Genomic DNA, 284,403 nt, shown 5'->3' on the forward strand with positions numbered 1-284,403 from the left:
AATCTCACAGAAAATGTGAGGCATTTGAATATAAACTCTACAATTATTTTGCTGTTTCAACAATGCAGTCAGGGAAGTCAGCTCAAAGCAACTGGTATTTAACATACTTTTGAAAAGTGCCACTTGGAGAACATGCAAACTCCACACAGGCGGGGCCGGGGATTGAATCCGGGTCCTCAGAACTGTGAGGCTGACGCTCTAACCAGTCGTCCACCGTGCCACCGTCATTAGTCATACAACATTAAAATACTGGTTAAATAAAGATGTGACGTGACTGGGTCAAAACTCTTATGCAACAACACTACTCCTACAGTGCATCTGCTGTGTTAAATTGAATTAGAAATGTACAGTACATGGCACAGTTGGGAAATTGCATCAAATGGCCACAGACTGTCCATTCCCACCCCTGATGTATGGAATTGATCTCATCCAGCTTCCTTCCAAATGGTAAAAAAAAGAAAAATAACAATGGTTGTGCATGAGTCATTGTTTTGGAGAGGTAGTCACAAATGGTCAACATATTTGTGTGATGAGGTCACAACAAGCCGACAATGGGAAGAAATTACTCACAGCAGACGGATATTGTGTAGTGTTCATTGACCTATAGGAACTGGGATGTTATAACATTATGCCTCTTTTAAGAATGTCAAAAACGATACAGCAAGAAAGCAGTTTTAATGATACAGTTCATCCCAGTATAATCTGAATCATCTTTATTTGCCAAGTATGTCCAAAAAACACACAAGGAATTTGTCTCCGGTAGTCGGAGCCGCTCTAGTACAACAACAGACAGTCAATTTACAGAACACTTGGAGACAGAAAGACATTGACAAAAAAAAAAAAAGGTCACTGAGCAGTAAAGGGTTGCTAGTTATCTGGTAATGCCGGTACATTATTATTTTTTTTTGACAATTGTGCAAAAAGATGCAGAGTCCTCTAACACTTAGAGCAGTTCGAAGTATAAACTTCATAATAATCTCATTGAAATGAAATACTAAGGATAAAAATATCACCAATGTGGATGATCAAGAGAGAGAGAATGGCAGGCAGGAAATGAGTCTCCTTTTGGTAATTCACACATGCTTCCACACACATCCTTTTTGGAAAAGATCATCATGAGAACATCATGATGATTACTCTTCTGTCTCGTTACCCCCCTTTTCTCTTGGTCTCCAACCATTTCAGTGTTTGACTATGGAATGTTGCATCATTCCAAATGATTACAACAGATGATGTGGTCACTGGCGACGAGAAGTCTCTACGCTTGCACTCATCAATAAATAACAAATACAAAAACAAGAACATTTTGATTAGAGATGAGCATAATAATTGATTAATTAACCATTTGGTGAATTGGCTGGCGACCAGTTCAAGATGTACCCTGCCTCTCCCCGGAGATAGCTAGGATAGCCTGCAACATGCCCGCGACCCTAGTGAGGGAAAGGGGTACAGAAAATGGATGGATGGATAATTAATCACATCTTGAAGTAATTGAGGCAAAACAGAATTCACTACTTGGAGTGCAGAGCAGTGCTGTTTGTTGTGCCACCTCTTACGTCCACCACTAGAAACCATCAATACTATATAAAACGGCAATATATGTGCATGTAGCTGTGCCATGTATATCATCTGGAGCGGTTCAGAATCATCCATCCATCCATTTTCTGAGCCGCTTCTCCTCAGTAGGGTCGCGGGCGTGCTGGAGCCTATCCCAGCAGGAGGCGGGGTACACCCTGAACTAGTTGCCAGCCAATCGCAGGAGACATACAAACAAACAACCATTCGCACGCACAGTCACACCTACAGGCAATTTAGAGTCTTCAATTAATGCATGTTTTTGGGATGTGGGAGGAAACCGGAATGCCCGGAGAAAACCCACGCAGGCACGGGGAGAACATGCAAACTCCACACAGGCGGGGTCGGGGATTGAACCCGTGTCCTCAGCGCTGTGAGGCTGACAGCTCTAACCAGTTGTCCACTGTGCCGCGGTTCAGAATCAATATTTATCTAATAATGTGACAGAAACATAAATAAACTACACCATACTGTACCCACTATAGATGCTGATTATTAAACATATTAATGTGTGCAGATCGCTAAAGATGTGTTTTGCTTGTCAAAGTTTGTTGTAATAAATTTTGCACTGACCAACCATTTAGAGGACCGAAAATGCTGTCATCAAAGGGCCAGTGCTCTGGCCCTGTGAGGACGAATTTGAAACCTGATTGGTTAAAGAAACAGTCCCATTACTAATATAGTTTTAATTATATATAGGCCAGCACTACTGATTCTGAAGCAGGGGGGGAGCCAGAGCGTGGCCGCAGCCACCATAGACTGAAGGGCTGTCACCCCACTGGGCACCCCTGGCTCCGCCCCTGCTTCAGAATCAGTCGTGTCGGCCTCTCGGCCCTCTGGTGTGTGCAGTCGTCTGCGATTTCGATATCGATCAGCTGACGATCAGTTTTTGATGGGCAAAAAGTTTGATCCCCCCCCCCCCCCCCCCCCCACACACACACACACACACACATTGACAACAATTGGTTTTCAAGGGGCAAAAAATTGGATCAGTAACCCTACCCCCGCCCCCACCCCACCTGGTCGCCGATTCTTTTTCTTGGCCAGCTCACTACATTTCGGGGCAAATTCCTGGCTCCGCCCCTGCTCCGCAGATCCTGGGCAGATTGGCAGCACATAACGGCTAAAATCTGATTGGACAAAAAAAATCTCAACACCCACAGGAATTATTTAGTTTGTTGTCTACTGTCTAAAAATATTTTTCCATTATTATTTAGTATAAAACAGATAGTGCCAATGCTGCAATATATTGTCTATGATATAAATTAATAAATGTCACACTTAATAGAATAGATATGCAACATCTTATTTAAACGTTTTTGTTTTTAATCTAGTGTAGTACTTTTTTTTTTACGTTGTACATTTCATGTTTGGACGAAAATCACAGCCTCTTTTTTTTTTAATTTTTTTTAAATTTTGGTCATTATGGTGGTACTTGAAGAGCTAAATGATTTTTGAGGTGGCACTTGGAGTAAAAAGTATAAGAACCACTGGGGTAGAAAGTACATATATCTATATCTTTCAAGATGAAGGGAGTAAACAGAAAAAGTTCGTCAGCTAGAAAATCTAGTTAGTACAGTAACTATTTGTACTTTGTTATTTCCCAGTTCCCACCCGCTAGTTTAAAGAGAAAATATGACCGAATTCCAAATGATTACATGATTAACGTCCTTGGTCAAATTTTCGCGTTTTTAAATAACTGTTTGGAAGCTGCCGAGTCCGTTAAATAGAGACGAAACAGTGACGCAGATCCTGCCACTATACGTCACAGGGATTGGCGTTTTGCCGAGCTGCCATTTTGTATTCGTGAACCTAGGCTGTCCAACTTTTTTGGGGACGACGGAGTCCATTCTATCCCATATGGTGCTCTCCGTTGGGATATATACATTAAATTAAATTAGAGTAAAAGCTACAGTCACGTTCTCGTATACAGACAGTGTAGTTCATTGACGGGTGACCTGCCGTTTTTTTCCTCTACACGTTAGGATTTAGCCCAGGTAGCTAACAGTGTTAGCCTAGCTCCTGTGCGAGCTAGCGAAAAGGAAGCCGTCCTAGCTAGCGTGAAGCTAGCTTTGATGAGAGGCGAAATGGCGGCCAACACGGCACAAACAGCCCCGAAAAATAACTGGTATGTAACACTTCTCCAGGGAATAAGACGCATGTTTGGATATAATATCACACTGAGCTCTGTTTGGGACACCTCGACGGGAGAAGCGTTAACATTTTAGCATAGAAAAAGGTTGATGACGAGCACGTTTCAACTAGTAAACGGAAATGAAATCATACCAACGATATTTATGCTGACCTGTTTTTTTATTAAAACATTTTCAATCTTTTTTTAATGTGTAGGGTGTCCACAAAGTATCTTTTCGATGTTTTTGTTACGGAAACAATTGACGAGATTGTAATTAGGTTAGTTTTATATACTCAATGGTTTTCTAAACCCTTAATCCAATTGCAACTGTGTATGGTAATAGCTTCCTAAATAAAGCATTTCCAGACTGGTAGATTGGAAGGGTATGGCCCAATTCCCTGGCCACCTCATGCAATAGATAGCACTTTTTTTAAATATGGATTTATGCTAATGATACTGGTCAAAGAAACGGGACATGGATGACCTGAAGAGAGCACTATGGCAAGTCTCCTTAACATTTAATAGCTAGACTGGATATCTGTGGAAGATATCTGTAATTCATTTTCGCCTAGTCATGTAGAACATTAGTGATATCTGTAACTTGAATCCTCCTATCCACAATGAGCATTTCTGATATCTGCAACGTCATTTCGCCAAGGACAAATGTCACTTTTGCCTTTCATTGTGTATGTGTATGGAGTTCGTCATTACAGATATCTACAATTCAATTCCGGATATCCACTGTCGTTTGCGGATATCTGCAGCGGTATTGTAGCTATCTCTACCTTTTGGTATATCTACAATTTGATTCTGACTAGTAGACTTTACACCGATTTTATCGGCCTGATCGGTATCGGCCGATAATTAGCATTTTATGCTGATCATCTTTAATGTCATCATTCGTCGATCCCATCAGTGACGTCATTGATGTCTCCGCAAAAGACATTTACTACTAGCACTGACGGTTGTATGTAAACATGCCGCCGTTCTGTCGAATCATGCTCTAAAGTTTCGGTGTAGGTCAAGTAATTTAATATCTACAATTCAATTCCGGATATCCACTGTCGTTTGCGGATATCTGCAGCGGTATTGTAGCTATCTCTACCTTTTGGTATATCTACAATTTGATTCTGACTAGTAGACTTTACACCGATTTTATCGGCCTGATCGGTATCGGCCGATAATTAGCATTTTATGCTGATCATCTTTAATGTCATCATTCGTCGATCCCATCAGTGACGTCATTGATGTCTCCGCAAAAGACATTTACTACTAGCACTGACGGTTGTATGTAAACATGCCGCCGTTCTGTCGAATCATGCTCTAAAGTTTCGGTGTAGGTCAAGTAATTTAATTACAATGAAGTAATTTAACTACAGTAAGTTACCACCCGTTATTTCTGTCATGTTGTTTTGACCTGACTGATTAGAATACACGATCTGACTAGAGCAGTGATTTCCAACCTTTATGGAGCCAAGGAACATTTTACAATTGAAAAATCTCACAGCACACCACCAAACAAAAATACCACAAAAAGTGGATGCATTAATTACTGTATTTACTTCCTGCCATCTAATAGAAGACCATTCATTCGTTCTGTCTGTCACTATGCGTAGACATACTCCTCCATCTTGTGATCGGTTTCTTAAACTTGCTGATGGGTGATCGGCCCCAAAAATCCTGATCATGTAAAGCCTACTGACTAGTCATAATTCCAGTTCAAGATATCTCGAATTCAGCTCCATTCAAGATATTTACATGTCCATTTCGGATAGTCAAAATCAAATTTTAACGAGGTGAAATCAAAATGTAGATCTCTTAAACTGGATTTATGGACAGTTATCTAATTGTATATATCTGTAATGCACAAGCGGATATCTGGAATTGTAGATATCTGTAATGATGACCCCATACACAATGAATGGCAAATGTGACGTCATTTGGCCTAGGCGAAATGACGTTGCAGATATCTGTAATTAAATTTCGACTAGGTGAAACTGAATTACAGATGTCGCGTTCTGCTGTTTTGACTAGTCAAAATTCGGTTACAGATATCTTGAATGAAAATTTCGACTATTCAAAATGTAATTACGACTAGTCAGAATGATGATGATGTTATCTACAACGTTAATTTCGTATCGTCAAACTTAACTTTTAAATGTTAAAAAGGCTTGCCATAGAGCACTGCAACCAGAAAATATACCAATAAATTGACCACGCTCTTGTTTAGTGCAACTAGTGGTGCCCATAAAGAAGTGTATTAAATGAGGGGGCGGGTCTTCTATATCCACTCTGTATTAAGTATTATAAATGTGTCTATTCATTTCCTTGTATAATTTGTTAAATTGTAATGAGACGTTATTGAGAAGCTTCACATGTTCTTCATTATATAAGTTACTCTGCTTTTACTGCTCCTTACTAAGTCTGGTTTGGATGACAGGTCTTACGGTGGTGGTGCTGTCGAGAACCATGTTCAAGAAAACCCAGAATGGGAGAAAGCAAGGCAAGCACTTGCTTCAATTAGCAAGAGTCAGAGCAATGCCAAGACAACACAAGCCAACCGGGCAGCAGCTGAGGTAAGTCAGCCTTTTCTCTCCTTTACTTTGTAAAACACAGTAGTGATGTTTACAACATAAAAGTGCATTTCATTCCTCCCGGTGCTTATCATAATGCAAGTACAACTTGTCAGTTTCAGGCAGGTGTGAACGACGCTGCCGCCATGCAACAACAGCAATATTATCAATGGTACCAGCAAAATCAGCCTCAGTATCCAGGATACACATACCCCTATAACTACTACTACCCCATGAATCCGGTAAGCACTCACCTGAATGTCAATAAAAACAAAAGTTGTCCCATATGTAACATGATAACATACTGTACTTTCTTTACAGTATGGAGTTGGATATCCACAAAATCAGTATGCCGTTCCCCCAGGTCCTTACCCAACACCGCCAACCTCAAATGGACAGGTATGAAATGTAGAAGACAATTTATTTTGGGTATTGTCTCACCATCTCCTTATTTCCCCCTTAGTATAAATTAATTACTCAGTCTTGCTTGTAGATGAAAATTAAAGTAGCAGGCAGTAACAGAACATTGCAGTTTTGTGCTTGTGTAAACATAAGCGGGGACGGCTGTGGCTCAGTTGGTAGAGCGGGTCGTCCAGTGACCTAAGGGTCACCGGTTCGAATCCCGACTCCAAACTGTCTGCATGTCGAAGTGTCCTTGGGAAAGACACCGAACCCTTAATTTCTCCCAGTGGGCCTGGCAGCGCATTGCATGGCAGCAACCGCCCATTGGTGCATGAATGGGTAAATGTATAGCGCTTTGGGCACTGTGATGGTGTAGATAAAGCACTATATACAGTGGGTATGGAAATTATTCCGACCCCCTTACATTTGTCAACTTTTTTTATATTGCAGCCATTTGCTAAAATCATTTACGATATTTTACGACAACATGACAGTCTGATGTCAAGTTGGCCTCCCCTTGATTCTGGTGACATTTGGTGACTAAAAAGTACATGGAGGATGATGACGATTTGCTGCTGCCGCTCAACTTACCGTATTTTCACGACCATAAGGCGGACTTACATTTTCCCCAAAATGGAAGGGTGCCTTATTATGTGGCATGCCTTATGTGTGCACAGAGTTCCAAAATCTGTAAATGTTGTTGTGACTTGGATGAGCGCTGCGCTTGACTGACTGGGAGCATTTCCTGCCGACGCGCTGCTTATATAGAGGAAAGACGGACGTGAATGTGGACAGCATGCGGACGTTAAAGGGGGAAGGGTGCGCGTGAAAGAGGACGCTAAAGGCACGCCCCCGGTAGGTATATAGTGCCGGAATGTGCATTGTGCAAAACATCGGTTTGGGTAAGGACCCCCGAAAATGGCACCTATGAAGAGACACGCTTATAGATTGTGGATGCCTGGGCTAAGATATCTGCTTTGACTGTTGTCTGAGCTTTCGCGAAAGCCGGCATCATTGCTGAACAGCCCCCCGGCAACGAGACTGACTTCCACAATGACGAGAGGGAACCTGGCATGTTTGATGGAGAACTTGCCCAGCTGTTCATTTCGGATACAGAAGATTAGGACTTTGTTGGATTTGTGGATGAGGATTGATAAAAAAAATAACGTGAGTACATTGTTAAATACTTCAATAAAGTACAACCGAACTCAGTTTTGGTCCCGCTGCCTTTTTAAAAACATATCCGAGCATGCATGCTTGCGTATGTTTTAGCGTGCATACATGCTACCGTATGTTTTCAGGTATGTTTTACCATGCCTACGCCCAATAATATGGTGCGCCTTATGTGTTAAATACAGAAGTAGACCCCGTAACTGAGACTGCGCCTTATAATACGGTGCGCATTATGGTCGCGAAAATACGGTAAGTTATTTTTCCACATTAATGTACTCACAGCACCTCATATTGACATAAAAGAAAACTGAATTGTTGGCATTTTTACAGATTTATTAAAAAAGGAAAACTGAAATATCACACAGCCATAAGCATTCAGACCCTTTGCTCAGTATTTAGGTGAAGTACCCTTTTGAGCTAATACAGCCATCTTTTTGGGAATGATGCAACAAGTTTTTCATATTTGGATTTGGAGCATCTGCCATTCCTCCTCGCAGATCCTCCACGTCTGTCAGGTTGGATGGTGAACTTTGGTCGGTAGCCATTTTCAGGTCTTTCCAGAGATGCTCAATTGGGTTTAAGACAGGGCTCTGGCTGGGCCATTCAAAAACAGTCACGAAGTTGTTCTGAAGCAACTCCTTCTGTATTTTACCTGTGTGCTTAGGGTCATTGTCTTTTTCGAAGGTGAACCTTCGGCCCAGTCTGAGGTTCTGAGCACTCTTGAAAAGGTTTTTGTCCAGGATATCCCTGTACTTGGCCGCATTCATCTTTTCTTCGATTGCAACCAGTCTCACTGTCCCTACAGCTCAAAAACACACCCACAGCATGATGCTGCCACCACCATGCTTCACTGTTGGGACTGTATTGGACAGGTGATGAGCAGTGCCTGGTTCTCTCCACACATGCCACTTAGAATTAGGCCAACAATTTCTATCTTGGTCTCATCAGACCAAATAATCTTATTTCTCACCATCTTGGAGTCCTTCAGGAGTTTAAAAAAAAAAAATTTTTTTTAAGCCAACTCCATGCAGGCTTTCATGTGTCTTGCACTGAGGAGAGGCTTCCGTCCGGCCGCTCTGCCATAAAGCCCCGACTGGTGGAGGGCTGCAGTGATGGTTGACTTTCTAGAACTTTCTCCCGACTGCATCGCTGGAGCTCAGTCACAGTGATCTTTGGGTTCTTCTTTACCTCTCCCACCAAGGCTCTTCTCCCCCAATTGCTCAGTTTGGCCAGAATGCCAGCTCTAGGAAGGGTTCTGATCGTCCCAAACGTCTTCCATTTCAGAATAATTTTTTTTTGTAACCTTGGCCAGATCTGTGCCTTACCACAATTCTGTCTCTGAGCTCTTCAGGCAGTTCCTTCGACCTCATGATTCTCATTTGCTCTGACATGCACTGTGAGCTGTAAGGTCTTGTATAGACAGGTGTGTGGCTCCTAATAAAGTATAATCAAACACAGCTGGACTCCAATGTAGGTGTAGAACCATTTTAAGGATGATCAGAAGAAATGGACAGCACCCGAGTTAAATGTCACAGCCAAATTGTCTGAATACTTATGACTGTGTGATATTTCATTTTCTTTTTTAATAAATCAGCAAAAATTTCAAGTTATGTTTTTTTTCCTGTCAATATTGGGTGCTGTGTGTACATTAATGAGGAAAAAAGTGAACTTAAATGATTTTAACAAATGGCTGCAATATCCATCCATCCATCCATTTTCTGAGCCGCTTGTCCTCACTAGGGTCGCGGGCGTGCTGGAGCCTATCCCAGCTGTCATCGGGCAGGAGGGGGGGTACACCCTGAACTGGTTGCCAGCCAATCGCAGAGCACATACAAACAAACAACCATTCGCACTCACAGTCACACTTATGGGCAATTTAGAGTCTCCAATTTATGCATGTTTTTGGGATGTGGGAGGAAACCGGAGTGCCCGGAGAAAACCCACGCAGGCACGGGGAGAATATGCAAACTCCACACAGTCGGGGCCAGGGATTGAACCTGGGTCCTCAGAACTGTGAGGCTGACGCTCTAACCAGTCGGCCGCTTGGCTGCAATATAACAGTGAAAAATTTAAGGGGGTCTGAAAACTTTCCGTACCCACTAAGGTCAGTCCATTTACCTTATTTTTATTTTTATTTTTTTATACAGAACACACTTCACAAGGTAGGTAGGTCATGTAGTCAAAAAATTTTTTTCAGCTTTTGCGGTATATCTGAATGTTGTTCTGTTGTGATCCTACAACAACAGAAAAGCAGTCTGTTTTAATTTAAGAAAATACTCTGCAAGTCTTACACAACAAGGTTTTGTCATAGCTGGCTCATCTTTTTGCCTAAAATTATCTTATTTCTTTCCCAAGCCACCTCCGGTACCTGGAATGGAAGACCAATCCCCCAACTACCCCTCTCAACCCCCCTCTACTCCTCAGCCACCCCAAAGCCCAACCACCACAGAAAAAACTGCCGCTCCTCCACCCCCACCCTTGCCTCACCCACCCAATTCTCAATACCCCCCTCCGCCACCGCACAGTGCTTACAATTCCATGCCATATCCACACGGGGATCCCAACCAGATGCAGGTTTACAACTCTTGCCCTGGAAGGCCCAACTATGGAGGAGGCTTTCAGGCCCAGAACAATTTTCAACCTCCACAGAGTCCATCCCAGCAGCAAGCAGGGCAGTACGGAGCAGGAATAGGCAGAGGAGAGGCTAATAAGCCTAAAAGCCAAAACCAAGGACAGCAACTCTGGCATCGTATGAAACGTAAGAGTTATATCAGTCATAAAAGTGACCTTTATCACAAAAAACTTGATGTAGTTTTGTGTTTTAAATTGGACAAAAATCTGTTTACTGTGAACCCCTGTTTATCACGAGACGTGATCCAGGCAGCTCCAGTATTAAAATACACTTCACACATTAAAATGCAACTTATTAAAACACATTTAGAAAAATAATCCATAGTGCCTCTTTTCAGTCTCTTACTTGAACAGTTCTCCAAATAAGTGGGGAAGTGTGCTTGCTTCAAGCGATTACTCCCAGTTTAGGTTTTCTTTAAAACTGACACATAAAATGAAAGGGAATTAAACGTAGAGTTGAAAAACCAAACTGTTTTATAGAATTTGTGTAACGAAAATTAGCATATATGCTAAGGTAATTAAACCTTCCAACAACGGCTGCTTTAACACACACAAAGCAACACTACATCGAACAGCATACAACAATAATCACAGGCATATATTATCTCTGCTCTGCGGATATAGCGAATATCAAAACAGCAAAGCATGGTACTGTACACTGAAGAAACTATGCTATGCTTTTAACTATGCTGGATCTCTTCCAGTTGGCCTCAGATACCGAGCATGTTGTGGTATTACACTGAAGGTGCCCAACTCTAAAATACGGTCTTGCCTGTATACTGTAAAAACAAATTATAAAAAACCAAAATCTGGTATAGCAGGGGTGTGAACCGTAACATAGCAGGGGAAACATTATTTCGTTTTCATGACGTTTTTGTCACCACAGAGTCACCTGGCACTGCACCTATGAAGTTCAATATTCCCAAGAGGCCTTATCAGGTCACCACTTCTAACCAGGCATTCTCACCAAACGAGCAGCCTGCTGGACTCAATCCAGCCCCATCCTCTCCAGTGAATGCCAGCGCTGCACCTCAGACACGGTACCAAACGGACCTGCTGCTCAGGACTGTTTTTACTATTTGTGAGACAATGGTCTGACCTACTAACGTATATCCGCAGACCCCAGGACTGGCCGCCAGCCATGAAGGAGTACGTACAGCGCTGTTTCACAGCCTGTGAGAGTGAGGAAGACAAAGATCGCACAGAGAAGGTGCTGAAGGAGGTTCTGCAGGACCGTTTAAAGGATGGATCTGCTTACACTATCGACTGGGACCGTGAACCACTGCCAGAGTAATTACAGAAAACTCCTGAAACTGTCTCGTGTCATGATAGTGACATTTTTTTTTTTTTACATAATTTTTTTATATAACTGATCGCTTGAGATTTTTGTCCTTTTAAATTTGTAGTTTAAAGGGTAAGCAGTCTCGCTGGCATGCCGTCCCGAGATGTGTTGACGCTTCAGTGAGTCGAGGTGGAAGTACAGCAGCTGCGTCGCGAGGCAGGGGTGGAGGTCAAAGATTGGGTCACTACAGGAATATCTTTTCTCAGCGCAGTCCCTCTTCCAGTTCTTCACACTCCTCTTCGCGCTCCCCCTCCCCAGCCCCCGGCAGAAACCGCGACCGGAGCAACCAAAGACACCGGCGCAGGTAAACACATTAACTGGCGCCAATGCAGCGTTTCCTGACCTCAGTTGATCCAAAGCATGTCATGCTGACGGGTGGATACACATACCGGTAATTACACATTCTGCCATCGAGTTGAAGAGCATTTAATTGTTCTTCCCATCACTATATACATTACTGGCATAGACATGAATATAGATGTATTAAATACTTTTTGGAACAACTAAGTAAAGTTGTATAATTTCCCACGGCACACCTGATGTCTCATGGCACACAGTGGTTGGGAATCACTCTCCTAGTCTATTTTGTCTTTTTTTTTTTTTTTTTTGTGTCACAGCCATTCTATTCTTCTACCCAGCGATTCTGGCTCACAGTCAGACAACAGCCTTTCCAGTGATCTCCGACCTCAGCTTTCGAGACGAAACCAGAAAGGTGGTCGTGGGCGTGGCAACGACAGGGATCGAGGGCATGCGGGGGAGAGGGGGCGAGGAAGAGGCGGTAAAGCTAGGGGGAGGAGGTAATGGCAAAATTGTCTCATTCTGATGATGTACCTCCTCATGCTATTGCCATATAACATTTGGAATAACTCTGCCCTTCCATTTCTTAGAAACATGGATGACTCCAATACACCTGGTGGTAAGAAGAGAAAAGGTGGAAATGCTGGTTTGGATTTCCATGAACCTGACAGGGAAGCCAAGAAGCAGAGCAGAGCAGCACGCTTCCAGAAGCAGCTTCGCTCGGAGCCCCTGGTGCTGTCTATTAACTCTCTGGACCTGCCTGATGGGACACAGGAGGCCCTCAGCTGGGAGGACTGTCCCATTGTTGGGACATGTCAGGACATCACAAAATCTTACCTGAGGCTCACCTGTGCCCCAGACCCCACCACTGTTCGCCCTATTCATGTGAGTTTTCAGTCATCTTTTTTTTATATATAGCAAAGTCAACCCCTGTTTATCGCGGGCAATGTGTTCCAGACCCACCTGTGGTAGGTGAAAATCTGTGAGCTTGAGAGACAACCCCCCCCAAACAAAAAAGCAATAGCACATTTTTAAAATGGTTTTACCCCTCCCACATGATTTAATTGTTGGGCCCATTCTCCTTTTCCTGTCAAGAAGTAGGAGACTATTGTAGATCATCACTTTGAGGAAATGAAAAGAAATGCACTTAGCTCGCACATTTCTACAAATACCTGCTTTTTGTCACGCCCAGGTAAAAATTTTTGTAAAATTGACATGAAACAAAAGATAATTAAACATTGTGTATTTAAACATCAAAATTTAAAAAAAACAAAACAACAAACATATTCCATCTAATGAAAGTCTGCTACCTTAATGCTAACATGCAAAACGCCATACGCGGGCTATTGGAAATTGGCATAGATGTTACACTAATTGTAAACTCGGGATGCACGCTAGACTCCCCCCCCCCCCCCCCCACTGATATACGGATAATTTGCCGCTTCTCCAAGCTGATACCAAGCATCAACACAACAGCATACAACAGTACCCTCTGCTCTGTGGGAACAACGACAAAGGGGTTGACAGAGCTGTCAAATGTTACAGAAAGTCTGTATTTTGTAACGGAAATCACTCATTACGGTAGTAACACTGATTGTTCCAGATATTGAAACAAAAAAATTGTTAGGAGTTAATGGGAAAAAAAAAATCCAGTGTCTGACGTTACAGGTGCGTCCACATTGAACAGTAGGTTTGCGCACGCTATTTTATTACGCCTCCCGGCTGTCGAGCCACGCAGGGGAAAGTTCTCTTTGCATACGGTGTCAATGCATTGTAAGTCACTGAGCATCCATGATAGTGAATAAGCTACACTTAGCATGCTTCTTTCAAGTGTCACGATGGGAGGATGAGCAGTGGATAGGCAAATATTATGTCAAACTCATGGTAATTCCTAAGATATTGTTACATGCAGTAGCAAAACATCGGAATAAGTGATTTGCTGATATGGTACACGTAGGTCTGGCTGGAACCGCATTTTCGCAGAGAGTAACCAACGTTGAACAACAAACTAACAGGCCAATTATTACGTGTTTAGAGATATAAATATAAAATAATAGACGTCCACACAGGACGCCGCGTCTGAACTGGAAATGAATTAGTATGTCACTGCATCAGTCACTCCAGAACGTGGGCTGGTTAAAAGTACATTATTATTAATAAATATTTGTAATATAAGAGAACCTTTCTTAGTCCCACAATGGGAAATTTGAATCCTTTCAGCAGCAATTGTGGATATAGAAAATATAAATGTGATATGGATAGCATAGCACACACTATTACAGGAATCAGTAAGAGTAACTTGAAGACCTTTGCTTTTTCTTGGTCTTAATAACATGTAAAATTTGTTCGTATGTCTGAAATTTAAAAAATCTGCACTATAGCAGGGGTATGACGGATGGACCTCGATATAGTAGGGAAACACTGTAGTAGGTCATAAGGGGGATTTTGTGTATGGAAAATAAGAAATGATAAAGTGCAAACTCTTTTGTCTCTGTTCTGCAGGTGTTAAAAAAATCTTTACAGGCTGTGAAAGCTGACTGGAAAACCAAACAGGACTACCCTTACGCTTGTGAACAGATGAAGTCCATACGACAGGACCTCACGGTTAGTTTCCATCACATTTGGCATGCTTTTTGTTTCTTTTTTTTCTTTAAGTAAAAGTTGATCATTTTCTTCACAGGTCCAAGGAGTTCGTACGGAATTCACTGTGGAAGTGTACGAGTGTCATGCACGCATTGCCCTGGAAAAGGTGAGACTGCTCACTTAGCAGAATGAAAGCTTTGTTTTAGTGAGTGTCATAATGAAACTAAAAGACCATGTTTTGTATTAGGGCGACCATGAGGAATTCAACCAGTGCCAGACGCAGCTGAAGGCCCTCTACAAGGACAACCCCTCAGAGAACGTCGGAGAGTTTACAGCATATCGCTTGTTGTACTACATCTTTACTAAAAACTCTGGAGGTATGGTCATCACAGACACACTTCTTTCCATTTGATTTCCCATTTGAATCCCAGTTCTTCCCAACCACAGATCTTATCACTGAGCTGGTGTACTTGACTACGGCACTGAAAGCGGACGTGTGTGTTGCTCACGCTCTCGCTCTCCGTGCTGCCTGGGCTCTAGGAAACTACCGTCGTTTCTTCAAGTTGTATCAGGAAGCTCCGCGCATGGCTTCATACCTCATTGACAAGTTTGTTGAAAGGGAACGAAAGGTTGCACTTCGGGCCATAGTCAAAACGTAAGACATTCTACCGTGAAAAATATACAGTGAACCCCTGTGATTATTAAATTACGCGTTGATAGTTTACCCCTCCCACTCACTTTAATTCATTCACTGCCAGCAATTTTCAAAGCAGAGTTTCCCGTTTTGCCAACAATTTGCCAGAGCATTTTCTCAAGACCCACAGAATACTGTGTTCTGTGACTATATAAATATCAAACTTACCAAAAGGGTAAGGGTCTTCTTTCACCAGAAATAATTTGTTTATACAGTGGTGTGAAAAACTGTTTGCCCCCATTCCTGATTTCTAAATTTGTTGCATGTTTGTCACACTTAAATGTTTCCCATCAGCAAACAAATTTAAATATTAGTCAAATAAAACAGAAGTGGACATGTGCAGTTATTGATTATTTTCAAACCCACATGGCCCTGTGTGGGGAAAAAAGTGATTGCCCCCTAAACCTAATAACTGGTTGGGCAACCCTAAGCAGCAACAACTGCAATCAAGCATTTGCAATAACTTGCAATGAGTCTCTTACAGCGCTGTGGAGGAATTTTGGCACACTCATCTTTGCAGAATAGTTGTAATTCAGCCACATTGGAGGGTTTTCAAGCATGAACTGTTTCTTTAAGGATTCAGGTCGCGACATTGACATTGACTAGGCCACTCTAAAATCTTCATTTTGTTTTCTTCAGCCATTCAGATGTGGAGTTTCTGGTGTTTTTTGCAGCATTGTCCTTCTGCATAACCCAAGTTCGTTTCAGCTTGAAGTTGCGAACAGATGGTCGGACATTCTCCTTCAGGATTTTTGGTAGACAGCAGAGTTTATGGTTCCATTTATCACAGTTTATCTAGTCTTCCAGGTCCAAAAGCAGCAAAACGGCCCCAGACCAATACACTACCACCACCATATTTTACGGTCTGTATGTTCTTTTTTTAAAATGTGGTACTTATACGTCAGATGTAATGGGGGACACACCTTCAAAAAGTTCAACTTTTGTCTCGTCTGACCACAGAGTAATTCCCCTAAAGTCTTGGGATTCATCAAGATGAGTTCTGGCAAAATTGAGATGTGACTTAATGTTCTTTTTGCTCAGCAGTGGTTTTTGTCTTGGAACTCTGCCATGTAGGCCATTTCCCCCCCAGTCTTTTTCTTATGATGGAGTCATGAACACTGAGGCAAGTGAGGCCTGCAGTTCTTTTGATGTTGTTCTGGGGTCTTTTGTGACCTCTTGGATGAGTCGTTGCTGGGCTCTTGGTAATTTTGGTCGGCCGGCCACTCTGGGAAGGTTCACCACTGTTCTGTTTTTGCCATTTGTGACTTTATAACCTTTCCCATCCACACTGATGATCTCAATTACTTTCATTCTCATGTGATCCTAAATTTCTTTAGATCTCGGTATGATGTCTAGCTTTCTAGGATCTTTTGTGTTTCACTTTGTCAGTCAGGTCCTATTTAAGTGATTTAAAAAAAATAAAAATAAGTTCCCCCATTTATTTTTTGCAAACAGGTGTGGCAGTATCAGGCCTCGGTGTGGCTAAGAAATTGAACTCGGGTATGATAAACCACAGTTATGTTTTAACAGTGGAGGGCAATCGCTTGTCTTTGACCAATATTTCAGTTTGTTTGATGATGAGAAACATATAAGTGTGGCAAAAATGCAAAATATAAGAAATCAGGAAGGGCCAAACACTTTTTCACACCACTGTACCTTTTTCTGGTCTTGAGTTATCAGCAGTAGAATGTTCGGATTCCAGTTGACAAATATAAACTTGCATGGCAGTAAATTAAATAAAAATATTCAAGAACCAGGGGGTTCACTGTACTTTTAAACATGAAACCGAAACACACTGAAGTTCTGATGTTGATTTTTCTCTTGTCCACAGATTTAGGCCCGACTTGCCGGTGGAGTATGTGCAATCCACACTAGGCTTCCCTGCTTTAGACTCCTGTATGGAGTTTCTTACTGGGTTGGGTGTCACATTCACCCCCTCAGACTCCCTAAGGATAGACTGCAAAAGCAGCACCACTGCTCTCGCTGCCTCCTGAGAGGGTGGGCTTAGTGGATTTCAAGGGTGGGCACATAGGGGGCAGTACAGATCCAGAGTATTGACTAAATGCAGTGAGTGCACTTTATGATACCTCAGCCAGTTCATAAAGAGGCAGACCAGACCAACAACCATATAGAATCTATTTAGAACACTGATGAAATGTCCCGTAGGAGATGAAAGTTTAGAATCCAAGAGTCATTTAGCGAAGTTACACAGATGACACTGTCCTATGCACACAGCCAATTTGTTCTAATTACAATAGGGATGGCAGAAACCCCCAAGTTAACTTAAGATTCTCCCCAGCTGCTTCCAATAATGCAATACTTTAGAGGCCAAAAAGTCACACAGCCACACGAGGGAGGGCACTATAGCGATGCTTCCTGTTCCATTAGCCCTGTCAGATGTCAACGCTAACAGTGTCCTGTTATGTTTTCTTCCTTCCCCAAGTCAACAGCTCCAAGACCGCAAGTCTCAAGAAGAAGAGATGCAGCTATTCCCAGTCATGTTTGAAGACCACAGAACCACATTCAATTCCAGAGACTGTGATACACACACAAAAAACGCGAAGACCCCCAGCGAGGTTAACAACAAGAAGAGGAGGAAGTTGTGGTTTGTATACCCTGTCTACTACATGCCTGGTTCCTGAAGGTGTCTACACTTTGGCTTCTCATCCAGTTCCTTGTCCACAATCGCTTGAAGGAGAGTTTGGGACTCTTATTTCACTTCCTAGTTCAGTCACTGTCAAGTGACATCAAGTCAGAAGGCAATGACTCTTGAGCTGGAGCTAGCATCTTCATTGTTCCCGCCTCCAATCTGAAGCTCTCCTCCTATGGATCTTGAGGAGTCTGCTCAACCTCAGGTGGAAGCTCCTTACGCCGGCTCTTCTATGGTGCTCGTCCCCTTCCTCAGCTCAGAAGGCGGCCACAGAATGTGGCCGTAGAAAGAGAGATGACGACGTGCGGTTTGTATGCAGTATTTATGGATCTCGTTTTTGCGAATAAGGCTGGTAAGACAAGGACTCTGCGGAACGTGGCGGATGCCCGCAAAATGTCATGAACTCCCCCGACCATCACCCCCCTCCCCCCAAATTAGATTTTTTTTTTTTTTTTTTCTGCGGGTTGGACAGCAGTATTTGGCCTTTAAATGTATGCTAGAAAAGACGCATGCTGCTGCAATGATGATTTTAAACACGTTAAAATGAAATGAATTTAGTATAAACATCAGTCTAAATTTCACAGGGACTGCTGTCTGAATTTCTCTTTTTACCAATAGTCACGTAGCGATGAAATCTTTCAAATTACTCTTGTTCAGTCAAAATTAATGACATTGACATGGCAGTAGTTTGATTTCTTGAGTCTGCCAGAAAACTAGCCTGCACTCAAGTCTTACTCAAACATGCTTAAAGTACAGTCGTTAATACATTTTTATTTGAAAATTGTGAACTGTTGAGAGGCATTTTAAGGAACGCACTGAATGCATTTTTTTTTCTATGAAAAATACTGTAAATATTGTATGATCTTTGCTGTGGTTCATTCTGCAGTGGTTTTGTAACATAGGTGTATCCACACATGGTAAGTGTATAGTTTTCTATTGCTGTGTACAGAGCAGTGCTTCTGGTCCCAGTCAGAGCTTGAGAAAAAAAAAAAAAAAAAAAAAAAAATCAACCGGCCTCCAAAGATGTAATGTTGGGGTGGGGAATCTGCGGCGCATGGACCATATTATGTGGCATGCGAGAACAATTTAAGTTCTAATGAGAGAGAAAAAGACTGTTGTAAAGCCCCAAAATATTTAAGCCGCGAATGTTCCCTGCCCCTGACTTAAAAAAAATTTACCCAGCAATGTGCATTACCTGATGTGGAATTGGACATTGTAATTTTGTGTCATGACAATTGATCTCAACATGTCTTCTTCTTCCCCACCCCACCCCTTTTTTGTTTTTGACCTATTCTCCTCCTTGTCCCCTGACCCGCTCTGAACCCTTTCCTGAGGCGTTCCCCCCTTCTTCAGCTGTTCACACAGCTTACTGCATTGCAGGAGCGCACAGAGGAAACATGAGGATGCTGAGTGGGGTAAACCTCCTCCAGAGAACAAGCGGGAGAGTCACTGAGCAAGTCCAGTCTCACGCCTCTTGACAGCCAAGATATCTGTATGACCCTCTCATGTGCAACTTATGTGGTGTTTTTTTTTTATTTTTATTTCTTACCCCTCCCTTTATTTTAACATGGGAGTTAATATCCCTCAAGTTGTTTCTGTTTGTCCCATTTATTTTTTTAAATGAGAAGCATTGTTTTCTGGTGAATAGTCCCGGTCGCGTAGTGAATTGCTTTATCTGCTGCTGTATGTTTAAGTTAAAATCTCCGCCAGGCCTTAACACATGCACATTTGGAATGTTTTTGTTTCCCCTTCTGAAGCCTAAAACAAAAATGTTTTCAGTATTTTTGCTCCCATGTACTATTGATTACTCATCAGTCTTTTGTCACTTCCTCTTTGATATCTGCCTCTCAACGCTCTACCCCAAGCCCATATGAACTTCTCATCTGCTCCCATTAACCTTTTCTCAACTTTTCTTTTTCCTCCCTCACTTAAGCTTTCTTTCCTCCCCCATGCATGATCTGTCTTTCACTCCTCTTCCTGCTCACTCATAGTTGTCATTCATTTTATGTTGAGTCAGTTGCTCTCACAGTAGTAAGTATGGACATTGCAGCTCACGAACATCTGTAGCTGAAGGTTATTAGGAGTGCATCACCTCTCTTCCTTCCACAAACACGTTTTGATAGCACCAGCACCTGTGTAAATATTGTGTACCTATCCTCTCTTTTTGAAGAATCTAATAAAAACAAAGTGCATAGAGTTATGCTGTCAACTTATTATTAAGTTATGCTGTGGTGGTGAAAATAAGAACGAGGGTTTGAGTTTGGCATCAAAGGTTTATTGCAAAATGCCGAATACTACTTGTGGGTGTCACGTGAGGCACTTGAAATTTATTTATTTTGGACTTTTAACTTCACGGTGACATTTTATACTGTTGAAGTTGAAAGGATTTTTTTGGGAGTCATGTAAACCGACTGGGCCAAAAATACAATAATACAATTTAAGAATACAAAAGTATTCTTAAATTTTTGCATGGTTTCCCCACTTTAAGATCATCAAACAGATGTAAATAATCAAATATAACCCAAGTGAACTTAAAATGTTTTCAAATGATGTCATTTATTAAGGGGGAAAAAAGTTATCTGGCCCTGTGTGAAAAAGTAATTACCCTCCTTGTTACATCATGAATTAATTGTGGTTAATCACAATTCTTGGTTAATTCATTCGTTCATGCTCGAAAACACTAAATTTTTGCTGAATTCAAGCACATCTGCAAGGAAGAGTGAGCCAAAAATATCCCCACAAAGATGTGAAAGTCTCATTGGCAGTTATGGAAAATGCTTGATCTCAGTTGTTGCTGAGGATGGTCCAACCAGTCGTTAGGTTTGGTTTACTTTTTTACACAGGGCCAGGTAACTGAGTAATTTTTCGTTCCTTAATAAATGAAATCATTTAAAAACAACATCTTAAGTTCACTTAGGTTATACTTGTTTGATATTTACATTTGTTTGATGATCTTAAGCATTAAAGTGGGGGAAACTGCAAAAATATAAGAATTTTGAGAAGGGGGCCAATACTTTTTCACAGCGCTGTACATGAGTTATGAGTTGGACAGAGTTAAAGAAGGGAAAAAATAAGGCAACACCAAAAAAAAAAAAAGATGGAATCAGAAAGAAGGAAAGTAAAGTTTAAACTGCACAAGTTGAAAAAAAATATATAGAAGATATATATATATATATATACAGTTGTGCTTTGAGATACGAGTTTAATTCTGTTAACGCAAAACACTTCTTTCAAATCGTCTTTCCCCTTAGAAATTGGAAGACAACTATAATATATTTTATAAAAACAAACGAGAAATCTCGGGGGGATGAATGAATGATTGAAAACACTGCATTAATAGCAATGTTGAATATTAAAAGAAACGTTACACTGAAGAGAATTACACAGTTTAGATGCTTGAAAACAATTACGCTTATTACAACCTGCAGTTTATGGCAGTTTTATTTTTTTTATTTTGTTTAGTTTGTATTAATTACATTGTAATATGTCCATTGCAGTTTATTTCAGACATTTTAATTATTACAATGTGTGACAAACTACAGTGGACTGAAAGCAAAATGTGTATGTATGTCCTGTTTTGATTTCCAACCCCCCACATAAATGACTTATGAACCAACGGGGCCCATCAGCGAAAGTTTGGGAATCACTGCCTTAAAGGGTTATAATTGCCACAAATGCAATTCGTTAGTCTTTGACTTGTCATTATTTGTCAGCATTAAGCAAGCAAACTTAAAAGGCAAAGTTATGTGGCTCTGTTAAAAACTGTACATCTCTGTTTTATGATTAGTTGGGCAGTAAACCTTAATTAGGAGTGCCATTAAACATCTTGAAGCCTCTGTTTAAAATATTTTTTCACTATGCCAAACTACAGCAAGTCAAAGCAAAAACTAGGCCAATCGACAGCTCCTATCGAAAAACAAATCGGGTCACTCGTTTCTCAAGGCACCACTGAATATGTGAACTACTAAGGAAGCTACACTACCAGTCAAAGGTTCGGACACAGTTTCTCATTCAATTGTATTAGTGTCCAAACTTGACTGGTAGTACACCTGTGGTCATCTTTCTAAAGGCTTAGCATTATAAATGTTAAGCACAACTACAAAAAACAAAAGCTGAGGAGCAAAAAGAAAGGCTGCAAAAGAAGTGTAGAAATACAGAAACCAAGTCAAAGAGAAACGTGATGCAGAAAACAGCAAGCAAAAAGGAAAATAGAAACAGAAATATGAAGCAGCTAAGCAAAGGACTCAATCCGAGAAAAGCAGAGTGAAGCATCATGCAAAAGAACTAAGCCAGAGACAGTTAAGGGCAAGCAAAACAGATACAAATCTCGAAAAAGTAAAACAGGGAAGTAATAAATAGTAATTAAACCCCGTAATATTGTATTTTATACATAGGAAAGAAGTAGAAGCCATAACAGACCAGAAGTAAGCCATGTTGGAAGTAATAAAGCTGAGAAAATAATTTTCAACAAAAGGCTTTAGTTTCAATATGAGCCTTGTTGATTGAAAGGTCAATAAGGCCTCATTTTTTTTCAGGCAATGCAAACAAAGGACAACCACACAAGTGGAATCTGAGATGGAAAAAAAAAAGCGTTGTAGAAGAAAGCAAGATGAAAAGAGTTTTATTAAGAGGTAAACATCACACACAGCGAGATCAGAAAGAAAAGCTAAAAGAAAAGAGGTAGTTTGTTGGGGGAAAAAAATATCCAGTCAAAAATCAAATCCAGTCAACTCTGCAAGGGGCCAAAAAGTCATTGTGAAAGCAGTGTCACACTTGTGTCACACACACACACACAACACACACACTTAAATAGAGACATCATCCAAACGTGTGAAAATGTTGTACAGTTTGACCTGTGAAAAAAAGATCCGGATATCTCCCAAAGCGGTGTTCTAGCAACATGAGTCCTCCTTTGAAGTTCACTTGTATAATAATGCAATGCGTGTGCTGGGCATGAGTTGGCATGGAGAACAGTATAGTACACAATATTTACAACTTCAGGTCTGTCCAGTCACTTCCTGTGTGCAGCATCCAGGTCACAGTGGCTCGCATCAGTAGGGAGTGAAGCGGTTGTATCCTCCTCTGTACAAACTGGCCTGTGAATGCGTCGCAGGAAGTGGTGAGAGCCAATCAGTGGTGGGAAGTAACAAAGTACTCCAGATACAGCTCAATAAAGTAGAATATGGCAGATAAGTTCATTCATTTCAGTACTGATACATTATAAAAAAATACTTCTCAGAAGGCCTAATTTCTACATTTACATCTACAATTAATTAATCGTCTACCATTAATCATTTTCATTGTTTCTTGATTGTTATGTAATTTTCTAGTTTCTAGAAATGGTGAATTTTGGGTTTTAGTTTGATGTAAGCTATAATCAAACTACACATATATATTAAAAGAAACTGTAATATTGCACTCTGCGTGTGTTTAGTGCATCTCTATAATGACTTTCACTTTTTGAATTGAACTACCTAACGATATGAAATTTATGACACTAGTCTAATTTATTGAGATGTGCCTATATATAAAAGTCCAATCCAGTTTAACAAAAATGTTTGCACCATGTTCTAGAAGAGGAATAGCGTTGTGTTTTATAAAAACATAAAACAATAATGTAATTAAATAGAATGTAAAGGATTAAACGTTTGTGCACCATGATTTCATAGTTCAATGCCCATTGACATTATGCTCTTTCAGGTGTGCGTGCCTTTGCCACCAGTTGGGGAGTATAATAAAGACAAATACTACATGAAGCATAGGCTCCAGCACGCCCGCGACCCTAGTGAGGAGAAGCGGCTCAGAAAATGGATGGATGGAATACACGAAGCATTTTGACTGCGTAAGCTGCAGTAATATGAGTTTTTTTTTTGTGTGCAGAGAATAAAGAATATATGCCTGGGAGTAATGTTATAGTGTCTGTCTACATGTTTTGTTGCACCGTTTGTTTTCAAATCTGCGTTGCTGTCAAGCTTATAACTACAGCAACATCGGTGCTAGTTTCGTTAGGCCGTCTTTGGCGTTTTGCATTGTGTGTTAGCATTAAGCTAGTGGACTTTCATAAAACACAAAAGAGTTCATTCTCTTTGTTTTATATTTACACTTCAACTGTGAATGGTAATGAACAGTTTGAAGCAGGGAGCGCAATGATGAAGTAACATTCGGCGATGCAAGATATTCCCCCATCCATCCTATTTAAGATTTATTTATTTTTTTATTTTTATTTTTGCTACAGGTATGAAATAAGCAACCATGACCATCCGGAATTAAAACAAAATCTGTCTAATCTGAAAAAAACACATTCAAGTAAAGTAACATTTTCAGTTGTTGTTAGTGTGTGTGTGCGTGTGTGTGTGTGTGTGTGTGTGTACTCACCACAGTACCAACGCCATATGTGGTTGTTGGTCCCACCGAGTGGTGATAGGGGTCTGCGGCTGTGGTGTACACGCGGCCATATCTAGTGACATCATCACAATATGTAAATATTATATACTATATTATTATATAGTGGGCCCCTGCACACGGCACCCGCATATTCACCTAGCTGAGGATTTTCTTTGTAAAAGAAAAAAAAAAAATCTTTTTTTTTTTTCCCATTTTGTTTTTCCTTTTTTCCATTTTTCTTTTTGTTTTTGTTTTTCGGGCAACCCCGAAAACACTTGCTGGTGGTTTATCCCTACTTATTCAAGAATTTCTGAGGTTTAAAAAAAACCAACATTCCCAATGCAATTACAATGGATGTCAGTTATCAGCGGATTTTCTCTATTAAACACTATAGCGGTGGTCCATAGTATATACAATTGCCATAATGGGAGTTCCAGGTTGAAGGTTTACTAGGAAATTTCTACCTACCCGTCACTGTATGTTGCAGCAGCAGCAGATGCTGACTGAGCCACCCTGTACGCAGCAGGATAACCTCCCTGAAGGGGAACACATCATGTTACCAATGACCAAAGCTATGCCAGGGATATGAGTGTTGTGACTTACATAGACTTCTGCTCCATAGAGACCATCCTGATACAGAACCCTGATAAGAAAACGTGGAAAACATAATGGAATTGTTGCAGCATCTTCCCAGTACAGTTCAGTTCTTAGTCCAGCGGGACTTTAATTTTGTTCATGCCAGTATAGCCCATTCAACTTCAGTAGGGTTAAGAGCAGCTCAGTTCAATTTAGTCCTAGTCAGTCCAGTTGAGTCCAGTCTACTTCAGCTTAGTCCAATGATTCTCAAAGTGTGGTACGAGTACCACTAGTGGTACACAGGCTCCCTCCCGTGGTACATGAAAGAATCCATCCATCCATCCATCCATCCATCCATCCATTTTCTGAGCCGCTTATCCTCACTAGGGTCGCGGGCGTGCTGGAGCCTATCCCAGCTGTCATCGGGCAGGAGGGCCCTGAACTGGTTGCCAGCCAATCGCAGGACACATACAAACAAACAACCATTCGCACTCACATGCACACCTACGGGCAATTTAGAGTCTCCAATTTATGCATGTTTTTGGGATGTGGGAGGAAACCGGAGTGCCCGGAGAAAACCCACGCAGGCACGGGGAGAACATGCAAACTCCACACAGTCGGGGCCGGGGATTGAACCCGGGTCCTCAGAACTGTGAGGCTGACGCTCTTACCAGTCGGCCACCGTGCCGCCACGTGAAAGAATCACTTAATTAAATACAATCAAGATAGATTTCGTCGAGGGGAGAACTGAGCTCAGTTTAATTTTAGTGTTCCTTAGTCCTATCCAATCAAGTTTTGGCCAGTCTAGTCTAGTCCAGTTTAGTCCAAGAAAGCTGAGTTTAGTCCAGTCCAGTTTAGTCCAACTCAGTTCAGTTAAGGTTAGTACTGCTCAGTCCAATCCAGTCCAAAATAGTCCAGTCTTGTCCAGTCTGTTAATTTGTTTTACTTTAGTTTAGTAAATTCGAGCTCAGTACAGCCCCGCCCAAAAAGTCTGGCCAGTTGAGAAGGTGAAAAAGGTTTAAGATGTCAATTCAGCTGTTTAATGTATTTAGAAACACAACACATGTCGGGGGTCTTTTCGCTAGCTCAGTTGGTAGAGCATGAGACTCTTAATCTCAGGGTTGTGGGGTCGAGACCCACGTTGGGCGCCTGCTCTTTATGATACTTCATTAGCGACTAGAACAGGGTTGGGCAAAGAATAGTCTAAAGGGACCATATTATGAACAGTCCAATCCAGTTCAGCTGCATTCACATAAATGTAGTTGACTTTAGTTCTCCTCAGTCTATTTCAGTTAGTGTATAGGGAGTCATTCTGAACACAGCCACTGTTTGTAGCTGACATTGAGGGTGGAAACAATCCAGATTGTAGTTTACATCCTGTGCCACCATGGCAAACTCATATGCATGTCTTTACCCGGGGTAGGCGGGCACAGCAGCGGGAGTGGCGGCCGCGGAGCGGATGGCGTTATAGACGGTCCGACCCCGACCCCTCAGCGCTGAGCCGCGGTAGGCCAGAGCGGGCGCCGCCACCGGGTACGGGAAACCGGCGACTGTATGACGAGAAGAGGCAGCTGGATTAGAAACAAGTCAGTTGTTGCTTTGCTGTATTGTATTGCGTTATACTGCGTTTACTGACCCGTGTAAAGTTCCGGTGCGTACATGGCTCCCATGACAGGGTTGATTTTCCACCCAGAAGCTGCACAGACGAGAACACATTTACAGCTGAGAAATACGAGCAATCATTGATGAAGTTGTGTCTTACTTGAAAGGTCACCATTCACAAGCGGTGTTTGTGGCTTTTTGGTAACTACCCTTGCAGTGGCATTATTGACCTGAAGGGGCAAATAAATCAATCAATCAATCAATAGATAAATACAACTGACAACTGACAAATCAAAAAATATATACAGGCATCCTCTTTTTTTCCTTAGGAAGTCACCAATGTTTGGGTTCTCGCCATGACTAAAAATGAATATCCCTTATCCTGTCCATCCAGTGACTTGTTGCTATGGAAACCGGTGACATATCTCACCTCAATCTTCCTCCCTTCCACAATTGTGCCATTCAGTTTCTCTCGTGCTCGGTCAGCCTCGGCTGCGCTCTCGAAAGTGACGAACCCAAATCCCTGCATGTGCATATACAGTTAGTGGGACTTTTGTTAATATCTCCAATTTACATCTTAATCAAGTGCTTTTCAATTCCCTGACGCTTACCTTTGACCCCCTTTCATTGAAGATAATCTCTACATCCAGGATCTTTCCAAATTGCTGGAAGATAGATTTGTATTACAATGATGCTGAGTGTAAATATGATGGTTGTTGTTATTTCCAGTGCCATGAAAACGTATATGCTCCATCCTGATTTTCCGATTTTGTTTTGCACATATATTACGCTTGCAACTGAAATCAAGCGTTTGCGTAACTGGTGATGAGTCTTGCGCATCGCTGTGGAGGGATTTTGTCTCGTCAGTCGACAGAACACTTCTCCAAAAGTCTTGTGGATCATCAAGATGTTTTTGGGAAATATGAGACAAGCGATTGTGTTTGGTTTTGTCAGCAGTGATTTCCGTCTTTCCTATCGTTGAGTGGCAAGTGACGCCTGATATTGCCCCTCTGAGTTCTTTTGTAACCTCCTGGATGACTCGTCGTTGTTGCACTCGTAGAGTCATTTTTGGTTGGAAGACCACACCGGGGGAAGGTTCACCACTGTTCCCAGTTTTGTTCATTTGTGGATATCGTGGTTAGCTTGAGGCTCAAAGCCTTGGAAAAGGCTTTATAACCTTTTCCAGACTGATTGATTTGAATCACTGTTTTTATTTGCACTTGAATTTATTTGGATTGTGGCTTAATGCATTGCTTTTTGACATCTTGTAGCCTACTACGTGATTTCTTAATTCAACAAAACTCGCCGTAATCAGGCCAGTGTACGGCCAATGAAATCGAAAACAGCTGTACAAAAACACAATCACTTTTTTCACCATTTTTAAAGATTTTCATTTAAAGACTGCGTTTTGTATCCACTTGGGTTGTCTTTGTGAGATATTAAAATTGTCTTGATGATGTGACACATTTAAGTGTGATTGGAAAAAAAAGGAAATCAGCAATTAGGAAGTGGGCAAATACGTTTTCACCGCATTATATATACTGTATACAAGTCCGTACCCCAAACATCTGCCGGAGGTCAGGGTCCCGGAAGCGAAATGGGATGTTTGAAACGTGGAGGCGTTTAGGCTGGGCCTTACCGGACCCCTCGTCATCACTCCCATTCCCCCCGCTGCCGCCAGATGTCACAGATGCGCTCAGAGCTTGGGGGTCTGAGGTCACGGGGGCCAATGCTTCCTCCTATGGGCCAAAGAAGGACAACGGACCAAAAAAAAAAAAAAGGGGGAAACAGGTGGAAAAAGAGAGCTTGTGAGAGGAAGTGCAAGGACGGATGTGGGTGGTGGGCATTTGATCACTTCCTGGTTGTCTACAAAGCATCGCAAAACATTAGACAAGACATTTCCACCAGGTCAGGTGATCCAAACCAAAGAGCATTCCGCAACCAGTGATCCCTCTCAGGCAAATGTGAGGAGGCGTGACAGGAAGGGGGCATGGGGGGGGGGGGGGGGGGGGGGGGGGGGGTTCCCGTTTTAGTGTCTCAAGACATGCTTGTAGAAAAGTACACCAACTAACTGTACTGCTGGTAAAATGCCTAATTGTGAATAAGAAAATACCATCATAAAATTTTGCCGCCATGCTCCACCACACACAATGACGAAAAATCAACTATTCCAACATTTTGTGTCATCCATCTGGTTTGAATTTGGTAGCAATTGGACAAAATTGATTGCAGATGTCAAGTTTTCAAGGATGGCCAAAAATACAGCTTGAACCCAAAATATCAGACATCTGTGTATTTTCGAGCACGGCTTCTTTAGACGTTTTTATGTGGATCTACTTATGATGGACTTGCCTGCCAAATTCCACACTGTGGGTGCTGAATTACAAGGGGACTTTCGATCAACCTCTGACTTTGTGGTGCTGAGTAATTCGACTTTTGGGGTTTATGGTGAGCCATTAAACTTCGCTGTCACGCTTGGCCCACACCCAATGACGAAAACTAAAATGTTTCACAATTTAGCGTCGTCCTCGTGGTTAAAATTTGTTAACAAAATCTCGCTTGATTGCTTGAAACCAAAATTGCAGATTTCACGCATCATTTCAGGCATAGGTCCTTGAGACTTTTTGTGGCTCTACTCATAATAGACATGTTTACGAATTTTCATGTTGCAACATTAATAAATTCATTTTTGTTTAAACAAAATCTTTTGGACGGGTCCGTGTCTTTGGTGGGTCCCTGGAGATGGGCAAAATAAGCATAAAATGACTGCTTCAAACCAAAATGCTGGGCTTCTCGTGTCTTTTGTGGCATGGCTTCTTGAGACTTTTTTGTGGGTCTACTCATCCTGGACATGTCTACCAAATTTCGTGTTCTGATGTGAAACTGGCATCGGGGGCTGAATTCTTATTAAGATTTTGAAGGGCACTACCGAGCCAAAATTGCCTCTTCAACCCAGAATAGCAGGCTTCCTGTTTCTTTTCAGATATGGGTTCTTGAAACTTTTTTTGTGGGTCTACTCAAGATAGACATGCCTACCAGATTTCATGGTGCTACGGCTGAGTGAAACTGACGTGGTTAAGATTCAAAAGGTGCTACCAAGCCAAAATGGCCACTACAAACCAAGACGGCAGGCTTCCTCTGTACTTTGGATCATGGCTTCGTTAGACTTTTTAGTGGGTCTACTCAAGATAGACATGCCAACCAAAGGGTGCTGAATTTTCAGTCAATTCCGGGGGGACATATGATCTAGATCAGAGTGTGTGGAGCTGGGTTATTAGACTTCAGTGTTTTATGGCGAGTCATCAAACTTGCTGCCATGCCACTTATGATAACTCCAAATGTAAAAATGCCCATTTGTCTCGTATACTTGGAAACTTATTTGGCCTAAGAATAATAAAAATCAAAACAAACAAAACGGCTTCAAGAAGGCTCTAATACAGTTTATCAGTCTACCCAAGCAGCTGAGACATACTGTACAACTGCAGCAATGCTGGGGGGAGGGGGTGGGGGGGGGGGGGGGGGGGGGGAGTCCATCTGTTTTGAACTGCTCCATGCAACACAATACCAGAAGTAAAGAAAGGAAAAGAAAGAAACATTCACTGTCTCACAATGCACCACGATGCTAATGTGCGCTCAGATTGAGTGTGTGCATCAATGTGTTGGGGAAACCAGCGTGTTAAATCATTTGTATATACACAAAGTGAATGAGTTCAAACTTGCGCAGTGAGGGAGGGTGCAAATAAATGCATTCAAAATGTATACGCACAAGAGGGTATTATTAGCTTTCCAGTGAGGCCTGTATGTAGCACAGAGGAAAAAATGAAGCGGGAGAAAGCTTTAAAGAAGAACCCCCCAAAAACAAGAGACACAAAGAAAAAAAGAGCACAACTGAACGTTCCAAACGGGTCAGTCTGAGGTCAAGGTGCTGCTTTTCTGCCAAGGGTTAAAGGTAAAGTGTCATCATTAATATGCTTGAGGGTGGGTGGGAGAGGAGGAGAAGACACACACACGCACACACACTTGCACACACACACACACACACACACACACACACTAAGTATTATGGCCCACAAAGCAATTACATTATCAAGACTCCTGTTATGTGTGTTGCATTAATTTTCTCGTTTTTTCCCCCTGAAATCAGTGAATTATAATGTATGTACAGTAATCCCCCGCTATTATATATAATTATAATGCAATAATTATAATAGTGAAAAGCCATGAACTAATTGACGCCCCATCAAAAATGTCTATAATTGCTTTAATAATAGTTTAAACTGTAAAAATACCACAAACATTTAAAACTCATCTTGCAACATCACCCATTAAAATAATCGGCTTACAGATGATTTTATATTCAAAATGTGCGCCACAAGTGCACATATACTGTAAATGCACATGTAACAAAGACTTCCATTAACAACCCAGGCTAACCTGAGCTCCTCCCCAACATACAAAGCTTGTCTCTCAGTTGAGATGTATCACTTCCTTGATACCAATCAATGTACGACTACTTTATTTGGACATTGGTTAGGTATTCATCTTGCGACATCACAGGCTGTTTCAGAAAAAGCACACGCACGCACGCACACACACACACAGACACACTCACACAAACGCACCACTGTGGGGGCGGAGCGCAGGGGGCGAGGTAGGGGTGGGGGGGAGCAAGGGTTGAGCTGGTTTGGTGGTGTCATGTCACGATGCAGAATTTTGTTCTGGACCTGTGATGTGATATTTCGGAGTGGGAGAGAGGGTGGGGGTCATCTGGTCTGCGTCCCCCTTTCACCCCCTCCCCCTTTTCCATGGCGGCGCCTCAACTTTCTCCCAGCATGGAGCCTTGTGTGTCTGGGGGTGTGGTGGGGCGGGGGGTGGGGGGGGTGGGGGTCTCTATAGTCATAAAATATACGGGGCCACACAAAAGATTATTTAGGAGAAGAAGAAGAAGGAGACATCACAGATGCACGAGAGTATTTAGTATATGTGTATGTCTTCTTATAGCTAACAGGTGCTCTTTCGGTATGCTGCATTCAAAACAAGTGTGAAGTTTTACATTTATTCTTGAAGACGTTTTTGCTTTTAAACTTTAATTTAGGTATATTTTTGTTAAAACTGTGTGCAATAGATTTTAACCGAGTTTTTATTCAAGTGTAGTTTTTTTGTGCTATATTTAATCGCTTCAGTGGCTTACAATAAAACTGGCTTACAAAAAAGCCACTATATTTTAACGTTGGTCAAGATGTGCTACTTGGAGAACTGTTTGTTTTGGTGGGACTTGCTGTAAAAAAATTCCCAGCAGTCTTAAATGCACCTTTAGACATCTCAGTTTAACACATGATCCTGATGGGACATTCTGAGTCATGAAAGCACAAAAATAGAACACTGTTGACATGTTAAGACATATTTGAGTCATTTCATGAAAGAGACTCAATAAAAGAACTGTATCAAGTCAGGCTTTGGTGAGTTCATAATACGTATGATAAATAAAAGAATATAAGAGTAATATGATGAAAGTTTTGAATAACACTGTCAGACGGGTATTCATTTAACAATATGTTTGTTTGCTGTTGTGTACAACCGCACTATGGAAGCACAAATGTAGATACAGCTCTTGTGTTAGATGTCATGGTGATACATTCTTGTAGTTCAATGAGAAATAAAAAATGAAACATCTGGCTACAAATATAAGGAAGTAAGAACTTAAATAATGCCGTAAGGTACCGTAATCCAGATAAATAAATAACATAACTATAAAACCATGGAGCCTTGAGAAATTTGTGAAAATTGTTTCATAAGAACCACTTGCAGACAAAACAGTCAACAATGAATGATGAATATAGTGAAAACATTGGCACATGAACACAAATGCAAATAGAACTCACTACTATCAATATATGTGTTTATTTGCTTTTATATTTGCAAAGCACCTACCCACTGTATACAGTGGAATTGCCAAAGAGAAAACCAATGTGTTCGATGACGCGGTTTGAAGTTGTTCTCATTTCAAAAGCAATGTTTCAATGAATTTTTTCTGGGCTCAAAGTAACATTTTGACATTCTTAGCTGTTGTACAAGTTGAGGTTAATTGCTGTATAATGAATGTATAATTAAACTAAATTAAACAAAAAGAAAGTATAGTGGCGCTTTGAAATATGAGTGCCTTTACTTACAAGGGTTTATTTTTTTAGATACGAGCCGTCCCTTGGAGGATTTTTTTTGTCTTGAAATACGAGCAAAAGCTTGAGGCACGACTGCGCTTCTGACACCCACCACTAGATGGCGTCAACAAACTTCACAACATCCGGCCACCATCAATTCACATTGGTTTCCTTGAAGTGGGAGGACAATATCAGTTGGTGGCAGTAATGAGCCATTAAGCTGCTTTGCTCACCGCCAAGAGGAAGAACAAGGACAGACAATACATAGAAGCAAAGAATGGGCCATAATCCGGCCCACTGAGCATTTACCTGACATTTACATTCTATATAATTAGTGTTTTTTTCTAAAATAACTTAAAAATATTATTTTTCTCATTAAATAATGTGTTAATTGATTTATTGTAAATAATAAAATCATAAAATATAGTAAAATACTTTTTTTTGAAAAAAACATTCAAGTGTTGGTTACAACTAAATCTATTATAGATAATATTTAAATGTGCATGAATTGTGATTTTATTATTTACAATAAACAATTTTACATATTTTGACCTCATCTATGAATGACCTGGCTCATCTGTCCAATTTAAAAATCAAATGTGGCCCCTGAGCACAAAAGTTTGCACATCCCTTCTTACAATGTTTACTCGGCTGAAATCTACCAACTCTAATTTTTGCTTTACTTTTGATTTATTATTTTTCCAGAAAATGGTATTGCTGTTGTCCCACTGACCATTTACATTATAAAAGTCCTTCAGTATTTTTTTTTTTTTTGCATGAATTTATTTTCCAGTTACTTTATACAAATATTAACAATACATCAATTAATCAATTTGACATACAGTATACAGTCAACATTTGATTTGATTGAACAATCAGTTAATTAATTATAATACAATTCATTTTAAATAATAAAATGAAAAATGGGAATTATAACTTAATTAGTCAATTTTTTGCATAAACTTTTTTTTCTACTTTTTCAACGAATGACCTGACTTGGCCCTTGAGTACAAAAGTTTGCCCACCCCTGTTTTAGAGGCTCAATTTTGGAGCATTGGGCTTTAGAAGTCCCACTCTACCACAAGTGGATGACAAAGTGTTACTGTATGTCACCAATTACCTGATCTGTTTGTCTTCTTTCGCTACATTTCTAAATGGGGACGACAGGTGGAGATCACGTCTTTTACACGTTTGCTAGTCCGCGTATGAAAGGACCTTCACACAATATCAGCACAGGCGTTCACTTCTTCATTCTATGAAAGCTAATCTGTTTTATCGGCAGTTAAAAAAGAGCCCCAGTGAAGAGGGGATTTATTTTCAACAACACTCTCAGCTGTCGCCCTTAATGAGTGTCAGCGGTTTTTCCCATAAAAGGATGCAAAGGTGCGGCGGCGGGGGGGGGGGGGGGGGGGGGGGGGTCTCTTAAATTAGAAGGTGGGCCTCTGATAGGATGAATATAATTAGCACATTAACCCACAAACATTTATTTTATGGAAAGCCCTTTGATAATTGATTTAATATCCTTGATATCCAGCTGAAGATCCATGTACTAGTACGCACTTTGTACTTATGACAATTCAACACACTAGCAGAACAAGTACGACCTACGAGTAGAATCACTGTCCTACTTTTTTTTTCTACTACCACTGCCACGTTTGGCCTACTAGTACGCAATTAAACCTTACAAGTGAACCACTATGCAACACTAGTAACACCACTAGGGCAAACTACAATACATGTGTCACACACTACTAGGCCCTTGGACCCTACTAGTTGCACCAAAATGCCCATTAGTAGTTTTGCTTCACTATTAATGTCTAACTTGTCCTACTACTGTGCATAAATGTCATCCAGTAGTGGTAGGATGTCGTGGAATAAACTGCTGTAGGCCACAACTTACACCCAGACACTCACACTGAATTTATCAATATTCTTGATAGGGAGGCGACTAGTGCATGATACCTGCCTACTAGTGAACATCTAGCACTTCACTAGTAGTACTAGTAGGACACAGATATAAACTAGCGCACAGTTTTGCCTCACTAGGAACATGCAGTTGTCCTACGAGTGTCCAGAAATGTCACATACAAGTGGGATTTTTTTTTACTAGTAAGATACTAGTGTGCCCTAATCATTTTACTAGTGTACTGAATACTTGAATTGTCTTACTAGTGACGACAAAGAGCATACTAGTATAAGGACCTTCAGCTGGATATCGAGGATACGGAATATTGTAAATGCTTTTCACAGTCTTGTCTTGTAGTGTGACTTCCATTCCTTGTGGTGCTTACCGTGTTGATGGTCGCCAGAGGCTCGGCCCCCTCCAGCTGAGGGCCCTGATACACCCTGAGCTGGGCGTGTTCGGGGTACTCGGAACTCGGGTGCGCCGAGCTAAAATCCAGCAGCCTTCCAGCGGACGTCGGGGGCCCTTGACCCGGGGCTGGGTAGGAGGGGGCAGCGGCGTAAACTTGAGGCAGGGCGGGGTCGGCGCCGCCGGGGCCTGCCTCCTGAGTGGGGCCCCCCTGAGAAGAAGGAGAGCAGGGAGGAAATGTTTGAGGTGACAAACAGAAATCTTGCTGAACTGCAATAGTTTTGTAAAGGGGAACGGTCCAAAATTCATCCTGATCACTGTGCACGTCTGATCTCCAGGAAACGTTTGGTTCAGGTTGCTGATGCCAAAGGAGGGTCAACCACTTATTAAATCCACAGGTTCACTTACTTTTTCCTTGCGGGCCTGTGAATGTTTATGTTATTTTCAATATAAATATGAAAACATATACTGTAATTGTTCGTCTGGTATCAGTTTAAGCTGATTCAGTTTGTTTATTATTATGCTTTAGATGAAGATCAGAGTACATTTTATGACCAATTTATGCAGAAATTCCAAAGGGTTCGCATACTTTTTCCTCCCACTGTAGATAGATAGATAGATAGATAGATAGATAGATAGATAGATAGATAGATAGATAGATAGATAGCTGTAAAGTTAAAGCAGTTGTTTTAATGAGCGCAAATCAACACGGTTCAACGAATGTAAACTAGTTTAAACAAAATAAAAATTGTAAAAATAAATAGTGACATGTCAACTTTAATGACATTTTAAGCATTTCTTTTAAGGAAAGCAAATACTGTATATACTGAGCCATAAATGTAAACTTATTTAGAATGGAAATGCTCAGCAGTAATTTTGCTGAATTGTCCATTTGATATAAATGTAATTGCTGAATCAACACTTTCTCAAATTTTTGGGGCATTTCTTTGTTTGAGCTACTTTTGTGGTCAAGTGAAGACCACACATCGCTCTTCAAAATGTCTCCCAAAGTTGCCTGCACCCGCATTCTAGTTCCCATTTTAGAATGACAGTCCAAAGTCATTCAGTCATTCCAAATCTTGTATTGTTACAAATTTTAAAAACACACAATGATCAGGTTATTTGTTGACAATAGTAACACAGTGAAGGCATTGTCTTACCCCTTCCGCACACCCCTGGATCTCTGAGCCCCTCATCATCAACTGCTGCATGTTTTAATGGCGGCCCTCCACCCGCCCACAGCGCCATAAGTGCTAACCCTGCACCACTCCCGGTAAATGATCGCCACAGCTACAAGGGGAGGAGAAAGGGGCCAGGGGGGCTGCCACACCAGTTGTGCTCATCTGTGGCTGTCAATCACTGCGCCGGAAATTTCGCTTCATATACAAACACATGCTTCACTTTGATGAACGCTGCCGGAGAGGATTTGATGTCTTACTGCCCTGAATTATTCAGAGTGAGAGACATTGCTAACATGTTAACTTTTTCACAAAGTTAAATGAGGTAACCAGAATGTTAGAGACACTTGCCATTGTGGTGCCATGTATGTAATTCTACCAGAGGGGGCAAGAGTACTCTCGCTTAAAAAGAAGTTCAGATATTAAGAGTATGGCAAAAGTAGAAGTATGTATTCAACTCATTTACTTAAGTAAAAGTAAAAAGTACAGACTGTGACATATATTGTCCACCTTGAATTTGCAAGGTTTGCAGTTTTCTGGACTAGTGCAAAAGACCCTACTTAGCGTGTATAAACTGTATTTATATGTACAGTTGTTTTTACTTGTAGTAGATATCACCATTTAACACAACAGCTTTGAACTACAGTGGATACAAAAAGTCGACACACCCCTGTTCAAATGCCAGGTTTTTGTGATTTAAAAAACAAGTACAAGACTATTTTAGCATATATTGTATCTGTTTTAAAATGGAGGGAGTAAAAGTCAACAGCTGTCAGAAAAAAAAATACTCAAGCGAAGTACAGCTACTTGAAAAATCTAGCGCAATCTTATCACCACTGAATTCAACACCTCTGCAAATTACAAGCACAATAATGAACTGCTATTATATTGACAGTGGCAATTGAAAGTGAACAGGACTCTCCTGACACCAACAGAATCCTGCACCGTGATATACAGTACAGCGCCCTACTTGGTTTTATTCCCTCCGTCCGGAGTCAGCAGTCGTGCAGACACGCTGTCCATCCCCCCTCGTCTCTTGATGCTCACTTGTCCTGTCTGTCTTTTTCACCTCTCAAAGCACCTCAGCTGTCAGCTCAAGGTTCACAGGTCAACAGCTCTAGGGCCAGGTGGCTGCCTGGACAGCTGTCATGACATTTCCACGCATACGACACCGATTGCAGATGTGACGAGCGAGGGGGGGCCGTCGGGCACATCATTCATGCTCACACTCTCTCCTGAGGTGTTCTCATACACGCAAGTGAAATGCTCGTACATACACGACTGAAACACTCTCACACAGACAATTGTTTTTATTTATTTATTCATTTTTCCTCATATGCACAAATAAAATGCTCTCTCATACACTTGAAATCGCAGAACAAACTGAAATACGCCGTTCAGACGTGTGCATGACAGCGTTTCATTAGTGTCTATAAAAGCATTTCACTAGTGTGTGTGAAGTAAAATACAGTAGACCCCCACTATTTGCAGGCGCCTGTTATAATTCCATTGACAAAAATATAGATACTTTTTTTTAAACCCGCAAAACTCTTAAATAAGTGGGGAAAAAAACACCAATAAGCATTTTTGGAGTTACCACCCCAAAAAAAAAAACAAAAAAAAAGAAAAATGAAGAAAAAATGATTTTAAAAAAGTTGAATCTGTGAGTGCCGAACCACGGGTATGCGGGGGTCCACTGTAATTCCCTTGTGTGTTGGTGAACATTTCACTAGTGTATGTAAAAGCATTTCACCTTTGTACTGTGTGAAAGCGTTTCACTCGTGTATGCAAAAGCATTTCCCTTGCGTATGTGAGCGGAAATGAAAATTCACTTGTGTGTATAAGAGCGTTACAGTAGTGTGTGAGAGCATTTCACTTCTGAATGTGAGAGGGGAAAAATATCTTGTGTGAACGAGAGCTTTTCCGTAACGTGTGAGAGCATGTCACTACTGTATGTAAAAGCATTTCACTTGTGTATGTAAGGACACAAAAATGTACTTGTGTTTATTTATGATTGGCATATCTTCTCTTCTGCATGTTCACTTATTGTTGTTAAAGCATTTTAATCAAATGATTTTACATTTTTAAGGAGAGCTGTCGTTTGATAATCATGCTACTTTATCACTTCTCTCTCAACTGCTTCCTGCCTTTCCTACAATTGTTCCTTCTTCAACAATGCGCCAAATGACTTATTGCAAGGGTCACTGATGGTATAGTGGTACACTCGCTAGACTTGGGTGCGGGCAGCGTGGGTACAGTTCCCACTCAGTGACGGTGTGAATGTGAGTGTGAATGGTTGGCCGTGTCTATACGTGCCCTGCAACTGACTGACGAGCAGTTCAGAGTGTAGTCCGCCTTTCGCCCGAAGTCAGCTGGGATAGGCTCCAGTGCCCCGCCACCCTGAACAGGAATAAGCGGTGTAGAGAATAGAATGGACTTATTCCAAACACAAGTGACACAGTCGGAAAATATTTCTTTGACATGATCCCTCAAATAGGTCAACTGGTTAGCACATCCACCTCACAGTTCTGAGGTTTAAATCTGGGCCCTGGTCTTCCTGTGTGGGGTTTGCATGTTCTCCCCGTGCTTGCGTGGGTTTTATGCAGGAATTTCCGATTTCCTCCTACATTCCAAAAACATGCATAGTAGGTTAAGTTCAGACTCAAAATTATCCTTGGGTTGTAAACGTGGGTGTGAATGGCCTCGCCTCTTGCCAAAGGTCAGCTGCGATCGGCTCCTTAGTTACAGTAAGATAAGCGGTATTAAAGATGTGTGGATGGATCCCTCAAAAAAAGTTTTAAAAGTCTTTAATCTCACCATGTGCCTTCAAGGGGAAATTCAAGTTACGCTCTTCTGTATACATTTTGTACTGTTAAATATGAAATGCTTTACTAAAAAGTGCAGTCCTCAAATTGGTCATTTTGCATAAATACCAGCTTTTTAAATAATTGTAAATAAATAAATGATAATTCAGGAACCAAGATATTGTGTCAGACCTACAGTATAGATCAGAATTATGATTGTGATTATTATCATCACTATATTATTATCTTCCATCCATCCATTCTCTGTCCCACTTATCCTTATTATCCTTATTGTTATTATTATTATTATTAAATAATTAAATATCTACAACAGCATCCAAACAAATCAATACATTGTATTTAGTCAGGTCTATCCAATTCAAATTCAAGAGATGTACAGATGTATTTGCTAACATTATATCAAAATCTCAACATTCCAATATATGGCGCCACAGCTGCAATTATTTTAACTATCAAAACAAAATAAAGAAACAATATATTTTAAAAGAACATCTTAACAATCTCATGTATTGCATTTAGTCAGGGCTATCAAATTCTAATTGATTAAATTTAATAAAATAAAATAAAATAAAAAATTGAGAAATGTTCACCAAGTCAAAATATTAATTCAGAGCTACAATATATATTGTTTATCTATCAAAATAAACAAACAATATCTAAAAACATATCAACATGGCAATATATTTAGTCAGGTTTCTGTAAATTCAATTCAATTAAATTTAATCAAATTAAAATCTACAAAAAAATAACAGTCATACAAGCCAATGCATTGTACTTAGTCAGGTGAAATGATAACATTCAAAATGCATTCAATGTAATCAAATAAAACGAAAACAAAATTAAAGCCAATATATTGAGTCAGAGATACTGTACAACGTATTATTTATCGAGCAAAGCAAAATAAACTTACAAATTAAATTAAATTGTTAATCATTTTAAACTGCTAAAGTTATGTTCATGCACATGATAGTAAACACCATCACCACTAACATTCTGCCAATAATATTTGGAGACTGCTGCTTGTACTATCTACATGCAAGCCCCCCCTCCCGCCCTCTATTTTAAGAGGAGCTGATTGCAGAAAACCAGATAGGTGACAGAATCTCCTCCCGTGATTATCTGTTCAGGAGAGCGAGCCTAAAAATACAGCTGACAAGGTGGAGCCTGCAGATGCATTGTGGCATTGATGGCATGTCAGACACACACACACACACACACACACACACACTGGGATAGGTGGCAAAAAAGAATTCCACCTACAAAGCTTCAACAATTAGTGTCCTCAGTTCCCAAGCGTTTATTGAATGTTGTTAAAAGAAAAGGTGATGTAACACAGTGGTAAACATGACCCTGTCCCAGCTGTTTTGGAACATGTTGCAGCCATAAAATTCTAAGTTAGTGATTATTTGCTAAAAACAATCAAGTTTATCAGTTTGAACATTAAATATCTTGTCTTTGTAGTGTATTCAATTAAATATAGGTTGAACACGATCCGCAAATCATTGTATTCTGTTTTTATTTATGTTTAACACAACGTACCAACATCATTGGAATTGGGGTTGTAGTTTAAACATGGGTTAAAGTCCCTGTAAAGGGAAAATGAATGTCTTGTATATTCGACACATTACAGAGAGTTGTGTTGTTAACAACCCTGCCAAGTTTTAATGATTACCCCCCCCCCCCCAAAAAATCACTAAGTATATAAAATGAGGTTTCAAAATTGTGAAAAATCTAACCGTTCTCTCCGCTCTCAGGCGCTGTGGTCTTGTCTACTGAATACGCTGAAACCATTCCCCGCTCAACTGTCCACTATCAATCAAATATCTCTAATACGGCTCGGAAAAATGGAGGCCACTTCCTCAAGCATCTTTCTTATGACTAAAATATAACTACACGTTTGAGCCACAAAAATATATCCGCTTAAAGCCTCCGGCGGCTGGAATACAATATATTGTCGTGGGACTTTTCCATTCATTCATCCATTTTCAACACCGCTTCTCCTGGTTTGGGTCGCAGGGCGCTGGAGCCTACCCCAACTGACTTCAGGCAAAAGGCGGACTACACTCTGAACTGGTCGCCAGCCAATCGCAGGGCACATATAGACACAGACAACCATTCGCACCCACATTCACACTGTCACTGAGTGGGAACTGAACCCACGCTGCCTGCACCAAAGTCAGGCGAGTGTACTGCTACACCATCAGTGAGGGTTTCTTCCACACCGCACCAATTAGGCCCTCTAAAGCGGCTACGCCAGCGTGAAGCCCCTTTCCACATGCTGGCTGTCATGTCGGACTTTCTTTCTCATTCGCTCTTCCGCGTTCTCTACGTGACATGGGCGCACTCACCGCCACCAACGAAGCGTTCTAAAGTGTCCACGCCGGCTGACTATCCGAAGGGAAGATGCATTTCGGCATCGCTAGCGAGTTAACTTCACTTTGCAAATGTACCGGATAGCCACTGATGCGAACTATATCGTTTTCAGTCTTTGCACAGGTTTACAGCATTTATCTTAAAACTAAATGTATAATATATTTAGAAACAAATATCTGTATTCACCTTACGGGATTTTAAATGCTTTGGTCCTTTAATAACAATTCTGAGGTTTTATTTGTTTTTAGAATTGTACGGTGGACCGGATCGAAAGCTCCGGAGGGCCATTTGTGGCCCACGGGTTGTTGGTTCCCCACCATTGCAACACAAGAGAACAGTGGGCTAAAGATTAGGTACAGCAAGACTAATTAACTCAAGTATCTTCTGCAGAAACAGGTTTTGCTCAAGGAAACAGTAATGTTTCAAAATATGTTACGAAAACTTTTAATTTTGGAATTTTAACAAACAAAACTGAGACATTTGTAGCCTTTTGGGGGGCATTGTAAGCAATAATGACCATGATTCTGGTTGGTCATTTGCCTCATCACATTTTTTGTATAGTTAAAAAAAAAAAGCTTCCTTTCTGCCTAACTGATTTGTTAACTTTTTAACAAAACGGACCAGAAACAACACATGAGAATTTACCTGTACTATGCCGGGGTAGCATGTGGTAGTCTGCGGATAGACCGGCAGTCCATAAGGTTGGAGGATGACAGTGGGTGAGGACAGCATAGCCTCAAAAAGCCTCCCACGAGGAAAATGAGGAAGAGTGGAGAACAAGTGGTGAAAAAAAGGAAAAGTTGGACTCAGAAGAGCAGATGGCGAGTTAGGTTGGAAAAGAAAGAAAGGATCCAAATAGAAGGAAAAGATCCAAAAGGGGTTGTTGAAGGAAAGCTAAAAGTTTGCGAGCCCAAAATGCAGAGGTGAGTCAAACCCCCCCCCCACCACCACCACCACCACCACAAAACAAGCAACGTCCTGTCCGGTCAAGACAGGATCTAGAGCGGTGAAAAGAGCTTTCTGTGTGTCCATGAGGCGGTCATGCACCCTGACAGACAGAAACACATGCTCGGGGCTCCCGTTTCAGAGTATTATAAATAGTCCCTCATGTCCTTCCTTACGAGTTTCTCACGTTACCACCATCGCTACGCTCTGACACACATCGGCAAGGGAGGTTTCTCACAACTTCTGGCATGTTTTTTTGGGTTTTTTTTCAATCCAATTAAAAGTACACCCAACAGGGATCCAGTGGTGAAGGTTGCCAAAGGTCGTGGAGTCGTTTGACCCCATCGTGACTTTAATATAAGATTTCAGACTCACCTTTTCTAAGGGAATAATGACAAAAATATACTGAATTAAAAATAATTACTACTTATGTAAAGATAGATACAGTGGTTATAGAAAGTCTACACACCCAAGGTAAATAAATTCAACTTTATGTAACGTACAACCTGTACAGCTCATGTGATAATTATTATTATTTTTTTAATCTTTTTGAAGGGAGAATTTAAAATAAACAACTGAAATAGTGCGGTTGCACAAGTGTGCACACCCGCTAACTGGGATGTGGCTGTGTTTAAAGTCATATTAAATGGGAGTCATCGCAGACCTGCCACCCTTTAAAGTGTTTCGGATGAACCTCAAATAAAGTTAAGATATTCAAGTAGGCGTTCCCTGATGTCTTTTTTTTTTGCTTTTTAGTTGAAGCTTGAAGGTTTTTGTAATTGTTAATAATTCTCTCCAGCCCCAAAACACAATGCTGCCGCCACCATGCTTCCCTGTAGAGATGGATGCTCTTTTGGTGATGAGCAGTGTCATGTTGTCGCGAATTATGCCTCAAATTCACCTTGAACTAAACATTTTGCTACAACACACTTGACATCTTCCAAATGCATGTGAGAAAATAGATTATGGTCCGATTAAATTACTTATTCATTCCATGAGTGAAATTAAATTGTCAAAGCGCATAAACAGTCAAAATAATAATGTAGTACAAACAACATCGCGCAAAGAAAAGCAGCATTAAGGAGGGACTAAAATAAATCTAAATCTTAGATGTTGTATGTTGGTACATGGTAAATTTAGTCTATAGTCTAATTACGCTCTAGTGATATTTTTACAATTAGCACAAAGTGGGAAGTATAATATTATTGCGCGCGTATTATAAAATACGGATTAGATTAGATTGTACGGATTAGAGACAGTGGCACAGAAGAGACAACAGGAAGCAGAGCTGGAGGTGGCGGAAATGAAGATGTTGAGGTTCACTCTAGGAGTGAGCAGGTTGGATAAAATTTGAAATAAGATCATCAGTCAAGGTTCGATGTTTTGGAGACAAAGTTAGAGAGAGCAGACTTCGATGGTTTGGACACGTCCAGAGGAGAGACAGTGAGTATATTGCTAGAAGGGTGATGAAGATGGAGCTGCCAGGGCTAACCCTAACCCTAACGGGACAAGCCAAAAGGAAGAGAAAAAAAGAAAAAGAAATATTATAATACAAAATAATAAATACATTTTAAAAAACAAATATCTGACTGTACTCAACAGTATGCGTTTGTATGCTGATATGCGTTGCCGGCAACAGGGGGCAACGAGCCGAACATCCTCTCTTCCGGTTGATCAGCGAAAGGCACGGCGGGATATGTAGTTTGTAGCAAGTCATATAAAAGCATCTGGGCCGCTAGTAACTTCCTCTTTATTACGCGAGCCAGGGCAAAGCAGGTACGGAAAGAATTCCGCTGGCTTTTCGCAAATTCTGTAGTCGCTTTAAAGGTTCCTAGTGTAACATATCAAGCCCCATCGCTTGCCTAGTTGAGTCATTTATGAATCTTGGCATGGAATTGTGTCGTTTTTCCAAAAAGATAACGCATATGCTAATGCTAACAAGTCTCCTGGAGCAACGTGGTGTGGCGAATGTGCGGCCTACTCGCGTGGTTGCGCTAGTATACGTGGATTTTAGTCACGATATTTTTGTTTGTTTTGGTACTTTGAGTATTTATGCATCTAAAACTAACGTTCAATGGCCGCGGACACGCCGTCGTGCTTTTTGTTATTGAGTCGGATTTGTGATGCATTCTCACTAGGGTGCATTCACTGAAATCAGTCGCATGTATCAATTTAAATAGTCGACTTCTAATGAGGTAAAGTCGTGTTTTGATTGTCAGGTAAATACACTTTTAATTGAGCTTGTGTTGATGAATGTATTGTCTTTTGTAACACAGGCACTTGTAAGCCGCCATGCCCGTTGCCAGGAGTTGGGTCTGTCGCAAGACATACGTCACCCCCCGCCGTCCCTTCGAGAAGTCCCGTCTCGACCAGGAGTTGAAACTCATTGGTGTGTAGGTCTTGATTGCTATACACTGGTACCTTGATTTACAAGTGCCCCAACTTTTTTTTTTGTTTTTTTGTTTTTTTTTAAGTATGAGTTTAGCCATGAAACAGATTACTCTTACATTTCAAGTACCACTATACTTAATGTAGCTCAATTTGTTGATATGACACTCATGGACCATGGTCTTCTGTCTTTTAGGTGAGTATGGATTGAGGAACAAGCGAGAGGTGTGGAGGGTCAAGTTCACCCTGGCCAAGATTCGTAAGGCTGCCAGAGAGCTGCTCACTCTGGATGAGAAGGAACCAAAGCGCCTGTTCGAAGGTATTCACTAAACTTGGTGTTAATAGCCACTTTGATGTTTGAGCCAGTGATTTAATTCTCAAATGGTCTGAATTTTCAGTGTGGTCGCGAATTCCTCGTCAATGAGGCTTTGTACTCACCTGGATCATAGGCCTGGGTGGTGTTTTTTTGGGAAACTAAATGCTCTTGTCGCATGTAGGAAATGCCTTGCTCAGGCGTCTGGTGCGTATCGGCGTGTTGGACGAGGCGAAGATGAAGCTGGATTACATCCTGGGTCTTAAGGTTGAGGACTTCTTGGAGAGGAGGCTACAGACTCAGGTTTTCAAGCTCGGACTGGCCAAGAGCATCCACCACGCCCGCGTGCTTATCCGCCAGAGGCACATCCGGTACGTTGACGCTCCCTCGATGACAACATTTCTACATATTGGAGAAAAGGGTGTTGAGTCTTACGAGATGCCCGATGCTTCCACTTCCATCAGAGGACTGCTGGCTTTTAACCGCTGAGATGGGTTAAATATATCATCAAGGTCAATGCGGTATCAAAGCCGTATACCTTGTCAGTAAAGCATTGCCCAGAGCCAATCCTGCCAACGAGCGCTCGGACTGACGCCGTGGCTGTTAGGTAAGGTATGGGTTGCACCTCGGGCAATGGAAGCGGTACAGTCAACTTTTCAGGCTGATGATTAAGCTTAAATGTGCAGATTTTCTGTGGTGTCAAGAATTCCTCGTCAATGAAGCCTGTATAAAATTACACTACTCACAAACATGTTGGGGGTATTTGTGGTGAAATTTCAGGATACACATACACATTACATATAACCTTAATTTGACCTCCTCCGAACTTTGCAATGAAAGTCTTAAGACTTTTTTCAAAAATGGCCTTTCATATTAGGCTTATTCTTCATGGCGTGTTACGATAACACTAACTTTATCTGTTGGACGTGTTTGGGACTGTCCAATTAAAAATCAAAAAGGTGATAAATGTACCCGTCGAGCAGAAATCTTGCTAATTATGTGTCGCTTCTGCATCTCCTCGGCTGCCTCGAGGGTCCATTCAGTCTGCTTGTAATGTTTTTTATTTAACCTTTATTTGTCCAGGTAATGCGATTGAGAACAGATTCTCATTTTCAAAGCAGACCTGGCTGCAGACAGACGAGCAAAAATAAAATGCATATAACACAAGCTGTATGTTATAGTTACATAATACATTGCATTACATCAGCATATGGTGAATACATTTGAAGCAAAAAATGGGTGCAACAATCATGTACAGGATCCCTCACTAACTTTTTAATTTATTATTGGGATGAATGACAACGTAGTGTTACATTTGTTTGGGCAGGAAATTGCAAAGTTAATAAAACCGCTGGAATTGAGTGGATGGTGAGCGGAGAGCGACAATAGGGTGGGGTCTTGGCAATCAGTGTTTATCATTAAAGATGGACCAATGAATTTGCGTGAGTGAAGAGTGGCAATTAACTGGGGGCGGGGTACAGTTCACATCCTGAAATTTGACCCAAAAACCCCAAAATAACTTTTTGAGAGTAGTGTAGATACACTTTCCCATGTTCATAAAATAGCTTTAAACATGGGTTTCAAGATGGACTGACACGTTTTAACGTTTCCCCCTTAATCTCTCCGCAGTGTGCGCAAGCAGGTGGTGAACATTCCCTCCTTTGTGGTCCGCCTGGACAGCCAGAAGCACATCGACTTCTCCCTCAGGTCCCCGTACGGCGGTGGACGTCCGGGCCGCGTCAAGAGAAAGAACTCCAAGAAGGGCCAGGGTGGAGCTGGTGGAGCTGATGACGAGGAGGAGGATTAAGAAGGATGTCAGTCAGGATGCATGTTCTTGATACTTCCTGTCAAGTTTTCAATAAATACTTTGGTGTGACCAAAAAACAGTTGACTTTTTCTTTTTCTTTTTTTCTAATTGTGTGAGTAAAGTTCAACTTCAATAATTTTCATTTGCATAGCAAAAAGAAATTCTAACTCCAGTGATGATAAAGCCCACGACGAAGCTAAAATGGCTGCGTCCATTCATGAAGGTTGACGTCATGAACCAGGAAGTACTTTGCACATCCGTGTGGGGACTCGTTCGTGAATGGCAAAACGGGGCTGGGTTCATCTCCACTTAGTTTGTCGTCAGTCGCGTAAGTATGTTGGAGGTTCTCAAACACGCTTGTGTAAACGTTAATTACGCTCGGCGTTTAAATTAGAATGTCGTACGTTGTCCGAGCATTGAGAAACGCGGCTGTATGTCCACCTGGGTGTTGACTTTCACTTTTTAACACGTTCACTAAGTTCCGTTTATGCGTGTGTATTTCCAGTACATTGTTGACTAAGTCACTAATAATCGAACCCTTAACCAGGCTATTGTAAAGCGAAAAAAATTGCGCGAAGCTGCAGCATTTAATGTGGAGCTGCGTCTAATTTGTATCGACCTGCATACAAAGGTTGGAGATGCACAACCTGGCCATTTAAAAAAAAACACCCTTTATTCAGTGTCAAACTTAATCTTTGCAATATAAATGTAATATTAGGATCGCGACATCGCTTCCTATCTGGGAAAATAAAAGTTTGCTCTAACATGCAAATCACTAAAACCAGAAATAACGATTGTTAGCGTGTAGCTACACTGTAGTTGTAAACAGCCTCCCCCCTCTTTTTTTTCAGCTTGACTTTTAGGCACAGTATTAAATCATTACAGTTAGTGTAGTTAGTCATGTCACACTTTCAATATCGCATTTCATTTTTGCTAAGAATAGGTGAACATTATTACATGAGTACAGTCAAAAGGCAGAATAGCAACATTAATTTTAACTAGATTATGCAGGGGTACCCAATACTGTGGCCATTTCGAGGTGTGTTAGAAAAGATGGTGTCACAAAAGATACATTTGAAATCCAAACTCCAAGTTTGCCCCTTGGAAGTTATCCCCCTGGGATTGAGAGAGGCGGGACACTAATATTTATTGAGGGGAGTTGAAGATCAGTTTTAGGGGGGTGAGAACAATATAACTTTGGCATTAACACATATTACCAAATATTTTAGGGGGGCTGAAGCTGTCAGATGCTTAGGCCATTGTGAGGTGGTGTGCTGTGGTGGTCAAGCGGCCACAAGTTGTCCTGCTACAACTTTCTTCATGAGCATCGAATGAGGCAAACGCTGTAGGCTCTCTTTTAAGACGTGCTGGTTGATCACCTGGCCCACACTGAAGGGGAAAACTGGTATTTTTTGTTTTTAGTTTGGGTTTGAAATATATTTTTTGTGACTCCAGTCCTGTAACTTTTCAGACATACCTGAATGCTGAATGCTTTCTTTCTTTTTTCTTTTTTTTTTTTTTTTTTGCAAGCAGAGGAACAATGTCTCCTGATGAGCTGGTCTACCTGGGAGTCCTTGCAGTCTCCATCCCAGTTGGATTCCTTTTTCGTTACCTCAGTGAGTGTATTAGCAAGGTGTTCCATGGTTTGGACAGTTGTAATCTGTATATTACAAATGATACAGCTGTGCTTTTTCATTGGTCACTGCTTGTCAGTAGATGGGAGTTGGGGTGTTGATCTGGTAATAATTATGATTTCAGGTCCTCCTGTAAAGCAGGGGGCAGCTATGCTTCTGGGCCTCTCCATTACCATCGCCACCTGTCATGTACACACACTCCACTCTCTGGTGACGGTGATTGTAACATGGCTTATTATCAAGAGCAGCTGGAGGTAGTTGTTTTTTTTGTTGAACATCACTCGGATACAGTGGAATTCACTTTTTTTTGCACTTATCCCAAAAGATTATCAAATGCTAATTGCAAAATTACCGACATCATTTTTGAATGTTTTTGGAAAACAAGGAGGGGTGGGGACACAATTTCAACAAGCAAGAAGAGTCCACTTGCTCTGATTCAATCTTTGCTTTCTATCATGACCTAGGTGAAATTCTTCATAGACGACAAGAAAAAACATTTTTATAAATATTGTGACAGTCAGTTAACATGATTTGGGCAGCTATGCTAATAGGCTGATGAAAGTATTGATTTGTACAGGTGTTTTTGCTAGTCAAAGTTCTCTGTAACAAGTTTTGCTCTGACCAATGACCAAGGTCAGAAAAATGGTGACCTCATCAAGGGCCAGCACCAAGGCCCTGTAAGGACCAATTTAAAATCTGATTGGTTAAAGAAATTGTTCCATTTCTATTATCGTTTAAGTTACATCGACCAGCACTACTGATTCTGAAGGCCCTGGCCAGATTATATCACATAACAACACATACAGAAGGAAATCTGATTGAACAACAAAAATCTAATGTCTACATAAACTACTGGAAGCAGTGCAGCCAAGAGGAATGCTAAAACATGCAGTGAATAGACTGTTGGGAATAAATTCAAACAATCTCATGGAACAAATATTAGAATCTAGGTTATGAGTGTATATCAGTGTTTCTAATAGTGTTTTTCCATCAGATGAAACTGGGGCTTTAGTTAAGGTGGAGGGAATTTTGAACAGTTCCAAATAGCAGTTGGTGTTTGCACAAAACCTTCAGGCTTCTGTTAGAAAGCAAGAAAGAAAAAAAAGGCATGAAAAGACTGCTCAAACATCTGAAACGTATTAAGGGTTAATCAAAGAGATTTTAAGTGGTGGCAGGTGTGTGTTGACTCCCATTGTGAATTTGTGAATTTGAAAAGCGATTGGTTAATTCTGAACATAGCCACATCCCTGATATAAGAAAGTGTACACACTTGTGCAACCTCCTTATTTCAGTTGTTTATTGTTACTTCCCCTCTCAAAAAAAATCATTTGGGTTGTACAGCTTATAGGTTACATGAATGGTTGGAAAAGTTTTGAAATTATTTATCTCGGTGTAATTTTTTTATATGGCAAAAAGATGGCATTTGAAAAGGGGTGTGTGGACTTTTTATAGCCACTGTAGCATATTTTTTTATGACATCGTTAGCCACAAATGCTCGTGTTTGCTAATACTGAACACATTGTTCCCTGTGTATGAAGGCTCGCCCCTGCGTTGTCTCTCTCCTGGACCTTTCTCTACCTCCTGTTCTTCCGAATGGTCACGTGGTTCGGTTTGCCAGCGCCGACGCCTTTTGCCAATGCCGTCCAGCTCCTTCTCACTCTCAAGGTACGCAATTGTCTGCGAACCAAAATCCAAACAGCATGCACTCGTTCTCCAGTTTTTGCACGTCGACGCTATTTAGATGGTGAGCCTGGCCAACGAGGTGCTTAGCTTCCACCTGGAGAAAAAGAAGCAAGTGAGCGCCTTCGCGAGGTCTTCGCTTGTTGGGTGTCTGTCTCGGGAGCCCTCGCTGTATGACATCGTGTCGTACAGCTACTGTTATGTGGGCATAATGACAGGTGAGGAAGTTGTGTCACTTTTCAGCGAATATGTGGAAAGAGATTGCATGTGTTGTTAATCCTGTTGAAATGGTTTTACTTTGCCTTGACTTTTAACCGTTGTCTCTCTTTGTCTCACGGCTACTTGTCCAACATTGTGTGAGTCCATATCCATATTACTAGTATAGTAAAACATTATAACCAGCACTAATGTAGCTCTACTCTCTTTTTTGTTCAATCCCTTCACCCGTCCAATGCCAACATTTCCCCCATGCCCATTTGTGTTTTCTTGAGCTGGCATTATCCCCACTGTTCATTTGTCCGTCATGGTCCTCTCATAACTGCCTTCTCGTGTTTTTCCTGTCATCCTCCCCCCAAAAGGCCCGTTCTTTCGCTTCCAAACCTACACCGACTGGCTGGAGCAGCCCAGACCGCTGTCCTTGCCCGGCTGGGGACCATGCCTACAGCGGCTGAAGCTGGTGCCCGTCTTCGGTGCTCTCTTCCTGGCTGTAAACTCTGTCTTTCCACTGGCTTACGTCCGCACAGACGAGTTCCTGGATCACAATTTCTTCTTCAGGTGACCTCACAAGACCTGCGTCGCTATTTAGTTTAGGTCTTTACAGCAGGAGTCCTCAACCACCGGGCTGCGGACTGCAGACGGAATGCTCAAAATGCTCATCTCGTTCATATGATATTGTAATGAAAAAAATAAAGTATGCTCACAGGCAAGCAAAAATAAATTAACAACAAGTTTGGACATAGTGTTTGAAGTCTTTTGAAAATGTAATATTGCTCAGTTTTGATTGACACTGTCAGAAATTTATTAATTTAAGAAGAAGAAGAATCACCTTTTATTGTCATGAACATGCATGCATGCATGCACACAAAATTTGTTCTCTGCATTTAACCCATCACAGTGAACACATATACATGTTAGTGGAACACACTGGAGCATGGGGCAGCTGAAGCGCCCGGGCAGCATTTCGGGGTATCAGTGTCTTGCTCAAGGACACCACAGCCGTGAGTCCGGGAGATGTTGGCGGATGGTCCAGTCAGGGTCTTGAATCTAGGTCCCCCACGGTGGTAGGCGATGATCTTAGCCTTTGGGTCACGGCTTAAAAGGGAAAAATTTTAGAAACAGCTCTCAGTATGATGAAGGGTTCATGTCCTATCTCTACAGTTGTTTGTGAATTTCTATATTAATCACCAATTTTATTCTCTTTCGCCCTCACATCAGGTTTTTCTACATGGTAGTGGTGTTCTTCATGTTCAGGATGCGTTTCTATGCCGCGTGGTGCGGCGCTGAGGCCGGATGCATTAGCGCTGGTCTCGGCTGCTATCCAGAACGGGCTCAGTGTAAACCGGGCGGGGGACCCACCGTCAGCTACAGGTACCTGAAACTGGATTGCCCTCGCTTGAAATGTGTGTCACCAGCAGCTAGTTAAATATGCAAAACAGTAATAGTAATTTTGCTTCAGGGCACGTGAAAAAAAAAAACACTGCTAGTGAAGATTTTGGTTTTGAAATGGGATAGTGGTAGCAGGAGTTAAAAATACAGTGTTTCCTTTTGTTTTTGTTTTTAAAATTTTAAGGGTTTTTTTCTGTTTTTCTCAAGCCCAGAGTCATTGACCGAGGAGACATACGACTTTAAAACCATCCAGAACATCGACTGCTACAACACGGACTTCTGCGTAAAGGTGCGGCACGGCATGCGTTACTGGAACATGACGGTGCAGTGGTGGCTGCATCACTACATCTACCCCAACGCCCCCTTCAGATCCTACACACTCAGGTGAGAGAGGAAATCTGCTTGGTCTTGACTTGATAAAATTTGGGAAACGCTAGTTTAAAGCATTTTCAGCTTTAAGCAAACGAAAATGCATCAGCTGGAGCATAAAAAGACAAATGTTTGTCATGTATTGTATACTTAGAGCGGGCTGGACCATGTTCATCAGCGCATACTGGCACGGCCTACACGCCGGATACTACCTCTCCTTCCTCACCATCCCGCTGTGCATCGCCGCCGAGTCGGCCATGGAAGCGTCGGTCCGAGCCCGGCTGGGCCCGCGCGGTCAGAACATCTTCGACTGGGTCCACTGGTTCCTGAAGATGCGAGCGTATGACTACATGTGCATGGGCTTTGTGCTGCTCAAGGCCTCCGACACCATCAGCTATTGGTCGTCCATCTACTTTGCCATACACGTGGTGGCTGTGGGCTGTATAATAGTGGGCAGGGCTTTGAAAGGAGGTAGGGGAGGAGACAAGGAGAAGACAGACACTGGGAAGAAAGATAACACGAAAATAACAAATGGAGATAAAACTGAAAAAAACGACTGAGTGAAAAGTTGATTTCCTGAACTGGAGGGACATGAGGTGGAGTTTGCTTAAGACTTTTCATTCCAACAGTGTATCACATATTCTTTACATGTACAATGATTCCTTGAGATACGAATGACCCGGTTCCGAATTTCTTGAGATAGGAGATCATTTTTTGCTTTGACTTGCCACCAAACCTTTGCGATACAAGCGCTGTATAATGGTGGCAGTGAACTCAACTCAGTTCAAAACAAGCAGCAGTTTGACCGATAGTAAACAATTCTTCAAAAAAAGAGACTTCAAGCTGTTCATTGCCACTCCCAGTTGTTTACTGTCAAACTAAACATAAAACAAATAATTTGACATGTACTAAAAACAATCAACAGCTTTGCCTCTGTCACTAAATGTTAACAAATGGTGGAAAACGCCATAGATGGGCAAATAGCATCAGCCATGTGGTGTCTCTTTAAACAACGGATATTTGAACTGATGAAGGAACACATGGAGACAGACAATATAACAACACTAACAGGCATACATTCTTTATCGTGAAAATAACTAATTGATTCAGCTTACTGAGTCAATTGTGAAACTTCGTGTGTGTGTCTCTGTCTGTTCTACTGGTCCCAGGTGGCCAAGCCGCACACACCAGAAGGAGCAGCACATAGTCCATTCAATTGAAGCAAGAATTGTGGCAAATAATTGTTTAATTCTTTACATTATATTTTATTATGTCATTGTTTTTGTATGTTTTTATTAAGTACAATATGTAGAGTGCTTTTTTTTTTTTTTTTATAAATATACAATGCAATTTTGGGGGAAAGGCTTGAACAGATTAATGCAAAGCAAATGTATTTATATAGTGCATTTCATACACAAGGTAACTCAGTGTGCTTTACATGATTAAACCATTTAAAACAGAGAAAACAAATAAAAGTACAATTAAAGCAGCGTACAGTGCAAAAAAATATTTAAGTGGAAATGCTGGAAAGCATGAGAAAAAAGAGTTTTTAACCTGGACTTAAAAACATGCACACTTGGGGGTGACGTCACTTCTGTTGGCAACTTACTCCATTTGAGTGCAGCATAATAGCTAAATACTGCTTCACCATTTTTGCTTTGGACTCTGTGCTCCACTATTTGACCCGAGTCTGTCGATCTCAGAGCCCTACTGGGTTTATATTCCATTAACATTTCTTTCATGTATTCAGGACCTACACCATTTAGTGAGTTATAGACCAGTAGCAGAACTTTAAAATCTATTCTAAAGCTGACTGGAAGCCAGTGTAAAGACTTTAGAATTGGAGTAATATGCTCTGGCCTCTTTGTTCTGGTCAGAACCCGAGCTGCAGCATTCTGAATGAGCTACAGCTGTTTAACTCTCTTTTTGGGGAGTCCAGTCAGAAGACCATCACAATAGTCAAGTCTACTTGAGATAAAAGCATGGATGAGCTTCTCCTGGTCTGCTTGACTCTGGATATGTTCTTCAGATGGTAGAAGGCAGTTTTAGTAATTGATTTGATATGACTGTTGAAAGTCAGGTCGGAATCTATCAGAACAGCAAGGTTTCAGACTTGGTCTTTGGTTTTTAAAGAGAGTGACTCCAAGTATTTACTAACAGCAATCCTCTTTATTGCCAAAATGAATTATCTCTGTTTTGTTGTGGTTTAATTGAATAAAATTTGGGCTCATCCAGTTATTTATCTTTTTCAGACAGAGACACAACACCTTAATTGAACTGTAGTCATCTGGAGATAGATATAACTTGATAGATATAACTGTGTCATCTGCATAGCTATGATAGTCAAGATTAAACTTCTGAAGAATTTGACCCAAGGGTAGCATATACAGGTTGAACAGGAGGGGTCCAAGAACTGACCCTTGAGGGACCCCATAGGTCATTGCCATTCGATGAGATTGAACACTTCCAATGGTTACAAAATAACTCCTTTCCTCCAGGTCGGACCTGAACCATTTAAGGACTGTTCCATTTAGGCCTACCCACGTTTACAACCTGTTCAGCAGTATATTATGATCTACCGTATCAAAAGCCACACTGAGGTCCAACAAGAACATAATTGACACCTTTCCCGAGACAGTATTCAACCTTATATCATTTGGCACTTTGATAAAAGCAGATTCTGTACTGTGATGAGTCCGGAAACCTGATTGAAATTGACTTTTTGATCAATAAGTTCAGGAAATTGCTGAGTTGATTAAAAAAAAACTTTCTCAACAATCTTGGCTATGAAAAGGAGATTTGAGATGGGTCTATAGCTTGCTAACATGGAAGCGTCCAGCATTCTATTTTTTAGAAGAGGCTTAATGGAAGCTACTTCAATGGCATTCATTTAGATGGGGAAAGATGATCTGAGATGCAAGTGTTTTGAATAACGAGCAGGGTCATGGAATGAATTACAGTCGCATCTCAAGACACCACTGTGTGAACAATACACAGGTCCGAAACGCTGTCATTGGGGAACCATTTCGCCGTATGGCGCGAATGCAAAAACATGATGTGTGTGAACCCAATTAAAACATGCCTCAAGAGTTATGTGAATACCCCTTAACAGTGCATTCTCTTCTATTCCAACACGGTCAAAATGTTTGCAATACTGCCAAGACATTCCAGCAGCTGATTTACACTACTATATATCTAAAATGGAACAAGGAATGAATTGATTTTTTCTTAGGGATTTCTGCAGTTCAGCTGTTGAGTGTTTTTCTACCACGTAATCTGAAACATGAATGTAATGCTGCAGATTGTGACTTCATGTGGCAGGAAAAAAAACGTCTGCAATATTTTCTTCTGTTTCAATGGCTTCTTCTTTAGTAGTACTGTATTGTTATTCTGACTGAAAAGCTCTGTGCTTTGACACACTCTTAACTCCTGTGCACGCCCAAGTCTGTAATTGGACTGGTGTGTTTTTAAAGTCTTTAAATGCTTCATCAACCTTTTAAGTCCACCCAGCGTGTTATGTGATCAAGTATCTCTATTCATTTGGATCTCAAATGTTTCTTTTTATTGTGTTTAGATTTCTTTATTCATTCAAATATATTTGGTTGTATGTCTTTTTTAACTGTGGCACTTCCTGCTTTGAGTTCCCCTTTCAGCCATGTCATGTTCCGAATGTTACTTGTCATTCGTATGGCAAAAACTTTTTTTCATTTTGACAAATACTGTACAGTACATACTGCCCTGATAATTCTCATTCTATGCGACGTTGGTTTAGCTGTCACTGGGAACTGCACCTTGACAACACAAAAAAAGATCTAAAATAATAATAATAAAAGAGGGGAAATAAAAAATTACTTAGACAATGTGGGTGCATAAGTGTGGGCACCCTAATATGACTGAGGATCTGGATGGGTTCTGAAATAACCAATCACAATCAAGTTAATGTTAAACAGGAGTCAGCATACACCTGCCACCGTTTAGACTGCCTCGGATTAACCCCAAATACATTTCAGACGTTCTAGTTGGCTTTTCCTGATTTCATTATTTTCCTAATTGAGTTGTACAGATTTTTTTTTTTTTTTAAATCTTCACATATACCTGGCATTTGAACAGGAGTGTGTAGACCTTTTACATCCACTGTATGTTACACAGTCACCTACATAAGATTCTTGGTATGATTTATGTCAAACATGCTTTACAGACAATACTTTTATATTTTTAAGTACAATGAACATTTTTATACTTGGGTCATGACACAATTTCACTTCTTTTTTTTTGTTGCAATTTCTATTGTTCAGTTAAGTGTAACTTCGTTATTAGATAACGAATGGGAATAATTGCAGCACTAGTCGTAGGATATAATGGGTTAAAGCATACAAGGAAGTGTGTCCACCTGCAAAGGGTGTGAAGTCCATAAAGGAGGGGAGAGAGACTCCCGGAAATACATACGTTCTTCAAGACAAGATCCCCTTTGTTATATATATTTTATTTTAACATTAATTAGCAGATACAGCCTTACAGGGTAAAATACGTCAGAAAAATGGACCCACACAGACAAGGATCAAGTGACCATGTGGACGACTACGCTGAACGTGTGTCATTATTTTGTTCCAACACCAAAATGTGATTATTTTACCTGTTTAAAACATGTCTTAAAAGCCTTCATTCTCTTGCAGTGGTAGATGACATTTACTCCAATGGCCATGAGTCACTGAGATTAAGACGTCCTTCATCTAGAGGGTCCAATCGGAACTACCCTCACTTCAACTGGAACCCAGCAGCCACAGAAGTACAGGGGGAGGAGGAGGATTATGATGAAGTGGAGGGCTACAGAGAAACAGACCAGGAGCTTCGGGACCTCCGCACAATCCCGCTGCCCATGGCGCTGAAAAGGGCTGTGAGGTCTGAAACTTATTTTTGTTGTATTTATTTAAAAAATAATAATAATAAAGCTTAACTTTTTTGTATTGTTGCCAAAGTGTAGGAAATGTCACACTTGACCACATACAGAAAAGTCAACACACCCATGCTCAAATGGAATTTTTGTGACGTTACCAAAATGCACAACTCAATTGAAAAATAAAGAAAGAGGGAGGGTTAAAAAAAACTGCAATGATATCAGGAAAGCCTACTCGAACATCTGAAGTTTATTTGGGGTTAATCAGAGGTACTTTAAATGGTAAGCGGGTGTATGCTGACTAATGCGATTAGTGAAATCTGAACAGCCACATCCCCAGTTTTAAAAGGGTGTGCACACATTATGTCAGTTATTTATTTTAGTTCCCCTCTCGAAAATATTTCTCTATTTTTTTCAATTGAGTTATACATGTTATACGTCACATGAATTAAAGACATTTTTCAAATTATTTATCTTGGTAGTACTTTTTATTACATCACAAAAGCCTGGCATTTGAATGGGGTGTGTAGACTTTTTATTTCCACTGTATGTCAACTCTCACTTGAGCGCCCACAAATAAGAACATGTCTCATTTATAATAAAGATCTAGTTCCATGATGGCAAAATATAATTACATTACATTTAACGACATTGTATTTATTTTTTGAGCTTTAAATGTAGCGTCATTTGTATTACAGAAAATGGATGGGTAATTAACGGCAAGAAAGCTGCCACATTTACATTATTTTTTGTCATGGTAATAATAATGATTTATATACAGTATTGCCATGTAAATGTTTCCTCTCTCCAGGCAGGTGCAGGAAATGCAGGTGCCCGTGGCCTCCTCCAGGATGACGTCGTGGAAACAAAGGAAACGCAAAACCCTGCAGAAAATGAGAAATAATGCCACAGAGTTCCTAAATCTCTTTATGCTGTGGAGGAAATCTTTGCAACAAATTGGAGGTACAGTGCGCCAACGAATTAGTTCAATTCAAACTGTTCAGCTTATTTAGAACATTTTGGGGCCTACTTTTCATATTCCAAGAATTACCACATTCCTCAAATCCTACACTTTTGGCAATAAAATTCCCATTTTTGTCCACATTAAAATTTTCAATTTTAAGAGATATTTCACATAAGTACCTCCACCTTCACCATTTCATGACCGATTCCAATAATTCCAGGTTTATTTTCCACATCCCAACAATTCCTGCATTTCCCAAATCCCACTCTTTTCACAATAAAATTATTTTTTTTAATAAAATCCCCAATTTAAGAGGTACTGTATTTCTCATTTCCTCCTTCTTCCACATTTCTTGACAATTCAAACCATTCCAACTGCCATTTCAACATTCCAAGAATTCACACATTCCATAAATCCACACAATAAAATTCATGGTTTCATAAGAAAAATCCCAGTTATTTTACACAATAACTTTTCTTCCTCCTTGTTCAACATTTCTCAACCGATTCAAACCATTCCAAGTCTCGCATTCTACATTTCAACTAATTCCACAGCATTTCAGTTCAGCTTCAGCTTGTCAGGATTCACAAGCAATTTCCACAGAAATTGCATTTTGCAGTTCGCTTCAGCTGTTCATTTACATGTTTAAAGAAATGTTGTTCACTACTTTGTATTCCTTCGTCCACCACAGGCAACTTTGGCGGAGGTGTCCAGTCTTACTTCCTTTTGCTGCGGTTCCTGGTGGTACTTAATTTTGTCTCCTTTTTACTGATCGCCGGGTTCGTCTTCATCCCTAGCATCGTCTTCAGATCTGTAGACAGCCGTCCTGTGAACAACACTGGTAACCACTCTGATCAACAACATGACGTGTGTGTTGTGTACACACTGACTTTGCATGTGATCTTTCTTAAAGGTTTGCACTATATATATATATATATATATATATATATATATATATATATATGTGTGTGTGTGTGTGTGTGTGTGTGTGTGTGTGTGTGTGTGTGTGTGTGTGTGTTTCAGGGCCAGAGGAGTGCATGAAATACGATCCCAATCCTCAAGGCTTCGTTGTGTTCTATAATTACTTTCTTGACTTCCTTTCAGGAACGGTGAGAATTTACTCAAGTGAGCCAACACAACTTGCTGAAATTAGAACCGCAGAGAACATATTTAGTCTAATAGGGATTTAATGGTGACTTCATTTATTATTATAATCTTTTTTGACTGAGTAAATTTTGTCAAGTGGCATGATTAACTTTTTTTTTTTTTTTTTTGCCTGGTAATTCTCATGCACTTGCTGTAGACAAATTTATTACAGCAAACATGAATCAAAAGCCCTTTTCCGGGGGCGGACTTATCAGTAGGCAAACACGAGGCAATTGCCTGGAGCCCTGAGATTTCCAGGGGCCCACAAACGTTTCATAAAAATTGATTAATAAAGTTCTCTTCCATTTAAATCAGTTATTATTATTTAAGTCTTAATTCACACATTTAAAAACACATCAAAATGCTTAATCTATCATGAGTGCTCCGGGTGCCCGCCCCACCTTCTCATACAATGGACTGTTCCACTGTCCTACTGCGCAGGTGCAGACTTGATTTATGAAGACGGAAGCAACACAAACTTGGCGCAGTTGTGATGAAAAAGAAACAGAGAAAAAAAAAGAAGAGGAAAAGAAAAAAAACAGCTTCTATCAAAACTACCTGACCTTGAAGAGTGTCACTCTTGAAGAGTGTCAGTTACTCACATTCGGTGTCACCATTTGAAAAGTTGAAATGTTTGGAGGTTTTGTTAAAAACTGTTTATCTTTTACCTTCTCCTCTTCTCTGCTCCACTTGGGTAACCCTGCTTCATTTCCCCCACAACTGTGCCAAAACATTAGCTTTGCTTCTGTCTTCTTGAATCAAGTCTGCTCATGCGCCGTTAGAAGACGGAATAGTCCATCGCATGAGAAGAGAGGGGGATCAGTGAAAACTAGATTAAGCATTTTGATGTGTATGCGCGGGAATTAAGACTAAAACAATAACAATTGCTTTAAATCTTAAACCACTTTTTAAAACAGTTTTTATGAGATGTTTAGGGGAACCCCGGAAATCTGTGTTTGCCTCATGGTACAGTATGTCCGCCCCTGGTACAAATAACTATCCACCTGTTCCCATTCATCAAACAGAATAATAGCTTTGTGTTCAACGAAACAGGAAAACAAGAGAGAAGATTGTATTTTGGTATATTTACTTTTTGTGACATTTGTTTGAAAGTGTGCTGTGATTTTTTTCTAATGTAAAATATCTGCCTTGATTCAATAAAGGTTGGCAAACAGAGATCTAACGAATTGTGTAATGACTCTATGCTTTTTTATCCCCCCCCCCCTTATTCAGGGTTTCATGGAGTATTCATACATGTTTTATGGCTACTACAGCAACATGCTGGTGGGTGACAACAACTTCTCCTACAACATCCCGCTAGCCTACCTGTTGACCGCCGTCTTCTACTTTGCAGTTTTGCCTCATCTGCATCATGGCCCGGTCGGTCTGAACAAACACTCTTTGTGCATTATATTTGACACACGTGTGACTCACGTGGGTTTATTTGACAAAACAAACAAACTGTCCTCAGTACACCTTGAACTCTTCCTCGACCGCTCTCACGCAGGTTGGGGATGGCGGCTCGAGTTGCCGTGGCAACGGGAGGCAGCGCTGTGGGCAACTACAGCTTGATCGTGTTCACAGCCTGGGACTACAGTTGCCTGGGAGACCGAGCAACCAAGCTGAAGCAGAAGAACATCCATTACCAGCTACAGGTCAGAGCAGGACACTCAGACCACTATTCTGGTTCACAATATTGTTATACAGTAGTGCTTTGAGATACGAGTGACCAGACATACAAGGTTTTCGAGATACAAGCCATTGTTTGGCTGATTTTTTTTTTTCGGTAGCCTCTCCCTGTTCTTGCGGTGGGGGGGGGGGGTTCCCTGCTGACCATGGGGCCTGCTGTGGGGTTTTGGGTGTGGCAGTCTTCTGTCCCTGTGGTTGTCCCGCCGGATGGGCCCGGCCTGCAGGAGCCACGCCTCTTAAATCACTCACTTAGCACACACTCACACCATGCACTGTACAGTAAATATTTTTTCACCAGTCTAAATGCTTTGCTGGTCCGCCTTGCCTGCCCCAGGTCTTTTATTGCATTACACGCACTCACCCACTTTTTTCTTTGAGTGCACTACATACAGTGGGTACAGAAAGTATTCAGACAACTTAAAATTTTCACTCTTTGTTATATTGCAGCCATTTTCTATAATCATTTAAGTTCATTTTCCCCCTCATTAATGTACACAAAGCACCCCATATTGACAGAATTTTTTTTTATTGTTGAAATTTTTGCAGATTTATTAAAAAACTGAAATATCACACAGCCATAAATATTCAGACGCTTTGCTGTGACTCTCATATACTGAACTCTGGTGCTGTCCATTTCTTCTGATCATCCTTAAAAGGGCTCTACACCTTCATTGGAGTCCAGCTGTGTTTGATTATACTGATTGGACTTGATTAGGAAAGCCACACACCTGTCTATATAAGAACTTACACCTCACAATGCATATCAGCGCAAATGAGAATCATGAGGTCAAAGGAACTGCCTGAAGAGCTCAGAGACATAATTGTGGCAAGGCACAGATCTGGCTCAGGTTACAAAAACATTCTGCTGCACTTAAGGTTCCTAAGAGCACAGTGGCCTCCATAATCCTTAAATGGAAGACGAAGATAGCTGGGATAGGCTCCAGCACGCCCGCGACCCCAGTGAGGATAAGCGGAATGGAAGATGAATGACTTCCATTTTTAAAATGTGACATTGTGCTACCTGCATGTGTCTCACTGTTTTTGGTCTCCTCAGGTGGATCTGGAGGAGGAACTTAGGAAGAAGAAGATAGCTGCTCTGACCTTGTGTCATAAAATAATCCTCTACTCCCTCCGCATCATCATGGGTTTTGTGACTTTTGGGCTCATCACGGCAGCCTGCTTTGGCATCTTTGTGGCCACTGTTTTCAGTCAGGTAACCACTCATGACTGGTGCACACGAGGTCTTGGTTAAATCTACAGAGCAGTTTCTGCTCGGTATGGATTTTTTGAGGCCAATGCCGATTCCGATATTTGGCAGAATAAATGGTTAATAAATGGCCTGCACTGATACAGCACTTTATCTACACCATCACAGTGCCCAAGGGTGCTTTACAAAGCCTCACATTCACCCACTCACTCACACATTCATACACCAATGGGCGACTGCTGCCATGTAAGGCGCTGCCAGGCCCACTGGGAGCAAATTAGGGTTCAATGTCTTGCCCCAGGGCACTTCGACACGCAGACAGTCGTAGGTGGGAATCGAACCAGTGACCTTTGATCACTGAACGACCGGCTCTACCTACTGAGCTACAGCCGCCCCAAAATTCCGATAAACCGATTTATCGCCCGATTAATTTTAAAAATATGTAAAAAAAACAAATTTACATTACATTTTTACAATACTTTGTCCTTTTATCCAACATAGGAAAAGAAATCTGCAAAAATTGCTTGATAAATGCTTGTTTGAATGTAATTATATTTGTCATGTTGTAATGTGTAATATGTAAACTACTATGCCTACTACAAAGTATAATTGTCATTTTGGCTCTCTCCCCAACAGGAGAGGAGTGGTCAGAAAGGGATTCTGGGTTTGATTTTTGAGTATCTGCCCTCCATTGTGATCACCGCTGGTAACTTCGTGGTGCCTTTACTCTGTGACCTGATCGCCCTGGTGGAGCGATATCCACCCAGCACCACGGTCATAGTGGCCCTGCTGAGGTTCGATCAGCATATTTGTGTGGTTGAATTTCTAATGTGGCGAAATATTTACAAGAGAAAAGAGTTTGACTTTCACTGTCTCTATTACATCAGTTATAACCGGCTGTCGCACAGCGACTCTTTGCCCACCCAGTTCTATGTCACAGGCAACAATTTATAGTTTTTATGTGCCGTGTGTACTATGTCAAGACTATGTGTGAAGTTTAAGGCCATGTGAAGCGTATTAAGTTCACGTGAGTCAAAACAATCCCTCTTAAAGCTGTGTGTTGGCATAACAACCAGACACCTGAGTATGTGGCCATGTGGGTTTTGAAGCCACAGGACAGTTGCGCGTCTATGGAACCTTGGCTACCTTGAGCCTGGAACAGGAGTCACAAACATCACAAAAGGAAAATAAATGCAATGAATACAATAATAATTATGGTAATGGAGTAAATCCTCCTTACAGTTTGCATTCATTCAATATCCTTGTTTTGTCCAGATTAAGGTCCATTTACTAGTACGCTCTTGTCCTCACTAGTAAGACAATTCAGTGCACTAATAGAACGACGATATCTTACTAGTAACTTTCTTCCCACTACCATATTACATTTCCTCACACTAGTATGCCAACTTTGGCATATAAGTAGGACAACTACATGTTACTAGTAAGGTAAAACTGTGCACTTGGTGACCTCTGTGCACTACTAGTACTGCTAGTGAAAGAGTAGATGTTAACTAGTAGAATTTTGCAGTGTTACTAATAGTACTAATAGCACACAGTTTTTTAGCTGGTGCATAGTTTTGCCTCACGAGTAAAATGTAGCAGTTGTCCTGCTAGGGAGGACAAAGTACTAGTGCTAGTGCTAGTACTTACATTATGGAAAGCCGTTTGAGCATTTATTCGATATCCCTGATATCCATCTTAAGGCCCATGTACTAGTACACTCTTTGTGATCACTAGTAAGACAATTCAGTGCACCAGTAGAACAACACGGGCACATTAGTTGAACTAATGTGTCTCAGTCACTAGCAGCTTTACATCCACCACTGCCTTCCACTACTTTATGACATTTTTTCATACTACTAGGACAACTTTGACATACCAGCAGGACAACTACATGTTACTTTATTTTAGTAAAACAATTTGAGCAATTATTTGATGTTCTCGATATCCCTTAAGATCCATGTACTAGTACGCTCCTTTGTCCTCACTAGTAAGACAATTCTCTACACTAATAGAATGACTTTGTCTTACTTGTAATGTTTTTTCCACTACTGTATGATGATTTCAGCATTTCTTCTATATTCTACATATCCATCTTAAGATCCATGTACAAGTAAGGCTCTTTTGTCCTTAGATTTTGTTTTTTGTTTTTTTGACCAGCACAACTAGCGACATAAAACTCATTATTAGTTCTAGTAGTTGTTATTAGTATGCCAACATTTTCCTACTAGTGTGCAGAAAGGTCAAACAGTAATGGAGAGTTTTACTAGTAAGACATTCTACTACTGTACTAGTATATGGACCTTAAACTGGATATCAGGGATATGGAATAAATGCACAAACAGGTTTCCATAATTTGCATTTACTAAATAAAATAGAAATGAATCTGTCATGTTCAGGGCAGTGTCCCTTCGCCTTGTGAGCTTGGGAGTTCTGCTGTTCACCCTGTGGGGTCAGATCACATGTCAGGGGGACATGGAGAAGTGTAACGTGTGCCAGTACAACCACGAGGAGTACCCGGTAAGCATACAAGAACAACACACGACACAACAATTTAAAGACGTCTTTTGAAAACATAAGCAGGACTGAAAAGGCAGAATATTCAAGCGCAATCATTTGTGCACCAAAGTCCAGTTTTATTAAAAGGCTCAATCACAACTGCCTCATCGGACAATATTCTCAAAAAGACGTCTGTCATGTCTTTGTGTTTTTTGTTCCCCTTCCTAAATCCTGCCTCACAGTTCTGAGGACCGGGGTTCATTACCCGGCCCTGCCTGTGTGGAGTTTGCATGTTCTCCCCGGGCCTGCATGGGTTTTCTCCGGGCACTCTGGTTTCCTCCCACATCCCAAAAACATGCATTAATTGGAGACTCTAAATTGTCCGTAGGTGTGAATGTGAGTGCGAATGGTTGTTTGTTTGTATGTGCCCTGCGATTGGCTGGCAACCTGCCCGATGATAGCTGGGATAGGCTCCAGCACGCCCGCGACCCTCGTGAGGAGAAGCGGCTCAGAAAATGGATGGATGGATGCGTTGTCTTGTACCAACCTAAAAAAACACCATCTTATCATTTTCAAAAATCTCGTATAATCTGGAAAAAAAACAAAAAAAACACGTACAAGTAAGCAGAGCCGGTCCTAGCCTGAATGGCGCCCTGTGCGAGACCCCCTTTGGTTAGATTGCGTTTTTAATTAACCACTCGGCAAAGCAAAAAATATAAACACTGTGCCACTCTCAGTCACTTTCGAGGCAACGATGAGCTAACCTGAGCTTTTTCGACCAGGAAGCTGTCATACTTCCTTGACATCAATAACCTCTCACTTCAGTGTTTATTAGCAAAATCCTTGAAGACCCCCTATAATGTCCCCACAAGGGGGCGCAAATTCCCCATACAAACGGCAACGATTTACATGTCACGATGCCATGAAAACCAGAAATGCCGTCCTGTGCAGCTGCACGTATTGCACATACCATAAACCACCACTGCAAGTAAGGTGTATTTTTCTGTTGTTAGCATTAACTACTCAAGCATTTTGTGCTACTCAGTTCACACCATTAGTAAAAATATGGGAACACGTTGTTTTGATAGTGTAAAAAGCTGAGCCGATACTAGCTAAACTTAAATACAGGAGTTGAATCAAAACTTCTACTTTTACCAGTCTTTTTTTTTTTTTTTTTACCTGAACGTCTACATAAGTACAGTGTGTGAGTGCTTTTGCCACCTTAGCAAATTTATGAACATACAGTCATGGAAAAAAATTATTACTACCTTCAATTACTTGTTCATTTTAATGCCTGGTACCACTAAAGGCATATTAGGCCTACCTGAAGAATACAATGAACACCACCAAAATGCAGTTGATTCCATAATACTTAACTCATTCACTGCCAGCCTTCCCAGTTAACATGGATATTTGACTTCTAAAGCCGTCAATGGCAGTGAATGTATTAATCCTATTTGACATGCTTCTCGGTGATTTTGGAAACCATGGAAAATGGCTAGATAATTAGCTCTTAAACTCTTATGAGCTATTTTTGTTGTCATCATTACATTTGTCCAAACAAATGCACCTTTAGTTGTAGGCTACCAGGCATTAAAAATGAACAAGAAACTGAGAAAACAAGGTTGGTCTAATAATTTATTTTTACCTTTTATTTATTTATTATAATTTATTTTATAATGTAAAATTGTAACTGTGTTTAGGTGTTAACATTGTCAGATTTATTTATTTATTTGGACATGTTTGCATCAGTGCTGGGAAACGCGAGTGGGGCAAGAAATGTACAAACTGACCCTTTTTAACCTCATCGTCACCATCGGCGTGCTCGCGTTGGTGGAGTTTCCGCGCAGGTACACTTCCACAAAAAGAAATAGTCTATGTCGCACATTTACATTTGAGGGGGAGTCATGGCGTCTTGTGGTTGTCGTTGTCAGGATGCTGGTGGACAACTGGTCCAACAAGGCGACTCGGTGGTTTGGTCGACAGGAGTTCGTGGTGTCTGCCAACGTGCTGGACCTGGTGTACGGTCAGACGGTGGTCTGGACGGGGGCTCTTTTCTGCCCCCTGCTGCCAGTCATCAACACAGTCAAGTTTGTCATCCTCTTCTACTGCAAGAAGGTAACCGTGACAACGCATCAGCTCCGCTTCACTCGTCTGGGGAGCAATTGGAGCATATATTCAATGTCCTTAATATCCAGCTTAAGGTCCATGTACTAGTATGCTCTTTGTCCTTAGTAGGACAACTTTGGAATACTAGAAGGACAACTACATGTTACTAGTGAGACAAAACTGTTCACTTGTTGATGTCTGTGTGCTACTACCAGTACTGCTTTTGAAGCATTAGATGTTAGCTAGTAGAATTTTACACTGCCTCTAGTACTATTAGTAGCACACAGTTGTCTACTAGTGCACAGTTTTTCCCTCACTTTGAGCATGTCCTACTTGTATGCCAAAGTTGTCCTACTAGCTTTCCATAAATCAGTTTGAGAATTTATTTGATATCCTTAATATCCATCTTAAGGTCCATGTACTATTAAACTCTTTCTCCTCTCTAGTAAGACAATTTGGTGCACTCGTAGAACATTTATTAAATATCCTGCTTCTGGAGTGTGCTGAATTATGAATAAAAACTAGTGCACTGTGAATAAATTAGTAAAAATAATTCATTCACTATCATTAATATCCATCTTAAGGTCCTTGTACTAGTATGCTCTTTGTCCTCATTAGTAAGACTATTCAGTGCTCTTGTAGAATGACTGTTTTTCACTAGCAATGCCCCCCACATACTGTGTGACTTTTCTACACACTACTAACACAACTATGCCATATTAGTAGGACAACTACATGTTACTAGTGAGGCAAAACTGTGCACTAGTTGATCTGTGTGGTACGTGTACTATGAGTGAATCACTACATGTTAATTGGTCCAATTTCTTCACTAGTAGCATGGAGTTGTTAACGAGTGCACAGTTTTGCCTCACTGGTAATGTTTAGTTGTCCTGACTGTGAGGTCCAAGAGCGTACTAGTACATGGACCTTAAGATGGATATCAAGCATATGGGGAAAAAATGCTTTCCATAATCCTACTGGCCAACCTCCAAGTGGCTGCGTCGCGTCCCCTCAGGTCACACTCTTCTATAACTGTCGACCGGCGCTCAAGACCTTCCGGTCCACCACCTCCACCTTCGTCTTCCTGGTGGTGCTGCTCTTCGGATGGGCCATGGCCACTCTGTTTATGATCTACTGTGTAGCTGAGTGAGTAGTAGCCTTTGTTACCGTGCTTTATTATGTCGTGTCATGTAGTGAAAAAGGTTAGCACATTTGCCTCACAGTTGAGGCAGAGTTGCGGACAAGTGCTGTAGCAAATGGATGAATGGATGTTGTTAAAGAGCCATGTTTCATTCTTGCCACACAGGATTCGCCCATCAATGGGCTGCGGGCCCTTCCGCGTTTTCCCCTACATGTGGGCCATCGTTCCGACGTCTTTCGACCGCCTCTCGGAAGTCACGCAAGAGTTTCTTCTCTTTGTTGGATCCCAGGCTTTCTCCATCCCTCTGTTTGCCTTGTCTTGGTCAGTGAAGTTGAATGTTACACACTCACACACACACACACACACACACACACACACACACACACACCTACACACGACAACCATGACATTAGGAACAATCTAATGAGCTCTAATACAACAACCACAGATTACAAACCCCTTATCGGGGGATTGGAGGGTCAATTATTCGTAGATTTGCAGTACTGCTCGGTATATCGATTCACTATCCACAGAGTGAAAACGTTTCATATTCTTTTGATGATTATAGCTTACAGCTAACAAAACCCCCAAATTCCTCATTTCAAGAAACATTCAAAATGATTTTTAATATACAAATTAGGTAGAAATTTGGAGTTATGAGTTGTGTTTCTTTGTTTCATGAATCGATATACTCTTATATGAGTTGAACTTTTTCAATTGAGCTACTGAAAAAAAACAGTACTTATAGGAACTTTTCTACCATATCCAAATTTATTGTGAGCTACCTGTATATTGAAAAGTCCAGGGTTCAGCCTGCCTCTCCCGACCCTACTGAGGAAAAGTGATGTTGTAAATGATTGATGTAGTTTGCAGGTGTACCTAATGGTGTGGCCGTTGAGTGCCTTCCATTCCTTCCATGCTACATGATTTGTTTTCTCCCCAACAGCATAGTGATGTGTTATTTCATCGCTCTGGCCGCTGTTTACGGTAAACGTGTTACTTTGCTCAGAGCTCAACTCAAACAGGTAAATTGTGGTTAATCTGCTTTTTGTTCTGATTATTTTGGCTATATTTGTCTCTTGTTGTTACTCGTTTATGTGTGGACTTTTTTTCTCACAGGAGGGTCGCGATAAGCAGTTCTTGGTCAAGCAGATTGAGAAACTGAGTCGTCAACTTCAGATACCAACGAGGGACATTGCATAACAAGCCTTTCCCCATTGCAGACTATTTTATTGCTGATAATATATTTATGATACAGCTATTTAAAAACTGTGTTATTATTGTTACTCCATATGTATACCACTAACATAGTTAGATTTGACTGTGGGAGGAAGCCAGAATATCTGGAGAAAACAAATTCAATTACGGGGGAAACAAGCAAACTCCACACAAGAAGGCTGCAGCAGAGCTTTGAATCGTGAACCTCAGAACTGCAGAGCAGATGTGCTCACCACTCTTCCGCCGTGCTGCATGAGTTTAAAACAAATTCACTTGTTTTACTTTGCAATGCACAATGGGAACAATAAGCAGCAAAAAAATTAAATACATTAAATGAATTTGTGATATTTTACGTTTTCAATTTGTGTACATTCTTTGTTGATACTAATAAATTCGGCGACAAATAGCGACATCTTGTGTCCAAATGGTGTTATTGCAAGCGCGACGTAGTGTTTACTTCCGGTTGTGATCTTCCGGTGGCTAGCTAGCAAAAGCAAGCAGTCTCCAAGTGAGTTACTTCAATCTATTTATCTTATTATTTTGTGTATTTAAACGTACTATCGTGTGTCCGAGGGCGTTTAATAATTGCTAAATTGTGAGAACGAGCTAATATTGAATAGCATCAAGAAGCGAGGTCGCAATCGATGTTGTCGTTGTATATATGTTGTAATCTACGGAAAACGTTTATTCGATCTCCTTAATAATCCAGTCAGTGTAAAATCCATGTACTAGTATACTGTTTGTCCTCACTAATAAAACAATTTAGCGCACTAGGCGAATGACTGTGTCTTACTAGTAAAGCACACTAATAAGACAACTTTGGCATAACAGGACAACTATATACTTGTGATGCAAAACAGCACTAGTTGACACCAGCGCGCTACTAGTACTACTAGTGAAAGGTTAGATGTTAAACTAGTCGAATTTTATAATGTCACTAGTAGCATGCTGTTGTCAACTCATCAGGACAAAGAGCATATTAGTAAATAGACTTCAACCTGGATGTCAAGGATATTAAATAAATGCTCAAAAGGCCTTCCATAAAGCTGTTTGATTAGTTAGCGCTTATTTCCACTACAAAAGTGGCACTTTTGGCCGAGTGGTACACTATTAAACCTTACAAGTACACTATTGTGCTGCACAATTACTGACATTGTCCTACTAGTGTGCAGAAATGTCATACAATAGCAGCAATAGTAAGACAGTCATTCTGCTAGTATCCACTAGTCTTTCGACCATTGTTTTAGGGCATTCCATCGTATGTGACCGCACAAAACCAAAGTGTGTATTGTAGTTTTTGTACCGTTAAGTGTTGACATATTTGTGAATATGTGTTTAAATTGAGTCTTTAACTCTTTCATTTCCACCACAGTCGCTGTTCAAGCCTGGTTTGCAAGCTAACTAGCAGCCTCCGGAGTTAACCATGAACATTCTCCCCAAGAAGAGCTGGCACGTCCGCAACAAGGACAACGTCGCCCGGGTGAGGAGAGATGAAGCTCAGGCAGCCGAGGAGGAGCGAGAGGCCAAGCGGAGAGTGGAGCGTGCAGAGCAAGAGGTGACTTTTGTTGCCATACACTAGTTGGACATACAGTATAGTCACAGAAACAGGATAGCCATATTTTTGAATAGAAATGAGAATATACAAACTTTATTGTCATTGTATATGGCAGACTTTACTAAGTTATCATATATAGTATATGAATAACAATATTAAGCCACAAAAGAATATCGTAACACCACAGTATCGGCTCAGCATACCATCTCTCGTGAGTTTTTTTTTAGATGAGAGATGTTTCTTTTTTTTTTCTGTCTCGACTTGTGAGCATAAGTTTGAGATACAAGCCTTAGGTGGTGGTGGCGGCGAACTTCATAACAAGCGGCAGATTAGCAGATAGTGAACAATTCAAGAAGAAGAAAAAAAAAGAGGCCAAGTGCTGTTGAATCATGCTCTAAAGTTTTGGTGTGTGTGAAGTAATTTAATTACAATAAGGTAGTATAATTACAGTAAGTTAGCACCCATTATTTCTGTTATATTGTAATGTTGGTTTGACCTGACTGATTAGAATACATGACCATCATGCAAAGCCCAGTTGTGACGAGGCTTTACACAAGCCTATATATATATATATATATATATATATATATATAGCGCCATATCTATTAAAAGTATGTGAACATACCTCATGCAATCCTTAAATGAACTTAATCTCCCGAGCACCGGTGACCACCACCGCACGTTTTTCCCCATTTTGTTCTTATAATACACGCGTCACGATGTTGTCGCCATGGTAACGAGTGTATCCGGTCGCGTTTGAGTTGACAAGATAAAGCCCAGTGATCATAAAAGACGGGATGTGGTGGTATCAGAATACAGGAATTTATTGCAGTAGTCTGACATAGTGCAATCGTTAAAGACCAAATTTGTCTTGTAGTCTGATCCACGCATTACGTGTTGTCTGTCTCAGATGTGTTGGCTGTCCCACACCGCTGACATGTTTTTTTTTTTTTTTTTAAACTTTATTGGTTGTCAGGTATTTACAGTAGTACGTCAAAAGACATGCGACAAGGCTAAAAATAAACTAGCTTTTGGATTCAAATATACTGTACACGATGGCGAAAAAGTAAATGTCTTTTCCGGAGCCAATCAATGACGTCATTGATCGGATCGGCAAATTATGACATCAAAGCCGATCAGCATAAAATGCTAATTATCGGCCGATACCGATCAAGCCGATCAGATCGGTGTAAAGTCTAGTTGTGACTTCTTCGTATATGTCCTTATGTCTGTATTACACTGCCTCCGTGGTTGCCAAGGCACGCACACCAGAAGAAGCCACACACTAAATTAGTCATGGTGCACAAACTATTTGTTAAATTGTATTTAATTATGTTGTGACTATATCCTTATATCAAGTACAATACTGCATTTCCTTTTAAAAAAACGTTACAAAAAATCTTGATGTTTTTTGGGGTCTGGAACAGATTAATGGTATTGGGAAAAGATGATTTGAGTGTTTTGAGTTACAAGCACGGTCACGTAACAGATTATACTCATAAAACAAGGCACCACTGTATGTTAGTATTGGATAGAGGCTTTTCGCTATTTCTGACAGGGCGTGGTCCCTATAACCCGCAAAATATACTGTCTACATTTTAGACACAAAATATCATCCTGTAAAGTAAGAGTTCAATGGAAAATTCACAATAGATGTAATAATACTGTAAACCTCCCATTGGGAATATAAACAAAGAGGGGAATTGCAATTATGTGTGTTTTTTTTTGTTCGTACAAACTACACAGCCCATTTGCCCAAAGCTTTGTGGAGGGTTGAGCCAAGAAAGATTCCATTTTGGTGCGGCTCCAGGATCATTTGACCTATGGGTCCCAGGTGTTTAGCTAGGCAGAGGTCTGCGCTCTGCTAAGTGTTCTTGCTGTTTCCTACGATTACACAACGTCCCTCTCTCAACCTCAGGCACGCACCGAGTTTCTGCGAAGGAAAGCCAGAGCCGCTGTCCAGTCGGAAGGAGGAGGAAACCAGGAGGTTAATGATGGGGAACAAAGTGGAGCCTTGGAACATCTCAACCTCTTTCCCATCGAGGAGTCTGTGGAGAAGAAGGACAATGAGGAGTATCTCAAGGAAAAGAAAGAGGAGACGGTACTACTAAATGCTTGTTTTACATTGTCTATGTCATGCTTGTACTTGAATAATTCTACAACCCCAATTCCAATGAAGTTGGGACGTTGTCTTAAACATAAATTAAGACAGAATACAATGATTCGCAAATCATGTTCAACCTATATTTAATTGAATACACTACAAAGACAAGCTATTTAATGTTCAAACTGACAAACTTTATTGTTTTTAGCAAATAATCATTAACTTAGAATTTTATAGCTGCAACACGTTCAAAAAAGCTGGGACACATGGCAAAAAAGACTGAGAAAGTTGAGGAATGCTCATCAAACACCTGTTTGGAACATCCCACAGTTGAACAGGCTAATTGGGAACAGTTGGGTGCCATGATTGGGTATAAAAGGAGCTTCCCTAAATTGCTCAGTCATTTACCAGCAAAGATGGGGCGAGGTTCACCTCTTTGTGAACAAGTGCGTGAGAAAATAGTCGAACAGTTTAAGGACAATGTCCCTCAACGTACAATTGCAAGGAATTTGGGCATTTCATTATCTACGGTCCATAATATCATCAAAACATTCAGAGAATCTGGAGAAATCACTGCATGTAAACGGCAAGGCCGAAAACCAACATTGAATGCCCGTGACCTTCGATCCCTCAGGCGGCACTGCATCAAAAACCGACATCAGTGTGTAAAGGCTATCAACACATGGGGTCAGGAACACTTCAGAAAACCAATGTCAGTAAATACAGTACGGCGCTACAGCCGTAAGTGCAACTTGAATCTCTACTATGCAAAGCAAAAGCCATTTATCAACAACACCCAGAAACGCCACCGGCTTCTCTGGGCCCAAGCTTATTTAAGATGGACTGATGCAAAGTGCAAAAGTGTTCTGTTTTTGGAAATTGTGGACGTCGTGTCCTCCGGGCCAAAGAGGAAAAGAAATATCCGGACTGTTATGGACGCAAAGTTCAAAAGCCAGCATCTGTGATAGTATGGGGCTGTGTTAGTGCCAATGGCATGGGTAACCTACACATCTGTGAAGGCACCATTAATGCTGAAAGGTTCATACAGGTTTTGGAGAAACATATGCTGCCATCCAAGCAACGTCTTTTTCATGGACGCCCCTGCTTATTTCAGCAAGACAATGCCAAACCACATTCTGCACGTGTTACAACAGCGTGGTTTCGTAGTAAAAGAGTGTGGGTACTAGACTGGCCTGCCTGCAGTCCAGACCTGTCTCCCATTGAAAATGTGTGGCACATTATGAAACGTGAAATACGACAACGGAGACCCCGGACTGTTGAACAGCTGAAGCTGTACATCAAGCAAGAATGGGAAAGAATTCCACCTACAAAGCTTCAACAATTAGTGTCCTCGGTTCCCAAACGTTATTGAATGTTGTCAAAAGAAAAGGTGATGTAACACAGTGGTAAACATGACCCTATCCCAGCCTTTTTGGAACATGTTGCAGCCATCAAATTCTAAGTTAATGATTATTTGCTAAAAACAATAAAGTTTATCACTTTGAAGATTAAATATCTTGTCTTTGTAGTGTATTCAATTAAATATAGGTTTGATCATGATTTGCAAATCATTGTATTCTGTTTTTATTTATGTTTAACACAACGTCCCAACTTCATTGGAATTGGGGTTGTATTACAAAAAGAGTCAAAGCAAATCCTTTCAACAGGCAAACTGCAGCCGCTAACCTGAGTTAAGTAGACAAAAATATTACTTGTACTTCACATGCACATTGTGTTTAATAATAAAAAATCAATTCCAATATGATTAACCAATGGGATAATCAGCAGAATATTTGATTTAAGGGTGTAACAAGTAATTAATTGACTAATCTATGATCAAATTAAGCGACAGTTAAAGTTTTTTTTAATAAAATAATGAAAAATTATTCGACCGCTGGTTCGATCAATGAATCATTTAGAGACCTTGTTGAACATAAAATTGTCCAAATCCTTGGAATTTCACCCTCTTAACAATAACTGTTCTTAGTTTTCTACAGTCCTCCATGAAAGCAGACTAATTATCTATGTCTTTCATTAAAATAATACATTTGCATACATCTGCTTTCACTATGGAAAACAACAAATAACATTTCAGCCTATTTTCTGACGGGTTACGGACCAAATCAGTGACTGAATCATAATCAATTTATGTTTGTGCATTTTCTGCATTGTACATTTTAAATAATGTCCTGTTTTTTAATGAAAGAATGAAATTTTATTTTTTATTTTTGTCTGATTCTTCGATTAATCAAACAATAATTATCGACAGATTAATCGATTATTACAATTATTGTTGGTTGCAGTCCTGATGGCGACCCTAATTGGACTGAAATAATTCCTGTACCACGCTATTGTGTTCAATATAGTGAAATAAATTTTTATCCGATAAATCGATGGGATAATCGTGAGAATAGATTCTAGCTGCAGCCCTAGTTAAGGTGTTGAGCAATGCGTCGACCATTTATGTTGTCGTCATAATAAAATGTCCCTAGGATTATTGATGGATTTTCATTAAATGACCCATTTTCATGGCCAACGGTGTTCTCTCTACTTCCAGGAGAAACAGGAGCGTGCCATCGGCTTACTGGTGTCTCTGGGACCGCAGCCGGGGACCGAGGTCACGCCATGGTACATGAAAACGGGCCAGGAGAAGGAAGAGGAGAGGAAAGAGAAGGAGAAGAGGAGCGAGACGAGGAATGAAAAAAGGAAGGAGTTAAGCGAGGAGGAGCGGGAGAAAAAGGATCGTCGGCTGAAGGACAGTTTGGACCCGTTGAAGGAGATGAAGAAAGCTTTGGGGGAGACGGGCACCAAGATGCACAAGAGCAAGAAAAGAGAGAAGAGAGACAGAGGGGAAAAGAGGAGCACTGGGGAAAGGTAAGAAAGCTGCTTACTACGAACCAGTGGTAGCAAAGTACAAAAACTTTATTACAGTACATAAGTACATTTTTCAGGTATTTGTAATTTACTTGAGAATTTATTTTTCGGACGATTTTTTATTTTTACTTCCTGCTACGGCTTCAACCAACTATTATTTTAATAATAGATTAATCTGTCGATTATTTTTTTCGATCGATCAATGAATCGAAAGAAAAAACTTTTTTTGAATTTCCATCCCTTTATTAAAAAGCACGATATTATTTAAAATTTCCAGTGCAGAAAATGCAAAAACATTAATTATGATTCACTTTACTGGTTTGGCCTGTAAAATGTCAGAAAATGGGGGAAAATGTTGATCATTGTGTTCCAAAGTAAAAGCAGATGTTTTCAAATGTCATGTTTTGATTCAACACAAAGATAATTAGTCTGCTTTCTAGGAGGACTGCATAAATCAGAGAATATTTTAATGTTGAGAGTCTGAAATGGGACAATTTTAAGTTGAACAAGGTCCATCCATCCATTTTCTGAGCCGCTTCTCCTCACTAGGGTCGCGGGCGTGCTGGAGCCTATTCCAGCTAACATCGGGCAGGAGGCGGGGTACACCCTGAACTGGTTGCCAGCCAATCGCAGGGCACATACAAACAAACAACCATTCACACTCAATTTCACACCTACGGGCAATTTAGAGTCGTCAATTAACCTAGCATGCATGTTTTTGGGATGTGGGAGGAAACCGGAGTGCCCGGAGAAAACCCACACAGGCACGGGGAGAACTGAACGAGGTCGTTAAACGATTAATTGATTGTCAAAATAGTTGTCGATTAATAGTTGTACCTCGAGAGATAAACTTTTGTTTGTTTTTGTAGTGCCAAGTTATCATAACAGGAACATTGTTCCCCACGATTTGCTAAAATGTGCAAGTAATTGACCCCCCCCCCCCCTCCCAAAAAAGATGGTTTAGAACTAATTCCCTATAGATGCCACAAAATGGCAGCAAAACACTACTTTTTTTTTTATTAGATAGGGCTATGGCCTGCCTCCTCCAGTCACTTCAATACATTTCCTTGGCACCAAGATACCACAAGATGACAGGGCTTTGACTAGAGCACAAAAACATCAAATAACGGAGGATAGGTGCCCCCCAAAAATCTGCGAGTGGCGAATATGTGAGCATATTATGTATTGTATGTTGTCTGTACTGTTTTGCATTAAGTACAATCTTCTTTGAGATGACTAGTTTTACTTATACTTAAGTACAGATTGTGAGTACTTTTGCCACCTCTGCTGTGTGCTAGTTGAACTAACTTGGGCCCAATCAGTAACTAGGTTACTTCTCCTAATTTCTCAGCTCCATCGAGAGACTTCGAGCAGAGCGTTTGCAGCGCGAGTTAGAGGAGCGGCGGCGGGCCCAGGCGCTGCTGGCTCAGCGCAACAGCAAGGACAAGGAGCCCGGCAGGGAGGTGAACGAGCGCGAGCGGCCTTACAACAGCGCCTACTTCCCGGAGCTGGCCCGCAAGCGGCAACGGCGCGACAGAGACAGCTGGAGGGACGAGATTTTGAAATTGTGAACTTTTTGGTTTGTACCCAGAAAAAAATGGGAGTGAATCAACACAACACATTGTATTATGTAAATATTTTGTTTATGAATGAGAAGTGGCCAAATCTTTTTCAATTCATGTAGGAATGCAAGGTACCACTGTATGTTGTTAACCTTATTTATGTAATATTGAAGTGCAGTTGTACACCAATGCTAAATTACAACCTACAATAATAAATATACAGTACAGTACTGTTCAAGTAATACCTCTCAAAGGTGGGCATTAATATCTTTGTAAAGGCAGAATTCAGTACTGCTGAGTGCTTATTTTTTCTGTACATAAAGGTGAAAAATGTCCCTTACTGTGATTTTTAAAACAGCCATATTGGACAGCAAAGGCAGCCATGCGCAGACTCTTCTTTTGACTTTTCTGTGATTAATGTATAAAAAGTATGAATTTTTACTGCAATGACACATGCATCTTGTGAGGGTGTCAAATCAAGCAGTTAAAAAAAAATAGATGAATAGTCCATATATATATATATATATATATATATGTGTATATATGTATATATATATAAATTCGTATGTGGATTGTACATGGACTGGATGAACCGGATTTTTGATACAATTTCATATATATATATATAATTGTATTCAAAATGAATAGTCAGTACAAATCTTTGTAGCATTATCTGGAATATAGATGAGTGTACATTTAATACCAAGCGGCGGGAGCCATGACAATGCGCACCGTCCGGGTGTGACGTCATCCGGCGGGGGCTTTGGGTATATTTTGGCGAGGTGGGGGCGTGAGGTGGGTGCACACGTAGAAGAAAAGAGGAGGAGTGAGGGGGGTGACTGTGGTTGGATGTTGTCATGTATGAGCAGCCTGAGGATGCACAATAGCGGGTCGAGACCACCGTGCTCAATTGCGGATTAGAGGAGGAGGGGGGAAGGCTCTTTTATTATACCCCCCCCCCCCCCCCCCCCCGCAACAAAAAAAAAAAAACGAGGGGAAGGAAGGAGACAGCCCGGGACCGGAGGACACCGATGCTGTTATTGTTGTGGCGGCGACGATGCGACCCCACTGCTGGCTGATGGTGGCTCTGGCGGGGGTCATGTCGTACATCAGCCCGGAGAGAGCGCTCGGAGCCCCGCAGAGAGAAGGTGAGTCGAGTCGGTGGAGGGATGGAAGATGGAAGGAGGGATGGGGTTGAATTGAATAGCTGTCAGTGAGGCTGGAGAAGGGGGTGGGGGTGGGGGGGTGGGCTTTATTATGCTTTATTATCAACGTGGCTGTGAGATAATATCAATGATTATTGCAGCAGGAGAATGGTGCATGCATGCAGTGATGCAAATCAAACGGAATCAAGAGGGCATCTTGCAATGTTGGGCCTCACATCGATGGCATTAAAAAAAGAAGAGAAAAAGCCACTCGGTTTATTAAGCCTTTGAAGCAATGCTGGCTAGCGTCTATTTTTATGAATCCATACCCCACCCCCTCACCCCCTCTTGCAAGGTTTGGCAGAGTTGTGCAATATGTGCATGTCTTTGTGTTGTTTTGATAAGACACTGCGGGGGCCTGATGGAAAAGGCCCTGTGTTAGGTTAGGTTAGGTTCCTATTTATATGCACTATGTCTGTATAACACAAATAGAAAATATGTGCAGAGAGCCTTTGTTTATGATGATCGTGTACATCTTGTGCTGCACTTGACAATCATGCTGAAAAACGATTGAAGATGATCTCTGACTTGTTTCCAATGCGAGATGTCAATTGTGACTTATTTTCAACTCAGCAGGTTGTGATCGCCCAGTTACACTGAAAACTGGCAACTTTGCACAGAAATCGCAACACGCAACAAGCGTCTCTTGTCTTGACGTGCCACACGTTGAGCTCAGCAACCTTACTCTTGACACTATATTTGGAAGCTCATGCATTTTGAAATATACTCTGAATTTTATGCATGCGGTGTTGACAGTTCGAAAGTGATGCTTTGACTTACGAGTCCATAAGAAAATTAGCATTCTACAGTATTGTAGTTTATGAAAACATACAATGATGACATCGAATATTCTACGTACACAAATAGAATTTAAATAATTAAGTTTGCATGTCATGATTTCATGCTTCAATTCAATGGACGCTGTGCTGCTCCTTCTGATGTGCACTTTGGCCACCAGGGGGCAGTATAATTCATACATACGTAGATACACGAAGAAGACAGTCAAAACTGCTCAGTAAACTTCAGTAATATTAGTCGATTTTTCACAGAGAATAAGAAACTACGCCTGTGAGTGTTGTTGTTTTGTTTGTCTGCATGTGTCGCTGCACCATTTGCATGCAAATATCCGTTGCTTATAGAGTTATAACACTGTGACATCAATGCTAGATCTGTTAGCCCATCTATAGCATTTTGCATTGTGTGTTAGCATTAAGCTAGCAGACTTGTATAAGACAAAGTTATACGGTTTGGTGAAATACTTTAAATAATAATAAATAATTAATGGTTAAATAATTCTAGTAATTCTCGTAATTTTAGAAATAAACAAGAAGAACTGTTCACTGTCTGGCAAAATGCTGCTTGTGAAAAGTTTTCTGGCGCCATGGCGTGTAACACATTTTTTTTGTTTGCAACTCAAGAGAAAACCACATCTGAGTGACAGTTCATATCTCAAAAAACTCGTAAGTCGGGTCAGTCACAAGTCAAGCTACCATTGTATTTAAATCATGTATCTCGAAATGTTTGATTATTATTTTCTCCTGTCTTGAAGTTTATAGTGGAGGATTTTTAAGATAAAGTAATGTGCAAAAGTCTTGGGCCACCATTAGATGTGTCTTTAAAAATGATCATATGAAAAACAGGTGTCAAACTCAAGGCCCGGAGGCCAAATGCGGCCTGACACATCAGTTTATGTGGCCCACTCAAGCAAAAATAATTAGTTTTTTACGTTTATTTTATTTTGGAAGAAAGTCTGTAACAAAATTGAAAACAAAAAAAAAAGTCTTCCCTTTTAACACATTGCAAGTCTTTCTTTTCACCAAATTCCTTCTTAACATAAACTGAACAATATTACTATGCTTAGATATTTGGTTGTCGCTTTTTTCAATGACTTCTGATTTCGAATTGAATTTGTTGTCAAAGTTAACAATCAAATGCAGGGGGAATTATGGATATGGAATAATATGATGAGGGGATTATACATTTTTATGACTTTCTCTGAGGGAAACACTAACTGCGATGTGGCCTGCCATAAAGATTAGTTTGACAGCCGAGATATAGAACTACTAACGTCCTTCTAAATGTCTGACAGCTGTAGCGCCATGACCGACAGGGACATTTAGAAGACATTTAGACATTTAGAAGACTCTGAACAAAATGGGGGAAATGTACAAAGAAATTTGTTTTTGTTTGCAATTAGCTACTTTCTGGTTCATGGTGGGTGATAAACAGATGTGCTGTGCAATTATGTTTTGTGGGGGTGAACAGGTCCATTGATTCAGTGTACTAGCATAGGTAACATCAGCAAAGTATTTGAGCCCTCCAATCTGCTGCGTTCCCTGGGTCCACCTGTCCAGAAGAGAGCCTTTTTGACCCTTATGGGCAACCATAGTTTTTCTGTATCTCTGGGAATCCGAAAGTGAAACATTTGGTTCATATAGATATGAAAAGCGTTTGGAGCATTTATTCAATATCCTTCTATGGGTTCATGCAGTATGCTCTTTGTCCTCAGAAATAACACGATTCAGGGCACTAGTAGAATGACCATGTATTACTCGTAATGTTTTTTTTTCACTGCCTTGTGACATATCTGCAGACTTATAAGACAACTCTGGCATACCAGTAGAATAACTAGTTGACTAGAATGTTCCTAGTGAGGCGAAACTTTGCACGAGTTGACATCTGTGCCCTTCAGATCCTACTATTTAAGCACTAGATGTTAACTAGTAGCATTTTACGATGTCACTACTAGTATTTGTAGCGCAAAGTTGTCAACAAGTGCACAGTTTTGTCTCACTAGGCACATGAAGCTATCCTACTAGTATCCCAAAATTGTCCTACCAGTGAGGAACAAGTGTTGCATAGAACTTAAGATGGCTATTAAGGACATCGAGTAAATGCTCAAATGGCATTCCATTACTGTATGTCCGATTCCATACGCATAATGTGAACATTAAGTCAGAGTCCAACCTTGGATACCTTGTAGCTCGATATCGCCATGACCGACAGGGACATTTAAAAAGGTAGCGGAGATGGCAATGAAACATTGAAACGCAGAAATTGTCAAATAAAATCTGCTGCATCTTACAAGTGAGAACGAGCACAATAGAAAGTGAGAACGAGCACAATAGAAAATGCATGGATACCATGGCAGCACGGTGGACGAGCGGTTCGCATGGGTTTGAATCTTGGCCCGCGCCTTCCTGTGTGGAGTTTGCATGTTTTCCCCGTGCTACTAACATTCCAAAAACATGCAAAGTAGGTTAATTAAAGATTGAATTGTCTTTCGGTATTAATGTGTGTGCGAGTGGTTGTTTGTCTATATGTGACTTGCGATTGGCCGGCAACCATGGATGGACCAACAACATTTGTTGTGCTTTGTGGACGCAATCCAGATGCTCGCCAGACTTGAATGGGTATTGTTGCGTTGTGCTGTGGACAAAGTTTATTGAAACAACAAAGCTAAGTCTTTTGCACAATACTGTGGAGGCACTTGCGTGTCATGACAATGAACACACGGGGTCCTCGGTGGTACCGACATATCGTTATCCTGCTGGCAGAATCGCCAAAGTAATTTTTTGAACAGTTTCAGAAAACAAGAAAAAAACACAAACAAGAACAGTCCAGATGCCTCAATTAAAACTGAGAGATAGAAAAAGCTAAATTTCTAGCAAGCCCCCTGGTATTTCTTTTATTGATATTGTGACAGTAAGTTAAAATGACCGAGGCAATTATGCTATTACGCTAGCGCTGTGACGTTTGGAGGTCAGAAACGGTGCACAATTAACTTGTGTGATTACGTGAAAATACAAAAGCGCATTCATTCTTGCTGCCATACTTATTGTTTTTCATTTACTGTACTTGGTTTACAGGTATGATTATTTTAATAATCGATTCAGCTGTTGATTATGTTTTCAATTAATAGATGACTCCAATAATTCTTGATAAAAATTTCCATCCCTTTTTTTCAAAAACAGGACATTACTTCAAAAAAAAAACTGATTATGATTCAGTTTTTGGTTTGGACTGTAACATGTCAGAAAATAAGCAAAAATGTTGATCATAGTTTTCCAAAGTAAAAGCAGATGTTTGCAAAAGTCTTATTTTGATGAAACACAAACCTAATCAGTCTGCTTTTGTGGAGGACTACAGAAATCAGAGAATGGTGTTGAGAGGCTGAAATTCCAAGGATTTGGAGAATTTTAAATTGAACAAAGTCTCTGAATGATTAATCGATTATCAAAATAGTTGTCAAATAAATGTGATAATCAATTAGTTGTCAATTAATGAATTAATTGTTGCACCACTAATCAATACTATACAAAAATAAATATAAGAGCAGCTGTGCCATGTACATCATCTGGTGCAGTTCCAAATCAACATGACAAAACAAAACAAAATCAATGGAACACATCATACTCACCAAGGATGTTGATGATTAAATGTAATAATGGTGCAGATGGCTACAGATGTGATTTGCTAGTCAAACAGTTTTGCTCTGACCAACCAATCAGAGGACAGAAAAAGGCTGGCGTATCAAAGGGCCAGCTATCTGGCCCTGTGAGGATGAATTTGAAATCTGATCGCTTCAAAAAAACAGTCCTATCGCTAATACAGTTTACGTGATATGGGCTGTCGCTACTGATTGTGAAGGCCCTGGGCAAATTAGATTGACATGGCAACACAAAGAGGCTGAAATCCGATTGGACACAATAATCTAACATCCACATACACGTTCCATACTGTAAATCTGACTTTAGTACTGCTACAGCGCTACCCCGAGGACCCCCGTATACTTTTACGACTGGGATCTCCAGATGTCACCTTGAGGGTGTTTAACCAGGCTCCACCCCCTGCCCCTTTTCTTTTCTACAGATGGTTCACTCCCCACAATCGACCACTTTGAGGTACAAATGTCCACATGTCCCACCCCCTCCCTCTTTCTCTTTCTCACCTGACTAGTCAACTTTTATTATGTCATTCTTTAATTCCGGTTTCCAACACCCCCCTTCCCCCAAATTAGCAAACCCAGCCCCCACTCCTTCCTCCTCCCTTTGCTTCTTAACTGTGAGTGGAATGCTGACACTTCCCTCTCCTTGTGCTTCTGTTCTTATATACCGGAATGACCAGCTGCTACTTTAAAACTTCAATTCTTGATTCCAGTTTTTGTTTTGTTTTGTTTTTCCAACCTTGGACTTTCCTGCTTCCCACTTGAATAATAATAAGAATAAAAAAATCCCCTGATGCAAACTGTCCATTGGTGTTGACCTCAACCTGCCGCTGTAGGACAACGCACCAATGGCTAATTCTCCCTCCAAGACAAAAAAGCGTGTAACACGATTTCACACCTTTATGATTCTGCCAAGTCTAGTGTCTTCAACCCTCCTAAAACAACACCCAAATGTAAGCAGAAGTAACAGAACTAAACATCGCCACCTTCCTTTCTCCTTGGTATGTGCTCCTTTCAGTTTCTCAGAGCAGGACCGCCTCGCTGTCTCCTCCACCTTACGTGGTCATCCTCATCTCTTGCTCTGGGCTCGTCTCCTTTGTTCTGCTGCTCCTTACCTGTCTGTGCTGCAAGAGGGGAGGAGTGGGATTCAATGTAAGTGGGCCTTGTTTACTCCTCAAAGTCGTAGAACAGATAGGTAGGCCTCACATGTTTAAAGGAATTAAGCTTTTATTGAGCAATAAATCATTTATCATCTCATATATTCATTTAATATATAACAAAATACAAAAAATACTAAAATTACGATTCATAATGAAAAATACCATGTAAAATAAAAATGATTATAATATTTTAATTTAATTAATTGAATCAAATTATTATTATTTTTATTATTAACAACAACAATAATAATACTTATATAACAAAAAAGATACAAATTAATATATAATAAATGCTATACTACTACTACTACTGATAATAATAATAATAATAATAATAATTATTATTATAAAATTTAATGGATTACATTTTATTTATTTATTTTGTTATTATCAATAACAGCAATAATACCAACAACAACATTAGTAATGATAATAACATTTGTACATAAATAAAGGAAATAATCCTAAAATTAAAAATGGTACTCAATGTAAGATATGTATGATGTAACAAAATGTAAGATATTCAAAATATGAGGATAAGCGGTACAGAAAATGGATGGATGGATATTCAAAATCAATATCGAAAAGTGATACATAATTACAATTTGAAAGTTGTTCCCCTTTTCAAATAAATGTTAAAAGTTGTCTTAAACTGAGATTTTTAGGATTAAAAATGACACAAAAATTACTGAAATTACTATTCATAATAAAACAATACTGTGAATAATAATAATATCTAGAGTACACACACACACAGACACACACACATATATATATATATATATATATATATATATATATATATATATATCTTGAAGCAATCGACTTGTCAGCTATAGTCTAATAGTAGTACTCTGGGTTATATATTTTATATATTTTGTGTAATAAATAAAAACAAATATTTGTAACACATAATAATAAATCCATAACCCATAAACATAAATGAATAATACAGACAAAGTACTGTCAAAATATGAACATTAATCATAATAATAATAATACAAATCAATAAAACACATTTTGGATAAACTGCCATTGGCTGGCAACCAGTCCAGGGTGTACTCCCTCTATGGATTTTGGATAAAAATGTAAAATACATATATATGTATGCATGGATATTATTTACATCATATGGTGCTATTGTGTTTGAACTGAAAACAAGTAATATAAAAATTGCTAGTGTAATTATGGTTATTAATTCATCATCTTGTTGGGGTCTCTTTTAACCTCCATGCCGGAAAACCTCTTTTTTTTTTGCCTTATCATTTTTGTTCCTTTTAGGAGTTTGACAATGCCGATGGGGAGGAGTGTTCCGGAGGGTCCAGCCCCATCCAGGAGGACAGCCTGTCGTCGTGCCCGTCACTCCCCGAGGTCTACACGCTGCCCGTCAGGGAGAGGCCCAACTGCGCCGCCCTGCACGATGGAGGTATCTCTTCTACTTGCCATGACGTGCCCCATAGGCCAAAATCACAATTACCTCTCACACACACCCAGAAAAAAAACATCTCTCACTTGCCCAGCAACAGACCGAGGGAGGGACTTACTGCATACCAGAGCCAATCAGAATGGTGATTTCAGATGGCTTCCGTTCACACAGCTTTCTTTCACACACGATTTTTGACTCTCATATAGACAAAAACGGTTTCACTGAGACTAAAAAGGTCTCCCACTGAAAAAAAAAAAAAAAATTCCTCTTTATTTTTGCGTTTGTTTTAATAAGATAGTATTTGATACATATAACTTTTTTGATCTATATGTTGTTGTTTTTTTTGGAGTGTGAGAGAGATTTGTGTCTGTGTGTGAGAGCAAGAGAGAGAATATTTAGGTGCACCTGTGAGGTTTGGCTCTTTTTTTTTTTTCTCTTTTGGTGTGTGAGTTTTTTCTTGTTTTAGTCACAGTGCTTCTGCTGTAAAAGATAACATTTAATGTGTGAGTTTTATTTTAGCATGTTCTGTCAGTTTTTTGGGGTGGTGAGTGTCAAGAGGTTTTTGGTGAATGTGAGAGTTTTTGGGCGTGTGAGAGTTTTTTTGGTGCGTGTGTGTAGGTGTTTTTTGGGGGTGTGTGAGAGTTTTTTGGGTGAATTTGAAAGGGTTTTAGTGTGTTTGTGTGAGATGTTTTTGGGGGAGCCTGTGAGAGGTAATTGTTGTTTTAGGCCCTTATACAGCACCTTGCAGTGTGGGCCTCACGTCTCATTTGTTAGGATGCTTCAAGGCACTCTTTTGTGTTTGTGAGATCTTATGTCATAAAGATTTTGATGACTTGTTCTTTCCCAGACTCCAAATCGCAATGCTTCAAAAGGCACACTTTGAACTACCTGCAGGAGATCGGAAATGGCTGGTTCGGAAAAGTAAGACCTACGGAGTCCCATATATCCCCTAAAATCATTCAAACCCACGTGAGTTTCTACCTTCCTGTCGGCTGGACGTGTTGCAGGTGATCCTGGCCGAGGTGCTGTGCGACTGCAGCTCCTCGCAGGTGGTGGTCAAGGAATTGCGCGTCAGCGCCAGCCCGCTGGAACAGAGGAAGTTCTTGGCTGAATCGGAGCCGTACAGGTGAGTCTCCGCTCACTCCTAGTGCTGCGCAAAAAATCAGCGGCTATTTCTAGTATATTGGTTTACGACTTTAATTTGTTCCTTGGCAAAGCTCAGCTGTTGCTACTTAAGAGTTCGTGGGGCTCGGTTAGAACTGCCCCATAGATCAATAAGAGTCTTTTACACACTTTTGTGTTCTATGGCCACATTTGGTTCCTAAAATGGACAGCTGGGCCAGGTCATTCATAGATACAGTTAAATACAATAAAATAAAAAATGTCTGTAAAAAATTGAAAAGTTATTTTAATAGTAACAGAATAATCCATGCTCATTTTAAATGTCATTATTTATTAACTAATGTAATTAAAATGTATTAACCAATTATTTAGTGAAATAATTACAAAATGTTCTCTATACATGTAAAATTGTTTATTTACAAATATTCAAATATAATATCATTTGCAAAAAATATATCAACCAATTATTTGTTCAGATAAATGAATGAATAAAATAAATAATAAATACATTTAATGCATTTTCTGTTAGAGAATAAAACAGCTGAATGAATTTAACAACTATTACAGGACTCTTGATAATATAATTGCTCAGTGGGTCAGATCAAAGAACGGCTCATACAATCACTGCTCTGTACTAAATACAAAAGACATTGTCAACAAAGAAGCACTAGAATGTGTATGGTTTAAAGTGTGAAAGCTTTACAAATCCCATGCCATCCAATATTTTTCCCTATAATCTTTGATGTCCTTTTATCAGGTAATTTGGGTTGGAAATGCCCAGAATGTCCTTTTTCAAGCTATTCTAGTTAGTCTTTTATGTCTGGCAGTTGAAACGGCCGGATTTTTCATTAATATGCGACCTGTAAATTCGCTTTGCTCTGATTGGATTGCTCACCTTCCCCAATTGAAATACGGAAAACAGCCTGACTCTGATTGGTACATATATCATGGCGTCTACTAGCGTCTAGAATGTTGATGCGCCCAAGTATTCACAGCAACGTCGCTTCTGTCGATGTCTTAACTGTCATTGTGAAGCACAATTCACCAAGTGTTGGATTGTTGGCCCACTTATAGGGAACGAGATCTGAAAGGGGCCATAGGTGGAAAAAAAAAAAAAAAGGGGGGGGGGGATATTTTCAGGTTATACTGGTCATCCGCTCTCATTCATTTGGATTGAACCTCCTTTTTTATGACAAATTTAAAATATACTTACTTTTTGTTGTAAAACACAACATGGTTGGGCGCCAACCACAAAGCGGGCAGGTACTTGAATATTAATTGGTGTAACTGTGTCACACTGTTGGCGATTGCAAATCTTGTCCTTTGCGAGCGGTTTTGGCGTTCAATGGCTATTTATTGCATTCAATCGACAAACTGCATAGATGTCAAACTTAAACCAGGTCGCAGACTCATTTTGACCTATGGTATGCATAAAACAGTAGAAAAAAAGGATTTTGATGGGATTTAAAAAATGCTTGCTCATAGCGCATCCACCAGGGAGTTGGCCCACAGTAGGTTTATGCAATTTGTCCAATCAGAGAAAAGTGGGCTTTTGAGGAGGGAGGGGTGAGGGGAGCTTTTAAGGAGACAATCTGGTTCGCCACCGTGGAAGTGAAGGAAAGTGCCTGTGCCTTCAAGTGGTAAAACTTGTGTAGTACACAATTCAAGGACAAAAACTGCAAGACAATATGAAGAAACATTCCCACCGAGAGACATCATCTTGACATCTTTATGTGCTATCTCGCTCACCCATCCCTTTTTTTTCATTGCATCTACTGCACCACACTTGCCTCTGATGCTCTATTTTTGGACTCGATCTTTATTTGACCTTTCAAATCTTTTATTTTTTTTTACAAAGTCTAATTTGTGTCCACACGCAGGAGTCTGAAACATCCCAACATACTTCAGTGTCTGGGCCAGTGCAGCGAAAGCATTCCTTTTCTCCTGGTCATGGAATTCTGTCAGCTGGTAAGAAGAAACAAAGATGTTGGTGTTGGACATCAACCTGACTTGCAACAAGATGCAGGCTGGTCATGTGGTGACTTAACCTGACTGAATCCACATTTTATCTAATAACATAACAAAAAACATATGTAAAATCGAAATAAATTAATCCCTATCCCCCACGAATATTGAGGTTCCACTGTACAGCATACTCACCAGACACGCTGATAATTAAATGTATAAATTTCATGTGTGCAGATCGCTACAGATGTGTTTCGCTCATCGAAGTTAGCTGGAAGTTTTGCTCTGACCAACAAATCAGAGGACGGAAAATGCTGATGTCATCAAGGGCCTGCACTGTGGCCCTGTGAGGAAGAATTTGAATTCTGATTGGTTTAAGAAACCATGGACCAGCACTACTGATTCCGAAGGCCCTGGGCAGATTAGATTGTCAGGGCAACTCATAGAGGCCGATATGTGATTGGATAAGAAATCTTACATCCTCACGCAGTACATTTACTGGAAGTAGTAGAGGCAAAAGAAATGTGAGGAAATCAAGAGACTAGACTGTTGGGAATAAATGAATTGCATGGAACAAATTACAATTTAGGTTGCAAATGGAGGTCAGCGATTCTGATAGTGTTTAGGGCAGCGGAGAAAGCCTTACCCTGACCAATCACCACTGCTTGTTATCCATAAAGTCACTAGATCAGCTCTTCTAGGGCGTCCCTCCACGATCCTCCCCGATGTCCTTTCTATGCGAGCTATTTTTCATCCTTTTATATAATCCCCCGCTTTGTTTCTTGTCCTTCCTCGCAGCCCTAATGACTTAACACAAAGGCTGGCAGCTCATTATTAATTCCTGTGGTGTGCTGGAAAACAAATAAATAAATGGGGGGAGACATTTACGGCAGGAGCGGGGCCTGTGTGCTTGTTGCATCTCTTCATTCATCCTCTCCAGCGCAAACACACACTTCACTTTTGTGTACTCGCAGGGTGACCTGAAGCGGTACCTGCGGGCCCAACGGAAGTCCGACGGGATGACGCCGGATCTTCCCACACGAGACCTGTTGACTCTTCAGCGGATGGCCTTTGAGATCACGTCAGGCCTGCTGCACCTTCATGAGAATAACTACATCCACAGGTCGGATATTAGAGACTGCGCGTGGGTGGGAGGGATGTGTTTGTGTCTTTTATTATTTGCCTTGTGAAGCACTTTGCGTTGCTTTTTAAGTATGAAAGGTGCTATATAAATCAAGGTTTGATTGATTGCGTGATTGATTACGCACAATCTAGCTACGACAGTGAACCCGTTTATCGCAGGGGGATGCATTCCTGACCCACCGGCAGTGAAAATCCAGGGTATAGATAAACCATGTGAAAACCATTTATTTCACAATATTATCCATATTCAACAATGTATTTTACAACGTGATCTCTGTTTTAAACCCATTTTAAACTTACTCAAACACACTTTTTAAAAGTCAAGAAATGGGAGACGATCGTATAATCTAACTTTGAGGAAACGAAGAGGCAAACCGTGCTTGCTTTAAGCTGTGTATTTGTCACTTTGGCACTCAGTTGGTGTACTGTAAAACTGGCTCTTAAAACAAGAGCTTATTAATTGTTGCATTTTAAAACACCAAAATCTATCAAATCCTGTAATTTAATCTAACAAAATTCTTCTAGCCTAATGCTAACATACAGATGTGAGATTCCATCCATTTAAGCGATCATTAAAATGATCGCTTAAAAGTCTGCAATATAGCGTGGCGCTAATGATTAACCGCGATACACTGTATGTTCACCTGCTCTATCTTTTTTTAAAGTGATAGTTTTCATGGGTTTTTGCAGTACCTTTATACTTCTTTTCCTTTCGCCTTGTCCCTTTAGGGGTCGCCACAGCGCGTCATCCTTTTCCATGTAAGCCTATCTCCTGCATCCTCCTCTCGAACACCAACTGCCCTCATGTCTTCCCTCACGACATCCAGCAACCTTCTCTTTGGTCTTCCTCTAGCTCTCTTGGCTGGCAGCTCCATCCTCATCATCCTTCTACCAATATACTCACTATTTCTCCTCTGGATGTCTCCAAAACATCGAACCTTGGCTGTCTCTCTGATGAGCTCATTTCTAATTTTATCCAACCTGGTCACTCCGAGAGCGAACCTCAACATCTTCATTCCCCCGACCTCCAGCTCTGCTTCCTGTTGTCTCTTCAGCGCCACTGTTTCTAATCCGTACATCATGGCTGGCATCACCACTGTTTTATAATCTTTGCCCTTCATCCTAGCAGAGACTCTTCTGTCACATAACACACCTGACACCTTCCTCCACCCGTTCCAACCTGCTTGGACCCGTTTCTTCACTTCCTGACCACACTCACCATTGCTCTGGACGGTTGACCCCAAGTATTTAAAGTCCTCCACCCTTGCTATCTCTTCTCCCTGTAGCCTCGCTCTTCCCCCACCACCGCTCTCATTCATGCACATATATTCTGTCTTACTTTGGCTAATCTTCATTCCACTTCTTTCCAGTGCAAGCCTCCATCTTTCTAACTGTTCCTCCACCTGCTCCCTGCTTTCACTGCAGATCACAATGTCATCTGCAAACATCATGGTCCACGGGGATTCCAGTCTAACCTCATCTGTCAGCCTATCCATCACCACTGCAAAGAGGAAGGGGCTCAGGGCCGATCCCTGATGCAGTCCCACCTCCACCTTAAATTCGTCTGTCACACCTACAGCACACCTCACCGCTGTTCTGCTGCCCTCATACATTTCCTGTATTATTGTAATAATATTATCTCTGCCACTGCTGACTTCCTCATGCAGTACCACAGTTCCTCTCTGGGTACTCTGTCATAGGCTTTCTCTAGATCTACAAAGACACAATGTAGCTCCTTCTGACCTTCTCTGTACTTTTCCATCAACATCCTCAAGGCAAATAATGCATCTCTGGTACTCTTTCTAGGCAGGAAACCATATTGTTGCTCGCAAATACTCACTTCTGTCCTGAGTCTAGCCTCCATTACTCTTTCCCATAACTTCATTGTGTGGCTCATCAACTTTATTCCTCTATAGTTAACATATTTCCATCTCTATCCTTAATCACCCTAACCTACTGCACATCCTTCTCTATCCCTCTTTCTGGACAAGACAGACAAGAGCCACAAGCTTTTATTGAACAGCCGGGAGAACACTAAAACATAAAAACACTCACGTCTGTGCTGCTGTTGGCCACATGTCACGCCCAGACACTCACACGCAGACTCGCCGACATCACATGCCACTCCACCACGCCCCACCTCTTAAAGGCACGCATGTCCACAGATATACAATACCTATCGTATTTTCTATACAGTTGACATTTGAATTTTTTTTTTTGTTTAAATACATTTACAATGTTTTTAAAGTGTTTGGGAAGGGTATAACTATTATTATTATTTTTTGATTTTATTATGGTCTCTCTATTTATTGCAGATTGTCACCTATTGCGGGTGGGTCTGGAACGTATATCCCATGATAAACAAGAGTTCACTGCATGGACAAGTTATTCTATATGTGAAATGATGATTGTGTTGTCTGTAGTGATCTGGCTTTAAGGAACTGCCTGCTGACCTCAGACCTCACTGTGAGAATAGGGGACTACGGTCTCTCGCACAACCAATACAAGGTATGTAGAATCTGCATTTTTTTTTCTTTCAAGACTGCTACAATAGACAACAATACAGGAGTATTAAAATTTTTTTACACAAGTAAAAGTGAAGCGCCCTTTTCCTAGAGGGTGCTAAAGGACTTCAGGGGATACACAGCAGCTTGAGAAGAATAAAGAAAAACTTTGGGCGAGAGGCGGGGGTACTAGTAAGACAGTCACTTTTCTAGTGTGCTTAATTAATATTCTTACTAGTGAGGATAAAGAGCACGCCAGTAGATGGACCTTGAGCTGGTTAATACTCAAACGGCTTTCCAAACTTGACAATAAAAAGTCCTTAATGTACCTTCATCTATGCATGCAGGAGGACTATCACCTAACTCCCGACAAGCTTTGGATCCCACTGCGATGGATTGCTCCCGAGCTCCTGGAAGAGTACAGAGGAGCTCTAATTGTCACCGACCAAACCAAGACCAGCAATGTGTGGTATGTCCAAAAAAATAAAATAAAATGCCACAAACCACTTTGACAAAATACTAAACAGTCAAAACACAAATTTTTGAATTTGACCACACACACGCGACACATGAGATGGTGAAGGACATCTCTAGGAGAGGAGCCCATAAATATTTAAACCAGAATCCTTTAACAAACAACTTTAGTCTCCCCATTTGGTGTGCACTCGTTGCTATACTTAGCCATGGCCACTACAGTCGTGCCTGATAAGGAGACTAATGAAAGCAAGAACCCAACCATCAGCCTATAATGTTAAACATCCATCCATCCATTTTCTGAGCCGCTTCTCCTCACTAGGGTCGCGGGCGTGCTGGAGCCTATCCCAGCTAACATCGGGCAGGAGGCGGGGTACACCCTGAACTGGTTGCCAGTCAATTGCAGGGCACATTCGCACTCACATTCACACCTACGGGTAATTTAGAGTCGTCAATTAACTTACCATGCATGTTTTGGGGATGTGGGAGGAAACCGGACTGCCGGGGAAAACCCACGCAGGCACGGGGAGAACATCCAAACTCCACTCAGGCGGGGCCTGGGATTGAACCCTCAGAACTATGAGGCAGACGCTCTGTATAGTCATATACGGTATTATCAACAATGGTTGGATGCCTGTTAGATAACATACTGCTTTTGTGAATTTTTAGTTAACATTTTAGTTTGTGGTGGTGTAAACTGAGGGTTTACTAATAATTTGGTTACCGATAACTTATTTACTTACCTGAGGTCCCAGGTACAAATCTCATCTCAGGCCCATCTGTGTAGAGTGTTTGATTAATTGAAGATTTTGAATTGTCTTTTTGATTTATTGTATTGAGTCTCATTAGGATGTACAGTTGAATGTACTGTATTTTCTAATGTCATCTGAATGTGTTGTTACCAGATTTTACTTTCACGTGCCTCTCACAGAATAAGTGTAGTCTTCAAAAAAATCATTTATTTGCCATGACTAATCTCCTCTCCTCAATGTCCGATTTGCAGGTCCCTAGGGGTGGTCATATGGGAGCTGTTTGAGTTTGGCTCTCAGCCTCACAGGCACCTGAGTGATGATGAGGTTCTGACATTTGTCATCAGGGAGCGACAGATTACGCTGGCCCAGCCGAGACTGAAACTCTCCCATGCAGATTACTGGTCAGTGGGCCTGTTTACAACACGCTCATATCATGGACTGTCAATGCTTATTTTGTACCAAACCTGATTGAGCCCTCTCTCCTCTCCTCTCCTCTCCTCTCCTCTCCTCTCCTCTCCTCTCCTCCCCTCCCCTCCCCTCCCCTCCCCTCCCCTCCCCTCCCCTCTCCTCTCCTCTTCTCAGGTATGAGATCATGCAGTCCTGCTGGCTAGCGCCATCTCAGCGACCATCGATGGGCGAAGTATTCCTCCTTCTCTCCTCCCTACTGGCTGCCGAGCGAGGAACGGCGAGGGGGAGCGATGGGGACGAGGACGAAGAGGATGAGGAATATGACGATGGGAGGAGGAGGAGAGGCGAGAGCGAGGAGTCCTTCGAAAGACGCTGGGACTTGCTCCGCCCGGCGGCCTTCCAGGCGGCGGCGCAAGAGCGGCAAAGGGAGCGCGATTGTGGCAGAGAGGACCCCCACGGCTCCTACCCCCTCTTAGACCCCGTGGGAAACCGTGGCGCGCATTCCTCATCGGAATTGGACGACATACTGACCGTGACAGAAACCAGCAAAGGCTTGAACTTTGAGTATTTTTGGGAAAAGGCCCACGCCAGACGAGGCTACAAACCTCTACCCCCGTCTCAACCCATCCCGGCTGCGAACAACAACAATCACAGGCAGTGCTTGGACACCCCCACTGTGGTCCCAGTGATCAGCGCACGCAGCCCCTCCCTCGCTAGCGAGTACTACATCCGATTAGAGGAGCACACTCCCCAAGACAATTCGCCGACTCTTAAAGGAAAGAGCCAGCCATGTTGTAGGTCAGACTCTATTTGTCCTGGAGACATGGAGCTTGTGGAGATCCGCAGTGGTATGCTGGGAAAAGAGCGAGTGCCCTATTGTTCCTCTGAAAAGTGTGCCGGTGGAAAAGGCATCCAGACTGTGCGATCAAGCGAGGTGAAACTGCAAGTGCCCAACATGGGCGTGGCTAAGTTCAGAGACACTTCAAGCAGAGTGACTGACTTCTCAGTGATCAATTTAGGAGAAGATGAAGAAAATAAGACTCCTGACAAGAAACCACCCTCGAGTTCTCAAGCTCCAGTCCTTCCTCCGAAACCTCGCTCACTGTCTTTGTCATCAGCCAACCACCTTCACTCACGCCCCCTGCCCGCACCCCCACTTGGATACAGAGGGCTTCCTCATTACAACATGAGTGGCAAAATCGAGACTAACCCCCTTCAGATGAACAGCTGCCCACCTTCTAGCTTTGGTCACCTAGGGCTCCATCGCGCTCGACAGACATTGCCACCATCGCCGTCTCTCTCTCCCTCCCTTCCGCCATCCAGTCATCCTATTTACCCCCAAACTCAAATGTGTCCGCCGCCTCTCCCTCCTCACTCAAAACAAATAACTTGTCCGAGCTACAACACTGACTTTTATGCTAGATACAGTAATAGATCTATGAGAGACCCGCTATCCTGTGATCTTGCCAATAGAGACACCAGACAAACAACGTCAACGCACAACTCCAAGGAGAGCTCTCATTCCCGTGTGAAAGTCTTTGAATCCCCCATTCGCAGGGAAAATCCCTTGCGCCCGATTTATCGCAATATACCTCGCCCTCAGCCAGCGACTGATGGTCATTCCTCATCCAGTCCCACCTACTCAGATGAGGATGGCTCACCTTTCATGTCACCTGAGAAACCAAGCAGCAGCACCGCTGTCACTCATTCGAGCTTGTCCGACGACGCAGATCCACCTTCTGGAGGGGTCTTTTCCAGAGGAATGAAGAGGACCGAGTCACGGCTCGACACCATCTTGCCAGCCATTTGGAAGGAAGATGCAGAACGTCAGGCAGAACGTATGGCCACTGCCAAGAAATCCCCGATGCACCTGTTTCTGACAGAGATATCTACTGTGACTGAGCCGAGTGAGTGCAAGTATGATGTTTTGTGGGAGGCTGGGCAGGAAGAGAATAAAGATGGTGAGAGATCAAAAAATGTTGTGTTGCCTCACAAAGGGATGCGCCGTTCTCAGTCTCTGATCACAGAGCTGGGTTCAGCAGGACAGTCATGGGCATCAGATAAACACAACAAAAGCATGGGAACAGAGAAGGACTTAACAGCATCTAATGAATCATTCCAGGGAGATCTTTTTCTGACAGAGATTGATACAGACACAGATTTGAATGGAGGATCAGGAAATGATCCCGTGAAATACCTCTACCCAACAGGATCAAGGTTGCGGCCATATGTCTGTGCTCCAGGCCTTCCCTCATTCACTGAAGCAGAAGACACCAATTCAAAAGGCATAAGAAGGTCCCGTTCCCTACTCTCTGAGATCACCAATGGGAAAGCAGTGTGTGAACCACAGCAGACTGAGAAGGAACCACAGAGAACAGAAATGACCAGGGAAGAATTCCTGAAGGAGATCCAATCGGCAGAGACATTTCTCACTGAAATCATATCGAAGCAAACAGCTACAAACATGAAAGAAGATTCCTCCCCTACCCCTCTCTCGCCTGAGTATGAGTCCATATGTATTGACCCAAATTCAGCACAGACCATCCGATTTCAATCAGAGAGTTCAATACGCTCATCTAGCAGAGGAAAAGATGAAACACAAACTGAGGCCATCTATGCCCAAGTCACCAAGCGTGCTAAAAAGAGTGAGATCAAAGTTTCTACCAGACCTGAGATCCCGATCCTTCATATAGGCTCAACCATTAAACCGGAGGACCAAGGAAGCAAAGCAGATCACTGCCAGTCTGGTGTCTTTTCAGAAATCATGCCTAAAAATGGCCTACTGCACAACCAAACACTTGCATGTCCGAAAGAGGAAGAGTGTTTGGATGGGCCTGCTTTACCTACGAGAGGAGAGGAACAAGCCGAAGATTTTTCAGAACTTTCACCTGAAGTTCATACCAAGGATGTTGAAGACTCCCTCACTGTGATATCATTTGTTACAGATAAAAGTCAGAAAGGTTCTTTTTTCCTGAATGGCGAGCTAATAAGGGATGACCCACTGGCCAGCATTCCTGAGAGAGGAGATCAAATTACAGTGAGCGATCCTGGCGGTGAAAAGCGTGACACTGATAAGGTGTCTGCAGCAGCTGATTTGTATCACTCAAAAGATTGTGGCACAACGAACACAAAGATAGACAATGAGCATTCACTACAGCACAATGACAGTGTTCCAGAAAAACATGCTGCCGAAAAAGCTTTCACTCCTACCACGCCAGACTGGGATGCGTCTGGTGACATCTCCCTGGTCACCCCCACTGACTCCATCTTGTCACCTATGACGTCCAGCTCAGCAGACTGCCTCACTCCTAGCGACTCCTGGATGGGAGTGGGAGGCGGCGGGTGGCGCGCTCTGGGCAATGAAACGCCCCATCGGGACTCAGCCTATTTTTCAGACAGCGATTGGGAAGGGGACGGGATAAGCAGGAGGAGTAGTGACGGACTTGTCGGCTCCAGGCCAAGCAGTGGCCGAGGGGGTGAGAGGGGAACACTCACCGGCATCGAGGAAAAAATGGAAACCGAAGAAGAGGGTGAGGGCGAATATAAGCACCCTATAAAAAATAGCATACAGATATCAGAGAATGTTACATCATGTCAGAATACACCTGTAAATGATTTCTCTCATTCTGGCAATGTCACAGTTAGTCCAATCAAAGGGTTTGAGCCAGGGCAGAGAGACGATTCTGGCATTTTCCTGAATGGTCAAAAATGCTCCCAACTGATTGATGGTCCCCAAACCGACGACTGTGATGACTTTATTGATAAATTGTTCTCCAAATTAGAAGATGTGCCCCTAAAGAGCTTTACACAAAGTGATGGTTATACAAAAGGCCAGCAATACACAGATGACGTCATCTCTCATGTAGCAGACTGCAAAAAAAAAGATTTGAAGCTACATGCCAACAGATGCAAGGAATACACAAAAATAGAAAACAGTGTTGCTTCTTTAAGGATCCATCACTGTGGAAATACCATTATAGAATCTCTCGTTGACAACACAGAATCCAAATTGTCTCACCTGTGCGACAGTTCTACCAAGGGCCCCAGACTTAATGAAAAAAAAACATCATTAGTGGAGTCAAATGTAGGGAAATCGATAGAGGATAAACTAAGCAGTCGAGCCTTCGCCGCTTGGACAGAGGAAGGTGTTGAAAAACCAGGGATAAGTAACAAGATACCGGACCTTGAGCTGCACCACACAGACCACAACCAGCTTGGCTTGAGAGACCTGCACTGCGCAAACGGCTGTGAGAACAAGACTGCAGCGGTCAGGACAGAGTCGGAGAAACAGCTGGCTGCTGCAGAGCTAAGTAACGTCGCAAAGGAGAGGTCACCCTTGAGAGAAGCGCAGCGTAAGTCTAACAATGTCTCTCATAACAGCAAGGAGGGGATAGTGGAGGATGTCAAAAAAAGTAGTTGGCTTGACTGCCAACATTATTCACAGTCAGGTGAATTGCATGTTTGGCCCGATGAAAACGACCAGTGGGCCTCTCCGGAAAAGAGGTGTCGAGAAAATGAGCTGAAGTCTGAACTATTCCCCAGCTTCCAGACTGAAGCTTGGGAGGTGGCTGAGCGTGTTGTCGTGGGTCAGGAGTTTTGGGAGGCTGAAGAAAATGACGAACTTGCAGGAAGTGAACCCCACCCTGCTGTGCTGGTTGGCTGTGAGGAATCATGGAATGATGAAAGGCAGGGGTTAACCGAAAGTCTATCTGCGAAGGAAAATGTTGACCAAAATGCTCAGCGGGAGGGGATGAACATTCAACAGGTTGAAAATCGGGAGAACCTTGTGGAAATAGACAGATTTGATGCATTGATGAACATATCATCTGAAATGGAGAATAATGAAATACAGGCTCAAGAGAACTCTGAGGAAGGTGAGAAGCACAAGTCGTTATGCACTAAAATGATCGGGGACCGGCATCTTACAGGGTCAGAGGAGAATCAGAATTTTAATACTTGGCCTCAGCATCAGCTCTGTGACCTCCAGGAGAAGGAGCCACTACCACCAAGAGAAAGAATTGACAACAATGGTGTTTTAGTGAACTGCTTCTCTCACACTTTGGAGAGTAAACGTGCCAAAATAACCATTTGCATCACTGAAGCACCTCAGGAGAATTTCTCAGACCAGGAAAACGTTGACTCTGACTTATATTATGAGGCTGAAAGAAGAAGTCCATGCGGTGCAAAGCACTCCACAGAAGAAAGTGTGAGCACTGCGAAGGTAGAGGAGGATTTCGGAGATGTGGCACCGGTAGACAACTTTAGCTCAATGGACTTCCCCAGTCCTCCACCAAGCATAGATCTTGACATGCAGGATGATAAACTAGAGAGTTTAGATGACTCTTTTCCGAGTCCACCACAATCCATTTTAGAGGCAGAGGAGTTTAGTAGTCCCATGAATGTGGAAGAGTTTAACACTGAGGCAGAATCTCCCAAAATGAATTTTTGCATTGTGGAAAATCTGAACTCCCCATCTGAACATATAACACTGGACATTAAGAGCGACACCACTGAAACTAAAGGTCAGAATGATTCCAACCCATCACAGGCTCCTATGAATAGCCTGCCAGAATTATTAATTTCTGAATGGAAAGATATGGACGAGGAAGCCTTGGAGGATTTTGAGAAACTGGAACAACTGTGTTGCATATCTGGGGATGAGGAGGACACATTGGGTGACATTTTGGAAAACCTAGAACTTTTGGAGTCCCTAAAGAAAATGCGCGATCAAAAAGGCACCAGTTCTAGCCTTTGCGGAGAGGAGACAAGTGATTTGACTACGAAGGGGAGGAGGGAAGCTTTGGATGGGACTCGTGATGAATCCAACAAATTGGTAGATTCCTCAGACACAGAGGACAGGGATGCCATGTTGAGGTCATCAGGACAATGTCCAGATTCTAAGGACCAGCGAGCTCTTTCCAAGATGACCACCAAGAATGGCCTAATGATGCAGGTCAGAAAATGTGATGTTTCATTGAAGGGGGAACCGTGTCACTCTGTGACACCTGGCTTCACCTCTGTCGTTTTGTCGCCTCAGGTGTGTGAGGAACGGCTGCAGTTCTCCCTGAGTGAAAATGTGAAAACAAATGTGCTTTGGGGAGCGACAGTTAAGGACACATTCACACTTCGGCCCTGGAGGGAGCAAATGGCTGAGAACAACAGCGATGTAGTCGCTGTAGAAGAACAAAACCAGGACAAAAGGTATTAAAGTGAGCCTCTGCAAACTAATCATCAATTACCGTACCTCAGTAATATATGTTTTTATTTTTTATACAAACTACTGTATGTCACGTGGTGCTCCATACTTAGACATCAGAGATTGTTTAAATGACTCCTTGTTGTTTTTTCAGGCAAACTGAGCAGGAATGCGTATCCTGTGCCAAGCCCGACGAAAAGTGTGAGGAAACTGAAACCGAGCCTCTCACTGTGATTGAACAACCAGAGGTTACAACACTGCAGTCCTCTGCAAACCAGGCAATCAAAGGTTTGTGTTACAGGGTTCCCCTGCTATATTGTGATTCATTGTTTGCACCCCTGCTTTATCACATTTTTTGAAGCAATTCTTTTTTAAATTCGTTTTTATCAGTTTTAACAGTATATGTATTTACTGTTGTGCCTCCGGATATGGGAAAGGAGAGCTACGGTCGCCAATGCACTTTTCAGCCGTTTATTGAATGCCGGCAGAAGAGTAAAACATATAAACGCAATTAGCACACACTGTCTATATTACAGATTTTCACCAATTGCGAGTGGTTCTGGGACTACCCACAATAGGGGAAATGGGGTTTCACTGTAGTTCACTTCACATGGTCCAGGTTCCTTAACTCAGAGGTCTATAAAAGAAAAGTTAACTATGAAAAGAATAGTTACTCTTTCTTTTTTTTGTCTGGTAGCAAAAGTAGCTCGTCTGTCTCTGGCTCTCCCACCCCTCGCCCTGACTCTGCCCCTCACGCCTACCGGCAAAGGCGGATTTGGGGACGGGCCGATCGGCAGTCGGATTGGAAGACGGAGAGGTTTGCTTCTGGGAAGCGATCCAGAAGACGAGGAGGAAGACGAGGCGGAGGACGAAGGTTCCCGCAGGGTCATTGTTGTCACAGAGACTGACGTGGACAAACGCGTGGGCCTTCGGAGCCTGCTCAAGTTGCCCAAGGAGCCATTGGACAGAGAGAGGGACAGAGGGAGAAATGTGTCCTTTTTTGATGATGTCACCATTTATCTTTTTGATCAGGTACGCTATATTGAAAACATTTCCCATTGAATTCATAAATGTTGATTTTGCAATGAGGTGTGCCTCTCCGTTTTACTGCCACAGGAAACTCCAACCAATGCATTGAGCACTTCGGCGCCCACCAGTCCAGCTGCAGTGTCTGTCAAAAACACATTACATGGTGAGAATGTCAATACGTTGCATGGGAGGAATGTCACCACAATATGTAATTGCTGATAATGTGCATCAATCTAATTAATTTAAAAATGTTATCATCAGACCTTCAGATCTACCTAGCCTACCTACCCACGTACAGTACTTCCCTACCTACCTACCCACCTACCTACCTACCTGCCTGCCTGCCTACGCCTACATAACATATCCACCATAGGTACCTTGTGACCTATCTAACCTACCTACTACCCACGTACCGAGAGACCAACCACCCGGGCAGCACACCCTCTTACTCTCCTGCCTACTAACTTCTATTACCCATCTACCTGACTTAGATTACAACAGCCAAATTCTACTACCAGTCTACTTCCTTACTTGCCTGCCTTACCTACCTACCTTACATTTCTGCCTATCAAGGTCAAGGTCAACGTCAAGGTGCTTTTATTGTCAATTCTTCAATATGCGTAACACATACAGAGGATTGAAATTACGGTACTCAAGGGCCCGCGGTGCTACAAATAACTTCAATATAAACATCTAAAAACGATGGTATATACAGCGTAAAAAGTATTAATTGAATGTGCAAATATCAAAGATCATCTACATTACCTATCTACCTCATCTTGCCTACCTTTTCAACCTATACCTTCTGATCTATCTAACCGCCATACCTGCATACCTATCCACCTAACATAGTTACCTACCTACCGACCTGCACCTATACTTTGCATACTGAAGTGCACTTCTGGTTGGAAAAAGGCTTTAGTCCCCACCTTGAATCTTTTAGCGGTGGGTAAAAAATCTGACCCATTCTGACTCATTTCCACCGACAAAAAAGGAAAACCCTCAATTCAACTAGACCCCTCGTAGATCAGCAGCCGGCATTAATCCTCTATAATTATCTGCCTCAACGCTATGACGTGCAACTGAGCTGCACAGCAAAGCCCGCGTTCAACAATGCGGGCCTAAGCTGAGCTTCTCGCACATTTTGTCCCCGCTGTCCATCTCACACGCTGATAACTTGTTTGACTGGATAATTAAAGCGTTTGCGCAAGAGTTCATTCCGGCCGTGCGAGAACAAAACCGAAATTAAACGCTGTCATGAGAAGAAAACAAACCAGTGTTGCCTTTGAACATTGTTATTTTTAACCACAATACATTGTGCATTGCAACAGATCGATTGTTGATTATTAGTGTTTTGTTTGCCTGTGTTTCATTTGCTTCTAGTGACCTAGTAGTCACAGTTCTGAGAGTCACGTTTCAAATCTCGGCTGCGGCTTTCTTGTATGGAGTTTGCACGTCCTTCCCACACTTGTGTGGATTTTCACCGTGTACTACGGCTTCCTTCCACACTCTAAAAACATACATGTTAGGTTATTATCTTTATATGTTATGTTATACATGTCTGTCTTATACATGTTACATGTTCATGATGCATAAACTGTTTAATTATTTACATTCTATAAAACTATGTTATTGGTGCATGTTACAATACTGTACAATACTGTCTGTAGAGTACTATTTTTGCTACAAAACAATTTGTTGACATTTTTTGAGGGGCTGGAATGGATTAATGGCATTTACATTAATTTCAATGTTTTAGACTTTGGACACCCCTGCTATAAATGGTCTGTGGGTGTGTATGCGAGTGTGAATGCATGTTTGTCTATATGTGCCCTGCAATTTGTCTGGCGAAAAGTCAGCTGGGATAGGCTCCAGCACACCCTAATGAGGACTAGTGCAACAGAAAATGAATGCAGGGACTCAGTATCAGTTTCATAGAAGCCTTCGCATATGTGGTACGACTGCTCGTTCTCTCTTGCTCTCCACCAGGTCCCAGCAGCAAAAGCAAAGATTCCAAGCGCAAAGAAGCCAGGGTCCCAGTGGGCGGGGCCAATGCTGTGACATCATCACGCTTTACCGTCAGCCCCGCCAAGGATCCTCACGTGGCGTGATGTCGCTTTAACCATGGGAAGACTTTAGAGATGAACCCTCTGAGACGAAGCCGTGAATTAGCCCCACAAACCAGCCGTTTAGTCACACAGAGGCTATTTTTCTACTGGATAGGCAAATGGAAGAGGAAGACTCGTTTGGAAACGCTGGACGCGGTCCAGTTTTGACCAGCTACACTGTTTACAGAGTTTATTCAAGCATCTTTGGAAGGGGGAACCTGTAAAGTGTTTTGACAGCTATGCAGTGGAAGTCTCGCTGTGTACCAGCTTCTCTTTTCTGCATCGTTAATTTCCAAATGAGAGGGGAATGCTGTTTGTTTTTCTTGTTTTTTTTTTTTTTTTTTTTTGGATCAGGCCTCTCTTCATGGACGCTTTTTCATTACAGTCAGTTTGAAACACAATTTGTTGGGCTCCTGTCAGAATATTTTTACATTTGTACAAAACATCACCATACAAAGTGAATACAATATCATTTTTGAGCTGTTTACTTTTAAATGTATTCTCCTAAGACTGCATGAAAAATACAACAACCAATGTTTTCCTTTGTACTTTTAGTTCTAAAAAAAAAAAAAGTCTTTATTGCTATTAATTTTTCATGTTTGTAAAGCCAGTGGCCATGCATTTCTTTGTGCATTTATTTATTTATTATTTGAAGCAATCAGCATATATTAACGTATGATTTGAGACAGGATGCATCTAGGTTTTACCTTCTGTAAGATCTTCACAACAAATAAAGCAAAATATTTTCCCAGACCTAATTGCGCCCAAAAAACTATTTTGTATAATTTTACCTGTTAATATATTTCAATCTGTATGATAGTTTGTCCTGTAATATTTAATTCCCCCCAAATGTCAATGTATGTTTAGCAGTGTTGTCATCCTTTCTAAGACAGTCAGTGTAGCTTAGCATGAAAAACTGAAAAAAAGCTTTTCATCAGTAAATAGCTTTATTTTTATTGTGTGTGGATATTACCTTATGAATTTATTTTCTACGAATAACAGTCCATCATGCAGTTAAGGTCCTAATAGTTTGTTTAGTCTCTTTTAGTGCTGGTTTAAAACCTGTATTGTTTTAAGGAATTGTTTTCAAGGGACTGTGTAAAAACAAACGGGAAAAAATAAAAACTACAAAATGTGGATTTCCTTATGAATGCTCCATTTCCGTCATTTGTATGACAGTATTTTCTATAATAGTACTTAAATATTAACTTTAGTTCTGTATTCTCATTGAATTGTCATTTACTTATAACCATAAATATAATATTCATCATTACCCGTACATATTTTACTGTTTGGCAGCACGGTGGAATTGTGGTTTTGACATTTGTCCCATAGTTTGTAGATTGATTCTGGCTCCGCCCTTCCTATGCAGACTTTACATGTTCTCTCCATAGTTACGTTGGTATGTTGGGTGCTCCTCCCACATTCTGAAACCATGCATGTTCGGATCATTGAAGACTAAATTGTCCACAGGTGTGAATGTGAGTGTGAATGCTTGTTTGTCTACATGAGTCCTGCAATTAACTGGCAACCAGTCGAGTCCCCGCTTCTCGTCCAGTCAGTTGAGATAGGCACCAAACTCACCACAGCCCTAATGAGGACAAATGCTATAGAAAATGAATGTATGGATGGATGGGTTGTCTACCGGCATCCCTCAAAGTTCACTACTAGAAACCCTGACATTTGTATAACAATCACCAATATGGGGGTTTAAATATTATTTGTATGTGATAATACTACAACATGATGAACACACATGGGCAACCCATCGACAGTTGTCTTTATGTGCCCTGGGATTCGCTGACAACAAGTCCAGGGTGTACCTCGCAACTCGGCGTATGCGCTATAGAAAACAGATGAATGGATTTTACTGTAATTCTTACACAACTTTAATCCATTTTGCCTTTTTCATTTATTTACTTTTTAAATTTATTTACTAATGCTGCATATATATAATAAACTTGCAATGATGGCTTTATTTTAAAAACAGATGGATATGGTTAAAGTGTTAAAAAGTGTATGTAAAGTTTATTTTTATTTTTAAAAATGACTGGTTAGCACATCTCGCTCACAGTTCTGAGGACGTGGGTTCAAATCCGGCCTCACCTGTGTGGAGTTTGCATGTTTTTGGGTTTTTCCCGGGTACTCCGGTTTCCTCCCACGTCCCCAAAACATGCATGCTTGTTTCAATTAAGACTCTAAATTGCCCATAAGTGTGAACGTGTGTGCGGATGGTTGTTTGTTTCTATGTGCCTTGCGATTGGCTGGCGACCGGTTCAGGGTGTACCCCGCCTCTCGCCCAGAGTCAGCTGGGATAGGCTCCAGCACGCCCGCGACCCTTGCGAGGATAAACAGTACGGAAAATGAATGGATGGAGATTTAGCCAAGATCATCCAAGATTTATCCGAGATTAACTGTCCGACAGTCAATTTCTGACTTCATTTCCCATAAAGCCATGTGGCTTTGATGACGACATTTCCACGCGACCAGCATCATCCAGTGGCAACATTTTGTTGGGGGAAAGAAGGCAAAACTAGGTGTTTTCGGATAATTTAAAAGGATTTGAACACTACGAAGGACGTCCGTGTGCTTTTGTTATCAGTCTCCCTGAATTTAAACATTCGAGGTAAGTTAATGTGCCTTTTGAGAGGGTTTATTATTGTTAGCCTGCTACGATTAGCCAACGTTTGCTGTCTAGTAAGGCTAGCTGTAGCAAACTAAACGCACGATTATAGCTTCACAAGTAGTTTATATGTTGATTTTAATTCCGTATTCGTTCCTCCTTTGTGTTCTTTGTTCTAGGTTCTATTCATTCAGTAGTCCGTAGTTGTTGGTGGTTTAAAGTCGTCCGTGGTTGCTTTCTTAGGCTTATTGACTTTCAACTAAAGGCAACTACTGTATATACTTACAATACTGTGACCGTGCTGTGCATTGAGCGTTCCATATAAACATAACATGTATTGTATCCATAATGGCCTAGTAAATAGTATGTTAAAGCATATTATTTAGGCCAAACTTACAAGTGTCACAGATTGTCATGTACAGGGTGCAACAGAGAGACTGGTAGAGTCACAGAAAGGCATAGAAAGCCGAATATCCCAACGTTTTTTTCTTTTTAGTAGTAGTTTGTGTATATCGTCACCATGTCTGCCTGGGCGTACAGATGTCTCTGGCCGACGAGCTCCTGGCGGACTTGGAGGAGGCTGGCGACGAGGGTGAGGATGGCTTGTACCCAGAAGGTGAGGAAGGCGACAGCGATGGAGAGGCCTCGCAGGGGAGGAACGACGGCAGGCTGGAGGACATCCCCGAGGAGATGGAAGTGGACTACAGTAAAGCGGAGAGTGTCGCGTCCATCGCCAAACTCCGCAATAGCAAACAAGTACGTTTTATGACGTGAGATGAGGGTGGCAAAATTCCAGGAATTTTCAAAGTTGGAAACTTTCCATTGGAACATTGAAAAAATCTTTTAATTACGAGGGATAATCTTTTTTTTTTTTTTTTTTTATATGTGAGGGGGGTCCCACACATAATGAATAAACGAATGGGAGTGAACCAGGATTTCACACAGTTTAATTTAAATGTAGTTGTGGAAAATAATCCCAGCATAATCCTGACTAGAACAACCACACTTCATGCAAGTACAATTGAGCATGAAGTGTTGCCGAAAGGGTTTAGCAAAAAAATGCAGAGGCTAATCTTGAGATTAGAGAGAGGAAAAAAAAAATCTTGAGAAAATTTACCTGAAATTTTCCACCCCTTTGTAACCCTAATGTGTGATTGTATTGAAATGTCTGTTGTTGTGGTCATTTGCTAATAATGCTGCTGTGTTAAAGTTTTCAGACATCATGGAGAAGATATCAGGATATGTCGGAAAGCAACGCAAGAACTCAGATGGTGAGTGAGCTGAAGGCCTAAGTACAGTGTGTAAGATTTTTTTAAATTTCAAAATATATATATTTTTAGGACCAGTAACAATGTTCCCACAGAGCAGAGAAAATAGCTAATTTGATAGAATAGTTTGTTTGTGTTGCTGCTCCATGTGTGTTAAAGTAGTAGTTGTTTTGAAAGTTTGTAATTTTGCCATTTTAGCTTTTGTTAGACAAAATTGTATGGTTTGGCTGAGCATGTTGTTGTGTTTTTTAAACTCCCCAAATTCTTGAATAAGCAAGCATAAACTGCCAATGAGTATTTTCAGAGTTGGTTCTCCCCGCCGAAAAGAATTTTGTTTTTTTAAAATGTGAATAAGTGAATCCACGGGTGCTGAACTGCGACTGTGCGAGGGTCAAAAAAGTAAAAGTGTGTTTTAATAAATTTAAATGTGTTTAAAGCTTGTAGGAGGGCTAAAACTCTTTCAAAAAGATTTTTTTATATGGTCTTTCTCAAACATTGATTTTCACCCATCGTGGCTGGATCTAGAACATAAACAGAGGTTCAGTGTATATCATTACCGTTTACATTTAATTCTGCCGTGTTTTTATTATTATTACTTTTTAATCCGTACAGTGTCAGGCCCTGTGGAGGCCGACCCAGAATACAGGCTCATCGTAGCGGCCAATAACCTGACGGTGGAGATCGACAACGAGCTCAGTGAGTGTGAACGATCCTCTCAGAACGTTCACGATTTCTCAGTTCTGTTCTGCTAAACTGATTTCTCGTCTTTCTCTCCAGATATCATTCACAAGTTCACACGTGACAAATACTCCAAAAGGTTCCCGGAATTAGAATCTCTGGTGCCGGATTCTTTGGATTACATCCGCACAGTCAAGGTGAGAATAGAATAGCAAAGGATAAGCCTTTTTTTTTAGTTCCACAGTGAGGTAATTCTAGATTTTTTTGCAACAAATTGGACACCAGAATCAAATTAATTAATCAATTAATTAAATTAATTGACAACTATTTTGATAATGGATGAATCGTTTAGAGACCTAGTTTACCCCCAAATTGTCCAAATCCTAAGAATTTCAGCCTCTCTACAGTAAATAATCTCAGTTTTCGCTAGTCCTCTGTGAAAGCGGACTGATTATCTTTGTGTTTAAGCAAAATAAGACATTTGCAAACATCTGCTTTACTTTGGACAACATTTTTGCCTATTTTTGACATGTTAAAGACCAAACCAGTAACTGACTCTAAATTAATGTTTGTCAGTTTGAAATAATATTGTTTTCCCGTTTTTGAATAAAAGGGAAAATGAAATTTATTTTATTTTTTTATCAGTCATCGATTAATCGAAAAAATAATCAACAGAGTAATCGATTATTAAAATAACCATTAGTTACAGCCCGATTTGACTTCCACTTGTATCAGGCAACGAAAGCAGCAGTGCATATGCCAACACTACCTGAATTATAAATGCTAAATAATTATGCAGATGTGAATGGTGAACCTACTGACGAATATTTTCTACTCTTTGTGTTGGTCCTCAGGAGCTGGGAAACAACCTGGAGAAGTGCAAAAACAACGAGACTTTACAGCAGATCCTCACCAACGCCACCATCATGGTTGTGAGCGTCACAGCCTCCACCACACAAGGGTGAGTTACGCACGTGTCGTTTAAACTCTGCTGCAGGCAGTGCATCGGCCACCTACAAAAAGTAGGCTACATGAAGAAGCTTGCAACAAGCTTTCTTACGATAATAGGTGCCTTTTAAATTCCAGTTTTTCTTCAAACACAAATGTCATAATTCTCAACGCTAATACAAATCGTTTGATTTCTTATAAAACTTTGCAATTGAAATCAGTTTTTTATTTTTTTTTCCATTTCATTGTTGGGATGCCCAGTCACTTGTTAAAATGTAAAAAGATGAACAGTTTTTATAAAGTGTAATTACTGTAGTACTCGTGTGTTGGACGTGTGCCTTTAAGGGGTGTGGCCTAGTGAGTGACATCAGAAGGAATTAAGGTTTATCCAAAAAGTCAAAATTTTCCAGTTGCCTAAAAAACACATTTCAGGCAGGGAGCTCAGCAAAACCTTCCAAATGCACGTCAGGATTCCCAGGGTGATCCAACAATTAGGGGAAAAAAATCAAAACACTTCTAAGGGGTTTTATTTTTTGTCAGTTATGTAAGGCTTGTGCAAGAAGTCAGATTTTTGCCTGTTGTTGAACTAACACTTTTAGTTTGTTTATTTATTTTTTTGCATTTTACACTTTTTAAATTAAGTTATGAAATATATATTACATTTTAAAAACAGAAGTAAAAATATTTAACCAATAGAATGTAATTGAAGGTAGATAAGAACCGTAAGGATAACGAAACAAATTTATTTGTGCATATTTGTTTTATTTTAGGCGGCACGGTGGACAACTGGTTAGAGTGTCAGCCTCACAGTTCTGAGGACCTGGGTTCAATCCCCGGCCCCACCTGTGTGGAGTTTGCATGTTCTCCCGGTGCCTGCGTGGGTTTTCTCCGGGCACTCCGGTTTCCTCCCACATCCCCAAAACTTGCATGAATTGGAGACTCTAAATTGCCTGTAGGTGTGTGAGTGCGAGTGGTTGTTTGTTTGTATGTGCCCTGCGATTGGCTGGCAACCAGTTCGGGGTGTACCCCGCCTCCTGCCCGATGATGGCTGGGATAGGCTCCAGCACGCCCGCGACCCTAGTGAGGACAAGCGGTTCAGAAAATGGATGGATGTTTTATTTTATAGAAAATTTGGGATATTTGCTGTCGCACTTCGGCTTCTTTCCTCTATGCTGAGTGGACGCTCGTTCCAATGATGGCTAAAATATTCCCGTGAATATTTTTGTGCGCAGGTCTCTGCTGAACGAGCTTGAGCTGAAGCAGCTGGAGGAGTCGTGCGACATGGCTCTGGAGCTGAACCAATCCAAGCACAGGATCTACGAGTACGTGGAGTCCAGGATGTCGTTCATCGCCCCCAATCTCTCCATCATCGTCGGCGCGTCCACTGCCGCCAAGCTCATGGGTCAGCCTCCTTCCTCCCTTTCTGCGCTTCTTTTTTTTCTTTTTCTTCTGTTCTGGCCACTTCACACCCCTCTCTTACCTCAGGTATCGCCGGAGGTCTCACCAACCTGTCCAAGATGCCCGCCTGCAACCTGATGCTGCTGGGAGCTCAGAGGAGAACGCTGTCCGGCTTCAGCAGCACCTCGCTGCTCCCTCACACGGGCTTCATCTACCACTGCGATGTGGTGCAGACGCTACCACCCGTAAGCAATGGTCGCTTTTGAAATAAAGGTTTAGGCCTGCAAGCCCGGTAAAAATAACAATACAAAATGCACGGTGTTAAACCTTTAATTAGGTGTTTCCCCGCTATATTGCGGCAAATGACGATCTCACATTTATTTTTCAACCAATCTTTTACTCAGTGTTTTTACAGTCAATCCGCACGTAATTGAAGCCTGCCCCTTAAAATTTTCATCATCACCTGTAGATGCCACAAGATGGTGGCCAAGCACTACTTTTGTCTAAATGATTGTCCTCAACTCACTTCAACATTTCCTTGGTGCCAAGATGGCATCGAAGCACTACTTTTGTCTAGAGCTCTGCAACTCAGGGCAACATAGTTCCTTAGTAACATAGTACCAAGATGCTGCAAGGTGGGAGCGTAGCACTACTTTTGTCCAAATAAAGCTCCTCAACTCACTTCAACGGAGTTCCTTGGAACCCAGATGGTGCCAAAGCTCTTCTTTTGTCTGTATGAAGCGCCTCAACACATGTCATTTCTGGTTACCAAGTTGCCACAATTTGGCACCAAAGCACTCCTTTTTATCAAAATGAAAGTCCTCAACTCACTTTATTCTATTTAGTTGGTACCAAGATGGTGCCAGAGCAATACACTGAACCCCTTCATATTTGTGGTTTGGCATTCGCAAATTTGCCTAATCACAGATTTTGTGTGTGGGGGGGGCTCCTTCTGTTATTTGTTAAAAAAAACTTGCTTATTCACTATTTGTGCTCAAGCCAAAACCATGTTTAATATAAAACTATTGCTTTTGGTGCCATTTAATGACATGCTGGTGTCCAGTACCTACAGTATATTGAAGTGATCTGGAGGAGCTTCATTTAGTCAGGCCAGAGGGTTTGTCTAAAAGAAAAAAAGTTTCTTTGTGATACCTTGAGGCAATTACAAACCCTTTTTGGGTGGGTGTCAATTACTGGTAGATTTTAGCTATTCACGGCAGGGCTTGGTCTCCATCCCTGTAAATAGTGGCCGTTCAATGCCTGAGCACATAAAAAGAAAATAGATTAGTTTTTCAGTGAATAACAAAAAATAGATGAGCAAAACCACTTTTTATACGGTCTCTCTATATCGCATATTTTCACCTATTTCGGGTTGGTCTGGATTGTATTGCCGGCGATAAATAGGCTTCACTGTAGCTTTCGTTTCTTGTCTGCAGGACCTGAGGAGGAAGGCGGCCCGTCTGGTGTCTGCAAAGTGCACGCTGGCCTCAAGAGTGGACAGTTTTCATGAGAGCTCTGACGGCAAGGTGAGCAGGGACAATTGTACTGAGCACACAAGAGCTTGTATCAGAAAGTCTGCCTTTATGACCTGTTTCTGCAAATAGTGGACGCGCGAGGGGAGGGGGGGGGGTGTCTGTTACTGGGTAAAAAGATTTATAGAAATATAAGGCCCTCATACCCTTAAAAAAGGACACTTTGTGCAGGTGGGTTACGACCTGAAAGAAGAAATTGAGAGGAAGTTCGACAAGTGGCAGGAGCCTCCACCCGTCAAGCAGGTCAAACCTCTGCCCGCTCCCCTGGACGGGCAGAGGAAGAAAAGAGGAGGCAGGAGGTACACACGCAAACCCACGCCTAATATAGAAGAGTCATTTTATTTTCTTTAAAGCTGCATGATGTCGTCGATAGCCACTGTGTCCATTTCAAGCCTCCGTGTCTTTGTGTGAAGGTACCGAAAGATGAAAGAGCGCCTGGGCCTCACTGAGATCAGGAAACACGCCAACAGGATGACCTTTGCGGAGGTATGCCAACACGCGTCCGCCATCTTTATCACACGCCTCCTAGGGTTTATTTTCGCTCTCCTGCTTCATGAGTGAGGTTCGTTTTGTTGTCGTGCGGCAGATAGAAGACGACGCGTACCAGGAGGACCTGGGCTTCAGTCTGGGTCAGCTGGGGAAGAGCGGCAGCGGACGCGTCAGGCAGGCACAGGTCAACGACGCCACCAAGGCCAGAATCTCCAAATCCCTCCAGGTAAGGGCAGCAGCCAAGCCTTACAACGTCAACATGGCAAATCTTTTTTTCTACATCACCAATATCTCATTGAAGTAGATGCAAAGTAAAAAAAATAGAACTACTAAAAGCTGTGCATAGTTTTTTTTTTTCTTCTTCTTCATTTTTATGTCATCAGAATTTAACATTTTTACAAGTTTGGTTCATTGTGGCTGTAGAATGAAAAAATAACGTGTACGACTATTACTACCATTTTTATCCAAGACACAAACAAAAAAATCTCTACATTTCTCTCTACATGAAATCTACATGTTTTATTAAATATTGCATATTTGCAAATAAGTTAACTATTGAAAAACAAAGTAAAGTAAACCGACGGACCCTGTGAAGCTGCATGACAACAATAGAATGGAAACAGGTTTGGACAGCAATAAGCTCACCAGAGGCCTTTAAGTGTGTGAGTGCTTTAAGTGTGTTTATAAATGTGTGTTGTGTGTTTGGGGGTGGTTTATTAGTGTATTCTGCGTGTGTGTATTTGAAGTGTTTTGTGTTTAATTGCATTTTTTGTGTGTGTCATGTTTCCTGTGTTTTAAATGTGTGTTTTGTGTATGTTTTAAATGTATTTTGTGCGTGGTGTTTTCTCTTTGTGTTTTCTGTGTGTGTTTTTTATGTATTGTGTTTTAATTGTGTGTGTGTGTTTTGCATTTATGGTTTTTAAGTGTATTTTTTTCTGTATAATGTTTTTAAAATGTGTTTTAAGTGTATTTTGTGTGCAGGCCTGTGTAGTGTGTTCCCTTTGTTTGTGTGTTAGTTTTTTGTGTATTTTATTTGTAGTTTTTTTTCCTTTGGATTTTAAACATTTTAATTGTATTTCGTGTGTGTAGTTTCTTTAAATGTGTGTATTTGTTTTGTGCTGTAAAAGTGTCAGTTTTAAAATGTGTATGTTTTAGAAGTACACTTATGGTGTAAGTGTATTCATCATTTATTTTTAATTATTTTATGTATTTTTAAAATAATTAAAACAAAAATCTAATGTAGATAAAATGCATTTTAATTAGTACTGATTATCTTGAGCATTTCCCTTTTTCACAGTAAGAAATTTCTGGACTTTTTGAGTGTCTTGAAAGGTGCTGAGATGTAAAAATCAACCACAATGTTGGTAGAGTATTGTCGTCTGAATGTGCTCGTATGTTGTGCTTTGGCAACAGAGGACGCTGCAGAAGCAGAGCGTGACGTACGGCGGCAAGTCCACAGTGAGAGATCGCTCGTCGGGGACCAGCTCCAGCGTTGCCTTCACTCCTCTACAGGTGAACATGTTCGCCAAGTCTCATTTCCCCGAGTGCCAGCTCGTGTTCAATATTTTCACCATTTCGTCTCACCCGCAGGGATTGGAGATCGTCAACCCGCAGGCTGCGGAGAAAAAGGTGGCCGAAGCCAACCAGAAGTATTTCTCCAACATGGCAGAATTCCTCAAAGTCAAGAAGGAATCCAAGTGAAAGCTTTTTTTTTTTTTTTTTTTTTTACTTTTGTTGGCATTTTAATATCAATAAAATATGTAAAGGTTTTTCTTGTGTTAACTCCATATATGTTGACTCATCAACACAAACCCATGCGATTTGTCAAAAGTATTTATTGAAATGTGTACAATCCTGCTGGAGAACCCTGACATCTCCCATGCAGAGCCGTGACGACTGTCAACACTCGCCTTCCCTTCCTGAAAAAATATTCATGATTTTCCTTTTGTCAGTTAACACCTCTTCCCAATAAAATCTTAACCAATCAGCTACTTTTACACAGAACAAATGTCACTTAGTGCACATCCGAAAGGTTCCATGAGTAATTTTTTTTTTTTAAGGTGGGGGGAATCAAATAACAGTGACTGTCACCTTCATCAAAGAACAGCTGGAGATAACGATTTTTAGGATGACTTTTTATACACAGGATGCATGTAAACAGTTTCAGTGCACATTCACTTCGAGTGAAGAGCGGGATTATGGCTCAATCGACAATATAATGAACATTTATAGAGCCAGGGTGGGCAACCCATGTATGGCCCCCCCAGATAATTAAAAAAAAAAAAAAAATCTACAACCCCAATTCCAATGAAGTTGGGATGTTGTGTTAAACAAATAAAAACAATACAATGATTTGCAAATCATGTTCAACCTATATTTAATTGAATACACTACAAAGACAAGATATTTAATGTTCAAACTGATAATGATTATTTTCTAAAACAATAGTTTAACTTAGAATTTTATGGCTGCAACACGTTCCAAAAAAGCTGGGACAGGTGGCAAAAAAGACTGAGAAAGTTGAGGAATGCTCATCAAACACCTGTTTGGAACATCCCACAGGTGAACAGGCTAATTGGGAACAGGTAGGTGCCATGATGAGGTAGAAAAGGAGCTTCCCTAAATTGCTCAGTCATTTACCAGCAAAGATGGGGCGAGGTTCACCTCTTTGTGAACAAGTGCGTGAGGAAAATAGTCAAACAGTTTAAGGACAATGTTCCTCAACGTACAATTGCAAGGAATTTAGGGATTTCATCATCTACGGTCCATAATGTCATCAAAAGGTTTAGAGAATCTGGAGAAATCACTGCATGTAAGCGGCAAGGCCGAAAACCAACATTGAATGCCTGTGACCTTCGATCCCTCAGGCGGCACTGCATCAAAAAACGACATCAATGTGTAAAGTATATCACCACATGGGCTCAGGAACACTTCAGAAAACCAATGTCAGTAAATAAAGTTTGGCGCTGTATCCGTAAGTGCAACATGAAACTCAACTATGCAAAGCAAAAGCCATTTATCAACAACACCCAGAAACGCCGTAGGCTTCTCTGGGAAAACTGTTCTGTGGTCCGATGAGTCCACATTCTAAATTCGTCCATCAATCCATTTTCTGAGCCGCTTATCTTCACTAGGTCGCGGGCGTGCTGGAGCCAGCTATTATCGGGCAGGAGGCGGGGTACACCCTGAACTGGTTGCCAATCGTAGGGCACATACAAACAAACAAAACCATTCGCACTCACATTCACACCTACAGGCAATTTAGCGTAGTCAATTAACCTACCATGCATGTTTTTGGCATGTGGGAGGAAACCGGAGAGCCCAGAAAAAACCCACGCAGGCACAGGGAGAACTTGCAAACTCCACACAGGCGGGGCCGGGGATTGAACCCCGGTCCTCAGAACTGTGAGGCAGATGCTCTAACCAGTCGTTCACTGTGCCACCACATTCCAAATTGTTTTTGGAAATTGTGGACGTCGTGTCCTCCGGGACAAAGGAAAAGAACCCTCCGGACTGTTATGGACGCAAAGTTCAAAAGCCAGCATCTGTGATGGTATGGGGCTGTTAGTGCCAATGGCATGGGTAACTTACACATCTGTGAAGGCACCATTTATGCTGAAAGGTACATAACAGGTTTTGGAGAAACATATGCTGCCATCCAAGCAACATCTTTTTCATCGACGCCCCTGCTTATTTCCGCAAGACTATGCCAAACCACATTCTGCACGTGTTACAACAGCGTGGCTTCGTAGTAAAAGAGTGCGGGTACGAGACTGGCCTACCTGCAGTCCAGACCTGTCTCCCATTGAAAATGTGTGGCGCATTATGAACCATAAAATACGACAACGGAGACCCTGGACTGTTGAACAGCTGAAGCTGTACATCAAGCAAGAATGGGAAAGAATTTCACCTACAAAGCTTCAACAATTAGTGTCCTCAGTTCCCAAACGTTTATTGAATGTTGTTAAAAGAAAAGGTGTTGTAACACAGTGGTAAACATGACCCCGTCCCAGCTTTTTTGGAACATGTTGCAATTCTAAGTTAATGATTATTTGCTGAAAACAATAAAGTTGATCAGTTTTAACATTAAATGTCTTTGTAGTGTGTTCAATTAAATATAGGTTGAACATGATTTTCAAATCATTGTATTCTGTTTTTATTTATGTTTACCACAACATCCCAACTTCATTGGAATTGGGGTTGTAATTTTGACAAACTGATTGGCTGGCTACCATTGGTCAGCCACCGCTATAGGAAACTGATTACTGGTAAACAGTGACGAGGTTCCCCACCCTTGCTTTCTAATTTTTAAGACAGAGGTGAGGGCTTTTTACATTCACCCGCCAAGAATCAACATCCCAAATCCTCGTGTAAAGATGTACTGAATGTTGCACACCTTTATTCATATCTCACAAACACAAAATCCATGATAATAATAATAATGCAGGTTTAACTTAAAAACAAACTTTATTGGTAAAGAGAGAGGGAGTCAGAGACCAGTTCAATTGCATAGCAATTTAATCCAAGTCCAATAAGGACGCTATCCCTGTCACAGGGAGAGGCCCTGTGGTCGCTGCTCTCAGTCGACGTTTTGCCTCTCCTTGTTGTTTAAATGGACCACGACAATATCAATAAAACTATTGATAATCGCTCACTATGTCTAATAGTGACCATAACAGGCATTCACAGGGTCTTGAAACGAAGCCAATCCTAAACACCGTGACTAAAATGTCCACTGTGCCTCCCCATTCTCGACCAGAAAGTTACAGTAAATACAGGATGGGCAGTTTACTTAACAATGAAAAGTTTTTTTGTTGTTGTTTTTTTTTTAATGTTTCGTGTCGAGTCAAAAGGGAGTCTGGAAGAAATAAAGAACAGAAACGATAAGAAACATGCATTAGAGGGAGGGTCGGGCTTTCCTAATGCCACATACTGAGTGTGCACACAAACAGGCACAAACGCACGCGTCGCGCGATGACCCTCTCGGCTCAGGCAGCGCAAGGACGTTTGATCGAGAGACGAGGACGAGAGCCCATGGGGCGTTTTTTTTTTCTTCCATTTGGTCAAGGGCCAGGCGCTACTTAAGCGAGGAGGGCTTCGCGTGAGACACAGGCTATACAGACGCTGCTCTCCGCTTTGTTTTTTTATGTTGAGAGCGTTTTCTACTACACATCACAATCTCTATCCACAGTTTGGAGTTCAGTCTCGGAATGTCGACAGCAGTACATTTGTGTCTCTCGGTGTCCTCCGGGGAGGGGCGTCACTGCAAGTCTCGGTCTTCCAGGTACCTGTACTCGAACGTGAAGCCCTCCTTCTTCCGCTGGCCCCATTTCTCATAGTCAAAGTAAATGTAAGTGCCCTGTGAGACACCAAAAACAACAGCCCTCAGTTCGGTGACAACAAACATGTTTGTACAACCCATGTATTGCTCAACCAAACAACAGCTCAAAACTGGAAAAAGTCCAATGTATAGTACAACCTCATTTGGATGACAAGATCATAAGCAAACGTTAGAAGTGTGACAGGTCAACCAATCAGAGGAAAGGGGGCCGTCTTAGCCAAATATGGACAAAGCGGTACAAAACTGGGTCAAACAGAAGTAGCTGTCAGAGAGGCCTTTTCTGGACACTCGTATGACAAAACCAAGGTGTTTTTTTTTAAATGAAATGGACACTTTTATACTAAATCCATCTTAGAGAGTGACTCTATGGAGGTCTAAATATGTCACCTTTAAGATTAATTCAAGAAATGATCTTGAATTTTTGTGATGATTTAGAATATTGAAATGCTAAACACATGACTAGTTTTTACTTTTATAAACAGTTAACTACCTGTATATTTGTGACAATGATTCAAACTTAAAAAAATCAAAGTGTTTTATATTAGTAACAGTGATTAACCTTCCCCCCCCCCCCCCCATGTATGACTGTTACAAATGTTAAAATGTTACTTAAAACACTGCCTGCAATGTTGGTTTTATGACCATTTGGGCTGTGGAGATTATTTCCATTTCCGTTATTTCCTACAGGATAATAACTTGGACGTGCTTGAGGTTTGGAGGTTCAAGTGTAGTGCACAGAAGAGAGTCTCACCTGTTCAAATTCATCAGTGATAGTCTTGGGCTCCTCGTGCCTCTGGAACCACATCATGTACTTGGTGTGAAACCTCCATGACTGCTTCTTCAGCGCCTTGGCGGACAGATACTGAGCCTTGGTGCCCTGGGAGACGCAACAAAGCAAGACTGATTTTTTTTTTTCCCCCCCACAAAAATATGACTACCCATTTTAATCGTTTCCCAATCATTTGTAGAACAAGAAAATCACAAAAACAAGTTTCGCTTTTTTTTTTTTTTTTTCCTTCTGTTTTGGGATATACTTTAATTTCCTCTGATACCAAACAAGCTTTGAAACTTCATTTTTTTTCCCCCCAGTAAGATTTTCCGAGCATTTTCCTTGCGTTACAACTCCTTAAAAAAATTATTGAATTTTATAATTGTTCCCCCCCCCCTTACAGGTAATGTGAAAATAAGTGCTTCCTCTTGCAAAAATGCCCCCTTTGTCAAAACATGTAAACAACACCATACTTAATAAGCTAACATTTTAACCCTCAGGCTTTGCTCAGTTTACTACCCTTTATGGCAACATAGTCTATTTTTTGGGGGGTTTCTTTTACTGCATACAGTTCTTAAACACCGAAAAATAAAAGTAAAATAAAAATAATTTTTTTACACTACAATTCCAGTTAGTTTGCACAATGTGCAGGCTGTAAGACAATCTCAAAAATGACCTATGCTCTTGTTATACACTAAAAAAACACCGATACTTCCACCATATACTGCCAAGGAACTATGTTCAAGTGAATTGAGGAGGTTAATTTAGACAAAAGTAGTGTTTTGTTGCCATCTATAAATCTTTTTAAGGGAGGGCATTAATTAGAGTTGCAACCATTAATTGACAAGTATTGGATTATAAAAATTAGTCAACTATTTTCATAATCGCTTAATCGTTTAGAGACATTGCTTAACTTAAACTTATCCAAATCCACAGAATTTCAGCCTGTCAACCATCTTTGTGTTTAGTCAAAATAAGACATTTGCAGACGACAGCCTTTATTTCAGAAAACACTGATCAACATTTTCCCATTTTCTGAAATGTTACGGACCAAACATAACTGATTCATAATCAATTCATGGAAAAAAATAATAGTCAGTTGAAACGATTACAAAACTAATCGTTATTTACAGCTGTCGTGTGAACAACCTGCAAGTGACATGTCGTTGAACCTGAAGAACCATCAAAACTTAGTGTATATCAAACTAGTAGCCTTTCCTTTGCATTAATCAGTAACCAAGTAGCTTTCAGTTCCAAAAAGGTTTGAGTGTACAACATCACGCCCACTCATGTAATATTGCTTAAATGTTGTTGATGTGGATTGAATAATAAATTGAATAATAATTGAATAATAAACAGTCCTCGGGGAAAAAAAACCTTTGTAATCAAAGTTCTTGTAACATATTTTTAATTCAATTAATTGATTGAATAATGAGTAGAATAAATGATTCTAAAAATATTAAATTGTGGTCAATTACTGATTTGTACTATCTGCAGCAATCTGACAGAAAATAAAACTAAAAATGTTGACAAAGTGTTGAGTCTTGAATGAAAACCATTTTACCCAAATTGTATGATCAATCCCTTAAATGAGGAATTTTCTTTTTTTTTTTTTTTTTTTTTTTTTAATGTAGTTTTCATGGGTTAATTGGGCAAAATGGGCCACAATAGAGCCAAAAGGCAAATTGTGATGTAAACAAGACATCACTGATATATTGAAACAACTGAAGCTGTAAATAAATTTTAAAAAATCAGACCCCAACCCTTGTGAAGATGCTTTACACTTGCATTAATGAATCTAAAACTTTTTTTTTTTTTTAAGAAAAAGGGAAGTTAGGTGGACACAAATTGTCAGCATAAACCCTAGCGGGTCAATGGTGAACAATTTTAACAATAAAATGCAAACTGCTCCACTCGGTTAGTCCATATGTGTGTTCTCTCACACTCTTTTGTATGTAGAGTTGTACGAGTGAGGCAAGGGGACCGCGCCAAAGTATTTGGCGCTTGGAAGCATATGCCACGTTTCCAACATTCACTGTTTTAGCAACATATAAATGGGTACTTTGGTAATGTTGAGTGCGACTGACTTTGTGATTGCCTTCTACTGTGCTCATCATTCGAAAAACATTGTGAAAGTTTCCCAGTGGGAATTAAAGTCGCTAGTCGCAAAAATGCACCGGTGTTCCCCTACCCATTTGCAATGCGCCACTCACAAATTCACCTATTCACAGAAACTATCCTATTTTATTCACTGAATCTTGCTGCCAAGGAACTATTATGCTGAGTGAGGCGAGGCACTTTTATTAGACAGGCCAAAGCTGCTAAATTGAGTACATTTCTAGATGAGATGCTGTGGACAGAGCAGACAGGACACGGGCTCACCTCCAGGTAGTAGAAGATAAAAAACAGTGTTTCTGTGGACAGTCGCTGGTAGAACTCTATGGAGTCTGAGTGGTGCGGAGGCATCTGATAATGGAAGGGCAAGGTGGGGCACGGGTTCCTCATCAGGTATTGCCTACAAGGATTAGAAACCAATTATATAGATGCAAGCAAATACAGCCCACACCCGCGTTTAACCCATCCATGATAGGCCAAAGTCCGCACGACAGAGACCTTATTGATGTTTTTATATAGTTTTACTCCTTTGACACACTTTAATTGCATTTAAACTAATTAAAACACACTTTTTAAAGCTCACACTCTCACTGTCAAGAAATGGAAGACTATCATACAACATCTCTGAGAAAACAAAAAGAAGATTCTCTTGCGCAAACAGTTCTTCGAATAAAAGGCAAGACACAAAAGAAAAGAATTTAACATTGTATACAGTGGAAGCTCGATAAAACTGACCCAGATATAACGGATATCGGATAAAACGGACCGCCGTGACTGAACAATATGTCCAAAAATAGTTTCCATTTGTCACAAACTGCTGTTGACAAAGTCTGTTAGTTCCAGTTCAGAATTGGCCGCTGTTGTTTACTGGCGCAATTGCAGGCCGAGGATGGGACTGACCTATTTTCGGGTCACAAATATAAAGTTGTGCTCATAGGTTTACATACCCTGGCAGAATTTGTGATTTCTTGGCCATTTTTCAGAGAATATGAATGATAACACAAAAACCTCTTTCACTCATGGTTAGTGCTTTGGTGAAGCCATTTATTATCAAACAACTGTGTTTACTCTTTTGAAATCATAATGACAGAGACTACACAAAATGACCCTGATCAAAAGTTTACATACCCTTGAGATTTTGGCCTGATAACATGCACACAAGTTGACACCAATGGGTTTGAATGGCTACTAAAGGTAACCAGCCACACCTGTGATCTGTCTGCTTGTAATCAGTGTGTGTCTGACAGACCCTTGCATTGACATCTCTGGATTCTGAGTCATGGGGAAAGCAAAAGAATTGTCAAAAGATCTGCGGGAAAAGGTAATTGAACTGTATAAAACAGGAAAGGGATATAAGAAGATACCCAAGGAACTGAGAATGCCAATCAGCAGTTTTCAAACTCTCTTTAAGAAGTGGAAAATTAGAGATTCTGTTGAAACCAAACCACGATCAGGGCGACCAACAAAAATGTCTGCCACAACGACCAGGAAAATTGTTCGAGATGGGAGGAATACAAAAACAACCCTGTAGAGTCTGGAACATGCTATTTTTGGTACAGTAACAGTCTTTTTGTCAAGCCGTTCGCCTTTGGCAACGGATTTGGAATTAGGAAGCACACTAATTCTTCGTGATTCATGAAAGCGACTCGCCTACAATGAGAACTGTCTATCAACAATGTCACCATGAGCAATCACAAGCGTGGTATGTTTGGATGAAATGCGAAACCTTCAAACATTTGAAAGCTTTTTTTTTTTTAATATATATTTATTTACAATAAATTTGTACTGGGTGTTTTAGGCCATGACAAAACCTACAAAATAATTTTGTACTGTACAGTAATATGGGTGCATATCGTCTTTAAAAATAATAATAATAACAAATAAATAAATAGTGTTTCAATGTAAAAAGTAACGGAAAATCGGCTATATCGGAAGACATATAACATAGAATGCGAAACGCTATAGACGGGCTATGAGAAACTAGCATAGATGTGTCATTGGAAATTTTAAACCTCCAAATAACTGCTACTTTAACTCACATGGAGCAGCAACATGTGCTGCCCAGCGTGTTGTGGCACAATGTGGTATTACAATGAAGAAATTAAATTTGGACTTGCATCTATATACTAAAAACCCATGAAAAACAATTACTTAAAATATAGCAAGTCCGCAAATGATGAGCCGCGATATACTGGAGACACAAAATGTCAATTCCAAATCCATGCCAACAACTCCCTGCCCTCTCTCACCTGATCCTCTCAGAGTCGGACGGGTGCGGCATGTGCGTCCACGCCGACTCTTGCATGGCCTGCTGGTACAGCTGGTCTTTGGGGAGGGGGGTGGGCCCCAACGGACAGACGCCAAGCGACGGTGGGATGCTGACCTCGGATACGGATGGCTGCGGGGCGGCTGGGGTGACGGGCGCCGTTGACGACGAGAAGATGTCTACGGGAACGAGATGAAAAGAAGAGCGGGTCACCAACAGTGTTCACTAACAAACTGTAATTTACTCCCTACTCGGTGGAGGAACTACACTCTAATTGTGCTTTCATTGAGATGTCAAAGATTTGAGGTGTGATACATCGTGGCTTTTCTACGACCATGTGTAGACATTTATGTAGTCTAACTAAGGACTATATGAAGCGTACTACTGCTACAGCAGTGGGAGGTGAACTGGAGAGAAAACAACATGTGAGCGTTCTGACCTCTTTCCGTTAGGTGCAGGTTTGGGATATCTCCGTCAAGACCCGATCCCAGGGCCGCCCTCTCCGCCATGGCCTTCAAGGAGATAAGAGGCTCTGGAGCCTGAGGAGAGGATGAAAAGGACAGGATATTAATACTAGAAGAATACAACGTTTAGTGTCGAGGTGAAAGAGCAGTGTTCTTGATATAAACAATAGGAGCTCAATTAGTCACAATCTGCCCATGTGCTGCAGTTGAAAAGGTTTGGACAACGAAAGCCCTAACCCTTTTATGCTGCCTGTGAAACGGGCATTGAGATTACAGAATGACTAAAGAGAGAGTATTTCGATGCAGACATATAGTCAGTCTATCATTTTTGTCGCGTAATGTCATCTGGTGAAGTTAGGGTAGATCGACTTGCCCTTAGTAGGAAATCTGATTTCCAATGCACTTGTTTTAGTAGGTGGACGAAAATCTCCCATTTTCTGGGATGGACAGATACTTTATTCATCCAGAGAGGGAATTTGAATTGCCACATCAGCAATATTCAGACTTACCTACAGTGGTAGGTGGCTTGACTTGAGTTTAATTTGTTCCATGACCAATATTGTAAATAAAATGTTATATCAAATAAATTTTACCCATTGAAATGCCATTCACCTGTTCCACCCCCCCCCCCCCCCCCCCCCCCAAAATAAAACCCAAATTTTTTTTGCTATGTTAACGAAACGTAAGGCCGCACCCCGAACCCGACTTGGAATGGACCATTGCAAAAAAAATTACAGTTGGCGACTCACACCCGCATATTGAGCAATTTCATCTACTGACACACTGCGACGTTAAACCATGACCCTGTTCCGGCATATTGTGCTGTATCACTTTTATAAACTATAAAAAGATAGCGTGACGGTCACGGAAGAAGCTGGTTGCTACAGAGATGATGTGGGCTAGAATAAAGGAGAGAGTGTGAATATTTTGAGAGGTTGCCTCGCCCCCACTGGGTGTATCGGTGTGCTACATACATCGCTCGCATGCATGTTGGCGACAGTATACTGTACTATATTTGTACTGCTTGGTGACGGAGCGGCGGCTAGCTGGGTCTCGCTAGATTAAAACGTGAAAATGTATTTGTGCGTGGGGGGAAGCTTATGTGCATTTTGAGTGGCTGTAATCTGCAACGTTCAGACACCATGTAACGGCAATTAAAATTTTGAATCGGCACGAAACCAGTGGCCATCCCTAGGCCACTCGTGAAAACTAGTTGCGCGGCCACATTGCTCAGTGTGCAGCAGGCTTAAGAAAAATAGCGCTGTACTGTATAAAGAAATTAAACGTAATTAGAGAATGTAAGGCGCCACGGTGGCCGACTGGTTAGAGCGTTCAATCCCCGGCCCCGCCTGTGTAGAGTTTGCATGTTCTCTCTGTGCCTGCGTGGGTTTTCTCCGGGCACTGCGGTTTCCTCCCACATCCCAAAAACATGCATTAATTGAAGACTCTAAATTGCCCTTAGGTGTGAATGTGAGTGCGAATGGTTGTTTGTTTGTATGTGCCCTGCGATTGGCTGGCAACCAGTTCAGGGTGTACCCCGCCTCCTGCCCGATAACAGCTGGGATAGGCTCCAGCACGCCCGCGACCCTAGTGAGGATAAGCGGCTCAGAAAATGGATGGATGGATAGAGAATGTAAAGAAAATAACTGGATACATAACATGCACTATCGTATTTGTGAGTTGCATGTGTCTTTAAGGGGCATGGCCTAATGAGTGACATCAGTAGCTAGATTTAGGCTGGCCAGTGTGAGTTGGCGACCTCTAGCAGCTCGTAGCAATTTCATTTTATATTTCTGTCTTTCACCGTTTGTCCCGTTTATATAAAAAAAAAAAAAAAAAAAAAAAAAAAAAAACAATGGCTGAATATCCACAGGGCATTACAGTACAGGAATTGCTCCATTTTTTTCAACTTCACTCAAGCGGTAGCTTATCTGAAGCTTGCATGTAGCTCAAATATTGACACAATGCAAAAAAAAGAAAAAAAGAAAAAAAAGAAATTGAAAAATCAACCAGGCTCATAACTTAAAAAGGTTGGGGTGAAGGTATCAATGTACAATATTTCTTATTTGTTAATGACTGGTGGCACGGTGGACGACTGGTTAGAGCGTCGGCCTCACAGTTCTGAGGACCCGGGTTCAATCCCTGGCCCCGCCTGTGTGGAGTTTGCATGCTCTCCCCGTGCCTGCGTGGGTTTTGTCCGGGCACTCCGGTTTCCTCCCACATCCCAAAAACATGCATTAACTGGATTGCCCGTAGGTGTGAATGTGTGTGCGAATGGTTGTTTGTTTGTATGTGGCCTGCAATTGACTGGCAACCAGTTCAGGGTTTATCCCGCCTCCTGCCCGATGATAGCTGGGATAGGCTCCAGCACGCCCGCGACCCTGGTGAGGAGAAGCGGCTCAGAAAATGGATGGATGGATGTTAATGACTGATTATTGGTAAACACATTTCCTCCTCTGACATGCGTGGTGATCTTAAAGAGGCACGGCAGGGTGTGAGCCGTCCGCTTCACACAGAGGATTTTGGCTAATCAATTAGATGGTTCACCTTGAGGCCCTCTGAAGCCTGTGTGTAGGAGTGGGGCCCGTTGAGGAGGTTTCCTCCGCCGGGTGTGCTGTCCGAAAATGAGGGCGACGGCGAGCTGGGGGGCAGGGTGATGGAGCTGATTAAACTGGGGCCGTTGTCCAACCTGCATGGGAATACAGGGTGAGTAAGTGTCACCTCTAGTCCATTCTGCAATGAGCAGAATGAAGAACGGAAAAGAAAACAGCAACGTACGGCTGACTGGTTGATGAACTGAGGGATGATGGCTGGCTGCTTTGAGACTGGCTCGGTGTGCTGAGAGCTGATTCTGTGGAACTTTCAGCCACTACGGCACTGTAACCTGAAGGACATCACAGCAAATCACTTACATAGAGGAAAATGGTGCAGACTTCCATTTTGAGTAGGGCTGAGGAACCTTTTTCAGCCCTCCAAAGGCCTTAATAAATTACAAACGAATTATAAACAAAATATGACGTTCAAACAAAAGTTTATTACTTGGGCACTGACGTCTGATTTCAAGGTTATGAACGGAGTACGATAAAACTAGTTCACACAGCAGCCTAAGAATATGTGGTCATGCAGCAAAGGAAGGCAGGGTCAATTCCTGCCGTACCGACTGCTTTTCATTTGACTGTTTTATATGTATGGCCAACAATTGTTTTTCATACAAATATCTACTATAATTATGATTTAGCGCATGTTAGTGATGAGACCACAGGAAGTCGGAATGACTTGCATCCAAACGGAACTCCATCGCAAAACTGAGGGTTCCAATAAAAAAGAGGGTTCCAAAATAAATCATTATTTCATAGTGTTAAAGTTTAATAAGATGTAAAATAAAATGTAATAAAAAATAACCGTTCTCTAACAACGAGCGTAACAGGAAAATTCACAACAGGCATTTGATCCATAAATCGACCATTAAATCTCCAAGGACTTGTACTTCTATGCCTTTCTGGGACTCTTCCCATATTCCTGTTGCAACCTGCTCATGACACACTGACATTAAGCTTAGTAGCCAAAAGTTAGTGTATTTTAGGTTTATTCTGAAATTTAACCCAAAAGCTGAATAACCATAACTTTTTATGAGTAGTTTAAAGGTTGAAAAACACTAGCCTAGGACATGGACATAGTTACTCAGATACTCATATTTCAAATGATGTCAAACATTTTTGGGACACCCAGTATTATGAGCATTTGCGGGTTAAAATGTTTTTGTTTTTCCGAAAAGAGTGCCTATGACATTTTATTTTAAGAATTGCATGGTGGATGAAAAATGCAGACCATGACCGAGGTGCTCCGCCGCTGCTTCAGAATAAAGATGTGTACTGTACATCAGCAAATGCCTACCAGTCTGATGCATTTATTACAAATAATTTGTCTTTGGTCATCTATCTATGCCAGCAACATATAGTGACAGGCAGAACAATTAAATGCTCTCCAACTAGATGGGAGAAGGAATTTTACAGAAAATTATGTAGTTAATACCAAGTTAATGTACATTACTGATAGACTAAAGCATGTTCTGGCATACGTGCAAGTTTCAGCATGATAAAGCCGTCATAGGAAAGGAACTCATTTGTAAACCAGAAACAAATATATTGTAGTCTTATAAGGTGGAAGGCCTATAATTAACCTCCCGACATCAGCGATATGCTCAATAAAGATTGGGAAACACTTATGTACACAACCAGGCCACGAGTCTACATACTTGTGCTTCCATTCTGCTTGAGTCCGCTGGGTGGTCGTGTGGGCGCAGTGCTCACACCTCCGACCATCCCGACACTTCCGCCGTTACCCCCCATCATGCCGACCACTCCGGGAGAAGCGCTGACGGAACTGGGGGGCACCTGAGATGCGGCGGGCGACGCGTTCTGCCCGGACACCAGGCCCAGAATACTGCCGCTCAGCGAGCCGTGGCCGGTGCTAGAGCCGAGCAGCCCGAGTGCCGTGGCCGCCCCGTTGGTGGTGACTCCACTGGAGCCGGATGTGGTGATGATGGAAGTGCTGCTTTCCACTGAAATGCTGGATGGCGTGCTGCTGCTGCTCAGGCCCAAGCCCCCTGCTGCCGCCTGCGCGTAAGGGGCGGGCGTTGACCCTGAAATGAGCCCCGCCATCGTGCTTAGGGACGTGGAGTGGACCCCCAAGCCGAAAGCCGACATCTGGTTGGCACTGCTGGTCCCTGTAATGCCACCTTTGCCTAAGCCCAGGCCAATCCCCAGTCCCAAGCTGGACACAGGGGTGGACCCGGACGAAGGCTGAGACAGGGAACTGGCAGCTGATGAAATGGGCGTGCTGGGTGTGGGCAGAGATGGGGTGGTGGATGCTGGGAGCAGCAGGTTGTTGGGCGGACTAGGGTTGCTGTTTGAGGGGGCCGAGGGTTTGGACAGAGGCGGTTGCTGCTGCTGCGATTGGTTCTGTGGCTGAGGCTGTTGCTGCTGCTGCTGCGCAGGCAGATGCTGATGCTGATGCTGTTGCACGGCGCTGCTGAAGCTTCCTATTAGGCCGCTGCTGGTCGGAACCACAGGTACGCCTCCGACCACACTCGCCATGGACACCAGGGAGGAGGATGAGGAGGAGCCGGACGTGGTGGATGAAGAGAAGGAGGAGAGCAGGGAGGGTGTGCCGTTTTTAACAGGTGACTGGAAGCCAAAAAGCACCAAACAGAACATGTCAGATAGGCGTGTCTGCAATTACAGATTATAGCTGTAATAAGGTCAAGTCTACACGTGGATGTATAGTTTCAAAAAAGGTTTGTCTGAGCTTTTCGTCCACACACAAACTTATTGCTGTATTCGGATTCATTCACTCATTCCATACAGAGAACTATATAATCACTCACCAGTACCTGTAAAATGAAAACGTTTTTGAACAAGACACGGGTGAACTATTAATTACATAATTGTTGCTGTTGCATAATTACAATGTACCATATCATATAATTTTATATTGGTACTTTTTAAAAATTTTTAACCAGAGTTTATTTTTCAAAATGAATAAACTTTGTCCATCCGTGTTATGATATGTTGCTACTCATGAATTTATCTTGTGCTGATAATCAAACAATACGCCAGAAACGGAAAATAATTTTTCTCTGTTGGCGCAATTCATCATGGGATATATTGCTTTTCAAGACGCACTGATGCATACATTTATGGCAGTCAATAGGGGATAACCTATACTTACTACACATTCGAACAGCACTACAAAATGGAAAACTCACTATATGGGGAACAATATGGTGGACAGGGAAATATTCTGAACACAGCGTATGTCATTTGTCACAACAGTGACGTGATTTTGTGCTTTTAAACTGTCTTTGAAAATAGAACGTCTACCGACATTTCATTACAAGGGCAGAATTAATTTCCTGCAATAACAGACGCAAGTGCCACATGTAACACCTACAAGTGATTAAACATTCAAGGAGTCCATGGTTTTTCCTGATTCCAACAATGCGTTCCGAGGTCATGAATGGCGCGCGACTAGTTTGCACAGAAGTGTAAGACGTCGTGGTCACGCTCAGTACCGTTTTTCATTTGATTGCTTAATTTTTATGGACGAAAAGTGTTTTTCAAAAAAATATTTATTGTAATTATGACATTTCAAGGTTATGAACCTTTTAAGACTTGTCTCTCAAGCTCCATTTACAGTTAGGCCCAAAAAATATTTGGACAGTAACAAGTTTTGTTATTTTAGCAATTTACGAAAACATATTCAGGATACAATTATATAATTAATATGGGCTTACAGTGCAGACTCTCAGCTGTAATTTGAGAGTACCCACATCCAAATTGGAGTAAGGGTTTAGGAATTACAGCTTGTTAATACGTAGACGCCTCTTTTTCAAGGGATCAGAAGTAATTGGAAAATTGACTCAGTAGGCTACAAAAAAAAATAAGGCTGCATGGGCTCTTCCCTCATTAACCTGTCATCAATTAAGCAGTTAAAAGGTTTGGAGTTGATTCCAGGTGTGGCCTTTGCATTTGGAAGCTGTTGCTGTGAACACACAACATGCGGTTAAAGGACCTCTCAATGGAGGTGAAACAGACCATCCTGAGGCTGGAAAAAAGGAAGAAATCCATCAGAGAGATAGCAGAAATGTTAGGAGTGGCCAAATCAACAGTTTGGTACATTTTGAGAAAATAAAAGAGTGCACTGGTGAGCTTGGGAACTCAAAAAGGCCTGGACGTCCACGGAAGACAACAGTGGTGGATGATCGCAGAATCTTTTCCATGGTGAAGAAAAACCCCTTCACAACATCCGCACAAGTGAAGAACACTCTCAAGGAAGTAGGTGTATCTAAGTCTACCATAAAGAGAGAGTTCATGAGAGTAAATACAAACAATTCACCACAAGGTGCAAATCATTAATCAGCCTCAAAAATAGTAAGGCCAGAATTTACTTTGCCAAAAAACACCTGACGAAGCCAGCACAGTTAGGATCAGCATTCTTTGGACAGATGAGACTAAGATTAACCTGTACCAGAATGATGGGAAGAAGAACGTTTGGAGAAGTGGAACAGCTCATGATCCAAAGCACACCACATCTTCTTTAAAACATGGTGGAGGCAGTGTGATGGCATGGGCATGCATGGCTTCCAATGGCACTGGGTCACTTGTGTTTATTGATGTGACGAACGACAGAAGCATCCAGATGAATTCTGAAGTGTATAGGGATATCCATTCTGCTCAAATTCAGCCAAATGCAGCAAAGTTGATTGGACGGCGCTTCACAGTACAGATGGACAATCATCCAAAACATACTGCAAAACCAATCCAGGAGTTTTTTTAAAGCAAATAAGTGCAATATTCTGCAATGGCTGAATCAATCACCAGATCTCAACCCAATCAAGCATGCACTTGACTTGCTCAAGACGAAGCTTAAGGCATAAAGACCCACAAACAAGCAAGAACTGATGACAGTTCAAGGCCTGGCAAAGCATCACAAAGGAGGAAACCCAGCGTTTGGTGATGTCCATGGGTTCCAGACTTCAGGCAATAATTGCCTACAAATGATTCTCAACAAAATATTTAAAAGTAACATTTTACTTAGCGTTATGTTTATTTGTCCTATTACGTTTGAACCCCTGAAATGAGGAGCGTTTGTATAAAAATAGCTACAATTCCTACATGTTTAATCATATATTTTTGTTTAACGCCTTGAATTAATAAACCTTAAAGTCTGCTCTTCAATTCCGTTGTAGTTGTTTCATTTCAAATCCAATGTGGTGGCACGCAGATCCCAACTCATGAAGATTGTGTCACTGTCCAAATATTTCTGGGCCTAACTGTAGATGAGGGTTGATATTAAAATTAATGTACATTGCTTAATTTTAAAGAGACCATCCAGCATCCTAAAATGCTTTAATGTGGAGCGGTTTACCATTTTGAACAGGAATGAAGAATTTCAAACTGAATTCACCTTTGTACGATAGCCAAATTCGAGACAGGTGACTGGACTGATGTTGTGTTTTCAGGATTCTGATGGGCAAAAATGTGCACCAATGTGTTTTAATGTGTAGCGATTTCTTTAAAGGGAACATATTTTCCCAACCCAACCAACCAATTATTTGGAATGTTATATTGTCAATATGGTGCCTCAGTAAATATGTCAACGATGAATTAAAATCGTCCACGCATTCCTGATTTAAGATGTTTTTCTGCCAAGAGGCTTAAAATCAGGTCATTCGAATTTCTCGAACTTATCTACGTCACGAGTGAAGATCTCGGTCTCCCCTTTCCGCTCCCGAGCCAGCGCTGTCAACATAAACACGAGCGCTCTCACAAGTGGGTCTTCTACACAGAGGCAACAAATCAGAGGAAAGGGGGCAGGCTTTTCCCAATATGGAGAAAGCGGATATAAAACTGGGCAAAACAGAAGTAGCAGTAAGAGGGGCTTTTTCTGGAAACTCGTATGACAAGGTGTTTTTTTTCTTCAAATGAAACAGACACTTTTATACTAATTCCATGTGAGGGAGTCACTCTATGGAGGTCTAAATTGTCACAATATGAGACCTTTAATACCCTGTTGTGTGTGATCGTCGCTCTTTAACCCGATCTAGGAAAAGAAAGCTTTTTAAAAACTACCCATTTACGTGTGGTCATGGCTCAAGTGCACACGGAGGAAAGTGTAGTGTAAACTAAAGAGGCCCAACATAAGCTGAAGATGACAGAACCAAACCAGAAGTACCCAGCCGTGGTCCCACAGAGACAAAAGTGCTGCAATTTTATGGACAGGAAGCCTTCAGCCACTGTGACTCTTCAGGACCAAGGGTGAAGTGCGTGTCACTAAACTGTTCATCTAGCCACACAGCACAGATGAGAGCCTCTCACCTGACTAACTTCACTGTCTGTTGAACGTCCCCTTTTCTTATCGTCCTCTGAGTTCTCCTATAGGAGGAGATACCTTCATGTGACAATCCACTTTTTGGAAAGGTTGGGTCAGCACACAAGCCAGTGGATTAGAACACAACGGGGGCTTGCAGGGGGGTTAGCGAGGGGATGGGAAGAGGATGGGCACAACTCAAGAGACGGAATGTACATCACTCAATACAAAGTACTTCCTCATATAGTGGCCAGGGGGCGTTTATTTAAACTGTACTTAGTAGCACAGGCATCACCTTTTTTCTTCATTATATTCAAAGCATTGAGACGAAGTTCAACAGTGCTGATAGCAAGGCCGCTTGCCCTTCATTCTGCTCCAATCCGCAGCAGCGCCTCCATTTCTGAAAACTTTCCCACATCCCAAAGCTTTTGCATGTGCTTTTTCTTCAGAGGATTTGCTCCTTTGAGTTCTTTCACAATCTCAAGTTTCGATTCATTCACATTGAACTGCCACGCTGCTTGATGGTTTACTACGTCTTCGGCAACACTGTTTACTTTTTGTTTAAAGGCGGCTGAGTAACTCGCCCTTTTAGTAAACATTTCCTACCTTAGGTTTAAATGTATAAAAAACTCACGAGCGAGCATTAATGCCATCTAGTGCAGTAGCAACAGATAACAATAGCAATGTGGCGGTTGACACGAGGGCATTAGGATGCTCCGATGAGCAGCGGCCATTTACCATAACATATATAAATGTGTGAATGAAAGTGTACACCTTTTACAGAACCCCTAGGTGGCAGTATACATTCATACAATATGAAATATTTTTTTCATTTGCCTTATACCTATGTATAATGCACACTATTGACGATTTTTTTTTTTGGGGGGGGGTACACTATACATGAAAAATTACAATAAACTATTTGTATTTATTTATCCAGCTAAGTCAATTGAGAACATACTCTCATTTGCAATGCTGACGTGGCTGCCGACCACAGATAAGAACATTTTTACTTATTTATAATAACAGTTGTCCGTGGGGTTCTTTAGACCTTTCAACAACATATTTGATTGTCATTTTTAAGATAATTAAGGCCTTAATATTGGAAATTCCAATCAAGAGCATGCGCAGAAACCCTGTTCTTATCTTTCTGGATGTTTACTAATAAATATTTGCCCCACATGGAATTAATACACTACAATCTTGCTGTCTAACTCCTTGCTCACTGTATATCCTACAGCAACACATTCTTGTCAACTTTCTTTGGAATACTCCATGTAATCTGGTGTCAGGTTTTATGGCTCCACATAAAATAGACTATAGTGTGTTTTTTTTGTTTGATGCGCAATTGTCAAGGAAGAAACCGATGGCCACAATAATTGATCACCCTTTCACTTACTGTACCCCATGCATTTCGGCAACAGAGACTCTCCGCGCTTAGCTTTCTAGCCACAGTTACCTATGTAATTAGAACTTGGCCGGCTGGGTCATGATTACGCTTAAAACCCGTAAATAAATAAATAAATGTTGTTTAAGCTCATGTGCATGTTTCACTGGCAGTTACATCTGCAATGCTATTTACTTGCACTTCAAATTTGGAATCGCATCCAAACTAGTTGCTGACCATTGCCCACTCGTGACAACTAGAGGCCGAACTCCGCACACTGCGTGGCAGTTCAGTCAGTTTTGGCAATATGTCTCAGAGAGCGGTGGGCTTCAGAGAACCATTCGTTATTTTTGTTTCCTGAGGGGGAAAGAAAAAAGAAAATCAAGGGCTTAATTTGAGGTGTCACGACCATTTACTCAGGTTTCTGTGGCGATCAATTGGAGAATCTATGAGAGCGGAGGCCACTATTTGAGGAATTACACTATTATACACTACTCACAAAATGTAAGGGATGTTAGACTTTCAGGTGAAATTTCAGGATGAACCTAAAACACACCATAAACTTTACAGGTGAACTTAATTTGACCTTCTCTTAACTAAGGTTTTTATGCACATTTCCAACTGTTCAATGTCTTAGTACTTTTTCCACAACTTGTTCTCTAACAAGGAACTGAATGCCAAAGTTCACAACAGATGCTTGATCCATGATTCGAGTGATAGATTTCTAAAGACGTCCACTTGTATGCCTTTCTGTGACTCTTCCAGTCTCTCTGTATCACCAATGCAACCTGCTGCTGACACTTTGTGACCGTGAGAGCATCCGATGTGAGAACCTTGCAATGGCGAGGTACTGCTGATCAATTGTTGGGCATCATCTCAGTCTCATGATGTTCAAATGCGAACAACAAGATGAAGAGGACTGTTTAAAAAAATAATTCTAATTGACCCTGCGAAATGTATTGCTCCATTCATGGATCAAACACGTGTTGTGAATTATGCCATTCAGCTCCTCGCTAGAGAGTAGTAAAAGGATGAAACCGTGAACAGTTGGACATGTGCATTCAAAAGTTTCGAGAACGTCAAATGAACTTCACCTCTCACGGTTATAGTGCCTTTTAGGTTCATCCTGCAATTTCACCCGAAACCCAATATCCCTAACTTTTCGTGAGTAGTGTATCTTCTGTATGTGGTGCAACCAGAGCTTGAGTTTAAAGTCCAGCAGGCAAAAGCAGAGAAACTCACAGCAGCGCAGGTGGCCGGCGATGGGGGGATGGGTGACGACGAAGTGGTGGAAGTGGGAGTGCTGCTCGAGTGGAGGTACATCTCATCTTCCATGTTTCCCTGACCCGATGGAGACGTGGCCACTAATGCTGCAGCTTCGAGAAAACGAACAACATTGTGAATGACACAAAAACAACGTGATATTTGGAAAAAAAAATCAAAAGGTTGTACTCACGGATGTCTTCGAGGTCTAAGTCGTCGTACAAGAACTCATTCTCTTCAAAGTCTGGGTCTTGTGAAGAATCAATGTAGTACTCCACGTCATCTTTGATCTTCTGAATGGCGTCCACCGGCACAGAGTCGTTGTCCAGCATACGCAAAATCGTCTCCAACATGCGAATGTGAAACCGGTGCCTCTCGATCAAGCGCTTGAGCTCGTCAATGCGATCTTGCTTCTGCACGATAGGGAGATTTGAATTGGAAATAAGAATGCGGGAGACTTCATTGGAGGGGGCTTCATTGGAGTAACATCAACTTGTTTGGACTGAACAATGTAAAGTGGATTTACCTCTTTATCACCTTTCTTCTTTCTTGTTTGAACCGAAAGAGACTCCACCTCGCTTTCAAACTGATCGACCTGCATATTTAGAGTGTCTATCGTATTCTGGGAGGGGAAGAGATCAGGAAAATAGGATGATAAAGCCTTGGTTTGATGAAAATTGTCCAACTTAAGTAAGAAAGATGCATTACTGTTAGCCACTGTCCCGTCTCCTCCTTTTCCCTCTGAGCTGGATCCACTTTCTGAGCAAGCCCCAACCCTTCTTTGGAGTAGGCTTTTGTTTTTGTTTCCCGTTCCACCACTTTGAACCGCTCCATTTGCTAAAAATAAAAACGTGAGCCCTTCTTTATTCGAACATAAGCATGACAAATACATATGCTGAAACAGCGGCGTACCGTTTCTATGAGCTTGCGGTTCTCGACTAGCTGCCGTTTGTCTTTGATCTCATTGGAGGCCACCCATGTTTTTATCTGATCCCTCAATCGCTGGAAGGCGAACATTAAAATATTTAGGCTGGATTTACAATGCATGGTTCAAGTTAAATTCATATTTTTTTACATTCAAGTGGCACAATTCGGATATGCGTCATGGTGATCTCAGTGGGTGAAAACGTGACAAATTTTCAATGCTTAAAGCCTTAGAACACTAACATAGATGCTATTTGTTAGCCTGTCTATGGTATTTTGCATTGTGTGCTAGCATTAATCTAATGAAAGGCAAAGTTGTGTGGTTGTTTTAAATACATGTAATTCTTTGTTTTGTGTTTAGTTTGACAGCAAACTGGGAGTCGCAATAAACAGCTTGATTCCTTTTTTTCCCCTATCTGCCAAACTGCTGCTTGTCAAGCGAGTTGAGTTCACTACCACCATATAGCACACTTATCTCAAATTTTTGTTCACAAGTCAAAGCAAATTTAAAAAAAACATTTGTCACTCGTAAGTCAAGGTACCAGTCTGTCTGTCTATCGATCCATCTGCCAAGAGCTGCCAGTGGAGTAATGCGGAGTTTACACTCTTTTTCAATGGGGGAAGGCCCACTCAATGAATGTTTACCTTTCATATTTTTATTATTGTTTACATCTATGTTGTCACTGGCCAGCGTTGAGATGTGGAGTTATTTATGCTCAATTTTCGGTATTGTTTCATGTGTTCCGTGACTCCATCAGTGTTTAAGAGAGCCATATTAGATTTGTGCCACTTGAAATGAACATGGAAATAGACAGTCAATGTAGACAGTAAATTTTGTTCTTGGACCAGCAACGTAAACGCAGCCTACGAGACAATTAAATGCATGCACATAAGTGAGAAAATGACAAATCAAGGAATGTGGCATACCTGTAATTTTTTAATCTCTTTCTTGAGGTCAGCTTCATATTTTTCCTTCTGGTTCGCATTGGCTGCATTGTGAAGCTAAAACATAGATGAGGTACATTCCTGGTTAATCAGTGTGGCTTTTCCCCCCAAAAAGAGTCAGAAGAAGCAAAAGAGACTCACCTTTTGCCAAATGTCTTCAAACTGTTCTACGCCTTCCGCTACTTTTTTCAAGCATCTGTCAATCTCACCTGTGTGAGGAGGGATATTATTAAATACACCTGTACCACTGCTCAATGCCACGTTCATTACAATCCGCAACAATGTCACGCAATTGTGGCAAGGTGAGAAGACGACACCATGAGGGAGTGTGTGCCACCACAACTGATGACACTCTCCAACAAGTCTTTACCTTGAAGTTTTCTCTTGTCAGCCATGGCTCTGACTACGACGATGTCCACATTCCGTCTGTCACAAAGTTACCGGTGTTAGCAAAGTGTGTGGGGGGTAATGTAACACCTAACACTCACAGGATCAAACAGCACACAATTCATCAGACCTGCTTGCACCGTTGCCCCCACACTCGAACTGATCATACCTAGCCGTCAAAACACGTTAGCTGCGCACATTCGAAGAGACACGCAAACACAACTACAACACGGCCGTTTCGTCTCTATGTATACAAACAGAATTGCTTCTTCCAATACTGACAGATATGGTTAGCAGCTAGCCTGCTAACATTAGTGCTAGCCAGCTGCTAAGCTCGTCCACCTAGCTCGAGTACCTACGAGCTCGCTTTAAAACGAGTAGCACGATGCATAGCGGTGGATGAACGCTGTATTCATGCAATATTATATGCATAGCTTTGGTATAGTGGTTCTGCTTGTTGAAATGCACAATATTTCAGAAAGCGTTCAGAGCGTAAACCTGCTCGCTAATTTGGCTAAGGCATCAAATGCTAGCTAGCGGCTCGGCTAGCCACATTTAGGAAAAAGGGAAACTAGGTCGAGCCGACCACCAAGAGTCGCACTTTTTTTTAACGACATTTACCTATAATATGGGCTTTCGTTTGTCTTTTTTCAATAACGGCCAAAACTTATTCCAGAAAGTCTTCTTTACTTCCAAATTGTGTTTTCTTTTTCGACAAGCTCGCTCACTGAAGTGAAGATGGACGGTGGCTAAAATCCCACCTTCGCATTTGCAGCCCGCCCTAAACCACATCCAAGCCTTTTGATTGAACGAACTCCATGTCTGTCTATGACGTACTTCCGCTGGGATGAGAACCAGCCATTGGCTCAGCTGTGTGATAGTGACCCCTCCTCCCGCCCCCCCAACACACACACGTTGTGTTTTAATGGTATTTAAATAACGCAAACTCCTGTCAAATGGTAAATTTCTTATTTTTTTCACACATCAATATTATTAGTCAGTCCCCACGTGCGTGTGGTATTTCTTTTTTTTTTTTTTTTTATACAAATTATTGACCAATCTAAAGTGTTGAAAATGGCTTACTACTACCACCTTTGGCGATGCAATGTTAATGGTTGAAGAAACTCAAATTCTCCTGAAAAGCGAGAATATTAAGTACAGTTCAGTTGTATTAAACTTGTAAATCCAATGAATTTTCATTTAATCTTTTAGAACTGTTTGTTTTAAAAGGTTTATTTAGGTACAATTTGATTTACAGTGGTGTGAAAAAGTGTTTGCCCCCTTCCTGATTTATTTTTTTTCATCTTAGTCACACTTGAATGTTTCCTATAATCAAACAAATTTAAGAATTAGTCAAAGACAACACAAGTAAACACAAAATGCAGTTTTTAAATGAAGATTTTTACTCTTAAGGGTGGGGGGTACTACATGGCCCTGTGTGAAAAAAGTGATTGCCCTCTAAACCTAATAACTGGCTGGGCAACCCTTAGCAGCAACAACTGCATTCAAGCGTTTGTGATAACTTGCAATGAGTCTCTTGGAGCACTGGAGGAATTTTAGCCCCCTAATCTTTCCAGAATTGTTGTAATTCAGCCACATTGGAGGCCACACCAAAGTCTTCATTTTGTTTTTCTTCCGCCATTCAGAGGTGAACTTGCTGGTGTGTTTTGGACCATTGTCCTGCTGCAGAACCCAAGTTCGTTGAGCTTGAGGTCACAAACAGATGGCCGAACATTCTCCTTTAGGATTTTTTGGAATGGTTCCATTTATCACAACAGGTCTTCAGGTCCCGAAGCAGGCCAGCCACTCCTAGGAAGGTTCTCCACTATTCTATGTTTTCCTCATTTGTGGATAATGGCTCTCACTGTGGTTCGCTGGAGTCTCAAAGCTTTAGAAATTGCTTTATAACCTTTTCCACACTGCTAGATCTCAATTACTTTCTTTCTCTTTTGTTCATGAATTTCTTTAGATTGCAGCATGATGTCTAGCTTTTGAGGATCTTTTGGTCTACTTCACTTTGTCAGGCAGGTCCTTTTTAATTCAACTCGGGTATGATAAACCACAGTTGTTTTAATTTTTCACGCAGGGCCATGTAGGTTTGTATTTTTTTCTCTCCCTTAATAATAAAAACCTTCATTTAAAAACTGCATTTTGTGTTCACTTGTGTTGTCTTTGACTAATATTTATATTTGTTTGTTTGGTACTGTTTGTTTAGGTAGGTATTTAGTGTAAAAGGTTTGAGAACCACTGTTTTACAGTATTCTACTACTTTTAATGGTTGTAATCCACATTTAAAAACCAACAAAATAAGACATTGTTAAAAATTTAATACAAAATCGTCACATCAGAACATCGAAACAAATCTGTAAATAACAATATAAAGAAATGTAATGCAAAAAGAGTTGGGGAAAAAAACATGACTTATTATCATTATTATAGGATGTCATTATACAACGCAAAATATCTGTCTGGGACAATACAGTACCTGTTCACTAACTAATTTTACTGTGAATCCGTTCACATGGTGTGGTTTCTAAGGTTTATGATATTAATTTCTGTGTATATACAGTTGTCAATGTGATAGTGAGGTTGGGCTGGGCATTTCTCCAAACTGCGCGTCCGACAGCGCTGACATGTCTGCTTCATTCTGCGGAGAAAAAGCAGTGAAATTCATTTTTAAAACCATCCATCAAATCAATATGAGCGAACCCCCGTTTATCGCGGGTGGCTGTAATGGCTTGTTGTGAACAGTGCTTATTACATGTTTATTTATTATATTTATTTTTACGGTTTGTTCAATGAAGCGATTATTTGAAAGTGCACCGGCTGCTGTTTTTTGGAGAACTTTGGACATTCTCTGTGTTTTACACACCCTTTCCTCCTGGCTTGCCGCCATCCTTGACAAATTATTTCGACACGAAGTAGTGCAAGAGTGCATTTACATTAGTCCGTGTGGACAAAATGATCGCTGCGAAGCGTCAAGGCAGAGATTTTGCTTAGACTTTTTTTGGTAATAGGATTATTTGAGTTATTTGATTAATTGTTTCAGCCCTTACATACATGTGTCAAGAAGCTGGACCTGGTGAAATGGCGTCTGCGTGTGAGTATCTAGATGAGAGTTGTGGCTGACAGCAGTCTCCTATGTGAGCGTACTCACTGGGTTTATATTTTACTGTTCTCTTTGCCTTCAATAAATAGTGAGGGTATTACAGTAAGTATACTGTACTGTGAAAACCCATTAAAAAACGTTTGGTTAAAAACAACGCCATATATCAGGGGCGCAAATGACAAACCACAATGTAGCGGGGGAACACTGTAATAACACTGCAGGAAAGTAATGTGATATGGATGAGCCATAAGCCTACTTGTGGATCTTTGTCCTTCTCTTGCTTCGGTGTCACGTGTTTTCTCCTCTTGGGCCCTGAAGAATGGTGAAAAGTGAGAGAAGAGGCAGAGCCGGACACACCATTCATCCGTTCATCCATGGCTCCGGCAGTGACGTCCAAAGGCACTCCCGGCTCATCCTGGAACACAATTTTTTTTAAATGCAAGATTTTGAAATGAAAAGGTATATGTCAACAAGGATGTCACTCCAAACTGTCTGCGGTTCAAGGAGAATGACATGACATGTTGCAAATGGTGACATTTTGAATCAGGGAAGGCATCAACATTGAAAAGTATAATGTCATGGTTATTTCATTGGCCAAATTAACGCTTCTACATATACATTACTGTTCCAAAGTTTGTGGTCTCTTCGAAATAAAAAAAGCACTGTTCTGTCATTGAACATAACATAAAACTAATCAGAAATGCAGTCTAACAGGGGTGTCCAAAATCCCAAAGAAAAAATATGGGATCTTTGCGTATCACTTAAAAAAAAAAAAAATAAAAAAAAAAGTGAGCGGTCTACCTGATTGCAATATAATAAATTACATATGCTTTTTACATAATTTATGTTGTCATCAATGACATATATAATGAGTCCTGGTTTTGCTTTCAATGTGTAACAGCTGACCTCCAGCAGCATGGTGAGCTGAGCATTCCTGTAGTTGTCTCCGTGAGCATCCAGGGTCTTCATGAGGAACCTGTGACAGACCAAAAATGAAAAAGGGGCCTCCAAGATAATGTAGATGACACTAGATTAAGGCAAAATAATTTCCTACCGCCTCTCTTTCTTCAAACGTCGTGTCAGTCTTTGGACTTGGTGAAGGCGGCCGAGGATCTTGTGATTCACCTGTATGCGATGGATGGCACCGTGGTGGGGATAGTGATAATACACTTCTGCTTATTGTTATGGTCTGATATGAGCTTCATAGATTTTTGACCCCCTCAAAATGGGTGGAGTCTGCACAAAATGGTTGTGATTCATCAATGGTACATGTCATAAATCAGCGGAAAGCTCTTTAATTTCACAAGGTCTCACTGTACAAACTATTGGGTGGACATATTTTGGGGCACAAAATGATGGTAACAAACGCAACAACATTATTCAAAATAGCTTGGAGAAAAACACAGACGCAACCTGTTCAATTTCTTTGCATCGCCTGTTCAACGCCAGATATTTCCTCTTATCAAGAACTCTTCTCTCTTCGTCCTCTGGGGCTGCGCTCTCCAGCAGTTCACTGCCCCCCGGGCCCAATTCCACCTGCAGACAGACAGACAACAATCTCAGTCATTAAAAAGTGCTACATTTTCAAACAGGACAGTAGGTACATTTGTTGGCACATAATTCAAGGTACCACTGTATAACAATGAAAAAGTGTGACAACTTTACCTCATAAAAGTTGACGTCATGATTTTAAGAGGCTTTGAATTAAACTATTTTGGTATGAGTGAAAATGTTTTCATTAATTGGGTTTTCAATAATAAAAGAAATATATGATAATATATATAAACTATATATATATATATATGCAAAATGACGATTGTGTTCAACAAAATACACATTATGCATAAGAAATGCATATGGTTAAAAGGGTACGCAAGGCTTTCAAAAACACATCCGTCCATCCATCTTCGTGCGTGTCCTCTTCTGAGTTGACTGACTTTGAGATGGTGTACACCCTGGACTGGTCACCAGCCAATCACAGGGCACAAAGAGACAAACAACCATTCACACCTATGGACAATTTCAAGTCTTCAATTAACCTAATTCGCATGTTTTTGGAATGTGGGCGGAAACTGGAACACCAGGAGAAAACCCACACAAACATGGGCAGAACATGCAAACTCCACATCTGAAGGCCAGAGCTGAGATTCAAACCTTGAACCTCAAAACTGTTACGCAGACATGGTAACCACTACCTCGCCACGCTATCCATTTAAAGATACATGGGGGAGTGGTGGTGGGGGGGGGGGGGGGGGGGGGGGACGACAACAACAAATGACATAAATCACCTCCCCAGGTCCCAGCTCCACACCGCTTGGCTCTAGTTCTGCTTCTAGGATGTGACCCCCAAATAGAGGCGGGAGGGCCAAACCAGAGAAGTCTTCCATTGTCTGCAAAGACACACAGATGACTGCTTACATTGCACATTTCCCCATTGTGGGATGAATAAATGTTATTTTAAATGTGAAAATGGGAGACATCAGACTGAAAAGTAGAAAAACAACGGAAAAAAAACATCCATGAAAAAAATAACTAGTATTTGTCCTTAAATCGTTAAGCATGGATCAAGAGCAGTTATTCTCAAAGTGTAGTACGAGTACCACTCGTGGTACACGGGATGCCTCTAGTGGTACGCGAAGGAATCACTGCCCAAGTCCAGTTCAGTTGTATTTAACTATTAAATTCAATACATTTGCATTCAATCTTTAACAACTTTTTTCTTAAACTTTTATTTAGGTGCAATACAATTTAATTGAATCATTACTTAGGGACAGTTTTTTTTCCCCTCAAAGTTTTTGCATATAACATTTTTACTTTATTCCGGTAAAAGTACATATATTTTTTCTAATAGTTTGACTTAATTCTCATAAATTAAATTAGTTTTTGCATCAAATGCATCAAAGCAACTTTATTGTTGTTTAATTTTTTCTCTTACCATAATTTTTGGGGATATTTGTTGTGTTATTCTGTCTAGTTTCTGATAATTTTCGATTTTTCTGTCGTAATATTTTGACTTTATTCCTGTAAACCTTGGGGTGTTGTTTTTCCCATCATAGCACAACATATTGTTTATTCATTTTCTTGTAATATGATGACTTTATGTGTAATTTTCAGTTCATGTAAAATTTGGACTGCATTCTTGGAAAATTTTATATTGTTTCTTGTAATTTTACAAGTTTAGGAATAAAACCTCTGTCTCATTTTTGATTAGTATTTTGGCCGACTACTCTCCTGTATTTTAATGTTGGTCATTGTAGTGGTATTTTTTGGGGGGGGTGGTGCTTGTATTTTTTTCCCCCTTTGGTCGTGTTCGGTTGTGAGGTCAAGCAGAAAGGAGGATATGTATCCATTTTATGCCAGAACAGTTTGACTGCGCCACAGTGGAGTTTTTAAGATGCCACTGTGGCTCTTTGTATTCTGATATTTATTGAAAATTTCAGTTGGACAGAACAAAGTTTTAAAGGGGAGTGACAGAAAAAAACAAAAGGGAGAGACAGTGTGGTGGTAGTGGAAATTGGGAGCGGAAGTGTAAATTCTAAACATCTCTAGAAATAGAGTGCAAGTGAGGGGATACCCAGGAAGTTCCCACAGTTATGAGTTATTTATCACAATGAGTGAGTGGCCCCACACCAAGCGAATAAGTCCTCAGTATCATGCAAGTGATTTGACGTCGTTTCGCATGCACAATAACCTTCAAAAGTGTTCTGTAATTGTTGTGCCTGCACCGCGGGGATAAGGACTCCACACCACCCACCCGACAGGCGGGGTCGCGCCCAGGAGCCCATCCGAGAGTGGCCCGGGACACTACCCACACCGAGGGACCCAGGGTGGTCCACCAGCCCCACCAGGTCACCCTAAAACCGGCCCAAGGGCCTAACACCACACCCCCAGCCAGTGATCTTTATACGTACATTAGGTGGCAAAATATGATTAGCACAAAACCGTAGCTACTACAGCCTGATTTATGGGTCATTTAATACCACCGTCGAGGTCTTCAGATGATATTGATTGATAAATACATCAATTGTTAGAAAACAACGTAATATCATTGGTAGAATAGAATGTAGAATAGCAAGTAACAAACAGAACCGTACTTACAGCAATATCCAGTCGAAATCACGGGAGTAGTTGTGTTTCTTCAAAATTAAGAAACAAACATTGTCAGGAATACATTGTACAACACGTGCTTCATTTATTATCTTTACTCTTGGATACTTTGTAAACACACTATAGATAAGAAATTCACATTAAAAGTAGCTCCTCATTTCGCCTTGACTGTCGCTGTTTACATGCAGCGGGCGCATGAGTTGTACGTCACAAGGACGATTAACTACATTTCCCGTTAGGCCTTAGTTCGCGTGCTACGTCACAAACCAAGATGGCGCGTACGTGTGTATTTTGTCTTCTGCGACATGGCTAATCAGTTGAATTAAACTTTTCTAATCCAAATAACATTCCTGCATACGAAAGTAATGTCTCTTTGAAAGAACTAAAATGCTAGTTTATGTGTAAAGTTAATATTTCTATTTGATTTAGGACAAAGTGTGACCTTGGGTGTATCGCTAACGTTGGCTAACTTAGCTTTACGCGGCTGAACTGTGCAGGACTTGAAGTAAAAATTACCTTTTTGAATGGCTTGTGTCTTTGTGCAGGGGTCGCAGCCTTTTTGAAGAATGCGTGGAATAAGGAGCCTGTCATCGTAACCTCGTGTGCTATAGGAATAATGGGTGAGTCTACACCTTGACAGTATTCACATACGGTATATATTTTTAAATAAATAACTAATAATACGTCTTTTGTCAGGTATTGCGCTTCCACTAATAAGTCCATACACAAAGTATTCAGGAATGATCAATTCTGCGGTGCCGTACACCTACCCAGGTAAATCTTCTCTACAGCCTGTGACTATTTACACTGTTATGTGAACCCCCATTTATCGTGGGGGATGCATTCCAGATCCAAGCGCAATAGGTGAAAAGCTGTGCAATAGAAACTTTCTTTTTTTTTTTTTAAATAAATGCCTGTCATAATACATACCTTTACCCGCCCCACACGCTTTAAACACATTTAAAGTTATCAAAACACACTTTTGAAAGTGTTCCAAGGTGCCTCTTCTTACTCTTGCCATCGAGACATGAGAGACTTAATCGATGATTTTCCTGTGACGGAACGCACCGCCGTGTTGGAGGTCGACACATTGTTTTGTTGTGCTTATTGAGTTTTTAATTTGAGAATTCTTTCCATCTCAACTGCCAACATGGTAGACAAAATAATACTTATCAGGTGATGGAAAAGTATCTATAGGATAACATCATTTTTGAGGACGTGAGAAGAACTGTTTACATTACATTACATTACATTGCACTTGATGTCTTCCAGTAGACCTCAGTGCTGCCTGGCATGTTGCGGCACAATATGGTGTATGTACTCCGCTGCTAGGTGCGCAACTCTAAATTCGGACTTGTTTGTATACGGTAAAAACTTAAAGATCTGCTATATAGCATAGCCGCAAACAATGAACCTCGATAAAGTCGTGGGTAGAGCTCGATCAAACCTTTTTTGTTGTAAACTTCGATTCAAATATAGTGTAAAACGGCAGTTGGAATGGTGAATGCAGTCACAAATGTGTTTTGCTCTGCCTGATATCTTCCTCGTTCTCCATCACAGTTCCTGTGCGCGATGATGGAAACATGGCCGACGTTCCCGTGCACCCGTGTGATCAAAGGGGAGACAGGCTGCAATGGCTCAAAAACCTTTAACTTCACATTCTTGCTCTCTCTGTAATTGTCAATGTCCCACAGTAAAGACTGTCTATTTAATTCCACATATTTGCCTTACTGTCTGTGAGTTGACTGTGTCAAACAAACAGGATTAAGGACCAATGGGGTTTAGATATATATATATATTATTTTTTTTTTACCCTGAGGAGATGATGAAAGTTTCACCCTGATCCCATCCGAGAGCTTTCACCAAGCTTTAAGCTGATTAAAATTTTAAATGAATTCATTGTTTCACACAATAATTATTCAGGAAAATAGGATGAACCGTGAGAATAGAAGTCTCACATTAAACTGCTTAACCACTGATTCATATTTATTCAGAAAGCGCCAACTTGAATTAACACAATGAAAACAGGAACATTTACTCCACAGATTTAAATTTTTTATTTCACACAATGTCAGTATTCATTGTTATGTTAGGAAACTGCAGCCACATAGACTCTTTCTGGCTGTATACAACATTTGTTTTTTCACATAGCCAATGTGGAAACGGGTGCATAGTGTGGACATTTCACTTTGGTAGAAGAGTTTTACAGTAGCTCAATAAAGTGGGTATGCACTTCACATTTTTGTAAATACAGCTTTCCATTGGAAAACAACTCAGCCCACAGCCATTAAATGTCAAAATCACTGGAAACAAAAATGAGCAAACCGTTAAGTGAGAATGTCCAAATAGTGCCCACACACAGTCATTAAAACCAAAACCGCTGGCAACAAAAGTGAGCACATCCCTAAGTGAAACTGTCCATATTGTGCCCAAAGTGTAACTATTTTGTCTGGCTGGCCATCATTATTTTCCAGCACTGCCTTAAACCTCTGTGGCATGGAGTTCTTCAATGATGTCACATGAAAAGATATATTTACACAAATGTGAGGGGTGTAAGCACATAAATGTATTTACTTGTCAAGTAATTACATAATGTGCCCTGCATTCGATTATTACAGGATTTTACCAACAAACTGATGGATATCTTGTTTATTATTAGATTCTTTGTCATTTAAATACTTTAACTTTGACATCATTACTCATTTAAACTTCACATCAAGCACTATAAACCAACATCCTTCTACAATAATATACAATAGGTACAGAAATCCTACTACCAAAGTGAAGACAACATACATGTTAAATCACAATTTGTGCTGATGCAAAAGCATTTACGTTTTCATTACTTTTGTGGCCATCTTGACTGATGATGTCCCTCGAGGGACAAAAAAATAAAAATCACGAGCAGTTAGAACAAACTTTACAAACACAATATTTCTCTTGTGGCTACAGAGCTACTCAAAGGCAATTGATATCTATAGTTAACCATTGAATGCTTGGCTCCCGTCAACCTTCCTGTAAACCTTCTCCAGCACTTTCCAATAAGCTTTTGTTCCATACAAAATTCTTCTTAGTCTCATGGGTAAACAGCAACACAAACGATAATCGTCTATCCCACCCTCATGATGACTTAACTTTATAATGGGGACTGAAAAGGAATCAAAAACATCCAAAGACAAAAATTGACTTTTCTTCAAACTTACCCTTCACAACTTTCTTCTTTCTAGATAAGAAAAACGACCTTTTCAATAATAAAACCACCCTGCAGTCCAGATGTTCACGCTTTACGGTAACGCAGTCCTCATTTGCATTCTTTAAAACTGGCTTCTACTGGGAAAATTCTTCATTCATCTATGATTCATTATTTCAGAGATTAATTACACTTCAAGGCTACCTCGTAGTGGATATAAGAATGACCAAAAAAAATGATCAAATGTATTTTTAATATTTTTACACAAGGGGAACCTATTTTTAAAATCCACTCCATACTCCAGGCGAGGTAAAGAGCAACATTGGGTAATATGAGACATCAAAGCAGATTTGTTTGAATACTGGCCTCAACCTGTCATCACCTTCACCTGCACATTCACAGTTGGGTGTGAAGTCATACAATTTACACGATAACTACATCTAAAAGCAGTGTGAACACATGAATCAAAACTATATGGAAAATAAGGCAACAATCCGACAATTACAGTAGGAACCTGTTCCCGAGGCACAACACTTGACTTGATGTGTCAAGCTGTAAATAGGAACCAGTCCTTGCAATACACAAAGCTACAAGCACTTCTGTGAATGAGGCAAGAAAGCAAACCAAAAGCACTACGGTTTGCTAAAGAGCACATGAAGTTCTTATTGAGAAGCCTAAAACTGATGATTACAGCAGACTGATAATATACAGCAAAAATGTCAAAAATCATCTCAATTTTGACTATTAGTGTTTCTCTAGAGCAGTGGTGGTCCTGAAAACATTGCTCATAATATTTTATATAATAATTTGATCCATGCTATTTTTTTTTCTTCATACATTTAGGACGTTCCTGAAAACAGTGGCCCACACCTGCTTTTAGTCGAAATGAACAATTTAAGATTTATTCTCTTAATCACAGATCTGTTCCGCATACACGCACACACACTCTCCTTTAGAAATACTGACGCCCCCCCCCAAGTAACTGGTATCAGATTAAATGACTAATAGGAAAACAGAGAGGAGAGTACTATTGAATCTGTTCTGTAAAGAGGAGCGCTCACTCGATGATGGGAGCTGAGCGATCGTTGGTGACCGTTCTTCGGAGGCGAACGTGGGCAAAAGGGTTGGTCCTGAAACACAAAATTAAGAATACATATTACCTTTTTGTTGATTCGAAAATATATTTTTTTGTGTACGTGAATTATTGGCAGTCGATTTGATTTTTGTTTTTGTTTGTCTAGACAATTAAAAAAAAAAATGCAAAAAAAAATTATTTTAGCAGCTACGGTAAATTAAAGCATGTCCTCGCTGACATGCGCTGCTTCCATGAACAAACAGAGTGGAGCTGCACGCTGAACATTTCCAAAGACTTGGTGCGCATTTATATGTCCACATATTGGAAGTCGTCTTCTCTTGTATCTCTAATTTACAGTACATTTTAATTCAATAACAACTGCACTCGAGGAAAAACAACCAATCACAGGCAGAAGGTGTGACTACGAGTTGGCAATCATTTGCTGCGCACCCGTAGGCCCATTCTTAAGTACGGCTTTTTCATAGCTTCAGACTGACCCTGTTACCTTGGGCTTCAGGATCTTGACTGAAACTATGGCGGAATTCCCACCTCCAGAAAAAAAAAAAAAAAAGCCTATCCCTCGTTCGTCAACAACTGGGCGTAAGACTTAACAAACAGAAGCAGAGCGAAGGGACCTCAGGCAGCTGAGAGGATTCAGAAACAATGCGGAATTAGCAACATTTCTACTGGAGAGGTAAATTCATCACCTCTCTTTGAGTTTTTTAATTCATTGTACATTCCCCAAAATAAAACTTCAAACTCATAACATTTAGTGTAACATTATAGTCACACTTCATTTCAAATAAGTCATGCTACCAAATACCTAGTTGGAGATGGTGGTGAGGAGGCCAACTGTGCACATATCTGTCATAGATAAGAGAAAGACCTTGCTTATTACTCATTTCACATTTACGTATCTATGTTTTGGTTGGTTACGATCTGACCTTGTTGCTGTCAGCCATGCTGTACGGGCGCGGGCGGAAGGTGCTGATCCTCTGGAGAGGGAGGGAGCGCTCCCCCTCGGACTCTGGGGTGAGAGCCGGAGACACCAGCTGGTCCAGCTGGCTCATGCTGGTGCTGTTGGCCTTTGATAGGAAGAGCGAGCTGCGAGGTGGGCAAGGAATACACACGTTATCAGCCAACTGTTACATCCACTTGCCAGAACCTAATGTTGTGGCCAGTGATTGATAGTGAGAGTATAGGTAGTATTATATGATTGTACTTTTTAGGTGTATGGTCTAGGCTGACTCGCCTCTGAAGGTGATCCGTCCGGCTATGTTGTGGCTGAGTGTAGGAGAAAGGGAACCAGCCTTTCCTGTCCCAGACAAAAAAAAAAAAAAAAAAAAAGATTTAGAGTACAGAAAAAACAAAGATTTAGAGTAGAGAAAAAACAAAAACAAAGATTTTGAGTACAGAGTTCAGCACCCGTGATTTCGCCTATTTGCAGATTTTTTTTTTGTTTTTCAAATGTTTTCTTTTTTTTTTTTTTTCCTTTCTTGCAGTTAAAGTAACACAACAAAGTAAGTAGAACAAGGTAAAAGAGAAACAAACAATTCAATGAAGTGACTAAGGTTTGTAAATGAGTGGCCTTGACATGTTTCGAGTTGTAATCTGATGGCATTGAGTGAGCCTTGTAACATACCGTCCGGTCCGATCATTCTGCCCATAGTGCCAGCCGTCCCTCGGCTCAGAAATCAGTAGAGTGATGCTGTCCCCGGGCAGGAAGTGCAGCAAGGAAGCACCGCCTCCTCCTCTTCCTCCACCTTCAGATTCTCCAGGCGAGTGAGCGAACATGGCCTCCACCCGCGTGGGCCCCGATAGAGGTAGCGTCCTGGCACCTGGGTCAGAAAGGGAAGGATAAATAAGGATGTGGAATAAATGCGCAAATGGCTTCTGATGTATTATATTACGATGGATATTTATGGAAAATGTCAGTCAGACAGAACAAGATTTTAAAGGGGAGTGACAGAAAAGAAAAAAACGGAGAGCAAAAAGAGAAAAATAAACAAGAAAAGACAGGACACTCGCTGAAAGAAAAACAAACAAAACAAAGCATTGTATTAATACTCCAATCCATGGCACACTGGATTCAAGTTTTATATGGGACAATAGTGCTACACTCTGTGGGGGAAGAATAGGACAATATAGGACAGGACAGGCACAGGCGGAGAAGAGAGCAGGACAAGGGTAGCGGACCCGGCAGTGCAACTGGAATGTAGTGGGAGTGGCTATATCAATTCTAAACATCTGCAGAGAGGGAGTTAATATAGATGAATCTTTGAGGTCCATGTCACCTTGAAAGCCGCCTAGCCTCATTTCACTGCCAGGCCTCTTGGGTAGCGGAAGAGTGGCCGTGGCACACATCTCCGCAGCCTTCATCAGCCAAGGATGAGCAGGAGGGAGAGTGTTGTTAACTCCCGGGCACACCTGTTGGTGCAGCAGCTGCACAGGAGTCATAGCCCTGGACAGAGGGGCGCTGTGAGGCAAAGGGGGGCTGTGGGGGGCGCCGTGCGGTATGGCGAGGGTCACGCCCTGCGAGGAGCCACCGGTCGGGGACATCTGGCTGAGCGACATGACGGTGGAGGGGATGAGGCTCGGCGACAGGTTGCTTGTGTTGGCGGCCATGAGGAGACCGGAGGACTGGGACGCGGCCGGGCTGGCGCTGCCGCTAGTGCTGCTGTCGGCCAGGGGGCTCCCGGCGGACACGCTGAGGGGGGAGCAACCGCGTTGAGGAGACGCTCCTCTCGACGAACCCCCCGCGCCCCCTAATCCAGCGGCGGACACGGGCCGGAACGTCCGAGGGGAGACCTGAGGACAGGCGTCGCTCAGCGAGGACGAGGAGGGGAGCGAGCGCTGCTGCTGGGAGCGGTCGCCATTCAACAGGGGTGGGACCTCTTGTACTGACAGCCTCTGTAAAACAATATAAAAGCTACTTCAAGGCCACAAACCTCCTCAAAGGCTTAAACATTTGTCCATCTTTGTAATTTTTCCTTCACTGACACACTGTACATCCATTCATTTTCACATTCACACCTATGGACAATTAAGACTCGAAATGTTCCAATTTTAAAGCTACTACTAATAGGCCACAAACATCCTCCAAACTTGAAATATTTGCCCATCCATTTTCACATTCACACCTACGCCCAATTGACACTGCAGGGATGTCAAGCTAATTTCAGTCGAAAGCCACATTGTAGTATCATAACTTACCTCAGAGGACCCTTATGACTGTGAAAACCACATACAGCCTCATCATATTACTGTATTACATAAAGTATTTTTTTCTACAGCAAATGAAATCATAAGTCAGTAGTGTGTAGGACTTTGGTTAAGAAGGTATTTGTTGAAAATAAACGCTTGTAAAATTGTTTAGAGTGAAGAAAAATGGCAATTTCCATGCAGATTTTCTCTCTCTCGCACGGAACCTCGCCCATCTGTCTCCACTTCTGATTCTTCCTCATCTGGGCGAATTCCGTAGTTGGAATACGAGCCCTGGTAAAAGCCCAAAATGGCTGCTTCAAAACAAAACGGCCCACTTCCTGTTCAATTGTTGGGCATGGTCCCATGAGATTTTTACGTACATCCCGTTATGATAGACGTACGCCAAATTTCACATCCATCGGTGAAACTGGTTTCAGAGGCAAATTTTGTCCAATTTTCCAAGAATCCTCGAAATGATCATCAAACTTTTCATGCTCTGCCCATATTAAATGCTTGGCAATTTAGCGTCATCTGTCTGGTGTATCTTCTTCCGATTGGGGATAATTTGGATGAATTCCCTTGGAGACGTTTGTGAAAGTATGTGTTTTTGAATTTGCCCCAAAACAGCTGCATCAAATCAAAATGGCTGACTTGGAAATGGATGATAAAACATTTTTTACGAATGGGAAAACCATATAATGGAATAATCACCTCATCTCATCAGTACATATTTTTAACAACAAATTGAATTTAAAATCAAAGGTCATTGAAGGGATTTGGTGAAAATAAAATAATGCTTGTAAAACTGGTCAAAGTGAAGAATATCAAAACTAATATGCATATTTTTGGGGAAATGTGGGAGGAAGCCGAGGTACCTGTTCTGACTGAGAGCTGCCCAGCTTGGTGTGTCGGAGGACCTCGGCGATCCCGGCGGCTCCGGAGCTCTGCGGCGCTGTGTGACGCAGCAGGTTGAGAGCGCGCTCCGGAAGCTTGGTCGGCTGAGTGCACGACTGTTGCCACGATGACAGTTTTTGCGACAGGAGCTCTCTCACCTGTGTAAAAAAAAGAACCGGATTAATGACGTCGCTTTAAAAAAAAATCTAACTCAATAAAGTGAACCCCCCCCCATTTCTCGTGGACGGAAACTCAAAAGTAAGTTTCATACGTACTCGCGGTGAAAATTCGTTATATTGTGAGATCATATCAAAAACATTTTAAAATAGTTTTACTCCTTTACGCTTTAAACATGTTTAAACTAGGGCTGCACGATAGTGGAAAAAATTACATTAATTTTTTTTTTTTAAACCTGCGATATATATTGCAATGTAATCAGTCTTGGGAAAGTTTATTTTCTACGCAAACTAGTTCAAAGTTCAGTTCATCGTTCCTAAAATGAACTAGTTCAGTTCATAGTTCATAATTCAAAATTTTGAACTAAGTTCATCGGTCCAAAACAAACTATTAGTTATTTTCTTTTCAATATGTGGAGTTTTTAGCCTCAAAATACTGGCATTTAATTTCCCTATTATCGTCACTTATTCAGTCCATACTAGTAGCCAGCTGCAGCTTTCACCCTACAATCTCAAAAACGTGTTGTTTGAATTGTGTTTTTTTGGGGTTTTTTTAATGTCTATGTCTCAAAAGTGTTCTCTGTCAATTGAACTAACTACTCCAACTACCGGAGACAAATTCCTTGTGTGGTTTTTGGACATACTTGGCAAATAAACATGATTCTGCTTCTGATTAAAACAAAAACTGGAGTTTTCCTTAATGTGCAAACAAAAACACGCAACACAGTATGACAGGAACGATGGTGAAAGGATATTGATAACTTTACATTTCTCGCTGCTCTGGCTGACTATATTAACAGAATCATTCATCTTTTCTTACAAAATAAATTCCATATCATCACAGTGTGTTCGTAAAATGTATTCAGGAAAAAATTCTGATGCAAATAATATTTTTTCTAGTAATCCATTTTTACAATTATGTACTGTATTACAAAAGAACGCATTCACTCCTATTTACAGTGTCCCTGAAGGCACCTCGCACACTCATGCAGCTGCCTGCATAGTTTCATTTTGAAGAGCAAAATAGGAAATGCAGCAAGTGTACAATCTTTTAATCTGTTGAACATGTCCAAACAGGTCCCTCTGCTGGTCACTTATAATATTACAGTTGATTCACAGTATATTACAGTACACCAACATCGCAGCAGACCCCACAATGTGACTATTGTGCACATCGCGATGACGATGCTGAAACAAAATATCATGCAGCCCTAGTTTAAACTCATTAAAACATATCAAAACACATTTTTTAAAACTGTAAACATTTGAACACAAAAAATGAATTGCAAGCATAAAATACATCAAAAACACTGTACATTTTGTAGTGTCTGTTTACATGCATGTGCCTTTAAGAGTGTTAGAACCTTAAAGCAACGGATATTATCCACTCACAGGCATATATATATCTTTTATCCTCTGTGAAGAACGACTAATATTACTGCGGCTTACTGAGGAGTGATCGTCTCCATGTAAATCTGCATGTCTGTATTATACTGCCCCCAGGTGGCCGGGGTGCACAAACCAGAAGCAAAACATTTGGTTAAAAACTGTTACTTTAAAAAAAATCTGTTTAATTTAATTTAATTTTATAAGATACAATATTATAAAGTGCTATTTTTCTTACTAAAAAACACATTAACATTTTGTTTATTTTTTTTTCCGGGAGGCTGGAATGGATTAATGGAATTTCCATTCATTTCAAACATGATTTGATTCAAGACTTTTTAGAGTTATAAGAATGGGCACGGAACAAATTCAACGTGTCTCTCAAAGCACCACTGTACAGTTCTCTACCCTATTAGAAATGTGGACACAGTCTCACAGACTCATTTCAACACATCACCTTGCAGTGGTAGTTGATAAGCAGCTTGGTCACACAACACTGTCTGTCCACCAGGAAGCAGTATCGCCTCCTCTCCTCGGTGAGCGCCGACCTGTAACCCGTAGCGACCAGCGAGTCCAGCTCTACTTGGCGGCGACTCATCAGCTCCACAAACTGGGAACATAATCAGAGGGATGTCCATTAATAACCCAGCATGCGTTCTTTAATTTGTAGCCAACCATGGCGCTGGAGTGACCTTTAGTGTACATTGTTATATACCAGGAATAACACGTGACATCACTTCCTGCATCACAAATAAATCTAAAACCATTCATGGCCTTGTTGATCCCCCCCACCCAAAAAAAAAAAAACACTTGCTCCTTGACTTCCATATTAAGCAAATAAACCCCCTCAATCTTCTCATTGTGAACTCGCTCCCGGAACAATCAGCTGATGCAGATTGCCCTGTAAGCTCATTAATAGCGACCTGTTTATTTCTCATGAACAATACAGAATTACAGCGAGCTGATTTGAGATGCACAACTGCAAAAGAGGTAAATGTACTCACCTGCATCTCTCTGTCTCCGTACTTGTTCGGGTGACGGCTGCCTAAGCTCTTCCTTCGCAGTTTCTTCAGCTGGCTCTGACAGCGCTCGATAGAATCGGTTTTCGACCGCCGCTCATTCTGGTACTTCTTCAATGTGGCCTGAAGAAGGACAAACTTTGTAAATATTTGACACTTTACTGCAATGTAAAGTAGTGTGTGTGTGTGTCATAGGACGTCTCCATGTCCATGTCTGTGAGGGCACTGCACCTAAGCGTCACCACTATGTTGTACTTCTATGACAAGGTGTCTGGTGAACTTGATGTGAACCATGTGTCATCTGCAGGACAACCTCGTGTCCTCACGTTGACTTACTGTGAGGTATTTGATGTCCAGTTCCAACTTCTGCTCCAGCTGGGTCAGCAGCTCGGAATGAAACAACTTGAGCTGTTGAAAAACAGCCAAAGACACAGAGAGAGACACACACACACTCACACAAATGCTAATTCATGTTTCATTGATGTCTGCACTATGTCACGTTCTTCCCCCATCTCACCACGTCTTCCAGCTGCACCTGGATCTGTCTGTGGACCTCGGCCATCTGGAACAATGTGTCACCTGGACAACAGGGTCACACAGAAAAGAACAGAGCAGAACAAAATAGAATAGTTTACGGTGATTGTCGCAAAACAATGAAAAGCAGCTGAGCAACTCGAGGTTTGGCATCATACAGTATTATAAAGGAAGCTATACAATAAATACAACAGCACAGCAAAAACTAGTGTAATACAACAACACACATAACAGGAGACTAATAACAGACACTAGCTTTATGCTTTTACTTTTGCACCCTGCAGATGTTATTATTTTTGGGGGAATATTGTTATTATTAATATACAGTAGGTATAGGTATGACATTAGAGCAACGTTGCAAAATTGCCACCTGGCACAACTTTTTCTGTCCTCGACTGCAGTTCGGTGCCAGTTTGAGAAGTTTTGTAGCTGGCATACTGTTTCTGTGTGCGCTACAATTTACGCGATCTGTAGCAAGTTTCTCGAAAGAGGATCTGCTTGTGTCAAACCACCACCATAAAATAATTATCAATAACAAATTGTTTTACAGTTTAACCATTAAAATACCCCTCTCACACAGTAACCACATATACATTTATTTAAATACACCTTTTAAACACATTGTAAACACGTTAACACAATATAAAAATATATATATGTTAAACAGAAACATTTGCGACATCGCGGGCTGCAATCGATGTGGTGGGGTGTTACTGTAAATAAAAAAAGATCTCTTATAATAAGAATATGAATGTCGTTAGCCTAATTGCATAACTGTCTAAAATAAATCATGTTTAACTTATTCTCACAATATCAATAAAAAAATACCTATATGCTTGCTAAAAATGTTTTTTTTTTTTCTTTATGTCTGTCATCCAGGTCATGGTCATCCGCAAAGACGGAATCGAAGCAACTGGACTCTTTTTGTTCGTTGAATTTGTTCTGTTTTTCTTGAGTTGTTTTCCGAAAACATAAAAAAAAAAAGAAGACGTTTATGTTATTACGCAAACGATATGACTATAACGTAAATGGAGTATAGTGACACCGGCCACTTGCACGATCCAATGAAATCCAATACAAATGCTGTATCCACAATTGAGAGCTGTTTCTCATATTTTTCAAGTATGTACTGTATGTAAGGTAACCAAAATATTGATTGATTCAGTGCAGTTTTAAACCACAACAAACCACAAAAACAAAAAAACAAAGAAGTGTTAAATTTCCAACCCAGTGTCAATCAAAAGTGAGGATTATAATATTTCTGTTGCATTAGATTGTGTAAGCAGTCAAAAGTGGTATCACTATATTGTGAATGGCCCAAAGAGTTTTCAGTGGTGTGCACACAGGCTCTGGTTGACAAAGTGGATCGAGCCTCCTCTCTGCATGGGCCACACAGCGCAGTAGTATGCGGCGGCTGGCATCTCGCCCTCTTGACACTCCTGCCTGCCTCCCCCGCCGTTTTCGGCATCACAATGAGATCATGTGGTGTTGTTAATCTATCCAACAATGAGTCCACTCTCTCCCTTTCCCTGTGTTTCCTCGCTCTCTACATTTCCTCTCGTGTCTTCATCTCCTCCCCGGACAAACACAAAGCTCCGAAGCCCACGGACTATTTCCCCACGCCCCGAACCCTCTGAAATTATTTGAGTCTATAAGCGGCTAATTTTTATTTTCCTCCTTCCACTGCGGCCTTCCCTGCACTTTCCGCATACTCACTCACCCAACTCCTTGGAGCCTTGGCTGTCGCTGGCCAGCTCTCCCAGCTTGACCAGAGCGTCGAAGTAGCCCTTCGCTGCCACCGTCACTCCTGTGAAAGACAGAACATGTTGGGAAACGTTCACAGTAGCTCATACAGTACCGTGTAAAAGTCTTAGTTAGTCTACGACTAGCTTTGTTTTATGATCTACTGTACATTTTCCATAACATTCATTTGGACAGATAAACCAGTAAAGTAGGACAGACAAATGACATTTTGCATGATTACGCAAAAAGATAAAAGAAAAAAAAATCCCCTGAAACAAGATGTGCTACATGAGACAAGGAACAAAATGGCATCAATACAGTCAGTCCACCACTTAGAATCATAATGATATTGGGACCAACTCAACTAAATTGTATTCACATAGCACTTTAAAAACAACTTCAGCTGAAACAAAGTGCTGTACATAAACAAAAATCAAACATAAACCATAAGACAATTGACCATCATTTGAAAACAGTAACCAACAATAAAAACAAATAAGACACGAAAAAAAGGGTTAAAGTCTCACGCTGTGTTGAACACCGAGGAATACAGATGGGTTTTAAGGCGGGTTTTAAAAATGAACCGTCTCATGTGCCATTGGGTTTCTTTCCATAGATTGGGACATGCCTTATCCCGTCTAGACTTCCTCTCTGTAGAACCTTCAGGTTCAGCTGACCTGAGCCATCCGGCACAAGTGTAGGGATGGAGCCGCTCAGAGAGATAAGGCGGGGCAAGACCATTTAGAGATTTGAAAACAAATAGGGCGGCACGGTGGACGACTGGTTAGAGCGTCAGCCTCACAGTTCTGAGGAGCGGGGTTCAATCACGCCTGTGTGGAGTTTGCATGTTCTCCCCGTGCCTGCGTGGGTTTTCTCCGGGCACTCCGGTTTCCTCCCACATCCCAAAACATGCATGGTAGGTTAATTGACAACTCTAAATTGTCCGTAGGTGTGAATGTGCGTGCGAATGGTTGTTTGTTTGTATGAAACAGCAAATATTTTGCACAGTAATGTATAATCCAGTACATATGAGGTGGTAAAAGTACTCACACTCTGGTAAAAGTAGAAGCGCTGATTCAAATGCTCTACTTAAGTAAAATTTAAAAACTCGACTCTAAAGTGTACCTAAGTACAAAAGTAAAATTAAAATATTATATTTTCTACATCACTGATGGTGTAGTGTTAAACTTGCCTGACTTTGGTGCAGGCAGCGTGGGTTCAGTTCCCACTCAGTGACAGTGTGAATGTGAGTGCGAATGGTTGTCCGTGTCTACATGTGCCCTGCGACTGACTGGCGACCAGTTCAGGGTGTACTCCGCCTTTCGCCCGAAGTCAGCTGGGATAAGCTCCAGCGTCCCGTGACCCTAACCAGGATAAGCGGTGTTGAAAATGGATGGATGGATTGTATTTGCTGTCAATTATACAATACCTGTTTTGAAAAAAAAAAAAAAAACTACGAACAAAATTTTTTCAATAGGTTACTGAGAACAACTGAAAAAAAACAATTATGTTTCTGGGTTTGACTTCTCAGACTCTATTAATGCTCCCTAGTTCATGTTTTTTCTGCCTTTTAACACACCAACATATCAATCAATCAAGATCTCAAATGTGGTTGACTTTAACTCTCTACAATTAGGTATTTTTTCACGTTGTGTCATCACCCGCGTAGGAGGAAAAAAGTAGCAACCTTACTTTGGCAAAGTACAGAGTAGGAAGTATAGATATCGGTTTTCAAATATAGGGAGTAAAAGTAAAAAGTTGTCAGAACAAATTAATACTCAGGTAAAAAGCAGATAGCTGAAAAATCTACTTAAGTACAGTAACAAAGTATTTGTACTTCAGTACTTCCCACCACCGCACAATATAGACATATAGTAGGTATTGGAATGCCATACTAAAAAATGGATGAAAATAAAGAGTTTAAATGCTACCAACAGTTTCCACTCTTCTTGTGTTTGTGGAAATGTTTTGCCTTTTTATAAGGTCACCCCATCTCTGTTCATTTTTGATGTGGTTATTCCACACCAAACTCACCCAAGCGTGCCTTTGTGGACCTTGCTTTGTGCACTGGTAATAATAGAAAAGGGACTCCCACAAATCTCGAAGGATATGTGTTGTCCAAAATGTAAAAAAGAACAAATAAGATCCTTGGCTGATTATTCACTTAATTGATTAGGAGGTGTGTTTCAGTACTTTTAGTCCATTACATGATAATTTTTGCTAGGAGTGCAAGGTTATTTGGAGATGAGCTGGGACACGCTTGTAGAAAGTATCTAAAAACACAATCATACCGCCATTAACTTCATCAACATGAACAACCATTAGGATGAGGTATGGCTAGATGGGGAACGTCTGTCTACTGTATATCGTGGTGTTTTACCTACTGAAGGTAAGTCTGGAACATATCCTCTGTGATAAATGTGGGTTCACTGTATACAGCGAATGAAATTAGTATTTAACACGCCAGCATTTTCTCACTAAATATATTTCCAAAGGTGCTATTGACATGAAATGTTCACCAGATGTTGGGAACAACCCAAATAATCGATATATACAAAGAAAGTAGAACAAATAAGATCAGAAATTAAGTTGTGTGTAATAATGTGAAATGACACAGGGAAAAAGTATTGAACACATGAAGAAAGAGAGGTGCAAAAAGGCATGGAAAGCCAAGACAACACCTAAAATCGATCAATAATCAAACAGCAATCCAGCCTCTTGTCAGTGCAAATGAGTATCAGCTGGTTTAGTCCTAATTGATGGCCTACAAAAAGGTCTCATTGCCAAGGTGCGAGTCAAGACACATCTCATGATGGGTAAGACCAGAGAGACGTCTCAAGACCATCGCAAAGTAATTGTTGCAAAACATAACGATGCCATTGGTTACAGGCGCATATCTAAGCTTCTGAACGTTCCAGTGAGCACATTTGGGGCAACAACATTTTGACAAGCCAGTTAAATACTGGGAGAATATAGTCTGGTCAGATGAGAGCAAAATTGAACCGTTTGGATGCCATATTACACACCAGGTTTGGAGGAGAAATGGCACTGCACATCACCCTAAAAACACCATACCGACAGTGAAGTTCGGAGGTTGGAACATGATGATGTGGGGCTGCTTTTCAGCAAATGGTACTGGTAAATTTCACATTATTGAAGGAAGGATGAATGGCCAAATGTACCGAGACATTCTTGACAAAAATCTGCTGCCATTTACGAGGATGATGAAAATTAAACGAGGGTGGACATTTCAGCAGGATAATAATCCAAAACATACTGCCAAGGAAACTCTGAATTGGTTTCAAAGAAAAAAAATGCTAGAATGGCCCAGCCAACCACCTGACTTGAAACGAATGGAAAATCTATGGAAAGAACTGAAACTCGAGGTCCATGAAAGAAGCCCAAGAAACCTTCAAGATTTGAAGACTGCTTGTGTGGAGGAATGGGCCAAAATCACACCAAAATCAATGCATGTGACTAGTTTCTCCATACAGGAGGCATCTTGAACCTAGCATTGCAAACAAAGGCTTTCGTACAAAGCATTAAATAAATACCAGTTGGCGTGTTCAATACTTTTTTCCTGTGTCATTTCACATTATTACACAACTTAATTTCTGAGCTAATTTGTTCTCCTTCCTTTGTATGTATGGGTTACTAGGGTTGTTCCCAACATCTGTTGAAATGTTCTTGTCAACAGCACCTTTGGAAATATACAGTATGCAGTAAGAAAAATGGTGACGTGTTAAACACTTGCTTCAGCCGCTTTATATATGTTACTTTTTTCCATGTAGGACGTGAACAAAAAGCAGTTGGACAAACCTGTGAGGGCTTTCTCATAGTGTTTGCCCATAGTGACAAAATTCTTCAAGCTGGGGTTAAATTGGTCCAGGAATGCCCTGTTGACAAACATCAAACTTGTCAGACACATCACTCCCCCAAATAGTGAAAAATAAAACAGAGCGTTCATACCCTATAGACATTTTCCGTCATCTTGTTGACCTCGTCCGTTCGTGACATTTTGTACTTCTATTTCTTTTATCTCTATTTATGTTGTTAGTGATGGAACTCCCTCTTCTTGGTCAGGACGCTCTGAGTTACAGGAGATGATAGGCCCCTGCGAGAACAGAGATACAATGATGGCGTATTTAAGAAAGGGAGTCTTCATATTATTAAAAGGGAGTCTTCATATTATTCAAAGAGAGTCTTCATATTATTCAATGTGTGAGATTACTGCAGGTAATTAGTGAAAGTATGCGATTAAAAAAAAAGAAAAAAGGCATTGGAGGGTGTTTAGAGGTCGCTGCGACCTCACGTCAAAATATGAGCGCACGCCCTTGACTAAAAGCAGATATTTTCACACGGATCTCCTCCTAGACTCGCCGGGCCAATTCCAGCACTATCGCGCTAATCCAAATATTCCGCAAGATAACAACAATGGGGGAGATGGGCAATGGAGGACACAGGTGTCAGATTGGGTCGACACGAGGATTTCCAGTCTGGTTTCAGTGGCAAAAAATGTGCTGGCATTTGGTTTTTTTACGGGAGTGAGATTTCAGGCAAGACGTTGACCCAGATCAGCTAATGCTACATGACACAAAGAAAACAGTTCCAGACTCTTGCTCATTAGGGCCATTTTTGTGTGACTGTGTGTGTGTCAGAAGGGCTACTACAACAAAATGCAGGAGGAAAAAAATAAAAATACAAAAATACAAAATAAAGTAGAATATTGGACATTCTTCTGAAGTGGAGAATATCTTTACAGATTTTATTCTGGGGGAGTTGCAGTGCTTTTAGCATAAGAGAGGGGGAAGCCTGGAGGTAGTTGGGTGGGGACACAGAAGCTGCATTCATCTTTAAATGTGCATGAGGGGGATTCAATGATGCATTTAAACATATTTGCTGCAAACAGGAATAATCTCTCTATCTATGGAAAAACCAGACAGTCAGTGTTTTTTATATAAAGCAGACAGTCAATATTTTGGAGTGTATTCAGATGTGAAAAGATAGCTAGATATAGATAGATAGCTAGATATAGCTAGATATAGCTAGATATAGCTAGCTAGCTAGCTAGCTAGATAGATAGATATAGATAGATAGCTAGATATAGCTAGATATAGCTAGCTAGATAGATAGATAGCTAGCTAGCTAGATAGATAGATAGATAGATAGATAGATAGATAGATAGATAGATAGATAGATAGATAGATAGATAGATAGATAGAATTGCGGTTGGTGTGAAAATGTGAAGTAAAATTTACATTTTTGAAGCACTTTTTGTGTAGCGCTTTACAGGGCGAGGATGGAATCATATTTGGGAACTTGTGCTCCAGCAAGATGGACGCCGCACACCCCACTATCAGGCAGAAGAATCAAATGATTTATCCCACCCAATCAGGAATGGAGCTGACTGGTGATAATTAAGTTACAATTAAGTACAAATTAAAATATATCTTTACAGTTCAAAATGCCATATTTGATTGATTCGTTGGTTGACCTTTTTATTTAAAAAAAACACCAAGGAAAGGAAAAATGTACAATATAAACGCCCCAAACTGAAACACTGCCAGTCAGAAAAGGAGTATGAAGTTAGTTTTAAAATTTAAATCCTAAACCTTCACTATATTCTCAAATCATGTGATTTTATTTTTAAAAAAATCCCCAAATAAGAACAAAAATGTTTCAGATAAAATGTTAAAATAATGAATAAAAATCTAAAATAAATACAATTTAAAAAAATACATAGTCAAAGGGCATATCTCCAAATTTTGTGATTTTTTAAAATGCAAAAATAAATCATTTTTGCTGGATTACAATGATATGATACTTATATAGCATTAAAATCTTCTAAATTATAAATGATTACATTTTGTTGAAAAAGTCTTGTGATGTACTAGAGTCAGTGATTCGCAAAGGTACACGAAAGTATCATTGCCTAACAATTCAGTTGGATTTAACTTTGAAATTCAACACATTTGCATTTAATTTTCAAGGAATTGTTTGTTTTTAAACATTTACTTTGGTACAAATTTGATTCAACTTTTATGTGCAATACATTTAAATTTTTACATTTACAATACATTTTTATGTTCCTATATTTATACACGTTAAGGCTCAAACTGTTCATAATGTTACAGTGATACACAACGATAATACATGTACTTTTTTTTGTTTTCTATAACTACTTAGGCCTACTACTCTACTTTATTTTATTTGGCAGTCATGATGGTGGTACTTGGAGAGCCGAGTATTATTTGAGGTGGTCCTTAGTGTAAAAATTAAATAAAAAATAAAAAAAGTTTGAGAAACACTGTACTGGGTTAACTTTCTGGAGTTTAAAGTATTTCAATGAGTGTCCTTTACAGTAAAGGGTTAAGGCTAGCAATGGCGATGGAAAGTACAGGAAGCACAGTTTAACGTTAATTAAAAAATAAAAAACACCACAACACAATCAAGCAAAATCTATACAAAACCTATCGTTGGCAAAGCCAAACTAACTTAAAGAAACATGTTACATAAAATAAAAACTACAAAATAACACTGATTGTGTTATGTGGTGGATATTTGCCTGGCCTTTGGCAGCCTGTTGTTGTGTGCAACAAGTGTAATGGCCCTAAAAAAAAGTATATTATATATATATATATATATATAATTAAGAAAGTAATTACCTTGTTTTCATCTCATTGTTGGAAGAGGCGAGCGAGTGAAATTTCCTGATGAGCAGTCCTCTCTTTTCTTGCGTCGGGTGGGTTAGTGAGTGGGGGGTTGTTTCATGAGGCAGGCCACTAAATCTCAACTCCCCTCCACCCCTTTTTCACATGCTCTCTCTCTCTCCCTTGCCTGCTGCACACACGAATGGAGGTCAGATATTTGGTGCCGTTCAGTACCTCTCCTCATTACTGAGCCGATTAGCAACATGCCTTCACGGATGCAAAAAAAAAAAAAAAGAAAGAAAGAAAGAAAGAAAAAGAAGTGTCCAGAAGCCCTCGCTGCAGCCCTCCCTCCACTCTACGTCCACCCAGCTTCCCACCGGTGCCTGGTCAGCCTCCAAGCCAGTAGCCGGCCTCTCTCCCAATCCCTCCCTCACTGGGCCTGAATAACAATGAGCTGACAGGACCTGGTCTGAATAGCAGCAGGAGAATAATGATTTGGACTTTTTAAGCCCCAGAAAAAAGAAGGTCCATGCAGTAACACAAGCCTGGCCTACATAGATCAAGAGTAGCACACATTCCTGTTTCCTAAAGGACACTGTGGACAGGAGGAGGCCTCACTGCATGCAAACATGCGGCAGGCTCAAAAGCTGTGCTCTAAACTTCTTCATGGGGTTGGCACATCCAGGGCTGAGGAGGCGTTGCTTTTGTTGCCTACCTCATATAACCGCACGCTCGCTTTTTGTTCAGATGAAGAACTTACAGGACACTTCGTTAATTCTCCTTTTTTTTGCAAAGATATATATTTTAAAATGTTTCATTGGTACTGCTAGGGAGGTATTAAACTGACAATGTCATCTTTTTCCATGCAGCTACAGTGGTATCACTCGTATTGCAAATCAACTTGCCACAGTGAAATTAATTGAAACACCATTGATTAAATTAGCCGTTTTAAAAATTATTAATAATAATAATTGTATTGTAAAACAAAAAAAAACAATAAGAGAAAATCAAAGAAACAGGTTTTATGAAGTGTTATTAAGCCGACTGTCACATAATACACACTAGTGCAGTAATCCCTCGTTTATCGCAGGGGTTACGTTTCAGACCTCACCCGCACTAGACGAAATCCACAAAGAAGCGACCGAACACACTTTCCAGGGTTCTTGAACAGAATGAGCGGCACGGCTGTACTGAAAATGACAGTTGGCAACTCTTCGCCGCACACCAAGCAATTGATATTGAGATACCGATGTGATACAAAGGAAAAACTGCGACCCTATATTGGGTTTTGACGTGCCACGTATAATATACTGTACTATATAATTTTTATTGTACCACAAAAACATGGCACGATTGGCAAGGAAGAAATGACTGTCCACAAAGAGAGGAAAACAGGCGACAATAAAGGAGAAGAGATGTATAATTTAAGAGGCTGTTGGCAGTGATCGATCGCCCCATTCACTGCCACCACCTGTGCAGTTCGGCGACGGAGACTCTCCACGCTTGGTTTCTAGCCACAAATACCGACACAATACACAATATACAGTATATACTGTACTGGTACAGCTTGGCAACGGCACGGCTTTCGTTTGCTTGGGAGCCACACTAATTTATAGCAAAAAAGTAATAATAATAATAAAATAAAACAACTAAGATACGTGACGTGTGGAGTGAATGACATTTACGCTGGCTGACTGAATTCACAAGTGAGCGTTACCGCTTGGATGTCAGGAAGCATAGTTCGTGGACACAAACATTTGTCAGAGTAATTTGTTACTTCGTTAGTGTACCAAGGTTTCCACAAAGAGGTTCCACCTTAATTGTTTTCACTCATTGGAGCTGTAGAGAGTCTGAACCTCACTCAATAACTCAAGTCATTGCAAGTCGAGGCTGAAACAAACAAACAAAAACAATAACAGCCGAGCGATGGCTCATATCTCAAGGAACTCGTAAACTTGGGCCACTTGTAAGTGTGGGGTCAACCGAACATTTTCATTTACCAAATTTTGTTTTTTTTGGGGGAAACCGGAGTGCCCGGAGAAAACCCACGCAGGCACATGGAGAACATGCAAACTCCACACAGGCGAGGCCAGAGATTGAACCGTCGTCCTCAGAACTGTGAGGCAGACGCTCTAACCAGTCGTCCACCGTGCATTTGTGCATGTTAACAGCTATACCAATTTTGGCCAGCAGAGGGCATCGTATCTAAAGTAATTCCTCCTTGCTCCCATAAACGCTTTGGTGGCTAACATGTTAGCATACTCACAACAACGCTCACAATACGGTACTGAAATGAATTTGAATGACATAACTATTTTCTAGTCCCTAGAAAATACACCATTTTTTTTGGTGATATTATAACATTTTACTACCATAGTTAACATGTTGTCCTTCACTAGTCCCACAACTAGTGCACAGTTCTGCCTCATTAGAACATGTAGTTGTCAAAGTTGTTCCACAAGTGTGCAGAAATGTTTTACCATAGTGGGGGAAAAAAGTTACTAGTATTATGAGTTGTTATACTAGTGAGCTAGTTAGGACAAGGAGCACACTGGTACATGAACTTTAAGATGGATACCAAAGATATTGAATAAATGCTCAAAGGGCTTTCCAAATGAATGAGGACAAGAAAACAGATGGATCATGGATGTGTCCTCCTATTTTGTCTTACAACTGTAGTCTGATGTCTTTAAACGTGAACATTGAAGCTGTCTCTGTGTGTCTTCCTTAGGACCGAATTCTAAAGGCGGCTCACGCTGACCTATTAACATACAGGTGTGTCAATCCCATCAAGCCCAGTGACCCATTAACACGCCTTCACAGCTGGGGTCGAACATTTTTTGGGAGAATTGGCAAATTTATGAATTTTCCATGGGATGGAAAGTTCTAAAACATTCTAAATGTATCTTTTCATTTTGGCATGGATGTTTACTTATATAGCAACTATTAACCAACCAATACATTGCCCTCAGTTCCCAAGAATTACTACAATTCTCATCGTTTCTAATGTGGAATATTTCCAAAATTCCCCATCTTAAATTCCTATGGGAATTTACCGGAAAGTTTCACCCACTTTGCAACTCTACAGGTATTCACATGGCGCATAATCTTTCTCTCTTGTTTATTGATGAACAGGTTGCAGTGCCTGTGTGTGTGTGATTTTCCTTGACCTTTTACACGCGACGACGTGTCCTGCCACCTCTCCGGCTGCCAGTCTAGCGAGGCGCCATGAGTCGGGTCAGTCACTCACTTGCCAGCATCGGCGTTGCCAAGACGACGGCATCAGGTAGGAAACGGAAGTCACGCTCTCGGAAAGTAAGCGGCCCATTGGAGGCGTGCTCTTCAAAGCGAGGAGGGGGAGGAGGATGAGAGGGAGACAATGGGGAAGGTATTGAAAGAGTCTCCTCTGGAGTAAATCCCTCTCAATCTGATCAGTGTGTACAACTCGACTGCGTGCGCGTGGACGCTCAAGCGACAAAAACATCAGGTAAGAACACCTCTGATTTTCTTTAGACTAAACATGACGAACATTGAAGGAGTTTTATGGCATTCAGTGTCCACATTAGCGTTAACTCTAGGTTTAACATGCAATTTTATAGACTTAAAATTAGGGATTCACTGATTATACTTTTTTTTTAGACTGAGTATGAGTAGAAGTTTGACTACTCGCCTAGACCAAGTACAAATACTTGAAAATGCCATTATGTCTTGCACTTGGGTTGAAAATGTTTTATTGTAATCAAATATGGCTAAAAAACATAAACTTAAACATGCCATATGTTCCACTCAAATATAACACTGAGATTGCAAAGGAACAACTTACCATTACTAACATTTTAACATCCAACTGCGTTTTTCTAACAATCTTCACTTAATATTCATTTAAATGTAGCCTGCAACACAAGGCATTTCATTCATGGGGTCTCTCAGTCTGAACACCAGGAGCACTATGTAAAAAAAGTACAAAGATAAAAGATGGAGAGGAACTGTACACAATAAAAAATATATAATCACAAGAATAAAGTTGCATTTCAACAAGAGCTTTAAAAAAGTCATTTTATGACAAGAAAAAAGTCATAATTTAAGGAGAACAACACCCCAACTTTCCGAGAAAAAAAATATGGCACCAGAATGTAATTAATTTTGTAATTTTACAAAAATCTGGTCGGAATTTTACACGACTGAAGTCAGAATATTGTGATTAACAATTATAATCGTACAGGAATAAGGTTACAAAGAATACATTTGTAATTTTTGTGAAAATGTTATTATTTACGAGAATCAAGGAATAATATTGCAAGAATAAAGTTACAATTCTAATTAAAACAAATAATTTTACAAAAATTAAGTCAGAGTATTATGTAAAACGTTATAATTCGATGAGGAAGTCACATTTAAAGTTGTAATTTTAAGTGAACAAAATCATTTTAAGTGAATAGTTGGAATACATATACTGTAAGCCTATGTCATAATTTCATGAGGAAAAGTCATACTATTAAAATAAAAAGTGAGATAGTTGCAATATTGCAATAAAATAATGAACTGTTAAAAATTGTGATAGTTGAGAATGTCATTGAGTTACACTTTAGTATGTCTGACAAACAATGAAATTGTTTGTCACATCAGCAGGGTGAACAATTCAGTGTGTGCATGCGAGAAAACTGATGTACACGATCTCGATGTTGAAATCCTTCCTGTTTATTTACACGTCTGGCGGCTTTATTTTGTAAGAGCTTTTAATTACATGTCAATCAACACTTATCAAATTTTCATTTCCCCCGAACGGTGCTACTTAAATATCCACCTTTGCCATATGGCGCCACACAAACTCGCCGTGGATTACCACAAACACACACGGGGGAGTGGGGGGTGGCGAAGAAGCCGACTGATCTGGAGCTAAGGTAGCACAACAAGTGCTGGCAATTAGGTTAATTGAGCTGGCTGCGGGTGCTGATAAACTGATCAACTGGCTTGAGGCTCAACGAGCGAGATTGGTGTTGACACGCTTCTCCACTGGGACCATCTGTCTGGGCTCCTCTCAGCCCCGTCGCTCACAAAAAGGAAGCAAAGTGCACTCAATGTTCACCGCAAGTTCCTTATTCACATACATATTATCATCAAAAATGTTCTAAATGTATTTATTTACAGTTACATGCTGCGAACAACACACACACAAGCTACAAAAAGTACATAGGTCACTGAAAGCAACAGGTGGTCAGCAAATTCTAGCAACAGTGTCATGTGTGTGCCACTTGAAAATGCCCACCTTATATAATGCAGGCTGTATTAAATATTTAATGTTTGTTCATTACTGTATATATAAATAGACACATGACGGGATGATGGGGACTCTTTTCACAATCTGGAATAGGACTGAAACTAAAGATTATTTTAATAATTGTCGAATCTGTTATTTTTTTGCGATGAATCGGATAAAAAAAAAAAAACTATTTCTGTTCTTTCCTTCAAAAACAGGACAGTATTTCAAACTGGCAATGCAGAAAATGTATTGATTACGATTCACATACTAGTTTTGTCCGTAACATGTCAGAAAATAGGCAAAGGTGTTTGTAAATGTCTTATTTCGATTAAACACAAAGATAATCAGTCTGATTTCATGGAGGACTACAGAGAGTAGGTAATGTTGAGAGGCTGAAATTATGAGGATTTGGACAATTTTTAGTTAAACTAGATCTCTAAATGATAAATCAATCCAAATCTATTTGTCGATTAATTTGATAATCGATTACCGGTAGTTGTTGATTAATCGATTGTTGCAGTGCTAATGTGGAATCAATCAATCAATCAATCGTCTGTCCCTTAATGCAGTGTTTCCCGATCTTTATTGAGCCAAGGCACATATTTTATTTTAGAAAACTGTTACAAAAAGTGGATACAAAGGTCCATTATGTACCTTCTGGCATCTATTGGAAGAGTGTTGAATTGTTCTGGTGGGTTTCAGGAATCCAGTGAACAGGCAGCAGATGCTTTGAAATTTCCTTGGGTAGGACATCCAGAGACATCAGATGTTTGGGCTTTTGCTGACTTTGATCCGAATTTAGGTTTAAAACAGGCCAGATTATCTGTGTGTATTGGACCTTTTGGGTTGAAAGCAAACACCCAAACAACCAGAGCTTCAAGACGACAATTTGTTTCCTCTCGAATGGAGGAGCGAGGAACCTCACACTGCAACTTGAAAACTCAGATAGCTCTATCAGCCTCAATGTGATCTTAGTACAGTGGTACCTTGACTTGATTATCAAATCCATTTTCCCCATTGAAATGAATTGAAATCCCAAAATTCCATTCCAGCTCCAAAAATGAAGTTTTTGTAGAAAAATAGATCAAGTATCAAAACAAAACATATAAGAGAATGCAAAGAAATAAAGTGTTTTTATAAAGTGTAATTGCTATAAGTACTGTAGTACTGGTGTGTTGGATGGCCCCTTTTAGGGGCGTGGCCTAGTGAGCGACATCAAGAGTTGGGAGTCGGATTGGTCGGTTATTTCAGTGTGAGCATCTTGGCGCCAGGCTCCTTGCGAGTGTTCTTATTTCGTATTAGTGTGTTTGACTGTTTGTCCTGTTCAGTAAAACGGCTGCAAGTGCATGGGTGACCGTGGCTCCCCTTGCCCACATGCGAGGGCAATAGAATATTTAAACTGCTCCGTTTTTTTCACTACACTCACATACAACGGTGCGTTTGTTTTGCAGATTCAGCCGAAAAATCAGTGAAGGAACTAGAAATCAATCCTCTACGCTGACAATGGACTTTTGACTCGAATGATTAGTAGTAGGTCATTAGGATGGAGATGATGAGGAAGATTTGTCGTCCATTCTTCGTCCTCCTCTCTCTACTCCTCCTTCCTACGTCTTCCACTTCTGACTTCCACGCCGCACAGCCACGCTTCGTGTGCACCCCTATTCCGGCGGACGCGGACCCCGCCTGCTTCCCCGCAGCGGGGCCGGGAGCAGCGGGAGCGGCCCACCATCAAAGCGAGCCCCCCACCGGCTGGATGGGAACGAGCGACGAGGCCAAGAATACCATCCTGCACCTCCGCGAGAGCCTCGTGCGACAGAAAGAGACCATCCTAGACCAGAGGGAGACGATCAGGGAGCTGACCGCCAAGCTCGCTCTTTGCGAGGGCTTCGCCAGGTCGCCTCACGACGAACGCCTGAGCGCGCCCTCGGACCACGCCTACCACGACAACCAACACGTAAACCTTATACCGGACTCACTGCACTCTGATGGAGCTCACAGCGCAAAGCAACAGGAGAAGGACGTCGTTAAACACGTGAGCTTAGGGGACGTGACGTCCTCGCCGGAGCAGATGGAGAGAATGCTGCAGGCGCTAAAGGAGAGGTTGAACAACCTGCAGGTGAGTTGCATCATGGGCAGACCATCTGTACTTAAGGAGAAGTACAGATAATTGTGTAAATAAACACTGGTAAAATTACAAATACCAATTCAACTCTTGAAAAATACAAGCAAAAAAGTACATACTGTAACACACAGTATACTTAAGTACAAAAGTCCATCTTTCTTCTATACTGTTTATACTATCAAGGAATTTTTTTTTCAATGAATTTTGGTTGCCCTGCGATTGCCTGTCGACCAGTTCAGAGTGACTCCCGCCTCTGGTCCAGGGTCAGCTGGGATGGGCTCCAGCACGCCCGTGACCCTCGTGAGGATAAGCGGTATGGAAAATGCATGAATGGATGAATTTTGGGGTTTCAAGCGCTATAAGTGTTGGATAGGGACAGTCCTATCTATAAATGCTATAAGATGGCAGCAAAGCACTGCATTTGTCGAAATGAAGCTCCTCAATTCACCTCAACATCCATCCATGCCCGTGACCCTAGTGAGGGTCACGGGCATGCTGGCCCCTAGGCATGCTGACTCTAGGCGAGAGTCGGGTACACCCTGAACTGGCCGCCAGCCAATTGCAGGGCACATATAAACAAACAATCCTTCACACTAACATTCACACCTAACGGCAATTTAGAGTCTTCAATTAACCTACCATTCATGTTTTTGGAATGTGGGAGGACTACCTCAGACTACCCAGACAAAACCCACGCAGACACAGGGGGAATAACGTGCAAACTCCACACAACTGAGGCCGAATTTCAACCCGGGTCCTCAGAACTGTGAGACCGCTCACCTCAACATACAAACCCCAATTACAATGAAGTTGGGACGTTGTGTAAAATGATGATATAATGATTTGTAAATCCTTTTCAACCGATACTTAATTGAACACACTACAAAGACAAGATATTTAATGTTCAAACTGATGAACCTTATTGTTTTCAGTCATTTTTAATTTGATGGCTGCGACACATTCTAATAATGCTGGGACAGGGACATGTTTACCACCTTGTTACATCACTCTTCCTTTTAAAAAGACTCAAATAAGATTTTGGGAACTGAGGACACAAATTGTTGAGTTTTTGTAGGTGGACTTCTTTTCCATTCTTGCTTGAGGTACAACTTCAGTTGCTCAACAGGCTGGGGTCTCCGTTGTCGTATTTTGCTCTTCATAATGCGCCACATATTTTCAATGGGAGGCAGATCTGGACTGCTGGCAGGCCAGTCTAGTACTCACAGTCTTTTACTGCAAAGTCAAAGTCATAACACGTGCAGAATGTGGCTTCGCATGGTCTTGCTGAAATAAGCAGGGACGTCCCTGAAAAAGACATTGCTTGGATGGCAGGCTATGTTGATCCAAAACCTGTATGTACCTTTCAGAATTATTGGTGCCTTAACAGATGTGCGAGTTACCCATGACATGAGCACTAACACCCCAATACCATTACAGATGCTGTTTTTTTTTGTTTTTTTTAAACTTCGTACTGATAACAATCCGGGTGGTCCTTTCCTCTTTGGCCTGGAGGACATGAGGTCCATGATTTACAAAAACAATTTAAAATGTGGACTTGTCAGACGACAGCACACTTTTCTACTTTGCGTCGGTCCATCTCATAGGAGCTCGGGCCCAGAGAAGCTGGCTGAATTTATGAGTGTTCTTGATATACAGCATGGTTTGCGCTTTGCATGGTAGAGTTTTAACTTGCCTTTGTAGTGGAAAAATACTTCACACAATGAGGCTAGTTTTTAATGCATTGCTCCTAAACTGTTGGAATATTTGCCTACGCAGTTGTTCACAAAATGGTGAACCTCACCCCATCCTTGCTTGTGAACAACTGAGCCTTTCGGGAATGCTCCTTCTATACTCTATCATGTGGTATGTTCCAAACAGGTGTTTTTTTTAGCATTCCTCAAGTTTCCCTAGTCTTTTGCTGCCCCCGTCCCAGCTTTTTCGGTAAGTGTTGTAGGCATAAAATTTTAAATGAAAGAATATTTGCAAAAAACACAATCATCATCAGTTTCAACATTAAATGTGTAGTGTAACGTATTGAATATAGGTTGAAAATGATTTGTAAATCATTGTATTCTGTTTTTGTTTACATTTTACACAATGTCCCAACTTTATTGAAATAGGGTTTTGTGGTTCCTTGGCACCTAAACAGCGGCAAAGCACTACTTTTTAGCACTCCTCAACTCACTTCAACATAGTTCCTTGGCACCAAGATGCCACCAAAGTAATACTTTCATTGGTTTGGCCTAAGGACAAAAAACTCCAAACGTGAGTAATGGATAGGGTCCCCCAAAAATCAGCAAATTTGCAAAAGCAAAACCACGAATAGGCAGGGGTTCACTGTACCCGTTTTCAAAACTTGGCACAATGAAAAAATTATTATCATCAAACGTGTTTCCATAGTTATGCTAACGTTCTACATTCTCTTAAATAAGGCCGTGGACGGGGTATATTTAGTTTCTTTGAATCTGTTGCCTTTGTCGTTAATGCTCCACGGTTCATGTTTTTTCCACCCTATGAGTGACCCCAAGATCTTAACTGCGGTTGACTATCTCTCTCTATTTATGTCTTTTTTATGTTGTGCCATCATCTGCGGAGGTTGGGGGAAAAAAAATTAACAATCGTAGTTTAGTATAGTAAGAAGTAGAAAGTACAGATATAAATCTTCAAATGTAGGGAGTAAAAGTAAAAAGTCGGCAGGAAAAAAAAATTGAAGTGTACAGTACAGATACTTGAAAAATCTCTCTCTCATTAACGAATAACTTGTACATTGTTACTGTCCACCACTGAACGCGGGACGTCATGATGTACGTGTGTTCTCAGAAACACTGCTGAATCGTGATCTAAGACAGATGTCAGGAGCCGTGCAGTGATGAAGGAGGAAGGGGGACATGGGTCTAAGATCAGTAGTAATTACGGTGATCTGCCTTGACTGAGGTAATTGGGCCAAGCATATGCACAAAGCCTGGATTACCTGACAGGCACATCCAGGTCCACAATGAAGCAAGAAAACCCGCCGTTTACTAGACCAGTGGGAGTTGGAGCACAGCCTAGACTGATCACCTGTCAATTACAGGGCTGACAAATACAGAAATAGTCAACCATTCATTATCCTCTATCTATCCATCCATCTTCGAAAGCGCTTTTCCTCATTAGGGTCACAGGTCAGCTGGAGCCCATCTCAAAATTTTCATTAGTCTAGAGAGCAGTTATGATTGAGCCCTGTGAACTTTGCCTAGCAACAAGTGCTTGATTTGACATGACTAGGAATAGGAATCCTGTAGATTAGGTTTGCTTAGAGACAAAATGTGAATGTCAAATGTCAAAAGAGTGATGAGGTCAAATGAAAGATGTATTTTGATTCTGAACATTCCCAACATGGCGTCAGGTTAGAAGCACTCTAAAGTTTAGCTATATTTCCCATGAAAACATATCTGGGTTATTTGCTTCACTTGCAAAGATTGAATTGTGTCAAATGGGGAATACTTTCAAAATGAAGAACTTATCTTTTGTTATCTCATCATATAATGAAATATGTAGTGAAATATATATAGTAAGGCTGCAACAAACGATTATTGCAATAATTAATTAATGTGTCAAAAAATGTTTTGATTAATCGACTGATTAAAGATTGATTGATTAATTAATTGACTCAGACTTTAAAGCAATATTTAAATTTCCATCCCTTAATTTAAAAACAGGACATTATTTCAAAGTAACAGTGCAGAAAATGCACAAACATAATTGATTATGATTCAGTTACTGGTTTGGTCCGTAACATGTCAGAAAATAGGCAAAAATGTTGGTCATTGTTTTCCAAAGTAAAAGCAGATGTTTGGAAATGTCTTATTTTGATTCAACACAAAGATTATCAGTCTGCTTTCATGGAGGACTACAGAAATCAGAGAATATTTACTAGTGAGAGGCTGAAATTCCCGAAATTCCAAAGATTTGAGCAATTTTAAGTTTAAGTCTATGAAGTCTAAATGATTAATCGATTATCAAAATAATTAGATTAATTAGATAATCGATGAGTTGTCGATTACTCGTTGCACCTCCAGTATATAGTGATAATTGCCTCAATATCATATATCATTTGTATTATTTAATTTGTTCAAACAATGACAATCGGTAAGAGAATCGGCTCAAGCAGTATCGGTAATATAATCGGAATCAATAGATTCATTATTAATTCCCATCCCGCCATATGAAACACATTCACTAAATACACAGGAAAATACTTTTCAGGCCAATTCCTACCTAATGTTTATATAAAAAATAATTTTGAATGTGTCATGCAATTTTCTGATTTCTTAAGTTGGTGAATTTGAGGTTATTGTAAACCATAATCATCATCATTATGAAAAAAATAAATTCAGGAGATATTTCCCTCTGTGTGTAGTGAAACTACTATATATGAGTTTCACTTTTGGAATTGAACTACCGTACTGGAATAAATTAAGTTTTCCACAATATTCTCATTTATTGAGCTGTACTTGAATTAAAGTGGACGACACTATTTGACAAAATGTTTTGGGATAAAGAGAACATGCAAACTTCACACAGAAAATCCTTGTGTTGAACACAAATTAAAATTAACGACAATCTTGGCACATGCCAAGTGGTGCTAACCACTCAATCCACCGTGTCTACTAATCCCTGAGCAGAAGAGGAACTCGTCCCTGACCTACTCCAGCTCCCTGAGGGAGCTTCTGCAGAGGAAGATTGAGACTCTGGAGGAGCAGCTGCATCCGCACGACCACCAACACCTGAACGACCACACGGATGACGGCAGCGACCGCGGCGGCAACCGCACCGATAACTTTGACGAGCACAGTGACAGAAGCCATCACGGAGAGGGAAGCCACGATGGTGGTGACCCCGCTGGTCACGAGAACAACGAAGCAGACAGTCACAGTTACCCATCGCATGGAGGATACCACGGCGACAAACTGGAGACCATGCTCAACCAGCTTGAACTGACAGGTACACAAAGGTGGCAAAAGTACTCACACTCTGTACTTTAGTAAAAACACTAATACTCCTATAAAAAAGCTCACATCACTTCAACATAGTAGTTCCTTGAAATCAAGATGGCAGCAAAGCACTACTTTTGTCTAAATGAAGGTCCTCAACTCACTTCAACATAGTTCCTTGGTACCAAGATACCACAAAATGGCGGGAAAAACAATAATTTTATTTCTTTGGCCTGTGAACTGTGAATTACGGAAGATCACTTCCAAAAAGGAAGCTACACATAAGTCAATTCGCAGATGCCCAATATGCGAGGGAACGCTGTATTGTCTGTTTTCAAATGTAAGGACTAAAAGTATAAAGTTGTCTGAAAATAGTTACACAAGTACAGATACCCGAATAATCTATAGTAATACAAAGTAAATGCACTTTGTTACTTCCCACCACTGCACACAAAATTCACATGTTGGCTTTTTGAACAACAGGTTCTAAGAGAAAGAACAACCCGGACACCTTCCAGCTCAATTTCCCAATGCGGAGCACCTACATGTACGCGCGCATGAAAAGGACGCTACCTCAGGAGATCTTCGCGCTGACTCTGTGTCTGCGGCTCAAAGCCGGCGTCGGGTCCGCCATAGGGACACCCTTCTCCTACTCTGCGCCGGGCCAGGCCAACGAGCTTGTGCTGATCCAGTGGGGAGGGAACCCCGTGGAGCTGCTGATTGACGACAAGGTGAGGGACGACGTGACGTGACACGGACTAATGTAGAGTGATGCATTGTGGGACATTTTGATGGTAATAGCCACGTGGGCGAAAACCTTTGCTTTTTTGTAGGCTGTGTCTCTGCCTGTGACGCTGAGTGATGGGAAATGGCACCACGTGTGCGTAACGTGGTCCACGCGGGACGGACACTGGGAGGCCTACCAGGACGGCGACCTGCGGGGTTCTGGGATCGACCTTGCCCCCTGGCATCCCGTCAGAGCAGGAGGGGTGTTCATCCTGGGACAGGAGCAAGTAAAGACAAATCAAATAAGACTTATTATAATTGTGTGTTAAAGTCTAGGTAAGATCGCGTTGGAGGCAGATGTGGCAAAAGTACTTAAGTTGAAGTCCAGATTGTTTTTGTATCATATTTTGTCACAGTGGCCTCTAGGAAAAGTAATTTCGGCATGCTATATGTTCCACATTTATTGAGGACTGACAATAAATGCTACCATACCATACAAATAATCTAGTCTAAATAATGCTCCCCAACTCACTTCAACATAGCACATTGGCACCAAAGTGCAATTTTTGTCCAAATGGAGCTCTCAACTCACCTCAACACAAGACACCAACATGTCACAAAATGGCAGCAAAACACTACTGTGAGTGTTCACTGTCCTCAAAAAAAACTACACTTTGGTAAATGTATACGTTCTGATTCAATTCCTTCACTTAATTAAAAGCCAAGAAAGCACAGAATGAAAAGTACTTAAATATAAAAGAAAAAATAACATTTACTGTCAAATTATATACCGGTTTTGATAAATTGGCACAAGGAAAAAAACATTTTAACTTGCATAGTATTCGTATTTAAAATATTTTTGTCGTGTCATCATCTGTGGAGGTTTAAAAAAAAGTAGTCTATTTTGCTGAAGGAGTAGTAATTACAGATATAAGTTTTCAAATGTTGGGAGTAAAAGTAAGACGAGAAGAACAATACTCAGTATAACATGAAAAATCTACTTATGTACAGTAACTTAGCGTTCGTACTTCCCTCCACTGGTTGCAGGACACTCTGGGAGGCCGCTTTGACGCCACGCAGTCGTTCGTGGGGGAGCTAGCCGATGTGCAAATGTGGTCTTCGGTCCTGAGCGGAGCCGACATCCAGGGTCTGGTGTCGTGCGGCGGCCGCCTGACCGGCGACGTCATCTCGTGGTCCGACTCGGACGTGGAGCTGCACGGGGGTGTGGTGAGGCGCGCCTTTGAACCCTGTCACTAAAAAAAAAAAACTGAAGTGCATCCAAGCTGACGAAGATATTTAGAAAGACCATAATGCTGTAATTGGGGGTCGAAGACAACAACAACAAAAAAGCCTCCAAAGTGAGAATCAATGCCTTTGTTTGAACTTTTTTTTGGGTTACTTTTAAAGTCTTTGTAGTTATATAATGGTCTGATTGGCCAATATTTGATTATCGGTTAGGTGCTGTGACATATTGTCATGTTGTTCATAAGTTAAATTTACAGTTTACTTTCTGTTGTAACAATGTGTTGACAAAAATATTATGTGGAAGATTTCCACATAAAATACAGCTAAACAGCCAAAGAAATTGTCATCATTTTGTTAAGACTTACATTTACTGATGTGGATTTTAGTCAAAGTACATTTTAGGCATCGACTCTTAAAATGTATTTTCAAGCAAATCCTAGTTTTCTGTAATTGACCATGTTGTAATTGTTGTTTTTTGAAAGTGCACTGAATTGTGGCTGTCCTGTATTAACTGTTTTTTGGGCCAATTCATTGCATTTGCTTATATGCTAATTTACTGCAAGCAGTACAAATACATTTTTGAATCATATTACATGATAGTTTGTTTTATTTTGTCACATAATAGTGCTTAATTAGACATAAAATATTTTTAAATATAAAGGATCTGAAAGCCTATAAATTGCATCTACATACTTTGTAACATCTTTTGGATTAAAATTAAAAACATTAATTAAAGAATACATTTGGAAATGCCTGCTTTTTGTTAGATAGCAACAATATGGACTGATAAATATAAAAAATTTGATATCGTGCTATCAAATGTCATACAAAAATTAAAGTCCATGTTTAATTTAAATTTTTTTTTTTTAAAGAAGGGCTTTTATTGGTCTATCCTATATCTATAGGTGTGTTTATTTGTCAGCGGAAGGCCGCTATTATGTGAAAAATACACGAGTTGTTTTGTATTTGTTTGTTTTTCATTCTTTGGGGCCACCCAAATGAACAAGAATGCAGCAATCAACAGTCAATCATCACCTTTTTATTTTTACACAGCAGTTTACTGGCACCGGTGTGTGTGTGTGTTTCGCACCATTGCTACATTTACATCATATCTAGCGGAGTTTTCACCTCACCATTAAGTAAATAAATAAATAGAAAAAAGACATTTTCAGAAAGAGGTGGCTCAGAAACAAAAGAGTTTCGCTGTGCACTGTTTGTAACATTTTGCTGACTTTTTTTATTTTTGGCAACTTTGCACTTCAAGAATTCCCAGAAGGTTGGAGGAGGCCCGCAGGCAAAACACACAGGAGGACAAACGAGACTGGCAGAAGGCCAGGTCTTTGTAAGCTTTGGGAAAGAAACAAGTAACGTAAAGGCCACTCACAAACTTTTTGTTCGTCCGCCACGTCTGAAGAGGCCCAAATACGATCAGCGTCATCATTCAGCTTCATGCTACTTTTTAAATCAACAACTAAAATACTTTGAAAAAGAACCACAATAGAGTATGAAGGTCTTGAACTTCTAAAATTTAAACTGAGCAGGTGATGGCATTTTAAAACAAAACGCAAAATGGGGAAGTGTTTTTTTAAGTCCTCTGAGGGCCATCAAGATAAAACATCATTTAAAAAAAAAAATTTTTTATAACAGTTCCCAGTTTTGGCGGTGGGTGGGGTAGGGGGCTTATGGCCTACAGGCTGTAGGTTCCCCAGCCCTGCTCTAAACACTTCTTGGTGAGTCAATTCACTGATGCGCGTCTGTCGCAACAACCGATAAAGTGCAGTAAAACAAGTAACGTAGCTCTAGTTCTCCTACCATCTACAAAAATCAATATGCGTCAAAGTCGAATCATCGAAAACAAGGACACTGAATATCTGAATTCATTGGCAGATATATTGTGTTTCTTGGACACTGGGAAGCAAAGGAATGAAGAAAAATAAAGACAAGTGGCTTATAATCTAATGGACGCTTGTGCTTCACCAGGAAAAACAAAAAAATGTCCTCATGGCTCTTTTTCTAGGCAACGAGGAACACACTAAAGACTTCTCGACTTGTTCTAGCGTCAGTCGACATGCACTCATACAGTAGCTCGTACAAAAAAGGAACAATAAATTAAATGGTCTCTACATGTGTGCTATAAACAAATAAGCTAATATCTATTTACAAAAAAAAAAAAGTCTTACGTAGTAATGAGCTGCCTTTGACGGGAGGCCGGTTGAGGAGGTCAAAATGTCACATCTTCATTTAATTGTCAATATTGTAGGCTGGTGGAATGATGTAATGCAGGTGGTGGGCTTGTTGTTATAGTGTAGTGTTCCCCTGCCTATTCGTGATTCACTACTTGTGAATTCACCTTTTTTTCTTTACCTCTGGTGCGTTATTCACAGGAAAAACTCATCTATTCCCTGTTTGGTGCTCTTTCTGAAACATCCTAAAGCCCTGTCTTACAGAAAAGTAGTGCTGTGGCACCATCTCGGTCTCAGGAAACTCCAGGGTTACCTTGCATATTCGCGACTTGCATATCTCGTGCTTTGGCACCATCTTGTTGATAAGGAACTATGTAGACTTGAGTTGAGGAGCTTCATAAGTAGTGATTTGCCACCATCTTTTGGCATCTACAGGCAACTTGAAAACCTTTGTGGGGGTCAATTACTTGTGAATCTTCTCAAATTAAGGCTGTATGTTGACGTTAGGGGAGAATGTTCTATTAGAAATGCCAAAACCCCATCTTACAGAAAAGTAGTGCTTTGGTATCATTTTGTTGCATTACCGCTGTGTCAGTTATTCACTGATTTCACTATGATTCACTGATTTTCCACAATTGTCAAAACAAATAAATAAATGTATCGGCATTACCACATTACTGGTAAAAATTACTGGTATTTATCAGTGACTGTGTTTCTATGTCTCAAAGGTATTCTCTGTCAATTGACTGTCTCTTGTCGTACTAGAGCGGCTCCAACTACCGGAAACACATTCCATGTGTTTTTGACTTACTTGGCAAATAATGATGATTCTGATTTTCTCTATTCAAGGCAGGACTTTGTGAAGTGAGGGGGGAACTTGTATTAGAAAGGCACTAGGCAATTAAAAAACCTTACGTACTTCGTCCCGAAAAGCATTATAATTGCATGCATATATATATATATGCATATATATATATATATATATATATATATATATATGGAGAGAGAGAGAGAGAGAGAGAAAGAGAGAGAGAGAGAGAGAGAGAGAGAGAGGGGGAGAGCGGGAGAGAAATAGGGGGAAAGAGACAATATCCACAATATCGCGACAAAGCACTACTTTAGGCCGATGCCCTGTCTAATAGAAGCTCCTTACCATAATTCAACATAGTTTCTTGGCACCTGGACGCCACAAAATGGCACCAAAGCACTACTTTAATTGCAAACATGGCTTTGGCGTTTCAGAAAGAGCAAAAAAACAGGATAGGTGCCCAAAGAATTGTGCATACTTGGGGGAACACTGCATATGATGAGCATTTTGTGGCTTAAATGTACTGGGGCTTTTTCTAACAGTTCCTCCGAGGTGTTTTTAGGACAGCATGGTGTTCCTCACCCGTTGATGTAATGGTGCTCTAATGTTTGTGGAGGGAGGGAGATGAGGGTAGGAGGAGGACAGAGGACGGAGGTAAAACTCTAGGGCTGCTCTTCTTTCTTCTTCAGCGATATACGTTTCTTTCTGGCGGCGAGCATTTCGTAGAAAGGGTCCACGCTGACCGCAGATCTGGCATGACGACAGACACACACAAAATGGATGTCACGCGGCTCATTAAAAGGCAGTACACCCATGTGACTAATTTGTTGTGGTTAAAATGTTCATCCAAGTATTTAAATGTTGATTCAATTATTTAAAAAAAATAATGAAATATTTCAGTGTGTTGTAAATGTACGTAAAATTTAAAGTTAAAATAAAGTTTTACATTTTGAAATGAACTACAAAAATAAATTCAACCACCCTGTTTTTCTAATTTATTGACCTGCACCTGGACATGATAGGCACTCTTTTCAATTTTGTTGTCATACTTGATGCTGTGGATCCACTCGTCCTTCTCCTCGGGCGTGGGGGCGGAGATGCGGTACACCATGTGGTTTCCCTCCACCACCCGGCCGTCCGCCTCTGTCTTGCAGGCCTTGATCAGCTGACCGCGGTTGTTGGGGATGTACAATTCGAAGCAGTTCTGTTAGGACGAGACAAGTGCGGCTGTATGGTATGCAACACAACTAAAAACTCTTTTAAGGCTGGATTTACAATGCAGGTCCAAGTCACCAATTGTAATTGCTAGTACTATTGAAGAGCCTCATGTCAAGGTGTTGGATGGTGTTTAATAATTTAACTTCTAAATACAGTCATTTATGTAACATGGGTTCATGATAGTGCACATGCTACAAGCAAGGCGTTGATGCTTTATGATCCTTTCCATTTTAAGTGCTTTGCCACCGTCATGTGGCATCTATATGCAATTAAAAACCTCTTTTGGGGAGGGCGTCAACTATATTTTCATTATTCGTGTTGAAGCTCAGTGCCTATTCCCCACAAATAACAGGGGAACACTGTATTTCCATAACATCAAGATGGCATTGGTATATTCCATCTGCGTGTTTATGCTACCCGTGCATTGGCACATATTGGTACAAATATTCGGTACATATCCAGTTTTTATCCGTATAGGGAAGAGGCCTAGTTCCAATCTGAAGATGCCCGATTCCATGTGTGTTTTTCTATTCCCATAATAATCTATCCCAATTGTGCCACTTGAGAGCAAAAGAGAAAAAACAAAATTGGACTTGTGCCAAGTATTCAGTCTAAATCCAGCCTAAGGCACACCAACAATGCGCTGCATGGAATGTGAGTTTACCGGTTTGCGTGGGTCCTCCACTTCGCGGATGCTAAGGTTCTCCAAGGGGATGATGCCTCGAGGTTCTTTGTCCTATTAGCGGAACGAACACACACACACACACACACACACACACACACACACACACAGTCAGAGCACAATAGGGACAGCAGTGTGCAACAGGACCAAAACACAATCTCACACAAGCCATCAGTAAAGATATGGCCTTCTGTGAACTGTGAGATTATTTTAAAAAATGCATAAGTCAACCAACCAGTTCTACTTCAAAGGTTGAAACAATTCAGATGATCACAAATGTACTCAGTTCATGCAAAACTCCAACTGCAGAGGAGCTCAAAGTATTGACTGCATATGGATAATTTTCATGGGGCCAATTCCTATCCAACTTAAAAATGTTGATTTTGTTTTTTCCCTCTAATGTACGAGGAGCGGTCAAAAAGTAAAGAGCCCAATTTAATTTAACCTATTAATAATATTTTTTTGCCTGAAATTTTCACAGGTTGTAGTTTAAAAATACTTGTTTGAAGGTTTATTCAAAAAGAAGTTTTCTTTAAGCCTGTCCTGTTCCTGTCAGACATTTTCTAAATGAGATAATTGTTGGGTGCCCGTCAGAAGCAGAGTGCTGTGATTGAATTTCTCGCTTTGGAGGGGGACACACCAAAAAGGTTGAAAATGTGTATGGGGTTAGGGTTATGTCATCAGTGATTGATGACACATGATGGGGATGTCACCAATTGTGACTCTCAGATCTTCTCTGATCAGTTCCTCAACCCTAGCACTATTTCTATGACTAACGGCTGAAGATGGTCTGCCACTCCTTTGATCCTATAGCCTTTGTAGCCTATTGCACCTTCCCCATACACATTTTCCTACATTTTGAAAATGTTTAGTGGTAAAAGGTTATCAAGCCAGAATGTACTTGCAACACCATAAGACATGCCCTCAATTCAAGCGTTGAGCCTACAGTTAAAAATTAAGGTGGTGAGGGTTTAATGGATCAGACTCCATTAAAGAGGTTTGTGGCACACCAATGGTGACTCTGAGCTTCTCTGATCAGTTCCTCAACCCTAGCACTATTCCACTCCTTTGGTTGTCTTGGAAGCCCCTCAAATCAGGCTCTTGTTCTTCACCTTTGATCCTGGACACCCACTTTATGACTGTGATTTAGCCTATTGCAGCTTCCCCATACACATTTTGCAACCTTTTTAAAATGTTTAGTGGTAAAATGTTATCAAGCCAGAATGTACTTGCAACACCATAAGACAACGTGTGGTTTAATGCCTCAGACTCCATTAAAGAAGTGTGTGGCACATGTATGCAGACTTACTGTTGTATATTCAAAGTAGTACAGGCAGTTGTCTGTGAGGATGAACCATCGCCTTTTCCAGGTTTTCACTCGTCCCCCTGAAACAAAGTGAATACTGTCAATCTCAGATGGCCGCACAAATGTTTAACCTTCTAGTGGCTAACTACCTTTCTACGTGCGTGAACGCAACTTGGTCAGTACATACCTCCTGAGAAAACAAGCAGCAGCAGCGGAAGGTGGAAATCGCAGGAGAAGAAGTGGAAGACGAAAAGGGACCAGCGGATTTATTTAGAGGGAGACGAGACAGAGGAAGAGAGAGAGAGAGAGGAGGACATGATACATTAATTAGTGACACACATCACAAGCCCCCACCATGCCATGCAACAAAAGCTCCAAAGCAAGACTCTCGCTTGTCATCTTGTTGTCAGGTACATCGACACTAAGCCGAAGGGACACGCTCACCACCCAACAAAGCTCCAGAAGTGAAGAGCAACCTCGTAACATCTATGGGTGTATTTGTGGATGGTATTCCCCGTCTCACCGAGTTTGAGCAGCCAGCCCTCTCTGTCGGGGTTAAAGAAGGTGTGTGTGAGGTCGTTGCCGTCATCCTCTGGGATCTTGAAGGGCTCATTTTTAATACTTTCATAAAGGTTCTTGAAAGACAAGAGAAGAATCACGTAAATCACGCTCCGGTGTGATGTTTAGGTAGCAAATCACGTAAGTGCTGCGGTGTGATTATTTAGGTAGCAAACGCCGTGGAGGTTAGCGTACTCGCAGGAGGTCCTCGGGCAGGTCCCCTCCGTCGTTGATGCCTCGGTTCATGGAGATGAAGCGGTCCAAGCCCGGTTTGTCCCTCACGTTGGGGTTGTGCAGGCTGGTGTTGAGCATGATGATGGCGAATGACAGCACGTAACATGTGTCTGGAAACAAGGAGGAATTCAAATCACAATTAAGGTACCTGAAGGCAGACTAACGAAACAGCAGAAGAATTGACCTCCATTTATAACCCAAATTCTAATACAGCGGGACCTTGACCTACAAAGTAAATTTATTTCGTGCCCTAGCATGTAACTCAATTTACTCATACGAGATTACATCAAATCAATTTTCCCAATTGAAATGATTGAAATGCCAATAATTTGTTATGGACCCTAAAAACATAAATAATAATAATAAATAAATAAATAAAATCACTATTTTTTTAATACGTTTTTAATAAAGAGGAAAATAAGCAATGTACAGGGTGTCCAAAAAGTCACTATACACTTACTTACATTTGGACAGATGTGAGGCCATCAGCATTTGACAGCTTGGGCTTCGCAGTTTTTGTCACAATATCATTTGAGTGCTCTCATTTCCTATTTGTGTGCTTGAGAGCTTGTCCCGTTCAATAAACAGCTGAAAATGCACCGGCAACCTTTTTTCCCTGACTTTTACAAAACTCAGGGCACTCAATAAAGGTACACTGTACTTCCACTTCCAGTGAAGCGAACAGGAATTAAAAATAATAATAAAAAAAAAATAAAAAAAACATTACGGAAATGTAGTTTGACTGTGCGTGTCTGTGTACCAGTGCTCTGGAAGACGCCGGGGTTACAGCGACAGTATCGCTGAGCAAAGGCCTCCATCATTCTGTCAATCTTCTGGGCCTCACCGGGCAGACGGAAACTCCACAAAAATTGTCTGCAAGCATACACACAACATACATTTCGTCAATAAGCTTTATCGTGCATTGTAGACTAAATAGAGTAGCAGCTTGTACTAAGAACAGCATTGAACCTTGTCAGCTGCGAGATCACCTGCGTGGTCTCAGGGAGAGTGTGTGCTTGAGTTATGTGCGGCATTTTCTATTACACCACATGTTTGTCAAGCAGAGAGTGCCAGGATTCCAAACGAGACATTTGATAAGTTTCATTTTCACAGTTGACTCTTACCTGAGGGCCTGGACGAGGTTGAGATCTGTGAACTCGTGCAGGTCAACGAAAGCCTGGAGGACTTTGATGTTGAAGTCGTCCCTGCAGCAGAGCAGCGACAGAGCCATGAACAATGTGCAGAATCGGAAGAGATAGATGTAGATTAAAATACACCACCTTTCTCCGAGGTAATCGCCTATCGCCGTCTTGTTGAGGCCCTCTCCTTTGTAGAGGAACTGAGCGATGTCTTCCGGAGTGTGTCTGAGCAGCTCGTTCTCCACGAGAAACACAATGCCCTGCAAAGACGAACACACACTTTGTCACCGTCCATGCTCCTCACTGAAAGACTTACCGTAATTTCTCGTGTATAATGCGCATTTCCCCCCCAAAATAAAATTGTCAAAAGTCAATCGTGCACATTATACATGGGTATAGGGGAAAAAAACTTTCACATTTTATAAATGTATGCCGCCTTCTAGGGGTTATGAAAAAGCTGTACACTTTCATTCCAATGTCAAAAAATACTTCATGTTTTGATCATATGGGTAGAAGCAAAATCATACATTGTAAAAATGCATAGATAGAAGGGTTTCCCAGAATTTTGAGGTCAACTTTGGTGGTGCGGATTATACATGGGTGCGCATTATACACCAGAAATTACGGTAACACTCTGTATAAGCAATATTTGAACATTCCTACCTTTTTAGGATCCATGTTGAACTTCTTCCTTCCCATTGCAACGTGCCTATTTTTCTGAAGGGTTTTACTGCACAGTGGACAGAAGAAGAAGTCTGATGATTACAATGGAAAGACTGTTGGCACATCAAATTCAAGTAGACAGTGGAACATGTGAAGTCACATGTGCAGCAAATCAGAATTCAATTCAAAATGTCTGGAAAACTAAGCCTCTAAAACAAGGGTAGCTACATAAAATAATTACTTTTTAAGTGGATTATTTATAATTTAACTAAGGATGCACAGATAATGATACCGGTATCATTACTACTGTACTGGACATACATACTGTAGATATTGTACATCTGTCCTCGTCGAAAAATGCTATGATACTAAAACGCCGATACCACTTCACCGGGCTGACGTACTATTCTGCCCTCCCACCCAGTGTGCAGTTTGGCAGGTAGCGAACTGTTCTTCAACGAGTCCACGTGCTTGTTTCAAGCTGATTATTTCCACCCCCCGTTGGAGTTGAATATAAAACAAACACAAAACACAGGGACTCACACATAAAGGGTACGTTCGGTAATTCAGTCTGATGCTCTCACTGCGCTCTGAGAGTGCAGTGTTCAGAGAGGAGGCTCACTCAGAGCGGCGGGAGTGTGGTGCTCTGAAGAACCAACCGGCACACTCCAACAACGCTCTGAGTTTCCGAACATTCCGCAGCGAGAGCGCGCTTGGAGTGAATTTCTGAACGTATGTACGAACATAGTTAACCAAATCCATAGTTTCGTCCTACAAAATACCGCTAGCTTAAGGCTAACACATAATTAAAAACGCCATTGACGGGCTAAGGAAATTAGCATCGACATTGCGGTATAAACCTTTATATAATAAATATTCAAACACAAAAGGTGCAGCAAAATATATAGAAGACATAAGGCATACATTCTTTCGATTGTGCGAAAAATTAGTTATATTAGTGCACCTTAGCTGTGATGGTCTAGTCTTTCATCAAATCTACGTATTATCTATGTGCGCACCACATTGCCCCCTGCAGCCCAAAGCGTGCACAACAGAAGCAGCACATATTTGGGGGCGGGTGGAGTTAGAGCCATGTCAGCCGTGTAGTAACACTTCAAGGTAAAATTTTGTATTTATTTTTAAATTGTTATAATTCAGTGAAACTTGATGCATTTTCAATAATTGTTTTTTTTTTTTTTTTTACCAATAATTGATTACAAAAATAAAAACATATTTTCATCACAATTGCAAGATGTTAGTAGACATTAAGACTTTTATATATCTATGTATCTATCTATCTATTAGTAATAGTTTCAAAATATCAACGAATTAGAAATTATAATAGTAATATTTTCAAAATATGAACGAATTAGAAGTTGGCCAGCATCCCAACATGGATAGTGTTCAACCTTAAGGCTTCTACTTGCGCGGGCGGTCACCACACTGACGTCACTGTGGCTATCCCGCGCGCAGTTTTCCTTTATACTCAAGCGCAACCCACGAACGCTGTTTTGAAAATGTGCTGCAGTTCTCCTCCAAGTTGGGGGTGTCGCTACGGCTGGTATTAGCTGGAATGCCACAGGGTGGAGTTTCCTCTGCATTTTACGGCCAATTCCGGTAGTTCCCGAAACAAGGAACAAAGCAACAACAATGGAGACCGTGGAACAGTGCCTGCTAGAACAAATCGACTAGATGACCAGCTGATGCGTTTAATTATATTGCAAAATAAATCAAGAAGGCGGCGGCGTAGGTGGCTGAGTAGCTGAGCACGTCATCACAGCATGTGAGTAAAACGGACCAATCACAAGAGATGATCGCTGGGGCATTCTGCGCGCGGCGAAAATTTGTGCCACGTGCGAGTCATGTGATGCATAGGGGCCGCACGGCCCAATGCGTCGGTCACGTGATACAACGCGAGCACTGTCGCCCGCATGTGCGCGGGAGTATAGAGAGGCCTTTAGTGGTTCCACTGTGTTAAAATTAATAATAACAGAGGTTGTGCGGTTTAAAGGATGATTGAAATCACATTTGAGCACGACATCACTAGAATTGCATGCAAGAGTGTTTCATAATGCACAATAACTGGGTTTCCCGTGTCCACATCCCACCTTCCCTCTGTGCTGGCCTCCAGGCCCTCCACCTCCAAAATGGCCTCCCTGAGTTCCTCGCGGAGCCTCTGGATCTCCTGCAGCAGGATCCCCTTCCTCCTGCGGATGTCCTCCAGCTCTGAGCGCTCCTCTGGGCTCAGGTCTACTGGGACTGCAGGGGGGGGGGGGGGGGGGGAATGACGTGTTAGCTCTGCCACTTCAGAGATGACAAACGGTGCCTGCACTCCAACGATATAACCACGGGTGTCTATAAGCTTAAAATAAATCACCAACTGCATTGTAAATAAATCACCAACTGCATTGTTACTCAAATTGGGAATAATAGACTACTGCCATTGTTATCAGGAATTTAAAAGGAGAGAGGAAAGAAACTGCATGGGCTGGGGGGCAGAATTAAATAAATCACACAATGGTGTGGACAAGTCAGCCATCCATCCATTTTTTATACTACGTATCCTGTTCAGGATCACTGGGACTGCAGCATATCCCAGCTGACTTAAGGCAAAAAAACTACACCCCGTGGACTGGTCACCAGTCAATCACAGGGCACATAAAGAGACACTCACATTCACCATTAGTAACTGTAGACTAATTCAACCAGAGCTTAGCACCAAAATATAAAATTAGCACAAATATTACTGAATGAAAAATTTACACATTTTATGGATGTAACAAAGCTAGAAAATGAGAAGAATAAGGGCTGCAGCAATCGAACAGTTTTAGAACGAATATTCGACTGATTACCCCATCGATTAATTGAGTAATCAAATTCAATTTGCATTATCAAACAATAACGAGCATGTGCAGTGCAAATATTGGGGTCGCCATCCTCACGTTCAACACTGTCGTATCTGTGCCTTTTGAGTGTGGATGCCTTTAAAAGGCAGGGCCTGGCCTGGTGAGTGACGCGGGTGTCAGCTAATGAGAGTGTAGAGTTGGCTGGCTGTTAACTGGCAACTGCGTGTTGAGTGAGTCGGCTTGAGGTGTGGCCACCGGCGGTTCGTGTATGAATGTGCTTATCACGTGTTTGTTTTCTTTTCTTCTTCTTGTTCAATAAAGTGATCGAAAGTGAGCCAGCGGCTGTGTCTATCCTTGACTTTCACCTTAGTCAGTCTGGAAAAATTATGCCAAAAAAACAAACCACTATGTATCCCAAAGGACATGTCTACTCAGGGCTGAATTATTATGTATTATTATTGAAACTAATACATCAAGACATTGTTACAGCACAGCTTTCTATTAAAGGTGATAAGCCAAATAGTTTTGGATTGTTGTAATAATGTAATGTAATATGTTCACAAATGTATATAATTTGACACAGAGCAAAAGGTGGAGGACATTTTTTTTTAAAATATTGTTACTATTTTAGCTGTAGAGTTTGTTTGCATAGCTAGAAAATATATATATTTTTTTAAATCATTATTGTTATTAGTACAAGTCGCAGTAGAATTTAATTTCTTCTCGATACATTTTGGTTGGATTTTTAAGCAACAGTTAAGAATGATGCCCAGGTTCGAAACCCCGGCCTCAGAACTATGAGGCGGACATGCTAACCACTAGGTCACCATGCCGAAAGCAAAAGCAAAAAATCCAAAACAAAACAAGCTGCCCCCATTCTCCCATGTCTCCAACAACCACGCCCACAGCCTCCATCCACGAACACAACAATAGCACACAGCTTGTAACTAGCCAGGAATAAGCATCGAATATTTAAACAAAAAGACACACGCTGTGCAAGGTGAAGCCCAGTGGTGGTGTTTAACGTCCACTGGCCGGCCTTACCTGAAGCACTAGCCGAACCGATCGATATTATGCTAACGTCTGCGTCAGTGTAACCGTAGGACGGCGAGTGTTTTTCAAAATTGTAACCACTACTTGCGAACATTTTCTGCTCATTTGCGTTGGAACGTTGCACTGAATTGCCTCTGTGTATGTCAAACCTAATCAAATAAGACGAGCCAGAAGCTCATCTGGCTAGTCGCAGCTAGCGTAATGTACATGTCTACAAAAAACTAGCTCCTCGCTCAGTGACTTACTGTAGTCCAAGTCATCCATTTTCGGCGCTTTACTTTTAGGCATAAATATTTCCGAGTCGACTGTCATTCAATAGCAGAAAAATGTGGATATATATACAAATATATCCTCAGAAGTGAAAGGAAAGAGAAAAAACACGACAACTAGTGGTGCCGGACCAGAGCGAGACAAAGAGGTGGCGGCGACACCGGAAGCGGTGACTGGTGATCGAGGATAGTGTTTCCCGTCAGTTTTTTTTCCTTTATTTTCCAAATATGCACTTGTAGATACGAAAACAGATTCCGGTTAAGTTTATTTTCTTTCTCGAAATGTCATACTTATATCAAGACTGGAAGTTTGAATGTCTTTCGAGAAAAACGTGCACCATACATTGATAGCTGATTGGTATATACAGCAATGTATGGCCTTTAATCCAGCCGGCCGAACATTTATTATTTCTTCCTTATCAAGACTCTTAGAATATTCGTTAGATTAATTTAATAATAAAAAAAAATGCTTCAAATTGTACTCTGGTAGTTTTGGTTCTGACAGTTTTGTTGAATTTTTAGTAAAAGTGAAATACTAATAGATCATGTACTTATAAGGAAAATGTTATTTTCACAGAATTTCACAAAACCTGCAAAATTGTAGTGCTATATTCTAGTAGTGTGTAGTGTCAATGCACTAGTTGAGAAACGACTTAGTAACATATGGAAACAAAAACATACAATTTAGTCAAAAGAGTTTTTAAGTTACATTTATTCAAAACATATACAACTATGAACTGCGCACTGTAATCCTATATCTTCTTCCGTCATTTTAGTAATAATTGCAGTTTCTTCACAAGCAGGGCCACAACGGACAACTGAATCAATGGGATTATCAGTAGAGGCCTGGCAACCGCAGCATTGTCAAATCAATTTGTTCATTTCAACCATCCACAATAAGTCAATTTTTAAAATTTTAATTTAATTTTCATTTTTTAATATTGTACATTTTGGCAAAAAAAGTGTAAATTGTCAGATTCTTCTACATGGTGCTGTTACAAGCCGAGACTGCTACGCCACTGCGGTAAATTGGGTACAAAAAAAAAAAGTACAAGCAAAATAGCAGACTGGTGACCAGTAAAGAGTGTTATTCCACTCTTTGCAGTAATGTTCGAACAGGAATTTCAACAGGCTTATAATACAAAGGCATTGATATCTCCAGGCATGACCAGGACATGCTCTGTGCTGATAAAGACCCAAGTATTTCACACACTATCTTGACTGATTGATACAGTGCACATGCTATTGATTTGACCGGTTCATCAGCAGGTCTCATAATTACATTTACACAAAGCAGGTCATTATTTACCACTCCATGGTGTTGATTCCACTTGAGGATAGCTGTGAAGTCATTTAAGGCAAAGCTCAACACATTGACTTGATTTCCTAGTCAGTTGTCAACGTTCAGTCAAATTCATTTACATCGCCACCACGTCCTAATGTGAACCCCGCCAAAAAAGTGTTGTTAATACATTCAACTTTCCCGGATAAAAAATATTTTAAAAAATGACAAATGTAATCTCTTTTACATTAATCATTTATTGTAGCATGATGCATCTGCACTTAGGTACTTTTACTAGTGCTTTCTTCTAAGTAACCGATTCTGCACCTTAAAAACATTTGAGTGCGCCGTCCGAGGGTTAGTGTCTAGTGTTGTGATTTTAGCCCCTTTCACACTGCCTCTAAAAGGCGGTATTGTTTCCCTTTTTTAGTGTTCACACATCACTCGTTTCTCCTGCCTTGTTGTTATTGTCCGACAAGTATTGCACGTCTCGTGTAATTATCTGATTGCAGGCTACTGTGTTACTATGTGAACATGCACACAGGTGCGTAAAAGTCAGTTACAGCTCAGATGCTGTGATTTTGCAGGATCTCGAAAGAGGCCACTGCCATTCAAAGTCGCTCTTTTTAGGCCTTTTTATGTGTTGCTGTTTTGTATACAGCACCGTCATTTTCATCCTTTTGGAAGTGCTGTCGCTACAATTAAGTTTGGACTCGAAGGCATAACTTTGTTGCGCAGCCTTAACCTTGCAGCTTGTTTGGAGTTTTAACAGATTCATGAATTCACTCTGCACTATTTGCACATCTGTTGTTGACCAATACTGGCCACTCATGTGCTTGAGAAATATCTGCATTATTTGCACAATTGACAGTGTTCCAGATTACGCACTACTAGGCACTTTAAACTGCTTAAATTTCTTAAAGTCTCTGTGCCATTTGCACAATGGTCACTGTACCAGACTATTGCTCTATTAGTCATTTCAAAATGCTCTAAATTGCTAGAGGACTGCAACATTTGCACAATTCTCAAAAACATTGTGTATTGTATCAGCATTACCACATTACTGGGAACCTTTCATTGCTCAGTGACTCTCCGTACTGTTTTTATGTCTCAAAAGTATTTTCTGTCAAATGCCTGTTTCTTGTCAGACTAGAGAGGCTCCAACTACCGGAGACAAAGTCCTTGTGTGTGTTTTTACATCCTTGAAAAATTAAGATGATTCTGATTTAAAGACGCCGTAACAGGCCAGGCAATCGCCTAGTGTCTTGAGCTGACGGGGACCCCGACAGACAACTGACATTGGCCCATATCAATGACAAAACAATGGCACCGCTTTAGACACAGCAACGACAACGGGAACCCCCCACATTGCGCACCTTACTAGCTGTTGATGGCTGGTGGCAAGTAGGAAAATATTGGTCCATGTCAACGACACAAGAGGAAACCCTGTAGACACTGCAATGACATTTATGCACTTTTATGGTAGTATCCGTTTGGGATAGCACGATTTCAGGTTGTTGTTTTTAAATCGATAATGTGATTAAAGTCGAGTAGTTGTTGACTAGTCGCCTATGACGTCACAGATATTTTTTCAGTACAGTATAATGGCTCGAAGACTGACTTTACACAGAACATTAGAACACAAGCGCATGGACGTGGGTTAGCTCGCCCACTGTCACGTGATGGTATTTCCAGCTAGAGGGGAAACAAACAAAAAATTATCCTCTCGCTGGGTGTGCTTGCTGCTGGGTTAGCCAGGTAATGTTTGCACAACTTGGCCAAAGAGGGAAATCTGTCCTCTCTTTCTGGGCCCAGCACGACAGGGTCTCTGCTTGGTAGGAATTAGCAGTTTTTGCTAATAATCATAGACCTCTTCGAGGGTGCTGGAATGATTGCACTTACACTTTAATAATGCGGGCCGATTGCTGCTTCAAGAGGCTCTGCTTCATCCTGAAATACATGATTAGCGACTATTCTAAGCCATGCTTTAAACGTCATTGTGGGAACAGTAAAGTTGACTGCTCTGTACCCCTTGTATCGTATTTATACTGTCCTTTGGCAATTGCTTGCCTTTGCTTGGTTCTGTGTAAAACATGGATAAATACCAGGTCTTCTGTTACGGCTCTGTGTACGAGAGGCTTTTGTGTGCTGCATGAACGTAAAGTTAAATGCACTCCAGAAGATTAATGAGTACAAAATAACGAAAACATCAAATACTGTTGGGGGTAATGTAAATGAAATGAACTGTGTAAACAACCGAAGCTTGAAACGTTCTAACGTTGTATGGTGTCAGTTGCAAAGTATTTCCCTGTCAGGCAAAACATGGGTAGTTCTTCTGAGCATGCATACTGTCGTGTATACATACACCTGCACTGTCTTAGCAAAATAAAAATAAAAATAAAAAAATCAGCTGACATTCGATTTTTCTTCCCTCGTTATTCCAGCCTGTGCAGTTTTCATGCGTCTGCAGGTTCGTTTCGTGTAATCCCACAGCTGTGCAGTGCGGTGCAGTTTATATCTATTTTCTATTAATCTCTGCATTCATGCTCTAATGATGCATGGCTCGGTAAGGTTATCCCCTTTCTGTCAAATTGTTTGTGCAATCCAGTCTCTCCGAGCATGCGCAGGAACAGACATTACATAATTCAGAATTGAGCGCTTTTGCTCAGTTTCAACCAATCCCTGATTAGAACCTGGTGACCTCCAATCCTGAGTCACCAACAATGAGGCGCGCCATGGAGGGATGAACCTGCAATGTGAAGGATAAGATGTGAAAAACACCAAAAAAATACTACATTAAGAAAATATCAGAACAATGAAAGGGGATTTGTGATATAATCTTAAATTAAGTCACATTGCAACCTCATCAAAACATAATACACAAACAGGGGTTAGTCTCCTATCACGACCATGGGCACATTACTGTAGGTAAACCCGCACAATGCAATACAATAAAAGTAATGTGATTAAGATATAAAGTGCTGTGAAAAAGTATTTGCTACCTTCTCAAAGTCTTAATTTTTTTTGCACAAGATAATCCCCCCCCCCCATTAAATTGTTCATGTTACAGGTCACAATAATGCTACAAAAAGTTTTGAAATAACTTATCTTGCTCTCGTTTTTTTTTTGTTTTTTTTTTACAAAAACCTGGCATTTGAACAAGAGTGTGTCGACTATTTATGTCCGCTGTATTATATTATTATTATATTACGTATCGTGTTTTTCCCCCCAGTATATTAATTCTTACATAGCGAAACAAGTTGTGTATATACTATAATGCAATACAAATGCTTTCTATCAAATGATTACTACTTATGTTTATTTCTAATATACAACTATAATAACAGTCATGAAAATGTATAGAAAGGCTGCTTTGGAAGCAAGACGCTTATAGTGCCGTGATAAAGTACCAGCCCCCTTCTCATTCTTCTTTTTTTTGCAGTTTCCCCACTTTAAGGTTTAAGGTCATCAAACAAATGTAAATATCAAACATCACCCAAGTAAACATAAAATGCAGTTTTTAAAATGGTTATTTTATTTATTAAGGGGGAAAAAAACCTTCAAAGAACCCGGTCGTGTGTGAAAAAGTAACTGTCCCCTAAACTTAATAACTGGTTGGACCATCCCCAGGAGCAACAACTGAAATCAAGCGTTTTCTTATTTTCTCCAACTGGCAATGAGTCTTTCACATCTCTGTGGAGATATTTTCGCCCAGTCTTCCTTGCAGAATTGTTTTAATCCAGCAAAAATGGAGTGTTTTCGAGCATGAATGGCCTTTTTAACGTCATGCCACTGTATTTCAATCGGATTCAAGTCCGGACTTTGACTAGGCCACTCCGAAACCTTAATTTTGTTTTTGTTAAGCCATTCAGAAGTTGACTCGCTGGTGTGTTTTGGATCGTCATCCCGCTGCAGAACCCAATTTTCCTGAAATGCTGTGTTACATTTACGCCAGATGTAACGAGACACACACCTTCCAAATAGTACAACTTTCGTCTCGTCGGTCCATAGAATATTCTCCTGAAATTCTTGGGAATCATTCAGATGTTTTTTGCAAAAGTAAGACGGACGGGCCTTAATCTTCTTTTTGGTCAGCAGTGGTTTTTGCCTTCAAACTCTGTCATGGATGACATTTTTGCCCAGTGTCTTCCATATTGTTGAGTCATGGACAACACTGACCTTAACTGTGGCAAGGGAGGCCTGCAGTTCTTTGGATGTTGTTCTGGGTTCCTTTGTGACCTCCTACATGAGTCGTCACTGTGCTTTTGGGGTAATTTTTGTAAGCCAGCCACTCCTGGGAAGGTTCACCACTTTCCATGTTTTCTCCATTTGTGAATAATGGCTCTCATCGTGGTTCACTGGGGTCCTAAAGCTTTAGAAATGACTTTGTAACTCTTTCCAGACTGAAAGATGTCAATTACTTTATTTCTCATCTGTTCTTGAATTTCACTGGATCGGGACATTTTGTTGCAGCTTTTTGAGATCTTTTGGCCAACTTTAGTTTGTCAGACAGGTTTTATTTAAGTGATTTCTTGATTGAAGAGGACTGGAGGTAATCTATCTGATCAGGCTTGGGTGTGGTCAGTGAAAATTCGCGCAGCTTTCTCAAAAATGACTTAATAAGGGGTGCAATTCGCTATTTCGCTTTGAAGAGATTTTTTTCCTCAATAAAAAAAAATGCAACTGTTCAATAATCTATCACGGGGTGGAAGCAATACTTTCCTGGTTCAAGTAGAACTGGTATTTCAACAGTTAAATGCTAGTCAAATTTTGACATCATGAGACAAAGACCGCAACTAACAATTTTTCAACAGCACCTCGCCATCGTGAGGCTTCAAACAGGATATTCTCAAAGGGAAGTGGCCACTGAGTTTAGAGTGTCATAATCAGCAGGTTGCAATAGATATATAGAGAGAGTGGAAATGTTAGAGAAAGGCATGGAAGTGGACGCCCGAGGGGGGTAAATAAAAACACCTGTTGTGAATTTTGCCAGAGTTTTTGCAAGTTTTGTAAAATATGTGGATTAAAAAGTTTAGAGAAAGTCAAATTAAGTTTACCTGTAAAGATTATAGCGCCTTTTCGGTTCCTCCTGAATTCTTACCCAGATAGCCCTAACTTTTTTGTGGGTAGTGTAAATCACACGAAATTATATTGAATGATACCAGTAAGAAGTAAACAATATTTCAACTGACCTGCGCTTGCAAGGGCCCATAAGGCACCAGTTCTCCGTCCACAGTGAGGGTCCCGCGTGTAGACAGAGGCTGCAGCCTAAAGGCGCGACAGGAAACGTGGCTGACATATGGTGAGCTGACAGAGTGGTGCGTTCCTCTCTCCATGGCAAAGAACAGTCGGAGTAATGTGGCTCTGGATATGCCCGCCCGCACAAAGGTCAGGTGGATAAGTCCATCGTCAAACCTGGCCTGCGGAGCGGCGTGGAGGTCAGCTCCCAGATGGCTCTGATAGAGGGCCAGGACCAGGACAAAGTCCCCCTCTATAGTGATCCAGTCTCGTGTGGGAAGGGGTTGGTCCAGAGAGGGCAACAAGTCATCTCTCGGGACATTTAAAGGCAGTGTGACGTAAGGACGGTTCTTGAGGGGTCCGGCTGGCTCGGCGATGTCAAAGTTGAAAGACGAGGAAGGCGTGCGTATGGGGGGCGATGGAGAGGTGGACCCAGGAGTGTTGGGGCGCGGGACTAGGTATGACGAGGAGTGTGGGGAGGCACATGAAGGTGAAGATGGAGGTGTAGGGGACAGAGAGAGGGACAGGGAGGGAAGTTTAGGAGGCAGGGAGTTGGAGTGGGAGTGCTGCAGGAGTGAGAGGGGCCTCGGCCGTGAAGAGTTTTGGTTCTGGTCCACAGTTCTGGGTTTATAGGAGAAGGGGGAGTGACGAAAGGGGGAGGAGATGGTGAGGGCTCGTTCACGGGCCACATCGAGAGGGTAATCCTCTTTCTGGTAGTACCTTCCATTCAGGTCCATATCCTCCACCCCATAGGAGGGGCTGGAATCGCAGTCAGCTTGACCGAAAAGAGTGTTGGCGATCTGGCTTGAAGGAGCAGAGTTCTTCCTGAGGGCCTGTTTGGTTTCCTGGAGTCCATCCTGGTAGGTGAAGGAACCTTCGTCTGCGTCCAGGCCCTCACCAAGCTCTTGAGCATGTACCACCCCCTCACCCTTTACACGGTCTTTCCCATCACCCGCCTGATGCTCCTCCTCCATCTCACTAGAGTCCTCCTCTGTTCTTCCCTCATCCTCCTGTTCATCTTTTATCTGTGCCAATCCAGCATCCCCTCCCATGTTACAATCACCCCTTTCACCCTTCAGCCTCTCCTCTTCCATCTCTACCTCCCCCTCCTTTTCCTTCTCCCTGTCCTCCATCAGGCTGCTGGCCCTCACCACGCCAGTTCCTCCTCCCCGGGCTCGCTCACGTCTCCTCTCTCTTTCCCGTTGCCTCTCCTCCTTCTCCTGCTCTCCCTCGCCCCGTCGCAGACTCCTCTGTTCGCTGATGCCCATGTCAGAGGAGGTGCGATGGATGGGGTTTTTGCAAAAGCCTTCCAGGCCCTCGGTGATGCTGCGGGAGAGGGGCCTCCTCGGCAGGGGAGGCGTGGCGTCGGGCGATGAGGCCATGATGGACGGAGGGAGGTAGGACAGACGACCCTTGTAGGAGCGGAGGGAAGCGATGCGCACCAACGTGCCCAGAGTGAAACGTGCTGAGCCCAGGCCACGATACCTGCCATCCCATAAAAATAATGTAGAAAAAAGGAACTTTGCAGACATAATTTTGTAACTAACGTCAATTTATCACTGCACAGTATCAGATCAGTTAAGCTCAGGTGGCAAAGGTGCTCACACTCTATATTTAAGTAGAAGTATAAATACTTGTGTACTGATTCAACTCCTGTCCTTAAGTAAAACGTACAAAAGTTCAGACTTTTTGCTTTGACTTGAGAGCAAAAATTCAAGATACTAGCGCTGGCTGTATGGTGGCAGTGAACTTAATTCAACTCAACTTACAATAAGCAGGAGTTTGGCTGATAGTGAACAATTCTTCAAAAAAGAGACATCAAGCTTTTTAAAGGAACTTCCAATTAAAGTTTACTAAACATAAAACATATGCAGTATATTCTATACATTTTATGCTTGCAATGTGTTTAAAGCCTGTGAGAGGGCTACAACTATATCCAAAAAATTTAATGATCCCTCAATATTGCAAATTTCCACATACCGCGGGTGGGTTTAGAATTCATCCCCCCCGGTGTTCACAGCTCACCTCTCACTTTCAATGTCCACATCCGACACGAATCCCCAGGCGACGGACAGGAAAGAAAAGAGCCTCCTGGGCACTGCAGTAGCAGCTCGACTGTTGTTGATGGTGGGTGGGCTAGTCGTCACGGAGACCAGGTCCATCGGCCGCACGCCGCCGCGACACAACAGGAAGCAGCAGTTCAAAAGGAGAGGCTCCCGAAGACACATGTCATACCTAGGAATATTAAATGAAAGGTTTTTACAATGCAAAGGAAAAGACAAGATTTCCAAAATGGAAACATAAAGGTGCCACGACGGTCAACATAAACCATTTATTCAATGTACAAGCAATGATTTACATCACTAAAATTTTTGGAACGTTTCTTCCGTTATTTGGTAATAAACTCACCTAGTAACTGTTCTTGTGCCCTTCCTGAAATGTCCTAAGGTGTCACAAGATGGCGCCACAAAGCCTTGTCATAAAGTAAAGCAGTACGTTGGCACCACCTAGTGGCTTCTTTCTGCCGAGGAACTATGTGGACATGAGGGAAGGAGCTTTTATAGGACAGGCCATAGTCCGGTCTAATAAAAAAGCAATGCTTTGGTGCCATCTCGTGGAATTGCTGTAAGACTTTTATGTTCATCAATCATTACTGTAAGACTGATTACTGCATGGGACAGCCTGGACAGAGATGTGTGTACCAAATAACCAACAGTGTTAAAAATGTGTGTAACAAACTAAGCTGACTAGGCGCTACAATTCTTAACTACAGATGGACAGGCGAGGGTCATTTGTTGGAGCGCTTGTGTTCGGGATACTTAATACTAACTTATGGTTAACTTAGCAATACTGTACTCTGCAGCTACAACAGAGAGACGTGAACCATTTTCATCACTACGTTACCACCATGTCACAACAAGTTCAATGTATGGTTCTCCAGTCATCATCACTTTTCAGTCATTATTGGTAACCTTCTGTCCTAACAAACTTGTGGAACTTGTACTGTGGTAACTTAAGAGCGCCCCAACTCTTGCCCTCACAAGTGGGCAAAGAGAGCCACAGTCGCCAATGCACGTTCAACCATTTATTATTTTTACAAACAATCAAACGTGTAAAAACAAAATGAGAACACATGCAGGGACCCCTGTGAGTAATACCCTCCCCAGTAATGCTGCCCTGTGCGGCCACACATAATTGCACATACCAGAAACCGCCCCTGCATTTAACACATGAATAATACAGTGTGTCCAGTATTTACACTTTATAAATTCAGTTTATTTCTTAACGCTCTCCTTTATGTTTTATTCTGTCCCCCAAAATTTTTTGGGGGGTCTGGAGCAGATTAAGGGCAATTTAAAGGCCCAGTAAACTCCTGGGATTTTTTTTTTTACAAACCACAGAGAAGAGTATCGTTAAGTAGCAGAGAAAATTTGAAAAAAAAAAAAAAAAAAACGCAAAGTATGTGCCAACCTCTGAGCCCCAGCGTAATGACCGGCAGCTGCAATGGGACAATTTTCCCTCCTTCGCCTCTGTTGAAATTCAGCGGACCGTGCATCACGCTGCAGTGGCTGACGAAGGGTGCATCATATGTAGCTACAGCAGTGCAATGGACCACGTTCCCCCTATATTCTTATTTTTTTCTCCCACTTCTCGCCCTGCAACATCTTGGTTGGCAACTGTGAGGCTGACAGCCCCTAATAACGTTGCGCCGGGCTGACGGCGGGCTGGAGCGGAGCCGCCAGGGCAGCAGAGATGTCCGCTTTGTCACTGCCTTGCTACGCGCAATGTGTAGGGCACACCACTGCACAGACACTAACCCAAGTAACACAGAACACGTTACACTTCAGGGACGATGTATTTTTTTTTTTTTAGTTGTAGGCATAATTTGATGGCTAACTGCACACTGTATTGGTAGAACTGGGCCAAGATATTATGAATAAGGAAGTTTTCAAGAAAGTATACACCCCAGCCCTCTTTTGACACAGGACTAGCTTTTAGCCCCGCCTCAAAAATCCAGCCAGCTGAAATGGTGATCTCAACAATCCAGTCCTATATTGTTCTCTGTTTTTGCATGTTTTCAGCAGTTATCTTCAAACATATTTTATGTATTTAGAAACAAATCATAAAAAATATTTTCCTGGGACTTTAATTCATGTCAAGAGGGAAAACTGTTTTGACTTATGAGTTAACTGAGTTAGCAGCTTGGTCACGGAATTAATTAAAACAGCATTTTAATACTTTTCATGAAATAAGCTTTTTTTTTTTAATCCAAATTGGTAATTGCAACACCTGAGTGGTGTTTCAAAATGTTAACGCTCCACTGTATTTTGACTGAATAATTGACGAGCAATGTTTCCTACCCTGCATGGTGATTGATGGAACCAGCCAGTGCGTTGCCAGAGCCACAGGGCAGAATGCCAACGGGCGTTTTTATTGCTTGCTCCCAATCAGCACGCTCCATTAAGCCGTTTATCACCTGCCAGATCGGAGCACATCATATCAGTTTAAGCGTGTGTTACATGAGTAACGCTCACCTTATCAATTCCACACCTCGTGCAGGAGGCCATCTCCAGAAATGATGATGACACCGTCCCACTCTGGGAGTGATATCTCCCTGATAAGCTCTCTGGCGTGGTTCTGACGCTCTGAGGCAGATTAAGACACAGTGGACAACTTCAACATAAAGGTGCTGCAAAAACACAATCTGTGTCACAAAGGTAGATTTGCCTTTGTGGTTATACCTGTTTGTATCAAGTTATAGCTGATGTTGGCCTCTCTAATCATAGGCAGGATGCGCGTCTGACACCACTGCATTGCCTGTCCTCTCCCGCTGAAGGGATTGACCAGCAGTAGTAGTCGCCTGGGACGAGGTAGGAGGCTTCTGGAAAATTCTTGCAAGGGGAAAAAAAAGGGAGAGAATTCATTAGCGGGCCAGAATAAAAGCTAGGGCAACTTTAAAGCAGGCCAAGTGGGATGTAAGGTAAACTGTCACTGCAATGTTGCTCAACTGTGGATTTTGAGTGCAGGATTTACAGTATCTCACACAACCCAGTGCTGTTGATGAGGAATTAAAGACTCCTCACTGGCATATAAAATGCCTGAATTTTTAACCCAATGCAATATTTTCAGCCCTTCACTACTTGCACAAATAATGCCTAGATCAGACTACAGACGAGGAAGGCGTCTCCCGGTACTTGCCCGCTTAGCTACCGCGGCCGAGTTCCCGGATCGGGCCCGACATATTTTGTCGGCAACGACAAAACTGTGCGTCCAGTATCACATAATCCACGACCAACGATTTGGCCCTACGATAGCCTTATGTCGCCAAAATGAAAAGTTTAGGATGTTTGATTTTTTTTTGGGATATCTTCCGTATAGTGTGACCTATCAACGACAACTCCGACAGCGCATCTTGACGTCGACCAATGGGATTGTGACCGGCGCTTCGCCTCCTTTTCTTTTTATTCTCTCGCACGAACCAATGTTCACAGAAGCTTTAGAGCAGTGGCGGTTTCTGACATGGGCCATATGAGCAGCCACCCAGGCATTCCATAGAGGAAGGTATAGATTCGAAGCCCGAACGTGCGAACTGTGAGGTAGACGTGCTAACAACTAGGCCCTAAAACTAAAACGTAAAGCAAATATTTATTCATTAACGCTTCTGGATCCCCTGGAAGAGCTTGGCGAAGTGGCTGGGGAGAGGGAAGTCTTGGATTCCCTGCTTTTAGGTTGGTGTCCCCGTAACCAGATACTGAATAAGCCAAAGAAAATCGAAAGCTGGGTGTGAGTCAAAATTTGTGGAACAAGCAAGCTTTAGGAAAAAACTAAAATTAAAATGGTGCAAGTGAGGTACTGTAAACCCCTTGCGTATGGGTTATAGACAAGGAGAACCACAACCTCTGATGGACTTTCAGCCACTTATTGAATGGGACACACAGCAAACACAGAAAACCCAAAACAAGCATACTCACTAGTAGCTGCTGTAGCCCACAACTCACACCCGGACGCTCACACACGGACTAACCGGACAAGTGATATCACTCACAAGGCTTTGTAAAGGTACAGATACAACACTATAGTTGTTGTGATTTTTGGTTGGTCTCAACCTGCAGTGATTACACTCTATAAAACCAGTTTATTTATTTACATTCCCCTTCCATCCATCAATGTTTTATTGCTTTTATACAATACAGTGCTAACATTTCTTTATTTAAAAACTAAATTGTGGTGGTTTTTTGAGGACTGCAATGGATGCATGGCATTTCAATTCATTTCAATGGAGGAAAATTGATTCGAGTAAATTAAATTATAAGATTGGTCATAAAAGGAATCAGTTTGCCCACTTAGAAAACAAAAAGGTTCCTTGTCCAATAACGTTAAGACTACCGATATTCATAGGGCGACTCGCTTCCCCCACCCGACCATCCGATGCGTGCTGAAGGAGATACGACCACACGCTCAGATTAATCCTGGATTATGTAACAATCCACAAGAACAAATCAACATGAATCCAATATAGCTGCAACTACAGTATTTGTTAGTCACTGTGAAAACTCAGCATGAGTCGCTATGAACACTCCCAAAAACAACAAACAGAGCAAACAAAGGAGGGGAGATGATGGATGAAATAGGCAGCTGGGTTAAACTGAGGACAGCCATGTTTACTGCTACAGTAAACATGACAAGGAGATGATGAGGTTTTAGTTGAGGTCAGGAAACAAAAGGAGAGAGGGAGATTAGACATTAAAGAGGCAAAGGAGGGAGGAAGGAGACAAGAAAGGAGGTCAGACGCTGGTGAAGTGCAGAGGCAGCAGTGAGAAATGGTTAACACACAAGTACAGTGAAAATTTGTATGAAGATGTATCGGTATATCTGACATCAAAATACACATAACAGCAACAAAACACCATTTTAAGTGCTTTGACCCCCTTGTTTTCTTTCAACATCTTCTATGAGTGCCTGGGTAAGCCACGAAAATGTATGCAGATGCAATTCTTGGTCACTCTGACATGAACTATATTTAGCTATCATTTACAAAGGATGTGTGAACAAAAATGGAAGGAGACCAAAGTGTTTCGGAGTGAACTACAGCAAAACAAAGCACATTTTTGAAATGCTGATACTTAATGGAAACATCAATAGTCCCCTATTCCTAGTTCAACTGCAATCTTTTCATGTATGTTTCAGAAAATGACGTAGGTGACAGTTTAAAAAAGCACGGCTGCGAAATATTCTAATATTTTGAGGTACAGTACTGGATTTTTTATGTTCCTATGCTGTAAATCACAATACATTCAACACATAATAGGAATGCTTGAAACACAACCATCCATCCATCCATTTTTCGTACCGCTTAGCCCCAACTATCTTTGGGTGAGAGGCAGGTTATACCCTGAACTGGTCGCCAGCCAGTTGCAGGGCATATATACCGGTACAAAAACAACAATTCACATTCACACCTAGGCGCAATTTAGAGTTTTCAATTAAGCTACCATGCATGTTTTGGGGATTTGGGAGGAAACTAGAGTACCCGGAGACTCGCGCAGGCAGGGGGAGAATATGCACTCCACACAGGCGAGGCCGGATTTGAACCCGGGGCGCTCAGAACTGTGAGGCAGATGTGGTAACCAGTCATTCACCGTGGCGCCTGCTTAAAACATTTTAGTTGTATTTTAGTATTGACTCTAAAACAGCAAAGTGTGGTATTAGTACCACTAGTGGTATGCGAGATTTGCCTAGTGGCAAGCGAACGATTCACTGCCTTATTACAGTTCAGTTGTATTAAACTTTTTTTACTCAACTCAAAGTGCAATTGCATTCAATCTTTAAGAAATTTGTATTTTTTATTTAACTTTTGTACAATCAATTTTAATTGAATAATTTCATTATATTTTTTTTCCCAACAATTAAGCACAGTGTTAATGTTCAAACTGTGCATGTTACTGTTGCTTACAAAGACATTGAATGTACTTTGAAGGAATAAAGCCACTGTATTTTAAGTATTTAAGTATTTTAATGTTGGTCATGATGGTGGTACTTGAGGAGCCAATTATTATTATTATTATTATTTTTATCAGAGGCGCTCACTTTCACAGAGTTTGAGAACCACTGCTCGAGAATATGAAATAACTGACAAAAATAAACCACCCCAAAATTTTGCATTGTACATTTTTGGTATTTTTAATTTCTGTTTACAATGCATTATAATCATTTTTTGGTACACCTTCTTGTGTATTATATATATCAATATAATAAAGATAAATATAATTGAATATAACAATGTTTATTTTATTACATATTTTATCCAACTTTATTGAATATTCTAATATTTTGAGGTACTGAACTTTTATGTTCATCAGCTGATTAGAACAATGCTTGAAACTTATTTTATTTAGTACTGACTATAGTTAAATAAAAAAGTTTGTATTTATTTTTTTTATTAAAATGTATATTTAAAATCTATTACAATGTTTTTAGATGCTCTTGTATATACACTTGTGTACAATGTTATTAAAAATAAATGACTATAAAAATAGTTGTATTTAATTTTATTATTATAGTTTTTTTTACTGTTGTATGACTATAACAGCTGTTAACTACTTACTACCAACATTCTGTACCACTGTACAACTCCAATGTAGTAAATGTCATGGTGACAAAATCCTCAAGGTTGTAGGGTTCTGGTTGTGTGGTAGCATTAACATTCAAAGAAAGTAATTTCACTCATGAATGTAATCAGCATGCTCACCTGTTTCAGCAGTGACCGGCACCCCTCGGAGTAAACACTGCACAGCGGCCGACCATCTCTCTGCCTCAGGTCTGGTCTCAGCCATGTAGGCCCTCACCTGGCGGCGCCGTGATACCCCTTTGCGGCGTTTACCCGGCGGGTACCAGTAGAGCACCAAGAGAGGGGGGGCGGGGGCTCGGGGGCAGCTGCATCCCAGCAGCTCTGACAGGGGCAGCAGGAGACGGGCCTCCTTGCCCGGACGTGGCAACAGGCGCTGGATGTGAATGTGTGCGTGGGTAAGGGTCAGAGCGTAGTTGGAGGTCGGAGCCAGCGTCGGGGAGGCGGTGGGAGAGATCCCGCCCGACCCACCTGGGCTGTTGGGGCAGCTGTTGTTGTTGCTGCCGTTGTTGCCGGACACCCAGCTAGCAAACTGGCCGTGAAGGAGGGCTTCTGATGGGGGGAAGAAGGACGGTTCTGGGGAGCGCATCTTCGCTTGCTGGAGGTGGATGACCTTTACTGGGGCAAAAAATCATGCGTCTAAAAAGCTACAAAGCGGAGTTGAAAGTTTAAAAAAGCTCTTTCAGTTCTTGAATGATAAAAACAGCTTTTTGTTCCCACTGTGTCCTTCTCAGTGTCTTCACTGGAGAACAAAGTCAATAGTTTCCAGTTCATAGTGCAAAATGGAACGTTCCAGTGTGGAGCTCCTGTGGTATCTCTCTACAGTTTACTCCAAATCAGGTCATAGTTTAAAATAGTCAACATTTAAAACAACAGTCATATCCACTAGGTAGAACAAAAATGACATCACAACTTGAGGCAACTTAGCAGCTACAACATCCAACAATAGAACTCTTTAAATAATTAAACAGTCATCACCTTTCACTGAGAATACTGATTAAATGAGTAAGACTAAATGTAAAAAAAAATAAAATAACACACCTTGATTGCACAAGGAGGCTAAGAAATGTCATTAAATATACACACTTGTGTAGAGGCTGCCTGTTAGGCGCTGGACAAACATGAAAAGTGCAGGATTGCTCTTGATTTTAAGCGATAATAATAATAAAAGGGACAAGTGCCTGATAGTCTTATCTATCCTCCATCTGAGTGTTGGCAACAGTAAAGAGACGTGTGGACAGGAGACAATAAACAAACAAAACGGACGACACAAAAAAAAGACAAAAGACAAAAGAAAAACAATGATATAGTTCCAGCTGGCTCCTTTGTTCATGTCATGGTAAAAAAATTCCAAGCGTCACGTTCCCTCTCGGAGGTCTCTGCTCCTGCATGAAGAAAACAGGACAATGTGGCGATGCAGTAAGTACGATGAGGCGATGAGAACCAGTCATGCCACTTTACTCGCCACATACAAACTGCGTGTTTTCACATCAAAAAGCCAACCACTCCCTTAGAAGCCAACATCTCCCTTTACTCCTATCATCTCCTGCCCATTCCTTGAAGATACACACCCCTGATGAATGTCTCCCTCTTGTGGGTCACCACAACAACACTTGTTCGACGAAGTCATTAATTTACTTAAATTACTTTTTGATACGTTAATACAAATTATGCACAGTGATTAATCACTTGAAATTTCAGTAAGGCCCTCCTCACCTAGACGACGTGCCCTGCAATTGTCTGACGACTGGTTCAGGGTGTACCCTGCCTCTCACCCGGAAACAGCTGAGATAGGCGACAGCACACCCGCGACCCTAGGGAGGATATGAGGTTCAGAAAATGGATGGATGGATAGACTTGAAATTTGCTGGAGCCTATCCCAGCTATCTTCGGGCGAGAGACAGGGTACACCCTGAACTGGTCGCCAGCCAATCGTAGAGCACATACAAACAAACAACCATTCACACTCACATTCACACCTACGGTCAATTTCGAGTCTTCAATACCTTGCATGTTTTTGGGATGTGGGAGTACCCGGAGAAAACCCACGCAGGCACGGGGAGAACATGGAAACTCCACACAAGCGGGGCCGGGATTTGAACCCCAGTCCTCAGAGCTGTGAAGCGGATGTGCTAATCAGTCTCCATCGTGCCGCCCAATATACAATATATTACATAAAATCTTGATTGTAAAGCAGTGAGCAGTATTGATGTTTTTCTCAATCTAATTGAGATATGTAGAAAAAAAACTAGAGTTAGACTTGAAATTTCACTGAAGTGGGGTTTGGAAAAAAAAAATTCACACGATAAATTGAGAAGTAGTATTATGCACATTGATTCATTAGTTTGGTGTCAGGCTCATACACACTGAATTGGCAAAAAGAAAAACCTTGAAATCTCCCAAAGTTGGAACCTGACATTGAACAGATTTTCATAGGATGTTGAGACTAACAGGAAAAGCAGCCCTGTGCCCAGTGATTATTTTGGTGATATATATTTTTTAAAACTGTGACTTGAAATTTCACAAAGGCCTTGCATTGAGTTTACAAAAATGTTTTGTTAGTGGGGCTATTTTTTTATTTGGCTTAGTTATAAGCAGCTAAAACCCCTGTATGAAGTACATTTTACACACAATACGTAACATTAGTTTTATTTAGTGCATTTCTGGATTTTCAAAGATTTTCAAAATGTTGTCAATGAAAGTGGCGCTCTATTATCTTTATAGCATCCATAATATTGGCTCTCTTTAACATCTTTTGAGAAGAAGATGTGGGTATCAGGATAAGACGATAATCACCGGACAGAGGATGCATGATGCGATGATTCTTTTTTTTTTTTTTTTTGCTGAGACACGTAATGAGTCAAAGTCACACACTGGCTGCTCGCTGACGACGCACAACCACTGTGGTCAAAGGCTTTCAAGACAATGACCACATCTGCCTGGTGTTTGGCCCATACAAAATGTGCAAGACTAGTATCACAGTTGCTGGTAATCAATGAGGGAGTCCTAGATATGGGGATACATTTTTCTGATACTTTAAAGTTTTACTAGCACAGTTCAGCAATTGTGGCCAAACGTTTTTGATAGGTTAATCTCCCATCCATCCATTTTCTATAGCACTTAAATCTTTCACTGCCAGGCCTCCATGTCAACATGTATATTTTAATTCAACAGCCGTCAATGGCAGTGAATTAAGGGGTTTTGTCAACATACATAGCTGTAAGGGTTGGGTTCTTGGTAAAGTTAATTAAAGTTATTGTCAGACCGGGATTGTAATACACGACCGAGGCACGGGTCTCCTTTTGTAAAACAGCATATACAGTGGTGCCTTGACTCACAAGTTTATTTCGCTCTCTGACCATGCTCCAATCTCAAAACACATGTACATCAAATCATATTTCCCCATTGAAATGAATGGAAATTCCATTAATCCATTCCAGCCACCCATAAAACAGAGAAAAAAAACACTCTACCGTATTGTACTTAACAAAAACAGAGTAATTACATAATGTAAAGAATTTGTGCAGCTCCTTCTGGTGTGGGCACCTTGGCCACCAGGCCACCAAGATGATGGTCACAACTACTCAGTAATATTTTGTCATTTTCATCACAGAGGACAATGATCTATTCAATAATAAATCATAATAATTATATATGATTTATAACAATAACACCTGTGAGTATAGTTATATTACATGTCTACATGTGTTTCAGCCACATGTGAGTACAAATAGAAGTTGCTTTAGGGTTATAACATAGCGATGTTGATGCTATTCTTTAGCCCCCCCTATGGCATTTTGCATTGTGCGTTAGCATTAAGATAGCTAAAGAATAAACAACCAGAGCTTTAATAAATCACTCAACTGTATTTGAATTTAGCGCAATATAATGAATCTAAAAAACATCATGATACACTGACAGGCGTCTTGTTGTGCGGAACCTACGGCCCATGGGCTATGGCGACCCATAATAGCATTTAATCCAACCCACTATACAATTCTAAACAATAAAATCTCAGAGGAATTGCTATGAAAAGCCCAAAAAAACAAATGTTAATAATAACAGAGGACGTTTCTACTAGCACCGCTTTAATGTGTCAAAGCACAAAACGTAGCACCATCTTTGCTCAACTATTAGAACTTCACGAGCCAGTCATCTCTGGCTTTCAACTTTTACAACAGTCAGGAAACATTATGCAAGCGCGCTGCAGACAGAATCAATGCCTGGCCGATGTCCTGTTTTGATAAGCCTTGCGTTCCAATAGGAGCAGTCCTATGGCCATTGTTGCACCTTTGGTCCTTGAAACAGGGCGTGGACACGTCAAATAATAATACGACCAACGGGCTAATTTGGACTCCTGGACAATGAAGCTGCTGTTGACTGACTTGCAGGGGTATTTTGGGCAAGTGTAGGCAAGAGCTTAATTTTAACCCCTGACTGCATCATATTGTTAGCCACTCAACAGTAACATTAAGCTGTCACTCTTGGCTCGAGCAAGGATTCCTTAACTTTTTCATCTCAAGACCCCTATTACAAACATGACCCAACTTACTAAACTAATTGTGTATTATAACACACAACACTCCACATATAAAATAATACCCTAAAGGGATTTATGAAAGCAAATGCAATACATTTGACAATTGATGACAAAGTGATATAGCATTAATTTTTCACGTTTTATAGAAAGAGCTCAAAATAAGTTTGGCTTTGGTCAAAGGAGACACATCATATTGTGCACATCACATTGTGTAATTTGTTGTACATCTATTTGTATATTATTATGCCCTAACTGCAACCAGGTCGGCATTGCAAATGAGAATCTGTTCTCAATGCCCTTACTTGGATAAACAAATAATAAATAAGTGCACGTCGGCGAGGACCAGATTTGCAAGACGGATGCCCCCAAAAACGTTTTTTAACAAATAAATTCGAATTAATGGATTAACTCATCAATTGCCCCGCACTACCACCTTGAAAAACAAATATAATAATTTTTTTTACTTTGTGAAGCGGTGACCTAGTCTAAATGTACTAATTTGAGCGCCTAATTTAGCGTAAAATTAAAAACTACATTTACTCTGAACTTTAACCAGTGTTGTACGGAAGTTAGCTAGATAGTATAGTAGCCTATTAATAAGGGGGAAAAGATGAATTTAAAAGTCCAAGCTACACCGCATATTAATGTTAACACGAAGCGTTCACCGTTTTAACTTGTCAAAACACATTACACTCGTAATTATTGCCGACTTCGTTATGATATTAGCAGACTGGTAAAGTGACAAAGCTAGCTAGCTGCTTACTCTCTCTCTCAAAGCATAAACCAAATATTGTGTCAAATGTATAACTAACCAGCCATAACATATGTGCAGAGGATGTAGTAAGATATATTTTTGGGGGGGTCGGTTCACGACTAGCTTGATCCTTTAGAGGCATGGAACTTGGTAAAGACGTCCGCTAGCTGAGGTTGTGGTTGGATCCAAAGCGAAGCTATACACGCGGACACAGTTTTGACATTCTGAATTAGTCTATTCATTCAGTCGAAATGGAATTTAAAAAGAGTAAAAAGACTGCAACGGTACCTCATCTTGTCTCCCGGAGACAGTGGTTTGTTCTTGTGACAAGTGGTGGGCTCAGCTGCAGGACGTGTGCGCCGCACAGCTCTCAGCGGCAGCAGCAGTTTTGAGCGGCGCAAAGGAAATGCAATGACGAGAAGGAAAACATTGCAACACCCTCCGAGATTCTCCAATCATTGACAGTCACTCACTCACTTCCTGTTTGGACCAGAATGCCTCGTCGACCAATCATGGAGAAGGAAAACATTGCAACACCTCACTTCCTGTTTGGGCCAGAATGCCTCGTCGACCAATCATGTCCACAAAGACCCCTTCATGACCACGTTAATAGCAAAGCTGCTCAATGGAATGTATTACACACTTGAAGGTCGAGTTCCAAGAAGTCACATACAACAGGTTTGTGACACCATATTAGGGAGGGAATAAAACACAAAACAGGATGTGATATTTTGTACAGCCAGTCTTTTATTTGAATCAGATTGCATGGTAAACAAAGAGAGACTTTAGTTCTTGTAGCCGCGGCTGGCTCTGCGACCACGAGCTCTCTCGAACTTCCTGCCCTTGGAACGAATGTAGGGCCTGGAAAAGACAATATAGGTTAGCAGAAGGCTTTGGAACCAGAGGGTCAGAGTTAAAGTCTCACAGCGGACAAATGTAAAATCGCTGCTGACTAGTGTCAGGGTGCCCTTGAGCCAGGCATCAACATTTCCTCCAATCTAAAATTACTTCTGCAGCACTTTTACTCAGAGTTGCAGGTGAAGTGGAGCCATTCCCAGCGGACTTCAGACAAAAGGCAAGTTACACTGCACTGGTTGCCACCCAATCGCAGGGCATATATCAACAAACTATTCACACTCACATTCACATCTACGAACAATTTAAGGCCTTCAATTAACCTTAGAAGCATGTTTTTGAAATGTTCAGTATAATTTAAAAATATAATATTAGTATACCCATCTTAATGTACAATTCTACAAGAATGACTGCACAAAGTGTTCACATACTTGGTGTGGCTGTGAGGAGTTCCAGGAGCTTTTCCAAAGTGCCTGTACACCTCTCTGGCCTTGCGAGGACCTGAACAACAAATGGGGAGGGGGAGAAAAAAAATGAGTCTCATCTTTTGAGTTACGACTACTATTATGCTACGAAAGGACTATTCTAATATTTTAATCAATTGCACAAGGTTCTGTCATATTCTACCCCCCAAATATGATTGTTGCTGTCATAGCAGCTCCGGTGGCAAGCACGGCCTGCCACCGGAGCTGCTGAGACAGTTCTACACAGCAGTCATCGAATCAGTCCTGTGTTCTTCCTTCACAGTCTGGTTTGGTGCTGCTACAAAAAAGGACAAACTCCGACTGCAAAGGACAATCAAAACTGCTGAAAGGATTGTCGGTACCCCCCTACCCACCATTGAGGACTTGCACGCTGCCAGAACTAAGACAAGGGCGTGCAAAATCCTCTCGCACCCCGGTCACCAGCTCTTCCAGCTCCTTCCCTCAGGTAGGCGCTACCGATCAATGCAAACTAGAACTAGTAGACATTCCAACAGCTTCTTCCCTCTTGCGATCAACTTCTTAAACACCTAACCTATAATTCCATTACAACAAGCTGGCAATTTTTTGACTTGACTTCGTTGTCACATTTCTGTGGGGCCAATTATGTATTACTCGTGCACTCACTGTAGTTGTCTCGCCATGCTGCACTATTTACATATACTGGCCACTCATGCCAGAGTAGCATCTGCCCCATTTGCACACTGATTGAGGAGTATCTGTAACATTTGCACAACCAACATTGTCCCAGATGATCGCACTACTCGTCACTTTAAACCGCATACACTCCTTGAAGTCTCAGCGCCCTTTGCACAATGGTCATTGCACCGGACTATTGCAATATTAGTCATTCGAACTGCTCTAAGTGCTAGAGGACTCTGCATCTTTTTGCACAATTGTTTTTTGTCAATGTCTTCATGTCTCCAAAGTGTTCTGTAAATTGACTGTCTGTTGTACTAGAGCGGCTCCAACTACCGGAGACAAATTCCTTGTGTGTTTTGGACATACTTGGCAAATAAAGATGATTCTGATATTCTACCCCTCAAATATGATTGTTGCTGTTATAGTCTACAAAAATGAGCAACATTACAAAAAAACTTACAACCACACAAAATATTACACTACTTAGGACTTCACTATGTTGCTGACTTACTGGTACCTTATGTTCCATCAGCTCGCAACATGCTGGTCTTTTGGAGACTCCAAAAATTAAAAAGAAGTCAGCAAGTTGAAGAGCATTCTGTATTCGCACTCCATTACTCTGGAATGCCATACCCGTGTAAATTAGAGCGGCTACCTCTGTAGAAATTTTTAATTCTCGAGATTTATTTGTACGCGCTCAGATTTGGTCAACCACACTGAGTATGCAACGAGTCTCGCCCTACCGTACCCCAACTTATTGATTTTTGCCTGTGTAACTGCCGCTTCTCTCCACCCCTTTGCAATTAAAGCTGGAATTTGAAGTTTAAAAAAAACAACACTGTCATTTATGTTAAAACTGTCCTTATGACATGACAACAGAATACTGTGGAACGGTGAGTCGAAATAATAAACAGTAAACAAACAACGAGGAGAAGTGGGGAAATGAAACTACTACTACACTAAGTGGAACACATATATACAACACTTTACAACTATTTACAAAGCATGCTCGGAATTCCTCCGACACTATAATATCATTAAAATCTTTTGAAAAATTACCCCTCTCTGGCCCCATCTAATGCCTCTAATTTAATTGTGATCATTATTTTACAACTGGGCATGGCGGGACAAGAACAGCCAATCAGCGGATGTTGAGGCAGGAGGCGTGACGAAGAGAGAAACATTTGCTCCCGCGTGGAGACAGTACACACGCAGGCTTGCCCAAAAGGAGACCATACTGTAGTTTCCTGGCCGTATTACTTAACTCACATTAGAAACAAAAATTAAAAAGGAACTGGAAAGTGCGAGACTTCAAATCAAGGATAATCATATGTAATGGTGGTGTCCTTTACACGGAGCTGACAGCTGCATATTGCTGGGCTTGGAAAACCGCCGACTTACCAAGGACTAGTGGCATTGCCATTCCCACCGCACAGGTAAGGTGATCACCTCTCATATTTTAAATTGATTGCACGTTCCAAAAATACATCAAAGCAGTAACGTTACATGTAACGTGCGTGCGGTGAACTCTGAGTGAGGCAGCTACAGCATGCGCCTGGCCAACCGAGGAGTACTCCGAGGCGGCCGGTCGAGCACGACAAGCCGCTGTCTTCCTGGTTCTTTTTGTCGAGTGAGCTGTGGGCGTTTCTTTGTGCAGATATAAGACGTGGCGGGGGCGGAGACATGAAATGAGGCTAGATTCATATAGGATTTTGCTATATAAATAGACTAGACTTTTGACAAAGTGTTAAATCAATTCAAGCAGGAAGCAGTTTTTCTCCTCCGGTGTTGGCCCAGTACCAACAACAAGAAATCGTGGCACCAACTGTTTTCAGGTTAATGTTTCATCAGTCATTCTAAAGAACATATCTGGATATTTGAACGATAAGAGGCTCACGTCCAACCAACACAAAGGGAACACTAGCGTATGATAACTTGTAAGCCCCGTTTGACATCTGTACACCAAGAATTTACACAACTGTGGAAATCCAAAATGCATTGTGCGTTTTGTTTTATTTGGGGAAAGGAGTCAATGTGTCAATATCTGCTACGGTGCACTCTTGGGAATCAATTGCAAACATTCACGAGATGCTGAAACACTAATAGTGTGTATAAAGTACAAAGACACTTAACCATCGAAGTAGTATAGGGAGCATTGCCTTAACCTTCACTTTTTTTAAGTATCCTGAGACAGACAAATGTGTTGCATTGTACTTACCAGACAGCAGCACTGTCTGTTGTCCTTTAGGTGCAGTCATAGCCAGCTGATCAAAGGTCATCACTTGGCCTCCAGCCTTCAGGATCCTGCGGCGAGCGCCGTCAGTTATCCTGAGCGCGCACACCTTGACAAGTCGACATCACAAGTCAACGAGGTGCCCAGAGATGACTTACACGACACATTTCTATGTCTTTCTGTGACTCTGAGTCTCTCGGCATCGCTGTTGCAATCTGCTGATAACGTCAGTTCCAGGGCCACTTCCCTCTAAGAACATCCTGTCTGAAGCCTCGCAGTGATTTTAGTGTCATCACCAAGTTGCAACAGCGATATAGAGACTGGAAGTGTCACAGAAAGGCAGAGAAGTGGACGTTCTTGGGAAATAGTGTAAAAGCGAGGATGGGGCTAACCTTGAGCTTGGGCACATTTTGGATCCTGACATCATTCGTGATCGTTCCCACGACGACGGAAATTTTGTTCTCACGGCCAGGCAACTTCATCTTGCAGATCTGGAGAAGCAAATTCAGTGCAGGAATAATTAACACATCTTATGACTCGGCAATCAGTAACGTTAAGTCAACAATTGAAAACCTTTATACAGGGTCCATCTGAATGGCAGAACTAGTCAGTCAATCGTGCAGTAAATGTCTGTATGAACAACACTTGTGGCCCATAAATATAAAACCGTTAAGTACCTGAGCGGGCCTTCTTGTGCCGCATGACCACATATTCTTACACCAAGCAAAATAGTTTGTAACCTCGAATGTCTCCTATACACCATTTCCAGGGTCAAGCTCCATTTTCAAGTGTTTCGAGAGTCATTCTGTTTCATAAACCTAATATTCATTAGGCCTCTTAACCATTTTAGAACAGCATAAGTAGGAAAAAAAAAAAAAAAGAATGAAAAGTGTCTTTTATCAAATTACTCAAAATCAAGTGAAACTGCTATTTTAATTTGAAACTGTACAAAATGCCGAGCACTTTATTATTATATTATATCACTTATCATATATTATCATACATATATTAAAGTATTTTCGTACGAGGGAGTATTAAGGCTGCACTGGGAGGACATTAGGCGTTAAACGAACAGGATTTTTGTGGCCGATCACAAGATGGAGGAATGTGTCTATTTAAATGACCTGTTCATTTACTGTATATACTTGTGTCCTTAATTGCTCCAAAAAAAATATTTACAATAAATAATGTCTTTGTTCCTCTATTTATGCCAGTGAGGCATAGTGATAGGTCTATTAGATGGCAGGAAGTACATACAGTAATTAATGCATCCACTTTTTGTGACCTTTTTGTTTGTTGGTGTTCCTGTCTCAGACGTGTTGTCTGTTCCACACCGCCGACATGTTTTTTTTATTTTAAATAACTTTATGGCCGTCAGATATTTCCAATACTACTCAAAAGACGCGCGACAAAGCTACAAATAAACTAGCTTTTGGATTCAAATATAGCGTGCACGATAAATGCCTTTTGCGGAGCCGATCAATGCAGCGAATTATGACAAAGCCGGGCAGCATAAAATGTTAAATATCGACCGATACCGATCAGCCTGATAAAATCGGTGTACAGTCTAGAGGACATCAATAAACTGGTCACAGAATCGGAGAAATAAAGCCTAAATGTTGAGTGAAAAAGAGAAAAGTTTTAATATTGCAAGCATTGATTACCTGTGTTAAGGTTAATGACTGTGATGTGTCTCAGGTACAGTGATATTGGTACAGGGTCAATTTGACTAGGGGCATGTTGATTATGGACAAGTAGGGCTGGGCAATTATATGATTGCGGTTTTTAATAAATTTCAGATCCATCATGGTGATCTGCTGTGAGCGTATATAATCAATCATGGCAGTAATGTGCGTGAAAACAGGCAATCAGAGACCACCTTTTCCGGCTGCTCTTTCATTTGTGTAACATGGCACAGAAATAATTTGTCTTTTTTTGTTTTATCTGTAAAACAAAATTATAACATTTGTTTATAACGTTGCCGATCCGTCATACTGCTGTTCCAACATGGAGTGTGTGTGCGGCGCTCCGCTTTTAGAAGGCAAGCCTCTCGTAAGGTAGTGAAGGCTGTCCTGTTGGTCGGAGTTAGACAAGGCACCCTATTATACCATAATACGTTTCCCTCACGATATTGTGTAATTTTATATTTTTCTACATTTATTGTAATGTTAAGTAGAAATTGTTTTAATCTCTTTCTATTTTAATCTCTTTTTTCTTTTACAGTACTTCATGTTAATAAAATGCTGATGTACTCTAGTTTCTTTAGTTTTCAGTAAAGATGCTTTCAAACTGGCAGGTTAAAAAAAACTAAACTGTGATAATCGAAATTGGATACGAAAAAATATTGCCTTTTTTTTTTTGCAATATCGCTCATCCCTGTGAACAAGTGTCAGAAACGAAATTATCCCAATAAAAATTTATATCACATTAACTCAATTTGAAAATATGTGAACTGAACGATTATAAGGTGTACTGTAAGTAACTCAAAAACTACTTAAAATGCTTTGATTTGACCTACTACATAAAAGCAAGCTTAAGTAGTTACAGTGGAGTTTAAGTTGGACAAATGAAATGGTCACTGTTTTGTAACATTATCATTGTATCATCAGGTATGTAGATTTTAATATGGCGGTCCAAATGTTTGTTCATGATATAGGACTACACTAACAGAAATCCTTTATTTTGTGAGATTTGATTTATCATTTAACCAGATTTGTTTAACAACTATTACATGATTAAAAGATGCCATGCGCGTGTTAACTTCGTTTGACGTTCATTGGTTAAATTACAACCTCATGCTCATAAGAAACTGAATTTTGTTTTCAGCAAAGCCCCAATACTCTTTTTAAAACAAATTTGTAATCACTGTTAAGATACAAGCAATTGAATGAATTAATGACCAACTTGACACTTTGTCTAAGACAGGAGGAGAACGTGAGGTCGTGAAACTGACCAGGCGAGAAAGGGAAATGGGAGGCCTGTTGCTCCTGCTCATGAAGAGCCTTTTCAGGACAACCTTGTTGAAAGAAGCATTGGTGCGGCGGGCCAGGAACCTGTAGAGCTGAGACAAAACATGATTTTGTGCAGACATTTCCCAAACGTCCTATATGGTCAACCCCTCACTATTGCAGTTCTTCGTTCGCATGCTCGCTATATTACACCTTTTTCTTTTAAGCGATCAGTTTATGGGTTTTTACTAAGGCTTGACAGATTAATCTGCCAATATTAACACTTTTCAAAATAATCAAAATCAGTCGAAGTTTTCCCAATTACACGCCGATATATTCTTATTTTCTCATGAAACAGTAACTGTTCAGTAGGGATAGACAGGAAGCAAATGACATAAGGTTTATATCAATGCATAGAGTGCATTATTATTACTAGTGTGTTGCTATCAAAATGTATTTATTTGCTAACAATTTGAATGGTATAACTTTGTGTGGCTGACAGAACGTTATTCTGTGTGAATTACATCCTTCTCCATCACCTCAATCGTCAAAATAAACTTTTTTTGTTTGTTTGTAGTGTCTTGCAATATTCCAGATTTTCACCCATTGGGGTGGGTCTGGAACATCTCCCCTGCAATAAACAAGGACTCACTGTACACTTATTAAAGTACAAAAGCTATACGTGAAGCACTTACCTTGACCAGGAGCCTCAAATAGATATCCTGGCTCTTTGGCTCTTTCCTGTGCACCTTGCGGTCCTTGTTATGTCTGATGTCAACTCCCTTTTGGAATAATTAAAGGCACATGGATTTACATAACATTCATTCATTACATCGCCTTTAACTTAAGTGCATTAGGCACTGACTGTGATCAATTATTTTACACACTTACCCGTGCAACTGTAACGTTATTTTAGCATTTAACATGAACCACGTTAGGCGAGGGTCACATTTATATTTGAGCCGGTCGGTTTACACGTTGAATCTTAAATGCTAGCGGCTAATTAGCACGACACCGTCAACATCGCAATTTTACCAACACAACCAGGTGTTAAAATAACTGCCTAAAAGCCATGCAAATGTTCATTTTGGTCTCTATTATATCACAATCGGAGCCATTTGCAAACGTGTTTTGTGTACAATGTCATGACCGAAGTCCGGCTAACTGTCGGCAATAAGATTCCAATGGTCATATGGCACGAAATCGCAGTCACATTGCACAGGAAACGGTGCCTACATACTGTAAGTGTTACACTCAAGAGGATACGCGGTGGTAATTTTGAAGATGACCGTGGATAGTCAAACTAGCGTACTGTGAAAACTGAACTAGCGCTACCTACCATTTTGGAAACGGTGGGGGAAAGGAAAAGGAAGAACGCAAGTCTCGCGATAAACAGTGCTGTGAAATCTCGCGTTTCTGATTGGTCAAAGACACGCACAGTTTCCGGGGGGCCTTCCATGGGGAAAAAGGAGAAGCTCGGAGGAAAGGAGTTCAGGGATGATGGTATTGAATGCTGAGCTGAAGTCCATGAACAGGATCCTCGCGTAGGTTCCTACACTGTCGAAGTGTTCTAGGATGAAGTGCAGTCCCATGTTGACTGCATCATCCGCAGACCTGTTCGCTCGGTAGGCAAATTGCAAGGGGTCCAGCAGGGGACCTGTGACGCTCTTGAGGTGATCCTTGAGGTGCATCTACTGTATTTACATGCCAATAAATTCTGCAATGAAATCTTATTACGAATTACAAACTTGGGTATGACTCATGAGTAAATAATTTGTTAGTAATAATTAAACAGCGGCACGGTTACCGACTGGTTAGAGCGTCTGCCTCACAGTTCTGAGGACCGGGGTTCAATCCCCGCCCTCGCCTGTGTGGAGTTTGCATGTTCTCCCCGTGCCTGCGTGGGTTTTCTCCGGGCACTCCGGTTTCCTCCCACATCCCAAAAACATCCATGGTAGGTTAATTGACAACTCTAAATTGCCCGTAGGTGTGAATGTGAGTGCAAATGGTTGTTAGTTTGTATGTGCCCTGCGATTGGCTGGCAACCAGTTCAGGGTGTACCCCGCCTCCTGCCCGATGATAGCTGGGATTGGCTCCAGCACGCCCGCGCCCCTAGTGGGGAGAAGCAGCTCGGAAAATGGATGGATGGAGTTATCTCAAGGCACTTTAGGCACTGAGCAGGTCAAGAACCACACTCCTCATGCAGATTACATATTATTTTTAATTTAATATAAATACTATTAGAATATTACTCACATTATTCTGATGCTCATTTGTATACAGTTGCTTATTTAAGTCAAAAATCGAAAATCACTAAACAAAAACCTATGACATTTTATATAGGGCTTTAATCACATACTGTACTATTACAAAACCATTAATATGCTAGTAAACTATAATGGTAGACGTGCTATTAAAATCATTAGCAAAACAAAACAACAACAAATCATAGTACAGTAGTTGCATGGTCACTGAGTACAAATGGTGTTTAAAGTTTATTCAAGTTTGTGGTCCTTCTGCTGTCTGAGATGACACAGGAAAATGGTGAACACAAGAGCGACGCCTCCGAGGAACACGGTCCGAGCTACTGGGGGGACCAGGGAAAAGTTCACAGCCTTAGATGATGATGGGAAAAAATGAAGGGAAATATATATATATATATATATATATATATATATATATATAATGTTATGTTAAGATGTTGCTTTAAAGCTCACTTTCCCAGGTTGTCAGCAATAATCTCACCTGCATTGTTGACCAGAACACCACACCAGTCTGAAGACACAATTAACATCATACATTCATTTTAGAATACTTAACTGCACAACAAATACAACATTCGACAGTGCACCTTGTAAGATGTCCAGAATTTTTCTTTCCAGTCTGCAAGTAGATCATCTTTGTTTTCCAGTAAACTCAAACCTAAAAAGGACAATCAACACATGGTTGACAAATTGTTAGGGATGCATACAGCATAATGATAATGATTAAAACTGTTGAATTAAGTTAAATAAAATTTTATATAATTTGTGTTATTTATGTTAAAATAAAATGCCAAAATATTTTAATGAATGCCCAATAATTATAAGGTACTGTATTCCTTTATGGTTTTTCGTTTTAATGCTAGAGAATTTCCCTTTGGATATTAAAATTATAATATCAAAAATTCACAAATTCATCAAAATTATATGGAAATAAAAATTAATAACCAGAACACACACCCATGACATCATAACCCTTTAAGAAAGTGATATTTGAACACAAACCGTGGCGAAACACATGCAGACAGGTAATATAACAATACACGCAGGCATCTATTCTTTATCCTCTGCTAGGAGCAGATGTGGGCAAAATAACCGCTAATTGCACTCAAGTCAAAGGTCTTTTACTTTAGAAAAATGTAAAAAAAAAAATAATAATAAATGAAAAAGCAGTCCTCCAAATAATTAAATGTAAGTATTTAGGGGGAAAAAACTATTCAAGTACACTACTGAGTAACTGGTGAGTAACTTCTGATGTAAAATTATTATTTTTTTAAATCAAAGCCTGGGCATAAAGTAGACAAAAATATAAAATAGTAATGCGCAAATTCAGATATTGCTCAGCAGTATCACTTTAACTGAAACAGTAATAAATTTTATCTTTATAAAATAACAAATTAAGACAAATTCTGCCACGAGAAATTCGCTTACATTAGTTTTTTGTTTTTTTTACATTCATAAAACAGGTTATTTTTTTTATTTTTTTACTAGGTTTCATTAAAATAATTTATCACTGAAAACCTTTGATGAAACTTAGTGTCATGTGACTGCCTGACTTCATTTGATTGGGCAAATGGAGTCAAATGCCACGAGTAGTTCCGCTGGATGGGTGAAACAGGGTCATGTGACTGCATCCAAGGCAGAGGTCTCTCTGATGAAACAAAACATAAATGACGCAAGCAATTATAGATTCAAAAAGATCAAACTAATGATCGGAATGTAGCTCAATGTAATGGAGTAAATAACAGTTTCTTCTTTTTTTAAAAAAATACCCAAGTAGAGCAGCACAATGCCCATTGAACTGCATCAGAAATATGGCAAAAACTCTTTACATTCTATTTCATCATGTTATTACTGTTTTTTTTTATTTTTATAAAGTACCATATTATAGAGTGCTATGTTTCTTAATAAAAACACCACAAAATTGTTGTTTTTTTGAGGGATTAATGGCATGGGCGGCACGGTGGCCGACTGGTTAGAGCGTCAGCCTCACAGTTCTGAGGACACCTGTGTGGAGTTTGCATGTTGTCCCCGTGCCTGCGTGGGTTTTCTCCGGGCACTCCGGTTTCCTCCCACATCCCAAAAACATGCATTAATTGAAGACTCTAAATTGCCCATAGGTGTGCATGTGAGTGCGAATGGTTGTTTGTTTGTATGTGCCCTGCGATTGGCTGGCAACCGGTTCAGGGTGTACCCCGCCTCCTGCCCGATGATAGCTGGGATAGGCTCCGGCACGCCTGCGACCCTAGTGAGGAGAAGCGGCTCAGAAAATGGATGGGTGGATGGATTAATGGCATGAGATTTTCTACTGTAAAACAAAGGTTGGGGAACACTGGTGGTAGAATGTACTCATGGAATGTTTCAGTCGACAACTCACCAATATAAAAGGCAGTGATGGTGAGCGGTGTGGCCACCAGCTGATCCACCACCACCTTCCCCGTCACTGCCCTGACCCCGCCCCCCGGGAGCACCCTCTCCAGCCAGCGCAGCCACTGGTAGTTGAAGTTGGCGTGGAAACAGAAGCCCACGGTGGCCACTCGGGCCGTCTGGCGCCAGTCCACGGCAGCGGAGGCCTGCGACGCGTCTCGTCCACCCAAAACGCGCTGCTGGAAGAGGTCGGCCGAGGCGAACAGTGCTGTGTAGCCCACCACGTTGCTGCTGTACGGATGGGCCCTGAACGCAGCCCAGGCCCTGCTCATGATGGTAATCTTAAAAAACAAGGAAGGGGATTGTTTGGGAATATAACTGATTGATGAGAGACTTCGAAATAATTCAGAACTAGGTGTGAAGTGGGTCTAAATTCCAGAATCCTTGCTGTCTCACCTCGTAACGTGACTCCTCTTCCAACTTCCTCCAAGAGAGGCGCCAACGTCTTCTTGATTGGCTCTGTAAAATGGGGAGGAGCTGATATCAATCTTTGAGGCCCTTCTCAGTGGGTCAAAGTTCAGCCTCCCCCTGTTAAAGACGCCTGCTGATAAGATGTCTGCCGCAAGGAAAAAAAAAAAAAAAAAAACACACACCACACACACAACCTGTTTAACATCCATGAATGTAACAAAGTTTTTTGATTCAAAAAGCACACCTTCTGTATTTTCTAAGTCATATATTGGTACATAACTGTTGTTCCTGTAAGTGCTGAGACAGAAATGTAGCTCTCGACACAAGTCTCACAAGCTCATGTGTGATGCTAAAAATAGCAGTGGAGTGACAGCAGTTAGAAGAGGTTTAGTGGGGAATCTATCTTTATCAATACTGTATACAAATTTGACTTGCCAAAATTCGTAACCATGCCGTGTGATGAAAAACTAAAGGAAACACATTATAACAGTGTAAGGCCACCAAAGCAAAGTGTAAAGAGCGTGGAGGAGACACCAGGAGACGGGTAGAAAAACAGCCAGCTGGGGGGGGGGGGGGGGGGGGGGGGAAATCCAGAAAAAGCCATCTTGAATGGCTCGGGTAAATGGGACTCGAGTCAGAAACCGGAAATTTTGCGAATCAATCCTCATTCCGCATTTGTACCTTACCAGTGGTGGGAAGTAATCTAGTACGAATACTTCCTTACTGGAGTTAAGCAGATTTTTCAGGTGTCTGTAATTTAGAGTAGAATGTCACTGTTACGGCACAAGAACAATTAAACTCAATCAACATTTCAATAGTACTTTCTACTTTGTATGTTGTCAAAATAGGCTTGTTGCTTTTTTCAACCTCCAAAGATGACGGTGCAACATAAAAAAGACATACTACACTGACTATAAGAAGTCTACACACCCTTTTTCAAATGCCAGACTTTTGTGATTTAAAGAAATGAGACCAAGATCTTTCTTCCACCGTCAATGTGGCCTATAACCTGGAAAACTCCATTTATTTCTTTTTCCACAATTGCGATCATGTGGTCGGACAAGTGTGCACACCCTCTTATAACTGGGGATGTGGTTGTGCTCAGAATTGACCAATCATTCAAACTTAAGTTAAAAGGGAGTCAGCACACACCTGCCACCATTTTGAGTGCCTCTGTTAACTCCAAATGAAGCTGTTCTAGTAGGCTTTCATGTCTAGCAGAAGCCTGAAGCTTTCGTGCTGACACTGATTACTATTTGGAATTGTTCATAATTCCCTCCACCTTGTCTATGAAGGCCTCCAGGTCAAGATGAAGAAAAACAGCCCCGACACATGCTCCTGCCACCCCCATGCTTTACTGCAGTTATAGCGTTCAAGTCCATTTCCTTCCAATCAAATAATTGCCCTGCATTGTCTGCTGTGTTTGTCCAAAATTGTCCCACCCGCTTCTGCCGCTGCCATAGATATGTTAAAGTCATCACTCGGAAAGTGTTTGCGCATATGGCGCAGGTCAATTAAAGGCACTAGCAACCACTTTGACTCTTCCCTCTGAGAATGTGCTAATGAGGGCCACGGTTGAAGCAGCACAATTAAGAACTGCAGCCCAGTTTTCCAGGCAAGCGGCCTTTTGTGCGCCAAACAATGGCGCACGCGTGGCCATTGTTTGAATCCTCAGATAATTGCCTGTCTTGGTGTATGATTCTTAGCAAGTGGGATTCCATTCAGGATGCTCAGGTGGGTGGCGAGTAGCAGAAAAAATAAAGTGGGATGTTTGAACTGATGTCACATGACTTAGCAAGCGCACACATGCACTCACAGTGACAGACGACTTCCAAGGCTCAAACCTCATCGTTTGTTTGGAGGACGACAAAACAGCAACAGGGCAGGTATGAATTTTTAAGTCATTATTCTTTTAGGGTTGAAAAATTCCAGATTTTATTTCAAATTTAAACATTTCATAGGGATTCATAGAAATTAACAGAAAATATGGGGTGGAAACATGAGAAAACACAATTTACAAAATTGAATGTTGGCTCTTAATATAGCATGTATTTCTACATAATTTGATTAGATCTGGGATCGCGTTTTGTCTTATTTTAACACAAACTGTCAGATCACGCCACCGTGAAAATAATCTAATTTTATACATTATCCCAAGATTTTCTTCTATTACTTACAAATGGTTTTTTTTCTTTCCAATTTTGTCCTCTTATTCTGATTACTATCAGGTTCTACGGTTGATTGTGTATGTAATTATTTTTTATTCATTCTTACTTTTATTGGTTTACTGGGAGGAGGTGCCGAGGGGAGGGAGGACTGATTTCTTACATCCTATCGTAAAAACAATTTAGTCATTGTGATTTCCTGTGTGAAAACTGAGTTTAAAAAATAAACAGTATATACAGTGGACCCCTGCATAATCGTGGTTTGGCAACTGCGGATTCACCTTTTCACAGTATATATATTTTTTAATTCCTTTCAAATTTTATTTCATCTTATTCTTCTTTTGTTTTTTGTTTTGAGGGGAACCAATCCTCAAAACACTTATTGACAATTTTTCCCCGCTTATTCAAGAATTTATTTTCTTTTTTCGATGCAATTATAATGGGTGTCAATTATCCATAGATTTTCACTATTCGCGGTCCGGCTATTGGCGGCGCTTCACTGTACTACATCCATCCATCCATCCATTTTCTGAGCCGCTTCTCCTCACTAGGGTCGCGGGCGTGCCGGAGCCTATCCCAGCTGTCATCGGGCAGGAGGCGGGGTACACCCTGAACCGGTTGCCAGCCAATCGCAGGACAAATACAAACAAACAACCATCCGCACTCACGTTCACACCTACGGGCAATTTAGAGTCTCCAATTAATGCATGTTTTTGGGATGTGGGAGGAAACCGGAGTGCCCGGAGAAAACCCACGCAGGCACGGGGACAACATGCAAACTCCACACAGGTGGGGCCGGGGATTGAACCCGGGTACTCAGAACTGTGAGGCTGACGCTCTAACCAGACGGCCACCGTGCCGCCACTGTACTACATATTGCTTTATTTTAGCATAATCCCAACTAAAACAACCAGATTTCATGCAATCTTATTTTTAATTTTGAACAAAATATTAAAAACGTGTAATGAAAATTTTAATTTATTACAATTTAAAATGGTAAAAAAAAAAGATAGTTACAAGATATCACACTACTTTTTATTGGAAATGTTCTTAAAAGTTGAATGTTACAAGATATTTCATTGTTTTAAAAAACATGGAAAAGTGGTTGCATTTTTAATACTTGAGGGTTGCGTTAATTTTTTACATTTTTATTTTCAAATATGTTAAACTGCTTGGAAAATGTTGACCTACAATCTATAGATTAGGTTTTCGCATGAGTAACAAATGCATGGCCACTCTCCTTTTTCCTTCTATTTTTTTGTATGTGATGCTCCATGAAAAAGGTTTGGACATCGCTGGTATGTACTGTAGATTTAAATTTAAATAAAACTGCAAGCATTATCATAAGCGCAGTGTCTCATGTTTGTTGTCCAAGGCATGCAACCGTCCGTCTCGGTGACGCTGGAGCCCGGGCTGGAGCAGGGGGTGCCCTGGGGTCGGGATCTGTACACGTTTGTGACGTCGGCGGCGGGTCACATGATGAGGACCCTCCAGAAGCCCCGCAAGAACCGTCCCTCCAAGCGGCAGGTCAACCACCGACGCTTCCTGTACAACATGATACAGAGGTGTGTCGATGGGGGCTACTTTACGCCACTTGCTTTGACTGGAGAATATCAATCAATATCAATCAGAGACGGCCCTCATTACGGAGCAGGCCCTTTTATCTAACAAATGCATTTAATAATAATATATTTCAAATTGTTATACTTTAATTCATCTGAGAGACAGTTTATTCCCTTTGTGAGGCGCTGTTTTGGTTAGCAACAGATTTCAAATGTGTAGATTAAGTTACTCTATAATGTCTGTGAGATAATACTGTAGTTTAAATGATTACAATTTGTACACTTTGTATACTATTAAATAATAACCAATAATAACTAATCTGTGCTTTTAGTAGACCGCAAGTTTGACTTGCGTGTGTTGACCAATTCAGGTCGACCTTCGGGAGTTGGTAAGAGCGCTGACGAGGGATGGTTTGAAGCAAAAGGAAGGAAAGAGAAAAAAAGATGCACTTCAAGTGCAGGTTGGCTGGCGCGCTGGCAGTGGCAATGCTTGGCACGCAGTCAGGGAGAATTTGCACCGCAATTACTTCCCAACGGAGCCTCATCCGTAAACTGCCGCACACCCAAAAGGGGTAGCGTCGGGTAGTTGGCAGGTGCCTTTTGCGGTCCACGCTTGGCAGCGTGACAGGGAAGTTCGGCGTCTCCCAGCCTCCGGCACCTCGTGGTGAGAGGTTGGGGGCTCCCCGGGCTGGGCCAGGCTTTCGGCTGGTGGAACAACGAGAGCGCGAGTGAGAGAGAGCGAGCCAAAGCAGGTTCGGCCTTTTATCCGCTTCAGAGCGCGGCCGGCCCCTTTTGACCAAATGGAAGGCAGACCGCGCCTCTAGAATTGCATTTCATCTTAGTATAATTTGTGGTTTAAAATCATCCATCCATCCATCGATTTTCTGAGCCGCTTCTCCATCACTAGGGTCGCGGGCGTGCTGGAGCCTATCCCAGCTGTCATCGGGCAGGAGGCGGGGTACGCCCTGAACTGGTTGCCAGCCAATCGCAGGAGGCACATTTATTTGTCTTATTATTAAGTTGACGATGCGCTCGGTATCTAATCGGAGAATGGCTGTTATTTGAGGCAGGGGTTTCTTCATAACAAGTTGATGACATACTCAGCGAGTAATTGGGACACTATGTTTATTTGAGGGAGGCAATTATCACAATTGGAAGATGCTCCCAGTGAATGATAGGGGCACGGCATTTATTTGAGGGAGATGTATATTAATTACAAGTGGATGAGGCATTCTGCGACGAATTGCGGCGCAGTGTTTATTTGAGGAAGGTATTTAACAGTCTTAAGTTGATGATGCATTTGGCAACTCGGTGGGGCACACCGTCTATTGGAGGGTTTGACTTGTCTTTCTCACGCGAACAGGAAGTTTGCTGACATCGAGGCGGCCAATTGTCGACTGGCATCCGCTCTCTACTTAAAAGAGGCAGGGTCCTCGACACCTGAGCAGTCATGTGACCAGCCGGACGGATGTAAAGGCCAACATGACAACCAAAAAGTTCAAAGCGGGACAAAGAAAATAAACGACACGTCCTCAACATGTCCTATTGATGAAGTGTTACATACGCACCATGATGAAGACGACATGCCCATCTCTCGCTCCTTCACGCCACAGTTCTCGCCATTGTCCTTTGAAGCCATGCAATTGTTCGTCGACGGCCCTGGCGACTCTAACAAATTGGCCGACGTCACCGAGAGCGACTGGGCGGACATTATGAATCTGTTCTCAGAGGATGACGAGGCCGAACGCCACACCGATCGCTTTCCTGAAACCGCAGAGAGGAATTGCGGACGCGATTGCCACGGCGATCACAGACCAATCATAAGCCACCTCCACACAGACAATGACTTTGTCCTCCCCGACCCACTTCCCGTGCTGTCGAGCTGCCAGCACAAGATGTCGTCGTCAGGGGGCGTGGCTCAGTCTTTTTGGGCCCCGCCCCACAACGCCTCCCTGGGCCACATAGTGACACCGCCCCACGAGGACCACCTGATGTTCACAGACATCCTCATGGACATCGAGTCACCCGCATGCACCTCTTTTAACATGCTTTGGTACCAAGATGTTTGCGCTCAATGAATAACTGTTTATTTAACCTATTAACAGGTACTGTACAGTGGTACCTTGACTTAAGAGTTTAATTCACTTTAATTGAACTAATTCTATTTTTTTTTTACATTTACAGTAACTAGTAACATAGTTATAAAAATAATGTTCATTATAAGCAAATATCTAAAAATGAGCATTAACAAATAGAAAATCCAATACACTTACAGTATGTCTTATAATGGTTGTCTTTACAAATGTCAAATTGCTGGTGAATGTCAAATTGCTGGTGAAAATGTCCAATACAATGATATAGTAATACATATGAATCTGTAATAATTGTTTAATATTAATAATGACTGAAATGGCTGTTACATATTTTAAAATATTGCTGATTATTACTTAAAATAAAGTAAAATGCTATTTGTGGAACGTCACGTGACCAAACCCTGTAAACGGGTTGGCTGACTTCCTGTGTATGCTACATAACGAGCATAACTAGGATTGATGACATGATGGTTTGAAGCCAAACTCCCTAAAGTTTTGTTTTCTTTATGGCTGGTGTCTTTCAACAAAAGTGAAATAAAATGTATATAATGTATTTGTACAAATATATGTAAATACATCGGATATTGTCATCTTTGGTAGTTCTGTGGTGACATTTCATGCTCAACAAAAGACATCGTAGACATTTTAAATTCCCCGAGGTCGGTTGCCACGGTGCCCTTTGCCATTCAACCAAGGGAGGAGGAAGTGCGTTTACCCGTTTTGCTGAATGCGGAAATAGGTTGCTCGTATAACGGATTACTAATCATGCTGGAGGAAAAAAACCTCTAATCCAATAATGAACATTAAAGGTAGAATAGCCAAATGTCGGGCACAATACTTTTGAAATATTGTAAATGATTAAGTACTCATTTTCTGATGCAGTTTTCTCTCATTCTGTATATTAATTGTCAAACATTTTCATAATATGAATAAATAATAATGGCAACAAAGTGTATTTTCATGTGTTTCAACTAAAAAATTAAATATTGACTGTAATTATTATTATTGTTCCACACAAAATACAAAAGGGAACTACAAAAAAATAAAAAATAAAATAAAAGTGAACATTTATTTTATCAAATGAGTGAAATAAAACACGCTGACGCAGAAAAGTGAAAACCAACAACATATATTAAAGTGGACCCCGAACGGATATTTTATAATACAGCATTGTTAACAAACAAACAAAAAATGAACAATAAAACAGAACAATGTTTGAAGTTGCACAGTAGCCATTGAGCGAACCATGAGAGACAGAAAAGAACCAGAAAAACACCTTTGAGAAGCAGCAGCTTGCTACAGATGAACATTAATTCACCTTTTTGTGGTTGTGAACGCGCACATGTTCATGTACAGTAGATGCTGATATGGACAAATATACCCACCGCTTGTGTGCAAAGTGCAGCCATTACACAATGTCGTAAAAACACAAAAGTAATTTGCATATTGCCGAAACAAAAGCACATTTGAAAAAAAAAAAAAAAAAAAAAACACTTTCATTGGCGTTTTAAACAGTTTGGTCCATGAGTATTTGGACAGTCAAATTTTTATAATTTTGTCTTTATACATCACCACAGCAATTATAGCTACTGGTAGAAAAGTAATTGCGGACTTTAACGCAAATAAATTTATATTATTCAAGGACATCAGTGCCCTGATCACAACCTAATTGAGTATGCTTTTCATTTACAGGACAAAAGCAAAATGTCAAATGGCTAAATACCATATATTTGAGAAACCTCTTAATTTTAAAACTTACATTCTACACTTTACATTTTGATTGTTTTGTTGCGAATCCATTATGCGTATGAAGACAAAAATCCTAAAAAGTAATCGAATGGTTAAAAACAAGTTATTTTAGTTCAAGTTCTTTTAGTTATCTGGTAGCGGTCATTTGTGGTGAAGTCCTCATTGCTAATGTTAGCTTTGCACTTAGCATAAAACACGTTTCATAAATTTGCTTTATAATGTACACCACAATGAATTTGAAATAAAATATGTAATTGAGTGTGACATTTATCATTCAGCAATTTTACTTACTGCGAAAAGCAACTATGGCCGTTTATATCCGATCTCAACCTAATAGAGCATGCTTTTTACTCACTGGAGGCAGAAGTGAAGACAGCAAGAGCCACAAATAGGCAGCAGGTGAAAGTAGAACTCATTGACCACAAAGGATATTCAGTTATATTTACAATTATTTCAAAACCGTCCCTGACAATAGAGGTATCCGACAAAAAATTGTTGAAATTCCAACATTTTCCATTTTAAATTTCAAATCCATTGCGGTGCCGTATGAAGCCAAAAACGCACTCATTGATTGGTTTAAAAAGTGATCCAAGTTGTCTGGTAGCTGTGATTAGTGTCAAAGCTGTCATTGCTAATGTTAGCTTAGCACAGCTGTAGGGAGCAGTGACGTCCACACTGATTAAACTTATCTTCCAGTGTATCATTCATTTTGGTAAACATAAAGAAGGGTCAGTGTATATACTGTCGTTTATCCACAGTAAAAATATTCACAATAATTCCAGAAACATTTGAGTGAAGCATGGTCAAAAAGCACCTGCATTTTGAAGCCTCTCGTGTCTGAAGCTAAAGCTAGCCTAGCTTAGTTTAAAATGAAGCATGCGGACATTACGAGTGAACAAAATCCACCTGAGCTCATTTAGAAATTCACTCTTCTGCTAGTTTTTATTATTTGGAGATTTTTACTTTTTGAGCAAGTTTGGGTTCCCTGCACAAAGCGAACTGGGCTGCTTTAGCCATTAGCTTCAAGTTTAGAAGCCACACGAGGAGTTTGGTTCAGCAGAAGAGGTCATAATGTTTGTCAAAGGCAGGATTTGCACTGCAAAAGTGCACAATTCCCATTTTATGTCTCGAGCCCATTTTATGAACTGTCAATTTCCATGTAAACAAAGTGTGATATAGCCTATATCCCCAACTTGTAAGTAACTCCACAAGCATCAACAACATGGAAGTAAACAATGATACAGTGAATCCATGTTTACTCAAAAATTCACCTATTAATTTTTTTCTCTGGAACCTATCCTCGGCTATTCTGCAGTTGTTTTTTTTCTATAACGCGCTAAGATGCCACAAGATGGTCCCAAAGCCGTGGCTAATCAGTAGTAATGAGTGTCAAGGAAGTATATCTGGACTGAGAGATTAACATCTTTGTATGTTGGGGAGGAGTTTTTGGTGGAAGTTACCGAGAGTCTCCATCGCATGACCACAGACGCATGCACGTGCTGATTTTTTAAAATCAAATATCCTGGAAGGCATTTATTTTCAAGCCTATTGTGGTATGCAGAGTTTGAAATGATCATAATTTGTGGTATGCAGTGGTACCTCGACTTAAGAGTGTTTTTTACTTTTGCTGTTTGTGCAGACGTGGGTGTGAACACGTCACCGATCGGTGTATTTTGATGACTTGAACTCGGCACATATCCAATATTTATTATTCCGATCTTAAGATATCCGATTTCCTTTTCCTTTTATGACTCACATTCCAATTGTGCCACTTGAACCATGCAGCCCAAAATGTCTCCACTGAGACAGTATTAGACTAATTTTGACTTCAATGTCTTGGAAAGGAATGTGAAAAGGAAAAATGAGTTTGATTGGCCAGGGTAATTAAAAAAAAAAGACTATTTCCTAATTTTATTACTTATTGCCTTAATCTAAACCTACAATATTTGTATATCTAGGGAAGGGAAGTCATCCAAAAGCAATGCAGGATGATGGTAAACCCGTCCATCCTTTCATTTACAATTTAAAATATAAACAAAATTAAATATAAAAAAACAATATTAAGACTAAGTTGTGCAATACGCCCATCAAAATAAAACATGTTCATCGGTCTGAAAAAAAAAAAGGTGTTTTGCTTTGGATAAAAATAAACTGTTACGGTTGAAAGAAGTCTCCCCAGTGAATGAAACAGTAATGTTTATACAGTAAAAACAAACATGAACATACTCATCTTGCTGTAAATTATATAAATTCAAATGATTTAAGAATTTTCATTTTTTTGGTTGTTGAATAAATTACACTATCTACGGAATTATTAGACAACATGTTTGGGAGCTACTTGTAGGCGGTTCGGGAGAAGAGAGCTGGCTAATTTCCTTTTACATGTCAGCGAAGAGTGCAGTCGTCATTAAAATGGCGCTTGTAAAAAGTCACATGATATGAAATCATGGATTCAATCATATTTACCCCAAAAAGAGGATGAGGTCAAATTCACACTTTTCATCAAATATCTGGCATATGCATATAGATTGTTTAATTTGTCATTCTGCAGCAGCCCTTTATTTTTGTCAAATTAACATCAGAGGTGAGCCACCGTGGCTCTTGGGCCATACGCGAGGCCACCGGAGCATCCGATATGGCCCACCGGAGCAAATAAATCCTCATAAAGGAAGTCCCGAAACGATTAAATACATAGGAAATATTGGTCAGGAGATGGGGGGAGGCATCTATTAGAGGGACATTCACAACATTGTGGAGGGACTGCATGCCTATTTCTGTAAATAGTGACCCTGGGTGTTGATTTACTAAACTGAAGATGGGGGAGGCATCGATTCCTGTCTGTAAGTGGTGCTGTTTTGGTTAGCAATGGCAGACAAATGGGCTCAGTAGTAACATTATTAACATCGTGCCGAGTTTAAGACGTGGTAAGAATCCCTGCTTTGATGTCGCTGTAGGTGCTGCTGTTTTGCACCCAAAAGAGCTCACCAGTTATAACTCATTCATAGCTGTGTGTGAACAACAGCCACTATTTGAGGAAACACAGTGTAGGATTATTTTTTTAATCATAATTTGAATCTGGCTGCTGATAGGAAAAGGTTGCCCACGCTTGACGTAAGGCTTAAAAATGGCTTGAGGACCCAATGTGACCCAAAGTGTTTTCTGCGCCTTTAAGCTGTGTAGCTAATTTAAATGTATTAGTAAATGTGAAACTGCATCATGATGTCATTTAGAATGTTACGATGTTGCCTTTTAAGGTAAAAAAAATCCAGTAAAATCCCATTTTTTTTGCACTTGTTGAGGGGAAAAAAAGCAACATCCTAGAGCAATTCATTGATTATATAATAAACTAGTGTTGTGTGTGCGTGTGTGTTTGTGTGTGTGTGTGGTACATCATTGGTGTAGGTTGTTAACGCTGTAGGGGGGCGGATTAGGGTCCAGGCTGTGGTCTGAGGACGGGGTGGGCGTTCGGGGCAGTCCCGGGGAGGGCGTGGGCGAGGCGGGCGGCTCCTCCGAATCGGAGTTTTCCAACGAGTAGTCGTCTACCAGAGCCCGGCGTCCGCGCATCGCCAACGGCAACGGGGCACGCCTGGACGCCAACACAACGCTCTTAGTACAGCATTACACACTGCATGCAGTATATATCATATGACAACAACTTCTTTCCTAGGGCCAATTAATAGCATCTTGTCCAAATAATGAGTTAGAAATGCATTCTACTAGATGACTGTGATGTATCCCACTGGTCATCTATTGGATTTTGCTTTAACTGTATTACAATTAAAGGAGGAGATAGCATTTTTTGGAGTCACGTACACCGCAACCTCTGAAATGAAATGTTTCATTTGTTCCATGACCACACTAACTCAGTCTTATCTCAAATCATCTTTCTCCATTGAAATGAATGGAAATGCCATTAAGAGAGTTAAAAGTCCCCCCTCGCTCTGAAAAACAACAACAATAATGTTTGTAATATGTATTTGAATAGGGAAAATAGCACTCCATAATATTGTACTTTATAAAAAACAGGACACGACAACATAATTGAATAAACTGTTAAGAATGAAACATTTATTTGCATTTTTTTTACTGCTCCTTCTGGCGGTACACACAAAAAACGAGTTTCACAACTCAGGAAGATGCAGTAATCTTAGTCGTCTTTCGCAGAACATAAAGAATAAATATCTGTGAATTGCTTAAAGTGTTATGACATCGCCACATTGATGCTATTCGTTAGCCGGTCTATGGCGTTTTGCATTGCTCGTTAACATTCAGCTAAGCGGACTTTCCTAATGTAAAGGTATGGCATTGTTTCAAATGCAAAATGTGTAATTCCCTTTATTGTATCTTTAATTTGACAGCAAACTTCAATTTATTTTTGTAGAATTGTTCACTATACACCATCCTCCTATCTTAAAATTTTGCTCACAAGTCAAAGCAAAAAATTGTCCGAACAACAGCTCGTATCTCGAAAACTTGTAAGTCGGGTCATTTGTATCGCAAGGCACCAATTTATTGAGGAAAAACAGCAGAACCTCAGTTATTTGAATGAATGAATTATATTTGAATAATAACATAAAAGAATGCTCATAAAATAAACTATTTATCATTTCGTTTTATATATATAAGTAAATTAATTATAAACAATAATAAATAAAATTTTATTCTAAAATACACTTTTTAAACTATTTTCTTCACCTCATCAAATTACCTGGCCCATCTGTAATTTTAAAAATCAAATTTGGCCCTTGTGCACTTCAGTTTGCCCAGCCCTGCATTATGCTGTTGTGACACACATTGTGTCCTACACACAGAAGACAAATAACTAAAAATCCAGTACGTATATGCCAGTGGGATGCAAACAACTATAACATCTTTAGTCTATAAACTGTGGAAAACATCTGTTCTCAACATCTTTTGACTTGGGTTAATTCCCACAATGGATTTACAGACATGCACAGAGAAAACAAAACAAAACAAAGAACAAAAAACACAATGACCTACTGCTCTGGTCTCCATTCAGGGACGCTGAGTGTTGGTGTGATGTGGACAGATGGGACAGAGTTAGATGAACACAAATGGATGCAACAAAAAAGAGCAAAGCAAAAGAAAATTAAGGTCAATGGTCAATTTAAATGGTGTTGTTAATAAACGCACACACAGAGCGGGAACAAGGCCATACGCGTACCTGAGCTGGTTGCGCAGGCTGGTGATCTCGCGCATCCTGCTCTGGCTGTTTTCCGTCAGCTCCTCCAGTTCTCGCTGCAGCTTCCTCTTCTGTGCGTTGGAGCGCGAGTTCTCCTCCTCCACTTCCTCCAGCTGACGCTTCAGCTGCCTCAGGCGCACCATGGACTTATCCAGCTACACCAGATAAAGCACAATTGAGATACTGAGAACGAGAGTGGGCTAACCATTTCAATTTTGTCTTTTTTACATTATGTGCAGAAATGCATAGCGTAAAGGCATATCTTTCAGATGAACATTGGTGTAAATCAAGGTTTAGTTCCAATTTTGACATACACAGTGGGGGCAGTCAGCTGGATCAACAGAGTGATGAAACAGGCTCCATTGTCACAACAAACACAGGTGTCAGTACTCCTACGTGACTTTCTCTTCACTGAAATGACTACAGGACTTCAAAGTATTAAATGTACTGTATACCTGGTCTCTGTACTGGTCGGCATGCCTCCTCTCGTCTTCCGCCTGCATCATAACCTCCTTCAGTTTCTTCTCTGTCTTCCTCACCAGTTTGTTGGCAATGGCACGCTCCCTAAGAGAAAAAAACAAATGTATTTATTATAATATCGATGTATTTATTTATGTATTTACCATCATTTTCAAAGTTAGAATTCATATTGAGGTCGAGATCTACACAGCATGAACCAGCAATTCTTGATCATGGACATGCAGAACCTTCTACATTTTCTTATTAATGTCATCCATCCATCCATCCATTTTCTGAGCCGCTTCTCCTCACTCGGGTCGCGGGCGTGCTGGAGCCTATCCCAGCTGTCATCGGGCAGGAGGCAGGGTACACCCTGAACTGGTTGCCAGCCAAACGCAGGGCACATAGAAACAAACAACCATCCGCACACACATTCACACAGTTAAAGTTTCATCAACATTTTCAATAGAAAAAAATCTCAAGTTTATGGAGAAAAAAAAGCAAGTGCTAATACAGTATTTTTTATATATATATATATATATACATATATATATATATATATATACATATATATATATATATATATATATATATATATATACATATACACACATATATATATACATATACACACACACACACATATATATATATATATATACTATATATATATATATATATATATATATATATATATATATATATATATATATATATATATAATACTGTATTATTTTTTCCCCTTGTGTTTTTGTGTGTCACAGTGGAGTTTTTAAAATTTGGTTTCTGTGGTTTCTTAGTATTATATACAATATAATAATATAATACAAATACAGTATTATATATAATATAATAATAATAATACTAATACAGTATTATAAATCCACCATGTGACTAAAATTATATACAAATTATATATAATGAAATTATACTTATAATCAGAAAAAATATTTTTGTTCAAATAATATATGTATTTTTAATGAAATACTCAGTTATGGTCCAAGGACAAACTCCGACTGCAACGGACAATCAAAACTGCTGTCGGTACCCCCCTACCCACCCTTGAGGACTTGCACGCTGCCAGAACTAAGACAAGAGCATGCAAAATCCTCTCGGACCCTCCACATCCCGGTCACCAGCTCTTCCAGCTCCTTCCCTCAGGTAGGCGCTACCGATCAATGCAAACTAGAACTAGCAGACATTCCAACAGCTTCTTCCCTCTTGCAATCAACTTCTTAAACAGCTAACCCACAATTCCATTGAACATGCTGCCAATTTTTCTGTCTTGAGTTTGTTGTCACACTTCTGTCGGGTCATTTATACATACTCGTGCACTCACTGTAGTAGTCTCTGTTGTTGACCAATACCGGCCACTCATGCCTGAGTGGCATCTGCCCCACTTGCACACTGACTGAGGAGTATCTGCAACATTTGCACAATCAGCATTGTACCAGATTATCGCGCTACTAGTCACTTTAAACTGCATACACTCCTTGAAGTCTCGGCACCCTTTGCACAATAGTCATTGCACCGGACTATTGCTATATTAGTCATTCAAACTGCTCTAAGTGCTAGAGGACTCTGCATCTGTTGTTGACAATTGTCAAAATCCGGCAAAAAATAACCAACAAAAACATTTGCAATTTACTGCACGGTGTTTTCTCAAGTTATGAGATGAAATATCCATGCTTGGGCATACAGTCCCAGACAAATACGACAATACATGAAAGCTGTTGTTTTTGTTCGTCTAAATGTACTTTGTTCGTCTAAATGTACTAGCATGCCGTTGCCTTCATGGTAATGACGACCTTACCAACATGGCCACCACATAGGCACAACAATCAGCCGGGCTGGCCTTTCTAGTGTGAATACCTAAGCCCGGGAAGCCCAATAGAAGTCATGTGATGTCCCCCCCACCCCCCAAGGAAAAACTCATCGGATTGATACGATTCACGTAAACGGTCTATTTCGAGTTAAAAACGGCGAATTTCGCCAAAGGCACCTAATTTGCATGTATGACATATACATTAAGGTGTAACTACGTCACCCATTATGTTTTTAATGTATTCTTAATTATACACAAATATATTTATATGATAATAAATTAATATATTCTGTTATATATTATAATATATATTTTTTTTATGATTCGAAAAAACTATATTCAAAGACATAGTTGTAATAAAATCTATTTATAAATATGTACTTTAAAATAATATTTATTTTCTTTTTTTTTTAAATAAATTAATTTTGTTATCTCATGATTGGGGCAAAGTAATATTTATAAATATATTTATATACATTTTACCACCCATTATGTTATTAATTTGTCCATACAGTAAATTCATACATTCAAATAATATCTATATTTGCAAAACAATTCTACATTTAGAAAAAAAACACACCTAGAAAACAGGGATGTCAATGAAAAGAGTTTGCTCTCTCACTGTCTCTCTTGTTCCAGCTGCTCCTCCATTGATTCTATCTTGGCCTCCAGGGCGGCGACACTGAGCCGATGTTTACCCCTGACAGTTCCCTCCAGCTCCTCCAGCCGCGTCTTCATATCCTTGTTGTGTCGCTCCAGCTGCTCCCGCGCTGCCTCCGCCTTCTGGGCCAGGGTCCTCTCGCCCTGCAGCTGCACCGTCAGCGTCTCCACCTGAATGAAGGGAATGTTTTGTTACTTTTTTTAATAAAGACAATTAGCACACACTCAAAACAGTTTGTAACTCTCTATAGCACTGCATTTAGAAGAGGGCTGAAAGGTGCATGTGTGTGTGAAAGTTTGTGTGTGGAACCGCATCTACTGTACCTGCAGAGCCATCTTTCTCTGTCTCTCTGAAATAAGCTCAGCATTGGTCTGCTCCTCCTCTAGCTCCTCCTCCAGCTGGCTCACTCGCATCTCTAACCGGCGCTTCTCTTCAAAGAGCGCTGTCCTAAACAAACACATCGTATCAAATAACAACCATCTGACATCAGCTTCATGTCAACACTTCGAGAGCACAAAGCGATACAGACTTTCCCGAGCTGTTGTTGACTATGTCGTCGGCCATTTCATCTCTCTCCTGCTGAGCCTGTCTTCTCTGCCGGTCGGATACGGCCAGCTCCTGCACACACAAAAGGATATTGTTAGTCTAGAAGCATAACTGCCTGAGTCATTTTTTAAAACAAAGTCAAGTATTATTTCCAAATATGTCACATACCTCAGTGAGCTGCAGGACTTCGGCCTCCAGGGTTTGGATTTTCTTATCGTTGTCTTTGGACTGTGTAATCACCTCGTCTCGAGTAATCTTGGCCTCATCCAGCTCTCGAAGCGCCTCCTTGAGTTGACTCTAAGACAAACACATAAGAGATGTTTATTACCATCTGCATGTTGGCAGGTGGTGGTTGTGGTGTGTGATCGTACCTGTAGCTTCCGCAGATGCTTGACGGCGTCCTCCTTGCTGCGGCTGGATGTTTCCACCTGAGCCTCGGAATCCTGCAGTTCGGCTTCCAGCTGCTTCTTGGTCAGGACGGCCTGGGAGCGCTGGCTGCGCTCCTCTTCCAGCTGGATCTCCAGCTCCCGCACCTGGGAAAACAAGGGAAGAGACTTCTCAAATCTGGGAGCTCGGCTGATCGTACGGTCTTGAAATAAAATAAATAGTATTTTTTTTCACAAACATCCAATTTCAATAAATCTTTTAGTGTATCTAAAATTGCCACAACTCACTCAAAACGCAGACTGACTAACGGGTTAGCCAGTTACCAGCCAGCCAACATTACACTCTCATTCACTGACACCAACGTCACTCACCAGGCCAGGCCCTACCTTTTAAGGTCATTCACAATCAAAAATCAAAGATACTACAGTGTAGAACATGAGGATGGCAACCCCAGGTGGACAAAAATAGGACCTGAATCTCACACATGCATTGTGTTTAATAATTGTGCGTCACTAACAGTATAGTGGTACATTCGCCTGACTTCGGTAAGGGCAGCGTGTGTTTCGTTCCCAGTCAGTAACGGTGTAAATGTGAGTTTGAATGGTTGTTGTCTGTCTCTATGTGTGCCCTGCGACTGGCTGGCGACCAGTTTAGGGTGTAGTCCACCTTTTTCCCAAAGTCTGCTCGGATAGGCTCCAGCACCCTGCAACCCTGAACAGGATAAGATATATATAAGCATGAACAAAGCCTAAACATTGAATATTGGCATCTTTGATGGCTCTGTGGTAACATCTTGTGTTTAAAAACAACAACATCGTAGACATTTGAAGTTCCTACGGATGCTTTGTCACGGTCCCCTTCGCCATTCACCAAAGTCGGGAGGAAGTACTTTGGCTGGTGTTGCCAAATGCGGAAGTCGGTTGCACATATACTTTGCACATATACCGTATTAACACAAATTAATCAAGCTTGGCGTCTCTCTACCTGCTTGCTGAGGGCCCTTCTCTTCTCCTCGCCCTTCTCCTCGCTGCTGCTGATCTCCCTCTCGAACTGAGCCTTGAGCGCCTGCAGGGTGACTTCGAGCCTCAGCCTGGAGTTTTCCGCCTCCGTCAGTTCTTCCTCGAGCTCCAGCGTCTGAGTACGGAGTCTTTCGGCTTCCGCCTCAAGAGCCCTACGGTTCCTCTCCAGCTCGTGGACCTGGACGCCGGAAAAGGGGTCAATCAATGAAGGCTCAGACAGATAGAGAATAAAGAAAATTAAGCCTTACGTTCTTCCCCACATCATCTTGCTGGTTGACTAGCTGTTCCATTTCAAGGCGAAGCTGCTTGTTGGACCTGTCCAGATCGTCCCTCTGATCCTGGGCCTCCTACACAAAACATGGTCATGGTCATCACCATGCAGCACAGTCAAGACTTCAGCGATACCCTAATAATTATCAGATTATCATGGGTGACACATTCCAGACCCACCTGGAATATGCAGTCAGGTTGACTGGAAGAGATGCAACGCAATTAACTGATAGAATACCACCCTTTATCAAAGCAGAGCTCCCCAAATTGCCGGCCGTTTTAGAGCATTTTAACTGATCTTTCAACACCCACAGAATATTGTGTTCTGCAACAATATAAGCACCGAAACTACCAAAAGAAAACGTAGACTGATCTCAAATCCAAAGTGATGCAATGCTGCCATCTACAGGAATCTGTTAATCATTACAGTGGGGGGAAACACTATTCCACACCTTTCCATTGAAAAATGTACTTGACGATTATATATGTTGGCGGCGTTTTGCCGTTTTGGTATTTGTTGTTCTCGCAGAGCAGAAACAATATATGCCTGTGAGTATTGTTGTATGCTGTTTCTATGTCTTGTTGCTCTGTGTGTGTTAAAGTAGCAATTGTTTGACGTTTTATAATTACTGTAACCTCTATGCTAATTACCATTAGCCTGCCTATGATGTTTCCCATTATATGTTACCATTAGGCTAGCGTACTTCTGTTAGACGAAATGATACGGCTTGGATGAACATTTTGGTGTTTCAATATACAGTAAAACGTTTAATTCTCTTAAACTGGGAGTAACAGGTACAGTGGGAGGAAAGGTTATGTGAACCCTTTAGAATTTCAGAAATTTCTGCATAAATTGCTCAATGTAGTCTGACCTTTATCGACAGTAAATCACAAGAATAAACAGTCTGCCTAAACTAATACCACCCAAACAATAATGTTTTGATATTTTTATAGACCAGCATGTTTAAACACTCAAAGGACAGGGAGTAAAAAGTAAGTGAACTCTTGGCTTTAATGACTGGTTGACTGCTTGGGACCTGTAACCTCAACCAACAGTTTCCTGTCATTTCAAATCTGATCTGCACAACTGCACAACGATTAGGTTTGATTTTGGACCATTCCTCTTTACAAAGCTGTTGTTCATCAAGATTCCTGGGAGGTCTGATGTAAAGACGATTCTGATTCTGATTCTGAAATAGCTCTCTTGAAGTCCTGCCAAAGGATCTCAATCTGGTTGAGGTCAGGACTTTGACTGGGACACTTCAGAACACTTTCTTCTTCTGAAGCCATTTTGTTGTTTCTTTTTTTGCTTCTGTGTTTTGGATCATTGTCCTGTTGAAACATCCATCCTCTTTAGAACTTCAACTGATGAACAGATAACCTCAGATTCTACTGAAAAATATATTGATAAACTTGTAAATGCATTTTCCCATTGATGTTGCTGTGCTGTGCCATTTTTCCTCCACACGTGGCATTGTGTGTTCTAACCAAACAATTTAACTGGTTTCATCTGTCCACAGAATATTTTGCCAGTGTCACATTGAAGTGCTCTGCAGCAAACGTCAAAGGTGCAACAATGTTTTGTTGGCATGTGCCAGTGATTTCTGTATGCCTTAAGATGACACTCGAGGGTTCTTGTTTTTGTTGTTACCTCCATTGAGCATTCTGCAGTGTGCTCTTGAAGTATTGGTTATTGGATAATCACTCCTTAGAAGAGAAGCAACAGTGTTTTAGAGGTACTTTAACCTTTTTCAGCTCTATACAAGTTTGTATATAAAGTCCTGACTTCAACACAATTGATGTGCTGTGGAATGACCTTATTAAAGGTATTCATACCAGACATCCTAGGAATCTTGCAGAACTGCAACAGTTTTTTAAAGAGAAATGGTCCAAAACTCATCAGAATAAAAATCAGAATCCTCTTTATTTGCCAAGTATATGTCAAAATTGTATTTTGAAATATATGGAATGTGTGGAGTATTTTGCAAGTTTTATCTAAAACTACAGGAAATGTTTGGTTGAGGTTATTGCTGCCAAAGGAAGATTGACTAGTTAGTATATTCACTTACTTTTTCCCTGTCCTGTGAATGTTTACGTTGTTTTCAATAAAAATATGAAAACGTGCGGTTTTGGTTCAAACAGAGTGTTTAATTTTTCTAATTTAGATGAAGATCAGACAACATTATTGACCAATTTATGCATAAATTTAAGACATTCCAAGGGGTTCACATACTTTTTCCTCCCACTCAAAACAAGCACTTTGTCTCTTATATTGTGAACTGTACTACAGAGTGAGAACAAGAAATTAGGAATACTGTAAAAAGTGCTTTAATAAGTTTAAATATGTTTAAAGTGTCTGGGTAAAACTATCTAAAAAACAATTATATGGTCTCTCACTTATTTTCATTGCGGGTGGGTCTGGGACGTATCCGCCACAATTAACAGGGATTCACTGTAGTCCAAATTTTATGGTAAATAAAGTACTTGTAGAGCTCTGGACAAGGCAAGATAGCGCGTCTCCTTCTCTCGACTGTCCGCTTCTGCTCGGTCCTTCTCCTCAGCCAGACGAGTGCTCACCGCCTTCTCCTCAGCCAAACACTGAGGGGCAAGAGGGACAATTCAATATTGGATCTGGAATGACATCTGTGTGGCTATTTCGGGAGCCTGATCTGACCTGGTCAAACTTCTTCTGTCTCTTTTCAAGAGCCGTGCAGTTTTGCCTCTCCCGCTGCAGGGCCAGAGTCATATCCTCAATCTCCTCTCTGAGGCGCTCCCGCTGCCTCTCCACACGCTCTTTCTCCTCCTCCCGCTGTTTCTCCCTCTGGACAGCAGCGTCCAGCTCTCTCTGGAGCTTCCTGCGGGACTCCTCGCCGCTCTCCACCGCCGTGTTCACCTCCTCTGACTGCTTGCGCATCTCTGCCAGCTGTAGAGTCGCAGTAGAGGAAGTGTGAGTGTGTCAGAAATTAAACAGTAACAATCTAATCAAACCTTGAATTCAGGGTCACTACATGTTTTTCTAAGGTCACGGTATAGTATGTTTTTTTTTCCAGGACTGTATATATAGATTAGCTGTAGTAAATTACAAAGATTGACAAACTGAATTGTTTTGACGAGGGTTTGAACGACTAAAGATTTTTCGTACAATGTGATGAAAGCAGTTGACGTGGATTATTTGATGACGATTGGAATAGCAGATGCTAACGATGCTAACTGCTATTCTAATCTATAGGTATCTCATTTTCCTACTCTCTGACCAGCACAGACATGACGTCTGCGTCGCCTTGTTGGTCGGGCACTGTGCTGCTCCAAAGAGCATTGTAGTTCAGTGACAGCAGCAGACGGGCGAGTCCAAACTCCACTGTAAATTGGCCGATTAGAAGAAGAGATGCAAAAAACACGTGATTTGCAATTAATGGACTTCAAGCTGTAAATGTCGATGCAGAGTATTAAAGTCGACTTGTTGATTAGTCGACTAATTGACTAGTCGACTCATCGGCTCAACCCCTAGTTTTATAGCTCACAGAAAAACATATACAAGTGCATCTCAGTTAATTTAAATATCGTACAAAAGTTTAATTCAAAACGTGAAATTCATATTGTTCTGAATCAAATACATGATAAAAAAAAAATCAGAAGGCCAATTCCTACCTCATTTACTGTATATATTAAAATATTTTTTTTTCCGGTTTCTTGAGATGAATTTGGGGGTTTTATTAGCTGTAAGCTATAATCATCAATATACAGTGCTATTTTTATTATTTAAAAACACTCAACAAAAAATGGTGGTTTGTTGAGGACTGAAACGAGATAATGGCATTTCAATTCCTTTCAATGGGGAAAATTTATTTGACATAAGAGTAAATTAAGTTACAAGTTTGGTCACAAAACAAATTAAACTCATAAGTCAAAGTGCACCTGTAAATTGAAGCACTTTCCAAACCAGGAAAAGTGCTTCAAGAACCCAATTTGATGTTGCAGCATCAGTTTGGATCTGAGCTAACAGGTCCAGGGTCTGGTGGGTGCAGCCCAGGGTCTGGTGGGTGTGGCCTACCTGCTGAGTGTGAGTCTGGATCTGCCGGGTCAACTCCCTGGATTTCTCTTCTTCCTCCTCCAGCCTCTCCATCAGTCCATTCCTCTCATCCTCCAGCGCTCGTACCCTGGCGGCCAAAGCCAATTTCTGGCGAGTCTCCTCTTGTAGGTGTTCCTGGAGGGTGGAGAGGAAAAGATTAGCGAGGGGGGGTGGAATACTTCCTCTACTAAAAATGTGCGCATCTTACCTGCAAGTCACGCAGCTGGCTCTCTAGGCTACTAACTTCTTTTGACAGGCGTAGGGATTTGCTGTCAAAGGAGGACAAATTGCTGGAGAGAGACTCAATTTCATTCTGGAAGAAGACAAAAGGAATGAAAATATTTTATGCAATCATTGGTCAAATGACTTGAATAAAAGCTCAAGCTTTTCCCACCTGCAGTTTCTGCACTCGCTCCTCTCTATCCTCCTTCTCTTGTTCGGTCTGAGTGAGCCGGACAGTGAGCTCCTGCAGCTGACTTTCAGCCCGCTTACGTCCTCGGTCGCTCTCCGTACGGCTCGCCTGGAGGCTCTTCAGCTCTATGCTCAAGCTCTGCTTCTCTTCCTCAAGGACCAGTCTGGTCTTCTCCAAAGACTGACGTGCCTAAACGACAGCATGGACGTCAACGTTGTGTGTGGAGTGAACCCCTGCTTTATTGTGGTTCATCTTTCTCGCTCCCAGTATATCACTGATTTTAGGCAACCAGGATACATGCATGTCCAAATTTAGATATGCGTGTCTTTTGTGTCGTACCAAGTTGTGGTGCAACATGCCAGGCAGCACTGAGGTCTACTGGAAGATATGGAGTGTAATAGAAGAAGAGGCAGAGAAGGTCCCCAAATAAACTCCAGTCAAAACTGTAGTTACCACAGAGCACAGAGAATATATGCCTGTGAGTATTGTTTAGTGATGCGCTGAAATGAAAATTCTTGGCCGAAAGCCGAAACCCGAAAAGAAAATACTAAAATAACACACTGAGAGCTGTAAACCTAAAGAAATTAACTTCCAGAGCAATTTGTTTGAATTTCCGTATGATTTACACTATGTCAAGAACATTACCGTGGGACAATTATTGCAGTATATTATGTAATAGGATAAAAATAATTCTGTATACTATTCAATTTCACAACATAATCATTACTCTATGATCTTTAATTAATTATGGCTTCAATATTTGTTATTTTAATGTATTTATTGGATCAAACTTGGAATGGCGGACGCATTTGCAACCAAATGTTTTCTCTTTCATGCTTTTTGTATTTCCTTCCATTACTGCTGCTGAAATTATGCAAATTTACTCATAGTGGAACTAATAAAGGATATATTTTATTATAAATATTTATTATATTAATGCACTTTTAAATTTATAGGCGCATTTTCTCAAGTGACGAGGTGGCAGTGACGTACTAATTCATTTACGCTTTCCGGTGTCTGTGTTTATGTAACTGTCTATCATCATATATTTCAGTATTTTCCTCTACAAACACGTACTAATTTGCCTGCTATTTAAAGTTGGCTAATCTCTGCTATAACGCGGTTCCAGCCAGACCCATGTGACAAGTGTACTGTACCACACGATCACTTATTTTGGTGTTTTGCGACATCATGACACGATAGCTTAGCGACTAGTATGGTGTAACCATCTCTACGTGTCTTTCTCCCAGCCTTTGTGATCAGAATCATCTTTATTTGCCAAGTATGTCCAAAAAAACACACAAGGAATTTGTCTCTGGTAATTGGAGCCGCTCTAGTACGATAACAGACAGTCAATTGACAGAGAACACTTTTGAGACATAAGACATTGAGAAAAACTGTCACTGAGCAATAAAGGTTTGCTATTTATCTGGTAATGCCGGTAAAAAATTTTTTTTGACAATTGTGCAAAAAGATGCTGAGTCCTCTAGCACTTAGAGCAGTTTGAATGACTAATATTACGATACTTGTCTAAAAGTGTAGTTTATTCGCTGTCATTGAAGAGATGATTAGTGACTTATGCTGTGTTGACAACAGACACGAGGCACACGTTTGCCTTTGCGGCTCTGCATCATATATATCCGCGTTAGCTGTAGCTCATAGGTAGCTGGGGCGGCACAAAGAACAATCATTCCCCTTACCCAAATGAGAAAGCAGGGAAAACGCTCCAGTTTGGGCTAGTAGCCGCTAGCATGACGATAGCAAAGCCATGTGGTTCCCACAATTCATTCCAACATGCAAATTTTAATTATTGCAGTAATAAAGACATTAATCTTTGTTGTTAATGTGTGTTTATGTTACCACTAGCTCATTGAATGTGTGTGTTATTTAACTGTTACATTTATGGTTGATTTATGGTCAGTGATGCCGGTAACACATTACTTCAAAAATCCACCATTTTGAGTAACAAGCAAAGTAACACACAATTGTTAGCTTGAATAATATTTACAATGAAAAGTGACTTTGTCTGTGAGCTGGTTGAACGAGCTGCATGGCTGACGTCACGTAGTAAGAAAAAAAGGTTTTCTCGCCCTTCACATAAAAATTACTGTGGTGGGAGCAATGGTGTGCGTGTGTCACTCACTTTCATGTTTACGTACAGTGCACGCACACACACACACATTGTTGCTTTCATAGACCACAATCGGCAGTGTACTGAGAATGGTGTTCTTGTTTTTATGTTTAGGTACTTGCTGTATTGTGTTGTCATGTGAACTCTGCACTAAGTTGCTGATTTAATGTGGCTTCAACTACACTAATATTTAAGTTATTGATTAATGTTGATGACATCATCCTGTAACTTGTGTGGCATACATTACCTAGTAACGGGTACGGTTAACCTAATGCTTTTTTTGTACTGTGGATAAGTGATATTCCTGCTACTTAACAGCTGCTGAAAGTAACTAAAAAGTTACTTTTGTCTAACTTTGTTACTTTTGAAATCAAGTAATCAGTAAAGTAACTAAGTTACTTTTTCAAGATAACTGTGGCAACAGTGTTTATAGTACACAATGTCATAATCAAACCGTGACTGTAGGTAATATAGCTACTTCCCAGTCATTTCAACTAGATAAACCAAACCTCTATAGGGCATTGATTCTTAATAGTAGACTTTAAGCCGATCTAATTGGTGCTATCGGTATCAGCTGTTAATTAGCATTTTATGCTGATTGGCTTTCATGTCATAAGTCACCGATCCGATCAATAATGTCATCCATCCAATGTCATCCATCAGCTCCGCACAACACATTTAACTCTTTGTCGCGTATGAATCCAAAAGCTAGTTTATTTTTAGCCTTGTCACGTGTCTTATAGCGCAGTACTGTAACTATCTGACGGCCAATAAAGTTTTTTCAATCTTGTCGAGGACAAAACATGTCGTCGGTGTGGGACTATTAGCCCATCTAAAGCACTTAATATTGTATGTTAGCAATAAGCTAGCGGACTTCCATTATTATATATATTCTATATAGGGGATGGGTCTGGACTCTGTATCCCCCACGATAGACTGGGGTTCACTATATATGCATGCATTTAATGGGTTGTTTCTTCTTCTCACCCTCTTGCTGTTGTCCAGCTGCTCCTGAAGGCTGTCTATGGCGGCGCTGTGCTTGACTCTGAGCTCTGACAGCTGGACTTCGTGTCGACGCGTATCATCTTCAACGCAACGCTGGAGGTCGTTTAACTCAGCCTCCCGACGAGACCTGTACAGAGATGAAAAGTTTTCGATATGTTTGTATATGCGCCCCATCTTAAGAAACCTCATAATTGATGTAGCCATGATTTGTGAACATCTTACAACTATCACACATTACTGCTTTCTCCACCTCAAAATATTTCTAATCTTAGAGCCATGTTATCTCATTCTAACCTAGAAGTGATCATTCATGACTTTGTCACCCATCTCAGCAAAACCTCCATTAGAAACCGTAGGTTCAGCCACTTCGATCCCCTTCTATGGTCCTTGCACACTGGCTGCCTGTTCAATTTTGGATTTAGTACAATATTTTAAGAGAGCCCTCAATGGTCAGGCTCCCCCATAGTTGGGTGATTTGGTGGTATTTTAATGTCCTCTTCGGTCACTGGGGTCTGCTGTTTTGTTGCACATATCTTTCCTACCTGAGCTCCTGCTGGGCGGCGGTGGTGTCGAGGGTATCCTCCAGCTCCGTCCTCAAAGCCTCTAGCTCCTCCCCGAGGTCTCGCCTCTGTTTCTCCGCCCTCTCTCTCATGCCTCGCTCGTTCTCCACTTCCTCCTTTAGCTCGGACACCTGCGACATGGCCTCCCTCAGCGACCTCTGAGCTTCTGCACGCCGTGCACCCTCCTCCTCCAACCTTTTCCACAGAAAGCCATCAAGTGACTGAGAATCTACTTTGGCATTTTTTTTCTTTATTGTTATGTTTTTATTGTCCCTCACCGACTCTGCAGGGTTGTTATTTCTTTTTCCTTCTGGGTCAGACTCCCCTTAAGCTCGCCAGATATGAGACCAAGGTCAGACAGCTGCTCTTGCGTCTCGATTGCCTCAGTCTCTATCTTCCTCTTCCACTTCTCCTGCTCCAAACGTCCTTGCTCCTCACGCTTTAGACGATCTGAACCATACACATGCACAGCACACGCCATTCTAAGAAGGGACAGCTGGAATTGCACGCCAGATAATAAATGGCCTTTGCCACGGGATTTGTATTACTGTAAAAGTGGAAGCCATGGACAAATAAATTATTTGTAAAAATGAAGGAGGAGATACCATCTTTATTTTATCATCCTCGCAGAGTTATGCCAAGCATAGCGCTGGACTTGCGCTAGTCACAAAACTAAAGGCCCTAGTGATTGACTGACTGACTGACTGACTGACAGACAGACAGACAGACAGACAGACAGATAGATAGAAATGAAAGAGAGTTGATAAGAAATTTAATAAGCATTTAATAATCCACCTCCTCACAGTGTTAAGGCAAGCACAGCCCTGGAGTTGCGCTAGTCACGAAACTAAAGGCCCAAGTGATAGATATAGATAGGCAGAGATATATAGATTTAAAGGGAAGGATAGCTACAGACAGACAGGTATAGATAGATAGATAGATAGATAGATAGATAGATAGATAGATAGATAGATAGATAGATAGATAGATAGATAGATAGATAGATAGATAGATAGATAGATGAAAGAGAGTTGATCGATACTTAATAAGCATTTAATAATCCACCTCCTCACAGAGTTAAGCCAACCACAGCGCTGGAGTTGCGCTAGGCACGAAACTGGATGGATGGATGGATGGATGGATAGATGGATAGATGGATAGATGGATAGATAGATAGATAGATAGATATTACTTTAATAATACTGTAAGGGAAAACAAATTAGATACTTTTATGAACACACCATATGCACACCAACAATCCACACAACAGTTCTAAATCAGTGGTCACCTACCAAAGGTCTGCTGAACAGTACCGGGCTGTGGGCCATTTGATACCGGGCTGCAGATAAACAAAATACTTTTTCTCTTTTGTGGAGTCGGAGACGCTGGCATCCCTTACCCCACCCGATGACACTCCGTCATCTAAACGCGCGGCGCCCCCCCCCATGTCGGGAAACTCCATTGCCACCCCACCCCACATCCGTCGACCAATGGTTGGTGGTCCGTGAAAATATGGACTTGCAGAAACGGTCCATGGTGGAAAAAAGATTGGGGACCACTGCTCTACATAACATTTGTTCAATTTTCACCTTCTAGGTCGGCGATGATGGCCTCCTGTTTGTTCTTGAGTTTGTTCAGACTTTTGCTCTTCTCCTCCTCTTCGGTGAGGTGGTCGGTCACCTCGCTCAGACGCTCCTCCAGTTGCTTCTTCTCCTGCACAACACCACAAGATTGACAGCATCGGGACAAATGTTTGAACGGACAGCAAGCTTTCCATACTACACCAACCTTGCCAAGGCGATCTCTCTGCTCCCCTGCACCTAGAAGGTCACTCTCTAGACTTTTGACTTTGGTCTCCAAGGAGACCTTCTCCAGCAGAAGGCGCTGTCTGGCACTTTCCTCCTCTTCTAGCTGCTCCTCCAGGTCCTAGAAGGAGAAAAAGAAGACCAGAGTGAAACACAGTTTTTAGTTCGAGACCCACTCACAATAAATACGTTATAACGTCTTTGGCCCGGCGCACACAAAGGGACATGGCAAAACGCAACTGAGAAAAAAAATTACAGGTGGTGACTCTTCGCCACATACAAAGTGATTGAGCACCACACATCTACCGATTGACTGCAATGGAAAAACTGCAACCCTGTATCAGGTTTTGACGCGCCACATATACTGGACTGAATTATTTTTGATTGAACCACAAAAACATGGTGTGATTGTCAAGGAAGAAGTGGATTACCAAAACGAGAGTAAACCAGTGATAATAAAGGACAGAGTGTGGCTATTTTGAGATAGCACTGATCGATTTCCCCATTTCACTGACTGCACCCATACTTTTTGGTGACAGAGATGCTCCATGCTTTGCTTTTTGGCCACATTTACATATTAAATTACTTAATATAATTGAGTATTATCGTAAAACATAACATAAATACAGTACTCGCAGTTCGGCATTCGCAGATTCACCTATTTACAGATTTTTTGGGGGGGCGACCTATCCTACATTATTCGCAGAAATCCCCACTTATTTGCGGTATTTTATTCACGCTTCTCCTCACTAGGGTCGTGGGCGTGCTGGAGCCTATCCCAGCTGTCATCAGGCAGGAGGCGGGGTACACCCTGAGCTGGTTGCCAGCCAATCGCAGGGCACATACAAACAAACATTCGCACTCACAGTCACACCTACGGGCAATTTTAGAGTCTCCAATTAATGCATGTTTTTGGGATGTGGGAGGAAACCGGAGTGCCCGGAGAAAACCCACGCAGGCACGGGGAGAACATGCAAATTCCACACAGGCGTGGCCGGGGATTGAACCCAGGTCCTCAGAACTTTGAGGCTGACGCTCTAACCAGTCGTCCACCGTGCCGCCACATAAAAACATATCACAGGAAAAAAAAAAAAACCTTGATATGGGGCAAACGATGAACCGAAAGTGTGTTGCAATTTTTTGGGCTTCCATACCTGAATATTCTGCTGCATTTTCTTCTTCTCGTTGCTCATCTGCACGCCCCTCTCTTCCTCCTCCTCCATGCGGCTCTCCAGCTCAGTGAGCACATCTTCCAGCTCCTGCTTGCGACTGGCCAGTCTGGACCGCATCTCTTCGGCTTCTGCAAACAGCTCCGCTTCGGCTTGCAGCTGGTCGGCCAGCACTGCCTTCTCCTCCATCAGCTAGTAGATGAGGAAGAGGGGAGATAGTGACTGAGTGAGTGACGTTTGAGAGGAGGCTGTGATAAAATAGAACAATTAAGTTGAGGCTCACCTGAATGTGTTTCTTGTCCAGGTCGGTGAAGTCCTGTTCCGCTCGGGTAAGTCTTTCTTTGACCTTCACCAGCTCAGATTCTCTGATTTGGATCTCCTCATCCTGCCGAGTCACCTGTAGCAGCGGCTTCACCTGGCAAGTACACAGCAAGAGTCAGGTAAACATTCACTTTTAACTTTAGGAATTGTGTCCAATGACGACAGAGACTTTCAGAAATGAACATGTTACAGAGAAACAGACCCCGTTAGCTACACCAGTAATTCCCAACCACTGTGCCGCAGCACATAAGTATGTTGTGGCAGATCGGGTGTGCCGTGGGAAATTATCCAATTTCACTTAATTATTGTTTATTTACTACCAATTATGTATCTTTGTTCCTCTATCTATACCAGCAACTTAAAGTGACAAGCAGAAAATCCTTATTTCTTGGCTTATGTGTTGAATTTGTTCCATGACTAAGTTCGTAACTCATTTACTTGCATATGAAATCAGTTTTCCTCTATTCCCCCAAAAGCTTTATGTGTTTTTAATAAAACAAACAAGTATGGAATTGTATAAAAAGAGACTGAAAAAGACTGGTCTTATGAAGTGTTATTACTGTACATGCTATAGTATTCATGTATTGGATGTGTGCCTTTAAGGGGCATTGCCTAGTGAGTGAAGTCAGGAGCTGGTGTCAAGTTGGCTGGATAATTCAGTGTGAGCGTCTGACCGTGAGCTGTGACCTACATCTGCTCCTTGCAAGTGTTTTCTTTTGTATTTGGGTGTTTGACTGTTTATCCCATACAACAAACAATTTAAAGATTGTCTACTGTGGCTTTACTTGCCCACATGTGAGGACATTACAGTACCTTAATTGCTTCGTTTTTCCCCGCTTTACTGTAGCGGCAGCATAGCTGAAGCTTGCTCATAAATTTAATTTTGGTTTGCGTCACTTAGCAAAAAAATACATAATCGAAGCAACAGCTTGTAACTTGGTAAACTCATAAGTTGGGACACGTAGTTCAAGGAACCCATGTATCTGACAAAGTCTATCAAAAATATCCTTGTAAAGACAAAATGTATTTTTTTCTCATTAAAATTGCGCAAGTGGTTAAATTGTTGTCAGCAGTTTTTAAGGAGTTCCGTTCCAACGGACGGCGGAGAAGTAAACCAAATTTGTACCTTTGTAAGTCAGAAGTCGCCTTAGTCTATCAATAACCTATGCAAAAAAAGTAATAAGTCATAATTCCAGTAACCACTTCTAGGCCATAAATGTAAAAAAACAAACACATCCACGTGGTCAAAATTTAGTGACTAGAGATTAAAACTATTATTAGTCTTTTGTACCTTCGTGAAAAGCCGCCACCACTGCCAGTTCTTGAGTATGAGGTAAGCATGACAGTTCCGCTGCATCACCCTAAGAGCACTCAGCTGCTGCTGTTTCTTCATGAAGGCTCTGAGAAGAGAGCAAAATAATACGTCAACAACACATTTGGCAACAAGCAGGTAATGATCTTTTTTGATACTCTAAAATAAAAGGCCAAGAATTTTTTTTTTTTTTACCCTGCACATAAACAAACCTATTTAGATGTAACCAAATTCAAATATAAAATGAATGCGGAACAATTTTAGATTTGAATTAGGATGACTGATTCTTGACAAATGAACTCAATGCTCACTTAGAAATGGAGTGAGATGCTCGTTCATACATTCTTCCAGATTACTGGCAATGTGAATGAACCGACAATTCCAGTTTGATGGATCCTAATTAGCTCGTGTAGCCCATTATTCATGTCATTCGCAGCATTCCAAAGGCCACACACCAAATTCCTGTCCAGGATGATCTGCTTCCCACGTCACTGATAAGGATCGTTAAGAAGTTAAAATATTCGCGTTGCCTTTTGACATAACAGTGCTCCTTTATAATATTTTTTAACTTGCTGTCAGGCTAATGGCTTGCCTTATTAGTCTACATTCACCAGTCAGTTGGAAATCAAGCTATAAGGGTAGTAAAATTGAACAACATGTGCTGTTGATAAGCAGATTGTTTAGCATTTTGTTCCCGTACTGTACCTGTGAACCAAACAATCATCATAAAACCAAGGTATGCACCAAACCATGATTAATGGCATGCCGTTTCCACCCCTAGCAATTACTCTGTACATGTAACGTGGTTTCACCATGACAATTATATGGCATGCAATGAAAACACGTTTGATACCTCATGGTTTACACATTGCTGTTTTTTTCTTACTTGCGTGCAAGGTAACCCCTAGCCGCACTCTGGAAGCGTATGATGGTGTCTGTGATCTTTAAGTCTCGCTCCTCCTCCAGGTGAGCCAGCACGCCAGCTCTGAAGAACACTTTGCTTTGACCCACCCGGAACAGATTGGGATCCAGGTCCAAAGCTTTGATCTGAACAGGGAAAATCGAAGTTAAAATCACCATCTGGAATACCTGCAGTATGTATCTGGAACACGTGTATCACACTATCAGAAATGCTAGACATGTATCACACTATCAGAAGCACTGATCTATATTTACGCTCTAATTCTAAAATCTGTTCAATCAAATTGTATTAATTTATTCCCAAAAGTCTATTATCTTTATCTCGTAACATGTATCTTGGCTGCACTGCTTCCCGGAGGTGTATGTAGACGTTAGATTTGTTTTGTTCGATCGGATTTCAGCCTCTATGTGTTAGCATGTAAATCTAATCTGCCAAGGGCCTTCAGAATTAGTGCTGGTTGATGTAACTCAATCAGATTTCAAATTTGTCTTCACATGGCCAACGAGCTGGCCCTCAATGATATTTGCATTTATTCGTTGTCTGATTGGTTGCTCAGATTAAACCTTGGAACAGCCCGCTTCATTTAGCAAAATACAGCAAACTTCAACTATTAAAAGCGATCTGCATACTTTAATAGATTTAATACAAAGCATCTCTGGTGAGTAGGATGTATTTTATTTAATTGCTTCACCATGTCTTTTGATAAATATTGATTCTAAACTGCTCCAGCTGATGTACATGGCACAGTTGTAGGCTGTTCCATTGATTTTTTGTATAGTATTGCTTGCTTCTATAATTGCGACATCTCTTTTATCATTAAAAGGTGGAATAAGTCAGGTGAGTCCCCACTGAAGGCTTGGGTAGCAAAAAAAAAAAACCCACCATTAGTGAAAAACGACTTACCATGAGTTCTGACGCCTGTTTTCCGTCCATGAAGGTGCGAGGAATAGCATTAGGAGTCAGAATCTCATACCTGCAGGATACATTAGAGTTGGTATGCGGTTAAGCAGGCGTGAGCACACTTAACCGTGAGCATGTGTTTGAGAGAGAGTTGCTGATATACAAATAGTATCACAACTAATACGACGACACTCACCTCTGTCTGAACTCCTGGAACGGGATGCGGTTAGGGAAGCCTTGTCGGCAGATACGGATGCCCTCCAGGACCCCGTTGCACCTCAGCTGGTCCAAAACTAATTGCGGTTCAAGTTTGCCAGCCTAAAAAGGACAAGATAAGGCGGAAAGAAAATAAGAGGTAAATGTTTTCATTGTGTGCTTCGGTAAGAGAGGAATCACACAATATTTAACACCTTTGAATGGCAGATTTAAGAATGAAGTGGAAGATCAGGAGACACCCTGTTGTTGATGAGTCAATCAACAATTTTTGATTAAATCTTATCATATTTTAAGCATTCTAATATTTTCATTAATGTATAAATAACAATGACAACATTCAGTTTTTTTTAGCGATTTTCATCAATGTATTCATGACAAAATTCAGTGATTTTTTTCATAGCGCTGTATGAGTTTCATTAATGCATGACTCATACTGACAAAATTCTGTTTTTTATTGCATTGTAAAATTAAATTATAAATCATGACTAAATTCTGTGATTTTGTTTTAATTAAAACTGATTTTTATTAATATATAAACCAAAATCACATTCTTTTTTAGCTTTGTAATATTTCAGTATGCCACTTTTTTATTTTAGCATAGTAAGATTTCAATTAATGCATTGTAAGATTAATTGATCAATCATGACACAATTTTGTGATTTTGTTTATATAACTTTCATGAATGCAATAATAAAAATGAAATCCTCCTTTTTTATCATTGCAATTTGTAATATTCTCTGCATCATAATGAAAACGCTCCCTTTTTTTTTAGCATTGTAATATTTTTACTAACGTATGAATCATAATGGCAGCACGGTAGTCGACTGGTTAGCAAATCTGCCTCACAGTTCTGAGGACCGGGGTTCAAATCCCGGCCCCGCCTGTGTGGAGTTTGCATGTTCTCCCCGTGCCTGCATGGGTTTTCGCCTCGTACTCCGGTTTACTCCCACATCCCAAACACATGCACGGTAGGTTGATTGAAGACCATAAATTGTCCGTAGGTGTGAATGTGAGTGCGAATGGTTGTTAGTTTATATGTGCCCTGCGATTGGCTGCCGACCAGTTCAAGGTGTACCCCGACTCTCGCCCGAAGATAGCTGGGATAGTTTAAGGATAAGCGGTACAGAAAATGCATGGATGGATGGATGGATGGATGGATGAATCATGACGACAAACTTCAGTCCTTTGCAAAAGGCTGGTATCATTTATTAAAGTTTTTTTTGGGGGGGAGGGAATACTAGCTGTTATCATTCCTGTGTTGTCTCACCCTCTTCTCGTGGTTGGGAATGATGCAGCGCAGGAAGTTGGGATTGGTGTTCCTCAACGTGGCCATCAGCTTAGCAAGGGACTCTTTGTAGAGCTGGCCCACGGTCCTGAACATTCCCTTCTTGGTCTTCAGTCCCGATGCGCCGAACGCTACCGTCCCGCTTTTCTCACCTGATGACGAGACCTGGTCCAGACCTATAATGCGGTCCACTGGATGGAAAGCCAACAGAGGAGAAGAGTTAAGACATTTTCCACGCTGAATCTAAAAACTGCTACCAAAGCTCTGCACAAAGCATGTTATCAGAAGGATTGACATACAACATTTCCCACAAATAGTGGCCCGGGTATAATCTATTCGCAGTTGACTATTCACAAATTAACCAATTCACATTTTTCCTGTGGCACATATCCCATGGTATTCACTGAAAAAAAAATTGCGTTTTTTGTGCTTTTTTTCCTGAAATGCCCAAAGATCCCACAATATGAGGCCAAAGCCCTGTTTAAATATGAAAGTAGTACAGTAATTGATGTCAAGGACATATGTTGATGTGATACTACTGTACATCTCAACTGAGTGAGAAGCTTTGTATGTTGGGCAGGAGTAAGTTTAGCCTGGGTTGTTAGCGGAAGTTAAGGAGAGGCTTCCCAGCATGCGCATGTACATGCGCAATTCCGAAGCATTTTTTCCCAAAATCAAACCATCTGAAAGAAATTTATTTTCCACTGTAAAACTGTTATATGAGTTTGAGATATTATTTAACTGCTTTATAATTTCCTTTGTTTAACCAGGTAAAGCAATTGAGAATAGTTTCTCATTTACAATGCTGACCTGGAGGCAATTTCAGGATTCAGTGTCTTGCCCAAGAACACTTCAACAACAGACAGAGCCGGGATACGAACTACCAACCTGGACGACGCGCTCTATTAACTGAGCTACAGCCGCCTGTATTGGGAGCCTAGTTTGTGAGATATTTCCAGTTTCAACTATTAATATAGGAAAATTCTAAAACAATTTTGGGGGGCATGTCCATTACTCAAGGTTTTTCGCTATTTGCGGCAGGGCTCTGTCCCTAGGAGGGAATTACTGTATTACAATTACTGTGAAATGTAAGAGGACTTTATTTAACACATTATAAATAAGACTATGAAAAGGAAATACAGGACATAAACATGGACACACTCAACAATGTGGAGCAATCACATGTCAAGAGTTTACTGGAGAGCTCGTCGTCGTTAAGGATACTGTCATCACGTAACCTAAAATAAGCACAGGGAACTCAGTTGCGCATGAATTCATCTGCTTTGGTAGGTTCTGCCGTTTTGGTTAGCAACACCAATCAAATGGGCTCAGTCGTGGACCATTTTAGCAATGGAGTCTATGAACCTTTTCCTGATGTGTAAGAGGTGTCTCTATTTTAGAGAGCCTGTCGTGGATGACACACATCGGCAACTAATTGAGGCACGTATAATAGTAATACAGTAGAGGCCACTATTTGAGGAAATACAGTATATGTGGAGATGCAGGATTATTGCTTTACAGCCACTACTATTTGTAGATGTGATATGACTGAAAAAGGTGCTTGTTTTCTACTTAAGACTGTTTTTAAACAATGGCATCAAATGAAGAAAAACAATGGCTTACATTAGCATATTGTTTGAATGTTAGTAAGCCAATATTTTCCATTTCTGGAGCTCATTCAAGATCACAATTATGCTTTCTTTGGTCTGTATTTAATTGCAGCTTTATAAAGCATGATCTCGAATGTTGCTTTGATGTCTACAGTGACGAGCATGCTGCTATTCTCACACAGGTCACAGCACGTCTAAACTGGAGCGGAGTTGCTTCACTAATAATGAAAAATGGTGCATCACATAGGCACATCAACTAAAAACAGCTCTAATACACTGTACTGACATAAAGACATAAGGGCAGACAGAAACAACACAATATCAGTAGAGGGAAGGTTCATGCAAGACACACACAGTGGTGCAGAGAAACCTACTGTCGGAGCCATTTGCCTGCAGTGTGGTATAGGAGTCAAAGAAGTAGACACGAGGTAGAGTTTGAATATCTGAGGTGGGATGCAGGAAAGCAAAGAGGGAAAGAGAAGTCCAAACCAGGGGTGAGAATCAGGAAAGATTGCATCAACACAGCAGAAAAGTAGAGGAGAGACAGTTGAAAGCATGATGCATGATTTAAAAAAAGAGAGAAAATATTAAGTTAGTTGAGCTTCAGTGCTTATATTTGAGGGCCTTGAGGAGAAAAGGTGACAAATATATTATTGTTTATTAACACAAAGTGAATGCATGAAAAAGACATGAGGGCATCCATCTCACCCTCCTTCCACAGTTCGGAGACAAAATGGTCAGATGACTGGTGAAGGAGGGATGCCACGTTGTCGTTCAGGGGATCCATGTTCTTTACCAACCAGTCATTGGCCTTGTAGTCAACCTGATGGTGCGGAATCCAGAAAAAAAAGCTAAGACACAGTATAGTTGCGCCCTTTTCTTTTTTTGATGTTGATGGACACCTTGCCAGCATAGTGGATGATGGAAAAGTCGGCCTCGCCGCGCGGTTGCTTGGATTTGAAGAATTTGGGATGGCTGCCTTGCTGACTGGTCAGTTTTTCAACGAATGATTGGTCTGTAGCTCGAGGGAACCAGCACTCTTCGTCCAGCAGGGCCAGAACACCAGGTGGGTGAACCTAGCCAAGACAAGACCACCCCAAATCACGTTAAAAGGGGCATATTATGGAAAATTTACTTTTTAATGACTTGTATACGAGCAACTGTGTTGCTGAAGTGCCTGCACAGACCTAGGAACTGTTTTAAATTATGGAATGATACATACTACGCCTTACATCCAACCTCTGAGTAAATGCAATGGATACCACCTGTTCCTATCAAGGTGTACATACCGGCCTTTCAATGAGATCAATGCACGGCTGCAAGTCGAGGCCAAAGTCGATGAAGTTCCACTCGATGCCCTCCCGCTGGTACTCCTCCTGCTCCAGGATGAACATGGTGTGGTTGAAGAGCTGCTGCAGCTTCTCATTGGTGTAGTTGATGCACAGCTGCTCAAAAGAGTTCAGCTGCAGAGGAGACAATGTGTCATGGGATCCTTTAAAGACAAAATATAGCCTCCCATTTACGTAACTGCCATTGAGAGAAAGCGCTTGTAGTTTAACCAACGCAACCTTTGGAGGACTTACGGTAGTCTTATTTCAACCTGAGCAGCTTTTCTGGTCATTCCGATAAGTGTATATATGCACAGAGGAAAGACAGAGCAGACCAATCCAATAATGCATCGAAACTCCTCCCTCGTGACGAGACTCAGCCAATCATGTGGTTCACTCAGCCCAGCTTTTTTGAGTGGCGCAAGTGGAAGCTTATAATGCTCACACTATTTCTCGTTTTTTTTCAACACACCTGAATTAAAAAAATCAACACTACATATACAGTGATTTTGACTTGAGTCAAGTCATGAGTTTAATTTGTTGTGTGATCAAGCTTGTAACTCAATTTACTCATGTCAAATAAATTTTCCCCATTTCAATAAATTGAAATTCCATTAATCTGTTCCAGTCCCTCAAAAAACATTGTTTGGGGGACGTGCTTTTAATAAAGAAAAACAGCACTGTGCAGTATAAAACCTTAACAAAAGAGAATGTAAAGATCCTAAACTGGAACTGTTGTTTATGTCATAATTTAGTATCCCCTGATTTACATATAAACCGACCTGGAAGATCTCGAATCCCGCAATGTCTAGAATGCCGATGAAGGAGGCTCCCTGCCTCTGTCTGCGGTCCAAAGCTCTGTTGATCCTGTGCACTAGCCACCTGAACAGGCGCTCGTATGTGGCCTTGGCCAGGGCCTCTACGGCAAAGTCAGCCTAGAGGGAAAAAAAAGCCAAGAACGGGGTGCATTTATTCGAATGGTGCTCAGTTTACCCTTTCTAAAGTCAGTATAGGTCAATTCAGAGTGTTTGTAAAGAACAGGCACCATTATACTTCTTTTCCTAGCTGAGTAGAACAGCGCACTATCCATTTCACTGTCAAAAGAGCATGTCTGTGCCATCAATCCGAGCAAAAGAAACAATGTTTAAGCGATCATAGCCTTCTTAGTTAGATAACAGGGAAATAAGCGATAATAGCCTTCTTAGTTAGAAAACAGGGAAATAGACTATCTACCATAGCCAAAGTCAAACAGCATCAGTCTCCAAATGAACTACTCATGGTTCTATGACCAGGCGGCATGGTAGCTGCCTGGTAGGTTGATTGAAGACACTAAATTGCCCGTAGGTGTGAATGTGAGTGTGAATGGTTGTTTGTTTATATGTGCCCTGCGATTGGCTGGTGACCAGTTCAGGGTGTACCCCGCCTTTCGCCCGAAGATAGCTGGGTTAGGCTTCAGCACGTCCGCGACCCTTGTGAAGGTATGAGGTACAGAAAATGGATGGATGGGTCCTATGACCATAACATATGTTAAGGCATTTCATTTACTGCATATTTTCTGAATGAACTGGCCAGTTCCTCAGTGATCATGTTAACTATGTCTGAATTTCCACCACGTCTATTTTTCAATCAACTTACCTGTTGAAATTTAAATTACCGCCGGCGTTAGTTCTCTCTTCCAAGCAGTTTACCTAAAGTAGCATCTTTTTTTTGACTGACACTTCACACATTAAAACAAGCCGTACGACCCCACAAGAAGAAAAGAATTAATGCAAGCAATTCGCACTGTTTCATCAATCGCTCTTCCTTTGTCAAATGACATGGAAGGGTTTGTTAACTCATGGTGCCATCAGAGAATGCTTCGCTTTTCGCCACCCAGAAGAACATGTGAAGTCGTGGTGAATTGTCTTATTACCTGTTCCTTTGTTTGGGCCTTCTGCACGTACTCCCGACCCACTTTGATCCTTGGCGTGAGGATGGCTCGGGTAAACTCCAGCACGTTGATGCCCAGCAGGTGGCACAGTTTCTGAGCCGCCGTGTTGTCGGGCATGGACGCCTGATCGTGGTTCTTCTCCTTTGTGAAGGAAATGTTCCCAAACTGGAGCACAGCGGAGATCACCCTCAGCATGGCTGAGAAGATGAAGCCAATGTTCAGACAAGGTCATTCAAAGCACACAAATAAATGACTTGCATTAACCTCAACTTACACATCAGCTCGTCTGGATTGAAGCCCATTATGGCCATGGAGTCCATAGTCTGGGTGAAGTTCTCTGCATCACTCTGACCAGGAACAGTTATGGTACCCCCACTGAGAAAGCGGTACTCGTCGGCAGTTCCTAAGAGCAGATCCACTATGGACAAAGAAAAACCAGTTGAGATAAGTTTCAATCAGTGGTGAATCAGAAGCATTGCCCAACATTTACAACCTAATTTGTAATGTGTTCCATGAAGTTGTATCAATTTCTTCCCGACACTCTATTCTCTTCCATTTGTCGTGTTTCTCTTGGCTGCATTGCTTCGAGTACATGTGAACGTTTCAGCCTCTGTGTTGTTATGTCAATATAATCTGCAGTGCCTTCAGAATCAGTAGTGCTGGCCGATGTAATTTAAACTATATTAGCTATGAGACTTTTTTTCTTTTCTATGTCAGATTCAAATTCATCCTCACAAGGCAAGTGAGGTGGTTGGGAGGTGCAAAACATGTTACAATAAGCATCTGTGGTATGTATTTCATCAAATATTTTAGTTTTTGTCACTTTATTAGATAAATATAAATTTTTAACTGCTCTAAAGGATGCACACAGCACAGTTGTGTGCTGCTATATTGCGGTTTTGCATAGCATTGATGGTTTATTTAATTGCAATGTGATAGTGGTGGCATTGAACAATGAATTACTGTTAAGTCCGCACTGAAGACCCAGGTACTAAATGCAGGGCCCACCACTGAGTTTAAAACATTAATAACACCAGAATGTTTACTTTTATGTTTTTTATCACAATAGAATTAGTAGAGAGTTTGGCCCCACATTTAGTTGCCTCAGAAGCTCCATGTAACATCTGGTAAAAGATGTGGAATGTCCTCTCATCTTTGGCCTGACGGGTGGCCCGGGACTTTTCCAGGAGGTCTTGAGTTTATGAGTCAAGGATGTTCACACGCTGATATCATGTAAGCAGGGAAGGAAGAAGGTAGAAGCGACGAATATAGCCTCTTTTACACAAAGAGAAAGGAAATCAGAGCTGTAAATCAGCCTCAACCTTGACTTATGAGTACAGTGGAGGGGATAAGGACCTGGGCAGACCGCGAATAGCAAAAATCCGTGGAGAATTGATGCCCATTACAATTGCATTGTAAACCCAAAGAATTCTTGAATTAGCAGAGATTAAAAAAAAAAAAAAAAATCTGCAAATAGGTGAATCTGCTGGTGCCGAACCGTGAGTATGTGGGGGTTTCACTGTATACAATAACTAATTCCATATAAATATAAATAGAGTGCAGCTGAGCCTCTGGCTGGCGGACGTCATGGCTAGCAATATTCTATTATGCTTTTGGTGGTACAGCAACCTAATTTGAAACAGCCTTTAAAAATACAGTAACAATATACTGTCTTTTCAGAGGCTTTTTTTTTTTTTTTAAACAAAAAAATCTTTATATGACTCTAAACTTCTATTAAAGTAGGTCGTGACTTTGCAACAATAGGAAAATGCAGGTCCAAAGGTGACAGCAGTTGAGAACCACTGCCTTAGTTGCTCCATTGTTTTGCACTTCACTCTCGCGACAGCATATCGGAAGCTCACTTGTAATTAAAATTTTGGGCTTGCAACACAAAGAAAAAAAAATATCTACCAAGCAACGGCTTGGTAACTCGGAAAACTCATAAATTAGGGCACTCATGAGTCAAGGTAGTAATGTACTTAGCCTCCTAACAGCTCTTATGTGAAAAGGATACAGGTCTCAATGTTGGCACCAACGATGTACCCCGCCACATCAAAATTAATGCGGATGAATTTACCCTGAGGAAAGAGATGTTTTAGAAAAAAACAAACTCAAATTAAGGACTACATAAGTAAATTAAAAAAAAAAAAGAGCTTACAAATCTTGAGGAATTGTCATTCTTGGTAGTTTTCGCATTGCCGAAGGCCTCCAGTATGGGGTTGGCTTGCAGTAGCTGTCTCTCCAGCTCACCCTGGACACACACACACACACACACACACACACACACACACACACACAAAAAACAGATTAACTTCACACACCATACAACTGTGAAGAATACATATTCATTATTTTCTGTACTAAACAATGGATCTAAGGGTTTAAAAATATCTAAAAGTCATCTTTCAAGAGCAGTGACACAAAAGGATGACCAAAAATAGCCTCTGCCACAACATGCGCGCGCACACACACGCACTGACACACAGAAAACAATGGTTCTCAACACTTGTCAGAACAGTGGGCTTACATGAGGCAGCGATTGGATAAATTGGTTTAGGAGGGAGTTGAGAACCACTGTTGGCAGGCAAACAGAGGCAGCTTCAGCTCAAATTGGCTTGGTCTAACCTGCTGCAATACATTAAAAAATTATATATATATATATATATATATATATATATATATATATATATATTTATAATAATTATATATATATAATATATATTGTTATATATATTTATAATAATTATATATATATAATATATATATATATATATTGTTATATAAATATATATAACAATATATATATATATATATATATATTTATATTTATATTTTGCAGTGCCAGTGTAGCATCAAGTGACGATGCAAAGACAATCAGCGCAAGTGGCCGTGTAGGAAAGGTTATCACAGAGCCATTGGCCACCTGGCCGTGTTTGTCATCTTGATGAAACACTAAAATGCACATGAGACAAAAAGCCATTTTAAACCCGTACAGTACATAAACGGCCATGCTGCATCTCACTTACTGTATAATCAGTCAGTATATTTATTACCTCTGCCAAGGAGATTATGACTTCATAACCCATTGTTTGTTGTTTTGGGAATAACGCTTTAAGATTTGATGATACAGGGTGAACCTATAGTTCCATGATGAGGCCATGAAATGTAATATTTTTCTTCAATTTTCATTGACGTGAAATCATAATGCTACAATTCAGTTATCATACACTATTTATAAAAGGTTAGGGATATCGGGCTTTCAAGTGGAATTTCCTAAAGTTCACACTTAATTTGACCTTCCTTGAGCTTTTGAATGCAATGTCTGTTCAATGTTTTCAGTACCAGCAGGCTGCAACTGAGATTGAGACTGGAAGGTTCACAGAAAGACAAAGAAGTGGATATCCTTTGGAATGTATTGGCCGATTCATGGCTCAAACACCTGTTGTGAATCTTCCTGTTAGAGAACAGCATGATGTGCAAAACGTGCTTAAACACTGATCAGTTGGACATGTTCACTCAAAAGTTTAGAGAAGCTCAAATTAAATTCACCTGTAAATGTTAGAAGTTTATTTTAGGTTCATCCTGAAATTTAACCAGAAAGCTCAATTTCCCCATCTTTTTGTGAGTAGTGTGTAAGGTGATGATGATCCAAATTAGATTGTCGGCCTTGGTGGAGGTTTTCACTCAATTTAAGCAGGGTACACGTATACTAATAATCTGGGCTGATTTTAAGCATTTTCCCGCCTTCAAATTCAAGTCAGCAAAACCATGATTGATTATCACTGTCTCTAAAAGAGTATCCTGTAGTGTGGGATTTGTTGGGAGTGATATCCTATCCGATCTATCTTAAGTCTATTGCACTGTATTAAACCTGTATGAAATACCATTCAAGCATTTATTTGAGGGGTGGGCAAATGTTTTGGCTCAGGGGCCACATTGACTTTTAAAATTTGACAGGCGGGCCAAGCCAGGACCAGATGCTTACATATAAAAAATACACTAAAAAAAGGCATTGTAGTGTTAATACTTAGATTTACTCTTCAATGGGAACAGTGTTGTTTGGTTGATCACTTTTTTTGTGTGCCAATGCATCAAAGTCTGGTGTTAGTTTTGTTGTAGCAATTCTCAGAACACATCTGAGGTGTTCATCATTCAGCTGGGATCTGTGGGATGTTTTGTTGGTGTTCATCACACTCCGGAGCCAAACACCACCAGCATACTCTGTGCCATCTTCTGGATTTTTGGAAATTTGTCTGCGCTTAATGAATAAAACTCATCCAGCCATTTCAAACATTTATTTGATACCTTTGATATACGAATTAAGGTCCGTGTACTAGTGCGCTCTTTGTCCTCACTAGTAGGACAACTACACATTATAAATGCGGTAAAACTGTGCACTAGTTGATAACTGCATGCTACTAGTACTACTAGTGACAAAATTCTCCTAGTTCACATCTAGCGCTTTACGATTCACATGTCAACTAGTCCAGTTTTGCCTCACTAGTAAGATGCAGTTGTCCTGCTAGTATGCAAAATTTGTCCGACTTGTCATAGAGTCATGCAGAAATGTCATAGTGTAGTGGAAGCCAGTAGTGGGAAAAGCTGAATATCAAGAATACCGAATAAATGCTCAAACAGCTTTCCATTGAAACCTGCTCAATATTTCTACCGCCAAATCGTTGTGTGTGTGCTCAACACAGAGTTCGGTTGAGCCACGGTTGTGATGGAAATACAACCAATTATGAAGCTCTCTGAAGCTCATGTTGTTGCCACACATAGAGGAGCAACCGGTTGTGTTGAGTATTTGTGTAATGTGTCTCATAAGTCATTCACCACAATAAAATATGACAGAGAAGCATTTGCAACCACAATCTTGTTTCCAAACGTGTGTAGTGTACCCTGCTTAAAGCCACTCTCCTATACTTACCTTTAGGTATGCAGTTATTACAGTTACACAAGCACTACAACCAGCTTACATTATTCTTGTACAAAGTGCCATGCCACCACCCTCGCATATAACCCCTCCAATGTTTGTACATACTCACATATTGCATAATCTGAGGAATTGTGCAGAAAGGTGGAGTGATGGGGATGGGCAGGTGAACACATAGATGGGATAAACAGACAGGACAAAAAATAAGTAAGACAAGAGAAATTATATGAAACGAAAACCAAATGCCTTGGCTGTTACATGCAAACATGACAGGAATGAGTCACTGTTGCTTAGTGAGAGTAACTGTTGGCAGCTGGTTAGTAGAAGGTTGAAAAAGCACAGGGCAGGACAGTGGGAAGGAGGCAACTAACTCACCTTGTTCACCAAAGTGGTGCCCCTGGTTAAGGAGCGAGAGCCGTCCATCTGAGCATGCAGCAAGGGAGAGAGGAGGAAAAGAGGAGAAGGGGAAATGGAGCACGAAGGAAGATGCAGAAAAAAAGCAGGAATAAGTAACTGAGTCGCACCACGCAGAGATGTAATCCAATGTATCACTTTCAAATCATGACACAGAGGTGGAGAGAATGCTGAAGAGTGAATAGCATGTGCTCATATTTCAAAGAGAGAGAAAAGAAACGCAGTTGTAAGCATTATCACATAGCATAGCATGAGCCAGCAGTATTTTCTAGCATCGAGGTATCCATGAACACTGAAATAGTGCACAAACTTGCATCGTACCTGTAAAGCTTCTTTGTTCCTATTCGGAGTAGCACCCTTGTGAGAAGAAGCGACATGAGCCAGATACTGAATTACTTTCTTTGTGTTTTCCGTTTTGCCTGCACCAGATTCGCCGCTGAAACATATCAACAATTCAGAGAAAATAGTGAACATATTAAAACCCCCAATTGGAAAGATTTGTACAGGGGGCAAACAAAAATTTCAAATAATCACATAATTAGAGGGTGCAGTATGTAAGGAGGCCAAATTTAAGACTATTAAGACCTTTTTTAAGGCTATCAAATTTACAGATTCACTACGACCACAATGAGTGGGGGATATAGGTTCAGTATGATATAAATTTTCCCCCTATCTTTCCATTTTTTTTAGCCTGCGTCGAGTCACTTGATTTTGCATTAAAAAGTATATATATACTATAGTCATTGGGGACCTGGTAACCATAGTAATAGGGTGGGAGGTGGGTATTCACATTTCTCTTGGCTGGACTCCTGGGGACTATGTGTCTGTGTATGTGTGTGTGTGTGTGTGTGTGTGTATATATATATATATATATATATATATATATATATACACACACACACACACACACACACACACACACACACACACACACACATATATATATACATATATATACATATATATATATACATATACACACACACACAGTATACACACACACACACACAGTATTTATATATATTGAATTTGATTTCTTACACAGCTTATGAACTAAGGTTACACACACACATATATATATTGAATTTGATTTCTTACACACACACACACACACATTGAATTTGATTTCATACTTAGTAACAATGAATTTACTATACATTGTTTTACAAAAGCATGTGTCTTAATGAAATGGATGATGCACCAATACAGCTGTATGGTGGTGGAGTGCTCATCTACAAACATCAATTGCAACCAGTGGGGCACAAGTTTGCTCATCACAAAATACTGTAATTCACACTCTCACAAACTTTAAAAAATAATTCACCCTCGGTAGAACTTCTATTTGAAGGCAAGTTGTTTAAATGTGTCACATCAGTCACTCTTTAAACTCTTTTAAATTTTGCCATTCAGCGAGCTGTTTGGCCCCACTGTATATTACTTCAGGCTTTTTTTTTTTTGTATAGTCAGCTTGCCCTGACTGTTTGGCGTGTAAGCAAAATGTTTCCACATCTCACTCTGTGCCTCTTCTTTCGAATGTGAAAGCTTTTGGCTATTTCTTTCTCCCTCTAAACACGCTCTTGCGAGTGATGCCTTTTAGGAGGCAGCCCCTACTACAGAGAGCACTGTGGCTGGCTGCAGACGCACAGACTACTGCCTGAAGCCGACTATGTTACTGTCACATTGCTGTTCTATTTGTACCCCAGGATTATTTTGTCGCTTTTTGACTTTTTAAAACTAAGAACATTTTAAAAATCGGATCTTTATCAGCTGAAAAGTCAATGGCTCAGATCGGGACATATTTATTATTATTATTTATTGTTAAACTCACCCGGCACCCAAGGGATATAGAAAATGGATTGATGCATGAATATTGAGAGGTTGACAGGTGTGTGCATCCATGCTTCAAATGTTGCCAAATGAAAATTTGCATATAGAATAATATAAAAACAATCACATTTACTTGAAAACCATAACTGACTCCATTGCCTGACATGGATGCACACCTGACAGTTTCCTCAAGGCAAAACAAATGCAGCAGCTGTAGACTACTCACGTGCATAGGATTGACTGATCTTCCCGGTCTGTGTGAAGACAACAAAAAAAGTTTTAAAGTGTGACATCAACCTCTTTAGTCATCTACCTGACTGATTTGACATACAGTAGGAGTTGATTGAGTTACGAGATTGGTCACGCAACAAATTAAGTCAAGATACCACTGTAGATCAAAATCAGCTACTCAGGACTCAATGCCAAACTGACACCTCCTCTCAGCTTCACACCTCATGATTGATAGACTACCCACATTATAGAAGTGAGAAGTGATTCATCCAGGCCAAGTGTTGTGTCGTTTACCTCCCTCACTATTTGTTCTAGCCTCTGCATGCCTAATTAGGGCCACAAAAGAGGTCCTGGGCCCACTTCCTCGGCTGGACATTTTTTATGAGCTGGGCTACTTGTAACCGCTTTTTAAAAAATTTCTCACGTGTTCCAGCGGGCAAGAATTCATACTGGTCCTACTGGTTCTGTCACCACAGTAACATGCCTACAGCCAACCCTGAGGGCGGTGGCTAACACAGAGACCCAGAATCTGAGCTGCCCCATCCTGTTATCTCAGGAGGACACCCTGGGGCAGAGATATTGCTCAATCCACCTGCTTTAACTAATTTACCGCCATTGACGGCTGTTGAATTTAAATATCCATGTTAACATGGAGAACTGCCAGTGAATGATTAAAATACTTCCTAACATTATTTCCAGGAATGGGAAGTAACAAAGAAGACTGTACTTAGGTATATTTTTCAGGTACCTGTCCTTTACTTGAGTATTTTTTCTTTAGACGACTTTTTACAGTTTCCCCCTACTATGAACAGTATCTGTACTTTCTATTCCTTACTTTGTCGAAATAGACATTCCTTTTTCAGACATAAAAAGAAGTAAAAAAGATGTAAATAGAGAGAGTTAAATTCTGTTGATTGATGGAGATCTTGGGGTCTTATAATGGGTGGGAAAAAACTGGGACAGCAGTGACATGGAGGAATGTCTACTTTAAAACCACAAGCTTCTGGCGTTTAAAAAAATCTTTGTCTAATATGAAGAAATACATACAGTACAGTGGTTCCTTGAGATATGAGCGAAATTTGTACCATGAATATGCTCAAAACTCAAAACACTTTGCAAATCATCTTTCCTTATTGAAATCAATGGAATTGCCATTAATCCATTCCAGTCTCCCCAAAATACCTCAACAAAATTCTTGTAGTGTGTTTTTAATTGGAAAATAGGAGTCTCAATATTGTACTTCATAATAACATAGTAATGCCATAATTAAATAGAATCTAAAGAATTAAACAGTTTTTGCATCATGATTAATTCATTGCGGCTCCTTCTGATGTGCATGACTTCATCACCGGGGGGCAGTATTATGCTGTCATTCAGCGAGATAAAGAAAGCTTTTACAACTACTGTAAGTGACTCAGTAATCTGCAGTAATATTGGTCCTTTTTTCACAGAGAATAAAGAACATAGGCCTGTGAGTATTGTTATATTGTCTGTCTACGTGTGTTGATACACCATTTGTGGTCAGGTATCTATTGCTTGAAACGTTCCACCGTCACATAGATGGTATACATTAGCCCGTCAAGTAGTCAGTGTTATAGACGGCTTCTATGGCGTTTATCTTTTTCTTTTTTGGGGGGGCATAAAGCTAAGTGGACTTCAAGCAAATCTATACAACAAGTAATTATCTTTGTTTTATGTTTAGTTAGACAGTGAATGTCAACTCGGAGTGACATTAAACAGCTTGAAGCCCATTTTTATATATTCTACTATACCTGCCAAACTGCTGATTTGACGTGAGTTGAGCTGACTGCCACCTTACAGCATTGGAAACTCAAATTTTTGCTCGCAAGTCAAAGCATAAAATCAACTGAATGCCTCATATCTCGAAAAACTCATGTCTGGTCGCTCTCCCTCGTTTCATTCTCATATAAATAACATTACCTGGTCTTCATACATTCACCTTCGCAAATATCAACCTGCGCCGTCCCTCCCTCACCCCCCACAATGGCGCTATTCTTGTCCATAGCCTCGTCACTTCCCGCTTCAACTACTGTAATTCTCTTCTTTTCGGTCTTCCTCAACAATCACTCTGTAAATTCCAGTTGATTCAAAACTCTGCAGCCCAACTGATTACTTAAACACCCCAATTCCACCATATCACCCCCATTTTACATCAACTCTATGGCTACCAGTTCCATACAGAATTCGCAGCTCTTTTACACACATTTATGGCAATTCATAATCTCGGTCCTCCTTATCTGTCCGACCTTCTCCATATTACCACTTCTGTTCACTCCCTGTGATCCTTTTCCTTTCTTCTCCTTACTGTTCCCCCTATTGACCTCAGCACCAAGGGAAGCAGAGCTTTCAGCCGCTCTCCTCCCCAACTCTGGAACTCCCTGCCATCTGTCATCCGTAATATTGACTCTTTTCAAAATCAGACTCAAAACTCACCTATTCAAGACTGCCTACTACCTTTCCCGAAGCTGCAATTTTACTGCGCTCTATATTTTATAGTCATTTATTGTGTGTATGCATATTTACATAATTTTTTTCATTTTCTCTCTGCGTGATTTTAACCATTATATTATTGTTCAGTGTCCTTGGGTTTTGGAAAGGCGCTTGAACTAAAATGTATTGTTATTATTATTATTACACGTTGTTTGGCAAGCCTAATTCAAGCCAACACCAGCTAGTCCTTAGTTATAAAAACAACAAAATGCAACATGTGTCGCGATTTTTCTTCTTCTCAATGTGAGCACTATGTAAATTGTGCCAAGTTATCAAGAGCTAATTTGTATAAAATGGACATTACATGATTGACAAAAAAAAACCATTTTTAATTTTGTACTTTAGCACATTTCAGAGTATGTACATTTTTATTTTAAGTCTCTGTACTTCTACTTAAGTACAGAGTGTAATTTTGCCACTTCAGCTTTTTTTAAATTACAACGCTATCCCTACCAAATACCACAAATGCTGTCCCTAACAATCACCTTAAGAGTAATAATGTGCCGAGTATGGAGCTAGATATGCCACTCCTTGGTGCTTTCTTTCAGAAAAATACAATCTCAACTAATGTATATCCACTTTTGATAAGTGATACGTGGCAGGAATACCACACCTTGAAAAAAGCGCGTTGGCTACGAGACCAAAGATCATGCACGAGTTTCAGCACCACATTCCAGCGTGCCGAGCTGATAGCAGATGTTCGGGTAACGCTAAAGATAGGAGCGCAAAGTACCTTGCAGCATGCTCCGATAGGCCGCCTCAGATATGGCGTAAATGTGCGGCGGCATCTCGTGGCGCTTTTTGCCTCGATACATCTCCACGATGGACTCGGTGTAGATGGGCAGGTTCTTGTAGGGGTTCACCACTACGCAGAAGAGGCCTGAATATGTCTGCAAAAAAGAAAACACAGTGAGTCAGTCTGTTTACAGGCATGTGCCTTTAAGAGGCCAGGTGTGACTTAAATTTGGGAAAGGCTGCTCTTCTGCATTTATGATTAAGAGTAATTTTTCCTATTATGTTTAAATTAGTAATGATGCCGCTACTTGAGCCTTAACTGACAGTATTACCTAAACAAATATGATTTGCTTCAGTGGAAACGACCGCAGTACACGCAGCGGTGCTATTTGTGGAGACAATACAATAGACAGGTCAGCAGCATTCGCAAAATGATTACTTAGGTTGGAATTTAGCAGCCACATGGGCCTAGCATCTTTCATTAAAGGACTCAATCTATCACTTGAGACTGTGGATGCAGCCCACAATTGATCTAGATCTTTTTAGCTTGACGGTTACAGGAGGACTAACTCAGCCGTCATTCATTCTGCTAATGCATGTAGGCAGTTAAACTAATTGCCTTTATGGTACTTGACAGTTCTTTCTTTATGCAGGGCCCATTACATTGACTTGCACTGTTCAATATTTGAAATACTAGAAATGAAAGATAAATCATCGCTGAGTTTATACACGGAGCATCCCATATCACCAACACTTCAGATGCCAATATACTTCTACACTCTAGAGTTGACAATATACATGTATTTGCACATTATTTGCGTTTCAGTTACACCTACATGAAGTGATAACAGAAGAAAATATGGCCTAACAGCTTACCAAAGGCTTTTGGAACGTTTGTTCAGTTATGAGGCCAGAAGACAAGAAAACAAAAAAATGCGTTTTGACATTAAATTTAAAAAACAACAATACACAGACAGGGATTATCAGAACTATCTAGCTATCATATACTCTGTTCGAGGGGAACATTTGTTCAATTATGAGGCCAGAAGACAAGAGAAAAAAAATCATTTTGACGTTAAATTAAAGAATTAACAATAGACACAAAGGGAGTATCAGAGCTTTCAAGCTATCAGATACTCTGTTCTAGCACATCCCAAAGGTGTTTGCCAGGTCACTAAACACACTAAACTCATCCAAGCATTCTGTGTACAGTGCCATGAAAAAGTATTGGTCTCCTTCTCAAATTCTTACATTTTTGCATAGTTTCCCCACTTTAATGTCATCAAATAAATGCAAGTGAACTGAAAATGAAGGAACTTTGCCCTGTTTGGAAAACGTAATGGCCCCCTAAACCTAATGACTGGACGGGCCATTTTCAGCAGCAACAACTGAAATCAAGCGTTTTTGTCTAACTGGCAATGAGTCTTGAGTCTCATTGAGTCTCTATTGATATATTTTGGGCCACTCATCCTTGCAGAAACATTTGAATTCAGCAAAAATGTAGGGTTTACGAGAAAGAACAGTCTTTTTAAGGTCATGTCACTGCATTTCAATCGGATTCAAGTCCACACTTTGACTAGGTCACTTAAAAACATTTGTTTAGTTTTTTTAAGCCATTCAGAAGTTGACTTGCTGGTGTGGCTTGAATCGCTATCCTGCAGCAGAACCTAAATGAGCTTCATCTTGAGGTTAAGAACTGATGGCTGAACATTTTCCTTCAGGATTTTCTGTTAAAGAGCAGAATTCATGGTTCCATCAATCACAGCAAGTTCAGGTCCTGAAGGAGCGAAGCAGCCTAACACCATCACACTACCACCACGTTTGACTGCTGGTTGGATGTTCTTCTGAAATGCTGCGCTACATTTACGCCAGATGTAATGAGACAAACACCCTCCAAAAAGATCAACTTTCATCTCATCAATCCATATATTCTCCCAAAAGTCTTGGGAATTATTCAGATGTTTTTTTTTGCAAAAGGAAGACGAGCCTTTATGTTCTTTTTGGTCAGAAGTGGTTTTTGCCTTGGAACTCTGCCATGGATGCCATTTTTGCCCAGTCTCTTCCTTATTGTTGTGTCATGAACACTGACCTTAACTCAGGCAAAGATGGCCTGCAGTTCTTTAGAAGTTGTCCTGAGTTGTTTTGTGGCCTCCTGTGTGAGTCATCGCTGCTCTTTTGGAGTAGTCTTTGTAGGTTAGCCACTCCTGGGAAGGTTCACCACTGTTCCATAATTTTTCCATTTGAGGTTAATGGCACTCCTTATGGTTCGCCGGAATGCTAAAGCTTTAGAAATGGCTTTGTAACCCTTTCCAGACTGATGTCGTTCACTTTATTTGACTTATGATCCAGACAAATTCAAGAACATTTAAGATGTCATTTTGTTGCAGCTTTTTTAGATTACTGTCCAACTTGATTTTGTCGGGACTGATACTGGTTAAGTGATTTCTTAATTGAACAGGTCTGGAGGTAATCATGCTTGGGCGTGGTCAGTGAAAATTGACCAAAAGTTGTGATTGGCCACAGTTAATTCATGATTTAACAAGGGCGGTAATTACTTTTTCACACAGCGCCAGGTAACTTTTTTTCCTTAATTAATGAAATCACCATTTAAAACAGCATTTTAAGTTCACTTGGGTTATATTTGTCTGATATTTACATTTGTTTGATGACCTCAAACAAAGTGGGGAAATTATGGAAAAATATAAGAATTTGAGAAGGTGGCCACTACTTTGTCACAGCACTGTATTGTGGTACATCCATGGCTGGTTAATTAAGACAAGGTATGGACCGAAACCTTAAAATTACATTTTAAATGATTTTATTGCGGCGGTATGGTGGAAAACTGGTTAGAGCGTCAGCCTCACAGTTCTGAGGACCAGGGTTCAATCCCCGGCACCGCCTGTGTGGAGTTTGCATGTTCTCCCCGTGCCTGCGTGTGTTTTTCCCGGGCACTCCGGTTTCCTCCCACATCCCAAAAACATGCATTAATTGGAGACTCTAAATTGCCTGTAGGTGTGAATGTGAGTGTGAATGGTTGTTTGTTTGTATGTGCCCTGCGATTGGCTGGCAACCAGTTCAGGGTGTACCCCGCCTCCTGCCCGATGATGGCTGTGATGGGGTCCAGCACGCCCGCGACCCTAGTGAGGAGAAGCGGCTCAGAAAATGGATGGATGGATGATTTTATTGCTTATTTCATGGTGCTGGATCTGATTGAAAAGTGCTGCGAAAAGCACAAAATTGGAAAATTTCTCCAATTCCAAGCAGACTAGGAGAAGCTCATCCATGCTTTTGTCTCCAGTAGAGTTGACTACTGTAATGGTCTTCTGTCCGAACTCCCAAAAATGAGCATTAAACAGCTGCAGCTCATTCAGAAAGTTACAGCTCAGGTTCTGACCAGAACAAAGAGATTATATTCGAGAGCACATTACTATAATTCTAAAGTATTTACACTGGCTCCCAGTCAGCTTTAGAATAGACTTTAGACTCTCCTACTGGTCTATAAATCACTGAATGGTTTAGGTTCTCAATACATTAAAGAAATGCTCATGGTATATAAACCCAGTAGGGCTCTGAGAGCTACGGTCAGATAATAGAGCAGAGTTCAAACCAAACATGGTGTAGCAGCATTTTCCTGTTATGCTGCACACAAATGGCATTAAGCTGCCAACAAAAATTAAGTCATGAAGTGTGAATGTTTTTAAGTCCAAGTTTAAAGCTATTATTTTTTATCTCTCTTACGATTGAGCTCTTTTACAGCATCTTAATGTCATTTTTAAAAATAATTTTCTTGCACCGTACATTCTATTAGTTATTTTAGTAAGGGGTCTTTTATTTTCTGTACTTTGTTTTTAAATGTCTTTTGTTCTTTGATTTGAGATGATTTTAATTATGGAAACCACATATTATATGAAATGCGCAGACTAAACAAAAGCTGACTTGCCTAAATAGTATAACTATATTCTTCGTAATTTAGCTTGATATGCCACATTCACTGCCATTGACAGGCTTTAGAAGTCAAATATCCATGTTCACTGAGAAGGCTGGCAGTGAATGAGTTTTAAATATTAGTTTTATTCTCATAACATTTTTACTTTTTTCACATTTTTTTTGTCCTGATTTTAAAGTGTTCCCTCCTATTCATGGTTTGCTACTCAAAAATTTTTTTGGGGAGCGGGGGGGATAAAACCCTACTTTATTTGCTAAAAAACGTGTGTGCTGCTTTTGTGCTATTTCTGAAATGCCCTAAGATGGCGCCAAAGCCCTGTCCAACAGAAAAGTGGTGATTTGGCACCATCTTATAGGAACTATGTACAAGTTAGGGGAGGCACTTCTATTAGACAGGCTAAAGCCATGTCTAATATAAAAGTGGTGCTTTTGGCATCATCTTACCGCATCTATTGGCTATTATAAACCCATTACCACGTAAGCATATTCTCATAACATTCTGAATGTTTTCTTTGCTAAATTAAAAATGTTCTATTATTAAAAACATCCAAGCATGCTGTGGACCCTGGGAAGAGAAAATGTCCTAGCTACATCCCTGATTGGTTAAATAAAAAGAGGTGTGTTCCAAAACTTGTATTTGTTCCTGCAGCGCATATGTTATGTAATGGGTTTTGGGTGGGCTCACATAGATCAAGCCTGAGTAATATCTCTCCCTCAGGTTGTGCAGCACCGACGCTTCATTGAGGCAAGTAAGGTCGGCCATGTCCTCCACTTTGCTGAAGCGCGGTGGGTTCATCCGTTGCACCTCCTCCCTGGACAGCGTCAGCAGCTTCTGGCTGTCGCTCAGCTCGACCTCCACCTCGTCACCGCGCTCTTCCTTGATGCTGGCCGACTGTCCAAAGGGAGACCAAAGGCAAGTTTAGAATTTTTCTTTAAAACAAGGCCACCCACTTCAAAACAGATGTGCCCAATGCCCTTTTCCCCCCCTGTTGTACCACCAGGGGGTAGGGGGAGCAGGGGTGTCACTTAAGATGATAATAGAATAGGCAAGCATCAACCTTTTCTTCCATCCATCCATCCATCCATTTACTTTACCGCTTATCCTCATTAGGGTCGCAGGCGTGTTGGAGACTATCCCAGCTGACTTTGAGCGAGATACAGGCGGGGTACACCCTGAACTGGTCGCCAGCAAATCACAGGGCACAGATAAACAAACAACCATTCGCACACACAGTCACACCTAGGGGCAATTTAGAGTCTTCAATTAAACTTAACATGCATGTTTTAGGGATGTGGGAGGAAACCAGAGTACCCAGAGAAAACTCATGCAAGGGAGGCTGGAATTTCAAACCGGGTCCTCAGAACTGTGAGGCAGATGTGCGAACCAGTCGTCCACCGTGCCACCTCAGCATTTTCATGTACAAATTCTTGTGCCCCCAATGTTAAGAATCACATTCTTACACCACGACCATGTTATTCTTAACACTATGACGTTATTCTTGTAACAACTTTGTTCTCGCAACTTTTGTACTGATTTTTTTTTTTTTCATTATTTCAACATGGCCCACCACTTAGTACTTTCTCTAATCTCTACTGACTGTAAGGCAAATTCTTTCATATAAACATATGTGTCTGGTAAGTTTCTTGGAGGAGCATCATACATACATCATTACATCATAGCATTTTCATACAACAAATTATTCCTCAGTTGTAAGCTCTACTACTGCGTAATACTACATCAAATCTATCATTGGTGTAAATTGTAATAATAGATGTGACAGATAGGCAAGCCAAGGGCATCTCTTGTTATGTCGCACTGTATCACACATTCGTCACGCCTAGGAAAGTCCATGCTGAGAATATGAAAGTACTATCAAAAATGTGCGTGTGCATTTGTTCACCAGTGCCATTCTCGTCGTGACTGTAAAATAAAGTCAGCAGTTGTGCGTTGGGAATGTGAAGGGAGACCATTGTTCTATTCACTAGTTTACTATGAAACCAGTTTGGCAGAAAAAAGGGAGGATGTCAAATTCATCTCGCATCCTGCAAAAATTACCAATCACTAACAATGCAAGAACTTTAAGTGGAACTAATTGATATTACAGCAAAAACCTGATGATCCAATTAGTCCTGGGGGCCATGTGCATTATTATATAGTTGTAAAAGGGCCAACGGGCACAAGACGCATACACACCCTTTGCTACTCAGTCCCACTTCTTTGACGTGCCCTGCCCTAAAGGTGCACGCACAGGGATAATACTTCACCAGAGAATAAAGATTCATGTGGTAGGCACCTGTAATGTGATAAGCTGAAAATGATTGTGTTGTGTTGTTGATGACGCGGTTATATGGGCTTGAAATAAAAAATAAAAAACTACAATTTCCAATTTTATGTGATTTCTTTCCACTTCGATAAAAAGAAAAGGCAAATGACAGTATTCAAATCAAGTTTTGCTTTTTGGAGCACGTGCCCCCACATTATATACAGTTGCTTGTATACTTTGTGTTCCTTTATGTTCCTCAACATCAGTGTTCTCTCAAAGCATATTTATTTCACTGATGAAAGTGAATAGTCTGGCTATTCGGCAGTGTCAATCAAGTCTTTCAAAGCAAGTGCAGTGTCAAAAGACTTACAGAAAGACTCAACTGGTCCAAGCAGTGGGATGCCTACACAGACAAGTTCCACATTTTCCCTTTACATTTTACTGAGCATGGCCGAGAAATCATTGTTTTCCATGCACACATGAGGGACAGAGCCTGAACCTTTATGAAACGAAATGCACATATAGCCTACTAACCTTGCCCGACACACTCATAACACAAGCAGGAACAAATCTAAGTAATGATCAACGTTTAGCTCAGCTTGTGTTACCATATGCCTTTTTCTTTATTGTTTGTTTACTTTTGTGCTGATTTGCTAGCCAACAGCCAATAAGAGAGATCAAATGTCACCGACGGGTGACGCCAATTTGCATACTGAATCTGGCGGAAACGCAGCAGACGGAATGTGCGAGTCAAACTTGAAAACTGCCCACCGACGACGACTCATTCATTTACTGCTCAAAAAAACGCATACACCCCCTCAGTACTATGCCCCCTGCCACTCCACAAGCCGTTCCGCTGCCTTGTTCACAACTATCCATCCTTTTTCTGAGCCGCTTAGGGTTGCAGGTGTGCTGGAGCCTATCTCAGCTGACTTCAGGCGAGAGGCAGCACACACAACTAATTAGTCATTGTTACGCACATTGTAGTACCGACAGCTTTTAGGGAGATTTTATTACATTTTTCTTGGTAACACTATTTATTTATAGGTAGTGTAGGTGAATTGTATCCTACATTTTAGGGTACCTTACCTATCTATAATAATAATGTACATTTTAGCAGATTTTCATGGATTGTACTGTATTTACCACTCTCCACAATTGCTTTTTACAGTGCACCAACATACAGGAAGTCCTCGAGTTACGACGCACTCGACCTACGACGTTTCGACTTTACGACGCCCGTGCCTCGTCCGCTATTTTGTCCCAGCACCATAGTGTTTCTGCTTAGCTAGTGCATAGTGCCTGTCTGTGTTTGTGCGGCGGGAGTATCTTTGCCTTTTTCGCCTTCTTTTTTTCACACTCTCAGCAGTAACGGTAAGTACAGCATCTTATATTTTTTTATTGTAATGTATTTTAGTTTCTTTATGGCGGCACGGTGGCCGACTGGTTAGAGCGTCAGCCTCACAGTTCTGAGGAGCGAGGTTCAGTCCCCGGTCCCGCCTGTGTGGAGTTTGCATGTTCTGCCCGTGCCTGCGTGGGTTTTCTCCGGGCACTCCGGTTTCCTCCCACACACCAAAAACATGGATTAATTGGGTACTCTAAATTGCCGTATGTGTGAATGTGAGTGCGAATGTTGTTTGTTTGTATGTGCCCTGCGATTGGCTGGCAATTAGTTCAGGGTGTACCCCGCCTCCTGCCCGATGACAGCTGGGATAGGCTCCAGCACGCCCGCGACCCTAGTGAGGAGAAGCGGTTTAGAAAATGGATGGATGGATGGACTTCAGATGGTTACCATGATTTAAGTCAATGGAGGAAAGAGTCAGCCCAGCCCAACTAAACAGTTTGATACTTAAAATTGTATTGTTGTTTTTTTTCAGTTGTTGTCGTTACCCAATGTTGACACATGTTTTCACACATTTTGGTGGCAAACTTTTTGTTTCAGGTGTTCAGTCAATTTAAACTCTTGTGATATAGGAATGGCCGGCATGGACGACTGGTTAGCACATCTGCCTCACAGTTCTGGGGACCAGGGTTCAAATCCCGGCCCCGCCTGTGTGGAGTTTGCATGTTCTCCCCGTGCCTGGGTGAGTTTTCTCCTGGCACTCCGGTTTCCTCCCACGCCCCAAAAACATGCGTGGTAGGTTGATTGAAGACTCTAAATTGCCCCTAGGTGTGAATGTGAGTGCGAATGGTTGTTTGTTTGTATGTGCCCTGCGATTGGCTGGCAACCAGTTCAGGGTGTACCCCGCCTCCTCCCCGATGACAGCTGAGATAGGCTCCAGCACGCCCGCGACCCTAGTGAGGAGAAGCGGCTCAGAAAATGGATGGATGGATAGTTTCTTTATACGAAGTGTTAACCTTTCCTGCTACGGTCACCTGACAGTGGTTGGGAGACGCAGGGGTTAACTCCCTTCTCTCGTTGCACAGCTGAGCTGGGTGGTGGCAACAATAAAGTCACAAAGCACCGAATTGCTGCTTTAATGGCTTTATTAGCTCCTCTGCACATTCAACGTCAACGGGTCCTCCACTAATCGCTACTCTTCCCCGGTCGCCGTCACTACACTTGCTACTGTACACACTCGCACCGGCACGCACTCCTTCCTCCTTCGCAGTCCCGTCTCACTCACACATCAACGCACACGCCCACACACACTGAGCTTGCTGTCACAATCACGTGGGACAATACCCGTAACAGAAGTATTTCGCCGTAAATTTGGACTTTAACGGTGAAATCCGATTTACGCGGAAAATCGTGTTACGTCGCCAGCATAGGAACGGAACTCGTTCATAAATCGAGGACTTCCTGTATCCTGAAATGATGATATTGTATATATTTACTCACAAAGTGGACTTAGTGTGAAATCTTGCCCTGTGTAATTGAACACAAAGCTGTTGTACTCGCAGGGGTCCATTATTTATTCTGTTGTATGAATGGCAACAGGTGGATAAACTGGTTTATTGTATCATTTTACCATCTAATGCATATGTGTCAAACTGGTGGCCCGTGGCCCAGATTCGGCCCGCCACATCATTTTATGTGGCCCGCCAAAGCAAATCATGTGCGTCGACTTAATGTTTTTGCTAAAATACCAAAATTGCAAACTGTCTTACTTTTCAATAACATTGAGATATTATGGATTTATTTATTTATTGTTTTAACCAAGCCCCCTTTTGAAGTAAATTCCGTAATAGTTGAACAGTTTTTTACTGGCTTCTGATTTCAAAACTAGTTATCCAACAATTTGTTGTTTATATGTAATAATATGAGACGATCATGCACTTACCGTATTTTCACGACCATAAGGCGCACTTAAAAGTCTTAAATTTTCTCCAAAATGGACGGGGCGGGCCGCCTTATAATGCGGCGCGCCTTATGTGTGCACCGAGTTCCAAAATCTGTAAATGATGTTGTGTGGCTTTGATGAGCGCTCCGCTTGACTGACTGGGAGCATTTCCCTACCGACACGCTGCTTATATAGAGGAAAGGTGGACGTGACTGAGGACAGCACGCGGACGTTAAAATATGAAAGTGAAAGTGAACACTAAAGGCACGCCCCCAGTAGGTATATGGCGTCGGTATGTACATTGTGCAAAACACATCAGTTTGGCTAAGGACCCCCGAAAATGGCATCTACGAAGAGACATGCTTACAAAGCACAGTTTAAACTGCAAGCTATCAGTTGCGCAGAGGAACATGGGAATCGAGCAGCCGCGAGAGAATTCAAGATCAACGAATCCATGGTTCGCAAGTGGAGGAAGCAGGAAAACGCCGGCATCATTGCTGAGCCCCCCGACAATGGAACCCGGCATGTTTGATGGAGAACTTGCCAAGCTGTTCATTTCGGATACAGAAGATGAGGACTTTGATGGATTTGTGGATGAGGATTGATTAAAAAAAAATAACGTGAGTACATTGTTAAATACTTCAATAAAGTACAACCAAACTCAGTTTGGCTCCCGCTGCCTTTTTAGAAACATGCTAGCGTATGTTTTAGCGTGTATGCATGCTATGTTTTAAGCTAGCGTATGTTTTACCATGCCTGCGCCCAATACTGCGGTGCGCCTTATGTATGTGTTAAATACAGAAATAGACCCCGTAACTGAGACTGCACCTTATAATACGGTGCGCCTCATGGTCGTGAAAATACGGTATATGGGTTCACAGTCAAAACGGCCCTCGGAGAGAAAACCAAAACTACAATGTGGCCCATGACAAAAATGAGTTTGACACCCCTGATCTAATGGAAAAGCATTTAATTGTCGTTGGCATTGATAGATATATTGGTACATAACAAATGATAATTTCCAGACCAATTAAGTGACAGTGACAAAAAAAAACGTACTTCATTTTTTCCTCACAGCCACTCACCTCGAAACCATGCTTCTCTGATGGCACCCATATCAGACGCTTAGCGGCCCAGTCGGCCTGGCTGGCGGCAGAGAACATGGGTGCGTTGGTGGTGGGGGAACCTGGAGCCACCCCCAACGTGAGGAAGCGCGTGACATCGTTCACACCGCCCCCTATTGGCCTGGACATGATACTGCTGGCACTGTGAGAGCAAGTGGGGAGAGAAAAAATGAGGATGATTACAATAGCCAGTGGTGAGCAGTCAGGCCCAACACTATCAGAAGCACTTGGCCTACATTTACAACCTAAATTCCAATATTTGTTCCATTAAATTGTGTTGATTTATTCTCAGAAATGTATTCTCTGAATTTCACAGCTCTTAGCTGACTTTGCGTGAGAGGCACAGTACACCTTGGATTGGTCGCCAGCCCATTGTGGA

At 41.0% G+C, this 284,403-nt stretch overlaps 19 protein-coding genes across 39 annotated transcripts in view; 10 read left to right on the forward strand and 9 right to left on the reverse strand.

Annotated features, from left to right (window-relative positions):
* Positions 1-3,349: 3,349 nt before the first annotated feature.
* Positions 3,350-20,250, forward strand: leng8 (leukocyte receptor cluster (LRC) member 8). Of its 2 annotated transcripts, none has more exons than XM_061674533.1 (15): positions 3,350-3,703; positions 6,150-6,285; positions 6,399-6,524; positions 6,604-6,681; positions 10,213-10,615; positions 11,375-11,528; positions 11,608-11,778; positions 11,895-12,134; positions 12,448-12,627; positions 12,718-13,012; positions 14,630-14,731; positions 14,808-14,876; positions 14,958-15,087; positions 15,158-15,365; positions 17,236-20,250. In XM_061674533.1, the coding sequence occupies exons 1-15, from the start codon at positions 3,651-3,653 to the stop codon at positions 17,396-17,398; spliced, it is 2,508 nt and encodes an 835-aa protein (XP_061530517.1). In that variant the 5' UTR covers positions 3,350-3,650; the 3' UTR covers positions 17,399-20,250. The 2 variants fall into 2 exon arrangements, with proteins under 2 accessions (XP_061530517.1, XP_061530518.1); XM_061674534.1 differs by having other exon boundaries at positions 12,469-12,627.
* Positions 20,251-22,699: 2,449 nt separating this feature from the next.
* On the reverse strand, positions 22,700-42,379 carry rbfox1l (RNA binding fox-1 homolog 1, like). Its single transcript, XM_061675676.1, has 12 exons — positions 42,107-42,379; positions 35,066-35,296; positions 28,176-28,355; positions 27,228-27,281; positions 27,047-27,139; positions 26,777-26,846; positions 26,651-26,710; positions 26,429-26,564; positions 25,042-25,081; positions 24,907-24,974; positions 24,430-24,511; positions 22,700-23,150 (listed from the first exon to the last, which is right to left on the reverse strand). Exons 1-12 carry the CDS (start codon positions 42,191-42,193, stop codon positions 23,106-23,108), a joined length of 1,146 nt encoding a protein of 381 aa, XP_061531660.1. The 5' UTR covers positions 42,194-42,379; the 3' UTR covers positions 22,700-23,105.
* A 1,732-nt stretch (positions 42,380-44,111) lies between these two features.
* Positions 44,112-46,993, forward strand: rps9 (ribosomal protein S9). Of its 3 annotated transcripts, XR_009768495.1 has the most exons (6): positions 44,480-44,601; positions 44,683-44,795; positions 44,991-45,113; positions 45,292-45,478; positions 45,572-45,714; positions 46,737-46,826. XR_009768495.1 is itself a non-coding variant. In XM_061675678.1 (5 exons), exons 2-5 carry the CDS (start codon positions 44,699-44,701, stop codon positions 46,912-46,914), a joined length of 585 nt encoding a protein of 194 aa, XP_061531662.1. In that variant the 5' UTR covers positions 44,112-44,182; positions 44,683-44,698; the 3' UTR covers positions 46,915-46,993. The 3 variants fall into 3 exon arrangements, 2 of the variants coding, with proteins under 2 accessions (XP_061531662.1, XP_061531661.1); XM_061675678.1 differs by lacking the exons at positions 44,480-44,601; positions 45,572-45,714 and adding an exon at positions 44,112-44,182 and having other exon boundaries at positions 46,737-46,993; XM_061675677.1 differs by lacking the exon at positions 45,572-45,714 and having other exon boundaries at positions 44,488-44,601; positions 46,737-46,993.
* Positions 46,994-47,174: 181 nt separating this feature from the next.
* On the forward strand, positions 47,175-56,269 carry mboat7 (membrane bound O-acyltransferase domain containing 7). 3 transcript variants are annotated; one of them, XM_061674535.1, is made up of 9 exons: positions 47,175-47,242; positions 48,448-48,530; positions 48,673-48,802; positions 50,087-50,213; positions 50,290-50,446; positions 50,807-51,002; positions 51,663-51,815; positions 52,041-52,217; positions 52,357-56,269. In XM_061674535.1, the coding sequence occupies exons 2-9, from the start codon at positions 48,455-48,457 to the stop codon at positions 52,760-52,762; spliced, it is 1,422 nt and encodes a 473-aa protein (XP_061530519.1). In that variant the 5' UTR covers positions 47,175-47,242; positions 48,448-48,454; the 3' UTR covers positions 52,763-56,269. The 3 variants fall into 3 exon arrangements, with proteins under 3 accessions (XP_061530519.1, XP_061530520.1, XP_061530521.1); XM_061674536.1 differs by having other exon boundaries at positions 47,182-47,242; positions 48,445-48,530; XM_061674537.1 differs by lacking the exons at positions 47,175-47,242; positions 48,673-48,802 and having other exon boundaries at positions 48,449-48,530.
* A 470-nt stretch (positions 56,270-56,739) lies between these two features.
* On the forward strand, positions 56,740-69,306 carry tmc4 (transmembrane channel-like 4). Its single transcript, XM_061675470.1, is given in 17 exon segments — positions 56,740-56,791; positions 56,876-57,101; positions 57,908-58,059; positions 58,752-58,901; positions 59,084-59,169; positions 60,440-60,559; positions 60,561-60,586; positions 60,714-60,861; positions 61,950-62,108; positions 62,739-62,896; positions 64,502-64,622; positions 66,354-66,451; positions 66,536-66,719; positions 67,726-67,856; positions 68,017-68,172; positions 68,798-68,876; positions 68,971-69,306. Coding segments are annotated over 17 exon segments (2,130 nt in total). The 3' UTR covers positions 69,055-69,306.
* A 225-nt stretch (positions 69,307-69,531) lies between these two features.
* On the forward strand, positions 69,532-77,530 carry leng1 (leukocyte receptor cluster (LRC) member 1). The gene is made up of 5 exons (XM_061675679.1): positions 69,532-69,577; positions 70,442-70,624; positions 72,543-72,725; positions 75,286-75,602; positions 76,954-77,530. The coding sequence occupies exons 2-5, from the start codon at positions 70,493-70,495 to the stop codon at positions 77,171-77,173; spliced, it is 852 nt and encodes a 283-aa protein (XP_061531663.1). The 5' UTR covers positions 69,532-69,577; positions 70,442-70,492; the 3' UTR covers positions 77,174-77,530.
* A 454-nt stretch (positions 77,531-77,984) lies between these two features.
* lmtk3 (lemur tyrosine kinase 3) lies at positions 77,985-104,240 on the forward strand. Its single transcript, XM_061674538.1, has 16 exons — positions 77,985-78,312; positions 83,835-83,968; positions 85,258-85,402; positions 86,250-86,323; positions 86,410-86,528; positions 88,405-88,492; positions 89,464-89,612; positions 92,056-92,140; positions 92,484-92,605; positions 93,614-93,763; positions 93,945-99,723; positions 99,808-99,971; positions 100,121-100,254; positions 100,664-100,998; positions 101,083-101,158; positions 102,985-104,240. Exons 1-16 carry the CDS (start codon positions 78,222-78,224, stop codon positions 103,104-103,106), a joined length of 7,767 nt encoding a protein of 2,588 aa, XP_061530522.1. The 5' UTR covers positions 77,985-78,221; the 3' UTR covers positions 103,107-104,240.
* Positions 104,241-105,433: 1,193 nt separating this feature from the next.
* Positions 105,434-113,788, forward strand: prpf31 (PRP31 pre-mRNA processing factor 31 homolog (yeast)). The gene is made up of 14 exons (XM_061675680.1): positions 105,434-105,729; positions 106,267-106,482; positions 106,937-106,997; positions 107,607-107,690; positions 107,772-107,869; positions 108,527-108,633; positions 109,853-110,022; positions 110,106-110,263; positions 111,455-111,544; positions 111,722-111,849; positions 111,964-112,036; positions 112,137-112,265; positions 113,453-113,551; positions 113,630-113,788. The coding sequence occupies exons 2-14, from the start codon at positions 106,267-106,269 to the stop codon at positions 113,738-113,740; spliced, it is 1,524 nt and encodes a 507-aa protein (XP_061531664.1). The 5' UTR covers positions 105,434-105,729; the 3' UTR covers positions 113,741-113,788.
* Positions 113,789-117,097: 3,309 nt separating this feature from the next.
* On the reverse strand, positions 117,098-137,526 carry cnot3a (CCR4-NOT transcription complex, subunit 3a). 3 transcript variants are annotated; one of them, XM_061674541.1, is made up of 18 exons: positions 137,393-137,526; positions 136,755-136,810; positions 136,526-136,593; positions 136,367-136,441; positions 135,428-135,517; positions 135,224-135,352; positions 135,042-135,137; positions 134,709-134,928; positions 134,495-134,622; positions 131,874-131,930; positions 127,250-128,180; positions 125,773-125,878; positions 125,542-125,683; positions 122,970-123,069; positions 122,514-122,709; positions 120,532-120,664; positions 118,132-118,257; positions 117,098-117,398 (listed from the first exon to the last, which is right to left on the reverse strand). In XM_061674541.1, exons 2-18 carry the CDS (start codon positions 136,777-136,779, stop codon positions 117,300-117,302), a joined length of 2,721 nt encoding a protein of 906 aa, XP_061530525.1. In that variant the 5' UTR covers positions 136,780-136,810; positions 137,393-137,526; the 3' UTR covers positions 117,098-117,299. The 3 variants fall into 3 exon arrangements, with proteins under 3 accessions (XP_061530525.1, XP_061530523.1, XP_061530526.1); XM_061674539.1 differs by having other exon boundaries at positions 134,495-134,628; XM_061674542.1 differs by lacking the exon at positions 131,874-131,930 and having other exon boundaries at positions 134,495-134,628.
* A 1,589-nt stretch (positions 137,527-139,115) lies between these two features.
* On the reverse strand, positions 139,116-144,166 carry tfpt (TCF3 (E2A) fusion partner). Of its 2 annotated transcripts, none has more exons than XM_061674545.1 (7): positions 143,979-144,166; positions 142,169-142,270; positions 141,294-141,416; positions 140,935-141,005; positions 140,787-140,856; positions 140,137-140,295; positions 139,116-139,418 (listed from the first exon to the last, which is right to left on the reverse strand). In XM_061674545.1, exons 2-7 carry the CDS (start codon positions 142,265-142,267, stop codon positions 139,344-139,346), a joined length of 597 nt encoding a protein of 198 aa, XP_061530529.1. In that variant the 5' UTR covers positions 142,268-142,270; positions 143,979-144,166; the 3' UTR covers positions 139,116-139,343. The 2 variants fall into 2 exon arrangements, with proteins under 2 accessions (XP_061530529.1, XP_061530530.1); XM_061674546.1 differs by lacking the exon at positions 143,979-144,166 and adding an exon at positions 143,572-143,696.
* A 57-nt stretch (positions 144,167-144,223) lies between these two features.
* ndufa3 (NADH:ubiquinone oxidoreductase subunit A3) lies at positions 144,224-145,704 on the forward strand. The gene is made up of 4 exons (XM_061674547.1): positions 144,224-144,265; positions 144,533-144,607; positions 144,684-144,761; positions 145,548-145,704. The coding sequence occupies exons 1-4, from the start codon at positions 144,259-144,261 to the stop codon at positions 145,637-145,639; spliced, it is 252 nt and encodes an 83-aa protein (XP_061530531.1). The 5' UTR covers positions 144,224-144,258; the 3' UTR covers positions 145,640-145,704.
* A 322-nt stretch (positions 145,705-146,026) lies between these two features.
* Positions 146,027-161,106, reverse strand: zgc:158689 (uncharacterized protein LOC791177 homolog). Of its 2 annotated transcripts, none has more exons than XM_061674544.1 (13): positions 161,028-161,106; positions 157,186-157,272; positions 155,449-155,510; positions 155,268-155,339; positions 154,917-155,054; positions 154,370-154,522; positions 152,332-152,508; positions 150,547-151,162; positions 149,895-150,090; positions 149,505-149,567; positions 149,197-149,356; positions 149,076-149,116; positions 146,027-148,307 (listed from the first exon to the last, which is right to left on the reverse strand). In XM_061674544.1, exons 1-13 carry the CDS (start codon positions 161,056-161,058, stop codon positions 148,235-148,237), a joined length of 1,869 nt encoding a protein of 622 aa, XP_061530528.1. In that variant the 5' UTR covers positions 161,059-161,106; the 3' UTR covers positions 146,027-148,234. The 2 variants fall into 2 exon arrangements, with proteins under 2 accessions (XP_061530528.1, XP_061530527.1); XM_061674543.1 differs by having other exon boundaries at positions 149,475-149,567.
* Positions 161,107-167,243: 6,137 nt separating this feature from the next.
* On the forward strand, positions 167,244-178,773 carry si:dkey-283b15.2 (neuronal pentraxin-1). The gene is made up of 6 exons (XM_061674548.1): positions 167,244-167,345; positions 170,570-171,234; positions 175,905-176,223; positions 176,697-176,944; positions 177,047-177,226; positions 177,987-178,773. Exons 2-6 carry the CDS (start codon positions 170,662-170,664, stop codon positions 178,194-178,196), a joined length of 1,530 nt encoding a protein of 509 aa, XP_061530532.1. The 5' UTR covers positions 167,244-167,345; positions 170,570-170,661; the 3' UTR covers positions 178,197-178,773.
* On the reverse strand, positions 169,424-191,357 carry cyth2 (cytohesin 2). Of its 2 annotated transcripts, XR_009768421.1 has the most exons (14): positions 191,120-191,357; positions 189,084-189,234; positions 186,976-187,042; positions 186,454-186,572; positions 186,298-186,378; positions 185,934-186,046; positions 185,135-185,283; positions 184,904-185,016; positions 184,385-184,463; positions 183,058-183,129; positions 182,225-182,379; positions 181,758-181,925; positions 177,968-178,192; positions 169,424-177,211 (listed from the first exon to the last, which is right to left on the reverse strand). XR_009768421.1 is itself a non-coding variant. In XM_061674550.1 (12 exons), the coding sequence occupies exons 1-12, from the start codon at positions 191,184-191,186 to the stop codon at positions 181,838-181,840; spliced, it is 1,251 nt and encodes a 416-aa protein (XP_061530534.1). In that variant the 5' UTR covers positions 191,187-191,356; the 3' UTR covers positions 179,204-181,837. The 2 variants fall into 2 exon arrangements, 1 of the variants encoding a protein (XP_061530534.1); XM_061674550.1 differs by lacking the exons at positions 169,424-177,211; positions 177,968-178,192 and having other exon boundaries at positions 179,204-181,925; positions 184,385-184,461; positions 184,905-185,016; positions 191,120-191,356.
* A 527-nt stretch (positions 191,358-191,884) lies between these two features.
* Positions 191,885-212,005, reverse strand: sphk2 (sphingosine kinase 2). Of its 5 annotated transcripts, XM_061674553.1 has the most exons (10): positions 211,872-212,005; positions 208,296-208,405; positions 208,006-208,103; positions 206,413-207,674; positions 202,406-202,555; positions 202,215-202,309; positions 202,025-202,140; positions 199,689-199,898; positions 197,618-199,148; positions 191,885-195,174 (listed from the first exon to the last, which is right to left on the reverse strand). In XM_061674553.1, exons 4-10 carry the CDS (start codon positions 206,876-206,878, stop codon positions 195,112-195,114), a joined length of 2,631 nt encoding a protein of 876 aa, XP_061530537.1. In that variant the 5' UTR covers positions 206,879-207,674; positions 208,006-208,103; positions 208,296-208,405; positions 211,872-212,005; the 3' UTR covers positions 191,885-195,111. The 5 variants fall into 5 exon arrangements, with proteins under 5 accessions (XP_061530537.1, XP_061530536.1, XP_061530538.1 ...); XM_061674552.1 differs by lacking the exon at positions 208,296-208,405; XM_061674554.1 differs by lacking the exons at positions 208,006-208,103; positions 208,296-208,405 and having other exon boundaries at positions 206,413-206,907.
* Positions 212,006-212,307: 302 nt separating this feature from the next.
* Positions 212,308-220,217, reverse strand: rpl18 (ribosomal protein L18). The gene is made up of 7 exons (XM_061674557.1): positions 220,083-220,217; positions 219,439-219,525; positions 218,749-218,856; positions 216,188-216,286; positions 215,781-215,904; positions 212,870-212,939; positions 212,308-212,444 (listed from the first exon to the last, which is right to left on the reverse strand). Exons 1-7 carry the CDS (start codon positions 220,200-220,202, stop codon positions 212,369-212,371), a joined length of 684 nt encoding a protein of 227 aa, XP_061530541.1. The 5' UTR covers positions 220,203-220,217; the 3' UTR covers positions 212,308-212,368.
* LOC133401495 (uncharacterized) lies at positions 213,202-230,602 on the forward strand. The gene is made up of 3 exons (XM_061674556.1): positions 213,202-213,368; positions 227,383-227,572; positions 228,933-230,602. The coding sequence occupies exons 2-3, from the start codon at positions 227,385-227,387 to the stop codon at positions 229,645-229,647; spliced, it is 903 nt and encodes a 300-aa protein (XP_061530540.1). The 5' UTR covers positions 213,202-213,368; positions 227,383-227,384; the 3' UTR covers positions 229,648-230,602.
* On the reverse strand, positions 220,968-223,971 carry si:ch211-120k19.1 (uncharacterized protein LOC563199 homolog). 2 transcript variants are annotated; one of them, XM_061674559.1, is made up of 5 exons: positions 223,828-223,971; positions 223,382-223,712; positions 221,595-221,665; positions 221,489-221,518; positions 220,968-221,358 (listed from the first exon to the last, which is right to left on the reverse strand). In XM_061674559.1, the coding sequence occupies exons 2-5, from the start codon at positions 223,701-223,703 to the stop codon at positions 221,239-221,241; spliced, it is 543 nt and encodes a 180-aa protein (XP_061530543.1). In that variant the 5' UTR covers positions 223,704-223,712; positions 223,828-223,971; the 3' UTR covers positions 220,968-221,238. The 2 variants fall into 2 exon arrangements, with proteins under 2 accessions (XP_061530543.1, XP_061530544.1); XM_061674560.1 differs by lacking the exons at positions 220,968-221,358; positions 221,489-221,518; positions 221,595-221,665 and adding an exon at positions 222,118-222,655.
* A 173-nt stretch (positions 230,603-230,775) lies between the features above and the next one.
* The window catches only part of myh14 (myosin, heavy chain 14, non-muscle), a 62,819-nt gene continuing 9,191 nt past the window's right edge, over positions 230,776-284,403 (reverse strand). Inside the window, exons 2-45 of one of the 6 annotated variants that reach the window (XM_061674563.1) lie at positions 283,986-284,166; positions 278,038-278,244; positions 273,406-273,562; positions 270,157-270,184; positions 268,425-268,539; positions 267,802-267,813; positions 264,915-265,007; positions 264,771-264,834; positions 263,850-263,948; positions 263,031-263,174; positions 262,739-262,953; positions 261,609-261,761; positions 260,788-260,961; positions 260,401-260,574; positions 260,207-260,321; positions 259,873-259,941; positions 257,871-258,079; positions 256,584-256,705; positions 256,391-256,460; positions 255,452-255,612; positions 254,545-254,653; positions 253,216-253,347; positions 252,918-253,124; positions 251,747-251,884; positions 251,548-251,671; positions 250,237-250,408; positions 249,941-250,153; positions 249,381-249,525; positions 246,245-246,451; positions 246,059-246,163; positions 245,833-245,985; positions 244,456-244,704; positions 244,266-244,379; positions 241,760-241,858; positions 241,477-241,689; positions 240,477-240,638; positions 240,274-240,402; positions 240,089-240,177; positions 239,883-240,006; positions 239,521-239,729; positions 237,070-237,178; positions 236,597-236,769; positions 236,413-236,436; positions 230,776-234,997 (exon numbers count right to left, since the gene is read on the reverse strand). In XM_061674563.1, the coding sequence (XP_061530547.1) occupies positions 234,802-234,997; positions 236,413-236,436; positions 236,597-236,769; positions 237,070-237,178; positions 239,521-239,729; positions 239,883-240,006; positions 240,089-240,177; positions 240,274-240,402; positions 240,477-240,638; positions 241,477-241,689; positions 241,760-241,858; positions 244,266-244,379; positions 244,456-244,704; positions 245,833-245,985; positions 246,059-246,163; positions 246,245-246,451; positions 249,381-249,525; positions 249,941-250,153; positions 250,237-250,408; positions 251,548-251,671; positions 251,747-251,884; positions 252,918-253,124; positions 253,216-253,347; positions 254,545-254,653; positions 255,452-255,612; positions 256,391-256,460; positions 256,584-256,705; positions 257,871-258,079; positions 259,873-259,941; positions 260,207-260,321; positions 260,401-260,574; positions 260,788-260,961; positions 261,609-261,761; positions 262,739-262,953; positions 263,031-263,174; positions 263,850-263,948; positions 264,771-264,834; positions 264,915-265,007; positions 267,802-267,813; positions 268,425-268,539; positions 270,157-270,184; positions 273,406-273,562; positions 278,038-278,244; positions 283,986-284,153 (6,144 nt within the window). In that variant the 5' untranslated portion in view covers positions 284,154-284,166 and the 3' untranslated portion in view covers positions 230,776-234,801. Of the gene's footprint in view, positions 234,998-236,408; positions 236,437-236,596; positions 236,770-237,069; positions 237,179-239,478; positions 239,730-239,882; positions 240,007-240,088; positions 240,178-240,273; positions 240,403-240,476; positions 240,639-241,476; positions 241,690-241,759; positions 241,859-244,265; positions 244,380-244,455; positions 244,705-245,832; positions 245,986-246,058; positions 246,164-246,244; positions 246,452-249,380; positions 249,526-249,940; positions 250,154-250,236; positions 250,409-251,547; positions 251,672-251,746; positions 251,885-252,917; positions 253,125-253,215; positions 253,348-254,544; positions 254,654-255,451; positions 255,613-256,390; positions 256,461-256,583; positions 256,706-257,870; positions 258,080-259,872; positions 259,942-260,206; positions 260,322-260,400; positions 260,575-260,787; positions 260,962-261,608; positions 261,762-262,738; positions 262,954-263,030; positions 263,175-263,849; positions 263,949-264,770; positions 264,835-264,914; positions 265,008-267,801; positions 267,814-268,064; positions 268,113-268,424; positions 268,540-270,156; positions 270,185-273,405; positions 273,563-278,037; positions 278,245-283,985; positions 284,167-284,403 lie in introns of those variants that run through there. The other 5 variants (XM_061674561.1, XM_061674565.1, XM_061674562.1 and 2 more) reach the window with 5 other exon arrangements.

This window comes from Phycodurus eques, chromosome 4 (assembly GCF_024500275.1).
Source record: "Phycodurus eques isolate BA_2022a chromosome 4, UOR_Pequ_1.1, whole genome shotgun sequence".
NCBI classification, from domain to species: Eukaryota; Metazoa; Chordata; class Actinopteri; order Syngnathiformes; family Syngnathidae; genus Phycodurus; species Phycodurus eques.

Excerpts from the sequence above, each read along its gene's own strand:
- leng8 (XM_061674533.1), top strand. The coding sequence starts at position 3,651 with ATGAGAGGCGAAATGGCGGCCAACACGGCACAAACAGCCCCGAAAAAT. Across the intron at positions 6,286-6,398 it reads CCAACCGGGCAGCAGCTGAG|TTTCAGGCAGGTGTGAACGA; the intron begins GTAAGTCAGCCT and ends ACAACTTGTCAG. Across the intron at positions 6,682-10,212 it reads CGCCAACCTCAAATGGACAG|CCACCTCCGGTACCTGGAAT; the intron begins GTATGAAATGTA and ends TTCTTTCCCAAG.
- rbfox1l (XM_061675676.1), bottom strand. The coding sequence starts at position 42,193 with ATGCTGTCCTCACCCACTGTCATCCTCCAACCTTATGGACTGCCGGTC. Across the intron at positions 27,140-27,227 it reads TCAATGAAAGGGGGTCAAAG|GGATTTGGGTTCGTCACTTT; the intron begins GTAAGCGTCAGG and ends ATGCACATGCAG. Across the intron at positions 26,565-26,650 it reads CGCACCGGAACTTTACACGG|TCGCCGGTTTCCCGTACCCG; the intron begins GTCAGTAAACGC and ends CTCGTCATACAG.
- rps9 (XM_061675678.1), top strand. The coding sequence starts at position 44,699 with ATGCCCGTTGCCAGGAGTTGGGTCTGTCGCAAGACATACGTCACCCCC. Across the intron at positions 44,796-44,990 it reads CCAGGAGTTGAAACTCATTG|GTGAGTATGGATTGAGGAAC; the intron begins GTGTGTAGGTCT and ends TCTGTCTTTTAG. Across the intron at positions 45,114-45,291 it reads ACCAAAGCGCCTGTTCGAAG|GAAATGCCTTGCTCAGGCGT; the intron begins GTATTCACTAAA and ends TGTCGCATGTAG.
- mboat7 (XM_061674535.1), top strand. The coding sequence starts at position 48,455 with ATGTCTCCTGATGAGCTGGTCTACCTGGGAGTCCTTGCAGTCTCCATC. Across the intron at positions 50,214-50,289 it reads AGCTCCTTCTCACTCTCAAG|ATGGTGAGCCTGGCCAACGA; the intron begins GTACGCAATTGT and ends GACGCTATTTAG. Across the intron at positions 50,447-50,806 it reads TTATGTGGGCATAATGACAG|GCCCGTTCTTTCGCTTCCAA; the intron begins GTGAGGAAGTTG and ends TCCCCCCAAAAG.
- leng1 (XM_061675679.1), top strand. The coding sequence starts at position 70,493 with ATGAACATTCTCCCCAAGAAGAGCTGGCACGTCCGCAACAAGGACAAC. Across the intron at positions 70,625-72,542 it reads TGGAGCGTGCAGAGCAAGAG|GCACGCACCGAGTTTCTGCG; the intron begins GTGACTTTTGTT and ends TCTCAACCTCAG. Across the intron at positions 75,603-76,953 it reads AAGAGGAGCACTGGGGAAAG|CTCCATCGAGAGACTTCGAG; the intron begins GTAAGAAAGCTG and ends CTAATTTCTCAG.
- lmtk3 (XM_061674538.1), top strand. The coding sequence starts at position 78,222 with ATGCGACCCCACTGCTGGCTGATGGTGGCTCTGGCGGGGGTCATGTCG. Across the intron at positions 92,141-92,483 it reads TCTCGCACAACCAATACAAG|GAGGACTATCACCTAACTCC; the intron begins GTATGTAGAATC and ends CTATGCATGCAG. Across the intron at positions 100,999-101,082 it reads CCATTTATCTTTTTGATCAG|GAAACTCCAACCAATGCATT; the intron begins GTACGCTATATT and ends TTACTGCCACAG.
- prpf31 (XM_061675680.1), top strand. The coding sequence starts at position 106,267 with ATGTCTCTGGCCGACGAGCTCCTGGCGGACTTGGAGGAGGCTGGCGAC. Across the intron at positions 106,998-107,606 it reads GCAACGCAAGAACTCAGATG|TGTCAGGCCCTGTGGAGGCC; the intron begins GTGAGTGAGCTG and ends TAATCCGTACAG. Across the intron at positions 111,850-111,963 it reads AAGAAAAGAGGAGGCAGGAG|GTACCGAAAGATGAAAGAGC; the intron begins GTACACACGCAA and ends CTTTGTGTGAAG.
- cnot3a (XM_061674539.1), bottom strand. The coding sequence starts at position 136,779 with ATGGCTGACAAGAGAAAACTTCAAG. Across the intron at positions 136,442-136,525 it reads TTGAAGACATTTGGCAAAAG|CTTCACAATGCAGCCAATGC; the intron begins GTGAGTCTCTTT and ends TCTATGTTTTAG. Across the intron at positions 131,931-134,494 it reads CGCCGGCCACCTGCGCTGCT|GAGAACTCAGAGGACGATAA; the intron begins GTGAGTTTCTCT and ends CTCCTCCTATAG.
- tfpt (XM_061674545.1), bottom strand. The coding sequence starts at position 142,267 with ATGGAAGACTTCTCTGGTTTGGCCCTCCCGCCTCTATTTGGGGGTCAC. Across the intron at positions 141,417-142,168 it reads TGGAGCTGGGACCTGGGGAG|GTGGAATTGGGCCCGGGGGG; the intron begins GTGATTTATGTC and ends GTCTGTCTGCAG. Across the intron at positions 140,296-140,786 it reads AGCTCACCATGCTGCTGGAG|GATGAGCCGGGAGTGCCTTT; the intron begins GTCAGCTGTTAC and ends ATTGTGTTCCAG.
- ndufa3 (XM_061674547.1), top strand. Across the intron at positions 144,608-144,683 it reads GTGTGCTATAGGAATAATGG|GTATTGCGCTTCCACTAATA; the intron begins GTGAGTCTACAC and ends GTCTTTTGTCAG. Across the intron at positions 144,762-145,547 it reads GGTGCCGTACACCTACCCAG|TTCCTGTGCGCGATGATGGA; the intron begins GTAAATCTTCTC and ends TCTCCATCACAG.
- zgc:158689 (XM_061674543.1), bottom strand. The coding sequence starts at position 161,058 with ATGGGCAAACACTATGAGAAAGCCCTCACAG. Across the intron at positions 152,509-154,369 it reads TTATCAACTACCACTGCAAG|GTGAGAGAGCTCCTGTCGCA; the intron begins GTGATGTGTTGA and ends TTTTTTACACAG. Across the intron at positions 149,117-149,196 it reads GCATGGCTGACAGCAACAAG|ATATGTGCACAGTTGGCCTC; the intron begins GTCAGATCGTAA and ends TATCTATGACAG.
- si:dkey-283b15.2 (XM_061674548.1), top strand. The coding sequence starts at position 170,662 with ATGGAGATGATGAGGAAGATTTGTCGTCCATTCTTCGTCCTCCTCTCT. Across the intron at positions 171,235-175,904 it reads AGAGGTTGAACAACCTGCAG|AAGAGGAACTCGTCCCTGAC; the intron begins GTGAGTTGCATC and ends ATCCCTGAGCAG. Across the intron at positions 176,224-176,696 it reads CAACCAGCTTGAACTGACAG|GTTCTAAGAGAAAGAACAAC; the intron begins GTACACAAAGGT and ends TTTGAACAACAG.
- cyth2 (XM_061674550.1), bottom strand. The coding sequence starts at position 191,186 with ATGACAGTCGACTCGGAAATATTTATGCCTAAAAGTAAAGCGCCGAAA. Across the intron at positions 186,573-186,975 it reads TCAACATGGATCCTAAAAAG|GGCATTGTGTTTCTCGTGGA; the intron begins GTAGGAATGTTC and ends TCGTCTTTGCAG. Across the intron at positions 186,379-186,453 it reads GGCGATTACCTCGGAGAAAG|GGACGACTTCAACATCAAAG; the intron begins GTGGTGTATTTT and ends GCTCTGCTGCAG.
- sphk2 (XM_061674554.1), bottom strand. The coding sequence starts at position 206,878 with ATGCGCTCCCCAGAACCGTCCTTCTTCCCCCCATCAGAAGCCCTCCTT. Across the intron at positions 202,141-202,214 it reads GAGATGGCCTCCTGCACGAG|GTGATAAACGGCTTAATGGA; the intron begins GTGTGGAATTGA and ends CCGATCTGGCAG. Across the intron at positions 199,899-202,024 it reads TCCATCAATCACCATGCAGG|GTATGACATGTGTCTTCGGG; the intron begins GTAGGAAACATT and ends TAATATTCCTAG.
- rpl18 (XM_061674557.1), bottom strand. The coding sequence starts at position 220,202 with ATGGAAGGCCCCCCGGAAACTGTGCGTGTCTTTGACCAATCAGAAACG. Across the intron at positions 215,905-216,187 it reads AAAATGTGCCCAAGCTCAAG|GTGTGCGCGCTCAGGATAAC; the intron begins GTTAGCCCCATC and ends CGACTTGTCAAG. Across the intron at positions 212,445-212,869 it reads ACTCCTCACAGCCACACCAA|GCCCTACATTCGTTCCAAGG; the intron begins GTATGTGAACAC and ends TGTCTTTTCCAG.
- si:ch211-120k19.1 (XM_061674559.1), bottom strand. The coding sequence starts at position 223,703 with ATGAGCAGGGCCTGGGCTGCGTTCAGGGCCCATCCGTACAGCAGCAAC. Across the intron at positions 221,666-223,381 it reads CATCACTGCCTTTTATATTG|GTTTGAGTTTACTGGAAAAC; the intron begins GTGAGTTGTCGA and ends TGTCCTTTTTAG. Across the intron at positions 221,359-221,488 it reads TGTTCTGGTCAACAATGCAG|GCTGTGAACTTTTCCCTGGT; the intron begins GTGAGATTATTG and ends TCATCATCTAAG.
- LOC133401495 (XM_061674556.1), top strand. The coding sequence starts at position 227,385 with ATGCAACCGTCCGTCTCGGTGACGCTGGAGCCCGGGCTGGAGCAGGGG. Across the intron at positions 227,573-228,932 it reads CTGTACAACATGATACAGAG|GAAGTTTGCTGACATCGAGG; the intron begins GTGTGTCGATGG and ends TCACGCGAACAG.